Source organism: Pelophylax lessonae (assembly GCF_965119305.1).
Source record: "Pelophylax lessonae genome assembly, chromosome: 2".
NCBI lineage: Eukaryota > Metazoa > Chordata > Amphibia > Anura > Ranidae > Pelophylax > Pelophylax lessonae.
This window is the reverse complement of record NC_138769.1, coordinates 541,423,906-541,712,263: the sequence shown is the minus strand read 5'-3', so window position 1 is coordinate 541,712,263 and position 288,358 is coordinate 541,423,906. Positions and strand designations below refer to the sequence as shown.

General features: G+C 42.4%; 1 protein-coding gene across 1 annotated transcript; it reads left to right on the top strand.

Moving 5' to 3' along the window:
* Positions 1–69,745: 69,745 nt before the first annotated feature.
* EPSTI1 (epithelial stromal interaction 1) lies at positions 69,746–266,788 on the top strand (the record flags this gene model as incomplete). The annotated part of the gene is made up of 17 exons (XM_082248135.1): positions 69,746–70,006; positions 104,856–104,914; positions 119,002–119,085; positions 122,877–122,950; positions 139,889–139,972; positions 141,710–141,783; positions 162,967–163,054; positions 175,503–175,547; positions 175,663–175,716; positions 179,353–179,406; positions 195,735–195,803; positions 201,196–201,276; positions 203,651–203,704; positions 206,347–206,439; positions 219,924–219,997; positions 222,167–222,236; positions 266,399–266,788. Exons 1-17 carry the CDS (start codon positions 69,750–69,752, stop codon positions 266,786–266,788), a joined length of 1,704 nt encoding a protein of 567 aa, XP_082104261.1. The 5' UTR covers positions 69,746–69,749.
* Positions 266,789–288,358: the final 21,570 nt, after the last annotated feature.

Here is a 288,358-nt window from a genome sequence, read left to right as displayed (position 1 = left end):
AAGAATAACATAGAATTTTTGCTAAATTTAGCAGCAATGGAGCCATATCTTGACCTTCCAGAGCACACTGACATTTGTCAAAGCTTGAGGATTGTGTATTTTTTTTTTCCAAATTTACACATTTTTTTATTAGAATTCAGATACACGCTTGTATCTTATGGGATTACGGTGTTTCTTACGGTTATCAAATGGGCACATCTTTGCTAGTTGTGTGAATGAAAACGTAACCCCTTCGTGCTGGCTGCACACATATATGTAACGTCTATCCACGAGGCCGCATGTATACGTACTTGTGGTTGTGCTGGGAGTGCAATACACGAAGACCAGGCTGTAACTGAAAGCAAAAGCCCTTTGCTCTGTGAGGCCCAGTTTCCAATAACCTGATTGTTGTGATAGCCAAGCAGAGGCTAACACAGTAATCAATTATTACTGTATAGCTTTCCCCTGTTTTTTTGGAGAAAAAATATACCATACATTGTATCTTTTTCTCCTTGCTAGAAGAAAAAAGCATAAACAAAGATGTAAAAATAAATTAAAGAAAAAATAGCTAGATCAGAGCAAAGTGTAATTTCTTCAATGTTGTCACATTAAAAGATATAATAAAATATTTAAATAAATGTGAGGGGTGTAATCACTTTTGTGAGATACTCTATGTGAAGTTCTCCCAGGTGCAGTCCATTATGGCAACAGCCATTCCCACACTGGATGGATGTAGTCCACAGATACACACAGTGTGGCTCTGCCCTGCTCCCTCATTACAGGATTTAATTGACAGTGGCAGTAGCCAATGGCTCCCGCTGTTGCCTCTGAGGAACACAGACCAGCGCCTCTGCAGATGGGCACAGCTCTGGATCAAGACACAGGTACGTATATGGGAAAAGGGAGGTGGGGGGGTTGATACAATTATGGTGATATTTTTTTACCTCAAAGCGGAGTTCCGGCCTGAAAAAAAAAAAAATTTAGATAAAAATACCCCCGGGACAGTCAGGGCTTGTGTATTTCAGAATGGATAACCTTTGAACTGTCCCAGGTTGCAGTTACCTTTTAGAAGAAATACTTACCTTGAAAATTTTGTGGGCAGCTGAAGCCAGGGTGTCCTCTTGGGCGGCCTCTTCAGTCCCAGAATGCCCTGCACTGGCCCCGCTCGTCAGTGCAGGCACGTCATCCCTGCACAGCTTCTCGGCATGCCCAGAAGCTGTTTAGCAGAGAATGACACGCCTGCGCCGGAACTGACGTTCGGGGCCGGTGCAGGCACATTGACTCCTGGGAGCAATGACTTTCAGCTCCCAGGAGTCAACGCAAGCAGGAAGTGACGGCGGGCCGTGGCCGCAGAGGGAGGAAGAGGAGGTAATGTAAGTATATTTTCTTTAAAAACAAGGTAAGTGAATAAAAAAATTTTTTAATTATCCAATTGTTTTACAGGTAATTTAGAGCAAGCGGACAGTGAAAATTTTTTTTTCAGGGTGGAACTCTGCTTTAATGCAGGGAATGCATTAGGGTAGAAAATGTCTTGGCATTAGAACCACTTTAAATGTTAATGACACTTTTAGTAAGCTGTGTTACTGATAAAAAGATTAGTCATGTGCGTGAATGGCAAGTGATGCAATAAAACCTGCCTGGCATCGAATATAACTGTTTAGCAATAGAAACAGATTTAAAAGTTGTCTCTGTGTCCACATTAGTTCTTATCCATATACATGATTTAATGCACATAATTACAAACATTCTTGCTAGTTGCCAGAATTTCAAACAAAACTTAATTATGTTCAAACAAGAATTTGATACACTTTTTAAAATGTACGATATTACTAAATAAAAGATATATTTTTGGACTTTTTGTGACTTTTTATGACTTTAGTGTTCAGTATTTCCTTCCTCTTTTCCTCCAGTCTTTGCATATAACTATTATGTTTCAACACTTGGTTAAGGATTTCAGTATTAGTCTTAGGTTTCTATACCATGAAATTGAACTTCTCATATTCTAAAAAATTCAATACATCTCAGACAACTGTGAAATAAACATTGACAAGGGCTTAAGTGGGCATATCGGAATAGCCAGCAATTAGGCACAGTAGTAATTTTAAATATGAGATATTTATTGATCTATCAGTAGTGATGATAACGAAAACACATTTAAATAAATAAATTACCTGCTTTATCTCAGTCTATTTGAGTTTAAGAAGCCTTTTATTTTTTTCATAAAATTCTAGATTATGTAAGGGTTTCTAACAGCCTGCTTTTAAACATTTACTGTTCAAACCTTGAAACATTCATGAAAGAATATACAGTTCAATTTAAGTGTTTTAGTCATATCTGTGGCAGCCTATGCTATTGCTTTAAAGATAAATAATGTTAATACCAATATGATTTTTAATACTTTAAGAACCATTTATTTGCATGCCAGCCAGAGTTTACTCTGACAAGTTGTTGCCATGCATTGTCGGTTTAAGCCATAGACATGGGAAGACAGTTGCCCATGTCTACCATTTTGGGTGGAATATGTGATGATCTCATGTCCATGAAGAATGTACTAACTCTATCTGACATTACAACTGATGACCTTCAGAACTTTCCCTTGTCTGCTGAACATTTCAGTTCCTTTTCTTTTAGGTGATATAATACTTGCATGACCCATCCTTCATACTCTTCTAGTATACCCCCAATACAATAATGTTACTGAGGTACACAAGATATTACCTGGGTACTAGATCAACCAAAACTCTTTTCATTACCCTTTGGAATTTTGTAGGTGTTATGCATTGTGACATGTAAGTAAATTGCTAGAAGCCCAAAGGACATACAGTATAAAGGCTGTTTTCTCCTGATCTTCAGGTTCCAGGTTACTCACCCTCCAACCACCTAACAGTTGCCCAAAGAAAACTATATCTCTGCTCTTCCTTACTCTGCTACTGACCTCCTCTATGACAAAAGCTCACCCCTGTCCTGTCCAAACCTAGCCATATCTGTCTACAGCAGTTCACAGTCATTCTCCCTGAATGCATTTGCTCCCCCTCACTACACACAGAATCAGGCACCGACCCCTACAACTTTGGCAAAAAATCGTAAAACGTAAAATTTGAGCGTCTGTGGCATTAGACTAGGTAAGAATAAGTCACATAAAAGCTTCAACCAAAATAAATCTGCCCTCCAAAAATACAATACCTGTTTCCACACTGCCAAGGGGACCTTTTTTTTTTTATCAAACTCATTAACACCTCATCTACTCTTTCAACTCTTCTCTAGCTTTAACTCTCTTTGTTCTCAACTGCTTACCCCCACTATATAACTCACTGTCCAGAAGATCACCAAATACTTCAAAAACAGGATTGAAACAATTCGGAATGGAATCTCCACTGTACATATACCTCCCCCACTTAAAACTATATGTCTACAGGTACAATCAATGCTTTCCTTATTCATCCCCAACTACTATAGGTGAGGTTGCTAAGCTTTTTCTAACCCCCACTACCTGCCTCCTGGACCCCATTCTCCTGCAAATGCTATGGTCATCCTATGGCTCTATGCTACACTCTCTAACTCACATCTTCAATCTTTGCCTCTCTTCTGGCATCTTTCCCAACTCTCTAAAACATGCACTAGTCACCCCAACAGCTAAAACCAATGGACACTATTCTGTTCTCCTATACCTGCACCACTCTGCTGCCTTTGACATAGTTGATCATCCCCTCCTCCTCAAAAAAACTCCACTTTTTTAGGCTCCATTACTGTACTCTTCATTGGTTCTCATCCTACCTATCCCACCACAGTTTCAGCGTCACTTACAAATCTATTTCCTCCTCTCCTCTTTCTTTTTCTGTCCAGGTCGCCCAAGTTTCTGTTCTTGGACTTCTCTTATTCTCAATTTACACCTCTTCCCTGGATAAGCTGATAGCCTCCAATGACTTTCAATACCATTTAGACCCTGATGACACCAAAATCCATCTGTCGGTTCACGCATTACTTATTTACTAAGAGACATATCAGTCTGGATGTTACACCACTTCCTCAAACTCAGTCTATCCACAACTGAGCTACTAATGTTTTCTCCCCAATGTGCCCCTTCCCCTGACTTCTCTGTCAAGATTGTTAGCACAACTATCAACCGTCCCTGCATGCCAGGGTGCTAGATGTAGCCCTGGACTCTCCCTTAGGACCCACATCCAATCACCATTCAAAGTTTGCCATCTCAAAGCAGGATCTCCAAAATACGCCCCGATGACACCACAAAGCTTCTAATTCACTAATTTTCCTCAACAGTTGAGTGTCTGCTACCCCTCTCTGATTCCTCCTCTGGCTTCTGCCCACCCAAAAAATTAAACATTTTAAATACTAACAACAACTTATAAAGCCATTCACAACTTAGCTCACAGCTACATCACTAACCTAGTCTCAAATATCAGACAAATTGTTTTCTTTGTTCCTTCTAAGACCTCCTTCTCACTAGCTTTCTTGTCACCTCCTCTAAGGCACCTTTCACACGAAAGATCCGATCAGATCCGCCTGTCAGTTTTTTAGGCGGATCTGATCGGATCCTCTATGCATCCCTATGTGGCAGCGGATGTCAGCGGTGACATGTCCGCTGACACCCGCTGCCATCTGAATCCGATCCTGTCCGTTAAATCCGGACGGATGGAAACCCTATATTCCATCCGTCCAGGGGATCGGATGGGATCGGATGAGAGCGGACAGGCAGACCGCTTTCATCCGATTCCCCCATAGAGAGCAGCGGGGCTCTGACACCTCCCTCTCCACACACAGAGCAGAGAGGGAGCTGTCACCTGCCTGCCCAGTGGGGATCGGTGGATTGATCCCCTGCTGAGCAGCACGGAGTTCTCCAACGTAGGCGGACCGTGTGAAAGAGCCCTAATACTTGCCCCAGGACTTCTCCCGAGCCTCTCCCATTTTATAGAATTCCCTACCCCAATCTCACTATATTCTACTCTGTTCACTTTTAGGCATTCCCTGAAAACCCTTCTCTTCAGAGAAGCCTATCCTACCCCCATCTAACAACTGTACTTTTATTTTCTCCATTAGCTCATCCCTCACAGTTATTACCTTTTGTATAACATGACCCTCCCTTTTAGATTGTGAGTAGTGTTGAGCGAACACGGACTGTATTATTCGTGTTCGTACCGAATAATTGGATTTTTGTTACCCGAACACGGACACGAACACTTTACTGTATATTCGGGTAAAAATCCGTGTTCGGTCGTTTATTTCCGGGTTTTGCATGCTTTGGCGCGCTTTTCATGGCGGGCTTTCAACAGCCAATCAACAAGCGTTTAACTGGTGTGCCTAAGCCATCCCAGCCATGCCTGCAAATGTATCAGTAGCTGTGATTGGCCGTCTGAAGCATGTGACCAAGTCTTTATAAGTTCGAGGCAGCGCCGCTGCGGCGTCATTCTGCTGTTTAGATCAGGGAGAGAGCACACATCAACGTGCTGGCTGCTGATTAGGGACAGACAGGAAAAAAAAAACATTTGTGTCCGGATAGAATTGAGGGACAGGTCAGAGTGTGTTAGGCAGGGCGAGTTGTAGGCATTTTAGGGAGAGAGTCTGCTGATTTTAGGGACAGTGCGTTCTACAAACTACAATCGACATTGCTGTGTGGGGTGGGGTTTGCAGTCACCCGATCTACGATCTTATCAATCCTGTCAGGGAGAGAGTCTGCTGATTTTTAGGGAAAGTGTGTTCTACAAACTACAATCGATATTGCTGTGTGGGGTGGGGTTTGCAGTCCCGATCTACGATCTTATCAATCCTGTTAGGGATAGAGTCTGCTGATTTTTAGGGAAAGTGTGTTCTACAAACTACAATCGATATTGCTGTGTGGGGTGGGGTTTGCAGTCCCGATCTACGATCTTATCAATCCTGTTAGGGATAGAGTCTGCTGATTTTTAGGGAAAGTGTGTTCTACAAACTACAATCGATATTGCTGTGTGGGGTGGGGTTTGCAGTCCCGATCTACGATCTTATCAATCCTTTTAGGGATAGAGTCTGCTGATTTTTAGGGAAATTGTGTTCTACAAACTACAATCGATATTGCTGTGTGGTGTGGGATAGGAGATGGGCAGGTGTCAGTGATCCACATCCATTTTGCTGTGTGTGGGCTGCAGTGAACACAATCTTTTTGGGGTGCAGTGAACACAATCTTTTTGGGGTGCAGTGAACGCAATCTTTTTGGGGTACAGTGAACACAATCTTTTTGGGGTGCAGTGAACACAATCTTTTTGGGGTACAGTGAACACAATCTTTTTGGGGTGCAGTGAACACAATCTTTTTTGCCCACTGAGGAGGAGGGAGAAAAGTATTTTTCTATCAGGCACTGTGTGCAGCCTTTTTCCTTCAGCTGTGCTGTGCTGAGTGACTGATCATACACTGCTGTGTTCAGTTCACATGTGCTAATATTGAGTGGTTTCAAAAATCATACACTTTTTTTCTATTCCACTATTCAATATACAGCCTTGGGTTAAAAAAAATTAAGTTGTGGCCTGCAGCAGAGCTGAATGATATTTGGGGTTTTTGGGGTTCATCTCATACTTCTGAAGATTTGAGGGTGCTGCCTGTTCCATACTCCCCCTACTCCTCATCCAGCCTTTTAGGGGTACAAACAATAGTAATTGGGGCCTAGTGTGGTTGTGTACGTGTGATATACATACACTTTTTTTTGATCATATTTTCTATTCTGCTATTTAATCAAAAACATTTGGGGATCAGTTAAATTGGGGGATAGTCTGTGTTGGTACGTGTGAGAGAGATCCACCTTTCCAAGTTTTTGGGGTTCATCTCATACTTCTGAAGATTTGAGGGTGCTGCCTGTTCCATACTCCCCCTACTCCTTATCCAGCCTTTTAGGGGTACAAACAATAATAATTGGGGCGTAGTGTGGTTGTGTACGTGTGAGATACATACACTTTTTTTTGATCATATTTTCTATTCCGCTATTTAATCAAAAACCTTTGGGGATCAGTTAAATTGGGGGATAGTCTGTGTTGGTACGTGTGAGAGAGATCCACCTTTCCAAGTTTTTGGGGTTCATCTCATACTTCTGAAGATTTGAGGGTGCTGCCTGTTCCATACTCCCCCTACTCCTCATCCAGCCTTTTAGGGGTACAAACAATAGTAATTGGGGCCTAGTGTGGTTGTGTACGTGTGATATACATACACTTTTTTTGATCATATTTTCTATTCCGCTATTTAATCAAAAACCTTTGGGGATCCGTTAAATTGGGGGATAGTCTTTGTTGGTACGTGTGAGAGAGATCCACCTTTCCAAGTTTTTGGGGTTCATCTCATACTTCTGAAGATTTGAGGGTGCTGCCTGTTCCATACTCCCCCTACTCCTCATCCAGCCTTTTAGGGGTACAAACAATAGTAATTGGGGCCTAGTGTGGTTGTGTACGTGTGATATACATACACTTTTTTTGATCATATTTTCTATTCCGCTATTTAATCAAAAACCTTTGGGGATCCGTTAAATTGGGGGATAGTCTTTGTTGGTACGTGTGAGAGAGATCCACCTTTCCAAGTTTTTGGGGTTCATCTCATACTTCTGAAGATTTGAGGGTGCTGCCTGTTCCATACTCCCCCTACTCCTCATCCAGCCTTTTAGGGGTACAAACAATAGTAATTGGGGCCTAGTGTGGTTGTGTACGTGTGATATACATACACTTTTTTGATCATATTTTCTATTCCGCTATTTAATCAAAAACCTTTGGGGATCCGTTAAATTGGGGGATAGTCTGTGTTGGTACGTGTGAGAGAGATCCACCTTTCCAAGTTTTTGGGGTTCATCTCATACTTCTGAAGATTTGAGGGTGCTGCCTGTTCCATACTCCCCCTACTCCTCATCCAGCCTTTTAGGGGTACAAACAATAGTAATTGGGGCCTAGTGTGGTTGTGTACGTGTGATATACATACACTTTTTTTTGATCATATTTTCTATTCCGCTATTTAATCAAAAACCTTTGGGGATCAGTTAAATTGGGGGATAGTCTGTGTTGGTACGTGTGAGAGAGATCCACCTTTCCAAGTTTTTGGGGTTCATCTCATACTTCTGAAGATTTGAGGGTGCTGCCTGTTCCATACTCCCCCTACTCCTCATCCAGCCTTTTAGGGGTACAAACAATAGTAATTGGGGCCTAGTGTGGTTGTGTACGTGTGATATACATACACTTTTTTTTTATCATATTTTCTATTCCGCTATTTAATCAAAAACCTTTGGGGATCAGTTAAATTGGGGGATAGTCTGTGTTGGTACGTGTGAGAGAGATCCACCTTTCCAAGTTTTTGGGGTTCATCTCATACTTCTGAAGATTTGAGGGTGCTGCCTGTTCCATACTCCCCCTACTCCTCATCCAGCCTTTTAGGGGTACAAACAATAGTAATTGGGGCCTAGTGTGGTTGTGTACGTGTGATATACATACACTTTTTTTGATCATATTTTCTATTCCGCTATTTAATCAAAAACCTTTGGGGATCAGTTAAATTGGGGGATAGTCTGTGTTGTTACGTGTGAGAGAGATCCACCTTTCCAAGTTTTTGGGGTTCATCTCATACTTCTGAAGATTTGAGGGTGCTGCCTGTTCCATACTCCCCCTACTCCTCATCCAGCCTTTTAGGGGTACAAACAATAGTAATTGGGGCCTAGTGTGGTTGTGTACGTGTGATATACATACACTTTTTTTTGATCATATTTTCTATTCCGCTATTTAATCAAAAACCTTTGGGGATCAGTTAAATTGGGGGATAGTCTGTGTTGGTACGTGTGAGAGAGATCCACCTTTCCAAGTTTTTGGGGTTCATCTCATACTTCTGAAGATTTGAGGGTGCTGCCTGTTCCATACTCCCCCCTACTCCTCATCCAGCCTTTTAGGGGTACAAACAATAGTAATTGGGGCCTAGTGTGGTTGTGTACGTGTGATATACATACACTTTTTTTGATCATATTTTCTATTCCGCTATTTAATCAAAAACCTTTGGGGATCAGTTAAATTGGGGGATAGTCTGTGTTGTTACGTGTGAGAGAGATCCACCTTTCCAAGTTTTTGGGGTTCATCTCATACTTCTGAAGATTTGAGGGTGCTGCCTGTTCCATACTCCCCCTACTCCTCATCCAGCCTTTTAGGGGTACAAACAATAGTAATTGGGGCCTAGTGTGGTTGTGTACGTGTGATATACATACACTTTTTTGGATCATATTTTCTATTCCGCTATTTAATCAAAAACCTTTGGGGATCAGTTAAATTGGGGGATAGTCTGTGTTGGTACGTGTGAGAGAGATCCACCTTTCCAAGTTTTTGGGGTTCATCTCATACTTCTGAAGATTTGAGGGTGCTGCCTGTTCCATACTCCCCCTACTCCTCATCCAGCCTTTTAGGGGTACAAACAATAGTAATTGGGGCCTAGTGTGGTTGTGTACGTGTGATATACATACACTTTTTTTATCATATTTTCTATTCCGCTATTTAATCAAAAACCTTTGGGGATCAGTTAAATTGGGGGATAGTCTGTTTTGGTACGTGTGAGAGAGATCCACCTTTCCAAGTTTTTGGGGTTCATCTCATACTTCTGAAGATTTGAGGGTGCTGCCTGTTCCATACTCCCCCTACTCCTTATCCAGCCTTTTAGGGGTACAAACAATAATAATTGGGGCCTAGTGTGGTTGTGTACGTGTGAGATACATACACTTTTTTTTTATCATATTTTCTATTCCGCTATTTAATCAAAAACCTTTGGGGATCAGTTAAATTGGGGGATAGTCTGTGTTGGTACGTGTGAGAGAGATCCACCTTTACAAGTTTTTGGGGTTCATCTCATACTTCTGAAGATTTGAGGGTGCTGCCTGTTCCATACTCCCCCTACTCCTCATCCAGCCTTTTAGGGGTACAAACAATAGTAATTGGGGCCTAGTGTGGTTGCGTACGTGTGATATACATACACTTTTTTTTTTGATCATATTTTCTATTCCGCTATTTAATCAAAAACCTTTGGGGATCAGTTAATTTGGGGGATAGTCTGTGTTGGTACGTGTGAGAGAGATCCACCTTTCCAAGTTTTTGGGGTTCATCTCATACTTCTGAAGATTTGAGGGTGCTGCCTGTTCCATACTCCCCCTACTCCTCATCCAGGCTTTTAGGGGTACAAACAATAGTAATTGGGGCCTAGTGTGGTTGTGTACGTGTGATATACATACACTTTTTTTTGATCATATTTTCTATTCCGCTATTTAATCAAAAACCTTTGGGGATCAGTTAATTTGGGGGATAGTCTGTGTTGCTACGTGTGAGAGAGATCCACCTTTCCAAGTTTTTGGGGTTCATCTCATACTTCTGAAGATTTGAGGGTGCTGCCTGTTCCATACTCCCCCCTACTCCTCATCCAGCCTTTTAGGGGTACAAACAATAGTAATTGGGGCCTAGTGTGGTTGTGTACGTGTGATATACATACACTTTTTTGGATCATATTTTCTATTCCGCTATTTAATCAAAAACCTTTGGGGATCAGTTAAATTGGGGGATAGTTTGTGTTGGTACGTGTGAGATCCACCTTTCCAAGTTTTTGGGGTTCATCTCATACTTCTGAAGATTTGAGGGTGCTGCCTGTTCCATACTCCCCCTACTCCTCATCCAGCCTTTTAGGGGTACAAACAATAGTAATTGGGGCCTAGTGTGGTTGTGTACGTGTGATATACATACACTTTTTTTGATCATATTTTCTATTCCGCTATTTAATCAAAAACCTTTGGGGATCAGTTAAATTGGGGATAGTCTGTGTTGGTACGTGTGAGAGAGATCCACCTTTCCAAGTTTTTGGGGTTCATCCCATACTTCTGAAGATTTGAGGGTGCTGCCTGTTCCATACTCCCCCTACTCCTCATCCAGCCTTTTAGGGGTACAAACAATAGTAATTGGGGCCTAGTGTGGTTGTGTACGTGTGATATACATACACTTTTTTGGATCATATTTTCTATTCCACTATTTAATCAAAAACCTTTGGGGATCAGTTAAATTGGGGGATAGTTTGTGTTGGTACGTGTGAGATCCACCTTTCCAAGTTTTTGGGGTTCATCTCATACTTCTGAAGATTTGAGGGTGCTGCCTGTTCCATACTCCCCCTACTCCTCATCCAGCCTTTTAGGGGTACAAACAATAGTAATTGGGGCCTAGTGTGGTTGTGTACGTGTGATATACATACACTTTTTTTGATCATATTTTCTATTCCGCTATTTAATCAAAAACCTTTGGGGATCAGTTAAATTGGGGGATAGTCTGTGTTGTTACGTGTGAGAGAGATCCACCTTTCCAAATTTTTGGGGTTCATCTCATACTTCTGAAGATTTGAGGGTGCTGCCTGTTCCATACTCCCCCTACTCCTCATCCAGCCTTTTAGGGGTACAAACAATAGTAATTGGGGCCTAGTGTGGTTGTGTACGTGTGATATACATACACTTTTTTTTGATCATATTTTCTATTCCGCTATTTAATCAAAAACCTTTGGGGATCAGTTAAATTGGGGGATAGTCTGTGTTGGTACGTGTGAGAGAGATCCACCTTTCCAAGTTTTTGGGGTTCATCTCATACTTCTGAAGATTTGAGGGTGCTGCCTGTTCCATACTCCCCCTACTCCTCATCCAGCCTTTTAGGGGTACAAACAATAGTAATTGGGGCCTAGTGTGGTTGTGTACGTGTGATATACATACACTTTTTTTGATCATATTTTCTATTCCGCTATTTAATCAAAAACCTTTGGGGATCCGTTAAATTGGGGGATAGTCTTTGTTGGTACGTGTGAGAGAGATCCACCTTTCCAAGTTTTTGGGGTTCATCTCATACTTCTGAAGATTTGAGGGTGCTGCCTGTTCCATACTCCCCCTACTCCTCATCCAGCCTTTTAGGGGTACAAACAATAGTAATTGGGGCCTAGTGTGGTTGTGTACGTGTGATATACATACACTTTTTTTGATCATATTTTCTATTCCGCTATTTAATCAAAAACCTTTGGGGATCCGTTAAATTGGGGGATAGTCTTTGTTGGTACGTGTGAGAGAGATCCACCTTTCCAAGTTTTTGGGGTTCATCTCATACTTCTGAAGATTTGAGGGTGCTGCCTGTTCCATACTCCCCCTACTCCTCATCCAGCCTTTTAGGGGTACAAACAATAGTAATTGGGGCCTAGTGTGGTTGTGTACGTGTGATATACATACACTTTTTTGATCATATTTTCTATTCCGCTATTTAATCAAAAACCTTTGGGGATCCGTTAAATTGGGGGATAGTCTGTGTTGGTACGTGTGAGAGAGATCCACCTTTCCAAGTTTTTGGGGTTCATCTCATACTTCTGAAGATTTGAGGGTGCTGCCTGTTCCATACTCCCCCTACTCCTCATCCAGCCTTTTAGGGGTACAAACAATAGTAATTGGGGCCTAGTGTGGTTGTGTACGTGTGATATACATACACTTTTTTTTGATCATATTTTCTATTCCGCTATTTAATCAAAAACCTTTGGGGATCAGTTAAATTGGGGGATAGTCTGTGTTGGTACGTGTGAGAGAGATCCACCTTTCCAAGTTTTTGGGGTTCATCTCATACTTCTGAAGATTTGAGGGTGCTGCCTGTTCCATACTCCCCCTACTCCTCATCCAGCCTTTTAGGGGTACAAACAATAGTAATTGGGGCCTAGTGTGGTTGTGTACGTGTGATATACATACACTTTTTTTTTATCATATTTTCTATTCCGCTATTTAATCAAAAACCTTTGGGGATCAGTTAAATTGGGGGATAGTCTGTGTTGGTACGTGTGAGAGAGATCCACCTTTCCAAGTTTTTGGGGTTCATCTCATACTTCTGAAGATTTGAGGGTGCTGCCTGTTCCATACTCCCCCTACTCCTCATCCAGCCTTTTAGGGGTACAAACAATAGTAATTGGGGCCTAGTGTGGTTGTGTACGTGTGATATACATACACTTTTTTTGATCATATTTTCTATTCCGCTATTTAATCAAAAACCTTTGGGGATCAGTTAAATTGGGGGATAGTCTGTGTTGTTACGTGTGAGAGAGATCCACCTTTCCAAGTTTTTGGGGTTCATCTCATACTTCTGAAGATTTGAGGGTGCTGCCTGTTCCATACTCCCCCTACTCCTCATCCAGCCTTTTAGGGGTACAAACAATAGTAATTGGGGCCTAGTGTGGTTGTGTACGTGTGATATACATACACTTTTTTTTGATCATATTTTCTATTCCGCTATTTAATCAAAAACCTTTGGGGATCAGTTAAATTGGGGGATAGTCTGTGTTGGTACGTGTGAGAGAGATCCACCTTTCCAAGTTTTTGGGGTTCATCTCATACTTCTGAAGATTTGAGGGTGCTGCCTGTTCCATACTCCCCCCTACTCCTCATCCAGCCTTTTAGGGGTACAAACAATAGTAATTGGGGCCTAGTGTGGTTGTGTACGTGTGATATACATACACTTTTTTTGATCATATTTTCTATTCCGCTATTTAATCAAAAACCTTTGGGGATCAGTTAAATTGGGGGATAGTCTGTGTTGGTACGTGTGAGAGAGATCCACCTTTCCAAGTTTTTGGGGTTCATCTCATACTTCTGAAGATTTGAGGGTGCTGCCTGTTCCATACTCCCCCTACTCCTCATCCAGCCTTTTAGGGGTACAAACAATAGTAATTGGGGCCTAGTGTGGTTGTGTACGTGTGATATACATACACTTTTTTGGATCATATTTTCTATTCCGCTATTTAATCAAAAACCTTTGGGGATCAGTTAAATTGGGGGATAGTCTGTGTTGGTACGTGTGAGAGAGATCCACCTTTCCAAGTTTTTGGGGTTCATCTCATACTTCTGAAGATTTGAGGGTGCTGCCTGTTCCATACTCCCCCTACTCCTCATCCAGCCTTTTAGGGGTACAAACAATAGTAATTGGGGCCTAGTGTGGTTGTGTACGTGTGATATACATACACTTTTTTTATCATATTTTCTATTCCGCTATTTAATCAAAAACCTTTGGGGATCAGTTAAATTGGGGGATAGTCTGTTTTGGTACGTGTGAGAGAGATCCACCTTTCCAAGTTTTTGGGGTTCATCTCATACTTCTGAAGATTTGAGGGTGCTGCCTGTTCCATACTCCCCCTACTCCTTATCCAGCCTTTTAGGGGTACAAACAATAATAATTGGGGCCTAGTGTGGTTGTGTACGTGTGAGATACATACACTTTTTTTTGATCATATTTTCTATTCCGCTATTTAATCAAAAACCTTTGGGGATCAGTTAAATTGGGGGATAGTCTGTGTTGGTACGTGTGAGAGAGATCCACCTTTACAAGTTTTTGGGGTTCATCTCATACTTCTGAAGATTTGAGGGTGCTGCCTGTTCCATACTCCCCCTACTCCTCATCCAGCCTTTTAGGGGTACAAACAATAGTAATTGGGGCCTAGTGTGGTTGCGTACGTGTGATATACATACACTTTTTTTTTTGATCATATTTTCTATTCCGCTATTTAATCAAAAACCTTTGGGGATCAGTTAATTTGGGGGATAGTCTGTGTTGGTACGTGTGAGAGAGATCCACCTTTCCAAGTTTTTGGGGTTCATCTCATACTTCTGAAGATTTGAGGGTGCTGCCTGTTCCATACTCCCCCTACTCCTCATCCAGGCTTTTAGGGGTACAAACAATAGTAATTGGGGCCTAGTGTGGTTGTGTACGTGTGATATACATACACTTTTTTTTGATCATATTTTCTATTCCGCTATTTAATCAAAAACCTTTGGGGATCAGTTAATTTGGGGGATAGTCTGTGTTGCTACGTGTGAGAGAGATCCACCTTTCCAAGTTTTTGGGGTTCATCTCATACTTCTGAAGATTTGAGGGTGCTGCCTGTTCCATACTCCCCCCTACTCCTCATCCAGCCTTTTAGGGGTACAAACAATAGTAATTGGGGCCTAGTGTGGTTGTGTACGTGTGATATACATACACTTTTTTGGATCATATTTTCTATTCCGCTATTTAATCAAAAACCTTTGGGGATCAGTTAAATTGGGGGATAGTTTGTGTTGGTACGTGTGAGATCCACCTTTCCAAGTTTTTGGGGTTCATCTCATACTTCTGAAGATTTGAGGGTGCTGCCTGTTCCATACTCCCCCTACTCCTCATCCAGCCTTTTAGGGGTACAAACAATAGTAATTGGGGCCTAGTGTGGTTGTGTACGTGTGATATACATACACTTTTTTTGATCATATTTTCTATTCCGCTATTTAATCAAAAACCTTTGGGGATCAGTTAAATTGGGGATAGTCTGTGTTGGTACGTGTGAGAGAGATCCACCTTTCCAAGTTTTTGGGGTTCATCCCATACTTCTGAAGATTTGAGGGTGCTGCCTGTTCCATACTCCCCCTACTCCTCATCCAGCCTTTTAGGGGTACAAACAATAGTAATTGGGGCCTAGTGTGGTTGTGTACGTGTGATATACATACACTTTTTTGGATCATATTTTCTATTCCACTATTTAATCAAAAACCTTTGGGGATCAGTTAAATTGGGGGATAGTTTGTGTTGGTACGTGTGAGATCCACCTTTCCAAGTTTTTGGGGTTCATCTCATACTTCTGAAGATTTGAGGGTGCTGCCTGTTCCATACTCCCCCTACTCCTCATCCAGCCTTTTAGGGGTACAAACAATAGTAATTGGGGCCTAGTGTGGTTGTGTACGTGTGATATACATACACTTTTTTTGATCATATTTTCTATTCCGCTATTTAATCAAAAACCTTTGGGGATCAGTTAAATTGGGGGATAGTCTGTGTTGTTACGTGTGAGAGAGATCCACCTTTCCAAATTTTTGGGGTTCATCTCATACTTCTGAAGATTTGAGGGTGCTGCCTGTTCCATACTCCCCCTACTCCTCATCCAGCCTTTTAGGGGTACAAACAATAGTAATTGGGGCCTAGTGTGGTTGTGTACGTGTGATATACATACACTTTTTTTTGATCATATTTTCTATTCCGCTATTTAATCAAAAACCTTTGGGGATCAGTTAAATTGGGGGATAGTCTGTGTTGGTACGTGTGAGAGAGATCCACCTTTCCAAGTTTTTGGGGTTCATCCCATACTTCTGAAGATTTGAGGGTGCTGCCTGTTCCATACTCCCCCTACTCCTCATCCAGCCTTTTAGGGGTACAAACAATAGTAATTGGGGCCTAGTGTGGTTGTGTACGTGTGATATACATACACTTTTTTGGATCATATTTTCTATTCCGCTATTCAATCAAAAACCTTTGGGGATCAGTTAAATTGGGGGATAGTTTGTGTTGGTACGTGTGAGATCCACCTTTCCATGTTTTTGGGGTTCATCTCATACTTCTGAAGATTTGATGGTGCTGCCTGTTCCATACTCCCCCTACTCCTCATCCAGCCTTTTAGGGGTACAAACAATAGTAATTGGGGCCTAGTGTGGTTGTGTACGTGTGATATACATACACTTTTTTTGATCATATTTTCTATTCCGCTATTTAATCAAAAACCTTTGGGGATCAGTTAAATTGTGGGATAGTCTGTGTTGGTACGTGTGAGAGAGATCCACCTTTCCAAGTTTTTGGGGTTCATCTCATACTTCTGAAGATTTGAGGGTGCTGCCTGTTCCATACTCCCCCCTACTCCTCATCCAGCCTTTTAGGGGTACAAACAATAGTAATTGGGGCCTAGTGTGGTTGTGTACGTGTGATATACATACACTTTTTTTGATCATATTTTCTATTCCGCTATTTAATCAAAAACCTTTGGGGATCAGTTAAATTGGGGGATAGTCTGTGTTGTTACGTGTGAGAGAGATCCACCTTTCCAAATTTTTGGGGTTCATCTCATACTTTTGAAGATTTGAGGGTGCTGCCTGTTCCATACTCCCCCTACTCCTCATCCAGCCTTTTAGGGGTACAAACAATAGTAATTGGGGTCTAGTGTGGTTGTGTACGTGTGATATACATACACTTTTTTTTGATCATATTTTCTATTCCGCTATTTAATCAAAAACCTTTGGGGATCAGTTAAATTGGGGGATAGTCTGTGTTGGTACGTGTGAGAGAGATCCACCTTTCCAAGTTTTTGGGGTTCATCTCATACTTCTGAAGATTTGAGGGTGCTGCCTGTTCCATACTCCCCCTACTCCTCATCCAGCCTTTTAGGGGTACAAACAATAGTAATTGGGGCCTAGTGTGGTTGTGTACGTGTGATATACATACACTTTTTTTGATCATATTTTCTATTCCGCTATTTAATCAAAAACCTTTGGGGATCAGTTAAATTGGGGGATAGTCTGTGTTGGTACGTGTGAGAGAGATCCACCTTTCCAAGTTTTTGGGGTTCATCCCATACTTTAGAAGATTTGAGGGTGCTGCCTGTTCCATACTCCCCCCTACTCCTCATCCAGCCTTTTAGGGGTACAAACAATAGTAATTGGGGCCTAGTGTGGTTGTGTACGTGTGATATACATACACTTTTTTGGATCATATTTCCTATTCCGCTATTCAATAAAAACCTTTGGGGATCAATTAAATTGCGGGATAGTTTGTGTTGGTACGTGTGAGATCCACCTTTCCAAGTTTTTGGGGTTCATCTCATACTTCTGAAGATTTGAGGGTGCTGCCTGTTCCAAACTCCTCCTACTCCTCATCCAGCCTTTTAGGGGTACAAACAATAGTAATTGGGGCCTAGTGTGCTTCTGTACGTGTGAGATACATACACTTTTTTTGATCATATTTTCTATTCCGCTATTTAATCAAAACCTTTGGGTATAAACAATTACATTGCGGGATAGTCTGTGTCGGTACGTGTGAGATACACCTTTCCAATTTTTGGGGCGCATCTCATACTGCCGAGGATTTGAGGGTGCTTCAGTCTGCCTCCTGCCTGTTCCGAACTCCTCCTACTCCTCATCCTGACTTTAGGGTACAAAAAATTGTAATCGGGGCCTAGATTGTGTTTGTACGTCTGAGATACACCGTTTTGTAAAAATTGTCCTATTCCGCTATTCAATATACACCCTGTTTGAGTGTAAAAAATTAAATTGCGGGATAGTCTGTATCGGTACATGTGAGATACACCTTTTTAAATTTGTTTGGCGCATCTCCTTCTACCGCCGAGGATTGCAAGGCGCTTCAGTTTGCCTCCTGTTCCCAACTCCTCCTACTCCTCTTCCTCATACTGCCTTTAGGGTACAAAAAATTGTAATGGGGGCCTAGATTGTGTTTGTACGTGTGAGATACACCGTTTTGTAAAATTTGTCCTATTCCGCTATTCAATATACACCCTGTTTGAGTGTAAAAAATTAAATTGCGGGATAGTCTGTATCGGTACATGTGAGATACACCTTTTAAAATTTGTTTGGCGCATCTCCTTCTACCGCCGAGGATTGCAGGGCGCTTCAGTTTGCCTCCTGTTCCCAACTCCTCCTACTCCTCTTCCTCATCCTGCCTTTAGGGTACAAAAAATTGTAATCGGGGCCTAGTCTGTGTTTGTACGTGTGAGATACACCGTATTATAACATTTTTCCTATTCCGCTATTCAATATACACCCTTTTGGAGTGTAAGAAAATTAAATTACGGCATAGTCTGTATCGGTACGTGTGAGATACACCTTTTAAATTTGTTTGGCGCATCTCCTTTTACCGCCAAGGATTGCAGGGCGCTTAAGTTTGCCTCCTGTTCCCAACTCCTCCTACTCCTCTTCCTCATCATGCCTTTAGGGTACAAAAAATTGTAATCGGGGCCTAGTCTGTGTTTGTACGTGTGAGATACACCGTATTATAACATTTTTCCTATTCCGCTATTTAATATACACCCTTTTGGAGTGTAAGAAAATTAAATTACGGCATAGTCTGTATCGGTACGTGTGAGATACACCTTTTAAATTTGTTTGGCGCATCTCCTTTTACCGCCAAGGATTGCAGGGCGCTTCAGTTTGCCTCCTGTTCCTAACTCCTCCTACTCCGCTTCCTCATCCTCTACCGCCTCCTCATCCGGACAGCGTAACACCTTTACCACCAACTTCAGCACGGCCAGGGGTAAACGACAGCAGGCAGTATAACAACTTGCCTGTTTGGGGGACAAACCACACACCGCGCAGGAGTTGTGGAGGAGCATGGAACAGCAGACAAATGAGTGGTTGCTGCCAGCGAGTCTCAAGCCCGGCCTGGGGGTGTGCGATAACGGGCGAAATCTCATAGCAGCTCTGGGCCTAGCCGGTTTGACGCACATCCCTTGCCTGGCGCATGTGCTGAATTTGGTGGTGCAGAGGTTCCTTAAAAACTACCCCGATATGTCAGAGCTGCTGCAGAAAGTGTGGGCCGTCTGTGCGCACTTTTTGCGTTCTCACCCTGCTGCTGCTCGCCTGTCAGCGCTGCAGCGTAACTTCGGCCTTCCCGCTCACCGCCTCATATGTGATGTGCCCACAAGGTGGAACTCCACCTTGCACATGCTGCAAAGACTGTGCGAGCAGCAGCAGGCCATAGTGGAGTTTCAGCTGCAGCACGCACGCGTGAGTCGCTCTGCGGAACAGCACCACTTCACCACCAATAACTGGTTCTCCATGCGAGACCTGTGTGCCATGTTGCGCTGTTTTGAGTACTCCACCAACATGGCCAGTGCCGATGACGCCGTTCTCAGCTTAACTATCCCACTTCTATGCCTCCTTGAAAAAACAATTCGGGCGATGATGGAAGAGGATGTGGCACAGGATGAGGAGGAGGAGGAGGATGAGGAGGTAACATTTCCAAGGCTTTCAGGGCAGTCATTCGCAAGGGGCTCCGAGGGTGGGTTCCTGCACACACAAACGCCAGGGACACAATTGTCCAGCAGGGGCACAGTTCTGAAGGATGAGGAGGATGAGGAGGAGGAGCTGGAGGAGGAGATGGAACCATGTTCACAGCAGGGTGGCACCCAGGCCAGCTCATGGCCATCACTGGTGCGTTGCTGGGGGGATACAGAGGACACGGAGGATACACCTCCCACAGAGGACAGCCTTTCGTTGCCTCTGGGCAGCCTGGCACACATGAGCGATTACATGCTGCAGTGTCTCCACAACGAACGCCAAGTTGCCCACATTCTAACTTGTGCTGATTACTGGGTGGCCACGCTGCTGGATCCCCGTTACAAGGACAACGTACCGTCCTTAATTCACTCACTGGAGCGCGATCGCAAGATGCGCGAGTACAAGCGCACGCTGGTAGACGCCATGCTGCTGGCATTCCCACCTGACAGCGGGGCCACAGTGGAAGCACAAGGCAGAGGAGGAGGAAGAGGTCGCCAACGCAACCAGGGCACCGCCAGCACCTCAGAAGGCAGGGTTAGCTTGGCCGAAATGTGGAAAAGCTTTGTCAGCACGCCACAACAAACAGCAGCACCAGCAGCTCAGATGGAACGTCTTAGCAGGAGGCAGCATTTTACCAACATGGTGGAGCAGTATGTGTGCACACGCCTACATGTAGTGAATGACGGGTCTGCCCCCTTCAACTTCTGGGTCTCCAAATTGGGCACATGGCCTGAGCTTGCCCTTTACGCCTTGGAGGTGCTGGCGTGCCCTGCAGCCAGTGTATTATCTGAACGGGTATTTAGCACGGCTGGGGGCGTTATAACAGACAAGCGCAGCCGCCTGTCCAGAGACAATGTGGATAAGCTCACGTTCATTAAAATGAACCAGGCATGGATCCCACGGGACTTTTCCGTACCTTGTGCAGAATAGCGATGGATACCGACCTTACCCACCCATTGTTCCATTTTTGCTCTTTCTCACTCTTTTGGGGTGTACCCTCATTTAAAATTTGTGAAAAGAAGCAGTGTTGGCTACCTCGTCCTCCTCCTCAGGGCCAGATTAACGTAGGGGCTATTGGAGCTGCAGCTCCAGGCCCCTACCTTTTTATATAGGACCCGGGTTGGCCATATTCACTGTTACCGCTCTTCTGTCACTTGTAAACACAGAAGTCTGGCTTCTATGCTCGCTTCCCCACTCAGCTCCCTCAGAACCTCCCCACACAGCGCGAAGGCCGGACAAGGAGGGACAGTTGCCGATGCATGGATGTGTTTATGGGCTTCAGAGACAGCATCCCATGTTGAATTAGGCATGCATGGCTGCACCCTTCCTCCTCTGGGTGCATGCCAAGGCACGGCCCTTAAGGCCCTTCAAAATCCTCAGCACCAAGCCCATGATACTCTTAATCCGGCCCTGGTCCTCCTCCACCGCCGATTCCACCTACACCGCCCATAGGTGTGCACAGCCTATTGCATTAGGGTGTGCACCCCAAAGTTTAAATAGTCACCCTAGGTGATTAGGGTGTGCCCAGGTACACCCGGCACACCCTGTGCACACGCCTATGACACCGCCACATCCACCACCACCTCAACATCCCTCCTACTCCATATGGGCCTCGTCCTTCAGAGATGAAGAACATTGTTTTATTTTTCTGTTTTTTTTTTGTTGTTTTAAGTTATTTCCCTATCCACATTTGTTTGCAGAGCACTTGCCATGCTCTTAACTATGTTTTGCTGTTATTTGCAGCACTCTAGCCCTTTCCTTTGGTGTTTTACAGCCATTTTAGTGCCTGAAAGTTCGGGTCCCCATTGACTTCAATGGGGTTCGGTGTCCGGGAAAAGTTCGGCAAAAGTCCGGGACACGGACCCGGACTTTTTTTTAAAGTTCGGCCGAACCCGCCGAACACGGACATCCAGGTGTCCGCTCAACTCTAATTGTGAGCTCTAAGGAGCAGGGACCTCTGATTCGACCTCTGTTGAATTGTATTGTAACTGTACTGTCTGCCCTCATTTTGTAAAGCTCTGTGCAAACTGTTGGCACTATATAAATCATGTGTAATAATAATAATCCTGTTATTATATGGTCATGACCAAGTTATAGCTAACTTCTACCCTGTGCTTGGTGTCAACCCCAATGCTGAAGTGAGCAGAGTCCAAGTCAGAAATACAGCTTATACCCTAAAATTTAATTAGAGTGGCTAGAGGTCTGGAACAGGAAACGGACACAACTATTGTCAATTGGCTGAAGGCGTTCCAGTGGCGGCCGGTGTACAGAGGGCGCAGGGGCGCCGCCCCCCCCCATCCATGCGTCCGGCCCCCTAATCTGCATGCAGGGGCGCTGGACGCATGGAGTACAATGGGATTTTTTTTTATTTGGCATCACCTGATTAGAGTCAGAGGCTCTAATAGGGCGATGCAAAGGGTGGACCCGGAGCGCAGAGCAGTGTGTCCCGAGCCCACCCATTGTGTGACAATAGCGAATGAAAATTCGCTATTTTCACACCAATCCTCTTCCTTGCCAATCAGGAAGCGCGTCCGATAGCACTGCATTGGGGGCATGTACGCTGGTCACTACATTTGGGGCATGTACGGTGGTCACTACATTAGGGGCATGTATGCTGGTCACTGCATTGGGGGCATGTATGCTGGTCACTGCATTGGGGGCATGTACGCTGGTCACTGCATTGGAGGCATGTACGCTGGTCTCTGCATTGGGGGCATGTACGCTGGTCACTGCATTGGGGGCATGTACGCTGGTCACTGCATTGGGGGCATGTACGCTGGTCACTGCATTGGGGGCATGTATGCTGGTCACTGCATTGGGGGCATGTATGCTGATCTCTGCATTGGGGGTATGGTATGCTGGTCACTGCATTGAAGGGGGCATTTATGCTGATCTCTGCATTGGGGGAATGGTATGCTGGTCACTGCATTGAAGGGGGCATGTATGCTGGTCACTGCATTGAAGGGGGCATGTACACTGGTCACTGCATTGAAAGGGGGCACGCTGGTCACTGTGCATTGAAAGGGGGCACGCTGGTCACTGTGCATTGAAAGGGGGCACGCTGATCACTGTGCATTGAAAGGGGGCAAGCTGGTCACTGTGCATTGAAAGGGGGCACGCTGGTCTCTCTGCATTGAAAGGGGGCACGCTGGTCTCTCTGCATTGAAAGGGGGCACACTATACTATTAATTACTGAAGGCCCCTTTCACACTTTTGCGACCTCAAAGTCATGCAATTTTTTACAGCGTTTTTTACCCCAAAGCAATGCCTATTACATTTTTCTGTTTGCGTCCCCCTAAAAATTTTGAGCACCAGCCACCACTGAGGTGTTCTCTACAGATGATATTGATGTAGGCTGTGCTAAAAGTCCTCAGCACACTTTAAGACTAACCGTCACTTCTCCCTTTAGTGAGAGGCCGAGAGGATAGCACCAAAAGATGTGGATGAGTTTAGACAGACACTACACTAGATGAAAGACCAAGGCATCATTGTGGAAAGAAGAATCCCTTACCTCTCCCATAGTAGTACGGAAAACAAAAATGCAGATCCATCCACCAATGTGTAGATTACAGAATAAATCAGAGGACAATGTCAATCATTCTTACACAGCGCTGTCTCCACCTCTTAATAACAAAATGATACACCACTAACTCATGAACAATTCCACATACAGTCCTCTAGTGAATATAACAAGCCCCATGTATCTAGTGTAACATGCCCTTGTCATAAACAGTTCACCAGTGTAATGCTATATTGCAGGGATATGTAAACTGTGGCCCTCCAACTGTTGCGGAACTTCAAGTCCCATGAAACATAGCAAGACTCTGACAGCCACAAGCATGACAACCAGAGGCAGAGGAATAATGGGACTTGAAGTTTTGCAACAGCTGGAGGGCCACCGTTTGCATATCCCTGCTATATTGCATACACTCCTCTCTGAGGGGTTGAGTCTGCAGAAGGCCATCATTGGAGAGGGAAGCAGCAGAAGCAGTGTCAAATTGAAAAATGAAGCCAGGTTTCAGTAACATCAACTAGATTAAAGGAGTTGATGATAAAAAGGTTGTGGACAGAAGGGAGTTTGTTCCAGACAGGCATTCTAAAGGGTGCAGGAGAAGGGGAGGCTGGTTTTGGGAAGAAGAGGAATATAAACTAAATTGTGTGGATTGCGGCTGCTGCCAGAGGGCATAGGGTGTTGGCCACACTTAAAGAATGAAGGCATCCAACAATTCAGGCCACACTTAGCACTGTTCCCCCAGAGTCCTCATGACCCTGTTTTGCAGAATGGCAAGTGTGACCACACCTGAAACACCTTTGAAAATCCCACCCCCTCAGTGAAGCAACTGGTTGAGCAATTGAAGATTTGGGTCAGTAAGACTCGGGATGTTCTCTTTTGGGAGAGTTTTTTTTTTTTTTTTAAATAGCAGTGGTGCAGGTGCACACAAAAAAAAAAAAAAACACTTAAGTGTACAAAAAAGTGCACGTGAACAACACAAGTGCACTTAAGGGTGTGTCTTTTGTCCACCCTCCATAGGAGTAAGACCTTACCCTGAACCCCCAGGGCACAAAGTTTTAAACAGGGGCAAGGCTCAACTTACACCACCTAGCCAAAAGGCCAGACGGACCCCTCTCCTTGTGGTCAGCCGAAGCTGACAAACGAGTACTCGGTTAGGAGTTTTTAACCAAAGAGAGACCCTCCACCCCCACCCCCGGTCAGGGGAGAAAGGAACCTAATAACCACACATCCTCCCGCTAGACTTTAGGGGGGGGAACCCACACCCTTGATCCTAGTGAAAAAGAAACACAGACAAATGTGAACGTGACATATGTGAAAGAAAAAATTTAATTTAAAAATAGTGCCCGTACAAGTGAACTGGCAAGGCCTGGTAACAAACTTAGCCAAAAGGCCTAGTACAAGATGCACAGTGCAGCAAAAGCATAAGTGAGGTGGCCATGTGCTCAATTCTCACAATGGGTTTCCCACACCCAAGTGACCCTAAGGGCATCCCTGGGGCTACCAACTGCAAGGGGACAAAACACCACAGACTCTCTGCCCTCCCAGCCCATAGCCAGACAAGGTAGACCCATTTAAATCAGAAGGACACTGGGCTCTCCAGTCTTCATGGGGCAACTCCTGGAGAAGTTTACCTAAACCCTAAGATAAACATTGAATTTATTGCAGTTTAGAAGTCCTTGGAGGTGGTGACTGCATTCATTTTTCTATTTTATTTTCCCCCTCCTTATTTTCACCTGGTAATTCTTCCAGTAACACACATCCTGTCCCGGGTCAAAGTGCTCACTCACTGGAGGTTTTCGGTTTACTGAAGGTATATTGTTTTTTATTGTATGTTGATAGGGCCTTTTTTTTGTTTTAGGTCAAACTGCGTTTACTTGGGGTATTTTGTGTTGCAAGGCTTTTTATTTTTTTGTTTTTAATAGTCATTTCGTTCACAGGTGGAATTTTGTGGTTTTCAGTTCTTTTGAGAGTTTTTTTTTATTTTAATATATGTTTATAATACCTTTTTAGGCTTGTGTGTTCAAAGTACAGCATTTACTTGCTACTGACTCTTAGTTCTTGGAACTGCATTTTGTTCACAGCATGCTGCTGCAACCTGTGGGGGGGAAAAAAAAGAACAAAAACTGTGTGCACCTAATCCATCCCACATTATGACACTCATATTCACTGCCTACCCTGATAGTTAACATAAAAGTTAGACATACAGTGGTTAAACCTATTATCCACTATTAAAACTGTCCTACTGCTGGTTAAATTTGCACTGAGATATCTTCTGCAGTATCTAAATTGTTGTCCTAAAGCCATCACCACTAAAAAGTATTGTAGAATTTAACAAGACAGGTCTGTAGCAACTTGTAGTAACAAGTACTCCAATGCCCTCCAGCAGTTATTCAAACAGGTCCTGGTTGCACTTTTAGTTTTTTATCAATGAACTTCAGTTGTAGAGCAATAACAGAAAACTTTGTGTAGGGCAAGTGTCACGTACCTGGTTGAGGCCGAGCTGACTGGAGGGCTTTCCTTTACACCACCTGTCCTGTTTCTCCTAAAGATGGTGACAGGGGTGCCTGGCTGGAGATCCTGGGTGGAAGGTATTTGCAGCAGGTGCTGAACAGCAGGCAGGCTTGCAGACTGGCAGATGCGGATACACGCCAACTGTTGCAGAACAGCAGGCAGACTGTTGGACTGGCAGGTGAAGGTACACAGCAACAGGTACAGGACAGCAGGCAGGCTTGTGGACTGGCAGATGCGGATACACGCCAACTGTTGCAGAATAGCAGGCAGACTGTTGGACTGGCAGGTGAAGGTACACAGCAACAGGTACAGGACAGCAGGCAGGCTTGTGGACTGGCAGATGCGGATACACGCCAACTGTTGCAGAACAGCAGGCAGACTGTTGCAGGTACACAGCAACAGGTGCAGGACAGCAGGCAGCAACCAAGCTGGCGAGCACGCAGACGCAGAATCTCGGGTGGTAAGGCAGGGAGAAGTCAGAAACGGCCAAGCAGCAGAGGTACAGAATTGGATCCGGAGAAGAATCATTGCTAAGCCAGGGTTGGTATAGGCGAGCAGAGAAGGTAACGGAACAGTAGGCAAAAGGCAGAGTCAGGTCACAAACTGTGTCAGCATTAAGGTATCAGGAACGAGCAAAATGAAACAGGTCGGGTATACACAGGAACAAACACAGGATCAGGTCACAGACGGTCAGACTTGTATAAAGTACTCGAAATTTCTACTTGAGTAAAAGTACAAGTGCTCGATCAAAAAATTACTTGAGTAGAAGTGGAAGTGCTCGCAGAAAAAGTTACTTAAGTAGAAGTACTAAAGTATTCAACATTTTTTTTACTTAAGTATTGCAAGTAGTTTTTTCAAAAAAATTGCTACTTAAGTACTAAAAGTAAAAAGTACCAGTAGTTTTGAAAAAAAAAATTCTACTCAAGTACTGAAAGTAGAAGTACGAGTACTGTGTTATGTAGTTCTTAAAGAAATAAGTCAAAAGTTTGAACATCATATTGTTTTTATTATTTCAAATGATTTATTCAAATGATTAACCTGTGTTTGTTAGTAGTTTCTTGATGCACTTTAAGCGCTGTAGCACCATTTATTTGTTTGTTTCATATTTTCTTTTTATTGGAAAGATTTGGTATAGCAGCTTTTATTATACACAGCCTTTATTTTCGTATGCGCTGATTTACAAATGACATTATACGCATTTTTTTGAGCTTTATGCAACCTGCCATCTACTGTTCTGGCAGTGGTAATTTTTTTAAAAGTAACGAGTAACTATGCAGCACAAAAAAAAAATACTTGAGTAGAAGTATCGAAATCATCGAAAAAATGTAGTGAAGTAGAAGTAGGAGAAAAAAATTCTACTCTAGGAAAGTACAGATACCGCATTTCGGTACTTAAGTACAGTACTTAAGTAGTTCTACTTCGTTACTATACATCTCTGCAGACGGTAGAAGCTGATGACCACTCAGCAATCTGCTGGTCTATGGAGCCAGTTTAAATAGGCAAGAGGGTGACAAGTATTCACCCACTCTCACGCTAATGCACGTGCGCATTTACGCTAGCGAGTAAGGGCATATCTATATGTCACTCGAGAATTCTTATTAGCAAGTGTACAGTACATCTTCGTGCACGTCTTTCCCTGACAGCAAGGCGCTGCAAGCTGATCATTAAATGTAATATATTTCTATAGTGTGCCCGGCAATTGCTAATATTTTCTTTAACAAAATTGGGAAGTGGTAGATGGCAAAACTGAGTAAACAGGAAAGTTAAAGTATATGTCAGGTCAAAACATTTTTTTTTTTGAGTTTTGGGTAAAGTGGGGAAGGATATGAACAGCCAAAGGGTTTTACTGCTATTTAGTGCTCTTAGAGACAATGGGTTATATGCAGGGCTTTTTTTCTGCCGGAACGGAGTTTCGCCACCTCTGGCAGCCGGGCCTGTCCTCTCCTGCTGTCACATAACACAGCTTCTGTGTGCTAGTGTCAGCAGGCACCCAGGGCACATGATGCTTAATGTTTACAGGTGGATGTCCCGGGTCTTGATGCTGCAACATTTTTTGTAAACATGGGGCTTGGGGAGGAAGCTTCTTTTTCCACCTGCCGCCTGTTACAACTGTGTGTAGTACAGAGCCAAGTGAAGTGGTGTGAAACTCCTCCTCTGCTCCGCGATACATTTCTGATAGGCAGAACCTCAGGAAACGTCACTGATGAAAAAAATGCCCGGGCACAGCTAAAAGAGTCGTGATGGCTGCATTCCTCAAGGTGAACGAGAGCTGTGGGGGAGGGAGGAAACTGTGAAAAGGTGAAGGAGCTATGGGAGGGGGGAATCTGTGAAAAAGGTAAGAGAGCTGGGGGACGGGGGGGGGGGGCAATCAGTGAAAAGGTGAGATAGCTGGGGGGGATTTGTGAAAAGGTGAGAGCTTGGGGGGGGGGGATTTGTGATAGAGATGTGGAGGGGGAGGGAGATTTGTGTAAAGGGGAGCGTTGGGAAAAGGGGGACTTGTGCAGGGATGATAGCAGGGAAGGGGGTTTGCAGATTGTGTGAAATCTGTGAGGATAACCTGTGGATGGAGTGGTGCAGAGGGGAGTTGTGGACTGGGGGTGTAACCTGTGGATGGAGTGGTGCAGAGGGGAGTTTAGGACTGGGGGTGTAACCTGTGGATGGAGTGGTGCAGAGGGGAGTTGTGGACTGGTGGTGTAACCTGTGGATGGAGTGGTACAGAGGTGAGTTGTGGACTGGGGGTGTAACCTGTGGATGGAGGGGTGCAGAGGTGAGTTGTGGACTGGGGGTGTAACCTGTGGATGGAGGGGTGCAGAGGTGAGTTGTGGACTGGGGGTATAACCTTTGGATGGAGGGGTGCAGAGGTGAGTTTTGGACTGGGGGAGTAACCTGTGGATGGAGTGGTGCAGAGGTGAGTTGTGGACTGGGGGTGTAACCTTTGGATGGAGGGGTGCAGAGGTGAGTTTTGGACTGGGGGTGTAACCTGTGGATGGAGGGGTGCAGTGGTGAGCTGTGGACTGGGGGTGTAACCTGTGGATGGAGGGGTGCAGAGGTGAGTTGTGGACTGGGGGTGTAACCTGTGGATGGAGGGGTGCAGAGGTTGAGTGGTGGACGGGGGTGTAACCTGTGGTGCAGAGGTGAATTGTGGACTGGGGGTGTAACCTGTGGATGGAGGGGTGCAGAGGTGAGATGTTAATGGGGTACAAAGTTGAGTTGTTGACAGGGGTGCTAAGGTGAACTGTGGAAAATGCAGAGTTGAACTGTGGATGGGGACACAAGAGGTGAGTTGTGGATGGGGAGGTGTGTAGGTGAGCTGTGGATGTTGGGTGCAGAATTGAGCTGGGGATGGAGGGAGAGGAAAGCAAAGAGGTGTGCAGAAGCGAGTAATTGACGGTTACTCTGAGGGGTGGAGAATACGTGAGGGAAGTGGGATTTTTGCTTGGAGAGGACAAGGGAACTTTGCTGCAGCAAAGTATACAGAGTTCAGTAACCAAGAGTATGTCATGTATAGCAGGGTGCAACAGTAATGATTTAGAAAAATACCTTGTGCATTACCTAGTCATAACTGTATGCTGTGCTATACATTACATACCTCTTATAAATTACATATGTTACATTGATGGCTCCTGGACAATACTCCTGAATTCTGCACTCTGTACTATGGGTTTTATGTTACATACTCCTGACCCCTGCACACAGTGAGCTGGACTGCAAATTACACTCTATGTTACATATTCCTGACCACTGCACTCTGTACACAGGGCTATATGTTGAATAATCCAACCACTCTGTATGTCAGGGGTTACAGCAGTCAGGAGCATGCAAAGTACATCACAGCATACAGAGTTGAGCAGTCAGGAGTATGTACGGAACAGCACAACTGACAGAGTGCAGTGGTCAGATGTATGTAAAATACAGCCTTGTATAAACAGGGGTCACAATTATATAATGTAGAGCACAGTATACAGGGGTAGTGGTTAGGAGTGTGTATCATACGGCTTAGATTATGTATGTACAGTGTACATTACATGCTATTGATCATTGTCTCTATGCTGTGCTGTATGGTACATACTGTACCTTTTAATGTTGTGTACTGTACATGTTTATGGCTACTGCACCCTGTAGGATATGCACTCCTCAGCAATGCACAATACCTACTCCTGAGTCCTGTACTCTATGTGCTTCACTTTTCTGAACCTTGCGTCTTCTGCGATACACAGTTCTGAGCCTCGATCACACCCACTATTTGGCAACTGTGTCATTTTTACCTCTGGGGAAGGTGTGGCTGAGGGTGGCATTGTGGGCATGGTTGGGTCAGGGAGTTGGGCCGGGGAGGGGGAGTTCCAGCACCAATTTTCTGAGAAAAAAAAGCCCTGGTTATATGCAGCTACTTTCTGGTGATTGGATACTGGTAACTTAGAGCTGTAAGGACTCCTCTCACTATCAGCAATTCTCATTCTAATACCTCATAAAGTACAGGACACACAGTCATTTTCATAGACTACTGGGATGTCCACAAGCAATACAAATTGAGGGGTGTGCAACACAAAAAATGATGGCATGGTTTACTCCCACTGACACAGGACATTTTCTACTTCCAAAGGCCACAGTCTGACCCCCATAAATCTAAAGGACAGTAAACTGACCCTTTGTTTATAAATGTTGGAAATGGCTATAGGCTTGGAGGTTCATCTAAACTAATCGATTCTTCCCGTGAGCTAGTTTGGCCATGGAGCAATGAAAATTACTTTTAGATTTACAATTGTTCTGTTCGCTTTCATCTGTAGGCATCTTTGCACTTTAACTAATGTTCTCACTTATCTTTAGCTTACACTGCAAACATCAACTTAAGAATCTGTGCAATCTTTTCTTATTGTACTAACAAATTCATTAGTACCCTAAAGAGGTCAAAGCAGATTCATCGAGATCTCCCATGTTATTTCTAATTCTTAGTTTATTGGAGGCTTTGGTTGCTAAGGCAACCCAGCTAAATGTCAGCGGAGTATAGCAATCACATTTTCTCCCAGTGACAGGTAATTTATAAACATGTATTTCACAACTGATTAATTGCTAATGTCAGGCCTCAGAAAAATTTGCCTCTACTCGGTTTGCCATGCAGTTTTGTAAAAGTAAATGTGTAAATAAATGAAGGACAGAATATTGTTTAATAAAACTTTGGACTTTATATATAATAAATGTCAGCTGAATATTAGTTTAATTTATGCAATATTCATTGTGAACAGAGAATTTTTTATATATATATATATATATATATATATATATATATATATATATGTGTGTGTGTTTTTGACTGTATGAAATGATAATAAAAAGGATCAAAAGGTTGAATGATACCAACAGCATGCTTATTAAAAATGCAGTGCTATGTGCAGTATCTGGAAAAGAACACACATATTTGAATTATTTTTGTATATTTAATTTTTTTTTTAATTTAACTTGTTCCCATCCGCGCTACAGCCTATATACGGCTGCAGCGCGGACTCGAATTTTCGGGAGGCCGTTTTTAAACGGCCTCCCAGTGACACGCCCCCCGCGCGCTCCCGCGAGCGAGCATCGGGGAGAATCTGTGTCGGCCGTGTCCCTTGGACACGGCCGATCACAGATCGTGGTGAAGGGCCAATCACAGCGGCCATTCACCACGTGATCGGACCATCCAATGAGAGATGATCTCATATGTAAACATATGAGATCATCTCTCATCGCCGGCACTCCTTCCTCACACGGAGCCTGCAGTGTGAGGAAGGAGGGGGAGCCTCACAGCGCTGGGGACACAGAGACATGTAATCAGGGCACTGATCACCAGTGCCCTGATTACTAAAAGGTAAAAAAAATACACAAATTGCCCCCAACAGTGCCCACAGTGCCCGCCATCAGTGTCCCCCATCAATGCCCACAATCAGTGCCCATAGTGCTGCCAGTCAGTGCCCATCAGTGCCTGCTCATCTAGGCACTGATGAGCACTGACTGGCAGCACTATGGGCACTGAGTGTGGGCACTGATGGTGCCGCCCATCAGTGCTCATCAGTGCCGCCCATCAGTGCTCATCAGTGCCACCCGTCAGTGTCCATCAGTGCCATCCGCCAGTGCCCATCAGTGCCGCCTCTCAGTGCCCATCAGTGCCGCCCGTCAGTGCCACCTCTCAGTGCCCAGCAGTGCCACCTCTCAGTGCCACCTCTCAGTGCCCAGCAGTGCCACCTCTTGGTGCCCAGCAGTGCCGCCTGTCAGTGCCCATCAGTGCCGCCTATCAGTGCCGCCTATCAGTGCTCATCAGTGCGGCATATTAGTACCTCCTCATCAGTGCGGCATATTAGTACCTCCTCATCAGTGCGGCATATTAGTACCTCCTCATCAGTGCCCATAAGTGCCACCTCATCAGTGCCCATCAGTGCAGCCTATCAGTGCCCATCAGTGCCGCCTCATCAGCGCACATCAGTGAAGGAGAAAAATTTATTTTCAAAATTTACTCGCAGAAAATAAGAAAAACTTTTTTTTTTTTTTCAAAATTTTCTGTCTTTATTCTTTTTTTTTTTGTAAAAAATAAAAAACCCAGAGATGATTAAATACCACCAAAAGAAAGCTCTATTTGTGTGAAAAAAATGATAAAAATTTCATATGGGTACAGTGTAGCATGACCGCGCAATTGTCAGTCAAATTGTGACAGCGCTGAAAGCTGAAAATTGGCCTGGATGGGAAGGATGTTTAAGTGCACAGTAGGCAAGTGGTTAACAAGTTTGACGCTACCCTCGTTGGATCCGCTGGATAGGATGTTCTTTCTATCTCTGTTCTTTGCTTCAACCTTCTCAAACCCCTCTGACAAACCAGGCAGAAGAAAACAAGCACCAAACCAGGTAGTAAAGGCAAACCTAATATATTGTCACCCAATATGGTTGGTATATAGGCAAGTTTGAAATGTATTAGCAATGGTAATACAGTTTAGCATACAAAGTCATAGGCCTAATTTGACATTTGTGATTTGGTGTAGCATAAACAGTAGCAAGTCCAACTTAGGTGCCGCAGTGAGCAGTAGTAAAGTTTAATCTACCGCGTGCTGGAACTATACTGCCAGAGCGCACTTATGGTGGCGATGTTAGTCCTGGACAGACTGTGTATGCACTGTGCAAAAAAAAAGAGGATGGTAGCAAAGGGGGCAGGGTAACAAAGGGGGCTAGCAGAACAATTATTTTGGGAGATGTTCTACTTCCAGCTATTGTTGGGGCCATAGGATCTTTGCACTTAAAAACAGTCACATGTGGTAAAGGGTTGGTTTAGGTGCAGTGTAGTTTTGAAAACAGTGCGGTATAGAAGAATGAGTGCAGTATGGATTGGGTGCCCTCAGTGTCATGCTCTCTTTGCCTCAGTCCCTGCTAGCAATATCAAGAATGGGCGAAAATTTTCTCTCTAGTCCCTGGTGACTGTGGTGATGCTGTAGAAGGGCCCTCGGACTTACCCTGAAAGCCTCTGGTGATTAGCAGTGGGAAGCAGAGGTTTAGTGACGGCTCCATCTCTTTGCCGCAGTGGTGCAGGTGCTGCGATGTGGACAGTGCTGCACTGCCCCTCATTGTCCTCACTAATAAATCCCAGGCTCAGATCTGTGCTGGCATGGTCTCCCACTGGCAGAGGAATATCCAGATAGAGGTGCTCTCTCTCTAACTCCCTCAGTGCCAAGAGGAAGAGCTTTCCAAGGCAGTTTAACAAAAATCATCTCTCCACTCCTCCTATTGCCCAGTGGCTATTGAGGTTTGTATTGTAAGGAATTTTTCCTATTATATGGCAGCCATCTCAAACTACGACTCCCAGGATTCTCACAGCTCTGCATAGAAGTCTAGGGGCTTGCTTGGCTTTAGCTCTCCGCCTGCTGGCCAGATTAAAATGGTGCAACATAACATCAGGATCTCAGTAGAGAGAGAGAGAAGAATAAAAGGCCATGTCTCCTTCTCCATACCTGGCTACACAAGGCTAAAATATATATTAATTAGGTACAATAGAAGTGTAAGAGGTAACAGGATAGATCCATAACATACCAAGGACAGTAGAGACAATGTATGAGCAATCAGGTTTTCTGATTGGAGGTATTAGTCTAAAATACTGTACGTGTAGAGAAATTATACAAAAACAAGAGAAGGGTTTGGAGGGGGGAGGGTGCAGGCAAGACAGGTTTGTAGGGGTTAGGGTGGAAAATAGAGACCCAGGCCAGGATCACACATTACCCAAAGAATCATTCTAACAAGGGCACGGAACATGTGTCATATAAGTGTCATCAAACTGATGTTCAATTAGCAACATTGCTGTTGAATCAGATAGCCAGAGGAAGTAATCACGTGCAAGCCATGATCATTATGTACAGAATCAAAGTTCTGAAACCAATTCAATCAGCCCACATTTTAGAAATGTCTTTGATGGTCAACCAAGGTGTACTAGGTTTTCAAAGAGGGTTGCGGTTAGGATTTCAAAAATTTTAGTGTATCTGCTTTAGGGACATTTAATAAAAATGTACGTAAAGAACTGAAATAGGCTGGTTGGAAGGCTTGTACAATGTGTGACAGGAAGTCAGGTAAATCGGTGGATGTAGTCACAGACAGGAGATACATTCCCACCTGGGGTTAGACAATTCACCAATTACTATAGGGTGTCGGCTGAAGAGATAGCCAGCAGGAAGTTGAAAACCATTCAGCTGTTCAGAATGAGAAAATGAAGGCCTCTATAATTTGTCCAGAGGAAGTTCTATTGATTGCTGTCTCCTGTCGCTGTGTGAGCTGGGAAGAGGAGGACAGTCAGACGTGTGCCTCCCGACAAGCTGTTTGAGCATGGGAGAAGACCCCCTGAAGTGATGTGCGCTAAGGAGGGTAAACAGTTGTGAAGACTTCTCAAGGTGAGAAAACGAACTATTTCTATGTGGAAGAAATAAAGGAATGTTTGCCATGTGAAGAGACAAGCAAAGAGACATTCTCAATGTGAAGAGTAAAGGGACATGTTCAATGGACATTTGTTGTGGGAAGATAAAACATGGACTATTGAGTGTCCGCTGTAGGATCAGCAAGTCTGCCCAACAGTAGGTTGGGGACAGACTCTTAGGTAGGTTCCTGTGTGAGAAGGTAGCCACCCACAGTGGCAAGGATTTATTTTGTGTTTTATTTTATTTTGGATGTTTTTGCTGCATGCACTTGTTTGAAGAAAATTGCATGAATAAACCAAACTGTTTGCAACCACTTCTCGGCTATCTCCTTGTGTAAACGCACCCCCCAAAGGGCTCATCCACGCCTACCACCGAGTGAATCCCCACATATGGTGGAGGTATGCATTGGGCAGAAGCAGAGATCCCTGCAAAGAAGTGCATATGTTCTATGAACTTTGTCTGGTGCATGAGATTGCACAATCTATGTGTGCAGGAGAGAAGATCCTGAAAGAGAGAAAAACGTGTGTTAAAGAGACAGTGGTCTCAAAATTTTTGATGAACTTTGTCTGGTGCATGAGACTGCACAAACTGTGTGCGCAGGAAAGGAGATCCTGAAAGAGAGAAAACTACATGTGTTAAAGAGACAGTGGTCTCAAAATTTTTTGCTGGACTGTGAAAAATTTATTGTGGAGTTATTGAAGATGGGGCGATCAAAACGCCTGAAAGATGCAAAGATAGCTGAAATGAGAGACCGGATTCTATGGATGGAGGGGATGCTACCGTCTGAACGAGCCCCATCCATGCCTGAACAAAGTCTACTAAAGAGGAAGGTTGTTGTCCCTAGCAACCCTGGTGCAATTGAAACTGCTATGGAGACGCAGTGTTCTGAGATGAAAAGTAAACCCAAAATGGGGGAGATGCTGAAACAGCGGAGCTTTGCAGCTCCACAAAAGGCTCACCAAGAGAGCATGGCCGGCTGGAAGCAGAGCCGCCAGCAGCCAATGGAGGCAATCGGTTTGGAGGAAACCGGGTATGTGTACAGGGCTGAGTTGGATGCCTTGCAACGGAAAATGGAAGAAAAGGAACAAGCCTTGGAGTTGCTTAGGATGGAGCATAGAAATGTGCAGGCTCAGGTGTTCCAGTGGGAAGAATCCACTGCTCTTCTTTTTTCCGAGTTGCAAAAACGTGGAGAGACTATAATGGAGAAAGATACCATCCTTATGGAGAAGGAAATTGAAGTTAAGACTTTGCAGGAGCAAAGTTTGGGTGAAATGGTGGAGTTGCGTAATCAGCTGAAAAAAAGTCTTCAGTCTTTGGAAGCTACAAAAATAGACCTGCAGGGGGTGAAGGAACAGAATGTCTCTCTGAAAACGACATTGTCTCTCAGCGACAAGGAGAAAAGTTAGAGAGAGGCTAAATTACTGAGTACTGTGTATGAGCTCCCCACTTCGAGCAATGTGGTAGATGAATTGCGTACGGACTGTGGAAGTTGGAAAGATGAAGCCCAACATGTCCAGCAGCAGTTAAAGGAGAAAGAAGCCTGTGTGGCAGAGTTACATTCTCATTCCCAGGAACTAGCCAATGAGGTGAAGGCTCGTATGCAGGGAAAAGGAGATTCTGAACACAAGAGGAAAAAAATAGAGGCACAGCTGCTGGAATCGCAAGTCAAAGTGTCAGAAGGTGACCGATTGTGTGCTAAGCTGTCAGCGAAGGCAAACAGACTGCAGGTTGAGTTGGGCAATGTCACAAATCAGCTTTCTCAAGCAGACAGCAAATCTAGAGAAATTGCCAAAGATTTCCCTATCTTGGAATTGCAGATGCAAGACACTCAGGAACTCTTACAGGAAGAGAGGTGTCAAAGGCTGAGTTTTAGCACAAAACTAAAACAAATGGAAGATGAGAAAAATGGCTTCCTGGAACAATTAAAAGAGGAGGAGGAAGCAAAGAAAAACTTATCAGAGCAAGTCGCAACATTGCAAGCTCAGAAAGCGGATATGAAAAAACGCAGGGAAGAAAGCGTTGGTTCATTGGAGAGTGTTGAAGATGTGAAAAAGAAGTTTGATCAGATGCTTGGTGAGGAGAAGACTGTGTCTGCAAAATATGCAGAAGAACGCGACCGTGCAGAAGCAGAGGCACGTGATAAAGAGAGCAAAGCCCTGTTCTTGGCTCGCTCTTTGGAGGAAGCTCTAGAGTGTAAGGTTGAACTAGAAAGAGTTAACAAGCAGCTGTGTACAGAAATGGAAGATTTAGTCAGCTCCAAGGATGATGTTGTGAAAAGTGTTCAGGAGCTAGAAAAGTCTAAGCGAGCCTTAGAACAGCAAGTAGAAGAGATGAAGATTCAGTTGGAAGAACTTGAAGAGGAATTACAGGCAACAGAGGATCTGTCCCAAAGAGGGGATAGTGTGCCTGATGCAGTTTTTAAAAGTATCAGTGTTTTGGGGTCTGTCCTGAGTGAGCCTCAGAAATGTGATGACATGTGGCTTCAATCACCCCTTTGGAATAAACCGTTCCTTCAAAAACTTCAAGCATTGGAAAATGTATCATTAGAGCTTCAGCAAACAAAGGAGCTGTGTAAGAAATGTGATGATTTATCAGTTCAGGCTGAAAACCTAGTGGAGAAAACTAAAGCGGAGAAAACTAAAGCAAGTGATATAAAGCTGGGAGAAAAAAGCAAACGCCACCTAGTGGAGAAAACTAAGGCTGTTGGTGAAAACGTGAAGCAAATGAATAAGTGCCTTTTAGGGAATATTTCCAAAATGGAACTGGTGAAAGACAGGTGGCAGAAGTTTGATCGTGTTCTTGAGATACATTCCATGTGGAGTTCAGATGAAGAGGAGGAGCTACAGGGGAAAAGTGATGCAGGGGCAGAGAGTGCATTGAAGAAACCTGTAATAGACTGTGTTGCAGTTCCATACTCCTTCATTGTTGCAGAGAGGAAACCTGTAATGGATACCACCCAGATCGCTGGGTTCAACTGTGTTGTTGCCTTTGACCCATATGATGCTGGAAGGGAAGTTGATAAAGTACAGACATTTCCTGGAACAAAGCCAAGTGAAGCAGAGGTTCTCAAAGTGTTGTGGAAATCATTTATTGATTGCAGAGAGAGGCGTCTTAAAAATGTTGAAGACTTTAAGACTAGCAAAATTTAGTTGCCTATGGATCACGGACCTCCATGGCGGATAGGACAAACTTGTATGCAAGACAAACTTGAGAAGGAGCGAAATGATGCTAAAAATGCAGTTGAGGAATGTGTATATGAGATGAGAGACAAACTGTGTGACATTTATGAGAAATCTGTCAATGAAGATGACAGAAACAGTTTCATCCGGAAGCTTGAGGATACTAGGAGGCTTATCAGTGAGAGTCAAGAGAAGTGCCTGACACATGCGTGTCTGGAAATCTGTGTCCCAACCTTAGGGTTGAAACAAGAGGGGGGGGGTATGTGACAAGAAGTCAGGTAAATCTGTGGATGTAGTCACAGACAGGAGATACATTCCCACCTGGGGTTAGACAATTCACCAATTACTATAGGGTGACGGCTGAAGAGATAGCCAGTAGGAAGTTGAAAACCATTCAGCTGTTCAGAATGAGAAAATGAAGGCCTCTATAATTTGTCCAGAGGAAGTTCTATTGATTGCTGTCTCCTGTTGCTGTGTGAGCTGGGAAGAGGAGGACAGTCAGACGTGTGCCTCCCGACGCCGTGTGGGCATGGGAGAAGGACTGCTGCCTCCTGACGCCGTGTGGGTAGAGGAGGACAGTCAGATGTATGCCTCCCGACAAGCTGTTTGAGTATGGGAGAAGACCCCCTGAAGTGATGTGCGCTAAGGAGGGTAAACAGTTGTGAAGACTTCTCAAGGTGAGAAAACGAACTATTTCTATGTGGAAGAAATAAAGGAATGTTTGCCATGTGAAGAGACAAGCAAAGGGACATTCTCAATGTGAAGAGTAAAGGGACATGTTCAATGGACATTTGTTGTGGGAAGATAAAACATGGACTATTGAGTGCCCGCTGTAGGATCAGCAAGTCTGCCCAACAGTAGGTTGGGGACAGACTCTTAGGTAGGTTCCTGTGTGAGAAGGTAGCCGCCCACAGTGGCAAGGATTTATTTTGTGTTTTATTTTATTTTGGATATTTTTGCTGCATGCAGTCTGGTGAAGAAAATTGCATGAATAAACCAAACTGTTTGCAACCACTTCTCGGCTATCTCCTTGTGTAAACGCACCCCCCAAAGCGCTCATCCACGCCTACCACCGAGTAAATCCCCACAAATGAGACACATTTTTTTTTAGTGGAAGTGTAAATTGATTTCACATTGGATGCCTTCCATTGCTGCAAAGCAATGCTCTCTCTGCCATGTTCTTAAGATCCAATTAATATAAATTAGGAATAAAGTATTGTGGCAGTGGATAGTCTGGTAGCTACAGTAGAGGTTGACATACACAGTCTAGTAGTAGCAAGCAATGTTATGAGCAGGTGATTATCAGGCTGTCTGAGTTACTGTACTGTACTGTAACTGTAATGAATGCAAAATAAACACACAAACTCTGGAAAGTAGTCACCATATCTTCCCCATGACCCCCTGCCATGCAGTCCTTTCTAACAGCTACAAGGAATTTGGAGCAAGCACAAGAAATTTCCATGCAGCCCTATGATGGAATAATAAAGGGTGTATAAATTCATCCTACTGTGCCTCTGACTGATAGATTTATGAGTTTTCAAGTCAAATTTAGTGACCTCAGTAGTGTTCTTCCCACTGTTTTCCTTGCTGGAGAGGAAGCTGTATCTGAAGACCAGCAGTGCAAATATCTCCTTCCTTTTGGTTCATTCATTTTGTGGATCTGTACTTCCTTCATCTATCCTGCTGCTTCTTAAATAATAATCTACACGTCATCAGATCATCAATCATTTGGGTGGGCGGTTCTGACACAAGGAAGCAAAGCCCTGCCCTTATCAAGATGGCCACCTCCACACTGAGACATAGTACTGAACAAGGCATGGTACATCTGTAATGTGGAAAAGATTAGCTTCAAGAAGTCTACAGGCAATATACACGTTACACCCAAAATATGCAACCATAAAATAAAGCTCCCAAAGGTGAGTTATCCTTTAAACACCTTTTAAATTGTGTTTGTCATTTCATTTAGTTTTTACTGTAGCAGTCAGGTCTTTTTAGTTCTGTATTAAATGTGCCTTTATTATATTTCCATGACAACATGGTACTCTACATGGGCATACAATATATATTCTCTGGATGCAATTGTTGATGTAACTTCTCCATGCTTCCAATATGACAGCTTTGATGAGTGATAAATTTAAATAACCTCCAGGTTTGACAACATCCTTTACAAAACTCCTCATCCAATAAAGCACAGTTAATTTAATTGAATTTATTTTATTGTGTTTCTTATGCAAATAACCTAGCTGCTTCTCCATAATCACAATACCTGCTCTGATATTTGTATAAAACCAGAACATAGTCAACATTTCCAGATTGGTTTTTAATTCAGTTACTATAAAAGTGGAATTTAATCCTTTTTAGTAAAGTGGAATTGAATACAGCCTTGGGCCCTTTGCACATGGGGCCGTCTGGGAGCAGTGCGTGCCTCCTGGATTTTGTGCGCCCAGGAGGGACAGGTTCAGCGTCCAGCCCCCACTGCAAGCAGCCTGTCAAAGTGTCTACCAGGCTGTGGCTGGATGGTGCTGTACCAAGTGGTACTCAAGTTTGAGGCCCTATGCGTTTAGGGATGAAGGTTCAGATCACAGAAGACATGTGTTCCAGACCTTCCTCCCGAAACGCACAGGTTCCTAAAAGCGAGTGCCACTCGTTCAGCACTGTCCAGTCACAGTCTGGCATAGACTTTGACAGGTTGCCTGTAACAGGGATGGACACTGCACCTAACCTTTTAGGGTACACTAAAACACCAGGAGGGGGGCACTGCTCCCCCCCCTCCCGGTGTGCAAGGGGTTTTAGGAGGTCAGAGTATGTTTCCGATCAGTTTGTGCTTGGCCTTTATTGCTTAATACATGTTAATTAAAACAAGTGCTGTATTTTCAGATTTAGATGCTTAAACAAAATATTACCCTGCCTAAAGTGTTATCTTTGTTCTTTCATGAAACTACTTCTCATATTGGAATGAAAGGCACTTACCTTAATGGTTTTGCAAGTTAATTAAATTCTGCATGGAATGTAAGAATTAAAAAGTAATTTCATAGGGTACCTGTTCAGCTGTTGTATTTAATACTTTAAACCTGATAATTCTAGCTCTACTTGGGATGTACAGTATGTCCTAAAAACCTTCTAAAATGGCTTTTATAATATGTAATTTATTTGACTAACATTTGCTAAGGGAGATCTAAGGGAACATCATACACTTTCATTTTTACTGTATGTCAGTAGCATTTTAATAGCATAGTCATGTTTGACAATCAAATATAAGCTTATTAAATATTGTGCTGCTTATCTTTCAACAGATTACTGCATTCCCTTCTTCTCTTCTGCTCATCCTTTGGTTTACTTTTGATTTCTAAGGACTACGTATCTCTTGGAACCTTGCGGTCTACAAGCAGTGATGATGTCACATGTGGTGGGATTCCTGTACTGACTTCACCTCTTGAAACTCTGAAAACTGTGTGGTTTTTAAAAAAAATAAGTTTGCAAACTTCAAAATAATTCTGATTTATAGAAGTAGACTAAAATAGTTAAAATCAAATGTGGAAACATTCATATAATTTGAAATTTTGACTGTAGATATACTTTAAAGCTAAGCTTCAGTTTTACCTTTGGTCTTGTAGAGTTGTACAGGCTCCTCTCCGTCTCCAGTACGATAATTGCTTACTCTGATTTCATTGCTTACTGTAAGCTTCTCGCAGTATATATTAGAAGCAGCAGCAAGCCAGATAGAGCTTCATTTGCTGACTGGAGGACAACTAGCATCATCTAGGTCTTTCCTCACCAGCCGTGCTGTCCCCACTCAACCCTTTCATTTATTTGACTTCGGTTTTTCAAGACTGGCATCCACCTATTAAGACATTTTGCTATTTGCATAACACTCTCAAAAGCCAGTCCACTGCTATGATCAGGGAAAAGGGGTCTTGAGAGTAATACAGGGTGCTTTCATGTTTTCAGGAAGTTATTACTTAATTTTGGTAAATGTAAAGAAGACTGTACAGTATGTATGTGGGGGCTTCAGAGCACAGAAAGGCATTTTATAATAGATAATACACAGGAGCTAATACACTCTGTCTACAACTTTTTCCAGACTTTTATTAAATAACTGCTAGCTCAAGGGCATACACAAGCATCATCCATCTAAAATGTTATATATTAGTAGAAATTATTTTAAAGATTAAAAAACACATACAATCTTCCTGTGACCACCAGTTTCAGCTGAACTGCAGTGCAAATGGAAGGTTGGCAGGGAAGCTACTGGGATGTAGTGTTTGTGCGGCTCATATGGGGTGGCCAGCTAGGGGTATGCACTTACTTTCACCTGTTGGTTGAACAGTGGTTCTGCAATGCATGTGAGGATATCAAGGGTCTGCCTATTGGCAGGTTTTAAATATGCTGACCTTAGTGAGCTAGCGGCTGGCCCAGGCCGGGGCAAAGGGTTAAGTTATGTGAGTTCAACTGCTGGGCTTTTTGGTCCCAGACAGCCCATCTGTGCTATAAAAAGGGGAGGGGGGGGTGCTGAGGTCCTTGGTTGGTTTTATCGGGTCTGCTCATTGTATCGGGACTGCTGCACCTTGCAGTCCATTGAAGACAACAGGATTGTCGGAGGACATCCAAACCATGGATCATACCAAGATGAACTATCACCTCATGGAGGTATGCTTGGGCAGCAACACAACGGTAGTTAGATTAAGGACTAAGACATTGTTCATATTGAACTGTTATGCTGTAACTTGTTCAGTAAAGTTGCATTAACTGTTCCATGCTATGAAGGTATTCAAAGAGGTGCATGTTGGTTCTCGTGTATCTAAAGAACCTGGGTCTGTATAGTATAAATGGGTTAGAAGCAATTTACTACAAAAAGGGGTTAACTTGGCAAGTATGGAGTATAGTTGCTAAGAGAAACCAAGCACTAGTTTAAGACATCAAGCAACCAGTCCTTTGACGTGGTACCTGGTAAGGTGGCAGGTCCTCCGGTAGCGAGGGGGTCACTGTCTTCTTAGATAGACCTTTGTATTAACCGCTTGCCGACCGCCGCAAGTAGATATACTGCGGCGGTCAGCCCCGGCCAGGCAAAGTGACGTATATATACATCACTAGCCTGTGACCGGTTTGTGACCGGTTCGTTCACTGAAGAGTCCGCGCGTCACACTACGATCGTCGGTAGAGAGGGAGAAAGGCGGGCGGCTTATGTAAACAAGCCGCCTGTCATTCTCCCTCGTGTAAAAATGGAGATCAGACGGTTCTACTATGTAGAACCGTTGATCTCTGTTTTTACAATAGTCGACCTGTCCCATCACAGTTAGAAGCACGCCCCTAGGACACACTTAACCCCTCCCTCTCCAATACAGTTAACCCCTTCCCTGCCAGTGTCATTTTTACAGTAACAGTGCATATGTATAGCACTGATTACTGCAGTAATGTCACTGGTAACCCCAAAAGTGTCAAAAATGTCAGTCAAGGGTCCGATCTGTCCGCCGCAATGTCGCAGTCCCGCAAAAAAAATCGCAGATCGCCGCCATTACTCGTTAAAAAAAAACCCACCAAAAATGACAAAAATCTTTCCCTTTGTTAGTAAACGCGATAACTTTTGCGCAAACCAATCAAAATACGCTTTTTGTGATTTTTTTTACCAAACATATGTAGCATAAAACAAATTGGCCGAAAATGTTAAAAAATTTAGATTTTTACATTTTTTTGGGAATTTCATATAAAAAAATGTGAAAAATATTGTTATTTTTGCAAAATTTACGCTCTTTTTTTGTTTATAGCTCATGATCAAAAAATCCTACAGGTGATCAAATACCACCAAAAGAAAGCTCTGTTTGTGGGAAAAAAAGGACGTGAAATTCGTTTAGGTACAGCGTCGCACGACCGCGCAATTGTCCGTTAAAGTCACGCAGTAAAAAATCGCAAAAAAACCCTGGTCAGGAAGGGGGTAAAATCTTCCGGGGCTTAAGTGGTTAAAAGGTCATTGACAGGACAGGGCTCCATCAACAAATTCAGCTCACTCAATGCAGAAATCTCCCAGTATGACAGGGCTCGAGTCCTGGGAACGGCGTTCCTGTACTTTTTCCACAGCAGGAACGCCATTCCCGTTAGAAGCGGCGTCTTGCAGGACTGACAGGAGCAGACTAGTCCGGGGAACAGCCAATTTCTGCATAAGCTGGCTATGATAAGGTCTGTGCCGCAGGCAGGCTTTGCATTCTAGTTGCTCCTAAACTCTGAGCCTGCAAAGGTTTCATCCCGGCCCGCCCACATAGTAAGCTAGATGGGCTGGAAGTCCGCTCCCTATTGGCTGAGGAGGTAGCTGGAGGCGGGCCTATGGATGCACAGTGCACTGTCCATTACTTTCCCTGGGCTTCCTGTGGTGTTGTGGCATGGAGCTGCTCTGAAAACTGATTGAGGTGAGGAAGGAGAAAGTGTGTTATGTTCCAACAGTAATTAAAAGCTGCTAAAAATGCCTTCCTTCCTTCCTCACTGCCTCTTTCTCTTTCCCTCCATCCCTCTTTCTTTCTCTCTCCCCCTTCATCCCTCTTTCTTTGCCTTTCTGACTTCATCCCTCCATCCCTCTTTCTTTCTTTCTTTCTCGCTTCATCCCTCCATCTTTCTTTCTTTCTTTCTTTCTTTCTTTCTTTCTTTCTTTCTTTCTTTCTTTCTTTCTTTCTTTCTTTCTTTCTTTCTTTCTTTCTTTCTTTCTTTCTTTCTTTCTTTCTTTCTTTCCTTCTTTCCTTCTTTCCTTCTTTCCTTCTATTTAATTTATTTTTACGGCTGGCCACAGACGGACTGAAATTAGGGCAGTTCAGTAGGAACCGGACAGATTTCAATCCATCTATTGGCAGACTGGTTGTACTGAAGTCGATATTGCTCTTTATTTGTTAAAAAAGGAGTACATATTAGACAGTATATTTACACTCTCACGCACTTTTTTATTTTTGATGTGGGGGGGGGGGCCTTGGGTGAGTTCCCACACTTTCTTTCCCAGGACTTGACCCCTGCAGTATGATGATGAACTCTAAATTGATAAAAAGGAACCAAAGTTCTCTCTATAATATTCAACAGCTTTATTATAAAGATAAACATTGTACTCACATGTGTTTTAAAACAGTCAGGCTCATCTCATGACTGCAAGAAAACATCTGTCAAGGGCTGGTGCAGTGCAAACTCCCAGGCTCACAGAGCACAATCCCCTCCAGGCATTCCTCGGCAGCGGTAGCACTTCCTACATGCATGTGGGTGCATGTAAACATTTCCCAAAGTAGCCTTTTTCCCATACTGCATCCTGGCGCCATCTCTTCCCCAGGTTAGTGACACACAAACACATGACACAAACACCCAGCTATACACATACACATAATGTAAAAAAAGAAAAATGTGATTCCTCAGACCAGGCCACCTCTTCCATTGTTCTGTGGTCCAGTTCTAATTGTTGCATACCCATTGTAGGCACTTTTGGCTGTAGACACAGCTCAGCATTGGCACCCTGCCAGTCTGTGGCTAAACACGCAGCCCCATCAGCAACAAACAGCAATGCCCATTTTTTTCTGCTTTCAACACATCAACTACATGGACAACCTGCCTACTTGCTGCCTAATATATTCCACTGACTTTCAGAGACCATTGTAACAAGATAGTCAATGTTATTCACTTAACCTTTCAGTGGGCATAAAGTTATGGCTAATCAGCGTATGTTCATTTTTAGCAGATGGAAAGTGAGGCGTCTTCATGCTTTTTATGGCTTCTTTGGCATTGGGTATTCCTCAGTATTGCAAAATTCCTTTTCCACAAGTTAAAATTCTGATCTAAAGGATTACATTTTTATTTATTTTTGCACTAACTGGTACATAGCTAGTAACAAATCAGCAAGGCAAAGTGACAAAAAGGCCTGAAATATACTCATCAACAGCCTGCTCGCAAAAAACCCTTCCAAGGAAATGGAGACAGAAAAAACCTTTACTAGGCCAGTAACTACATCGCTATGGTGTGCTGCTTTCCAAATGTGGGCACATTTTCTCATACAGACAATAAATCATATCTGTGGTTAGCTGAAATAACCACTGTGTCAGAGAATGATCCAAATGACACCTTGGACAAAATACCTTGGATGAAATAACAGCTATCCTTCGTTTCCAACAACTTGGGATAATTTCAAATTCAAACAGAAAGCCTGAAAAGGGCTCCATACCATTTATACAGGATCAGATTGGAAGCTGAAACACAATCACCCTAACAGCTGACAGAAAACCACTGGCGACTCTAGGGGGGGGGGGGGGCACTCATAATTTTCACCACTATATCATACCACTGAAAAAAAAAGAAAGTATATACATAAATAAGGTTACAAAATACGAGAGTAATGCAGTATGCAATGATACCTTTTGTATTGTACTAACCTAACACTTAAAAAAAACAAGCTTTCAAGAGTTTTCCTTTCTTCCTCAGGTATTGCTTCAGACCTGAGAGAGAGGAAAACTCTTAAAAGGTTTTCCTTATAGTTTAAAGCAATTTCAACAAACAGTTTACCCAGTAATAACCCCTAGTATTGGTGCCAGTGTACACAGTAAAAGTCCCTAGTATTGGTGCCAGTTTACCCAGTAATAACACCTAGAATTGGTGCTATTTTACGCAGTAATAGCCCCCAGTATTGGTGTCAGTTTACGCAGTAATGGCCGTAGTATTGGTGCCAGTTTTTTGGTCAGTAATAGCCCCTAGTATTGGTGCCAGTTTACACAGTAATAACACCTAGTATTGGTGCCATTTTACACAGTAATAGCCCCAAGTATTGGTGCCAGTTTATGCAGTAATAGCCCCTAGTATTGGTGCCAGTTTAGGCAGTAATAACACCTAGAATTGGTGTCAGTTTACACAATAATAGCCTTGGTATTGATGGCAGTTTACGCAGTAATAGCCCCTAGTATTGGTGCCAGTTTACACAGTAATAGCCCCTAGTATTGGTGCCAGTTTACACAGCAATAACCCCTAAGATTGTTGCCAGTTTATGCAGTAATAACCACTAGTATTGGTGCCAGTTTACGCAGTAATAGCCCCTAGTATTGGTGCCAGTTTAGGCAGTAATAACACCTAGTATTTGTGCCAGTTTACACAGTAACAGTTCCTAGTATTGGTGCCAGTTTAAGCAGTAATAGCCCCTAGTATTGGTGCCAGTTTACACAGTAATAGTCACTAGTATTGGTGCCAGTTTATGCAGTACTAACCCCTAGTAATTGTGCTAGTTTATGCAGTAATAGCCCTTACTAATGGTAGCAGTTTACGCAGTAATAGCCCCTAGTATTGGTGGCAGTTTACACAGTAATAGCCCCTAGTATTGGTGCCAGTTTACGCAGTAATACCCTCTAGTATTGGTGGCAGTTTACACAGTAATAGACCCTAGTATTGGTGCCAGTTCACGCAGCGATAAAGCCTAGTATTGGTGCCAGTTTACGCAGTAATAAAGTCTAGTATTGGTGCCAGTTTACCCAGTAATAAAAGCCTAGTATTGGTGCCATTTTACGCAGTAATAGCCCCTAGTATTGGTTCCAGTTTACGCAGTAATAAAGCCTAGTATTGGTGCCAGTTTACGCAGTAATAAAGTCTAGTATTGGTGCCAGTTTACGCAGTAATAAAGCCTAGTATTGATGCCATGCCCTCAGCGTGGAGGAGATAGGAAAGAATAGTGAGACCTGCCAACCACAGTGATGAAAGTGTTAAGACTAGCCGTGACAGTGGCGGCGGTCTTAACACTTTTATCAACTTAACTAACGGAGATCTTTATTATTTCCCCGTGGGTCTCCTGATGCGCTACAGTACAGTGCACCTCTCCATCTGGGATTCTTTCCCTCTGCCACACACCACGGCAAAACTAAGGGGGAAGGCTGCTAAAGTGCACCTCTCTAGCTGGGACTCATGCCCCTACAGTAGGGGTGCCCAACCTTTTGAGGAGTGAGGGCGACTTTGTAACCGGTTGCAGGCCACAATGAGCGGAGTGGGCAGATGACAGGTCAGCATATGCAGAGCAGATACGGACACAGCTTGCTCTACCACTGCCGAGAACAACAGCTGCACCAGTAATAAATACCACCAAAAACACAGTATCTCCAGCCACAGAAAGAAGACATAACACTTGGTCCATTATGAGTTGTCAATCTGTGCTATGTTTTCATTGATTTCAATGCCGCTGTCTAGTTGTATATTTATGAGTGAAATTTTAATCATATCAAAAAAAACATCAAGAAAATGCAAATGCAACATTTGGTAAAGCTTAGTAAATTTACTTTAATGCCCCTTGAACTAGGTAGAATAGGGACACTTGTGTAGGTGATGCCATTTAACCACCATGTGAGTAAACAGTAAAGCGTTTTTTTTTTTTTTCGGGACAAATTGGGCTTTCATTTTCAGGACAAATTGGGCTTTCAATAACTGGTGGCTATAGCCGCTGGTAATAATCTCATGGAAAATCTGACATGCTGGTTATACAATCAGCTGCCCATGCATGGTTTGGATCTCGGCCGGTCCCTGATGAACAAGCTGAGATTTAAACCGTCTGTGGCCGCCAGCTTAAGCTAAAACATTTTTTTCAATTTTGAATGTGGAAAATTAAAAATGTATAACCCCACTGGGGGAGGAGGGTTTATCTTCAGTTTTGATCCCTATGACACCAGGCCAAATAACAGAACAGTGGTCTTTGGAACAGGCATAGACATTAATAAAACCTTTGCAGAGGTTCAAATTATATCCCACTCCAGGAAAATAAAATATGTTTGTGGTTATCTCTGTCCTCATCGGAGAAAGTTCCTACAATTTTCTGTTACCCTGGCCCCAATCAACAAAACAGGAAGTTAGAGGAATCCCAGACAACACCAATAGAAACTTGCTAGAGGTTTTAACTCTTTTCTAAACATTTCGGTCAGGGTTGAGCTTATAGCTGAAAGTTGTATTGTATATGAATGTTTTTACTAAATGTATATGCCACACTAGCTCAGAAGTGGTTTAAGTGGCAATGGCAGAACATTGCCACAAAGGATGCACACCTTATTAAGTTAACTACATTCATAAAAATAAACAAATCCTCATTAAAAGGAGCATTAACTACTGTATATGTTGAGTTGTAGTAAGCTTGCTATGCATAGATACACTATCCCTCACCTTACACACCTTGTCCTCCTGCACAATCAATACTTCCCTTGTTTAACCCAACTACTGTAGAGGAAGTCACTAAAAAATGTTTCTAATGCCCACCTAACTTCCTGCCCCCTGGACCCTGTCCCTTCTCAAATAAACATATCCAGGTGTTATAATGGCCAAGTCAAAGTCCAGACCTGAATCCAATCGACAATCTGTGGAAAGAACTGAAAACTGCTGTTCACAAACGCTCTCCATCCAACCTCACTGAGCTTGAGCTGTTTTGCAAGGAGGAATGGGCAAAAATTTCAGTCTCTCAATGTGCAAAACTGATAGAGACATACCCCAAGCGACTTACAGCTGTAATCGCAGCAAAAGGTGGCGCTACAAAGTATTAACTTAAGGGGGCTGAATAATTTTGCACGCCCAATTTTTCTGTTTTTTTATTTGTTAACAAAGTTTGAAATATCCAATAAATTTCGTTCCACTTCATGGTTGTGTCCCACTTGTTGTTGATTCTTCACAAAAAATTACAGTTTTATATCTTTATGTTTGAAGCCTGAAATGTGGCAAAAGGTCGCAAAGTTCAAGGGGGACGAATACTTTCGCAAGGCACTGTAGTTTTGTTCATAAACAAAGCCACATCACACATCAATGAGGCTGGCTTAGCAAAAAAAAAAAAAATCCCTAAGTGGCGGTTCACATTTGTGCGATGCGGGAACGCTGCGAATATGCAGCGTGATCCCGCATCGCATCCGCACCTCTGGCAGTTTACGCTTACATATGCGATACGCAGGGGGTGTCAATTAAAAGTTAACGACACCCACAGTTGCGATTGCATATCGCAGTGCGATCTGCAAGTTCGCACAGAATCGGATCGCACTAGTGTGAACCACTATGCGATCCGATTCTGCAGCGAATAAAAAAAGCCTCATGTGCGAGTTTAGTGCGGATGCGAATTCAGCCATACAAAGTGTATGGCTGAAATTCGCACCGCACATGAGATCGCATGTCATTTAGGAGCAGTTACATGCGCTCTCCGCAATCGCACTAAAGTGAACCCAGGGCTAAGGCCCCTTTCACACATGCGGAGCGTTTAGATCCGCCTGTCAGTTTTTCAGGCGGATCTGAACGGATGCCCCATGCATCTCTATGGGGCAGCGGATGTCAGCGGAGACATGTCCGTCAAATCATGGACGGATGGAAACCCTATTTTCCATCAGTCTGTAGGATCAGATCGGATGAGAACGGACAGACGGTCCATTCTCATTCGATTCCCCCATAGAGGACATCGGGGATCTGACACCTCCGTCTCTGCACACAGAGCGGAGATGGAGCTGTCATCCGCCGACTCAGCAGGGATCGGCGGATCGATCCCCCGCTGCGCAGAATGGTTCCGTCGACGGAACGGAGCCGTGTGAAAGGGACCTAACAGCGGTCTTAATATATCTCAACTATATTTAATAATTAGAAAGTGAAAAAGGTTTTGGCTTAACCACTTTTGGACCGGAAGGTTTTACCCCCCTTAATGACCAGGCCATTTTTTGCGATACGGCACTGCGTTACTTTAACTGACAACTGCGCAGTCATGCAACGATGTACCCAAATAAAATTGATGTCCTTTTTTTCCACAAATAGAACTTTCATTTGGTGGTATTTGATCACCTATGCGATTTTTATTTTTTGCCCTATAAACAAAAAAACAGCGACAATTCTGGGAAAAAAAACTGAATTTTTTACTTTTTGCTGTAAAACATTCCCAATAAAAAAAATTAAAAATCTAATTTTTTAATCATTGTAGGCCAATATGTATTCTGCTACATATGTTTGGTAAAAAAAAATCCCAATAAGTGTATATTGATTGGTTTGCGCAAAAGTTATCGCGTCTACAAACTAGGGAAAAGATTTATGTAATTTTTTTTAATTTATTTTTTTTACTAGTATTGGAGTCGATCAGCGATTTTTAGCCGGACTGTGACATTGCGGCGGACAGATCGGACACCAAACTGACATTTTTGATACTTTTGGGGGGACCAGTGACATTACTACAGTAATCAGTGCTACAAATATGCACTGTTACTGTACTAATGACACTGGCAGGGAAAGGGTTAACACCAGGGGCGTATAAAGGGTTAATTGTGTCCCTAGGGGGTTTCTAACTGTGTGGGTAATGGACTTAGAGACCTGTGTTCCTGAATAGGAGAAACACAGGATCCCTGTGTTCATCACTGACTGAACAGCGGTCTTCCGTGTTTACATTGGCAGACCGATGTTCTGTCTCCACGGGGAGTCTGCCGGACCCACTGATTGGCTCCCTCTGTGCCCCCACTAGCTGTCCCGCGAGACGACATACAGGTACGTAATTTCATGGGGCAGAGCTGACCTGCCGCAGTATAAGTACAACGGCTGGTGGGCAAGTGGTTAACATACACTTTCTCTATCGTCCATTGATAGACACAGCTCTCATGCTTCTTATACCATTGGGTTATGCTGCCCCCTGCAGGATTAGTACTAGGCAGAAAAAAAGCAATTCACCACGTCCACGGGGGCTGTCCCTATAGGCATAACCCTACACACCCTGCTACAGCAAACCAGTTTGTTTCTGCCTAGTGAAGGAGTAGGACCTAGGTTTTCTGCTGGGACTTCGGTCTCAGTTTTTTATTTTTTTAAGAATATTTTGTTTTATTTATCTTTACTCACTTTGCTAGTTAGTGTTCAGGGGGATCCTCCTGGTGATCTACAAGCAATGCCGGCTGAGGTTTTGCACTGGATAATCTAGATCCTTAAGGTCTCCCAGCCTGGCCTACGAGCGTAAGCAGGTTATAGTCCCGCACTAGGCCTCGCCATGACAGAGCCTCTTTTTGGATGGGGACAAGTCTGCGAGTGAATGTCTCGGTGGGACGCGATGACCTGGAACACCCTGAGTCGCAGCATGCCCCTCGGCTGGCAGCACCCCCATTCTGGGTGGGAGATGGTCTGTCCGGAGCGGAGCCCACCCGGCCCATGGTATAGGGAGTAAATGCAGCCCCCCTGTCCCTTCTGTCCCCTGGTGGTCTTGGGGGGGGATGTGGGCCCTCTCCTGGGGATAATGTGACTCTTCCTAAAAGATCCCCCTGGCCTGTCAGGATACCTGGCCCTGTGCCCTAACCCCCTCTTCCTGTAATGTTCTGGTACCTTTGGGTACCCTAATTACTCTTTCATAAGTGTATGCGCCCCACCATTCTCTTTTGGTAAGGTGCGCATACACCTTTAAGACTGATGCTGTCATCACTGAGCGCCGGACTGATGGATATTTACATGTGTTCGTTCAAACTGCTTTGTGCCTTGATGCTAACCTGTCTTGAAGCTCTCATGCTTGCAAGCTTACCTCGCTGTCGGAACCACGCTGCGCTGATCCCTGTATCCTGCTACCGGATCATCCGCTCTTGCCGAACCTCTCCTCTGCTACATTGCTATTAGTGATAAGTACCCCGTAGGGGAAACCTCTATAACTTTCATACTAAAGCTTACACTATCTAGCTCTGCATACTAAGGACTATTACTACATCTGCATTATCTAAGATTGCTAGCTCTTGAACCTACTACCACCTGTTCTTGCACTGGGTTGATCTCTCTTGTATGTCCACCTGCTACTCTGTCATCTGCTACCATACATGATTGCTAAACCTATCTGCATCCATCTGCTACTATCTTACTTTCAAGAACATTTCCTTTCAAGTGTCTGTCATCTACCATCTCTACCCAACCTGTCTCTTCAGCCTATCATCACTGTGTTACTATATACATAAGTCACTCTAGGAAACATCTTATTGAGTGTGTGTATTTACTTGCTGAATTGAGATCCTCCACACATGATGAGTCATTGGGAGTTGGGAATGGTGTCTCAGCGTTTCTCTACATGACTACTGAAGTGGAATATTTCTGCAGCTGAAAATCCACACCATACATAAAACGCAGGAGCGTTACACTTCCTCCCCCTGAGGGGGCGCTATAGCTGCGGTGCCTGGCGTCCTCGGGGGGGGGTGGAAATGGTACCTTTTCCTGCTGGGTCTGGTTTAGATCTCTTGTGGCCTCTGAAATGGGGTCCCCTGACCAAATGGCGTGCCGTGGGAGCCACCATCTTTAGTGTGGGCAAGATACATTTTTTTCCCATTGACTTGCATGGGGCAGTTATTTTCCCTGTGCTTCCTGTTAATTTGCATTGGCAGCCATTTTTGTGTAGCCATATGGAGCTACACAGGCAGCGTGACCTTTCACATGTTGTCCAGGCTGACGTCATATCCTGTAACTCTTACTTTCCTGTTGCACAGACGGTTCAGGAGTTTTTTTTCTGAGAGGTGGTAAAGTACTGGGGTCTCTGTAGGCATATCCCTGCGCACTCTGCTATCTTTATACATTTAAGTGGGACTCCGCAGACCATGGTTATCGGCGGTGGGGACCGCGATCCGCGCTTTTAAAGTGACAGTACTCCAGTTTTCTGTTGCATTAATTATGGAGTCCCAGGCAGTGGTTTCACCCTCAGACCCCCTAAGTGCGACTACTGGACCTTCTGCATCGCAGTTGCCTGATCAATTTCAGCAGAACTGGAAAGCCTGGCGACCAAGGTCCATTTTGTGATGAAAAAGGTTACTAGCCGAAAACGGCCACTGCCTTCGCCATTATTGGTGGGGTCCTCTGATTCAGAGACTGATATGGTCGCCACGGACGCCCCCCTCCTTGAGGGGCCACTTTTCTCGCAATCGGATGGTGAAGAGGACATGTCCTCTTCAGCTGCAGCTCAGGAATGCGCTTTGGTGGAAGAGCTGGTTGTTTCAGTAAAAGAAAGTTAAAAATGGCAGATGAGCCCACGCCAACAGGGACACGGGTATCTTTTGGCTCCTGCAAGACCCAAAAATCGGGCAGGGCTTTCCCTTGTCCGGAGAATTTTCATGATATTGTTAATGACCAATGGCGGCGCATCAAACACTTGCTAGTAGTGCCTAAGCACTTTAAATGCAGTTAACTCTTTGCTGAGACAGTTGCAAACCGTTGGATGGTACCGCCTAAGGTGGATCATCCTGTTTCCAGGTTGAACAAATCTACTATAGTGCCTGTGGAAGATTCCCTGGTATTTACGGATCCAGTGGACAGGCGGATAGAATCCCTTTCCCGCCACCTTCATGTGTTGTTTTGGTATCACAGACGGTTACGAAATGGGTAAAGGTTCTGAAGGGGAACTTGGATCCTGACTTACTGTAGTTCCCCCGGTGCTGATGGAACTTATAGACCAGATGGCCCAGGCCCTGGTGTTCCTGTGTGATGAGTCCTTGGATGCGGCTCCCCTGGTGGCCAGAGTGTCGGCTGTGGGGATTGCCTTATGTTGCATGGTGTGGCTGAAAAGCTGGTCAGCTGACCAGGCTTCCAAGAAGGCCTTAACAGATCTTAATTTCCTGGGAGAGCGATTGTTTGGCAACTCGCTGGATGAGTTGATCAAGGGTTCAACTGGTGGGAAGAGTACTCTTCTTCTTCAATCCACCAAAGGTAAAGCACACCGTAATAAGCGGGGGCCTTCCTTCTCCGCTCATAGATGTTTTTTTCGGGCCTCGGAGGCGCAAGAAAAAGGTAAGCCATTCAGAGCTTCTGGTGGGGCTAAGAAGTCCTGGTCATGCAAGCCCAAGGCCAGTCAGTCCGTTTCTGCAGACAAGTCCTCTTCAGCATGAAAGGGCACCCTCACCCATTTCTGGTGTGTGGGGACGTCTGCGCTTCTGTTAGGAACCCTGGACTTCCTTTATTCAAGACAAATGGGTTCACAAACTGATTCATTCCGGGTACAAGATCGGTCCCGGTCGGCGGACAGGTTTTTTCAGTCAAATCTTCACCTGTTTCCGGATCGTTTGAAGGATCTTTGGGACGCATCGCAGGATTTCATTGCTCAAGGAGTAATCATGCCAAGTCCTCTGCAGGAACGCTTTCAAGGTTTCTATTCAAACCTGTTCACAGTGCCCAGAAAAAAGGGCAAGGTGCGTCCAATCCTGGACCTCAAGGCTCTGAACCGTATTGTACGGGTGCAGAAGTTTCGAATGGAGTCCATTCGGTCAGTGGTAGAATCTTTGAATCAGGGGTATTTTCTGGCCTTCATCAATATCAAAGAAGTGTATTTGCACATCCTCATATTCAGGGGACACCAGCGATTTCTCCGCTTTGCGGTGGCAGAAGAGCATTTTCAATTTGTGGTATTACTCTTTGGTCTCACCTCCACTCCCAGAGTCTTTACCAAGGTTCTGGGCCCGGTGTTGGCCTTGTTACGTCGGAAAGGGATTGCATTCCTGGGATATCTGGACGATCTCCTATTAAGAGTAGACTCTCACTTGGCTCTGTTGGGGGACCTGTCAATTACAGTTCATACGCAGGAATTTGGGTGGACGATCCATTTAAAAAATAATCTGCTCTGACCCCCTCAGTACGGTTGACTTATCTGGGGCAGAATCTAGATTCCGCCTTAGCGAGGGTCTTTCTTCCCTTGGAAAAACTTCAGAAGTTGCAGGGGGCGATCAGGTTGCTGTTGGAAACCGATTGGTCCTCCCTACAGACTTGCAGGAGAGCTGTGGGTCTGATGGTATCCACCTTCAAGGCAATCCCGTTTGCTCAGTCTCACTCGAGACCTCTGCAAAAAGAAATTCTTGCGAAATGGAACAGGGATCCACGGTCTTTAGACAAGATGATACGTTTGAGCCACCTCAAGAGGTCTACTCTATCCTGGTGGATCCAGTCACCAGCTTTGTGTCAGGGCAAGTCCTTCCTGATGCTGTTTTGGTTGGTGGTCACCACGGACGCCGCCTGTCAGGCTGGGGAGGAGTGCTGGGGAAGCTCTGTGCCCAGGGGACTTGGTCAACAGAGGAGTCTTCATTACGGATCAATATTCTGGAGCTCAGAGCGATCAAGCTTTGCCTGTTCCACTGGACGAATCGGCTACGTGGTTCTCCGGTTCGGATCCAATCAGACAATGCCACGGCTGCGACTTACATCAATCATAAAGGTGGTACCAAGAGTGTCCTGGCGGCCACAGAGGTAGCCGAGATTCTGGTATGGGTGGAAGACAATGTTTCGGCTCTCTCCACAGTCCACATTTCGGGTGTGGAGAATTGGCAAGTGGATTTCCTGAGTCGTCAGGTGCTGGATCAAGGGGAATGGTCCCTTCATCCAGAGGTGTTTCATCTCCTGTGTGTCCGGTGGGGAACTCAGGAGGTAAATCTGTTTGCGTCTCACCTCAACAAAAAAGTCCAGAGGTTTGTGACCAGGTCTCAGGACCCTCTGGCCTACGCCACAGATGCCTTGGTGGGTCCTTGGATCCAGTATCGGCTGATTTATGCCTTCCCTCTGATCAAACTCCTGCCAAGGTTTCTTCGCAGGGTGGCAGTGGAAGGAATTCCAGTCATTCTGGTGGCCCCAGACTGGCCTCGTCGGTCTTGGTATGCAGACCTAGTAAAATTGGTTGTCGATCCTTCGTGGAGACTTTCTCTGTGGGAGGATCTGCTGTCGCAGGAACCGATCTTCCATCCTGCTTTACGGTCGCTGGCTTTAACGGCATGGTTGTTGAAAGCAAGGTGTTGAGAGATAGAGGTCTTTCTGATTTGGTGATTCCAACACTATTGAAGGCCAGAAAGTCGACGTCCAGGAAGATCTATCATCGTACGTGGAAATCGTATATTTCATGGTGTGAATCGCTGCAGCTGCACCCTTGCTTGTTTTCTATAGCTAGGGTTATGGCCTTTTACAGAAAGGGGTTTAGCAGTGGTTGGCTCTTGGCACTATCAAGGGCCAAGTGTCAGCCTTGGCTATTTACTTCCAATGTCCATTGGCTACTAATAGCTTGATTCGCACTTTTATTCAGGGGGTGCGTCATCTGGCTCCTCTGTGGGATCTCAGTCTGGTTTTGTCTGTTCTTCAAAAGCCTCCTTTTGAGAACATTAGGGAGATTTCTTTGTCACAGAAGGTTTGTTTTCTAGTAGCAATTACTTCTGCCCGCAGAGTGTCTGAATTGGCGGCACTGTTCTGTCGTTCGCCTTATTTGGTGGTCCACAGAGATAAAGTGGTACTCCGACCTAATTTTTTCTTCCTAAGTCTTTTCTTCCTAAGGTGGTGTCGGATTTTCATCTCCATGAAGACATTGTGTTGCCTTCCTTATGTCCTAAGCCTAAGCATCCCAAGGAAATTGCCATGCACTCTCTGGATGTGGTTTGAGCGATAAGGGTTAATTAGAAGGTAACTGAGTCTTTTAGGAAATCGGACTCTCTCTTTGTTCTTACCGAAGGACCTCAAAAAGGTTTGGCTGTGTCTGCTGCGATCATATCCTGAGGGATCAGGCAGACGGTTGTTCAGGCTTATTCACTGAAGGGTCAGGTTCCTCCTTTCCCTGTGAAGGCGCATTCTACTACAGCGCTGAGCAGGGCCGATCCCAGGCGGGCGCTGCGGGTGCAGTGCGCCCAGGCGCCGCCTGGTGGGGGGCGCACTATCCTCTCCCGGCCGCAAGTCTCTCACTGCAGCCTCGGAGCTGCTATATTCATTGCAGTTGTGAGCTGAGGGGAGGGGCGGGGCGGACCGCACCAGGGTGTCCACGGGGGGAGGGTGACACCACTCTGCCTCTCATTGAATCGCCGCTGCTCCACATAGTACTGAGCAGGACCAGTATGGGAAGAGGGCGCAGTTTGATGGGTACAACCCTGCCCTGCACAGAATATGCTGCTGAATGTAAGAGACAGAGAGTGGCTATGTACCTACATGTAGAGTAGATGGTATCACCCTGCACAGCGCGCTGTACTATTCCCCAAGTGACAGAGTGGAGGAGGCGGGGCAGGTGAGGATGGAAAGCTCCGACTATCAGTGCTTCCTGATGACTCCAGAATAGATGCACAGTCTGTATAACTTTCCTGCCTCTGAACAGCGGCTTCCCCCTCCCCTATCTAATCCTTTCTATCACTCCTGATTTCTCTCACAGTTTCCCGATGTCTGTGGGACATCAGCACCCTCACCCCCCCCCCCCCCCAGCCTTCTGTTTTTATCTCTCCCTGCTCTGGACGATCTCAGAGCTCATTCCTCCTCTGTGTAGTGACCCCCCCCCCTCCTCCTGTGCCCTTTCCTCTGACCCCCTCCTCTCTAGCTGTATAACAAAGTTGAATGGTGCTCTCTATCCTCCTGTGTCTGTGCTGCTGAGTCTACTACAATCTACTCAGCTAACAGGTAAAAAGTTCAGGCTTTTTAGTCCCTGATATAGCTGTGCAGACAACTGTTCTATTTTTAGTAAGAACCTATTAACAAGGGGTGCAAGCAATGTGTCTCCCATGCTGGGCTGTCTTTTATCAGCACGGGGGGTACAGAGGTGTGCACATCCCAGTGCCAGCACCTCATTCATTTCTATTGGGACATAAGACTGCCTGGACACAGCCTCTGTATTCTAATATGACACACAGATGCGGGTTCCAATAGAAATGAATGGGACGCTGGCACAGGGACGCACACAGCGCCCGTACATCCCTGTGCTGATAACAGAGCGCCCTGCACAGGTTACACGTCTGCACCACATATGAATGGGCTCTAAAGAACTCATGTATATGGAGGCAGGGCCGCCATCAGGGGGGTACAGCCAGTACTCCTGTATGGGGCCCGGGCAGCAGGAGGATTGGTGGGGAGAGGGATCAATGACAGAGCGATGCACTGTCTGCCTCTTCCTCCACCAGCTGAAAGCCGGGTTTTCCCCCCTCTCGCCGGCTTTCAGCTGTTTGTCCCCGCCCACACTCAGAGCTGGGACATGGGGACGGCAGTCTGGAGAAGTGTTGGAGTCGTGGAGGTAAGACCTGGGAGGAGGTGCGCTGTGTGGTGCTCCGTGGGCTCTCCTCTCCTGTCTGAACAACACTCGTCCATGCAGCATAAGAGACAGGATCGCTCTTACATTGCATCGCACTGTACACACACAGTTTGATTACCACCCCCTACCTCCTTCAGAGGCTGCTCATCTCCCGACAGCAGGAAATGTGGGTGGGGGGGGGGGTAATCAAACGGTGTGTGTGAGTGTACAGTCCGATGCAATGTAAGAGCGATCCTGTCTCTTATGCTGTGTGTTGTTCAGACAGGAGGGGAAAGCACAACACAGTGCACCCCCTCCTGGCTTAGTAGTGGTTTCTCCCTGTCGGTTTGGGGGGCTTACAGAAATAATAATGGGAAAATAATTTATGCCTGGGATGTTTGAGGGATTGGCAACTCTCGTTGCTAGAAAGTGTAAAAGTGTAATGGGGATTTGGGGGACAGGGCATTTAATAGAAGGAGGAATGGGGGGGTATGTGCTTGTAGGAGGGTTTGGGGGATTTGAGCCAGAAGGGGGGATTGGGGGGAAAGTTTGTGCTAGGAGCGGGCCTGGGGCATTTGTGCTAGGAGGGGGGAATTTGTGCTGGGGGGATGGGGTTGTGAATTTGTGGAGGGATTCAGGGGGTTGTGCTGGGAAGGGTGATTGGGAGGGATTTGTGCTAGGAAGAGAGATTGGGGGGGTAATCATTTTGATATTTTCGCCGGAAGTGGGGGGGGGGGCCCTGTCAAATAGGCTGTATGGGGCCCTGGGATTTCTAGCGGCAGCCCTGTATGGAGGCTTAGTGATATCACTCCGTCTGTGAGCCAGGACTATGGAGGAGCCGTTCTCACAGTGACAGCCGCAGCCCCGCTGAGATATCACACAAGAGCTTTACACCCCAGAGCCCAGCACACCCCAGAGCCCAGCATCACAGAGACCAGCACACCACAGAGGAGCAAGGAATCAGGACAGGCAGCCAAGAATCAGGACCAGCAGCCAAGAATCAGGACCAGAAGCCAGCCCCAAGGCCCCAGCAGCCAGACCCCAGGACCAGCAGCCGGAATACAGGACCAGCAACCAGGAATCAGGAGGACTAGCAGCCAGACCCCAAGACCAGCAGGCCAGCCCCAGCAGCCAGACCTAAGGACCAGCAGCAAAGCCCCAGAAGCCAGGCCCCAGGACCAGCAGCCAGCCCCAGTACCCATTATTTAAGGTAAGTGAAGTCTTCTAGTCTTGGGCCTGGGCATCAAAGTGCTATTAATTAATATAATATGGTTTATTTTTCTATTGTTCGGTGACACTCTAATGTAGTCTCTCATGGGGGCTGGAGGGGACTCTTTCTATCAGAGACTCTCCAATAGGCACAGAGAGGGCCTTTGTAAGATAAACCCCCCTCCAGGTCCCATTAGACTCCATTGTAGTCTCTAATGGGGCCTGGTGGGGGGTCTTTCTAACATAGACTTTAAAATGCACACAGAGATGACCTCTGTTAGAGAGATCCTCCTCCAGGTCCCATGATACAACCCCATTGTAGTTTCTAATGGGGCCTGGTGGAGGCTCTTTCTAACAGACTCTCTAACAGAGGCCCTCTCTGTGTTCCTTGCAGAGACCCCCCTCCAGGTCCCATCAGGAAAGGGGAGGAGTTAGTAAGATGACCACGCCCACACGGGGCGCCATAAATATTTCTGCACCCAGGCGTCTGTTACCCTAGGATCGGCCCTGGCGCTGAGTGCCTCTTGGGCTTTTCGCCATCAGGCCTCAGTAGTGCAAGTTTGTAAAGCAGCAACTTGGTCGTCTGTTCACACTTTTACAAAATCTCACAAGGTAGATTTGTTGGCATCTTCAGATGCTTCCTTTGACGGCAAGGTTTTGCAGGCTGCTGTTTCATAAGAGAATCGTTTTTTTCTCTTTAGGGGTTTTTTCTTTCATGGGTGAGCTCCTGTTGTACCTGTTAGAGCTTCATGTTACCCAGTTGGCTAAGTTTAGCCTTTGGAGTTTACGTTTACTATCTGGTTGCATTCTCGACACCCATCATGCCTAAACTGCTTTGGGACATCCCAATGGTATAAGAAGCATAAGAGCTGCATCTGTCAATGGAGGATAGAGAAAACTGGATTTAAAACTTACTGTAAAATCCTTTTCTCTTGAGTCCATTGACAGAAGCAACACCCACCCCTCTGATATGAGGATGGTTTGTGTCTTCTTTTCACTGCTTGCAACGAAACCGGTTTGCTGGAGCAGGGTGTGTGGAGTTATGCCTATAGGGACAGCCCTTGTGGGCATGGTGAATTGCTTTTTTTCCTGCCTAGTACTACTAATGCAGAGAGCAGCATAACCCAATGGTATAAGAAGCATAAGAGCTGCATCTGTCAATGGACTCAAGAGAAAAGGATTTTATGGTAAGTTCTTAAAAAATCCAGTTTTTGTGGGTAGGAAGTAATGATTTAACTAAACCAAGTGCTCCGCTGGCCATATCTGTCTGCACGAGTTATAATTTAATTGGATCATCATAGAAGACTGCCAAATAATTCTTATTAATGGCACAGGTCTTTGTAAAATCCAGACCTAAATCTATGAGAAAAACCAGAGGCTTATACCTCTTATTAGCATTAGGAGGTGATTTATCAGTGAGTAAAGCCGTACAAACATTCCTAGGGGCTGTCTGATAATCTCTACTCACCATCCATTTAGAATCCCCTCTGAGAAAAACCTATTTTCCACATTTTCAACTCTCAAATAAATTAATCCACATTAGTACTAATCCTTTGATGTGTAGTAAATTGTCTAATTAGAATAATTTCATTATATACAAAGGGTGTGCCTGGCATGCAAGCAAATGCTTTTAAGACCATAAACTTAAATTTCCATTTACATAAAAAAAATGCATTGAATCATTTTATGATGCACATATAAATGCAGTTCTGTATTAATTTATACATCATTAATTGTATTTTTTTTAATATAAATTTAATCTGGACTGTAGCTAATAACTGCTGTGGGACTTCTTCCTTTGTTGCTGCTGTAGTGTCCTTCTGCAGAAGAGGACCACTAGCTACTACTGATGGGCACAAGCTTGAAAGGGAGGATGCTTTCAGAAAACTACATGGAAGGAAATGCTTGGAGTTTGGAGAGTGTGATAGGAGGCCTCTTGGTCACTGACTTTTACTGAGTGAGAGAACATGTTCGGAGACCAAGAAGAGGAAGCTCTGGGTCTGGTAAGAGACTAACATCATATAAATTAATCTGTTGTCTGCTGAGAACTGTTGCGCTTTCTTTAAGTGCCCCAACTTTGCCAGCCGACATTTATTTTCTTCATTCACTGGCCAGAGTGACAAAACAGGGACTGTTATAGCAAGTTTGGACTGTTTTTATATATTGTTACTAGGTAAATACAGTTCATTTCTGTTAATTACTGTTAGTCAGAATACTAGAGGTGTTTAACCATATCTCTTATAGTAATGTTGCTGTTTTATTGGTTCCTTGTGTAAATACAGTTGCTAATCCTCTCTTCATTTGAGCTATGTTTAGCCTAATAAATTCTTTGTAATACCCCAAGGTGTACTGGTAAGTGCTGGGTGAGCAAGGTATGTCATCTCCAGGTATACAGAGGCATTATATCCAGGCCCGGACTGGCCATAGGGCACACCAGGCACTTGCCTGGTGGGCCAGGGGGCGAATTTCCGTGTGGGGCCCGAAGCAGCTGGGCTGCTCTTTGAGCTGGTGCCGCTCACCTGGCCTCTCCATGGCCACCCTACTGCCAGTTCAGTTCCGTGTTTGGGGCCAGGGGCGGAAACTAGCGACCTGTGACCATGAAGGGGGGAGGAGCTAGAGGAGACACATGTCACAGATATTGCAGAGCCAGACCAGAGAGAGTGTACACCCCCTGTGTGCTTGGGTAGGAGGAGCGGTGGGGGGCAGCTGCAAATAGAAGATTCAATCTCTCCATTTCCTCCTGCAGCCTCTTAAAGCCTGCTGAAGGTAGAGGAGAAGAAGCAGGCTTTCAGAAGCTGCGGGAGGAAATGGAGAGATTGCTCCTTCTGTATGCAGCCACCCCTCCATTCCACCTTCTTTTTGCTACCCCCCCCCCCAGTGCTCTCCAATATCCCCCTGTGTTCTCTGTCCCCCTGTGCTCTCTAACCCCCCCCCCAGTGCTCTCTGACATCCCCCTGTGCTCTCCAACCCCCGTGTTCTCTGTTTCCCCCCTTCCCTGTGCTCTCCTGCCCCCCATGCTCTCCCCCCCCCCCATGCTCTCCAACATCCCCCTGTGCTCTCCAACATTCCCCTGTGCTTTGTGGCCCCCCAGTGCTCTCCAACATTTCCCTCTGCCCCCCCCCTCCAGTGCTCTCTGACATTCCCGTGCTCTTCAGCCCTCCCCTGTGCTCTCTGTCTCCCCCCTCCCCTGTGCTCTCCAGCCCTCCATGTGCTCTCTGCCTCCCCCCTCTCTTGTGCCCCCCAGCCCCCTGTGTTCTCTGCTTCCCCCTTCCCCCCTCCCCTGTGCTCTCCCGCCCCACATGCTATCTGCCCCCCCCCCAGTGCTCTCTCACATCCTCCTATGCTCTCCAACATCCCTGTTTGCTCCCTAAAATCCCCTTATGCTCTTCCCTTTCCCCCCAGTGCTTGCCAACATCCCACTGTGTTCTCCAGCCCATCCTGTGCTCTCTATCCCCCCAGTGCTCTCCAGCATCCCCCTGTGCTCTCCAGCCCCCTCCCCACAAGTACTCTCCTGCATCCCCCTGTGCTCTCCATCCCCCCCTGCTCTCCAGCCCCCCATTGCTCTCCGGCCTCCCAGTGCTCTCCCCCCTGTTCTCTCCAGCTCCCTACTGGGGTTCTCTGATATCCCCCTGTGCTCTCCAGCCCCCCTCGAATCCTCTCCTCCTCTCCCCTGTGCTCTCTGCCCCCCCAGTGCTTATCTCCCCACCCGTGTTCTCCGCCCCTTCTATGCTCTCCAGCCCCAAGTGCTCTCTTCCTCCCCCACCTTTGTTCCCCGCCTCTTCCCTATACTATCCAGCCCCCCGTGCTCTCTGCCTCCCCCCCATGCTCTCTGCCCCCTGTGCTTCTCCACTTCCACCATGTTCCCCTCCTCTCCCCTGTGCTCTCTGCCCCACCCCAATACTCTCTGAGCCCCCGCAGTGTTCTCCAACCCCCCTGTGCTCTCCTGCCCCCTGTGCTGTCCGGCCCCCCCTTAGTGCTCTTCGGCTCCCCTGTGCTCTTCACCTCACCATGTTCTCTGCTTCCCCCCATGTTCTCAGCCTCTCCCCTGTGTTCTCCACCCCCCCCCCCCGTGCCCTCCCTGGCTCTCCTGTGTTCTCTGACTTCCTGCCTGTGCTCTCTGCTTCCCCATGTTTTTTTCCGGCTCCCCTTGCCCCCTGCAGCTCTGCCGGTTTCCCCCCTCTCCCGCCGGCTGCTGCGAGAGATCCACCAGGATGGAGAGTGGGGAAGGGGCTGGTTAACATGTCATTGGCTGCTCAGTCTAAAATGCCTGGGCATATTTTTTGTCCCATTCTGGGCCTGATTATATCTAGCAGCTACTCCAGGGCTAGTGCTACAACAAGCACAAGTCCAGTACATGAATTTGACTTATTATTATTGACTATAGTATTATTCTATTGCAGTCCTTGAATAGCGGAACTCTAGACTGATATAGGAAAAACTTATTACCATGCCCCTCTCTGATTTAGTTTTGCTTTGTCGCTGCTTTGTCGCTGGGTCCTAAAGCTGACCAACAACTATGCAAATTTCTGCTGGTTCCTAAGGAATTAACTGAAATTTGCTCTCTGGGTTGCCTTTTAACCCCCCTCCCTATCAGATGAAGCCAGTGTTTGGGTATTCTGACAACTGCTGGTGCTGGCAGGAGATCTATCCAGTCGAACTGTTTAGAGCATGGGTGCTCACCCTGTGACCCTCCAGCTGTTGCGGAACTACAAGTCCCATCATGTCTCTGCCTTTGGGAGTTATGTTTGTAACTGTCAGCGGCTTGCAATGCCTCATGGGACTTGTAGTTTCGCAACAACTGAAGAGCCATAGGTTGAGCACCTATGGTTTAGAACAGGGGTATTGAATTAAAATTTACAAAGGTCCAGTCAATAAAATATTCTTCCAGCAGAGGTCCGAATCACATGTTTGTGCGATGGTCACCCTGTATCCTCGCAACCAATCACTTGCTTGTTAACTTGGATACTCCCCGCCCTCTGTCTATAGCTGTCCTGCCTCCAGCTGTTAGCTGTTGGCTCTGTGAGACTGGTAGTGGTGATGGCTGTGGGCAGAACAACTCTAAAGGGTGGGACCGCATGGGTCCGGATGAGACATTAACTGGGTCCGGATCCGGACCCCGGTCCGCCATTTAGTGATACCTGGTTTAGAAGAAGGAGGAATATGTCAGTATGGGCAGCTTTACTTCTGACTTTACTTACTGTCATTCTATTTTAAAATATGACTGTTTAGTGGCTAGTAAAGACAGAGGGAGTAGGTGCAATAGGTAAAGTCAGCCCCTCCCTAGTAGCAAAGTAAAATTAAATCTGAGTTAGGGACAGAAGAGGCTTTTCTGACTAACAAAGGTAAAAGCTGTTTTTTTTTTTCGTCAACTCTGGACATACACTGAAACTTGGCCTGTTTAGCAGGGATCAGGTGAGTTTCGATCAGTGTGTGGCTGTTCCTGCTAGGCATGAGTCAATGATCATTTGATTGATTACTGTTGAAGGGCATGTTAGAAAATGTTTCTTGATGAGTGCCTACAGTCACTGATCATTTTATTTATCAAACATTTAGTTTTGTTTAAGCAGATGCATTGTATATATTTTGTTGTGTAACACTCAATGTGTAACACTCTGTATCATTTTATATTTATATGTTCTTTGTAATACAGTGCTATTTACGCCCCTAGCCAGAACATTTGTTTTCTCTCCTGTTCTCAGAATGACCTGCTGGAAATAACATGTCTACTGCATGTTTGGTTAGCACTTAGCGGCTCAGATCAGGGGTTAGAGAGTTAACGAGTTAAAGGGTTAAAGAGGTTGTAAACCCACCTTAATAACTTGTACCTATAGGTAAGCCTATTCTAAGGCTTACCTATAGGTGCTGTAATTATCTCCTAAACTTGCACCATTTTGGGGTTATTTACATTGCATGCAGCAGATTATGTCATTGGCGCATGCGCTCTGAAAGAACGGCCACCTGTATCTTTCCTCCAGAGCCCTGTGGCGTGAACGGCGGCTCCTGCGCAAATGCGCGGGAGTGATGTCATTGCACCTCCAGCCAATCAGATGGCCGGAGGACGCGAACCAGGAAGCAGGAAGGCCGAACATGTCTGCCGTGTGGGCGGCACTCCGGGGGCTTCGTTCTAAGGTATGTATTTCATAATGAGCTAGTATGCAATGCATACTAGCTCATTATGCCTTTGTCTTTCAGGTTTTTTTTCTTTTTCTGAGTTTTACAACCTCTTTAATGTTCTTGCCGCTTTCCCTGAGCCTCCCTTCCATGTGTTATAAAAGGGAAGAGGTCCAGAACTTAGGGACTACGGGCTTAAGAAAGAATGGGACATGTATGGAGGTTTGCTGGGACCCGTGGTACACTTCAGCGCGTCAATCCATCGAGACACAGCAAGAACATGGACATCTCTGTTTGAGCTTTGCCAAGTATGAACTTTTCCCTTAGAGACTTCACCTGTGCAGGTAACCTGGGGCAGCCACAGTTAGTTGTATTTCGGAGAAGGAAATTCATACATGTTGTGCTAGGTTTTCAGTAAAAGTTAGTTCAACTATCTTGAGCCTGGTCTAAAGTTTTTCATAGGGATGCATGTTGGGTCTTGGCGTATTCCTAAAGAACCTGGGTCTGTAATAGCACTATGGGGTATGTGTAACACCACTACAAAAGGTCAACCTACAAGGCTTAGAAGAGGAGGTAGTTACCATGGGTAACTGAGAGGAAGAACAGCTGCAGCAACCAGTCATTGGTGTGGTACCTGGTTAGGTAACAGGTCCTCTGGGAGCAAGGTGGTCGGTGCTCTGCCTTCCTCCCTAGCTGCCTGTGTCCTCTGGTCACAAGAAGCAGACCAGCATTACAGAGGTATAACACCTGATCACTAGGTACGGGAAGGAGAGTGTTAACTTAGGACTCGGAGGTACACTTGTCTAGTAGAGGGGACATGGGCTTTGCATGTCCCTCAGAATGCAAACATACATCAGTCACAAATGTGTCATGGGACAATACATCTTATGGAGGAACTCCGTACAGTATTACTGCACCCAAGTGGAGGAACTAGCTTAATGTTTGATTCTTTACATGACTGCAGCCTCCACCTGGTCCCGGGCATTGGTGAGCACACCTTCAGATGAGGTGTTACCCCACATGCACAGGCGCAGTTAGACCCCACCCACAAACAAGCCTGTGTGAACAACTGCTGTCACCTCAACAATTTCCACCAGAAACAAGGAACATTAAACAGAAATGAAAAATAAAAAATTAAACAGAAATGAAAAATGAAAACAAAAACAGAAACATTAAAGCAGTTAGATAGTTGGGTTACCACCCATCCTAGGACATACTGTATACATTTCATTCGATCTCCCAACTAGTCAGCGCTATCATTTGCATGCAATACTATGTATGGTGTTGCTCTCCCAGCATGCAGGTCTCTCTGCAAGCTTCCATAATAAATACATCTACTTTTCAATTTAGCTTTAGCAGTTAAAATGTTACTGAAACCCATGAATTTGGGTTTCCCCACCAGGGGGATTCCTTATCCGCTTTGTGTGGATGGAGGAATCTGTCAGTTTTATTTTCAATGTATGACCAGCTCCTTAAGAAGAAAATATATCATTAAAAGTTTAAAATCTGTACTTTAACCACTTGCTGACCAGCCACCGTAGTTTTACGGTGGCAGGTCGGCTCTGTCCTCGTGAAACAACGTACATGTATGTCGCTTCGCAGGACCGCTAGTGGGGGTGCGCACGCACCGACTGGCCACAGGGGGAGCCAATCAGCGAGTCCGGCGGCCACGATTGCCGCTGGGCACCCGCGATCGCTCCCCGTGGAGACAGAATGGTTGTTTGCTGTTGTAAAAACAGCAGACCACTGTTCTGTCAGTAATGAACACAGGGATCCTGTGTTCCTCTTATTTATGAACACAGGTCTCTGTGTTCATTCAGCAAGCCCATCCTCCACAGAGTTAGAAAGTACCCCCTAGGGCCGTCATGGTGAACCTTGGCACCCCAGATGTTTTGGAACTACATTTCCCATGATGCTCAACTACACTGCAGAGTGCACGAGCATGATGGGAAATGTAGTTCCAAAACATCTGGGGTGCCAAGGTTCGCCATCTATGCCCTAGTGACACATTTAACCCTTTGATCACCCCTGATGTTAACCCCTTCCCTGCCAGTGTCATTAGTACATTAACAGTGCATATTTTTAGATCTAATTACTGTAGTAATGTCCGTGGTCCCCCTAAAAATGTCACAAAAGGCGTATTGCGATCCGCTCCGGCACTTTTTTTTTTTTTTCACGGACACGGAGGACACTTGTGTCATCCGCTCCGCATGTCCGCATATCATCCCATCCGTTTGCGGATGATATACGGACATAATGTATGTCTATGGGATTGCGGATGTCAGCGGATGACACCGCTGACATCCGATTTTGCATCCGTTCCGTTTTTTAAACGGAAGAAAAATAGGGTTCCGTTCCGTTCCAAAAAACGGAACAGAACTGAAAGGATGAAAATCGGATGTCAGCGGATGGTCATCCGCTGACATCCGCAATCCCATTGACGAGCATTATGTCCGTATATCACCCGAAAACGGATGGGGTGATTTATGGACATACGGCACGTCCGTGAGCCCTTAGGTGTCCGATTTGTCCGTTGCAATGTCACAGTCCGGCTAAAAATCGCTGTTTGCCGTTATTACTAGTAAATAAAAAAAAGGAAATACAAATTACATAAATCTTTCACCTAGTTTGTAGATGCGATAAATTTTGCGCAAACCAATCAATATACACCTACTGGGATTTTTTTTTTTTTTACCAAAAATATGTAGAATACATATTAGGGCTCTTTCACACGGTCCGCCTCCGCAGGCGGATCCGTGTTGCTCAGCGGGGATCGATCCGCGATCCCCGCTGAGCCGGGCGGATGACAGCTCCGTCTCCGCTTGCAGAGCGGAGAGGGAGGTGTCTCAGCACCCGCTGCCCTCTATGGGGGATCGGAGGAGAGCGGACCGCTTGTCCGCTCTCATCAGATCCGCTCCGCTCCGATTACTGAACGGATGGAAAAATAGGGTTTCCATCCGTCCAGATTTCAGCACAGGATCGGATGCGGATGGCAGCGGGTGTCAGCGGAGGTGACCTCCGCTGACACCCGCTGCCCCATAGAGCTGCATGGAGGATCCGATCAGATCCGCCTAAAAAACTGACAGGCGGATCTGATCGGACCGCCCATGTGAAAGAGCCCTTAGACTAAAATTTTGAAAAAATTAGATTTTTTTATTTTTTTTTTATTGGGAATGTTATATAACAAAAAGTAAAATATACGTATTTTTTATTTGTTTTCAGAATTGTCGCTCTTTTGTGTTTTTAGCGCAAAAAAAAATCGCAGAGGTGATCAAATACCACCAAAAGAAAGCTCTATTTGTGGGAAAAAAGGGCATACATTTTATTTGGGTACAGCGTCGCACGACCACGCAATTGTCAGTTAAAGTAACGCAGTGCCGTATTGCAAAAAATGGCCTGGTCATTAGGGGTTAAATCCTTCCGGACCAGAAGTGGTTAAGGAAGCAAGTATTGTAAGATGTTTCATTGGTCTGATGTTCTGAAAAGTACCTTATTTCCTCCTTTTACCCTCCCCTCCCTGAGGCATGCTGCAGTACCATCCCCCTGTTTGTAGAATAAAGTTCAGGAGGTGTGGTATGACAGTTGCACATAATTTCTGTAGAGGCAAGCAGCACACACCGCTTAGTAAAATGAATGGACAAAACTCTGGATATGGAACAGGTTCACACAGACAAAGTTTTCAGTCTGGATCTCAGAGTAGGTATCCCTATGGAAGGGATTTCAGCACTGGAAGAATGGAAGATCAGCAGGATCAGCCCCAGGACTCAGACGAAACACAGTTCAATGATCCTACACAGGAACCGACTCCACAGATATCCCAGGAACCCCAGTAGTAAGTTACACTTTTATATATATATATATATATATATATATATATATATATATATATATATATATATATATATATACTATATATATTAATGTCAATTCACAATTATAATCTGTGTACAATATAAGAAAATGTTTTAAATAAAATGTTAAGCAGTTATGTATTCATACATATATTGACATATTGACATATGTTATTAAAATGTAAAAAATATTTCTGTTTATTATTTTATTATGTAGCATTTGAGAGGAAGAAAACCTTAATTCTTTCTTATTTTGGAAGACGCTTCAACGGTGACTGTATCAAGCTAAAAAAAAGTACAGTAGTTCCCCTTAGTTTCGTTTCTCTGATTCATCTGCAGTTTCACTTTCATTTCTTTACCGTACAGACAGATTGTAGATCAGCTTAGTAAGGAACATTGCCATTGTCTTTTGTCTCTGTAATGGTGGCCATGTATGCTTGAATAAACAATTGATTTATTTTCCAATCGATCTCTTCCAATAGGAATAACCCGGTTTATAGTCGACAACCAATGTGATCAGCATGCCACCACACACAGGAAATGAATGTCAATCGATAGCTAAAATCTGATCTTAACTTATGATCTTAGCCACTTCAGCTCCGGAGTTTTTTTTTTTTCCAGGGGTTTTACCCCCCTCAATGACAAGCCCATTTTTTGCGATAGAGCACTGTGTTGCTTTAACTAGCACGGTCGTGCGAAGCTGTACTCAAATAAAATTGATGTCTATTTTTTCCACATATAGAGCTTTCTTTTGGTGGTATTTGATTACCTCTGCAGTTTTTATTTTTTGCGCTATAAAGAAAAAAAGAACCACAATTTTGAGAAGAAAAAAAAATATTTTTTACTTTTTGCATAGCCTATAAAACATTCCCAATAAAAAAAAAAATTAAAAATCTAAATTTTTCATCAATTTAGGCCAATATGGATTTTGCTACATATTTTTGGTAAAAATAAAAATCCTAATAAGCATATATTGATTGGTTTGCTCAAAAGGTATAGCGTTTACAAACTATGGCGGGGGTGTCAAACTCAATTTAATCGCGGGCCGCATCAGTATTATGATTGCCCTCAAAAGGGCCGGTTGTATCTGTAAGACTAGATGTCAAGAGCATCCCCTACCCTTACATAAGACGTCAAGAGCCTCTCCACCATCAAAAGTTGAGTCTCCCACCCTGCCTTACATCACAGTGCACCTCCCTTAGCTTGTGGTACTGCTGGGAAGAAGCTAGAGGCATTGCTGGAAAGCAGAAAGTTTAAGGTCTGGAGGAGGACTGGAGCTCTCCTGTAGCTACAGGAGAGGTGCGAGGGCCACATAAAATGGCCTGGAGGGCCGGATTCGGCCCGCGGGCCTTGTGTTTGACACCTGTGAATTATGGGATACATTTATGGACTTTTTGTTTTTTTTATATTGTTTTTACTAGTGATGACGGCAATCATCGATTTTTAGCGGGAGTGTGACATTGCGGTGGACAAATCTGGCACTAAGTGACACTTTTTGGGAACTAGCGACACCAATACAGGGATCAGTGCTAAAAATAGGCACTGTTACTGTATAAATCACACTGGCAGGGAAGAGGTTAACACTAGGTGATCAAGGCAGGGCTTCTGTTAGAAATCACGGGGCCCGTACAGACTACCTGACAGGGCTCCCTCAAGAAAATATTAAAGATATATTTAGCTAAAATTACAACAAAATCACTATTAGCAGACACAAATATAACATAACTTGCATAATTCCTGCTAAATCTAAAAATAAACTATGTTAAATAAAAAAGAAGATGAGATGAGAAAAAATATACAGGCTGGGCAGTTGGAGCTCAGTGATCAGAGAGACAGAGAGAGAGAAACAAAGTTACAATTTACAAATAAACTCCTGAGGCCCACACAAGGGAGGGGGATTAGTGAGGGACGACTGTCTCTTTCTCAACGGATAAAAGCTGATAGCAGGGAGAGGGACAGATCAGATTCAGGTGCTGGAGGAAGATTTCTGTAATTGTTGTCCATCACTAAGCCCCCTCTCTGTGTGGGCCCCCCTGTGTGCTCGGCCTCCTACAAGAGGGCTGGTGGTCCCCCCTATCAGCGGCCCTGGGTCAAGGGGTTAAGTGTGCTCCTAGAGAGTGCTTCTTACTGTAGGGGGAATGGATTTGCTAGAGGAAAAAAGAGATCTGTGTTTCAGCTTATGGAGAAAGATATATAATAGATAGATACTCAGCAATATCCCTATATATATATAGTAGCGCAAACTTGTCAAGAAGCAAGTGCCAAAAAAATACTGTGCCCACTGCACAAAAGTCCGAAATGCAATAGATGTCACATAGGCAGCAGGAAAAAGTTCAGAAATGACTCAAACAGTCCATAATCCTTCACTCTATCTCCTGGGATGATAATGTACGAAGACGTGTTTCTCAAAAGGATCACCACCACCACCACCACCGTGCTCCAAGGGGGGAGGAGAATTGCCCACTCACCAGATGCTGTGGCCCAACCCACTTTCGTGTTTGAGCATTCAGGCTTATAATGATGGTCACTGGTCCAGAGTATCCACAACAGGAATCGCACCAGCGCAGTCAAAAAAAGCTCAGCAGCATATGGGGAGGAGAGAACATAATCCCAATAGCGTGATACCGTTTAAAAGGGTTTTATTAAATAAAAATAAAACATAAGGTAACACACTCACATGTCTTGTATGTCATCAAACGCAAAAAAACAGTCACGAATAGGGGAGGGATGCCCTTCGGGAGATGATGTCCAGGCTCCACGCCGTGGACGCCGCGCCTTCTGGGTAATCCGAACTCCTCTTACACAGCCTGGTTACACCGCCTGGTCACGCCCCGACGCGTTTCGTGATTTCCACTTCTTCCCCGGGAGCGTGACCACGGCGGCTTGGCGGTAACCTTAAATACCCATGCCCATCAACCCACAGGGCGGGGCCAGGGTTGACATCATCGGCCATTGGTGGTTGCTCAGGTGTGTCGACCAATCACAGACTAGATTTACAGGATCACTTCCTCTCAATTCACTAATCTCTATGGTACATTACCCTATAACCCGGAAGTAGGGTGGTGCCGAGGTTCACACCATCGGTTATTGGTGGATGCCTGTAGAATTCTGGCCAATAGCAGGCTAAGACAGCACAGTAACCCTCCATCTCGCCACTATTCACTACAATGGGCCGTCCTACGACCCGGAAGTATAGCACACAGGAAGTTAATTGCACCCTTATGCTGAAAGCAAAAAGACACCAACCACTCAACCACCAATTGACCGATAGTATCCATACAAAATCGCTAGTGTATATACATACTTAAAACGCTGTAAATTACATCACTTTCCATTGGTAGTGACGATCGTGTTCTGACCAATCATAGTGATTCAGCTTTACGCCCAATCAGCTAAAACTTCCTCCTTAATTAACATATGACCCGGAACAATAATAGCACGGATTCCCGGCCGGATGTAAGGTCTCCATGACCCGAAAGAATAATAACATAGAGTCCCGGCCGGATGTATGGGCTCCACCCACCAGGAAGACCAAGAAGTTATTTATGTGTACTCAGTACACTATGCACAACAGCGCCATCTACCAATGGAAGTGTACCAATGTAAGGAAAATTTGTATGGAAGTTTAATCCATATACCAAAAATATCATAATAATAAACAAAAACATGTCACACCAGAAAAAAGAACACGAATCTATTGGAAACTAATAGGCAAAACTAAATATATAAATAAGTAAAATCATTAAAATATTTAAAATAACCCTAAGCCCATAACCAACGCTAGACAGCATGAGTCACAAGCCTAGGGACATTTGTGTGTGCGGACACTTTGGGGGATCACGGTCCTCCCAACGCACATCATCCAAAGATGAAAGATCAAATAACAAAAAAGATCAAGTATAAAATAATATAATATAGAGTTGGAAACTAAAATCAATGATCACTAATAAAACAATTTAAATCCAACTCTATATTTAATCCTACAGGGCTCAAAGATTGGGTCTGGAATATCCATTTTGTTTCGCACTTTGATAATTCCCTAACCCAATTGGCACCCCTCCACGGGGGTGTCACCCGCTCGACACCCCAGAATTGTAAACAACTGGGGTCCCGTTGGTGATGTGAACGGAAATGGGCTGGGACACTGTGCTCTGTTTTGCCCTTAATAATATTGCTGATGTGCTCCCCAACTCTAATTGTCAAAGTGCGTTTAGTTCGTCCTATATAAATGATTTTGCAGGGACACATTAAAGCATACACCACATGCGTGGTATCACATGTGATGAAATGCCTAATGTCGAAACTCTTGTCAATTGCTGCAACATAAAAGGACTCACGTCTCCTCTGATTTTGGGGGGTATACGAACATGACTTGCATCTCCCACATTTGTGAAACCCTCGTCTACCCGGAAAGAAGGAAGTATCCGGGGGATTAAGGATCTTCTTCACCACCCTGTCCCCAAAGCTCGGGGCCCTACGGTAAATGAAGGATGGAACATCGGGCAACACAGGTCCCAATACTGCATCCATCTGCAAGATGTTCCAATGGGTTTTGAAGATGGCTTCTACTTTTTTGTGGTCCTCACAGTAATCAGACAAAAAACTCCATTGTTTATCGTCAGATCCATTTGTGGGTCTCGTCACGTTCTGCAAGCATGCAGCTCGAGGGATATCCAGAATATTTTCAATCTCTTTCTCAAGACATTGTTCGTCATATCCCTTTTGGATAAACCTCTCCTTAAGAACATTGGTTTGGGCAATATAGTCTTCTTCAAATGTACAGTTCCGTCGTACTCGCATGAACTGGCCACGCGGTATATTACGCAGCCAGTTCGGGTGATGTCCACTTTGAATAGACAGGTAACTGTTTCTATCTGTAGACTTGAAGAAGACAGACGTAGTTAGTCTGCCCGAACCCTTCTTTATATTTACGTCCAAGAAGTGGATATCCGTTAAACTCCAATTGAACTCGAGTTTGATGTTATTTGTATTAGTATTCAAATAGCTCATGAAGTTCAATAATGAGGACTCTGTGTCGTTCCATACAAAAATAATATCGTCTATGAATCGACGATAGAAAAGGAGTTCTGGTCTCTCCCTACAAAATACATGTTTGTCCTCCCACTCTGCCATAAAAAGGTTGGCGAGACTGGGAGCGAATTTCGCTCCCATTGCCACACCTTTCTTCTGGCTGTAGAAGGACTGATTATACCAGAAATAGTTATGCCCTAGACAAAAGTCCAGGGCATTCCGGATAAACAACTTCTGGTTATGTGGTAAATCATCCCTCTTACTCAGGGCCCAATTAAGGCCCAATTGAAGGCCCCCCTTGGAGCACGGTGGTGGTGGTGGTGATCCTTTTGAGAAACACGTCTTCGTACATTATCATCCCAGGAGATAGAGTGAAGGATTATGGACTGTTTGAGTCATTTCTGAACTTTTTCCTGCTGCCTATGTGACATCTATTGCATTTCGGACTTTTGTGCAGTGGGCACAGTATTTTTTTGGCACTTGCTTCTTGACAAGTTTGCGCTACTATATATATATATAGGGATATTGCTGAGTATCTATCTATTATATATCTTTCTCCATATGTTTTAGTTAAGTAGCTGCATAGCCAATTTATTTATTGGTGAGTGGTCCTCATTTGAAGCGCTTGGGATAGCTTATACCTTTATTTGGTTTTCGTTGGGCATTTAAGCTGTCATATTATATGTGTTTCAGCTTAGCTTAACGATCGGTGGGTCCTGGTGGCCACCGCGGCTGTTGGACCCTCTGATTGGCTTCTGCTGTGTCCAATCAGAGCGAGAGCGGTGTTCCAGCGGCACCTGCGCATCCCTGAAAACCTCTGCCCAAAATCACATAAGTCAGGTCCATAAATATTGGGACATCGACACAAGTCTAATCTTTTTGCCTCTATACACCACCACAACGGATTTGAAATGAAGCAAACAAGATGTAGTTTAACTGCAGACTTTCAGCTTTAATTTGAGGGTATTTACATCCAAATCAGGTGAAAGGTGTAGGAATTACAACAGTTTGTATATGTGCCTCCCACTTTTTAAGGGACCAAAAGTAATGGGACAATTAGCTGCTCAGCTGTTCCATGGCCAGGTGTGTGTTATTCCCTATGTAAAGTGTAATACCCTAAGCGCAGGTATACCCCCCCCCCTTTTTTTTTAATGTTATCCTATGTGTCCATACACACGTAGGCTGTTATCAGCAGTTTTTGTCAGGGGAGGTTTTCTGGCTGGAACAAAAACGAAAACTAGTGGGTTTTAAGGGGCGTTTTTCAGCTGTAAAAATGCTCTAACGTCGATAAACGCAGATAAATGCTGGTGTTTTTTGACCTTTTATTTACATTGCTTTTTTTAAGCATGGGTTCTGTTTCATTCTGTGTCGTTCATGGAACATAGCCTGGGTTCACACTGATGCATGCTGAACACTGCATGTGATTTGCACCAAAATGCATTACATTCCTGTGCACGTCACATGTGATGTCTGTGCGCTGCAGTGTTTAGCCATATATTTTGTATGGCTCAAATTGCATCACATTTGCACCAAAATGTGTTATGAACATTTTTTTCTCCACACCTAATCGCATAGCATGGGTGTGAACACCCATTCGATGCATTTCTGCCAAGCGCACTGCGTTTTGCAATCTGTTTCGGGGTCCCGTTCATGGAACATGAAGCCCTGTTGACATTGTGCCGATTTGGAATGCGATTTGTCACGTCAAATCGCATGTCAAATCGGAGCCTTATGGCGGCATCGGTTCACACTGAGGGCAAATTTGAAATCATTCGGCTGAATGCGCACAATTTCAAACTCGCATGTCAGTGCGACTTCAGGGACGATTTGACAGATATCTGTACAGGTTCATGCACAGATGCCTATTGAAATTGCCTTGAAGTCACCAAAAGTAGTGCAGAAACTACTTTTGGGAATCGGTGTGGTGCCCCAAAGTCAGGGTTGCACCAATTCAGACAGTAACGTTACCGGCAAAAGGCTCTGATTTGGCATGCGATTTGACATGTCAAATCACATGTCAAATTTGCCTGATGTGAACGGGGGGCTTAATGTTCCATGAGCAACACCCAGAAACAGATTGCCAAATGCAGTGAGCTTGACAGAATCGCATCGCATGGATGTTCACACCCATGCAATGCGATTTTGATGAGGGAAAAAAGGGTCCACATTTGCACCAAATGTTGTAGGACCCTTTTTTCCCTGCACCTAAATCTTATCGCATAGGTGTGAACACACATGCGATACAATTCTGTCAAGCATTGCATTGTGGAAAAGTCGGAGTTACTAAAATAGCAGAGGTGATTTTTAGCTAAAATTGCTAACGCCAAAAAAACACTGAAAATTGCCAATGCAAAAAAGCTAAAAGCGCTGCAAAACTCACTACAAAGCTACTGGCGTTTTTTATAACGTCCAGTGTGCATGAGGCTTAAAGCGGAGTTCCGGGCACAGAAATCATTTTTCAACAAACATACCCCCGGGACAGTCAGGGCTAGTACATTCCACAATGGCTAGCCTCTGATCTGTCCCGGTTCGCACTTACCTTTTAGAAGAAATACTCACTTATAAAATTTCATCCACAGCGTTTCCATCTCTCTTGTGGGCAGCTGAAGCCGGCGCGGTCCTCTTCGGCGTCTTCTTCCGCGTCTTCTTCTCCCAGAATGCGACTGCACCAGCCCCTCTCGTCACTTCTGGTGCGGCGCCGCATTCCTCCACAGCTTCTGGGCATGCCCAGAAGCTGTTTAGCAAGGGAATGCGGCGTCGCCCGGAAGTGACGAGCGGGGCCGGTGCTGTCGCATTGATTCCTGGGAGCGATGACGTTCAGCTCCCAGGAATCAGTGAAAGCCCGGAAGTGACGGCGGAGCCGCGGCACAGAGGGAGGAAGTGAAGACTAGGTGAGTATATTCGATCTTCAATTACAAGGTGAGTAAATAAAAAAAAAAAAAACCTAACTATCCAATTCCTTTTCAGGTGAAGGGGAACAAGCGGACGGGCACAAAAAAAAAATATCGATTTTGTGCCCGGAACTCCGCTTTAAGTGTCACTGATTGAGTACCAGAAAATTTTATCAGTAATTTCAATCATTTCCTATTGGTGTCATCATTTCAATCATTTGTGTCTGGTGAATTGCCACCATGACAAAAAAGAGGACATTCTTTCTAACAGAACTCTGCATCCAAGGACACCGCCAAGAACATACTACTACACAGGTGTACTCAGGGGGTCAGAATAGCTTACATTTGGAGAGAGTGCATTTGAGGCCCAATGTAGTAATATCGTAACCAGAGCCTCTATCAGAAATCATGGGACCCCATACAGTCTACCTAATGGGGCCCCCTTCGACCTTGCCCTCGATCACACTCCTGGCCCTGCCCCTGGTCCCTCCCTGATCCCATACCAAAACAAAATGCAGCTTTGTCTTCAAGTGAAATATAATAATATAGAATAAGCATACACATATCAATGTCACCAAATCTGAAAAATATTTCAGCCCAAAATTAGTATGAAGAGATTCCCTATATTGGGACTTACGAGTATGTATCACAAATCCATATGTAGCACCTTCTAGCGTGCTAGAGTAGGTAGTTTTAGGTTTTTGTTAGTGTAGGTAAAGTGTTTTGGCTTAGCTGGCAGCCAAGCCTGTGTTTTAATCTGGGTCGGATGAGTGATCCAGGGAGGGCATGTATGACTCATCAGGCAACATCTCTGGTACCTCCCCCTACTTCTGGAACTTACTGGAAACTTCCAGAAAAATGGGAGGGAGGTTAGGAGGAGCTGCCTGGAGTATTCATGAGGACCTGACCAATCCCCAAAAGATGGGTTGGCAGGGGACAGGCCCCCTGAAATACTCAGGGTCAGGCCAGCTGGGAAGGAGAGTTCGGGTGGAGGTTGGAGCTGGAGTGCTAGGAGACTGTCGGTGGGCCCTTGAGGGTAACCCCCTAATCTGGGGGACTGACCTCAGGCCTCGGAGCTTGAGCACAGGGGGGATTGGCTTCAAATCATGGAATGGCCAGCACAGTCTCCAGTTTTAAACCCTACTGAGCTTTTGGAATAAACTGGACAAAAAAGTAAAAGCAAAGCAACCTACAAGTGCAACACATTTGTGGCAACAGTGTTGGGACGAATTTTCATACATAGTTTCCGTTTCTATTGTTGAAAGATTGCCATGAGTATGTCTGGCTGTTATATTTGCAAAAGGTGGCTACTTTGGAAATTCAGATTACATTTTGTTAAAGAAAACTATTTGGCGACCACTCACAGTACATTTACTGCAGGCGGCCGCCACTGGCTGGCTGGATAATGTACTTGTACGTCATCCAGCCTGTCTCGGGTTAGGGGTGCACAGCATGCCCTGACCACTGTGCCCATTGGACACAGCAGATTATGGATCCTGATATTAAGAGCCGGTTCACATAGGCGCGACCCGACTTGCCGGGGCGACCTGTGAAGTCGCGGTGCGCAGCTCGCACCGCGACCTCGGAGCGGCATGCACAGACTTCATATCATTGAAGTCAATGCAGGCCGCTCCAGGTCGCCCCAAAGTAGCTCAGGACCCTTTTTCTAAGTCGGAGCGACTTGTGTCGCTCCTATTAGAACGGGCCCTGTGCTAATCTATGGCAGGCGACCCGCGACGACTTGTCTGGCGACCAGGTCACCTGACAAGTCGCCCCAGTGTGAACCGGCTATTAGGCAATCACATGGTCACAATGTCAACAAAGCTGTTATGAATACATTTCATTCATAACAGCTGTGTTTCCTGCAGATTGACCCCACAGCTATCACATAGTACCTGGGCCAATCACAGCACTCTGTACCATGTGATTAGCTGTAGCCAATCACAGATCACTAGTAATCACAGCTGTCGTGAATGTAATGCCCCGTACACACGTCAGATAATTGGACGACTTATCGTTCGCATTTTGTTGCATGATACTAACATCGAATTCAACAATGCGTACAAACCGTATGATTTTTGTCGTACGATTCAGTAAAAGCTTCCTGGTTGCTTAGCTACGTATGGTACGAAACAAAAACAATGGCAGCCAGGCTTTTTCCGTGCTATTTTAGTGATCTGATTAGTTTCTGATCATGCGCGGTCTTTGTCGATCGATTTTTAGCGGACGCATAGTGTACTGATGAAACGATTGTCGTTCGCGGGGCTATCGTACGACAGAAGTTTTCCTGTTTGTCCCTTCGGACCAACTGTCGTGATCGGCTGTCGAAAGCTGTGTACTAACGATCAGATTATCGTGCGATCAGGTGGAAAGCGAGTTTTATTGTACGATTATCGGAACGTGTATACGGGGCATAACCCATTCATGACAGTTGAAAACATTGCTGTTACAATGATGATCATTGTAACAGCAATCAAAGTGAAAAAAAAACACTGATCACACTCAACTACTTTGATGAGATTATGTAAAAAAAAAAAAAATAGTAAAACAATTTAAAAAAATAAAATAAAATGTTAAAAAATGCTTAAAAAATTGAATAAAAAAAAATATATTATTATTATTATTGTTGTTTTTAACATAGTGTCACCAGTCAGTATCCCTGATCTCGGACAGTCCTTTGATGATGCTGTACTGCACTGGTAGTATGTTAAAAAAAATGTGAAAAAAATGAATTTCTACATTTTCCAAATAATTTGTCAGTATGTCAGTAGTGATCAATTTTCAAATCTATATACCAGTTTGTAAAGTTGCTATAACTTTAACTCAAAGCAATTAATATACACTTATTGGGATTTTTTTTTTTTACCAAAGACATGTAGCAGAATACATTTTAGCTTAAATTTATGAAGAAATTTGATGTTATTGGATATTTTTTTTATACCAGAAAGTAGAAAATATAATTTTTTTTAAAAAAATAGTTTTTATAGCAAAACATAAAAAAAACCTCAGTGGCGATCAAATACCACCAAAAGAAAGTGCTATTTGTGTAAAAAAAAATAAAAATACATTTCATTTGTATACATTGTTGCATGACAACGCAATAGCCAGTTAAAGAAGCACAGTTCTGAATAGCTCAAAATGGCCTGGTCATGAAGGGGGTAAAACCTTCTGGAGCTGAGGTGGTTAAACTGCATAAAATTTAAATGAAAAACTGGAAAAATGTTTTCTAAAAAAGTTTTAACTGGTAGTATAAATGTCTAGAAAATTGCTTTTTGAAAGAAAGTTGTTTTTTTGATTGTTGAAGTTTTTCTATGACTGTGAAAAATGGCTATGGCCAGTGTGTACGCTAACACTGTTTTGTACAGTGCATCCGGGAAGTATTCACATCGCTTCACTTTTTCCACATTTTGTTATGTTACAGCCCTTTTCCAAAATGTATTAACTCCATTATTTTCCTCAAAATGCTGAAAACAATACCCCATAATGACAACAACAAAGAAGTTTGTTTGAAATCTTTGCAGATGTGTTAAAAATAAAAAAATGACAAAAAAAAAAAATCACATGTACAAAGGTATCCACAGCAAATGACACTCAAAATTGAGCTCAAGTGCATCCTGTTTCCACTGATCATTCTTGAGATGTTTCTACAGCTTGATTGGAGTCCACCTGTGGTAAATTCAGTTGATTGGACATGATCTGGAAAGGCACACACCTGTCTATCGAGGCACAGGTCTGGGTAAGGGTACAGAAACATTTCTGCAGCATTAAAGGTCCCAATCATTCGTAAATGGAAGAAGTTTGGAACAACCAGGACACCCAGCCAAACTGAGCGTTCGGGGGAGAAGGGCCTTAGTCAGGGAGGTGTCCAACAACCCAATGGTCACTCCGACAGAGCTCCAGCGTTTGTCTGTGGAGACAGGGAATACCTTCCAGAAGAACAACCATCTCTGCAGCACTCCACCAAACAGACCTGTATGGTAGAGTGGCCAAACAGAAGCCACTCTAAAAAAAAAAAGGCACATGACAGCCCGCCTGGAGTTTGCCTAAAGGCATCTGTAGGACTCTCAGACCATGAGGAACAAAGTACTCTGGTCTGATGAAACAAAGATTGAACTCTTTGGCCTAACTGGCAAGTGTCATGTCTGGAGGAAACCAGGCACCGCTCATCACTTGGCCAATACCATCCCTAGAGTGAAGCATGGTGGTGGCAGAATCATGCTGTGGGGATGTTTTTCAGCAACAGGAACTGGGAGACTAGTCAGGATCGAGGGAAAAATGAATGCAACAATGTAAAGAGACATCCTTTATGAAAACCTGCTCCAGAGTGCTCTGGACCTCAGACCGGAACAAAGGTTCATCTTCCAACAGGACAATGACCCGAAGCACATAGCCAAGATTACAAAGGAGTGGCTAGGGGACATCTCTGTCAATGTCCTTGAGTGGCCCAGCCACAGCCCAGACTTGAACAAGATTAAACATCTCTGGAAAGATTTGAAAATGGCTGTGCACCAACGATCCCCATCCAAACTGATGGAGCTTGAGAGGTCCCACAAAGAAGAATGTGAGAAACTGCCCAAAAATAGGTGTGCCAAGCTTGTAGAATCATACTCAAAAAGACGAGGTTGTAATTGGTGCCAAAGGTGCTTTAACAAAATATTGAGCAAAGGCTGTAATTTTTTTCTTTTTAATAAATATGCAAGGATTTCAAACAAACTTCTTTCACATTAACATCATGGGGTATCGTTTGTAGAATTTTGAGGAAAATAATGAATTTAATCCATTTTGAATTAAGGCTGTAAAATAACAAAATGTGGAAGTGCTGTGAATACTTTCCAGATGCACTGTATCTGATCTGTATATGCTAACATGGTCATGGGTATACATTGTAGTCTCTCCATTGTAGTCAAAGTTCATACAGATAAGTTTTCCCACACAGGAGGTTCTCACCATCACTGCAAAGCCTTAACATTCAGCCTCCTGGCTTTCTTGTGCCAGCTTTACTGCTCCATCACTGCAAAGACATAACATTTAGCCTCCTGGCTCTCTTGTGCCAGCTCTATTGCTCCGAGTACCTCTTCCTGACCATCAAACATCTTTTGGTCTTCCTGACCATCAAACACATCCCAGTTTATGCGCACACACTGTATATTAGCTCTGCGCCTTTCCTCAAAGCTCTTTAGCCCTCCTGGACTCTCTCTTAGGCTTCCTTGCTGCTTCTGTTCCACGTGGACTTTCTCTCTTGTCCCTCCTGGACTTAGATGCCCAGGAGCATTTCACACAGCTCTCATCACACACACTGACCTCCCTCAGGGGGGTGGGGCCATGAAAACTATCTCTGGCTCTAAAATGAAGCTAACACACACCTGAGCCATTAGTGTGCCTGCTTCTCCTGAAATCTGGCATAAACCACCATTTTACAGAGTAGCACGAGGTGACTCTGCTACATATCCCCCCCCCACGTTGTTTTGAACCGGAGGAAGGAACATATAAACCTGTCACTATGGATGGAACACCTCTGTGCCAGCCATTAGCTGCGTAGGCCCAACTCTTTTTCTGGGTATGTTTCCCAAGCACTTCACCTTGGCACCTCTGTGCCGACTTTCAGCAACAGGAGTCCTAACCTGTCCAACTTTCTTTCTAAAGGGGCACTCCACTCACATCTTTTTCCGGGTGTGCTTTCACAAGCACTTCTTCCTGAACTTTGGGCTCCCATTAATCAATTTACTATACCTTCTACCTTCTGGCCTCTGGATCCTACATTTTTTTTTACCTCCCCCAGACCTACTCTCCCAAGACTGTAGGAGGCCTACCGCAATGGCACCTGTGTGGTTACTCTTGGCAACCAAACTATCTAGGATTGACACTCCATTGTACAGGTTATCCTCAGTAGCAATATTCCCCCATGAATTACATGCATCATTATCATCATCCGCATCACCTGGAACTCTTATCCCATTGTTTGCTAGGTCAATGTCTGTAGAGGGACCATATACAGGCCAGTGGTTACTCCCTATGGGACCTTCCCAAGGTTTCACATTGCCCCCTGTTGTCCACTCTCACTGAGAACAATGAGACCACTTTCCACACAAGTAAGCAACATTGCAATAACATCGCCTGTACCACCTGTCTCCACTAATTGGTACTACGCAGTACCAGACTGCCCATCTGTAGTGTACAGTGAAAGGGTTTTCACCAATTCCAACATTTCCCATAACATTTCAGTTATTTCTAAACATCCCACATCTAAACATAGAACTTTAGAGGCTCTTTCCTCACTAGTGACATGGAGGGGCTAATTTGCTAAGGCTCGAGAGGCTGGGACACTTGAAGAGACCTCCACCTCAGAGGCAACTGACACACCTTGCAACAGCCAACGCACCCAAGACTAATGTCGGCTCTGCAGCTTCTCCATTTCTCTATTACCTTCAGAAATTTCTTTCCACAACACTAATACCCTTATGGCAAGAATATCCCAGTCTACCCTGTCTGTCCACTCACCAGCACTCCATAGCACTGCTCCATCTACCGGTATCTTACTAGTAAAAAATAAATAAATCTGCCTACATGCAGACGCAACAAGGATTGAGAATAAATATCTGCTAAGTTCAGAGAAATCAGATTACTAAAACAGGTGTCTCTATTGAATGATTTCCTTTCCACTCCTGTTTTGGTGATAACTATGACATTTTAGATTTCCCATCACATTCTGCTTCAGTGACAACGACCATTAAGACTGATAGGAAGGATGAATTTTACCCAAAGGGTCACATAGACAACAGTAAAAACTTGACAGGGTTCTAACTATTCCATACTCTAGCCAAAACAAAACAAAACAAAAAATAAGAAGTGACTATAGATACACTTTAATGATGTATATAACATTCTCATAAGAAAGGTTAGCCAACCTTGTCATTTTGATTTGTTTGCCAGGGATGCCTGTGAATAATTTACCTAGGGGGCACGATTGCACATAGGGATACAGTACCACAGGTATCTAAATACATGGTGGACAGGCAGTCTCCCTAGAATTGTGGGAGTCATCAGAAAATTCTCAATGGAGCAATAAAATTAAAGAATATTTTCAAGTATATATAATATTAGAAGGTACTTAAAAAGAGAATTCAGATTGATATCTCTACTTTAAAGTGCTACTAAACCCAGGACCCACATTCACTATATCTGGTCTCCCACAGTACACATAACATGTAAATGCAATCATTTTACTAAATATAAACAGTACATAGCAGCCTTGTGACGTGTATCAGTTCCTTGGGAAGGTTGTAGGAGTTTTGATTTTGCACTGAGCTGTCTTATTAGGCTGCAGGGCTTCTAATCCTCTGGACATGTCTAGACAGTGCTGATTGGTCCTGTGCTGATCACATGCACTCTCCCAAGAAAAAAAAAACCCTCTCTAGTAATACACACCAAACTGAGCATGTGCAGCTTGACTACAAAGGCTTTGTCTTATCCAGACTTGTCCAGGGGGACAGTGCAGGGAGGGAAGGATCTGTGCATACAGGATCAAGCATCCTTTTTACACAATGCGGAGGATTAACCCCTTAGGTTCCATAGTGAGTATAAAAAGCATACTTTACTGCATACACACTGATTTTACTGTTGTGGGTTTAGTAACACTTTAAGCTCTAAACTACTATTTTACATTTTATTAAGGGCTTATTATACTCTTCAGCCACCACCATAAGATCGTCCAATACATCTTAAAGCAAATCTGAGCTTGTAATATATTAAATGATAACAAACTTTCTTCAAAGTGATAGTATGAAATCAATCTACAGAAATAACTAAATAATTAATTTTTTTGTAGTACTTAATACCCAAAATAAAATTAAGTAGTATATATATATATATATATATATATATATATATATATATATATTTTTTTTTTTTTTTTGGTACAATGGGTGACCAAGGCCCCTAACTTGCCATATCTAAAGAAAAACTAATTTTCTCTTACGTCCTCCGACAGTCGCCGCCTCTTCATATTCGTCACTAATGGGGTTATTGACCTTTGCTCCGTAGGAGTAGCTAGGCAACAGAATATATTAATATCAAAGCTTTTAGCATATCCCACCCCCAGGGGGTGGTCCCCTCAGTCAATACCTCCCTGCTTCCTGCACACCAACTCAGTTTCATATGCCTAGCTCAGGAGTATGCAGGCTGTTCCTGTGCTGGGGCTCTTAGTCTCAGCCACTTTTCTCTTTTTTGATTTTATTTGAAGTTTTTTCTCTTTCTTTTACTTAGCTGTTTATTTTCAGCGTTAGTTAGTTCTTCTGATGAAGATGATCGTGCGGCGCTGGGTCTCAGTCTGGCCACCCTGGATCCCAGGGCTCAGGGCCAGGGGCTTCCCAGCCTGCCATCGAGCGTTCAGCTTAGGTTTTGCCCTGGCACATTGAACGACCCATCCCTGTTCGCTGCAGGGATGCTATCGGTGAGGTGGCTACCTCACTGGACGCCATTGCGGTTTCGCACCGCAACTCCACTGCGTCATGCTTGCGACACTCCCTGTCCTCAGTACTGCGGTTTGGTCGCTGGAGCAGGCTCCCCATGCCATCCGGACTGGTAAGTGTAACTCTATGTGGGGACCTGTCTGTTGGGTGTCAGTCTGGGACTGTGTGACCCTGCATGTCTGTGTGGCTGCTGTGCTCCCTGTCAGCTCCTGTGTGCACTTGCTGCCTGTGTGTGGGCTGTGAGGGGGGGGGCTATCCCGCTCTGCTGGGTGTCATATGAAGCAGTCAGATCTTCAGCATGCTGTGCGGCGATCGCTGCGGCGATCCACCATTTTTCTGGGGCAAATTTATGGTGGCAGGTCCTGTGAGGTACTGCACAGCGTTTTTGGCACCAAACGCCGCCATTTTGAGCGGCGATCGATCACCACATGTCAGCGCCATGTTCTATTTGCCCAGGGTTTTTTCCTCTGCCGAGCGGCCATGTTTGTGTAGCCTTGTAGAGTCTTCATAGGGGCGGTCAGTCTTGCATCACTTCCTTTACCTCTGGGACAGCGATCGGTGCAGCAGCCTGTGTGAGCTCTCCAGGTTTTATATCTCCTTTTTTCCTGTATTCCTTGCCCAGTTTCTTGTCCCTGTGGGGGTCAGTGTGTTCTGTGGGTGCGGTGGGCAGCGCTCGCCGCGATCTTAAAGGGGCAGTACCCTTTATTAATTATTTTGCTGGGGCATGGATTCTCAGGATTGCAAGTTTCCTCCCACCCTGGTGGGGGGCCAAGGGGCTGCTGCTTCCCCCGAGGGGGCTGATCTGGCCACTATTGTGGCTAACTTAGCTGCTCAGGTGCAGATGCTGGTGGCTGATCGATCCACTAAACGGCCCAGGGTGTCAATTTCCTCTGATTCAGAGGGCGATGGGGCTGCTATGGCTGGAGTGCCCTTCTCAGGGTCTCACTCATCCCTGGACCTTGTGGGGTCTGACGGGGAGGCTGAGGTGGAAGGGGTTGATAGTTCTCCCCCTGGCTCGTCTGAAGAGCTTGCACTCATGGATGAGTTAGTTGCTTCTATCAAGCAAACGCTGCATTTGCAGGATGAACCATGTCCTCCTGCTTTGATGTCCTCTTATGGGACGCAGAGGAAACGCAAAACATCGCAGGTTTTTCCTTGTTCTACGGAATTTCAGCGCGCGGTTGATGAGCAATGGCGCAATTTAAAAAAGCCTTTTGCTGTGCCGAGTAGGTTCAAGCTGCGTTATCCCTTTACACCGGCTACTGATGAGCGTTGGTGTGTACTGCCTCAGGTGGATCACGCGGTGGCGATTTTGAATAAATCCACTGCGATCCCTGCTGAGGATACCCCGGTGTTCCGGGACCCGACGGACAGGAGATTGGAGTCTCTGGCCCGTCATTCTTATACGGTTGCTGGCTCTATGCTGAAGCCTATTTTTGCTTCCATTATGGCAGCCCAGGCTATTGCGGATTGGACGCAGGTGCTCAGGCGCACTCTGGTGGCTGACTCTGCCCCGCCGACAACTTTGGCCATGGTGGATCAGATTCATCAGGGTGTCATGTATTTGTGTGATGTGGACTTGGATTTAGTCCCTTTGGCTGCGCGCCTTTCTAGTGTGGCGGTGTTGAACCGTCGCCTGATATGGCTGAAATGTTGGTCGGTTGACCAATCTTCTCGCAAGACTCTGGCAAATTTGCCCTACGCGGGATCCCGCCTTTTTGGCGAATCTTTGGATACTCTGATAAAGGGTATTTCTGGGGGTAAGAGCACTCTCTTGCCCCAATCTCACAAGAATAAGTTTGTTCGTGGTAAGAAGAATGCTTCGTTTAGGCCCTCTCAGGGGTCCTTTCGTGCCTTTCGGTCGCACTATAAGGGCAAGCCCTTCAAAGGCCAAGGCTCCCAGAAGAAGCCGTGGGTGGGTAAGCAGAAGTCCAGCCAGTCCGGATCCGCTGCCCATAACAATGCGGCCTGAAGGGGCGCCCTCACCCGTTTCTGGGGTGGGGGGACGTTTGCTCGGTTTTCTTCAACCCTGGCTGGACCGCGTTCGGGACAGGTGGGTTCAGGAAATCGTTCGATCTGGATACAAGATCGAGTTTCTCTCTCGGCCGGCGGGCAGATTTTTCCCCTCAAACCTTCAGCTGCCTCCGGAGCGCTTGCAGGATCTGCACCTAGCGGTGCGGGACCTGCGGGCCCAGGGAGTGGTGGTTCCGGTGCCTCATCGGGACAGATTTCGGGGGTTCTATTCCAATCTGTTCACTGTGCCCAGAAAGGAGGGCAAGGTACGTCCGATTCTGGACTTGAAAGCTCTGAACCGCTTTGTGCGGGTTCGCAAGTTTCGCATGGAATCCCTGCGCTCGGTGGTGGCTGCCCTGGTTCCGGGGGAATTCATGGCCTCCATCGACTTGAAGGATGCATACCTTCACATTCCCATTTTCGAGGGTCACCAGAGGTACCTTCGATTCGCCATTGCAGAGGATCATTACCAATTCGTGGCATTACCCTTTGGTCTCGCCTCGGCTCCGCAGGTTTTCACCAAGGTGCTGGCCTTACTGAGGGCCCAGGGCATTTCTGTCCTGGGGTATCTGGACGATATCCTGATTCGGTCCGCGACCAGTCAGGGCCTGGTGAACGACCTGTCCATCACGATGCGGACTCTGCAGGAATTCGGCTGGACGATAAATTTTCAAACATCGACGTTGTGTCCGTCGGTTCGTCTTCCCTACCTGGGGATGATTCTGGACTCTGTTCAGGCGAAGGTCTTCCTGCCGGAAGACAAGCTTCGGACACTTCAGTGCGAAGTCAGGTCCCTCAGGGACAATCAGTGCTTGTCCCTCTGGACGTGTATGAGGTGTCTGGGGTTGATGGTTTCGGCCTTCGAGGCGATTCCCTTCGCCCAGTTTCACACACGGGAGCTTCAGGCGGAGGTCCTGGCCAAGTGGGACGGGCGTCCGCAGTCTCTGGATCTGCGACTGTCGTTGAGCCATCTCACCCGAAGGGGTCTTTTGTGGTGGCTCCAGTTCCCAGCGGTGTCGGGGGGCAAGTCCTTTCGTCCTTGGTCGTGGACGGTGATCACCACGGATGCCAGCCTTTCGGGCTGGGGTGGTGTTCTGGGCGTTCTGTCCGCCCAGGGAACTTGGGCGGACAGAAGAATCCTCCCTTCCGATCAACATTCTGGAATTGCGAACGATAAATCTCTGTCTTCTGCGTTGGACGGACAGGCTTCAGGGCCATCCAGTTCGGGTGCAGACGGACAATGCCACAGCGGTGGCCTACATCAACCACCAAGGGGGCACCAGGAGTGCCCGGGCGGCTCGGGAAGTAGCCGACATTCTGTCTTGGGCCGAGACGCACGTCCCGGCGATCTCTGCTGTTCACATTCCGGGGGTGGAAAACTGGCAGGCGGATTATCTGAGCCGCCAGACCCTGGACCAGGGAGAATGGTCCCTTCACCCAGATGTCTTCCAGATGTTGTGCGCGAAGTGGGGGTCCCCAGATGTGGACCTGTTCGCGTCTCGTCTAAACAACAAGGTGAAAAGGTTCGTGGCAAGGACGCGCGATCCTTAGAACTCAAGATTTTTTTGTGACACTTTACACATAACAAAAAAATTATCTTTATACACTTTTACTTTTTATTTTTTATGATAATTATCACTATTTTCATTTTTAAAGTCACCTTTATAAAGCTTTCCACACATATTCTTCTTTTTATCTATATTAGATATATACATATCAGATATGATGTATGATAAAATGCATCACTAATATTGATTATGTTGTCTATTTTGGATTGCTTTTCATTCTTGATTATTTTTTACTTCAACACTTTATCATTAGAATACTTATTTATTTATATACATATGAAAATGTAAAATGTTTTTTGCACAAGTGTGTTCAAGTTTGTATTTGCTGGGGTCATTCTGCCTGTGCAATCCGGCCATGGATTCCCAACAGCTGACCGATGGGAGGAACAACTAGTCTGATGACTTTAATTGTTGCCAGCTGCATGTATGGGGGGTATATATGGCCTGTGCACATCCAGAATGAATTTGGTGATGAATAAGCGACATATCCAGTCGTGAAACGCGTCCACCTATTGTCCTGCAATCACAGTATGTACCTGTACCTGCCATTTGGTTGATGTGGAATAAAGATACTCCTCTACTTGAAAATCCATCAGAAGTGCGGTCATTCTTTCTTGTCTGAAGCTATCCTGGATTGCGGATCCGACCGGCACCTGATCCTAGCCTCACCTGGAGCGGTCTACCCTGTTTGGATTTTGCTTGCAGACGGACAATGCCACAGCGGTGGCCTACATCAACCACCAAGGGGGCACCAGGAGTGCCCGGGCGGCTCGGGAAGTAGCCGACATTCTGTCTTGGGCCGAGACGCACGTCCCGGCGATCTCTGCTGTTCACATTCCGGGGGTGGAAAACTGGCAGGCGGATTATCTGAGCCGCCAGACCCTGGACCAGGGAGAATGGTCCCTTCACCCAGATGTCTTCCAGATGTTGTGCGCGAAGTGGGGGTCCCCAGATGTGGACCTGTTCGCGTCTCGTCTAAACAACAAGGTGAAAAGGTTCGTGGCAAGGACGCGCGATCCTCGGGCAGACGCCTCGGACGCGTTAGTGACGCCCTGGCATCAGTATCGCCTGATGTATGTCTTTCCACCGATTCAGCTGCTGTCCAGGTTCCTTCGCAGGTTGGCCTCGGAACCGAAAACGGTGATTCTGGTGGCACCAGACTGGCCTCGCCGGTCTTGGTACGCGGACCTCGTGAATCTGGCGGTAGACGCTCCGTGGCGTCTGCCACTTCGGGAAGATCTCCTGTCTCAAGGGCCGATATTCCATCCTGCTTTACAGTCGCTGGCTTTAACGGCCTGGCTGTTGAAAGCCAGGTCCTGAAGGATAGGGGTCTTTCCCCCGAGGTCATTCCCACTTTGATCAAGGCTAGGAAAGCCTCTTCGGGGAAGATTTACTACCGTACTTGGAAAGCATACTTTGCCTGGTGTGAGTCCAGGGGGTATTCCCCTCGCTCATACTCGGTGTCGAGAGTGTTGGCTTTCCTTCAAACGGGCGTGGACCAGCGTTTGGCGCTGGCCACGATTAAGGGTCAGATTTCTGCGCTGGCCGTTCTCTTTCAACTCCCTGTGGCGTCTAACTCTTTGGTTAGCACCTTTGTTCAAGGGGTGCGACATTTGGTCCCTCCTAGGAGGGAGCCTTTGCCTCCATGGGATTTGAACCTTGTTCTGTCCGTGTTGCAACACGCTCCTTTTGAAAATATCAGGGAGATCTCGTTGTCTTTGCTGTCCAAGAAGGTTGCCTTCTTAGTGGCGATCACTTCGGCTCGCAGGGTGTCGGAGCTGGCGGCCTTGTCCTGCAAATTTTCGTATTTGGTGATTCACTTGGATAAGGTGGTCTTGCGACCTAACCCGTCTTTTCTTCCGAAGAGGATCTCGGAATTTCACCTCAATGAGGATATTGTTCTGCCTTCGCTTTGCGCGAAGCCTAAGCATCCGAAGGAGGTGGCTTTGCATTCCTTGGATGTTGTTAGGGCGATCAGGGTTTACCTGTCATCGACAAAATCCTTTCCCAAGTCGGATTCTCTCTTTGTCCTTCCTGAGGGACCTCGGAAGGGCATGGCGGCGTCGGCTGCTACCATCGCCAAATGGATCAGACAGACCATTGTGCAAGCCTATGCTTTGAAGGGGAAGGTTCCTCCTTTTCCTGTGAAGGCGCACTCTACCAGGTCTCTGAGTACGTCTTGGGCCTATCGTCATCAGGCTTCTGTGGCCCAGGTGTGTAAGGCGGCGACTTGGTCGTCCGTTCCCACCTTCTCAAAATTTTACAAAGTGGATGTTCAGGCATCGGCAGATGCTTCTTCTGGCCGCAAAGTTCTTGGTGCGGCAGTGCCTTAGGGTCCCTTGTTTGGGTCCTTGGCTGTTGGGGTGTTTTTACCCCTAGGTTACTTGTTTTTTCCTGGGTTGTTGCTCCTGTTGAGCATGTTTTTCCTGTTGCCCAGTTGGTTCTCTTACTTTGGTAAGGTTCCTTTCTCTGATGTGGGTACTGCGTTGCTTTAGGCGCGGCTGCTTTTTTTCCCACCCCTCATGTCTACACTGCTTTGGGACGTCCCCATTAGTGACGAATATGAAGAGGCAGCGACTGTCGGAGGACGTAAGAGAAAACGGAATTTTTGTAAAATCTTACCTGTAAAATTCCTTTCTTTGAGTCCTCCGACAGTCGCCCCCCCCGCCCCTCTTTTGGGGTTTGTTTATGTACTCTACTGCTATTCTACTGAAACTGAGTTGGTGTGCAGGAAGCAGGGAGGTATTGACTGAGGGGACCACCCCCTGGGGGTGGGATATGCTAAAAGCTTTGATATTAATATATTCTGTTGCCTAGCTACTCCTACGGAGCAAAGGTCAATAACCCCATTAGTGACGAATATGAAGAGGCGGCGACTGTCGGAGGACTCAGAGAAAGGAATTTTACAGGTAAGATTTTACAAAAATTCCGTTATTTCGCTGAAGTATTGAGACTTTTAAGGTGCTAAGTAGGGTTGAGCGGACACCTAGATGTCCGTGTTCGACGGGTTCGGCCGAACTTTAAAAAAAAGTCCGGGTCCGTGTCCCGGACTTTTACCGAACTTTTCCCGGACACCGAACCCCATTGAAGTCAATGGGGACCCGAACTTTAAGGCACTAAAATGGCTCTAAAACACCAAAGGAAAGGGCTAGAGTGCTGCAAATGGCAGCAAAACGTAATTAAGAGCATGGCAAGTGCTCTGCAAACAAATGTGGATAGGGAAATAACTTAAAACAACAAAAAAAAACAGAAAAATAAAACAATGTTCTTCTTCATCTCTGAAGGACGAGGCCCATATGGAGTAGGAGGGAGGTTGAGGTGGTGGTGGATGTGGCGGTGACATAGGCGTGCGCACAGGGTGTGCTGGGTGTGCCTGGGCACACCCTAATCACCTAGGGCACATAGCATTGCCAGTGAGGAGATGGGAAAGATCTCCCTGGGACCTGCTCTGCTCTATTTCTCCTTGCCTACAGGTACATGGCCCCGATACATTACTCTCCCTGCTGGCAAACACATGCATGTGTATTTCAACTTTGGGGTGCACACCTTAATGCAATAGGCTGCGCACACCTATGGGCGGTGTAGGTGGAAGCGGCGGTGGAGGAGGACCAGGGCCGGATTAACAGCATCATGGGCTTGGTGCTGAGGATTTTGAAGGGCCTTAAGGGCCGTGCCTTGCCATGCACCCAGAGGAGGAAGGGTGCAGCCATGCATGCCTAATTCAACATGGGATGCTGTCTCTGAAGCCCATAAACACATCCATGCATCGCCAACTGTCCCTCCTTGTCCGGCCTTCACGCTGTGTGGGGAGGTTCTGAGGGTGCTGCCTGGGGAAGCGAGCATAGAAGCCAGACTTCTGTGTTTACAAGTGACAGAAGAGCGGTAACAGTGAATATGGCCAACCCGGGGCCTATATAAAAGGTAGGGGCCTGGAGCTGCAGCTCCAATAGCCCCTACATTAATCTGGCCCTGAGGAGGAGGACGAGGTAGCCAACACTGCTTCTTTTCAAAAATTTTAAATGAGGGTACACCCCAAAAGAGTGAGAAAGAGCAAAAATGGAACAATGGGTGGGTAAGGTCGGTATCCATTGCTATTCTGCATAAGGTACGGAAAAGTCCCGTGGGATCCATGCCTGGTTCATTTTAATGAACGTGAGCTTGTCCACATTGTCTCTGGACAGGCGGCTGCGCTTGTCTGTTATAACGCCCCCAGCCGTGCTAAATACCCGTTCAGATAATACACTGGCTGCAGGGCACGCCAGCACCTCCAAGGCGTAAAGGGCAAGCTCAGGCCATGTGCCCAATTTGGAGACCCAGAAGTTGAAGGGGGCAGACCCGTCATTCACTACATGTAGGCGTGTGCACACATACTGCTCCACCATGTTGGTAAAATGCTGCCTCCTGCTAAGACGTTCCATCTGAGCTGCTGGTGCTGCTGTTTGTTGTGGCGTGCTGACAAAGCTTTTCCACATTTCGGCCATGCTAACCCTGCCTTCTGAGGTGCTGGCGGTGCCCTGGTTGCGTTGGCGACCTCCTCCTCCTCCTCCTCTGCCTTGTGCTTCCACTGTGGCCCCGCTGTCAGATGGGAATGCCAGCAGCATGGCGTCTACCAGCGTGCGCTTGTACTCGCGCATCTTGCGATCGCGCTCCAGTGAGTGAATTAAGGACGGTACGTTGTCCTTGTAACGGGGATCCAGCAGCGTGGCCACCCAGTAATCAGCACAAGTTAGAATGTGGGCAACTCGGCGGTCGTTGTGGAGACACTGCAGCATGTAATCGCTCATGTGTGCCAGGCTGCCCAGAGGCAACGAAAGGCTGTCCTCTGTGGGAGGTGTATCGTCCGTGTCCTCTGTATCCCCCCAGCCACGCACCAGTGATGGCCATGAGCTGGCCTGGGTGCCACCCTGCTGTGAACATGGTTCCATCTCCTCCTCCAGCTCCTCCTCCTCCTCATCCTCCTCATCCTCCAGAACTGTGCCCCTGCTGGACAATTGCGTCCCTGGCGTTTGCGTGTGCAGGAACCCACCCTCGGAGCCCCTTGCGAATGACTGCCCTGAAAGCCTTGGAAATGTTACCTCTTCATCCTCCTCCTCCTCCTCATCCTGTGCCACATCCTCTTCCATCATCGCCCGAATTGTTTTTTCAAGGAGGCATAGAAGTGGGATAGTTAAGCTGAGAACGGCGTCATTGCCACTGGCCATGTTGGTGGAGTACTCAAAACAGCGCAACAAGGCACACAGGTCTCGCATGGAGGCCCAGTTAAATTAAATAGCGGAATAGAAAATATGATCCAAAAAAAGTGTATGTATATCACACGTACACAACCACACTGGGCCCCAATTACTATTGTTTGTACCCCTAAAAGGCTAGATGAGGAGTAGGGGGAGTATGGAACAGGCAGCACCCTCAAACCTTCAGAAGTATGAGATGAACCCCAACAACTTGGAAAGGTGGATCTCTCTCACACGTACCAACACAGACTATCCCCCAATTTAACTGATCCCCAAAGGTTTTTGATTAAATAGCGGAATAGAAAATATGATCCAAAAAAAGTGTATGTATATCACACGTACACAACCACACTAGGCCCCAATTACTATTGTTTGTACCCCTAAAAGGCTAGATGAGGAGTAGGGGGGGTATGGAACAGGCAGCACCCTCAAACCTTCAGAAGTATGAGATGAACCCCAACAACTTGGAAAGGTGGATCTCTCTCACACGTACCAACACAGACTATCCCCCAATTTAACTGATCCCCAAAGGTTTTTGATTAAATAGCGGAATAGAAAATATGATCCAAAAAAAGTGTATGTATATCACACGTACACAACCACACTAGGCCCCAATTACTATTGTTTGTACCCCTAAAAGGCTAGATGAGGAGTAGGGGGGGTATGGAACAGGCAGCACCCTCAAACCTTCAGAAGTATGAGATGAACCCCAACAACTTGGAAAGGTGGATCTCTCTCACACGTACCAACACAGACTATCCCCCAATTTAACTGATCCCCAAAGGTTTTTGATTAAATAGCGGAATAGAAAATATGATCCAAAAAAAGTGTATGTATATCACACGTACACAACCACACTGGGCCCCAATTACTATTGTTTGTACCCCTAAAAGGCTAGATGAGGAGTAGGGGGAGTATGGAACAGGCAGCACCCTCAAACCTTCAGAAGTATGAGATGAACCCCAACAACTTGGAAAGGTGGATCTCTCTCACACGTACCAACACAGACTATCCCCCAATTTAACTGATCCCCAAAGGTTTTTGATTAAATAGCGGAATAGAAAATATGATCCAAAAAAAGTGTATGTATATCACACGTACACAACCACACTAGGCCCCAATTACTATTGTTTGTACCCCTAAAAGGCTAGGAGTAGGGGGAGTATGGAACAGGCAGCACCCTCAAACCTTCAGAAGTATGAGATGAACCCCAACAACTTGGAAAGGTGGATCTCTCTCACACGTACCAACACAGACTATCCCCCAATTTAACTGATCCCCAAAGGTTTTTGATTAAATAGCGGAATAGAAAATATGATCCAAAAAAAGTGTATGTATATCACACGTACACAACCACACTAGGCCCCAATTACTATTGTTTGTACCCCTAAAAGGCTAGGAGTAGGGGGAGTATGGAACAGGCAGCACCCTCAAACCTTCAGAAGTATGAGATGAACCCCAACAACTTGGAAAGGTGGATCTCTCTCACACGTACCAACACAGACTATCCCCCAATTTAACTGATCCCCAAAGGTTTTTGATTAAATAGCGGAATAGAAAATATGATCCAAAAAAAGTGTATGTATATCACACGTACACAACCACACTAGGCCCCAATTACTATTGTTTGTACCCCTAAAAGGCTAGGAGTAGGGGGAGTATGGAACAGGCAGCACCCTCAAACCTTCAGAAGTATGAGATGAACCCCAACAACTTGGAAAGGTGGATCTCTCTCACACGTACCAACACAGACTATCCCCCAATTTAACTGATCCCCAAAGGTTTTTGATTAAATAGCGGAATAGAAAATATGATCCAAAAAAAGTGTATGTATATCACACGTACACAACCACACTAGGCCCCAATTACTATTGTTTGTACCCCTAAAAGGCTAGATGAGGAGTAGGGGGAGTATGGAACAGGCAGCACCCTCAAACCTTCAGAAGTATGAGATGAACCCCAACAACTTGGAAAGGTGGATCTCTCTCACACGTACCAACACAGACTATCCCCCAATTTAACTGATCCCCAAAGGTTTTTGATTAAATAGCGGAATAGAAAATATGATCCAAAAAAAGTGTATGTATATCACACGTACACAACCACACTAGGCCCCAATTACTATTGTTTGTACCCCTAAAAGGCTAGATGAGGAGTAGGGGGGGTATGGAACAGGCAGCACCCTCAAACCTTCAGAAGTATGAGATGAACCCCAACAACTTGGAAAGGTGGATCTCTCTCACACGTACCAACACAGACTATCCCCCAATTTAACTGATCCCCAAAGGTTTTTGATTAAATAGCGGAATAGAAAATATGATCCAAAAAAAGTGTATGTATATCACACGTACACAACCACACTAGGCCCCAATTACTATTGTTTGTACCCCTAAAAGGCTAGATGAGGAGTAGGGGGGGTATGGAACAGGCAGCACCCTCAAACCTTCAGAAGTATGAGATGAACCCCAACAACTTGGAAAGGTGGATCTCTCTCACACGTACCAACACAGACTATCCCCCAATTTAACTGATCCCCAAAGGTTTTTGATTAAATAGCGGAATAGAAAATATGATCCAAAAAAAGTGTATGTATATCACACGTACACAACCACACTAGGCCCCAATTACTATTGTTTGTACCCCTAAAAGGCTAGATGAGGAGTAGGGGGGGTATGGAACAGGCAGCACCCTCAAACCTTCAGAAGTATGAGATGAACCCCAACAACTTGGAAAGGTGGATCTCTCTCACACGTACCAACACAGACTATCCCCCAATTTAACTGATCCCCAAAGGTTTTTGATTAAATAGCGGAATAGAAAATATGATCCAAAAAAAGTGTATGTATATCACACGTACACAACCACACTAGGCCCCAATTACTATTGTTTGTACCCCTAAAAGGCTAGATGAGGAGTAGGGGGAGTATGGAACAGGCAGCACCCTCAAACCTTCAGAAGTATGAGATGAACCCCAACAACTTGGAAAGGTGGATCTCTCTCACACGTACCAACACAGACTATCCCCCAATTTAACTGATCCCCAAAGGTTTTTGATTAAATAGCGGAATAGAAAATATGATCCAAAAAAAGTGTATGTATATCACACGTACACAACCACACTAGGCCCCAATTACTATTGTTTGTACCCCTAAAAGGCTAGATGAGGAGTAGGGGGGGTATGGAACAGGCAGCACCCTCAAACCTTCAGAAGTATGAGATGAACCCCAACAACTTGGAAAGGTGGATCTCTCTCACACGTACCAACACAGACTATCCCCCAATTTAACTGATCCCCAAAGGTTTTTGATTAAATAGCGGAATAGAAAATATGATCCAAAAAAAGTGTATGTATATCACACGTACACAACCACACTAGGCCCCAATTACTATTGTTTGTACCCCTAAAAGGCTAGATGAGGAGTAGGGGGGGTATGGAACAGGCAGCACCCTCAAACCTTCAGAAGTATGAGATGAACCCCAACAACTTGGAAAGGTGGATCTCTCTCACACGTACCAACACAGACTATCCCCCAATTTAACTGATCCCCAAAGGTTTTTGATTAAATAGCGGAATAGAAAATATGATCCAAAAAAAGTGTATGTATATCACACGTACACAACCACACTAGGCCCCAATTACTATTGTTTGTACCCCTAAAAGGCTAGATGAGGAGTAGGGGGGGTATGGAACAGGCAGCACCCTCAAACCTTCAGAAGTATGAGATGAACCCCAACAACTTGGAAAGGTGGATCTCTCTCACACGTACCAACACAGACTATCCCCCAATTTAACTGATCCCCAAAGGTTTTTGATTAAATAGCGGAATAGAAAATATGATCCAAAAAAAGTGTATGTATATCACACGTACACAACCACACTAGGCCCCAATTACTATTGTTTGTACCCCTAAAAGGCTAGATGAGGAGTAGGGGGAGTATGGAACAGGCAGCACCCTCAAACCTTCAGAAGTATGAGATGAACCCCAACAACTTGGAAAGGTGGATCTCTCTCACACGTACCAACACAGACTATCCCCCAATTTAACTGATCCCCAAAGGTTTTTGATTAAATAGCGGAATAGAAAATATGATCCAAAAAAAGTGTATGTATATCACACGTACACAACCACACTGGGCCCCAATTACTATTGTTTGTACCCCTAAAAGGCTAGATGAGGAGTAGGGGGAGTATGGAACAGGCAGCACCCTCAAACCTTCAGAAGTATGAGATGAACCCCAACAACTTGGAAAGGTGGATCTCTCTCACACGTACCAACACAGACTATCCCCCAATTTAACTGATCCCCAAAGGTTTTTGATTAAATAGCGGAATAGAAAATATGATCCAAAAAAAGTGTATGTATATCACACGTACACAACCACACTAGGCCCCAATTACTATTGTTTGTACCCCTAAAAGGCTAGATGAGGAGTAGGGGGGGTATGGAACAGGCAGCACCCTCAAACCTTCAGAAGTATGAGATGAACCTCAACAACTTGGAAAGGTGGATCTCTCTCACACGTACCAACACAGACTATCCCCCAATTTAACTGATCCCCAAAGGTTTTTGATTAAATAGCGGAATAGAAAATATGATCCAAAAAAAGTGTATGTATATCACACGTACACAACCACACTAGGCCCCAATTACTATTGTTTGTACCCCTAAAAGGCTAGATGAGGAGTAGGGGGGGTATGGAACAGGCAGCACCCTCAAACCTTCAGAAGTATGAGATGAACCCCAACAACTTGGAAAGGTGGATCTCTCTCACACGTACCAACACAGACTATCCCCCAATTTAACTGATCCCCAAAGGTTTTTGATTAAATAGCGGAATAGAAAATATGATCCAAAAAAAGTGTATGTATATCACACGTACACAACCACACTAGGCCCCAATTACTATTGTTTGTACCCCTAAAAGGCTAGATGAGGAGTAGGGGGGGTATGGAACAGGCAGCACCCTCAAACCTTCAGAAGTATGAGATGAACCCCAACAACTTGGAAAGGTGGATCTCTCTCACACGTACCAACACAGACTATCCCCCAATTTAACTGATCCCCAAAGGTTTTTGATTAAATAGCGGAATAGAAAATATGATCCAAAAAAAGTGTATGTATATCACACGTACACAACCACACTAGGCCCCAATTACTATTGTTTGTACCCCTAAAAGGCTAGATGAGGAGTAGGGGGAGTATGGAACAGGCAGCACCCTCAAACCTTCAGAAGTATGAGATGAACCCCAACAACTTGGAAAGGTGGATCTCTCTCACACGTACCAACACAGACTATCCCCCAATTTAACTGATCCCCAAAGGTTTTTGATTAAATAGCGGAATAGAAAATATGATCCAAAAAAAGTGTATGTATATCACACGTACACAACCACACTGGGCCCCAATTACTATTGTTTGTACCCCTAAAAGGCTAGATGAGGAGTAGGGGGAGTATGGAACAGGCAGCACCCTCAAACCTTCAGAAGTATGAGATGAACCCCAACAACTTGGAAAGGTGGATCTCTCTCACACGTACCAACACAGACTATCCCCCAATTTAACTGATCCCCAAAGGTTTTTGATTAAATAGCGGAATAGAAAATATGATCCAAAAAAAGTGTATGTATATCACACGTACACAACCACACTAGGCCCCAATTACTATTGTTTGTACCCCTAAAAGGCTAGATGAGGAGTAGGGGGGGTATGGAACAGGCAGCACCCTCAAACCTTCAGAAGTATGAGATGAACCCCAACAACTTGGAAAGGTGGATCTCTCTCACACGTACCAACACAGACTATCCCCCAATTTAACTGATCCCCAAAGGTTTTTGATTAAATAGCGGAATAGAAAATATGATCCAAAAAAAGTGTATGTATATCACACGTACACAACCACACTAGGCCCCAATTACTATTGTTTGTACCCCTAAAAGGCTAGGAGTAGGGGGAGTATGGAACAGGCAGCACCCTCAAACCTTCAGAAGTATGAGATGAACCCCAACAACTTGGAAAGGTGGATCTCTCTCACACGTACCAACACAGACTATCCCCCAATTTAACTGATCCCCAAAGGTTTTTGATTAAATAGCGGAATAGAAAATATGATCCAAAAAAAGTGTATGTATATCACACGTACACAACCACACTAGGCCCCAATTACTATTGTTTGTACCCCTAAAAGGCTAGATGAGGAGTAGGGGGAGTATGGAACAGGCAGCACCCTCAAATCTTCAGAAGTATGAGATTGTGTTCACTGTACCCCACAAAGATTGAGTTCACTGCACCCCACAATGATTGTGTTCACTGCACCCCACAAAGATTGTGTTCACTGCACCTCACAAAGATTGTGTTCACTGTACCCCCCAAAGATTGTGTTCACTGCACCCCACAAAGATTCGGTTCACTGTACCCCACAAAGATTGTGTTCACTGCACCCTAAAAGGATGTTGTTCACTGCACCCCACAAAGATTGTGTTCACTGCACCCTAAAAGGATGTTGTTCACTGCACCCCAAAAAGATTGTGTTCACTGTACCCCCCCAAAGATTGTGTTCACTGCACCCCACAAAGATTGTGTTCACTGCACCCCAAAAAGATTGTGTTCACTGTACCCCCCAAAGATTGTGTTCACTGCACCCCAAAAAGATTGTGTTCATTGTACCCCCCAAAGATTGTGTTCACTGCACCCCACAAAGATTCTGTTCACTGTACCCCACAAAGATTGTGTTCACTGCACCCCAAAAAGATTGTGTTCACTGTACCCCCCCAAAGATTGTGTTCACTGCACCCCACAAAGATTCTGTTCACTGCACCCCACAAAGGATTTTGTTCACTGCACCCCAAAAAGATTGTGTTCACTGCACCCCAAAAAGATTTGGTTCACTGTACCCCACAAAGATTGTGTTCACTGCACCCTAAAAGGATGTTGTTCACTGCACCCCACAAAGATTGTGTTCACTGCACCCTAAAAGGATGTTGTTCACTGCACCCCAAAAAGATTGTGTTCACTGTACCCCCCCAAAGATTGTGTTCACTGCACCCCACAAAGATTGTGTTCACTGCACCCCAAAAAGATTGTGTTCACTGTACCCCCCAAAGATTGTGTTCACTGCACCCCAAAAAGATTGTGTTCACTGTACCCCCCAAAGATTGTGTTCACTGCACCCCACAAAGATTCTGTTCACTGTACCCCACAAAGATTGTGTTCACTGCACCCCAAAAAGATTGTGTTCACTGTACCCCCCCAAAGATTGTGTTCACTGCACCCCACAAAGATTCTGTTCACTGCACCCCACAAAGGATTTTGTTCACTGCACCCCAAAAAGATTGTGTTCACTGCACCCCAAAAAGGATTTTGATCACTGCACCCCAAAAAGGATGTTGTTCACTGCACCCCAAAAATGATTTTGTTCACTCCACCCCAAAAAGATTGTGTTCACTGCACCCCACAAAGATTGTGTTCACTGCACCCCAAAAAGATTGTGTTCACTGTACCCCCCAAAGATTGTGTTCACTGCACCCCACAAAGATTCTGTTCACTGTACCCCACAAAGATTGTGTTCACTGCACCCCAAAAAGATTGTGTTCACTGCACCCCAAAAAGGATGTTGTTCACTGCACCCCAAAAAGGATGTTGTTCACTCCACCCCAAAAAGATTGTGTTCACTGCACCCCACAAAGATTGTGTTCACTGCACCCCAAAAAGATTGTGTTCACTGCACCCCAAAAATGATTTTGTTCACTGCACCCCAAAAAGGATTTTGTTCACTGCACCCCAAAAAGGATGTTGTTCACTCCACCCCAAAAAGATTGTGTTCACTGCACCCCAAAAAGATTGTGTTCACTGCACCCCACAAAGGATTTTGTTCACTGCACCCCAAAAAGATTGTGTTCACTGCACCCCAAAAAGGATGTTGTTCACTGCACCCCAAAAAGGATTTTGTTCACTGCACCCCAAAAAGATTGTGTTCACTGCACCCCACAAAGGATTTTGTTCACTGCACCCCACAAAGATTGTGTTCACTGCACACCAAAAAGGATTGTGTTCACTGCACCCCAAAAAGATTTTGTTCACTGCACCCCAAAAAGATTGTGTTCACTGCAGCCCAAAAAGATTGTGTTCACTGCAGCCCAAAAAGATTGTGTTCACTGCAGCCCAAAAAGATTGTGTTCACTGCAGCCCAAAAAGATTGTGTTCACTGCAGCTCACACACAGAAAAATGGATGTGGATCACTGACACCTGCCTATCTCCAATCCCACACCACACAGCAATATCGATTGTAGTTTGTAGAACACAGTTTCCCTAAAATTCAGCAGACTCTGTCCCTAACAGGATTGAGAAGAGATCGTAGATCAGGATTGAGTGCAGATTCACCCCACCCCCCACACAGCAATATCGATTGTAGTTTGTAGAAGACACTGACCCTATAATTCAGCAGACTCTATCCCTAAAATGCCTACAACTCGCCCTGCCTAAACACTCCGACCTGTCCCTCAATTCTATCCGGACACAAATGGTTTTTTCCTGCCTATCTTTCCCTAATCAGCAGCCAGCACATTGATGTGTGCTCTGTCCCTTAGCTAAGCAGCAGAATGACGCTGCTGCGGCGGCTGCCTCGAACTTATAAAGACTTGGTCACATGCTTCAGACGGCCAATCACAGCTACTAAGACATTTGCAGGCATGGCTGGGATGGCTTAAGGCACACCAGTTAAACGATTGTTGATTGACTGTTGAAAGCCCGCCATGAAAAGAGCGCCAAAGCATGCAAAACCCGGAAATAAAACGACCGAACACGGATTTTTACCCGAACATACAGTAAAGTGTCCGTGTCCGTGTTCGGGTAAAAAAAATCCAATTATTCGGTACGAACACGAATAATACAGTCCGTGTTCGCTCAACACTAGTGCTAAGTTAACACATAAAACTATATATAATATTACAATTGTTCTTGTCAAAATTAGTGAAATGAATGATATACTATTGATTTTCTTTGTATAAATATATGGGTATTATGAAGCTAGCTATTTAGAGGCAAATGGATTCAGTTCAATATTTATTTTTTGTATAGGAAATAAATTACAATTGTAATTTTTATATGTGTTTTTTTTAAATAACTTGGCACCAAAAAAATTCCAATACTTTAGTTAAAGAATTCACTTTTCTTCGACAATATAAAATCTAGTTCTTAGATCTCCTGATTAAACTCAGATCTTCTTGACTGACATGCCAAAATTACTTTATCTATATACTGCATCTGATCCACAAAACCTAGGTGGAAAAAAAAAGAATTACAGATTGTAATTTAAAATATACTAATAAATAAATTAGTGTAGCTAGAGACAACATTTGGCCCCATTGCTGTTCCTTTATAAAGTTAAAAAAAAAAAAAAGAAAAGTCAAAAAGAAAATAGTTCCAAGAAAGAAAAAACTCTGATGTTAACTGACATAAATGTGTGTAAAAGACAATAAACTAGACAGAAAAAAAATGCTTAAATCTGAAATGTTTACCTATTTCCCTCAACTTGCTGATAGAAACTGTTTTAGTGGAAATAAAGCCTATGAGTGTGTAGAAATCTGTTTTATGTATATAATTCTATTGATTCTTTTTTATTTCATTGCAGCAATGGTAGCTATATAGTTATTCCACCGAATCAAGCAAAGAGAAACAAACTTGTGACAAGTAAGCATCTGTTTCTTTCATTCAAATTTATGTTTACCATACATTTTATTAGTACGTATAAAACTGGTGGCTGTAACTCATGTACTGTGCACCAGTGTGCATTTGTGCACATTTGATATCACTTCACACAGTGATTAACAGCAGATAATTTCAGTATGCCTGGCAGCATTCAGCTTAAAGCTGAACTCCAAGCACCGCTAAATACACAGAATAAATACACATGAGATCTTTTTTTACCTGAAAAAGATTTGTATTTCTGTCTATCCAAACCTAAGATTTGCATAGCTCTGCTCTAACAGCCCTGCCCTGTTTAGCAGAGGAGGTAGCATGATTCTTTCTCCACTGCAGTTTTGTGAAAAGGAGAAACAGCACACTGATGAGGGTATATCTTTACCACCCTACTCTCTTCCTATCAGCATGACTCTTTGCACTGCAGCAAACCTGATTGGCTGATTGTGCTGCTTTTCCTTCCCCTTCTCTCAGCTCTGCTGTATAGACTTTACATTTAAGAGACTGTTACTAAGTCAAATTCAGGTGCTTGTATTTAAAAAATAATTAGAGCAATTATTTGTGCCTTTAATACTTGCCTAGAGTTCTGCTTTTAAGAACATGCAGATTTAACGCAGCTAAATACTATAGTATTTACTGCAATGCAGTTCATGGCCTATTATAAAATGATGGCCGGGCAGGAGCACTACTATCCTTGGTGGACGTCATATGACAGGCCCAGACTGGGACAAAAAATAGGCCGGGGCATTTTAGACTGAGCAGCCAATTTTTCCAGGGACAGGGGGAATGGGGGATGGGGGATAGGCATTTGCGGGGGCGGATCCTCCATACTGTACTCTACAAGGGACACTGTGATATAAAGGGGACTGCACTCTAAATAGGCACTGTAATTATTACAGTGCCCCTAGCAATCACAGCCCCTATCACAGTGCCCCTTACAATCATGCCCCCTCCCCCCTTTTAATCTCTGCACACTGTGTAGATGTCCAGCTCCTCCCACCCCCTGCTTCCTTAAATCAAAGTCGGCAGAGCCCCCCTTACATCAGAGTCCACAGGGCCCCCTACATCAGAATCCACACAGCTCCCCTTAGAGTCTGCAGAAGTTCCACTTACAGGGAGAAGGGGAGCTCTGTTGACTCAAATGTAAAGGGGAACTCTCATGTAAGAGGTGTTCTGGGAACCAAGCTTTAAGGAGGAATGCTGTGGACTCTGGTGTAAAGAGGAACTCTGATGTAAGGGGGTCTCTGCTCACCAAAGCCCCCCCCCCCCCTTGCATCACAGTTTAAACAACAAACTGTGCAAATCAATAGTGTAAATATCTTTATTGTGATCAATCTTCAATCCAAATTCACTGCAAAAAAGCCACCGTGACCATTAAAGAATTCCACCACCAACATGTAAAGGATGGTCGATCATTATATGCTGTGGACCTTTAAATTATAAAAGGTCTCACTGAGTGAGTTCCTATTTAATAGCTGGGATCAGCATAAAACAAATGGCTCCTTAGGTCCCTTTCACATGGGTGGACTCCGGCAGTGGATCCGCTTGCTCAGTGGCAATCCGGGGGCCATGCATGATGTGCTCTTTTGGGGTACCTTTACTCTGCACAACACATTAGGCATCATACTGCAGAGTGAATGTGTGTATTGTATGATTGGACATGTATTGTTATGCAATGTATTTATGCGCTGCATCGCAGTAGAGGGTAGAATGTACCCCAATTAAGTATTTGTTTTTTGAATATTTTATTATGCAAAATAAAGTATACCTTTTCAACAGAAAAAAAAAAAGTGGGGAATCTGTCCACTAAACCCTGCTGAGCAAGTGGATGACAGGTTCGTGTCCAATCTGCTTATGCAGAGCAGACATGGACACAGCCCGCTTTGCTTTATGGGTGGTTGAATGTAAACAGACTACCTGTCTGTTTACATATGACTATCATCTGAACTGATCCACCAGATGGATGGGGAACGGATACCCATCTGTCTGTTTTTAGTGGACAGGATCAGATCGGATGTCAGCAGGTGACAACTGAGACATGTCATTGACACCCACTGCTCCATAGAGGGAAATAGAAGGTCTATTCAATCAAGTTTGGGTCTGCTTAGAGCGGAGAGTGATGACTGTGAGTCACCACTCTTCACTCTGCCCCTCCAACCCTCAGGCTGGAAAGAGGGTGGGTGCAGCTGGTTTTGGCTCTCAGCCACACACTGAAAGCTGGAGACAGCTGTTAATTATGTAACTGGGAGGATCCCAGCATTATTGTAGAAATCCTTACAGAGCCTGGAGCCGATTTGCCATGTCAGCTGACAGTAGGCAATAACCCGCTATAAGCTGACATTGGGTCACAGGAGAGCAAAAGTAAGTGCACCCTTGTGACCCACAGGTGATGTTTGACTAAAATAGCTTTGGCTCTACTTTTCTTTAACACCTTCCGCCAAGGTTATAGCACAATGCCGGCTGGGCGATGGCTCTCCAGTTCTGACTTGGGGTCATATGATGTCCAGCAGAACAAACAGCCCATGCATGCCCCGGGGGAGATTGGTAGTGTGGTGTGTCGGTCCGACACACCGCATCTCCAATCATAGTAAAGAGCCTGTGACATAGGCTCTTTACCATGTGATCAGCTGTGTCCAATCAAAGCTGATTACAGTGTTCCTAGGAAGTGCTGGTTATCTGCATTCTTCTATTTACGCTGACAGAGCAAATAAGCAGCTCTCTTGACAGGGGGGTCTACACTGATAATCAGTGCAATGATTATTAGTGCAGCCCCATCAGCGATGCCCGGCAGTGCCCATCTGTGATGCCCACCAGTGCTCACCAGTGATGCTAATTAGTGCCCAGCAGTAATGCTAATCAGTGCCCATCAGTAATGCTTGTCAGTGCCTCCTCATCAGTGCTGCCTATCAGTGCCCATCAATTCCCATCAGTGCCACCTATCAGTGCACATCAGTGCCGTCTATCAGTGCCCACCATTGCCGCCAAACAGTGCCACCTATCAGTGCCCATAAGTGCCACCTATCAGTGCCCATCAGTGCTGCATATCAGTGCCACCTATCAGTGCTGCCTATCAGTGCCCATCAGTGCTGCAAATCAGTGCTGCCTATTAATGCCCATCAGCGCTGCCTATCAGTGCCCATCAGTGCTGCATATCAATGACCATCACTACTGCTTATCAATGCCCCCTATTAGTGCCCATCAGTGCTGAATGTCACTGATGCCCATCAGTGCCGTCTTTCAGTGCCCATTGGTGTCACCAATCAGTGCCCATCAGTGCCGCTAATTAGTGCCCATTAGTGCCACCTATCTGTGCCCATCAGTGCTACCTATCAGGGCCAAGCAGTGCTTGCATATCAGTGTAGTCTACCGGTGCCCATCAATGCTACATGTTAGTGCTTCCTCGTCAGTGCTCATCAGTGCCACCTCATCATTGCCGCCTCATCAGTGAAAAACTTTTTTTTTCAAAATGTTTAGCAAAAAATAAAAAACCTAGTGGTGATTAAATACCACCAAAAGAAAGCTCTAACTGTCCAAAGAAAATGGTATAAATGTTGTTTGGATACAGCCTTGCACCACTGCGCAAATGTCTTTCAAAGTGCGACAGCGCTGAAAGCTGGCCTGGACAGGAAAGGTGTGAAAGTGCCCAGTATTGAAGTGGTTAAAGACAATGTGTTTTTCTCTCTAATGCTGCACAGCAACATTTTTATGATTACTGTTTGTATAAAATAACTGCATTTAGCAAGTTTTACCATTTTCTTTGGAGAAGACAAGATGGGAATGGGGTGGTACTATAAAAACAGAAAAATACAATTAGAATGGTCATAAAGTCAGTGCTATACTTTTATAACTTCACCCGCTTTAAAAAGTAAGCATAGTAAAGAGATAGTATATCGTAAGAACAACTTGTTCTAAATGGAATGCAGTCTTAATTATTGGGGGATGGAGGGGGCTATGTATTATTTCTACTTCTGCTAGACCCCTGGGTATATGTGGCACTGGAGATCATGAAACGTGTAACAAATTATAATGTTTTAAATATGCACAACAAACAAAGCTTTTCTTTTTATGCCTTACCTAATGCTTACACATTAAAGTATGAATAATTCATGCACTGGAAACTATGCTCAGCAGTACCCTATAGAGAACATTTAGGGAGCTGTTCATTAAAATGACATTCGGTTTAAAACAGACAATTAGAAATAAATTTGCATCTCCCAAGTCACATGATCATACTGTGGAAACACATTCTCTGATGCGTAATGATCGTATTACTCCACCAATACTCTATGCTAATCTTCTGCGCATTGAAATGAGGCAAAGTAAAATATTGCTTTTTACAACTGTTTATTATTGTACAAGATTTCAACTGCCTGGGAAGCTGCAGGCAGAGCTTTGCAAATTATTTACTTCAGCTTAAGCTTGCTAAGTAGACATGTCCCCATTTGTGCATATAGTATATTTGAAATGAATCGCAAATTCATTGCATATTGCAGAGCTGAACCAGAATTTCCTTGTTTGATATTACAATGGATTTACTTTCAAGAACAGCAGAAGGCACTCCAGCCAGGAGCAAGTACTTTATCTTAAAGCGAACCTTTCCCCTTTTTACTAAAAGTCACATCAGAACGAAACTCTGCACGGTGATATGAAATCATCCTACATCAGTCAGTTAAACAAACATCTTTTGATTTTACTTACAATTACTGTTGAGTGAGGCATTGGTGACATAGCCCCAGCCCCACAGGTGCATCCTGGAAAATCTCTTTAGTAAACTGCGAGATCTCAGGGAAAGGTTTTTTTTTTTTCTCCCTCTGATTTTTGAAGAAGAAAGAAAATGTCTTTCCCTGAGATCTCGCAGTTTACTACAGAGGTTTCCCAGGATGCATCTGTGGGACTAGGGCTATGTCACCAGTGCCTCACTTCTTACAGTAATTGTAATTAAAATCAAAAGATGTTTGTTTAATAGGGATGAGCTTCATGCTCGACTCGAACATCGGCTGTTCGCCGTTCGCCGAACGGCAAACAAATGGGCTTCTTCGCAGGAAATTTGAGCGCCTGCATCCATAATGCACTGCCCGCTTGCAGTGCATCATGTGATTGGCCAAAGCATGCACCCTGACCTCCATGCTTTGGCCAATCAAATCATCTCTGCCATGATTGGACAAAGGCAGACTGCAGCGGCGTACAGAGTGTGAGGGCGAGATAGGAAGTGGTTGAGGCAGGGAGAGGAATGTGATTTTTACAGTTTATCAGACAGTGCAGTGCAGTGTAGTCAGCAGTAGTCTAGTTAAGACGTTGTTAACAGTCAGTTAGGCAGGGAGAGAGATTTGTGCTTTTAACAATTTAAGAATTTAAGAGATCAGATAGTGAAAAGTGTATTCAGCAGTGCAGTATATACCACAAAGTACTATATATATATATATATATATATATATATATATAATATATGCCACTTGAATGTATACATCAGGCCATTCAGTATAGGCCATACATTGCTATATATATATATATATATATACTGTTTTATATATTTACAGTGCCTTGCGACCTTTTGCCACATTTCAGGCTTCAAACATAAAGATATAAAACTGTAATTTTTTGTGAAGAATCAACAACAAGTGGGACACAATCATGAAGTGGAATGAAATTTATTGGATATTTCAAAGTTTGTTAACAAATAAAAAACTGAAAAATTGGGCGTGCAAAATTATTCAGCCCCTTTACTTTCAGTGCAGCAAACTCTCTTCAGAAGTTCAGTGAGGATCTCTGAATGATCCAATGTTGACCTAAATGACTAATGATGATAAATAGAACCCACCTGTGTGTAATCAAGTCTCCGTATAAATGCACCTGCACTGTGATAGTCTCAGAGGTCCGTTTAAAGCGCAGAGAGCATCATGAAGAACAAGGAACACACCAGGCAGGTCCGAGATACTGTTGTGGAGAAGTTTAAAGCCGGATTTGGATACAAAACGATTTCCCAAGCTTTAAACATCCCAAGGAGCACTCTGCAAGCGATAATATTGAAATGGAAGGAGTATCACACCACTGCAAATCTACGAAGACCTGGCCGTCTCTCTAAACTTTCAGCTCATACAAGGAGAAGACTGATCAGAGATGCAGCCAAGAGGCCCATGATCACTCTGGATGAACTGCAGAGATCTACAGCTGAGGTGGGAGACTCTGTCCATAGGACAACAATCAGTCGTATACTGCACAAATCTGGCCTTTATGGAAGAGTGGTAAGAAGAAAGCCATTTCTTAAAGATATCCATAAAAAGTGTAGTTTAAAGTTTGCCACAAGCCACCTGGGAGACACACCAAACATGTGGAAGAAGGTGCTCTGGTCAGATGAAACCAAAATCAAACTTTTTGGCAACAATGCAAAACGTTATGTTTGGTGTAAAAGCAACAGCTCATCACCCTGAACACACCATCCCCACTGTCAAACATGGTGGTGGCAGCATCATGGTTTGGGCCTGCTTTTCTTCAGCAGGGACAGGGAAGATGGTTAAAATTGATGGGAAGATGGATGGAGCCAAATACAGGACCATTCTGGAAGAAAACCTGATGGAGTCTGCAAAAGACCTGAGACTGGGACGGAGATTTGTCTTCCAACAAGACAATGATCCAAAACATAAAGCAAAATCTACAATGGAATGGTTCACAAATAAACATATCCAGGTGTTAGAATGGCCAAGTCAAAGTCCAGACCTGAATCCAATCGAGAATCTGTGGAAAGAACTGAAAACTGCTGTTCACAAACGCTCTCCATCCAACCTCACTGAGCTCGAGCTGTTTTGCAAGGAGGAATGGGCAAAAATGTCAGTCTCTCGATGTGCAAAACTGATAGAGACATACCCCAAGCGACTTACAGCTGTAATCGCAGCAAAAGGTGGCGCTACAAAGTATTAACTTAAGGGGGCTGAATAATTTTGCACGCCCAATTTTTCAGTTTTTTATTTGTTAAAAAAGTTTGAAATATTCAATAAATTTTGTTCCACTTCATGATTGTGTCCCACTTGTTGTTTATTCTTCACAAAAAATTACAGTTTTATATCTTTATGTTTGAAGCCTGAAATGTGGCAAAAGGTCTAAAAGTTCAAGGGGGCCGAATACTTTTGCAAGGCACTGTACTAATAATGAACCTAGAAAAATGAAAATATATATATATATATAAATATACACATTTACAGAAAAACAAAATAAATTATTTCGTTTTCAAAAGAAATGCTAAATATATTGATGTAATGATGTTTCTGACCTTTCAATTTTATGGAGTCTATTTTCATGTTTTATTAATAGTATCAAGCCATTTGTAAATGCTAATCTCTCCAAATGATTAACACACAGTGGCATAACCATGATTTTTACATATATAGAAATGCTGAAACACTGATGGATTAATTAAATATTATTTAATCCTCTTTAAACCAAAATGTAATGGGCAAAGAATTGTATTTGTCTCCCTGCAGGTCAAAGCTGCTAGAATTTACAGAAGATTGAACTTGATAGACATGCTATTATTAAATAACATGATGAAAATAATTGCAATAATAATAATCATAGTACACACTGTATTATTTATTAATCAATTAATCAACCAATCAATCTATACAGCTACAGTGTATTATGAAACAGATACAGAACAAACATTGAGAGGGAGTTTTAGCCCCCAGTCACACTGGTGCGACTTGTTATGTGATTTGACAAGTTGACAAGTCAAATTGCATGACAAGTTGCATCCTATTGTCCGCATTGGAAGCGGTCAAATTGGTGCAACTCCGACTCCCTTGGAGTCACACCTATTTTGAAAGTAGTTCTTGCTCTACTTTTTGCAAGCTCAGGTATGACTTGCATAGACATCTGTGCATGAAGTCGCACAGATGTTTTCCAAGAGTCACCTGAAGTAGCACTGAAATGCTACTTGAAAATTGTGCAACTTCTAGTGAAGTAGCATGATTTCAATGTTGGGGTGGTAAAGTGTTACTAAACCCACAACAGTAAAATCAGTCTGTAAATGCAGTAAAGCACGCTAGTTATTTTCACTGTGGAACCCAAGGGGTTAATCCTCTGCATTGTGTAAAAAGGCAGTCTGATCCTGTCTTCTCTGATCCTCCCCTTCTTCCACTGTCCCAAAAATATTTCCTGATAATACAGAGCCAGGGGACAGGCTGCAGATGCTCAGTTTGGTGTGTATTGCTAGGGAATTGTTTTTTTCTTGGGAGGGTGCATGTGATCAGCACAGGGCCAATCAGCTCTGTCTAGATAGAGGGTCAGGGGTCCTGTATCCTGATAGGACAGTCAATGCAGAATTAAAACTCCTCCTACACATTTAAACAGACGCTGATAGAAGTCACAAGACTGCTATATACTGCTGATGATAAAAGGTATTTAGTGGTTTATAATTACTAAAATAATTTAATTTCCATGTTCTGTGTACTGTGGGAGACCAAATATAGTGAATGCAGGCTCCTGGGTTTAGTAATACTTTAAGGTGTAAAACTTATGTTATAAAACCTTATCATTGCCTCCATTTCTGATTACTTTCACTGTTTTTGGCATTAGGCTTATTCAAGGTAATGAAGCCATGTTAGTACTACATGGCCTGAAAGGGTGCACTAGCACAGCAAGATCCTACTACTACTGAAAGTGGAGATAGAGAGAGAGAGTTTGTGTGTTTGTGTGTTGGAGGGAGGCGTAAAAATTACCAAACTTTTAATAGGTAGACATACATCTGACTGTAATTAAATTTATAGTCAAGGAGTGTTGTACACTTTTTTCTGCTTTCTTACCCATGCCCAAGCCCTGCAGCTGGGTCATTCCAATTTTACATTTTTTTTTTTTTTATACTTTCCTTTTAAATCACACCAATTTGCAGGGGTTGATTGACTTACAATAATTTAAATAAAGTACTCCACGTGCCACAACGTTGGAAACCTTAATGCTGTCAACCATGCAGGGATGCTTGTTACTAAACCAGTAATAATGACAATTCAAAATAAACCAAAGAAAAAGAAAGGTATAGGGGAATATAGCAAAAAATCCCCTCCAAAACACTCTCCCACCATTGAAAGAATGACATCATCGTCATCTAACAGACACAACATCAACTTCTGCACAGAATCAGTGAAATACAATCTTTGCCTGCTTTTGAGTGAATGGTGGAAACTTCATGAACTGTATTCACTCGTATATATAACTATATAACATAGCAAATAATAGCACCAGAATGGCTGCAGCGATTCTGAATGAAGTTAATGTGTCTGTGCCAGATGATAATGTTGTCGTTCTTTTAAATCAAGTAGGATAATAATAGGGTGATTTATACTCAGTTTATCCCATGCATTAACTTTGAATTCGTGTGACTAATTTAAACTTTGCTAAAAGTCTCGGTTCACATCAGTGCGATGACAGACATCGCATGTGATTCGGAGCGCACTGCTCTGAAAATCACATGCGATGTCTGTGCGATGTGACTCTGTATGGCTGAATTTGCATCGCATTCAGACAGCACGCACAGGACCCTTTTTTGGGTCTGCACCAGAATCGGAACGCATGGTGGTTCACACCTACGCGATCTGATTCATATCTGAACTGACAGTTCGCACTGTCATATACGAACTGATCTGGGGGTGTCATTAACTTTGTATTGACACCCCCAGCGATTCCCATATGGCAGTGTAAACTGCCTGCGATTTGAATGCCATGCGGGAACCGCAGTGGATTTGCAGAGTTCCCACATCACATATATGTGAACCGGCACTTAATGGTCAAAGTGACAGGCTCTTTGAATAAACAACCTCCACCTTCTGACACTCAGCTTCTCCACTCTATCTTGCTGTTCCATTCATCTGTGGGAGCCCCAGGAATACCTGGAACTTCTAGGTGTGGTTAAATATGTGACATCCTTGCAGTGCTCAAGCCTGTGCAACCAATCCCCCAAATAAACAGTCCTACATTGAGGGAAAGGAAGAAAATCATTAAAGCAAATTTACACTGCCTCTCAGTACCAAAAAACAAAAATGCTATTTCATTAATTTATAATATTCAAAACAAAAAACACATCCATCCATTCATGTCTGCATGCTTTATTTTGCTGAGAAATCACTTTGAGAAACACCCCCTAGCATTTGTGGATGTGGCCATCTTGAGTCAGGGCAGATTATTAATGTAGCATTTTCTCCCTGGAATCCATCTTCCCTTAGTTCAGGCATGCAGGCGGGAGGGTTTGCTTAGCTGAGAAAACCCCTCCTCCCTTTCTGAAGACTCCTGGGATGTATGACATCATTTGCCCAGGCCTGGAAACCAGGAAGTAACTGAAGAAATATTTGAAACCAGTCAATTAGTATACTTTTCTATCTGTTTACTAATGCTGGCAGCGTAAGGATGAAAAATAGTCAAGGTCGATTGGGAGAGAGAAGTTTAATTTGAACATTTGGCTTTAGCTTACGCAAAGCTTGGTCCCCTGGCTCTGGCAGAGAGGCAAGGGAGCTTAGTGAAGGTGAGTATTACTGGGTGGGAGGTTGTTTTTCTTTTAATAGACCCTATTTACCTGATTGGTACCTTGAAATGAGTATCTTTAAAATGCCCAGGATACATAAGTAGTGATAGGGATATAGGGTTATAATACAATATTCCAGTGGGCACTGTTACAGTATTTATGAGATTCCAAGGTATAAAACAGATAAACATTTGAAAATTCTCAAAAAAACCTTTCATACCAGATAGTGGAATTTGCTAGCTTTGTCTTGATAACATCATTCTAGCACAATACCCAAAAAAAATGAAAGGCCCCACTTTATCAATAAGTGGAACATAATGGACTGTTGTTATAATTGGTACTTTGTTAAAGTTGGACTCCAGCTGGCCATACATGGGTCAACTTTTTATGTTCAACCAGCAGGTTGAACAAAAATACTGACCAGATCATCCCCACTGTGTCTTTATATTCTGACAGCAGGGAGACTCCCTCTGCTGTCAGGATACATAGATCAGCACTGCAGTCTATAACCTACAGCACTGATCAAGAAGTTGATTAGTAGATTGAATTCTGTGCAACCACAGTGACCATATAGGTGAAATTAAATTTGGCTGGTTTATGCTGAACCGGCTGAATTTCGATCCATGTATGGCCAGCTTTACTTGCAGTTTTGCGTAGTTGTACAAATTCTTCTCTTGTGAAATTGCTTGCTCTGATTTCACTTTACACCATAAGTCTATGAAGGTTCATATTTAGGTTATGGTATATTTAGTAGTCATTGGTCACATTCAACTGGACCTATTCTTTAATGTTGAAGGCATTTCGTAGCTTGCCAAGCATAAGAAGTGGCTTGGTAAGCTATGAAACATTTTCAACATTACAGCATAAGTCCAGGTAAATGCAGCTAACTACCTTTAGATTCACACCATGTGCATCGGCAGCAAGTTAAACAGAGGCCAACTCATTTCCTGGCTGGAAGACATCTAGCATTATTAAAGTGATTGTAAAATCTCGTATAAAAAAAAATAAAAATATAACAAACATGTTATACTTACTTCCTCTGTGCAGTTGGTTTTACACAGAGCAGCCCAGATCCTCCTCTTCTGGGGTCTCTTGTTCCTGCTTCTGGCCCCTCCCTCCTATCAAGTGCCCCCCACCCACAGCAAGCAGCTTACTATGGGGGCACCCGAGCCGAGCTGCAGCTCAGTGTGTCCATTCAGGCACGGAGCTGCTGTTCGGCCTCGCCCCTCTCTCTCCTGATTGGCTCACTGGCTTTGATTGACAGCTGCGGGAGCAAATGGTGTCACGGCTGTATCTCAGCCAGTCAGGAAGGAGAGTCCCAGGACAGCCGAAGTGCTTGTGGACATAGCTGGACAGAGAGGGGGCTCAGGTAAGTATTTGAGGTGCTGGGGGGTGGTTGCTACACAAAGAAGGCTTTTTATCTTAATGCATAAAATGCATTAGGATAACAAAACCTTTCTGACTCCTTTAAGCTCTTTCCTTCCCATCCTTACTGTCCCTGGCACAGTCACTAGATTTCCATTTTGTTAATTATTGAGGTGTAGCATCGCATGTGTGTATTACCCAAGGTGGCTGATGTGCAAATGCAGTCTGGTTAGGAGTACTTACTCCTCCAGGCTGACATCCACCCATCAAGGCATTTCGATATTTACATAACCCCTTAACTCCTCCCAAGAGCCAGCGTACTGCTTGTTTCAGGGCTGATGGTTTTTGACAGTAGTACTGAGCAAAGGCACTGTGATGTTTTCAGGAAGCAATCTTTTGCACTTTGACAGCCTCTAACACTAGACATGATCTGCCTACATTGCATAGAAAAGGATAGAAACCCAATGATGATTTCACTGGGTCTAAATAAGGCATTTAATACATTGAGAATAATGAATTTCATTAGCATGTTGATGAGGCAGGAAAGGAGGAACCTGAAGAATAAACATCAACTTTAAATGTGCCCTATGGAGAAAAAAAAAAAGAATGGAGTATCGTGCATTACATTTTATAACAGCTACTATACTGTATATCAGGGCTCAAAATTTCAAGTCATGAGCTACTAGCCAGGCCTTAAGAGTTACTTGCCACTTGTTGCCCCACCCAAACCCTACCCTGCTCCGCCCCTAAACATGCCCTCTATAGAGGACTGCAAATCCCAACAGTACATAATACAGCAGTGCAGTGAAAAATACCATCAGCTATAGAGGTGTACAAATCCCAGTAAACCATAAAGAATATTGACTTAGAGTGCACAGTTCATCTGATTCACATGCTTCCTTCCTCTCCTGGTGGTTGTAGTGGTGGTACAACAATGTTCTTCTTACATCAGTGTCCTCTGCCCCCCCTGCATATCACATTGCCCCCTTCAATGCAGAGTGACCACAGCGTACCCCCTTTCAATGCAGAGTGCCCACAGCGTGCCCCCTTTCAATGCAGAGTGCCTACAGCGTTCCCCCTTTCAACGCAGAGTGCCCACAGCGTGCCCCCTTTCAATGCAGAGTGCCCACAGCGTGTCCCCTTTCAATGAAGAGTGTCCACAGCGTGCCCCCTTTCAATGCAGAGTGCCCACAGCGTGCCCCCTTAAATGCAGAGTGCCCACAGCGTGCCCCTTTCAATGCCAGAGTGACCACAGCGTGCCCCCTTTCAATGCCAGAGTGACCACAGCGTGCCCCCTTTCAATGCCAGAGTGCCCACAGCATGCTCCCTTACAATGCAGATTTAGCACAGCGTACCCCTTTAAATGCAGAGTTAGCACAGCGTGCAGAGAGACCAGCGTGCACTTACCTGATGCAGCGGCGGCTTCTCCTCAATCCTCCGCGTCTCCCGTGTCTTTCGGCCAATCAGGGAACGGGTCTCGGACACGCTTCCTGATTGGCCAGGAGGAGGATTAGGAGGAGGATCTGTGTGACAGTAGCGAATATTCATTTGCTATTGTCACACAATGGGTGGGCTCAGGGCACACTGCTTTGCGCCCCGGTTCCACCGTTTTCTGAAGAAGAATGTCAATGCAGGCTGCACTGTGAACGGCGGCGGCAGGGGCAGGCACAGGCGCTAATACATTCCCTATCCCCATACAGTACAGCCCTTACTCGCCATCATCATAATTCCACTCGCAAAATGCGAGCAGGTGAGTGGAATTTTTGAGGGCTGTGTATATTATATATACTAATTATACTAATATTATATACAACTAATTATACTAATATTATATATATATATATATCTATATATATATATATCTATATATATATATATATATATATATAGATATATTTATATATATCTATATATATATATAGAGATATATATATATATCTATCTATACTGTATATATATAGATATATATATATATATATATATATATATATATATATATATATATATATATATATATATATATATATATAAATATATATATATATATCTGTGTATTTGTACATGCAAATAATTTTACAAGGATGTAGTGGTTTCTCAAATTATCTACTGTGGACCACAAAGCTACTGGGATGACCTTACAATATTCATTGATTCATGAACCTGTCATTCTATAGCTGGATGAGGACTTTTAAATGTTTCTGTTTTATAGTGGCTACTAGAGAAGAAGAGGAATATAATAGATTTGTGGAATCTCGGAGGTCTGGACCAATTCAGGTTACCCCCAAAAAGCTAGGTAAGTGACTTGTGCTTGTCCTTTTTCTCTTTTTCCCCTTCGATTTCTTTTTTCCCAATTACTTTTTTTTTTTTTTTACAGAAATGTTTAATCGAAGTACATGTTGTATGAAATAAAAAGTCATACACTTTTACCACACATTTGCTATTGTTATCTCACAAAAAACAATACATATTAACACAATTGTGTGACTTACTAATCTGCAAAAGTGAAGTTTATTAACTGATCAACAATATTTTTTTGATGGATGTAGGCTTTGTTTTTCTATGGGCTTTCAATGTTGGGCTGCACGAAAGTAGAAGGAGCTTCGCAACTTGGAGCTGTGACAGTCTCAGAGCTTACACACAACCACGCTGGTCATACCTGTGCAGAGTGAGCACAGGGCAAACTATGGGGTGTATTTTATTTATAACAAATGTGCATAGCTGTTGTCTGTTAAAACCTAATGTAAATTTGTTCTGTGTGCAATACACTATTATGGCCACTAGATGGTCTTGAGTATCACAGGGAATAAGTATGCTCCTCTGCTTCATCTAGTGCCCATAATGCAGTATTTTCCCCAATCACATTTTTTTTTTTTTATTGAACAACATTAGATCTGCAGAAAATATAGCCTGAGAACATTTACCTTTGCACCTTTTGCACAAAATGAATTTACAAGAAGCTTCAATGAAAGAACAGCCATGCAGATTTATTTTTTTACTTCAATATACTCCTATTTGTCTGAATTCTCTATATCTATTATCTCATGTATGTATTTTACAAAGCAGAGTAAGATCCCACAGTATCATGGGGCTGAAATGTAATTTATACTTTAAACTAGGTTAGGATATGCTGAGGAGGAGCAGGACGTATCACACAGAACTGCCAACATTAAAATGTGTGCATATGCACCTGAGAGCCACACTGCTAAAAATATTTTTTTTTCTGAAACCGACTTTTCCCCCTCCTCTTCCCTGTCCCCTTGCTGTCACTGTTTTCTTTTCCTGATCCACCCCTTCCTCCTCTTCCTTCATTATTCCCTTAATGCCTTTCATTCCTACCCTTATCATAATAACAGTACAATAGAGTGTAGTACTATATTATGCCTCAAGCAAAGCAGAAAGTTTGGAGTAAAAGCCCAACTCTGAAGTCATTTTTAAATGATCCCCCACGAGGATTGAAAATAACAATAATGCAGGTTAGGCAGCAATACCCCTTCTCCAGCACTGTACCCAGGGTCATAGATAAGGGGGTATCACCAATACTCCTGTACAGGGCCCAGTCCAGCAGGGGGGCCCAGGCAGCAGGGTGAATCGGATGTGGGCAGGAAGGCTGATCGCTGGGGCAGGTGGGCATTACTGGAACCATTCCCCTGTATGGCTCTCTCTGCAGTAGCTGAAATCTGGCTTCTTCTCTCCCTCTCGTTAGCTTTTAGCTGTAGCAGAGGGAGCAATACAAAGGATCAGTTCTAGCAATGCCCCCGCCACAACGATTACCCTCACTGTGCACCACACATTTCCTCCTGCTGCCCAGACCCACCCTGTGTGCCCCCCCTACCCCCACAGTACTGCTGGCTTCCCTCCTCTTCTTCCCACTGGCAGCTGCAAGCACACAATAGAATCCTTGAAGTTTGAGAGTGGGGGAAAAATATCATATTTATAAGCCCCTTCCTTTCCTGAATGATCACAATTGAGTGATCAATACCAATCATCAACTGTGTTCATTCACAATCATTGGGGCCCATGTCAGGTTGTCCGTATGAGGCCCCCGTGGTTTCTAACAGCAGCCCTGACTGTACCCCACAGTACTCCCTTTACACCAATAGATGTCTTGAGTCTTCCAGGTTTAATATTGCCCAGCATCCCTGAGGGGATGCCAACAAGACACCTTGCACTCGCAGTAAAATTAATCAGAGAGCTGTGGTGACACCATCATGTCAATGCCACTCTCTGCATCATTGAGGATCACCACCGCTGGAGAAGATCTAATGAGAAAGCAGACCCTGCATGTCACTTGATGGGCCTGAGAATATCTGGGGGAAAAAAAAGTATAACAACAAAAAAAATAAAATAAAATTCCTACTGGTGGTATGATCCAGGGAGGAGGTGGGGATGATTGTGTATACACACACTTTCAGTGCCATTTAGAGCGAATGCTGGCACCATTGTTTTTTTACTGTAAAGATAAAAAAAACTGTGTGCTCTTCTATCTTGAGCTCATCAGTTAGGCACACCAGGAATTTAGGCTGCTATCCTCATAGCAAAGGAGCACAAACATACATACAGTCCCCTGCTATGCTGATACTATTCCACATGCCATTCAGCATTGGGGGAGCTTCGAGACAGGTTCCCCTTCTCCAAAGGACACCCACAATCAGTTCCCCAGAGAGGGGTGGAACACCTGTTTGTTACCCTATAGTTAGCTCTTGGAGGGAACAAAAAAAAAAAAGAGAACACTAGAAGTGCTGAACATGTCTTAAAAATAAAGGTTTAGGATTCTCCATAGCCAAAAAAAAAATAAAAAAGCATGGCCCAAAGCAAAAAATAAAAAACACTTAAATATACATTACCAACTCTAAACCGGAGAATAATTTAAATATTGTGCAAGGCAAAAATGGGTAAATGTTGGGTGAATTTCAGAATAAGTTTATATTCAATAAGTCACAATAGGATGAATAGTACAGTTCTGTTTTGAAATGTCAATATATGCAATGACTTACCTTCTTAGCTCTAGTGTAGTCTGGAGTGTGTGTGTGTGTGTGTGTGTGGGGGGGGGGGGGCAAAAGGCAAATTATATTGAAGCGTAACCAATTCTTAGATGTGATGGCTGCATTACTTTTCTTTTCAGGCTTTTTTCTTTAGTATTTCACCTGGTTCTCCTTCCAGTAAGTCGGTTCTTTTTCTACAGAACAAGCTGTTCTGCTGTTCTGCAGATATAGCAGTTAGAGGGTTGAGATAAACCATTTAGCGCTGACAGGGGTGCTTACAATGTACTCAGCATTTATGTAAAACCCCAAAAGTAAAAAAAAACTGTTGCTGTAACTGCTTAAAAGGTGTCAGTTGGAGTTTATGCTTCAATTTGTTAGTCTATTAAAATCTGCTAGTGCAACTAACAATACCCTCTTCCCAGACTGACAATGCCACTGCCCAATGATGCCCCCTGTGCGCCTTCATCCAGAGTGGGGGCACTTTAATACAAGAGGTGTGTTTCTGGCCAGATCATCAGGTGAAAACAGAGTGGGAAAAGCCTAAAAAAGGAACCTAATGCAGTCACCACATCTAATGATTCTTAAGCTGCAATATATAACATTTTTGATTTTGGAAATGAATACCACTTTACCTCTTCAATAAGACACATAAGTTGAATCCAACGCAGTTTTACCTCAGAAAAGTGTAATACAAAGGATGTTTTTCCAGTCTTTTTGAAATGTAAGAAGGCAGTGACTTTTCATACATTTCTTTAAAGAATAGCACTGACTAAGAGAACATCGAAGAAGCAGGAAGGGTCTGGCTAGGACAAAACTAACTAGCACTAAACAGGAGAGGAGAACAGAACAAGAGACCAAATACAAGATAAACAAGTTGTAGTGGCACCCAACTGCTACTAGATGGCAGTATACACCAGAACACAATACAATATATGCAAGAACAGTAAAATAATCAATGGTACACTATTAAAGTAAAGCAGTTTTCCCATTGAGTATATGTGAGGGTTTACATCCACTTTAATTCCAAATTTTCTACTTTTATCATGTAACAAAAAAAAAAGAAAGCAGTTTGTTTTATTTTCTTTTATTCTTTGCATTGAAGGAGGACACACATCTGAGACAAAAGCAAGAGAGCAGCAGCAACTCACACAGTTGCAGTCAAAATATCAAAAACAGGTGTGTTATTCACTAATTTTTAATATCGTTAATTGTATTCACTCTACATCTATAAAATATGTCCAGTTACAACCACACACATTAAAGCACAATTTAAATAAAAGCTGATTTGTGACAAACACCAAACTTGGTCCTGTAATATACCATAATATGTATCATAATTTGGTATCACAATATTTTAGATTGTAAACATACAGTATACAGTATCATCAAGTGGGTGTAAAAAGGTAGGTTAATTATCATTTTTTGATGGGATAAGATTACATTGCATTACATTATATAATATCTGTGAGATAGTATTGCGTAGTCTTGTGCGTTGTTTTTGGCACTGAGAAGGAGGTGCTCCCAGATGTCTCTTGTCAATGCAAATAAGTTAAAAATAAAGTGTGTGCCCACATGTCCTTGACCCTTAATCTCACTGCTAAACTTTAATGCTTAACTCTGCCCTTACTCACCAGAATCCTAAAAATTAACCTAAACCCTAAAATCAACCCTCAACCCCTAACCTTGCCCAATACTTAAAATGCTTGCTTAGACTAATGCTGAAATGTAACACTTAAATTGGTTGTAAGGTCAGAAGTTTTTTTTATCCTAATGCATTCTATGCATTAGGATAAAAAAAGCCTTCTGTGTGCAGCAGCCTCCCCAATACTTACCTGAGCCCTATCTCTATCCAGCGATGTACGTGACTGCCTCAGCCATCCAGGACTCTCCCTCCTAGCCAATCAGGAGAGGGAGAGGGTGGGGCAGCACCGCTGCTCCCTGTCTGAATGGACGCACGGAGCTGTGACTCGGCTGCTTGCTGTGGGGGCATTCAACGGGAGGGAAGGGTCAGGAGCACCAAAGAGGGACCCGAGAGAAGGGGGATCCGGGCTGCTCTGTGCAAAGCCCCTGCAGAGAGCAGGTAAGTATTACACAGTTGTTATTTTTAAAGAAAGAAAATGAGACTTTACAATTGCTTTAACCTATCTTTAACATTAAAATTAGGTCAAAACTTTTTCATTTTGCATAGAGTAGTGGTAAGTTTCAACTGCAAATATATTTTTCTCTATCGTTCATTGACAGACGCAGCTTCATATCTTCTTAGACCATTGGATATGCTCATCCCATCAGGATTAGGACACTAGGCAGGAAAAAGCTTTACCACGCCTATGGGGGCTGTCCCTGCAGGCATAACCCCACACACTCTGCTACAGCCTCTAGTTTGTTTCTGCCTAGTTTAGGAAAAGGACCTAGTTCCCTGCTGGGACTTCTGTCTTAGCTATTAATAGGGACATTTGTTATTTTGTGATTTTTTTATTTTCACTAGTTAGAGTTCCTGGAGAACTACAAGCAACAGCCGGCTGTGGTTTCGGACTGGATATTCTAGATCCTTAAGGTCTCCCAGCCTGGCCAGCGGGCAGGTTAAAGTCCAGAACTAGAAGTCACAGTATAGAACACAGGAGTGCTAACAGGATGGACTTGTAGATAGAGTGAAGTCCAAGGATGATTGTCCAAAATGACAGGCAGGAGCTCCACAATCAGTCATAAGGAAACAAATCTGTATTGTATTAAAAACATTTAAAGTGTGATTCAGTCAATAACCATAAGATGGCAGCCTCAAACAAAACCTTCTATGTCACTTTGGCTATCGTATGCACCCTTACCAAAGGTGGAGATGGTGAATCCACTGTAGCCATAAATTGGGGCAGGAACCAATGTTGGGCTCTGGCCGGGGGATTCCCAGGGTCTGTCAGGGGAGCCCAATCAGCCGATAGACCAATTCCGGATACAGAAAGGGAGGAAGCCACGTTGCGTTCCACAGCCGTGGAACACACTGGAGACCGTAAGATGACGGGGCGCACGGTGATGGCGTCAGTTACTGCGCTAGGAAGCAGAAGGGCCAACAGAGGCTAGGAGGCGATGGAGGGCACTATGGCAACATGTTTCGCGTGCCTGTGCCTTATCAAACTCCTTTTGCAGGTGCAGTTTCCACTAAGTGGACCGTACCACCAAAGGTGGATCACCCGGTTTCCAGGCTGAATAAGTTACCTGCGGTTCCGGTGTAAGAATCCCCAGCCTTTGCAGACCCTGTGGATAGACGAGTTGAGTCTCTGTCCCGCCATCTACATGTGCTAGACAGGAAGTGAGAATTTCTTTCCACAGTGAGGGATTTGCTCTCATTTTCATTCCCAGTGATATTATGTGATCAGTACAATTAAAAGAGAGTGGCCATACACGAGTCTTTTTTTTTTGTTCGTTCAACCAGCAGGTTAAACAAAAGGAAATGACTTGATTCGATTGTGTGAGATAACTCAATTCATCAAGTGTGTGGATTGGGAATCCCTCCCACTGAGCTATTGTATTATGGCACACTGATGGTGGCACTAACTGAGAGAAAACTTTCCACATTGACTTTTGTGCAACAGCCTGCTCATACATAAATTGAAATTTGGCTGGTCCCTGCTGAACCGGGACACAGACCACTTTCCGAATCCAAAAAAAAAAGGTTTATCCTGTAGTTATACTTGAAGTTCAATCCTCTCCCTAACCTTACTTATCAGAATCATAGCTCTAGCCAAAGAGTTTGGGGAGGAGTTTCATTTTCTTTTTTTTCTGTTTGTGATCCCCATTGACTTGAGATTTTACCTAATTTCCTGAGCCTATAAGGCCTAGGGAAATGAGGTGCTAAAAAAAAAAAAGAAAGGCACGGACAGCAATAAAATCATTGTCTGAAATCCAAACCCTTTCTCACTAAAAACATATTTTTGTCTATATCCCCACTGAAGAGATTTCTGATCCCTTCCTGTCTTGGAGTTTAACTTTAAGCTAACAACTAACACTAACCATTAAGCTTAGTATAGACGATCAAAAAAATCTGAAAATTACCACTTTCGAAGCAATCGTACGGTGATCGAATCGCTAGTACACAGCTTTCAAGAGCCGATCACGACAGTTCATCCGAAATTATCTGAAGGGACAAAAACAACATTTTTTCTCATATGATCTTCTTTAATCAGTACAGTAATCGTTCAAAAATAAATTGGAAGAGCAAGAACCACACATGCTCAGAAATGAAAGAATACAATCCTATACAATATATTACATTACTTCCAAAGATGTATTCTGAGAATTTTCGTAAGGTTAGTAACCTTTTCATTTTCTAAATGAGACTAGCATGCAAAAAAATGGACGATTATTCATCCGATATTCTCATTGTGTGTACAAGGCTTTAACCCTTCCCAGAATAACAGGCCCATAGATCCTGTACACAGGGTCATATGCCTTGTAGAGGTCACAAGAAACAGCTTTAGTAACTGAAGTTGTGCTTCATTCCACTAGTCTGGCCTCACCTTTGGTTAGTGAGATTATCCATCGCATGGATGGACCAATAGTAGGGCATGGCTGCAGCCAAACATGCCAAGCATGCATCTCTGTTGCCTGCTGTTCATGATTATTTGCAGTATAAAGTATTTAAAGTGACCACAAGTTGACTTTAATCCCTATACCAGGGATTCCCACCTGTGTACCACTAAACATTTAGGTTTCATGCCAGCGCTGGAGATAGGTTGCCTGCTTCCTTTCTGGTGAAAACTGAGAGTACTGCTTCCTACTAGGATACAAACTCTGTAAAAATGTCACGGACTGGCTATTGTGAGTCTGCTTATTGGAATCCTAAATGTATACTCCTAAAAGCAGTATGCATAAATATCAAAAACTCCATAAGATCAAACCCGATTGGATGGCTGAAACGTTTTGGGGAACAAACCCCTTTCCTCAGAGCTCCATCCAATCGGGTTTGGTCCTATGGATGGGCACATCATGTTCTGCTGGAGTTTTTAATATTTGTGCATACTGCTTTTATCTGCTTGTCTTGGTATACGCAATAAATTTGTCAATGACAATGCACGAGGTGTGTGCACCCTTCTGTGTGTTTTTTGCAGTGTATTGAAGATTTCCCAGTCTGAGTAGGGTTGCAACCCAATGAGGCATTGCTTATTGAAGCACTGTGAAAGTGAAAACCCTTGGATCTAGCGCTGGAGTGTTTTTGAGAGTTTTGGATATCTAAACCAAAAATTTTATATATTGCAGCTTACTAGTCCAATTCTTGGATGCGGTGACTGCATTTGTTTTCTTTTTCCTTCAAGCTTATTTTTCCTAATTTTCACCTGGTAATCCTACAGATAACACACCTCCTGCCCCTGAGTAGCTACAGTACATCACCACACCTCTGTATCTATGGAGGAAGCCATACTTGTCACCCTAGGCTGCTGTCCTGATATTGACTATGAGTATGTTCATATCTCTTCATCTCCATTATAATGGGAAGGGGGCAGGGCAATTGGTAGTCTACAGTAGATAGCTAGGAAGGAAGATATTCTTCAGTGCAGCTCCCAAAAAATAAACAAGAACACTGCAGTTCTGGCAAGATCAACAAGTGTTTCTGTATGTGCTAAAAAATGTCTTATCTAGAAATAAAAAGAAAACTAGTGTAGCCACCATATCTAAAGACTGCACGCTGAAATATATTACTTTTTTTGTTCTTGAGTTTAGTTATCCTTTAACCAAAGTCCTAACTAGGGATGGGCCGAACAACCACCTGTCCGTTCGCAGCAGAACTTTCAAACATTGTAAAAGTTCAGAATCGAATAACGAACCCCATTGAAGTCTATGAGACCCGAACTGGAAAAATCAAAAATTCCTATTTTGAAGGCTTATATGCAAGTAATTGGGCATACAATGGTTATGGGGGTCCGGGTACTGCCCTGGGGGACATATCAATGAAAAAAAAAGTTTGTAAAAAAACGTAATTTCTTAAATGAGCAGTGATTTACTGATGGTTAAAGTGAATGCGTCAAAATGAGAAATAACAATACAAATAAAAAATTGGGGGAGCCAGTCTGTATGGTAAGGCTACAATGTAGTGAACTGTGAACAAGATTAGAGATTTTTTGGATAAATTCTGGTGTCTCTTCCGCATACTTTGAATAGAAGTAACAGGTGCGGAAAAATTGGTCTTTGGATGTCAAAGGTGCCTTCACACCGTAACTCTATGTAGGTACTCTTGATGAATGCAAGAATTGCCTTGTTGTCAAAAATTTAAATGATATGAACTTGTCAAACAGGTGTGGAAAAATTTGCCTTTGGGTGTTAATTGTGCTCATAAAACCTACACAAAAAAAAATTCTTTCAGATGAAATCAACACCCACAACACTAGGCAGCCTAGATGTCTTGCAGAGATTCCACATCTCAAAAACACTTAATCAGTGACACCGGCATCAGGGGCTTCATAGCTGCTGACAACCCAGGACTGATTCACGAGAAAGCATTAGAAGCAGACTCCTCTGGGTCACTGAGGATTACAGTATCTGGAACTGCCTCCTCCCAGCTACGTACTACTCCCAAGGGTTCTAACTTCTGGGGATGGAAATTCATCTGTTGAGGGTTGACATATGACTTCCTCTGCTTTAGAGCCTCCAAAACTGCCAGAATCCTCCTCCTCCTCCCTCTCCTCTTGTGCGTTCCATGGCGTGGGAAGAATGGTGTCTGCATAATGCGGGCCTTGAGAGGAAAGGAAGTCCTCCTCTTCCTCCTGCTGCTCTGCCTCCAGTGCCCTGTCCATAATGCCACACAAAGTCTGCTACAGCAGGAACACAACAGGGAATGTGTCACTGATGCATGCATTGTCACAGCTCACCATCCTTGTGGCCACCTCGAATGGTGACAGTACAGTGCGTGCATCCTTTATCAGCAGCCATTGGCGCGGTGAAAAATGCTGAGCCGGCCTGAGTCTGTTGTTGTGCCACCATACTCGTTGATGGCCCTTATGCTGTACGTGCAGCTGCTGCAGCATTGCCAAAGTCGAGTTCCACCTTGTGGGCATGTCACAAAGCAGGCGGTTTACGGCCAGGAGCAATTCCCGCTGAATTTAAGCCAACCGAGCACTGGCTGTGTATGACCATCTGAAATGGCTACAGACTTTTCTGGCCTGCTTTAGCAGATCTTTCAACTCTGGGTACCTACTTAGGAAACACTGCATCACCAAATTGAGGACATGTTCCAGGCATGCCAAGAGGAGGAAGAGAAGGAGGAGCGGGGTAGAGCTGACAAATCTCAAATCATCACCACTAGCTGTATGGAGACGTGGTGGCACAACAAGCTGCAGCATTGAGCCCTGTCCTGCATCCTTCCAAATTGCAAGCAGAGTTACCCAGTGTGCTGTGAATGAAATATAGCATTCCCTACCATGCTTGCTGGACCAGGCGCCAGCAGTAAGGGGCATTTTGCGGCTGACTGCCTTGCCCAACAATGCCACAACATTGCCTTCCACATGATGGTACAGAGCTGGAATGACCTTACGTGAAAAGAAATACCAACGGAGAACCTGTAATTGTGGTTCAGCACATTCTGCAAGTTCATGGAAGGGGGCAGAATCCACCAGATGGAAAGGCAGAAGTTGTAAAGCCAGCAGCTTTGACAAGCTTGCATTTAGACGCTGGGCATGTGGGTGGCAGTGACTGTATTTTTTTTCCGCTGCAGCAGAAGAGGCAGAGAAATTTGCTGGCTATAGTCTACAGCTGGTGGTGTGCTACTGGCAGATGTGCTGCAAGGACCTGGGACACCCTGCTCTATACCATCACCCCTGTCAGTGAAGGGTTCTGAAAGGTCATGAGGTATGGCGGGGGATAGACTGAGGTGAGTAAGGAGAAGGAACAGAATTGCGTCCCTTTTGTGTGGCTTTCAGGTGCTTTTGCCAATGAGCTGAGTAGTGGGACGTTAAATGCCTTGTCAAGCATGGGGTATCCAAATGGCTGGTGTTTTTGCCACGCTTGATGTGCTTGAGACAAAGTTTGCAAATTGCAATAGTGCAATCGGCTGCACATGTGCTAAAAAATGCCCAAACAGCTGACTGTGGGAAGGGTGCTGGGAGATAACAGCTCCACAATGTGATGGAATAGGGTGGCTGCTCTCTACTTATTCATGGTGGCTGCCTAGTTGGGGTTGTGCCACACCCTCACTTTCCTCCTCTGCTCTTCTTGGCACCCAAGTCACGTCAGTCATAACCACTGGAGACAACTTAGCAATACACTGCAGCTGTGGGAACTTGACTGCCAATTTGTGCACAAGTGTTCTCCCCTCTACATAGGCTCATGTTCCTACCTTCCTCAACCTCAGAACCAACATCTGAATCAAGAAATGGCTGTGCATCGTCAAGAAGCAAGTGGGTGATGCTGTGTTCAAATATCTCAGCTGACTCCTCCATGCCTGATGCTGGGGCTATGGCAGGAATAGCTGTGTACAAGGAGGCAGATTTAGCCTCTCTCGCAGCTGCAGTGGATTGTGCACTAGTCTCTGCTTGGGTGACGGAGGATGAGGATGGTTTAGTAAGCCAGTCCACCACCTCCTCTGCATGCTGTTGCTGGATAGCACAGACAACATCACTAAACAGGGGAAATTATGCCCTGCATGAGGACTGACCATATCCACCTTTGCCTGTGGACACATAGGCTGCTGGCCCCCTCACAGTGCCATGGGAATACTCATACTGACTGAACTATCACTAGATTCACTCTAAACTGATATTCTACACTGACAATAGAATCAGAATAGCACACTATAGCACACTAACTCTCTAGTAGCATTGAAAAGAGCCCTGTTCTATCTCTCTCCACGTCGATATCACCCTACAAATAGCCCCTATTAAAATAATACTTTTATAGTGTGGGTTGGGACTAAGAGCAATGACCCATGATTGGATAGAGTCATCATTACTTTCTCCAATCATGGCTCTGACAGTGCTCTGTACCCTGATTGGGCAAAGCTTTCATTGCTGCAGCCAATCGGGGCTTCCAATGCACCGTGCGGAGGCGCAGTGCATTGTGGTCATTCAGCAGGCCCAACAAACGGTCGAATACCCCGATAATTCAGATGTTCGTCGAACGGGCGAACAGCTAATGTTTGGCCCGAACTCATGCTCGGGCCGAACCGTTAGCCCATCCCTAGTCCTAACACTAAAATGACTGCTAAAAATGTGCAACTTCTTTAACAGACACTAAGGGGTTGATTTACTAAAGGCAAATATACGATATGGCCATATGGTGGGACCAAACCCCCATTTTTATTTATTTATTGTCTTCAGATTTGGTAGTTATTTCTTTTGCATTTGCGCGCTATTCTTTTTTAAATATACTGTGCACTTTGCGAAGTGCAGCTGTCTTCTGCAAGAGCAGTTGCTCCAGTGCTTAGTAATGAGGTAAAGATTCATTTTGCAAAGAATACCCAATCACGCTCAAGGAAAATAAAAAAAAAAACAGCATTTTTTCTTTCGCACATAATTGGAATGTAGAAGGTAGCAGAGTTTCTGCTCATTTACTAAGTTCTGGAGCAACTGCACTTGCAGAGTGCAACTGCACTTTGCAAAGTGCACAGTTTATTTGCCTTTAGTAAATCAACCCCTGTGCCTATCAATATTTGCCCCATCTGATTTGCACACTATAGATTACCTGAACACATCTTGGCTTCTACTTTAGTCAACCCAAGGCTGAAAATTTTGAGATGTATTTGAAATGTACTCTGCATAAAAATAATACAGCACGTATTACTGCTCTCAGTTGTGTTTCATGAAAAAATGGAAAAGCTCCCTGTCACACAGCACAAAAGTAAAGTAGACAACAATACCTGCCATCAATAATTACCCCATACTGAAACTGAGCTTGTGCCTCTCTTTTTAAAGGACCTATGACTGATATATAAATGCTAGAAATTTCAATTAGAAATCTGAAAGGTTGCTTATTACAGCACACTAACACAAATCAATACATATGACATATTCAAATTATAAACACAAATGACACGAGGGACAATTTTATTTTTTTTTGTCATAGCAAATATTTTTTATTCTCTTTAATGAACAAGCAGGTTATTAAATCTGTGTACTGCAGAGATACATTGTCTAATCACAACTGAACAGCGAGAATAGCAATGCAGGCGGTTATTACTGTTTGTCATATCACCTTTGTGTTTAATACTGGAATTTTACCTTTCTTGCAAGCTTTTAATTTTTCTGTAATACACAGTCTGAATATATTAATCAGGTTAAAGCAGAACATAACAGGAGGTAGTTACAATTTTACAAACAGCGTTATATAAAGATTAATTAAACCTTTTGTGACCAGAGATCATTGATGCATAGGTACCCAAACCAGACTTAAAAATGTCAGTCAGTGGCAGCGGGTCCACGAGGGGTGCAGGGCCCCCCCCCCCAGCCCAGGGCACCACCCCACCCCACCCCCAGCCTACACCATCTGTGTGGCCGTGCACTCTGCGGGGCGCCAGACCAACAGGTCTCTACCAGGTCCCTCACCCCCTCACAAGTACGTGACCACATCCCAAGGCCTAAATTGGCCAGTTTTTTATTGTCCTTGGGGTGCAGAGCACTGTGCCTGCGAGCCCTTCCACCTTGCAATACCAGGGATTCGGATTCCAGCTTCCTGGCCAATCAGGACATGAAGACCCAGGACCCGTAAAAAAGACAGCATCAAGACAGAAGCCACGGTGCCGGGACACCAGTGGAACCGTGACAGCTGGAGGGCTCTGCTATAGAGTGAGTGCGGACCTGGAGGGGCCCGCCCGCACCTCCCCCCCCAATGTCCTCCAGCACCAGTCACCACTGGTGTATGTGTCTAGTAAATTGACAATAATTTTATCACAAATTTTCTTACCTTTTTATGCCGCCCCCCCCCAACCTCTCACCTTTAAGCTGCAAAGGCAGTGGAGCAGGGTGAAGTGGGGTGTACATACTGTATGCAATAAGAAGACAATGGCACAGCAGGACCCAGATATAGAAGCGGATCAGCGGATCCCAGCAGGAGGTGAGAACTTAACAGTAGATGGGGATAGGAAACGGTAGCATAAACGGTAAGTGAGGATAGGAAAAAAGCAGTTATTAGATTCTTTTTTTTTTTAAATTTAAACTGTTTTTTTTTTATTAAACAAAATTTTCTTTTCCATATACATAAAAAACATACATTATATTATACACATAATCAGTTTAAGTCAGATTTCTGGCATCCCCTGTAACAAAAATTTAATTTTTAGTGAGATACTCCCAATAGGAACACGTCTAAAGGGATGCAGACCCAGTAGCTTTTCTCATTAGCGCTCTGCAGCTGCCACAGCTGAATGATAATTATGAAACCATTTCCATTAGAGACCACTCAGCACAGAGGCACAGAAGAACAAACAGGGATTTCTTCAGAATTACAAAAGCTAGGAATCTGCAACAAAGTTTTTTAAACTCCTTGCAATGTATATATATCACCCAAAATGGGATGTTTTTTTTTTTTCTCAACAAAAAGTTACACTTTAGGAAAGCAAATTATTCTCTTACTAGACATTAAGCCTGTTAAATTAGAACATAGAACATATGTGGTCAAACATTTGTAAAAACAGACTTAGCAGTAAGTCCACACGAGCGCGCACCCGCCGCGCGCCCGCGCACACCCGCCGCTTCAACAGTTTCGCCCGGCCGACCGAAGTCTCTGCGCTCCAAGTCCCAGCGGTTGTCCGTGGGGCACATGCGCAGTAGCGCAATCCCACGGACACAGGGACTGGACGCAGAGACACTTGTACTTTATATGTATAGATTATTTAGTATACTTAGAACAGAAGGAGCTATATATATATTTTTTTTTATTTAGTATACTGAGAACAGAAGGAGCTATATATATATATATATATATATATATATATATATATATAATATATATTTTTTTATTCTTCCATTTATATATATAAAAAAAAAATATATATATATATATATATATATATATATAATTTTTTTTAATACTAATATTTCATATTTGGTTTTTAATATGTATCTTTAGTATTTCGTTATATTTTGTATTTCTTCATTTCTTATTTTTATTATTTATTTTTTATTATTATTATTTACTATACTTAGAACAGATTACACGGCCGCTGTCCTGTCGGATAATGCCTCCCCTCCTCCTCTCAGTCAGCTGTTCGCTATAATTATTCTTCCCGCACTGTCTCCCATCGAAAAATGCATCTGATGGACTGCGCACAAGCAATAATGACGTCAACCCCAGCTGAGCAGAGCAGTCAGCTGGAGTGACATCATTTACCGTGCATGCGCAGTCCGTCAGATGCATTTTTCGACGGGAGGCATTATCCGACAGGACACCGGCCGCCCAAAATCTCTGCGCTTCAAGTCCCAACGGCTGTCTGTGGGGCACATGCGCAGTAGCGCAATCCCACGGACACAGGGACTGGACGTGGAGACACTTGGACTTTATATGTATAGATATATATATACACACACACATCTCTGACAGGAGTTCTAATTCTCCCACACTTTATTCAAAAACATATATATATATATATATATATATATATATATATATATAATAATGTACCGACAGTGGATCAGACGGGATACAATCTGATTGTACAAACTCTGCTCCATCTCCTGACATGGATGTAGAACCCATTGTACAGTGTATGGGGGACGGAGGGGATTGTAGTGTATGGGGGGGGGGAGAGAATTGCAGTGTATGGGGGAGGGAGGGGATTGTAGTGTATGGGAGGACGGAGGGGATTGTAGTGTATGGGGGGGAGATTATAGTGTATGGGGGAGGGGTTCTGCAGTGTATGGGGGAGGGGTTCTACAGTGTATGGGGGAGGGAGGGGATTGTAGCGTGGGGGGTGGGAGGGGATTGTAGTGGGGGGGAGGAGATTGTAGTGTATTGGGGGGGATTGTAGTGTGTTGGGGAAGGGAGGGGATTGTAGTGTGGGGGGAGGGGGTTGTAGTGTGGGGGGGATTGTAGTGTATGGGGGGGAGGGGACTGTAGTGTATGGGGGGAGGGGACTATAGTGTATGAGGGGAGGGGATTATAGTGTATGGGGGGAGGGGATTATAGTGTATGGGGGAGGGGGGATTATAGTGTATGGGGGAGGGGATTGTAGTATATGGGGGAGGGAGGGGATTGTAGTGTGGGGGGGGAGAGGGGATAGTAGTGTTAGGGGGAGTGAGGGGATTGTAGTGTGGGGGGAGGGGATTGTAGTGTATGAGGGAGTGAGGAGATTGTAGTGTATGGGGGAGGGAGGGGATTGTAGTGTATGGAGGGGAGAGGATTGTAGTGTCTGGGGGGGATTGAACGACAAATGTTGGGTTGGAGATTGGTGTGGGGGAGCGGAGATGTGAGGGCGGGAAACCAGAGAGGACACACACACACAGAACAGTGGATCATCCAATAGGAAAAGACTTCCAAATCCAACACCACCTCCCCCACCCCGGCTGAAGGTCTAACCCCCCCCTCCCCCTCACACAGAGGGGCGGCCTGGGACTCACCCTGGGGAAGTCGGTGACCCGGCACACACCTTACGGTAAGACAGAAGAGACGGACGGAGGAGTTCCCGGGGTTCAGTCACCTCAGAGTCGGGGAGAGCCCCAATCACCGTCCATGGCGGAACAACGCTCCCAGCATTCCCCGAGCCCGGGCCAATGATGTGATTAAAACCTTGAATGAACTTTCGAGCACAACTACTTTTAATGAGCAGGATTTCGTTTCTGTCCAATGTCCATCCAGTCAGCAGGTTCTTAATCTACAATGAGGTCAGCAGCCTGTTTCCTTACATAAGAGGGAGGAAGAGGTAGCGTTTAGCTAATATATGGGAGAACAATTGCAAGATAAGACCTAATGAGCGGCTTTCTCTAACACACATACCTTTAAATAATGAGAGCTGGTCAAGTGAAGTCTGGGTTTGGATCATGGAACGATAGAAGTGTTTGACTTGTAAGTACTGAAACACCTTAGATTAAGATAGTTACATTGTTGGTTATGAGTGGAAAAAAGTAGGAACCCAGTAGAACTGGCCAATTGGTAGAAGCTAGTTAGATTCAAGGTGGACCAGGAAGCAAAAGCTTGTATTGACTCAATTGCTGGGTAAAATAGAGGATGGCGAAGAGAAGACAATAGTGGTCTGTTCAGGGATTGAATGCTAAATTTACATTTCAGGTGATCCTATAGGCCTAAGGCCTGAATTGATATAGGGTTCACCGTCTGAGGGATTAAGCCATAATTAGTTAGCTATGGAGGGGGGATCACAGTCTGCCACTTTGATACTCACCGTAGTTGAGTTTTCCAAGTGGCATGATACTTAGTCAACTGGGCCATTTGCAATGCAAAATATTAACTGGTAACATGGGTAAGTATAATGTTCACCTTGGCAACCAAGCTTTAATGGGCCTCCATACATATTGTAGCACCCGTCTTAGTTGGATCGTGAAGAAGTGTACCGGTACCAAGACTAGAAGAACGTAGGAAGAGATATAGTATTTTCGGCAAAAGGTTCATTTTAACAGCGGCGACTCTACTCTAGCCAGAAGTTTAACAAAGGAGTCCACTGTGTCACAGGAAAGGTCAGTTTGTTTGGTACATAGTTGGCTTGGTACAGGGCTTCATACATTTCTGTCAAATTTATACCTATATAAGAAAGACTATGGGGTATCCATGTGAAGGAGAATGAGGTGTGCCATGAAGAGAGGTCACGGGTGGCAAGAGTGGTATTAAGTGCTTGTGATTTAGTCTGATTAACCTCAAGACCCAAGAATATTGAAAAATTACATAGAACTTGAAATAAGTTGGGGATCAAAATGAGGGTAGCTGAGACAAAGAGAAGGACATTGTCTGAAAACAGTGACAGTTTGTAATGAGGGTCCTTTATGTGAATGGAAACGAGTTCGCCAATTTGACTGCAAAAGTGAAAATATACTTTAAGGTCAGTGTAGGTTAGCTTTAAGATGATAGAGAACTGGACAGTGCAGTAGAAGTAAATAGAAAAAGTATAGATCCAGATACTTTACCACTTACTTCAAAATATTATTATGCCCACTAAGCATACAAATGTGTTAGTTCTGAAAATCTGCACTGTGAAAGATGTGTTTCAGAATAACTCTTGACCTGATTTGTAAAAGAACACATGACCTGTCTTTCTTTTCTGATGACAAGCACATCCAGGTGCAGCCTCTCCATGTGTAGATTTAAGGCACACATCCTCCAAATGTATTCTCCATATGGCACAGGGATCTGTGTACACTATGTTGAAGATACACATAGAAAGATGTTCATAAATTTAATATATACTGCATATTGTCTGATCTAGCACTACCACGAGAAGTTGTAAATTTCAATGTTTTCTTGTTAAAGTAATCCAGAATTTGGAACTATTACTTAAATCTAATTAAGTTGAAGTTAGAGATCATGAAATATTCCATAGAACTACAGTCACCTATTTTGGTATATTGCAAAGAACTACTTTATATTGGGGCACAAACAGATCAAATCCTGCACCAATTTAGAAGAATTTCTGAAATAAGTAAAATATCCAGATCCCTGCGTATATTTAATATAAGATATTTACGCAAGATTAAAAGTATGTAATATATACAGTATACTGTTTAACCACTTGCCACCAAATCACGGACCTGGTACGTCATTTAACTTCAAGTTGCAGGCATCACCCCAGTACCGTTTTTTAGAGCCGACGTGGGCTCTTTTGTAATAGTATCCAAAGTGGCTAACTAGCCACTCGGTTGCTATTAAAAGCAGCAGGGGGGGGACGTCCACCCATCCCTTCCATCCACTGAAGCCCTCTCGGGCTCTCCTGCCTCACCGGGAGACCCAAGCTACCAGCCGGCCAGTTGGCTGGAGACCCATACAAAGCTGGAAACCGCTTTGATTGGGTCTCCGCTATGGTAGCCCGGAAGCGATGACATGGCATCACTTTTGGTTTACTTAGCTGTCATCGCCGGCATTTTTTGAAAATTGAAAGTATTCAAAAACTCAGATCTTGGCATTTTGAATGCTTTCAAGTGGAAAGGAGGGATTTAAGATCCCTCCATAAAGAGTACCTGCCATGTACCTATTGGTGTCACAAAAGATGTTTCCATTCCTTGTGACAGCAATAAAAGTGATAAAAAAAATATGTAAAGCAACAGTATAAAAATCAAAAAATAAAATAAATTATTATTGACATTTTTTTAAAGTGCCCTTGTCCCCCCGTGCTAGCGTGCAAAGGGGAGCCATGCATTGGTCCCGTACAGACACACAAACAGTGATAATCCCACACATATGAGGTATTGCTGTGTACGTCAGATCATGGGTAGTAATTCTAGCACTAGACCTTGTCTGTAGATATAAAGTGATAAAACCTGTAAAGGCTTATAAAGCGTCTCCTATAGATAGAAAAATTTACTAATTTGTTTGTTGTCGTTGTGTGTCCATGTGCGATTTTAAAGCGTGACATGTTTGGTATCTATTCACTCAGCGTGACATCATCTTTTATATTTTACAAACACACCGGGTAATGTATTGTGTATTTTTGCATTGAATTTTTCCCCAAAAATATGTTTGAAAAACCGCTGTGCAAATACTGTGTGACATAAAAAATTGCAAAACCCACCAATTTATTCTCTAGGGCCTTTGCTTTAAAGAAATATGTAATGTCTGCGGGTTCTAAGTAATTTTCTAGCAAAAAAAAAAAACAGATTTTCACATGTGTACAAAAAGTGCCAGAAAATCCCTGGTCTTCAAGTGGTTAAAGTAAATAACATTTCCCCAAAATTTTGGATTTCCATCTTATTTAAATATCATTGGGAAATCTATAGTTCTTCAAGTGTTGGTATTAAACCCAAAAACAAACATTTATTATATTGTAGCTTACCGATTCTTATATGTAATACCTGCATTTGTTTTCTTTCTTAGGCTCTCTTTCCAGTGGCAGCTGGTGCTCGGTAATTCATGAAGGGGTGGCAAACCAATGCACCCCCCCCCCCCCCGACAGACAGATGGTTGGACAGTCGGTCGGTCGGTCGGCAGGCAGGCAGGCAACACATTCCCCCCCCCGAATGGCCTGCCTCCTTACCTCCTCCTGTCCGAGCCGGGGAGTGCTGGATGGGTGAGCCGCTGTGCTTCTCCTCCAGCCGTGTGTCTTCTGCCTCTTCCTGGCCAGTAAGATCGCTTCTCCTTTTGGCCAAGTGGGAAAGGGACCTCACAACCCTCTTCCTCATTGGCTGGGAGGAGAGTCAGTGTGACAATAGCGAATATTTATTTGCTATTGCCATTTTATTGCCATACAACTGGGTGGACTCAGGGTGCAGTGCTCTGCGCCCTGAGCCCACCCTTTTTTGAAGTCTATTAGAGCCTCTGGCTCCAATCACGTGATTAAAAAAAAAAAAAATCCCCTACTAGAATCCATGCGTCCGGCGCCCTGCATGTAGATTAGGGGGCCGGACACATGGATAGGGGGGGCGGCGCCCCTGCACCCCCAATAGATGGGCCGCCACTGTCTCTTTCCTTTATTGTCACTGGTGATCCAACCAGTAAATATGTTGTTTTTCAACAGAGCAAGTTGTCCTGTAGATGGAGCATTTAGAGGGCTGAGACAAACCATTTGCCACTGACAGGGGTGCTTACAACTATCAGTTTTTAGTTATTTATGTATAACCTTTATCCCAAAAGGAAAACAACTGTTTGTTGTAACTGCTTAAAAAAGTGTTAGCTGGAATTTGGCTTCAAGTCTTTAGTGTATTTAAAACTGATAGCACATCTAACATTCCCCCACCCGTATACTGACAATGCTGCTGCCCAAAGGTGTTTCTTTTGCTCCTTTATTCAGAATGGGGGCACTCTAATACAGAAGGTGTGTTACTGGCCAGATCATCAGATAAAAACAGAGGGAAAAATGCCTAAAAAGAAAACTAATTGGTATGCTGCAATATATTACATTTTTGTTTTTGGTTGTTATATCACTTCAAGAAGTATGAGTGCCTTGTACTTCAAAAACACACAATCGCTAATAGAGCTCGTGCTGCATTCTCCAATTTACTATACTTACCATTATCATTCTTAACTAAATAATACATCTATTTTAAGTTCAAGAGAGATGAATACAAAAGGAAACAACGGGAAGAAGAAGAAGCTGAAATACAGAAGAAGAAAGACATTCAAAGAAAAAAGGTAAGAGTGCAAGAGGCTAAATATCTGACTGTTATAGACACTAAAATCCTTTATGTCAAAGCTAAATCCTAGGTAAAAAGCTAAATACACAATTAACCCCTTCCAGCCCTAGCTTCCCTTTTCATTAGAACAATCTGTTTATTGTGGTTGTATTAAAAAACAGTACAGCAGTGTGTGGTTGGGGCTTAAGGTGCCCTAGTGGGGACACTGTGTAACTGCACTTGCTAATGCTTGAATCATAGCCAGATGCAGCAGTCATGTGAAATCAACATTAAGGCAGGTCTCCAGATTTTAGAAGCGAGCAGCAACTTGCACAGTTAACTCCTTGGAATCCATGGCTGAACTTCTATTGCGCACTTCAGACACACTTCTGTTAGAGCACACTACTCCAGGTGTGCAGTATTTCAGAGCCGGTACTGTGGAGCATGTAGCAGTTGCCACCAACTCAGCAATACTGTCACCTCACTCCCAGTGACTGTTTACACTGTTGCTACTGGATACAGGAAACACTCTTTCTCTATAACTGCATGCTTGTTCTCCTTCCTGGGGCCCCTCTGGATCTCTCTTCCATGACTCAAGGCTGGGACCTGAGGTACTCTGTGTCCCCCGGGTTAGTCCCAGTAAGTGCAGAACTGGCCGCTAGTGAAGTGGCCAAGCATACCATTCCTTCATTACCAGAGTTACCATCACCTTAGCTATGTCACCCGTCTCCTGACTGGTTGACTGTTTTAGCAAGTGACACAAATAAAGTAGTCCTTGGCAACAGCAATCTAGTTTCCTCTGGACGACATTCTACTCGTTAGAGCCCTAGTTTTAAGCCATGTTCTGTTAAATCACTATGCATGCACCCCTTTAGAGAGACTTAAGACCAGGCAGATTAAAGAACAACAAAAGATCTTTACTGAAGAAGTTAAAGTAATACTAAAGGTTCTTTTCTTTTTTCTGGTTTAAAATAACAAGCATGTTATACTTACCTGCTCTGTGCTATTGTTTTGCACAGAGCAGCCCAAATCCTCCTCTTTCCAGGACCCCCACTCCCAGCTCCCGCCAGCCAAGTGCCTCCTTTGCAAGCCACTTGCTATGGGGGCACTTATGCGTGCTAGCTCCTGAGCCCTGCTCTGTGTGTCCATAAGACGCACAGATCGTGGCTCAGCTGCGCACCCCATTCCTCATCACTGGCATCATTGGCTGCTATATCTGAGCCAATGAGGAGGGAGAGAGCCAAGAGAGCCCCAGCTCTTGTGCACATTGCTAGATCGAGATCTGGCTCAGATAAGTGGGTAGCCTCTGTACAGAGCGCTTCTTGTTCATTCATTCTGCAGTGCAGCTGAGGCGGCAAAAAAAAAAAGGATTGGGGATCTGTGTCCTCAAACTCTTTCGCCATCTCAAAAGTGAGACATCAAGGGTCTGTGTAGAACCCTGATATTTCACCAAAGCTCCCTCCCCCCACAAGGCTTCAAAAAATGTAGAAAATAAAAAAAATATATAAAATTGTAAAAAAGATTTAAAAAAATAATAATTAAGGGCTCCTTCATACAGGTAGGTCAATGCAGATGCAGAAGACCGTGGCTCCCCTTGCAGGGCAGGTTTAAGTGCCCCTCTGAATGATCCCTAAAAGCAATAAACATATTCATAATATTTTGTATATTTCTGTCTAAAGAACTGTGTGTAAATTTAATCAATGCAGAATTACATTTTTGTCAAAGTGACCATTGCTTTCTTTTATAATGGTTTTAGGCAGAGAAACTAGAAGAAAAAAGGCGCCTAGAGGAAATAGAGAGAAGGGAAAGATGGCATAAATCCAGGGCCATGTAAGTAAAAACATGTAAACACTAAGTTCAATATATATTTGGAGCATTTGAAAGGTGTACATATATAGCTGCACACCATTATACAGCAATAAAGAGCTTTTATCATAGGTAGTTTGATTAAAGGACATGGAGCTTTTATTCAAGTATTGTAGCAGTAACACTAATCAACATCCTGTAAGAACAATTGAAAAAAAAAACCCTTAAAGAAAAGAAAAATAACCAGTTTTAAATAATTTTCAATATTTCATAAACAACAATTAATATTTACAATTACTAAACTTATCTGAATGTCAGCTTGCTCTATCTTATTTCATTCTAATAAAAATTGTCCTCTATGTGTATTTGTATAAAACAAAGCTACTGCTATTGCATACAGTATACAGTAAAATATCTAACACACTAAGATGTACATTGAAATAAACATGCCACTGCTTTTTTGTCTTTTGTTTTTTTATATTCAGTGCATGAGCTTTTGCTTTCTGAGTGTTTCATGTTTAATGTGTTTCCACAGAACAGGCAGGAACCTTATCTTCCTGAAGTTCTTCGTAGAACTTTCCATACTGGACAGTGGTATTAGATTTTACTGTAACTGCTGGTGAAATCAGATTTTGCCACCGAGCAAAGTAGTTATGAGTATACGTCTATCAGGTCTAACGGACTAAGGTTCTGGTTCAGCCTGATACTGTAAACATCTGCACAATTCTTTCTAGAGAGTCCTTATTTTCAAGCTATTGTGTAGTGTTCTGCTGAGCTAAACCAATGTGTTAGCGTTAGCCTGTGTCAACCAAAGAGGCAAATTTTCTCTACTAGTCCACCCTAGTCACTATTATCAGGAATCTGATGATCCTGGAATGTGCCTCCTTGAGATGCTGGAACACCCTCTACAGACTCCTTACTTTCTCTCACTTATAAAGATAGATGTAAAAAATGTTAGTTCTACATAGTTTTTCATAGCCACCAACAGAATTAAAACTTACCTTGGAAGTTTAAATGGGGTTGGTAATAAAAGAGAGAAGATGTCACTGAGTACAGACTCCAGCTGTCTAACTAGAAACCCAGGTAGATGGTGTGTCTTGCATGGTCTTGCACCACCTATCACTTCTCCCCGCAGCCTGCCACTTGGCAGCTGCCATTCCTGACCATGCTCAATTGTCAGGAATGCAATGAATAAAGGAATCAATTCTTTATCCAGAGTGTAGGCACCCTAATATAGGAGGTGTGTTACTAGCCAAAATAGAGGGGATGAGCCTAAAAATGAATGCACCCATCACATCTAAGGAAAACTGTAATATATTACATTGTATTTTGGAGAGTTTTGTGGAATGGAGTATATTTAGACTACTTATTGTGACAACGGAGTATCATCCCTAAGTGATATAGAGAAGGAAGGAAAAGGAATATTGGATATGGGACTATAGATATACCTGGGCAGTCATAGATATATAAAATGTCACATTTTTTGTTTTGTGTTTAATACCCCTTTAAGCACATCTTTGCAACTCTGTCTCAAAGCAGCAAAGTATCCCAAGCTCCGCCAACTCCCTTGACAGCTTTTAAGTCCTCTGTACTGGGCTCCTGGCAATTAGCAGAAGCCCTGAGCTGCAGACACAAGATCCTAGTCTCTATGGGCTGTCCTCTACTAAACCCTGTTCTCGGGCTCACTGCACACTCCACTACAGCTATGAGCCTACAGTGAAAGCCATGGCAGCAGAAAATGGAAATCCTCCTGCCCCTGTTGCTAGGGGCTGGCATGGTCCAGGATGCAGCAGCAACCAATGAGGTCCTTCCAGTGTCCTTACCTTCTTTTTGTACTCTGTCCCTTCTGGGGAAGGGGAAATGAACTGCAGGAGCAAGGGAGGAAAGGGGCCACTAAATGTCACTACATACAGCATGTGAACACTCCTTTGGGTTGCTGGGTAAAGTCCCAGTCCTGTGAATATAGCACATTGTGCCTTATATCATGGAGGGATCCAAATACTGACAGATAAGGTCAGAAGAGCCCAGGAGCCGCACATCAGAACAAGACCTGCTGTGTGTATAAAAGTGCCAGTTTTAGCTTGGACCCCCACCAGGCCACGCCTCTCAACATGTTTCACTCCTCCCACTTGAGCTTACGCATGGGAATGGATCCATTTGATCCATCCCCTTCCATACATTCTGATGTGCGGCTCTTGGGATCTTCTGCTCTTATCTGTCATTGTCTGGAAAGTGGACGGGCTCCTTCCCAGCCATAGCAGCAGGCACAGGACTACATTTCCTAGCAGCCTGAGCAGCACACATACATACCATGGGTTCGCAGTGGGATTCAAATACTGGTAGACTTAAAGCAGAACTTTACCCATAACAACTTGATAAAAATAATGTGCTTTAGCAAGGAGCAGACATTCCACTTTAATTATAATGCTACCAAAATAAGTGTGTGCTATAAATTGCTTCCAGCCTTGTTCCTGCTTCTTCTTGCTGGAGGCTGCCATTTTTCTAAAGAGCAGAGCCCCTGAATAACAATAAATCTTTAGGCTGTCAGCTAATCGGCCTCTACAAATTTAGCACAGTGGCTAAAAATAGAGAGCAACTGAGCATGTGCAGAGCCAGCATATGAGACAGCATATTACTGGATTTTAAACAGTATAGACACTTATTCTTAAAGCGGAGTTCCAGCCATTTACTCACCTGTCCAACGGTCCAGCGATGCGGCCGCCGGAAGCCTCGATCCTCTCCCTCGGCGCCGGCATCACTGCTGTGGGCACCCGGCTGTTACAGTTTGCGGCTTCACAGCCGGGTACCCACTGCGCATGCGCGAGTCGCGCTGCGCGCCGTGATTGGCCGGCAATCTTCTGGGACCTCTGACGTGTCCCAGAAGATTGCAGGGAGGGAGGGGGAGAGGAGAACTTCCGCTCAGGGCGCCGCGGCGCTCCGAGCGGAAGTGGGAGCGGGTACCTGTCAAAACTAGGTACCCGCTCCCCCCCCCCAAAAAATGACATGCCAAATGTGGCATGTCGGGGGGTCAGGACTCCCTAAAGCGGAAGTTCCACTTTTGGGTGGAACTCCGCTTTAATGTTTTACATAGCTATACCTGCAAAATGGACCAGCCTGAAGTGATCTATCAGGACTTATTTGTCTGACAAAGGTTCCTCTTTAAGGAAAAGAAGGCTGCTAGAAAATAATCTGTGTTAAAGTCTTGCTGTTTTTGCAAACCTGGACATGAACTAGTAAAGGTTACAAATGGTCTGTAAAAAAAACTGACAGTTAAGTACAAATAACTCACATAAAATAGCTGTTGGCTTTGGGGGTGTGACCTTGTAATCGTTTTATACAAGTTATACACAGTCTGCTTTGATCTCTTCACTTGTTATCTAATGTAACCCAGAATCATAGGTGTGTGCAGCCTTTTGCATTAGCATGTGCACCCCAAAGCTCAAACATGCATACCTTTCTCTGTAGCCTCAGCTGCACTGGACAGTGAATAAATGGGAAGTGCTCTGTGCTGTGTGACTTCCTGTTCATTCAGAAACGGAAGCATAGTTAACACAATTTACTATGCTTCAGTTATGATTAAACACAGTGATTGTGTGTTAACTGTGTTCATTTAGAAAAGAAAAGGGTCGGTTAATGACATATTGATTAGCCCCTTTATCCACTCTCCATCCTGAAATATCCCCAGCAGCAGCTGGGGGTAGAGGAGGGAAGCCAGCAGCACTGCGATTGGGGGGGCACTTCAGCATTGGCATATAGAGCCTTGTGTCAAATCACAGCCCAATTACATAATCTAATGCTCCATGATACCTGGCGAACCCTTTTCCCCAAGGTAAAGAACTATACGTTGTTCTCCCTTTCTCATAACAAGTATTCGAGATTAGATTACATCTTTCTATCTAAAAAGACCTTTCATTCCTGTTTAAAGCCTCAAATGAACCCATGGTGTTGTTGGATCATCACCCAATCTCGCTCACTTTATCATTCCCATAATTTGGAGTTTCAATGCCTCACTTGTAAAAGATCCTAAAGTAATGTGACACCTTACTACTAAACTCCGCTTGTTCTTCCAGGAAAATTTGCCCTGTAGTAGTATGGGAAACACATACAGTAATTTACAAAAGTGAGTACACCCCTCACATTTTTGTAAATATTTTATTATATCTTTTCATGTGACAACACTGAAGAAATGACACTTTGCTACAATGTAAAGTAGTGAGTGTACAGCTTGTATAACAGTGTAAATTTGTTGTCCCTTCAAAATAACTCAACACACAGCCATTAATGTGTAAACTGCTGGCAACAAACGTGAGTACACCCCTAAGTTATAATGTCCAAATTGGTCCCAAAGTGTCAATATTCTGTGTGGCCACCATTATTTTACAGCACTGCCTTATCCCTCATGGGCATGCAGTTCTCCAGAGCTTCACAGGTCTATAACCTGTTCTCTCCCACTCCTCCATGACATTACGGAGCTGGTGGATGTTAGAGACCTTGCGCTTCTCCACCTTCCTTTTGATGATGTCTCACAGATGCTCAATAGGGTTTAGGTCTGGAGACATGCTTGACCAGTCCAACACCTTTACCCTCAACTTCTTTAGCAAGGCAGTGGTCGTCTTGAAGGTGTGTTTAGGGTCCTTATCATGTTGGAATACTGCCCGGCAGCCCAGTCTCCGAAGGGAGGGGATCATGCTCTGCTTCAGTATGTCACAGTGCATGTTGGAATTCATGGTCCCCTCAATGAACTAAAGCTTCCCAGTTCCGGCAGCACTCATGCAGCCCCAGACCATGACACTCCAACCACCATGCTTGACGGTAGACAAGACACACTTGTCTTTGTACTCCTCACCTGGTTGCTGCCACACACGCTTGACACCATCTGAACCAAATAAGTTTATCTTGGTCTCATCAGACCACAGGACATGGTTCCAGTAATCCATGTCCTTAGTCTGCTTGTCTTCAGCAAACGTTTTACGGGCTTTCTTGTGCATCATCTTTAGAAGAGGCTTCCTTTTGGGAGGACAGCCATGCAGACCAATTTAATGCAGTGTGCGGCGTATGGTCTAAGCACTGACAGGCTAACCCCCCACCCCTTCAAACTCTGCATCAATGCTGGCAACACTGATACGTCTATTTCCCAAATACAACCTCTGGATATGACGCTGAGCAAGTGCACTTCAGCTTCATTGGTTGACCATGGCGAGGCCTGTTCTGAGTGGAACCTGTCCTAATAAACGGCTGTATGGTCTTCGCCACCGTGCTGCAGCTCAGTTTCAGGGTCTTGGCAATCTTCCTATACACTAAGTCATGTAGAGCATGATTCAGTGATTAGTATGAAAGAGTGAGAGCGATAACACCAAATTTACCACCCCGACTCCCCATTCACACCTGAGACCTTGTAATGCTAACAAATCACATGACACAGAGGAAGGAAAATGGCTAATTGGGCCCAATTTGGACATTTTAACTTAGGGGTGTACTCACTTTTGTTGCCAGCGGTTCAGACTTTCATGGCTGTGTGTTGAGTTATTTTGGGGGGACAGCAAATTTACACTGTTATACAAGCTGTACACTCACTACTTTACATTGTAGCAAAGTGCAATTTCTTTAGTGTTGTCACATGAAAAGATATAATACAATTTTTACAAAAAAATGTGAGGGGTGTACTCACTTTTGTGAGATACTGTAAGTGTGGGATTTGGGGGGAATTGCTGGCTTTATACTCTCAGGTCAAAAAGGAACCGCAGAAATGGCTTAACTCCTTGTTCATTCGAATCACATTGCTTGAAGCAGCTCATAAGCGGTCAACGCCAGAAGGCGTTGTAATATCCAATATTAGAAAGCTTTCGATGAACATGGTAACAAGAGTGGGCATCTCTTAGCCCGAGCTGTTGAAAAGACAAAGTCCTCTCTTCATATCCATCAACTCCACGGTAGAAGCGATAACCTGCTTTCCAGAAATTATGAGATAGCCCAACATTTTGAACGATATTATAAAGAGCTATATAACAGTCACAAATGGAATGCGAACCCCTCTTTGAGAGATGGTTGCATAGGACAGATTAGAGGCTTCCAGGCTGAATATTGTCAAAAGCCTATACCGAGTCAGCTAGAGAGTTAGAATAGCCTTTTACTTTAGAGGAGTTGGAGTTAGCAATTAAACAGATGAAAATGGGGAAAAGTCCAGGACCTGATGGTCTATCCCTTCAGTATTACAAATGTTTTCAGGATGTCCTTGCATCGAAAATCCTGGCAACCCTTAAGGACTTACCTACTTCACCTTCTATTCCCAAAAGCTTATTGGAGGCACATATTACTGTAACCCCTAAAAAAGGCAAAGATGTAACGCGTGTAAAAAAATTATAGGCCGATTACTTATTAAATGTTGATATTAAGCTCTACACAAAAATGCTAGCTAAAAGACTTCTACCACTGCTCTCCTCTCTAATTGGACTTGATCAAGTAGGCTTTATTCCAGGCTGAGAAGCCTGTGACAACACTATTAAATCCCTTTACCTTCACCACTGGCTTTCCTTGGGTAATGGACATGTATTCTTTTCTCTCCCTTGATGCGGAAAAAGCGTTCCACAGAGTGGCCTGGGGCTACATTTGAGAAACATTGCGAGGCATGGGCTTTCACCCTCGCATGTTAGCGAGTATTTTGGCACTTTATTCTAACCCATTAGCTCGTGTGAGAGTAAATGGCCACCTGTTGAACGCCTTTAGTATTAGCAATGGCACCCGCCAATGATGTACACTTTCCCTCTTGATATATGTCCTGACCCTGGAACCCTTTCTCAACAGAATACGTGCCAATCCAGATATTAGCAGGATCACCCTGAATAATAGGGCGGTCAAACTGGCCGCGTCTGCAGACGACCTGTTATTCTTTTTATGAAAACCACTGACCTCTTTGCCCAATCTACTCAAAGATCTTTATCATTTTAGGCATCTTTCAAAACTTGAAAATCAACTATTCAAAATCGCACGCGTTAAATATCTCTCTTCCAACTTCAGTGGCTACCCTTTGTGAGGCCAATTTTCAGTTTACTTGGAAGACGGATGCCACAACATGAGTATTTTAACTAACAAAATTTTAATATAATTTTAATAAAATAATATAATAAAATAATGCATATAATAAAATTGGTATATTTAATATATTTTTAATATTTTTGGTAAGAAATGTATTTATTGTATATTAATATATTTTTAATGATATAACTATTTATTATTTATTTAAATGCATCTATGTATTTAAATGGTAATATTTTGGTGAAGTGGAACTAGGTCCCAGACTTCAACCCAGACTTCAACCTTTATTTTGTTGGGTCTCCACCACTAGTTGAATCACATATCACATATAAAACTGCAGCGTTGATGTCCCCCTGGTTATATTGATTTTATGCATCTATATTGCCCTTTGACTGTCATTGCTATGTTCTTGATAATTTACTTTTTATGCCCATATGATATGTACTTTGTAAACTACATTCAACTTTCAATAAAAAGTTTTCATGGAAAAAAAAAAGTCCATAAATCTATCCCATAGTTTGTAGATGCTATAACTTTTACGCAAACCAATCAAAATATGTCTATTGGGATTTTTTTTAACCAAAAGCATGGAGCTGATGACATATTTTCTAAATGTATAGCGCAAAAAATAAAAACCACAGAGGTGATCAAAAAAAAAAGAAACATACATTTTATGTGGGTACAGTGTCATACGACCTCGCAATTGTCAGTTAAAGCAATGCAATGCAGTATCGCAAAAAATGGCCAGGTCAGGAAGGGGGTGAACCTTTCAGAGCTGAAGTGGTTAAAGCAAATAAGCAAATATATGAACAAACAATCAAGAAGTTAACCATCATTTCATTCAAACAGGATTGCCAGTGATATTATACATCTTTTTCAGAAGTTCGGAAAAGCAATAAGATCATAAAACTTTCTGTTAATCCACAAAATGTGCAATTATACTTTTAATTCTGCTTGATTGCTACTTAGCACAGCTGTCACTTATTCTTTTGAGGTGCTGAATTAAGCACAAACTAATTTGCTCATCTTACTGTTTATCTAAATGTCTAAAATATACGTGTTAAGGAAATAAAGAGAAGATAAAAATGTACAGTAAATTAGAATATATAGATATGTGATTTTAGTGGTCAGGAGCTGTGAGAATGACAGAAGGAAGGCAAGTGATAGAAGAGATATTTCTCTTCTGGAATTTTACAACAGAGTGAGAAACTTATTGATCCAGGAGCTGAGCAGAACAGAGCCCTTGAGAGACCGTGGAGGAGGTTTCAGCATTTTACAAAGCTGCCTCCCAAGTGTCTCCAGTCTTCAAGGTATGTGCGGCTGGAAGAAGGACTGTGGCAAACCAAGAATACACTGTCGTGACTTTATTTCCCTGTTGGCCTGGAAATCTTTAAAACCTTGCAAGAAAAACCCAATCACATCTTTTTCTTTTTAATCAATATACTGTATGCAGTGCTTTTTTTCCCAAGAAAGATGGTCATGAAAAAATATGTAGAATACCATTGATGACCTGTGTTACTAGTTACCTGGATGACTTGAAACACATTTTGAAAGTAAGAATTCTGACTTTTCTCCAACATTTATTTGTTGTATGATTGTTCCTTACCTGGTACTCATAAGTATTAAAGCCACACAGCCTAGCAAAAAGCATTTTTTCAGAAGGAAGCCGGTAGTGGTTGTTCCCATATTTCTTTCATGGCAGGTGCACTCAAAGAGGAGCTACAGCCAGGTTTCCAAAAATGAAAAGACAGCAGCTACAAAAACTGTAAATAAAAAACACAAAAAAGGGCGCACCGACAGCGCATTATCCTAAATATTGGCTTTATTGTAAAAACATAAAAATGGCTACTCACAAACACAGGTGAAAATCGATCATATCGAACTCAAGAACTTGAGTATCAGGAGTAGTCCATACGATTGTCCATTGTCCTATTTGGATGACGGCTGACGCGTTTCGAGGCATACGCCTCTTCCTCAGAGCCAACCAAAAACTGTAGCTGCTGACTTTTAACAAACAGACACTCACCTGTCCAGGGATACAGTGCTGTTCTCACCCAGACCGGTTCTTCACTGGTTCTGGTTCCCCAGTATCCACATGTTAACTGGGAGAAGCCGGCTCCTACTGCACATGCACAGGTGACGCTGAGCCCTGTGAATGGTCCTGCAGCCTCCTGGGACCTGTGACGTGTCCCAGAAGGCTACAGGCAGGGAGGGAGACCAAACTAGGATCACCTAGGCAATCAAAGAGGAAGTAGTAGCAGGTACCTGCCAAAACTAGGTACCTGCGCCTCCCCAAAACAATATTCCAAATATGGCAGAGGTGGGTGAGGAAGAAGAGTGGAACTTCCCTTTTTGGGTGACGTTTCGCTTTAACACCTCACTAGATGAAATATCACTAGCAGTGATTACACATCTTCACATTATTTTGTTGCAAGTGGAAATCTTGTTGATTTTTTTTTTTTTGTAGACTTGATCTTTTTTATACATACTACTTCAAGCAAGTCTTTTAAACCTTAGTTTGCTAGTATTGCAGTGTTATGTCTGAATTGTGTGTCGCACAGGTCACAACATTTTAAAATACCACCCTGTCTTTTGCAATGACAGAGCTCTTAGTTTTAAATACCCTTCTTTCACAAAGTTTGACAGACCAACTGCAAAATCGATGTCATTACACAGGAAACTCATGTGACACCTGGAATTGTAACTGGTCAAATTTAGTACACAGAGCAAAAATTACAGTGTAGGCAAGAAAGTCACTGACATGATATGTGAAAGGCTTTGCAATGCTTATGTCTCTGTGGATTTTCCAGAGTGTGGCAAAAATCATGTGAAACACTGCAAGAGAAATGTCTCAACTTTGAGCAAACTAAAATATATGTCATAATATCTTTTAGTTATTTGCAGTTCAGTGAATATACAGTGATTTTATTTACAGAGGATGAGTAAAACATGATCTTAATTATTTGAATTTTGCGGAATTTATTATGAAGAGATCATTTGCTAAATATACAAACTTGCATCCAAACTTGATCAAGACCTCAGTACACAATATGGTTGATTTACATAAGGCAAATAGGCTGTTCACTTTGCAAGTGAAGTTACACTTTGAAAGAAAATTTCCCTCTAGAGCTTAGTGAATGTGGTGCTATTTCACTTTGCAAAGAATACCCAATCACATGCAAAGAAAATTAAAAAAAAAAAAATAAGCATTTTTGCTTGCACATGATATGATGATTAAATCATTATCAGCAGAGCTTCACCTTATTCTCTAAGATCTGGGTACAATTCTCTTGCAAAGTATAACTTCCCTTGCAAAGAGAGTAGTCTGTTTGCTTTTATTAAATTAACCCCACTGTGTTATGCTACTTGGGCAAGTTTAATCTCTTGTTGCTGGAAGATACTTGTTGTCTGTCACCTCATTAGTATAGGGTCATCATAGGGAATTTTAATGCTTCGATAATGCTACATAAATGGCTAGTGGTTAAGGGCCCTTGCACATGGCTTATTAGGGCCACACACTTACTGGAACAGCATATGTTTGTGGCAGGTAAAGCCAGCTGTTTATTATCAGCCTTGAAGAGAAAGCCTCAATGACAGACAGATTCTGACTGAATGTAAACATGCATGGAATGATTACCAGTGGTTAGCAACATATGTGTGCCTCTGGATCTGAATTGTCTTCGCCCAGGGGTGCATATCTCTCTCTAACCGCAGGTATTCACTCCATGTGCCTGTTGTTGGTTTCTACAGGCTTCCTGTCCGTGGCTGATCAGAAACACCTGGCTGTACCCTCCGTAGAAATATGTTGGTCTGGGCACTGTATGGCCTTAATTGTGCATCAGTCTAAAGTGCTAGGAGAAACAAATAAAAACTGGAATAGGATGAAACAAGTGGCTCCCTGTGCAGAGAGCCATACAAATAACATGTGGTAGAATATAATGAAGCTCAGTTGGCATAATTGCCCAATGCTCAAAAAATAAATGCTACAATATGTTTCAAATGCTGTTTGTGCAGCTTACTCAATAGGGAGATTTTTTTCCAACTGTTTAATGATCAATTGCTACTCCTAGTGATTAATCACTAGTGATTTTATTAGCAATATTTAAATACTGAAAATTTTCTTTGTAGTTGTAGCCTAATGGAGTGACTGCCAGCAAGTGGTTAAGTCACTTAATAGCTAGAATTTAACTTGCCACGGTAGCTTAGCCTGTAAAAACCAACTGCAGACAAACTTCTGAAAAAAAAAATAGTCCTCAGTAATTCCTTTTTATCAATAGATGTCCTTGATCACAATCAACCAGGAAGAAAGGTGACATCTTGTGAGTGCACGGTATCATAAATCTGTCCCCTAAGGGAGCATCACTATGATGCCCAAAGCTCACAAACAATGATGCAAATTACAGCCCTAATTTAATCATGTCAGTACCACTCTCTGCATCATCGAGAACCTCCCACCGCTGGAGAACATCTAAAGAGGGAGAGAACTATGCATGACCGGCCTAAGACATCTTGGAAAGGTAAGTAAAGAAAAGCTTAGTCTCTATACATCAAGCATACAGAAATACCTGTTAGTCCTAACATGAATCCTGTGTGCCACTAATTTCCTGTTTAGGCTGACAACATAGTTCCTCTGCTGCACTGAAAGTGCCAATCAGTGTTGTCAGCCTTGCCTAATTATCGTGTTTTGGATGACAGAACACCAACTTTCTCTCTTTATTTCAATGACATATGGAGGAGGTGTTCTGTAGTCTGGAACACAGCCGATGACTCTGGTTAGGTATTCAGTGCAGCCAAAGCAGACTGTCATTTCAAACAGGAAGTTAGGAACACACCAGATTACTGGGAAAGCAACAAGTATTTTTCTTTATTTGCTGCATTTTCTAATACAACCCCAGTTCCAAAAAGGCTGGGACACAGTGTAAAATCTACATAAAAACAGAATGCAATGATCTGCAAATCTCATAAACCCAAATTTTATTCACAATAGAAAATATAAAACATATCAAATGTTTAAACTGAGAAAATGTAAAGGAAAAAATAAGGTAGTTTTGAAACTGATGGCAGCAATATGTCTCAAAAAACATGGGCTAGGGCAACAAAAAGCTGGCAGAGTAAAGCCTCGTACATACGCAACGATTATCGGCCGACCGATCGGCCGTCTTTTGTCCAGTGTTGTTGTGTTGGTTGAAATGTGCTCTAGACTGCACACAAATTTTATCGGCCAACAAAAACCAACTTCAGAAGTGATGTCATGTTCTGGTTTACTTTTCGTGTGTTTTTTCTTCTCTGAGCATGCCCAGTCTTGCTCATCACATTTTTGTCTGCCGAAATCTGTACTGACTGACGGAAAATCGGCCGTTCTGTTGACGGCCAACAAAAATTTTATAGCATGCACACCAGATTTTGTTTGGCCGAAAAGTCGCAGTCGGTTGTCGGAAGCATCATACTAACAAGCCGAAAATCAGCCGATCGGACGTTGGCCGAAAATTCACGGCCAACAATCGTTGCGTGTGTACGAGGCATAAGTGGTACTAACAAGGAACAGCTGGAAAAACATTTAGCAATTAATTAGGTTAATTGGCAAAAGGTCAGTGACATGATCGGGTATAAAAAGGGCATCTTAGAGAGTCTGAGTGTGTCAGAAGTAAAGCTGGGCAGAGATTCACCAATCTGTGAAAAGCTGTGTCAAAAATATTATCGAACAATTTCACGAATAATGTTCCTCAAAATAAAATTGCAAAGACTTTAAATACATCATCTTCTACAGTACATACAGTAATATCATCAAAAGATTCAGAGAAATTAGACAAATCTCTCAGGTGGCACTTCATTAAAAACAGGCACGATTCTTTGATGGACATCACTGCATGGGCTGAGGAATACTTCTAAAAATCACTGTCTGTGAACACAGCTCTCCATGCCATCCAAAAATGCAAGGTACAGCTCTATCATGTAAAGAAGAAGCCATATCTGAACATGATCCAGAAACGCCGCCTCCTTCTCTGGGCCAAAGCCCATTTAAGTTGGTCTGTTGCAAAGTGGAAAACTGTTCTATAGTCAGATGAATTGAAGTTTTACATTCTTTTTGGCAACCATGGGTGTTGCATCCTCTGGACTAAAGAGAGGGACCTCCTGACTTCTTATCAGTGCTAAGTTCAAAAGCCTGCATCTCTGATAGTATGGGGGTGCATTTGTGCATATGAAATGAGCAGCTTAGAAAGGCACCATCAATGCTGAAAGATATATCCAGATTTTAGAGCAGCATATGCTCAGGCAAGAATGGAACAAAACTCAGAAAACTCCAGCAACTGGTCTCTTCAGTTCCCTGATATTTATAGTGTTGTTAAAAGAAGAGGGGATACTAAACTGTGGTATTCATAGCCCTGTCCAAACTTTTTTGAGATGTGTTGCTGCCTTGAATTTCAAAAATACCTTATGGTACATTTTCTCAATTTAAACATTTCATAGGTTTTCTATTGTGAATAAAATATGGGTTTAGACGATTTGCAAATCCTTGAATTTTTAAAGTTAAAAAATAACAACAGGATGAACAGGTATAAAAATATTTTCAAAAGTAACTCAGGAAACAAAGATTTTTTTTTGTTAATGCTATTGATAGACTGCATAATTTATGTAATTTTGATTTTGCCATTAGAGCCACTTTAACTATAGAAATGATGCTCTTTTTTTTGAGCCAAAGTCAACAATTTCATGTGTTGTGTGCTATTCCATATACATATATATATAATAGTTCTCTGTGAGCAATGCTGATTGTGATGGAATGAGCTTGGTTCAATGACAGAACCACAGTAGGAAAGTGCCCTACTGTTGCTTCCAGGAGAAGTACATGGGGGAAGAAACATTTTCATGTTACTACATAATGGTCTGTAGTAGAGCTCCACTTACCAGTACCATTAAAGCCCCGTACACACGCACCGATTGTTGGCCGACCGATCGGCCGTCTTTTGTCCAGTGTTGTTGTGTTGGTTGAAATGTGCTCTAGACTGCACACAAATTTTGTCGGCCAACAACAACCAACTGCAGAAGTGATGTCATGTTCTGGTCTACTTTTCGTGTGTTTTTTCTTCTCTGAGCATGCCCAGTCTTGCTCAACTGATTTTTGTCGGCCGAAATCTGTACTGACTGAGGAACAATCGGCCGTTCTGCTGACGGCCAACAAAAATTTTATAGCATGCACACCAGATTTTTTTCGGCCGAAAAGTCGCAGTCGGTTGTCGGAACATCATACTAACAAGCCGATAATTGGCCGATCGGGCGGCGGCCGAAAATTCACGGCCAACAATCGGTACGTGTGTACGGGGCTTAACACTACCATGACCACTTGCAGTCTTTGATGAACTTCAAACCTGGAACCTTGCTACCAACATGGCTTTCCATTTTGCCTTGTCTTTTGAAAGGTAATCTTCTACTTCACATCATAGCTGCCTGCCATTTCCTGCATGTCATCCAACCAATACGTTCTTCTCTCTTTTTCTCACCTTGCCTTCTTCCACAATTTTGCATCGCTCCTCTCCAATCAATTTACTTGCCATATGGCCAAAAATGTTCATTTTTTCTTTCATTTTTCTTACAACACAAGTGGTTTTACTTAATTTGCATTTGCTCTTTGCAACTTCTTTTTATTTGTGACCATTCACATCCAGCTGGTTTTCAAGATCATTTTGTAGCACCACAGTTTAAGACTTTTGACCTCCTTTTTTAGGAATAATAAGTTGTAAGGGGAAACCATACAACATACCAGACTTGGTTTTGTAGCAGTATTTTCTTTGTTCTTTAAGGGTTGTTCCTCAATAGCTTTTTATGACTCTTTTTTAAAATGGCCTTCATTTAATTTATTATTTGTCAGGCTATAGGACTGCAGTTGTGCGTTCATAATGACAACACAGAATAAGCTGTATAAGTGTTGCGCTGGATATTTTACACTTTGCCTGTTATATCACCTGCAAAGTAGTTAGTAATCAAAGTGCAGACATGCTTTACATCATACAATGCATTCAGAAGTTTTAGTTTTATCTTAAACTGTTTTATGATTTCTTTAGTTTTAGGCAAATTACTCCCTCCTGGTGATTTAAAGGCAGGTCAATTATTTAGCTAACAGGCAGAAAACTAGGCTTTTATAGTCTTTTCAAAGAGGCTCTCTAGAGTGTAATAATGAAAGCAATTTATTGAATGCCTATGAGCTTGCTTTCCAAGCTGTGCACATTAATCTAACAGTATTTTCTAGTGTAAAGTGTGCAAACAGATTGCACCAGCTAATCTACATCAAATGCTGCCTTTTATGCGAAAGGACAATGCCAGCTACTACATTCTACTATCAGAATGTCAGCCTATTTAAAGGACAGTTTTGATAAGCTTCTTTTTATATTATCCATATTTTGTTAATGTCACCCAGTCAGTATTGTTCAATTGTGATAACTGGAGGTTATTAATAACAAATAAAAAAAAAAAACACAAATGCAAAATCAAGTCAAAGTCATTGTTGTTGATATAAAACGAAATCACTTGCACCCATCTTAAATCAGCCTCTAACCTGAAAGTAGAAGTCTGGTATAAATGTATTTAAGCTTAAACCTGCAGCAAACCTCATTCTAAGCCCTATAATAACCAGCTTGTAAAGAAAAAATGTCTATACTTACCTATTAAGGGCCCTCCAGTCCAGTCACATGAACTTCCTAGCGTCCAGCTTCAGGGAGAGGTGAGAGCAGCTGCGATGGCTGCAGTGCCTGGGTGGTTATGTCACTCACATGGGGCATCTGTTGTCCACTGTCCCTCCACTCCCTTGAAGCCGGCGCTGAGAGTTGATCATGTGACTGGATTGGAGTGCCCTTAGATTAGATAAGTATACACATTTCCTTTAAAGGCTAATTATATAGTAAAGGGCTTAGAACGAAGGTGAAAGCAGGCTTAAGCTTAGGTAGCTTTAGACTGAACTTCGACTTTAATAAATAGATAGCCAAACTTTTTTTTTTTTTGAGATGTGGAAGGGTTGGAACCCCTGCCAAGTTTTATTACTGTATTCTGTATTACTGTGTTCCTGCTTGCCAGATCTGCCCCTTTGTTCCCGTTAGTGAGCACCTGTTTCTGTTAAGGAGGTGATTTTTCCATCAAATTTCCCCTCAAAATAATTCTTACTTCCTGTTGTGCCTAGATGACAAGTTTAAAGGGAAATCTATCTTACTTGACAGCTGACTTGGCAGCAAAAAATAAGCTAGCACAAGAATGACATATAAAAGGACATTAAGCATACCCATTGCATAGCGCCACAAAATTGAAGGCGAACTGGCCTATTTAATAAACAAATATGGCTGGCCTATGTATGCATACAGTACAGGTGTATTTAAAAAAAACATATTCAATAATATAGATGGAATGGATATGATCCACAGTCCAGCTTAACATTAAAATCCCTGCATCTACAGACATCCACAATCTAACACTAACCTATCTAGCCCTGTAAAGAAGAAATTAGTATACATACCATTTTTGAAGCCGAACTGACCCAATCCCACGGTGAGCTGTGAGCTGCGGTTTCATTGAGTAGGCGGGTGCAGAAGACACATCTGACAACAGAAGCCCCATAGTAAGTCTATGGGTGACTTCACTCCCCATTCATTTCACAGCCGTTGTCGAATGTGTCCTCTGCTGAGCTTCTGCTTCTGCCGACTGTATTGGCTTCAAAAAAGGTATGTTCTTTACAGGGCTAGATAGGTTAGTGTTAGATTGTGGATGTCTATATCTATGGATACAGGGATTTTAGTTTTAGGGTGGACAGACACTTTAATAACAGAGACATATCAAACCTACCAAAAATCTGAAATGGGAATAACCAATGCCTTTCAGTATAAATATACAATTTAAACACACTGCTGTTTTCTTCACAACAATTTCCCTCTACTAGGATGTTAAAGCAGCATACATGTTGAGATTCAACATAAATTTAGAGCATCATTAGCATTTTGGTTACTAAATAGCACAATTTGGTATACAGATCTCTACTTTAGAACTAACATAGGTACAGCTATGGAGGAAAGCGGTAGAGAGAGATTTGTCTTCAAAATAAGAACACAAAATTGTTCCAGCTGGAAGTTTGAATTCAATTCTGTAACTGTAGTAAAAATAATTTGCCTTGTACTATCTGTCTTATATATAGATAATCAATGCAGTGAAAGCAAAAGAGGTAGACTAGCTTTCATGTATAATGATGTGTGAAAATTTGTCACACAATCATTTATGGGGTGGACCAGTAAACAAACAAGATGCCAGTCCAGCACAAAAGTTACATTATACACTACACAACATTAATAAACAAAATAAAATATTGGACAATTGATCTTCAACAATTGATCCTTCATTATTCCTGTAACCACAACTATGGGCAAGAGTACACCTACTGTAAATACTTTGTCTCAGTAGACCTGGGTCTTATTGCAACTGGTCCTGAAATGTACACAGAATCCCCACTGACTTGAAGGGGGCCATATAATGAGCCTAAAAATCCCTAGCATATAGTTTTATTAGATTTAGGAGAAAAGATAATTAATGACTGATGTAAACAGTTGGGCTGGAGTTGCGGGTAAGTAAGGTGCCTGAGCTGGTCCAGTTTAGCTTATAAGGACTGTGTGGGTGGGTTAGCTGGTGATTTTTTTTTTTTGGAGCATGGACTGTCTGTATACAGGGGCCAGTGCATGCTTTGTTTTACACCCTCAATGGATTAGTTCACTATATGTTGGAAGAACTTGTAGGAGGCCCCAGGTCTTAAGTGACAAATCAGGGAGAGACTGCACACAGTCATTAATGTTTTGGTTATCTTATATATTGAATATAGAGTAGCAGTAATCAATAATAACAGGACTTGTATGCACAGATGTAAGGCAATAGAGCAGTTGGTGTTTACATAGCGCAACAAGGCTTAGGCCTGTATTACCAGAGGACAGCTTCTTCTGGAGGCATGGTGGTTGGTGGTGTACAGTGACCGCACTGGGATGATTCCCAGAATGTTTTCCAAAGGTAAGCCTTACCCCTGTTCTGACCCTACCTACCTGGAACCTTTCTCTGTGCTTTTCACTTACCTTAATAAGTGGGGCCTCTGTCCCTGACCTACAACTTGCTCCAGTCACAACTGAATGATGAAGATAACCTATGTTAAAAAAGGTCCAGCACCAAGATAGCCATTGAAGTTCACAAGAGCTTGCAGTGTCCAATCAGACAGCTGGTTCCTCTGAGACACCGACCGAGTGAGGGGACATTTCCTCTAACAGTCTTCACTCCACCTGTTAGAGAAAAAAAGGTAAGTAAGAGTTTAGGTGCCACATCCTAGAAACCTAGGCAAAAGATCAAAAAAATATCAAATATAGAAAAAACCTGTACATGGTACTTGGGTATCAACAGGGGAGGGCTGGCAGCCTTAGGCCTGGAGGGCAAGTCTACTCAAGTGGCCCGTTGAACCACTGAATCAGCTCTCCATCCATGCCCACCTGGTTTTATATTGGGTATTGATGTTATGAAGCAAGACATATATGACATGGCATGACCCCGATCTGTTGAAGAGCCAATGCAGCAACTCATTATGTGTCCAATCACAGCCGATCACGTGTAAATGTGGAGAGCCAGATTAGCAGCATCCTCGCAGGGGAGACCTGTACAGGTAATCAGAGCACAGCATTACAGTGCAGCCTCAGCATTGCCCAGCAGGTGACGCCAGTCTGTGTCTATCAGTGACACCAATCAGTGCTGCCTTTCAGTGCCCATCAGTGCCTGCTCATCAGTGCTGCCCATCATTGCATCAGTGCAAAACAGTACTGCTTATCATGTGGAAGAAATGGACTGGATGGCGGCACTCCAATCATGCTATGACTAAGCACCAGCTTGGGTGTGAAATGCGTTAGCTGCCAGTGTCATCATCTCCGCTATGGTATGATCATCCTTCATGTATTTTTGTATCTTTTTTTTTCTTCAATAAATGGTTCATTTTTTTGGAGTGCCACTATCCAGTCCATTTCTTCCATATGCTTCTGTTGAAACCAGGGCGTGCACCTGAATTTCCTTTCTGAGCCTGAACTTTGAACGGAGGCTTTTTGTCCTGGAGCAACACAATGTCTTGCTAGTACTGCTTATCAGTGCCGCCCATCAGTGCGGCATATTAATGCCTCCACATCAGTGCTACCTATCAGTGCCTATCAGTGCCCATCAGTGCGGCATATTAGTGCCTCCACATCAGTCCCGATAAGTGAGGCATATTAGTGCCTCCACATCAGTGCTACCTAGAAAAACATGTTATCCACTTCTGGACAGGAAGGTTTTGCCCCCTTAAGGACCAGGCCATTTTTTGCAATTCGGTACTGTGTTACTTTAACTGACGATTGCGCGGTCGTGCAATGCTGTACCCAAATACATTTTTTTGTGCTATAAACAAAAAAAGAGCAACAATTCTGCAAAAAAAAATAAAAATGTATATTTTTCACTTTCTGCTATATAACATTCCCAATTAAAAAAAAAATTAAAATCAAAATTTTTCATAATTTTAGGCCAATTTCTATTCTGCTACATATTTTTGGTAAAAAAAAATCCCAATTAGCGTATTTTGATTGATTTATGCAAAAGTTATCATGTCTACAAACTAGGGGAAATATTTATGTCATTTTTATTTGTTTTAATTTTTTTACTATTCATGGCGGCAATCAGCAATTTTTAGCGGGACTGTGACATTGCGGCGGACAGATCGGACTCCTAACTGACATTTTTGACACTTTTGGGGGGACCAGTGACATAACTACAGTAATCAGTGCTAAAAATATGCACTGTCACTGTAATAATGACACTGGCAGGGAAGGAGTTAACCCTGGGGCGATCAAAGGGTTTAGTGTGAGCCTAAGGGGTGTTTTCTAACTGTTAGAGGGGATGGTATTGTGAAATGAACACAGAGACCTGTGTTCCTAAAAAGGGGGATAATAGGAGCTCTGTATTGATTTCTGAGAGAACAACGGTCTGCCGTGTTACAACAGCAGACCGCCGTTCTCTCTCCAAGGGGAGTGATTGCAGGCGCCTGGTGGCAATTGTGGCTGCTGGCCCCCATGGATTGGCTACCCTGCTGGCGAGTGGGCACACGTCCCCAGGATCGCTCCTGTGGACCGCCGTACATGGTAACCTGCTGACCTGCCACTGTATAAATGTGGCGGCTGGTTGGCAAGTGGTTAAAAAAATTTTTTGGTTTTTTTTTTTTTTTTAAGCAAACATCACCAACAGAAAGCTTGAATTGTGTGTGGGGGAAAAAAAATGATAAAACTGTCATATAGGTACAGTGTAGCATGACCGCGCAATTTTCATTCCAAGAGGGACAGCGCTGAAAGCTGAAAATTGGCCTGAGCAAGAAGGGGGTGACAGTGTCCAGTAGGCAAGTGGTTAAACAAGGCTGGGGGAGAGGCATTCTGGAGAGACAGAGTAGGAAGAAAGAGTAAAGAGGGGAGAGTGTGGTCACAGCTCACTCACTTGTACAGTCCCAGCAGCAGCCTCACTGGCTCAGTCAGCAGATTCATGTTTAGGATGTGACTGTCGGATGCCTCATGTTTAGGATCTGAAGTTTCCAGCGTGCACAGGGAGAGAGGGGCGGGAGAAGACAGAGCAGATCTGTTCTCCCATTTGTGTAGAGGAGGGGGGAAGGGCTGTGCTCTGCAGGGATACAACACTCTCAGCCCTGTCACAGGACGATCGGCTCGTAGCTGCAGTGAGTGAGAGAGGCGTTCTGTCACTGCTCCTCCACTCTGTTAACCCCGCGCTGGAGCCGCCCGAGCAGTAGCACACCACCAGTACCGGACATGTGCAGCTCTGCGCTGCCAGCACAGCGGCCCATTTACAGTGAATCCAGGCGGCCCAGGGGGAAATTGCCACCTTTCCCCCCAGGCCAGTCCGCCCCTGGGTATCAAATACAGAAAGAACCCATAGGTGAAGTTTCACACCACATATATAACTGCCCCTGAGAGATATAATAAACCAATGTCTGACGTTAACCTCCATGCTGCTTTTAAAGTATTTAAATGATTTATCCATTATATTCATTTTAAATGTGTTTCAATGTTGGCTTCTGTATTATTTATTAAAACCATAATAAAAATATTGGAAAAGAAATACATTATAAAGCATGTATTTTTTTAACCCTAGGAAAAATAGTGAATTTCTTGATCGACTTTCACAGCCTGCAAATAGTTCTTCTTCCTACAACCGCTATGAGAGAACACCAAGTGCATGGGTAAGAGTTTAATTTTATTATAATCATTTACAAATGTATTCAAATGTGTTAAAATAATGTGTCTTAGGTTTTCAGAGGAAACAATCAAAATAAACACAAACTATGGGTTTTATTAGCTAACAGAGAGTAAAGTGAATTAATAAGTAGAAAATAATTAGATATAATTTCTCTGCCGTTTAAAGGTATACCTCAGTAGACATTGAAAATTATAATGGTATTAAACCCAAAAGTGAACATTTATTATATTGCAGCTTACCAATTCTTAAATGTGATGGCTGCACTCATTTTCTTTTTTTAGGCTTTCTTTTTTTATTTTTATCTGGTGATCCAGCCAGTAGGTCTATTGTTTTTCTACAGAACACGCTGTTTTGCAGATGTAGCAGCTACAGGGTTGAGAAAAAACATTTACCACTGAGAGGGGTGCTTAGGTTTGCTTCATATTGTTTAGTGTATTGAAATATATATTGGCAATGCTGCTGTCCAAAAGGGGGGAAACTGGAGTGTGCAAAATCTGGTGCAGGAAGTCAAGCTCAGAAGAAAGTCTGCCATAATAGGGGGGGGGGGGGAATAACTAAATTTGGGGTGTGCAAGATCTGGTGCAAATTTGCATATTAACCATTCAGCTTCCAGGTTTTATTGTCAAAGCTTAATTGAACAAGCTCCAATTAGACGCTGATTGGCTACATTGGCTACCATGCACAGCTGCACCAGAATTTTGAGTGCTCCAGTCATAGTAAATCTCCCCCAAGGTGTGTCACTGACTGCATCAAACAGAGAGAAAATGCCTAAAAAGGAAAACGAATGCAGCTACAAAACCTAATGATTGGTAAGCTGCAATATAATACATTTTTGGTAGTGGGTTTAATACTGCCTTAGACATTAAGATGCATACAACAAGCACATCCAATATCCTGAGTAGTATAGATCATCATCTCTTTTGTATATAATCTGGTGATCCTATATTGCACCTTTTGGTGATGTAAAATCATTGCTGCTTCTCGCACAAAGCAAGTTGGATGTAAAGAAAATTCCAGTGCTAAGATTGCCTGAGCTGCCCATCAGATTCAAATCTTGAAAGTACAGTTGTGCTCATAAGTTTGCATACCCTGGCAGAAGTTATGATTTATTGGCAATTTTTCAGGGAATATGAATGATAACACAAAAACTTTTCTTTCACTCATGGTTAGTGTTTGGCTTAAGCCATTTATTATCAATCAACTGTATTTACTCTTTTTAAATCATAATGACAGCAGAAACTACACAAATGACCCTGATCAAAAGTTTACATACCACAGTTCTTAATACGGTGTATTGCCCCCTTTAACATCAATGACATCTTTAAAACTTTTGTGGTATTTGTGGATGAGGCTCTTTATCTTCTCAGATGGTAAAGCTGCCAATTCTTCCTGGCAAAAAGCCTCCAGTTCCTGTAAATTCTTGGGCTGTCTTGCATGAACTGCACATTTGAGATCTCCCCGGAGTGGCTCAATGATATTGAGGTCCGGAGACTGAGATGGCCACTCCAGAACCTTCACTTTATTCTGCTGTAGCCAATGACAGGTCGACTTGGCCTTGTATTTAGGATCGTTGTCATGTTGGAAGGTCCAAGTACCTCCGATGCTCAGCTTCCAGGCTGATGAACTTTACTCCAGTATTTGTTGATAACATACTGCATTCATCTTGCCATCAATTCTGACCAAATTTCCTGTGCCTTTGTAGCTCACATATCCCCATGCATAAATAAACATTTAAAAACAGCACATGTCTGATTGTGTGTGTTTGTGTATATATATATATATATATATATATATATATATATATATACACACACACACACACGTTATTTAAAGGGTAACTCCACTTTAGTGGGGAAAAAAAAAAGCAAAACAAAATAATAATAATATTGCGTATACAATTGCAACAGAAGTGATATTGTATTTGAATATTATTAAACATTACCTTTACATTTCCATCTGCAGAGCTGTAATTTTATGTAAATGCAGTGCAATATGGCTGCCTGGAGGTGTTTTGTACACAGAATGTGTACAGAAAGCCCCCAGAAACAAAATTCCTGCTTGTGCGATTGGCTTACTGATTTTCCCAGAAGTTTACACGTAAGATTTCAGGCATCACCTGCAACAAAAATGTCATTTTTTGGGAGATATTCCCAGTAGGGATTCAAGTTTCCTCATTAGAGCCCTGCAGGTGCAGCAGCTGACTGATAAATATGAAACCACTCTCATTAGACTCACACACATGAACATAGACAAACACAGGGATTTCTTCAGAATAACAAAAGGTAGGAATCTGCAACAAAGGTTGTTAAAAATCTGTACAATGTACAGAGATCACCCACATGGGGATGTTTTTTTTTTTCAAAATTAAAGTAGAGTTACTCTTTAAATTTTTGTTTCACATACATTACAATTTACATATTTACATTCTCCATCTGATTCCTCATAACATAACTTCCCTTGTATGCAGTATATTAATTCTTTCAACATTACATGCTTGTAATAGTACATCTTTGCAGTGGTGAAAGGAGAATGAAATCTCAACGTGTTTCGCAGCTCTGCCTCCTCTGAAGAACAAAGTAGAATATATCCATAAATTAACAAAATATAGTACATCTGTCATTTTATAGTAAAGAATATACGGTATATCAAGAATCACAAATATACATTCAAACAAGATCAAACAGTCTATATTTATAGATCCATACTATACAGTATATGGATGGCTATGTTGCATTCACGCAAAGTTACTTCTCCATGCGTTTTGCAAGATAGCTTATCTAGATAGATAAGGTGCTAATAATTCTAATAATAATCAGACTTTATTACAAACATTCATTGTCAATAACATCTTCATCACATGCTGTTAGGTAAATTGGAAGGGATAAGTGAGGTGTAAAAGGTGAATGAAGAAAATATTTTGTGTTTCTGACAGATTTTGGGGGTGCTAGTTGACTTTAGTATATGTCACTATTTCCTCTATCACTTGCTGTAAAAAGGCCTATATGTATATATTGATTAGTAGTGGCAGGAAAGTTATAGGTTTAGATTTATAGGTTGCATGATTCAATGTAGCTCTATAGGTACTTAGAGCTGTGTACCAGCTGTCTATCAGCTACACTTTCTGATTTGTATCTCCTATATGAGGAGTTTTTTTATCCTTTACTATCCCACTTACCTCTGTAGTGAACCATAATGTTTTTTTTTTTCTCCTGCTTACTCTTACTAATGTGCCTGGCATATAAGCTAATTGTCTGACTTTAATAGTGCCCACTGATTTCTGCCATTTTACCCACTGATTCCTATACATTTGTTTTTTTAATTCAGCATTTCAACTAAATTTGTTCTTTTGAAATCCTAAAACTTTTTTTTAGTTTATGATTTTTCAGTTTTAATTTACTATTAAACTAAAGACATTTAGTCCCTAGAACCAGTGTTAATTTTGGCAGCAAATTTCAATTTAGTTTTAGTCTTAGTCTTAGGACTAAAATGGCATTTTAGTTTTAGTCCCATTTTAGTCTTCTGCAAGTGTTTTAGTTTTAGTCGTATTTAGTCGACTAAAACTCCAGTATATTTTAGTCGACTAAAACGCCCTACATTTTAGTCGACTAAAACTCATTTTAGTCATCTATAATCAAATGGGTGTAGTTCAATTGTAATTTGTAATGCATTATTTAAGCATTTCTCTACAATTTCCAAACTCATTATATACTACTGCTGGTCCTGGAGTGAAAAATCTAATATGTTATTATTTATGCTTTGAGCATGCACCAGTGTTAATTTTTGGCAGCAAATTTCGATTTAGTTTTAGTTATAGTCTTTTGACTAAAATGCCATTTTAGTTTTAGTCGTATTTTAGTCTTAAGACTAAAATGCCATTTTAGTTTTAGTCGTATTTTAGTCATCTGAATTGTGTTAGTCGACGAAAACGTTTAAGTCGGTTTTAGTCGACGAAATTAACACTGCCTAGAACCCACATTATCTCCCACCTCAACATCAGACAGTCAATCCTCATTCGTCAGTAGTTAAGCTTTTTACTAACAGTACAAGCTTCAGCAAATATGTTCCTTCTTCCTTCCTACTGCTCTTGCATGAGGTGTGTTTGTTTGTTCTGAGGAATCTTTCCAGCCGGGACATAGACAAAAACACATTTTTTTTTCATAAACATTTTATAAAATTAAAAAAAAAAATACAAAAAATAAACCCCAAATACATTACACAAACATGTAAGTGGAAGATGACGAACCAAATAGGACAACAAGTTAACAAATAATAGTCAATATATAACCTAGGTAGCCACGCATATCATACAAATAATGGATGCACACAAATATGATCATAAATAACTTTGTGATATGAAAAAAAGTGCACTAAATAAAACCATACAGATCAGTGCACAAAATCACTCCAAATAATATTGTGCAATTAAATACACATAAGCAAAAAAAACAGTCCACATCCAATGTGCCATGCTCCAAAAAAGCTTAGTGAAAAATAAATAGTGATATCAGGTGATCGGATGAAATAAATTCCGTGCTGAATAAAGAGACACCGAAAGATCAACCACCTCCATGCTTCCACACCCCTCAGCTAGGCAACTCACCCCACTTTATTGCCCACCATCTTCATGGATAGGGCTAATAGCGCAAAGTTACAAGCGTTGCAATCAGGGTAATCAGGGTACACAGGTGGAGCTGCCCACATTGTGTGTGGAAGTACTAGAGCCGACTGGGTGCTTCAGCCTAATTTGGCAACAAAATTAAGCTACAGTAGGTGGAAGATGGTGGCACTTTTAAGGAGTGGGGGGTTCTGTGCAAAAGTCAGAGCAGAAGAGGGCAAAAAGTGAGCTGTCTATGTGGGATGCAGAGAAGAAAGGCTGTCCTAAAGGAGGCATCTGAGGTGTGATTACCCTGATTGCAACGCTTGTAACTTTGCGCTATTAGCCCTATCCATAAGAAGGATCCTAAGAAGACCCCCCAATAAGAGTATGAAAAACTTATACAAACATTGCTTACATTGACCCATGTTACTAAAAGCAACTTTCAAACTTTTTATTGCATTCTGTGCCTTCCTGCCATGGTCATATTGCATCTCCTGTTTCTAGTACAGATGTCGATTTTGAGTTTCCTTATGGTTTTGATTATATTGGACCACTAAATGTGCTTGCAAAAAATCCATAAAAAGTGTAGGCTTTTCTTCACTTTGCTAAAAATACAATTGGTTATTTTTTTATCTTGGTACAGGATATGCAATTGTGTCCTATAAATTATACACATTTCATATTTATACAAAAAGGAAAATAAATCCCATTTTTATTCTGTGCTAGTTTTCTAAATGACCCCTAATCTTATTATGTAGTTGTCTGTTACTTCTGGAAAGGTTAGGGGCACTTGTTGTGTGCAGTAACTAACACTTGCATACTCCTAAACTTTGGCCCCTGCCATAATTTAATTGAAGGGGGCAGTGTAGGAGTTGCCTATAATTTGACTTGCGTCTCTATGCAGACTCCTGGGGAAAGCAGAATTACACAAGCAGGAAATTACATTTCTAAGAAGTGGAGTAAAAAGTAAACTATATATGGAATGGCTCCAGTAGCCATGATAACTAAATAAAATAAATATTTGATTTTTGACAGTTTTAAGAAATCCGCAGCAGATTAAATTAGAAAGGTCATTTTAATAACATTTAATTACAAAATGTCTTGTGCATCTATTTTTATCAAAACTTTTCCTTTTGCCTAAAGTACATTTTCATGTATTAAACATTTTCCAAGCCAAGGAACCTGTGTTGGTTTAATGCAATTGAACCAAGGTAAAGTGTCTGTGAAGCCAAAACATTTGTTACAAAATGGGATGTAAAGGTTAGAATCCTTATCATGTTTATATTGCTGTCTGTGCCCACCTCTCCAATTGTCCTGGTAACTCTACCCAGAAGTCAGGTAGAACTATAGGCAAAACTTTTTTTTCATTTTGGATAGAGTAAGGGAGGGTCATTACCCCTGCCAGTTTATTTTTTGCCATGTGTCCCATTGGGGAGATTTCCCTTCACTTCCGGTCCCATAGCTAAAACAGGAAGGGAGAGGAAATCCCTGCAAATTAAGGGAATCCCTTGAGAACCCCCAGGTCACCAAAACTGGTGTCCCCATGGAAAGATTTCCTATCCATTACTTTGCTGGGGACAATCCAAAATGTGGAATTGTCTTTTAATTTCCCTTTCAATGATAATGTTAACCTCCCTGGCGGTATGATTCTGTCAGGAATTACATACCAAAAGCGGTACAATTCTTTTCATGGAAATTTGGCGTTATGTATTATAGGCCTACAATTCTTAGTAATTACTGACTTAAACCTGACCAAAACAAGAGTCTACTAGACATCCCAGATGTGATAAATTTGAAACACAAACGCATAAATTATAATCAAATCAATAATATAATTTTATTATTTAATATATAATATATATAATAAAATTATATTATTGATTAGATTATAATTCATGCATTATATATTTTATATATATATATATATATATATATATATATATATATATATGTGTGTGTGTGTATATATATATATATATATATATATATATATATACACACATATATATATATATATATATATATGTGTGTGTGTGCATATATATATACATATATACACATATATATACCAGTGTATATATATATATATATATATATATATATATATATATATATATATATATATATATATATATGCATATATATATATATATATATATATATATATATATATATATATAATATAAAATGTGTTATGTGTTTGTGTTTTGTGCAACGTTTTTTTTTTTTTTTTTTTGAATTTCCCTCCCTAGTTCCGCTCCCATGCAGTATTGCTGCTGCAGGGAACGGAACTAGGAAGTGATCGTACCGACGGAGGACGGAGGAGCGGCGGGACTCTCGGCTGGTGGTCACAGCAATGAGAGATCATCGCTGGATCGCCAGGAGAAGGTAAGAGAACACCGCTGCGCTCTCTGCACATCCACCCCGAGCGTGACTCGGGGTTACCGCTCCTGATAGAAAAAATCAACCCCGAGTCACGCTCGGGATCACCGTCAGGGAGGATAAACAGGACAAATAGAGAAGGTGAATCTCCCTAATAGGGGCACAGACAGCGACAGTGTTCTAATCCATCTCCACTCCATAATTAAAAAAAAAAATTTTTTACTTTAGTTGTATTTTAAAATAAACAATACATTTTGATTTTAGATACATTTGGGGGTTGATTTACTAAAGGAAAATAGGATGTTTACTTTGCAAGGGAAGTTGCATTTTGTAAAATTATTTTTCTCAGAGCTTAGTGAATGTGATGAGATTTCACAAAGAACAGTTTGTGCTTGCACATGATTGGATGATGGAAGTCAGCGGCACTTTCATTTACTAAGCTCTTGGGCAAATTCCCTTGCAAAGTGCAACTTTCCTTGCAAAGTAAACAATCTATTTTCCATTAGTGAATTGAAAATTGCTGTATCAAGAGGATACAGCACTGTTGACCTAGGAACATTGAGTCCCTCTTGTTCTGGGGACTTTTCAACATATTGTCAGCGACAGGATCACTGAGCTACAACTATAAGGAACTTCATGTAGCTAATGCTCTCTCTGGCTGAAACGCTAAAGAATCTTGATCACTAGCAGAGAGAACTTACACAACATCTTACTGGTTTGGCCATTGGTGGAATGATGCCATAAAAATTGATGTTGATTTAGTAAAACTGAGAGTGCAAACTCTGGGGCAGCTGTACATAGAAACCAATCATCTTCCAGTTTTTTATTTGTCAAAGCTTAATTGAACAAGGTTAGAGGTTCATCGGCTGCAGTGCACAGCTGCAACAGATTTTGCACTCTGTAGTTTTACTAAATCAATCCTATAGTGTTTTTCTACATATTTTCTTTATTTTTTATGTTCATGAGTATATAAAATTATATTTTTTTTTTATTTCAGGATAAATATGAGCAATTTTGTTTACTGATGATCTATGAAAGGGGTACTGAAATAAAATTCATCAGTAATATTTTCTTCCAGTAGAGGTCTGAATTGCATATTTGAGATCCTTCAAATCACAGCCCTCCTCCCCTTATGTTGCAATAGCGTTCTTAATCAGTATCCTTAGTGCCCCCTGCATATCCCAATCCCTCCCTTTACATCCCAGTCCCCCACTTCACATTACAGTTTCATCCTTCACAGTAGTGTCCCCAGCCCTTCTTCACAGTAGTTATCTCAGCCCCCTTCACAATAATGTTCTGAACCCCCCTTCACAGCCATGTCCTCTGCACTCCTTCACACACTCATTTTCTCTACCTGACGTAACATCATCTCTCCCCAAAGCCATGCCTCCTGCCCCCCTTGACCCCCTCGTAAATTTTTCCTCTGTCCCCCTTCACATCAACCCCCCCCCCCCCACAATCATTTTCTCTGGCCCCCTTCACATAATTTCCCCCACAGCCATTTCTTCTGCCCCTTTCACATCACTCCTCCACAGCCATTTCCTCTGCTCCCTTTCACATCACCCCCTCCCCCCCACAGCCATTTTCTCTGCCCCCCTTCAGTCTACTACTTTACACAATTCTAGGATGGAAGGCAGGAGGCACAGCAGCACTGGACAGGGGGCAGGAGCTGCTGGAGTTACCTTTTCATATTAACAAGCTGGTGGTTGGCTGCTAGGACTGCCTTGCGTGCTAGCAACCAACCACCTGTCTGCGACCATCCATCCTCCCGCTCCCTGCTCTGCTGTGAGAATAACCACGTTGGAGGCTAGGGAAAGAAGCAGTTTCTAAATGGAAATCCCAGGGAAAATACCATCAAGAATTGAAAATAGCCCCCCAATCCCCCAAACATGAGTCCAGACTTCATGAAGGGGTAAAACTAACTGTTTATTGAACAGACACACACTCAATTTATACACACAAGAGCACACCCCCCCCCCCTCCATATCAAATTACTACATAAAGGTCAGGGGTTGAATGACCACACCATCCCATGCAGATGAAATTGTATACATAGTTACATAGTTACATAGTTAGTGAGGTTGAAAAAAGACACAAGTCCATCCAGTTCAACCCATGATGCGTGTGTGTGTTTGCTTTTAACCGTACATTGTGTACCCCTGTATGTTGTGGTCTTTAAGGTGTACATCTAATAGTTTTTTGAAACTATCTATGCTCCCCGCTGATACGACTGCTTGTGGAAGAGAATTCCACATCCTTACCGCTCTTACAGTGAAGAACCCCTAACGCACTTTAAGGTTAAACCGCCTTTCCTCAAGTTTTAGTGAGTGGCCACGTGTCTTATTGTATTCCCTTTCTCTGAATAGTTTGTTCCTTATGCTAGGGTCGCCAGTACAGTATTTGTACATTGATATCATATCCCCCCTCAATCGTCTCTTCTCCAGAGAGAATAGGTTCAGTGCTTGTAGTCTTTCCTCATAGCCGATGTCCTCCATTCCCCTAATTATTTTTGTTGCCCTCCTCTGGACTTTCTCCAGTTCCAGCACATCCTTCCTGTGGACCGGTGCCCAGAACTGGACAGCATACTCCAGATGTGGCCGGACCAGAGTCTTGTAGAGCGGGAGAATAATCTCTTTATTTCTGGAGTGAATCCCCTTTTTTATACATCCCAGTATTCTGTTGGCTTTGCTTGCGGCGGCTTGGCATTGCATGCCACTGCCAAGCCTGTTGTCTACCAGTACCCCCAAGTCCTTTTCCATCCTAGACTCACCCAGAGGTTCACCCCCTAGTGAATAGCTTGCTTTCTGGTTTCTGGCACCCAAGTGCATTACTTTACATTTTTCTACATTAAACCTCATCTGCCAAGTGGTTGCCCACCCCGTTATTTTGTTCAGGTCTGCTTGCAAGATTTCCACATCCTGCATAGAAGATATTGGCATGCCTAATTTAGTATCATCTGCAAATACTGAGATTGTACTAGATATCCCCTCCTCTAGATCATTTATGAATAAATTAAACAGGATTGGTCCCAGGACAGAACCCTGGGGGACCCCACTTTCCACACCCGCCCAATCCGAGTACTCCCCATTAATCACCACCCTCTGTACTCTCCCCTGGAGCCAGGTCTCTATCCAGGTACTCACCTTATGGTCCATACCTACCTTCCTTAGTTTGTACAGTAAGCGTTTGTGAGGAACGGTGTCAAAGGCCTTTGCAAAGTCCAGATACACCACATCCACAGGCTTACCTTTATCTAGGTGGCAGCTCACTTCATCGTAGAAGGTTAACAGATTGGTTTGGCACGAACGATTTTTCATGAATCCATGCTGATTTCTACTTATAATACCATTTTCATTACTAAAGTCTTGTATGTGGTCCCTTATCATCCCCTCCAAAATTTTGCAGACTACAGATGTTAGGCTGACCGGCCTATAGTTACCCGGGATATATCTCGGCCCCTTTTTAAATATTGGTACCACGTTGGCTTTTTTCCAGTCAGCTGGCACCATACCCGTCTGTAAACTATCCTTAAAGATCAAGAATAATGGTCTGGCAATCACCTGGCTGAGCTCATTAAGAACCCTCGGGTGCAAGCCATCCGGTCCCGGGGATTTATTTATGTTAAGTTTCTCTAGTTTAGCTCTAAGTCTATCCTCTGTTAGCCATGGCGGCACTTCCTGAGGTGTATTATTTAGTTCGGCCTTACAAGCGGGTTTCGTGTAGCCCCCCGATTCCTTTGTGAAGACTGAAGAAAAGAAATTATTTAACACTTCCGCCTTTTCTCTGTCCTCTGTGGCCATTTTTCCTTTATCATCTTTTATGGGGCCAATGTGCTCTGGCCTGGCTTTCTTACTGTTTATATACTTAAAGAACTTCTTGGGGATACAAGAACTGAACTAATTATCTAGCCCTCTGAACAGAAGCAATGGGAGTTCATTAACATTTCTAAGAAATAACGACCACAAACAATATTCTTAACAGATGACAATGACTCAATCTACCTGAGCCTATTAACTGAAAGACAGCCATCCTCGAGCTCATGAACTACAATACACATTATCAAACAGAGGGGTAAATCAGCATATTCAATGATGTCTGGAAGACAGAGGGTTGAGCTGAGGACATTAGTATCTGTCACAAGAAGTACACATCTAAGCATGGCAATTTGGGACCGAATCTTCACACCTCTGGAGAGACATTGTTGACAACTATTCCTCTCCCTTACAGTCAAAACTTCCATTTTGTCACACACATGATCTTATTTATACACACAAGAGTAAATTAGTCAGCCCCCCCCTTCATGAAGTAGAAAATTGCAGCCTAGATCGCCAGTCTAAAAAAAACTCAAAGCTAGTGCTGCGCGCAGAGCCCAGCTAGCATTTCGCATACAGAATTTGAAGAAGTTCTCCTCTCCCCTCCCTCCCTACAATCGCCTGGCCATTCAGGACGCGCAGCGCGACTCGCACATGCGTAGTGTGCACCCGACTGTGAAACCCCAAGCTGTCACAGCCGAGTGCCGACACTAATGCTGCCAGCACCGCCGAGAGGAGAGGGAGAGGAGTGAGGCTTCGGGTGGCGTCATCGCTGGATCGTGGGACAGGTGAGTGTGTGTTTTTAAAAGTCAGCAGCTACACTTTTTGTAGCTGTTGACTTTTATTAAACACAGAAATGGCTGGAACTTTGCATTAACATGTGTAAAGAATTTACAAAAGAACAAAATATTTTGATGTTAGGTAATTTAGATGAGCCTTTAAAGCTAATAGTTAATCAGAACTATACAAAAAAAAATGAGGTCTTTAAAACTGTAGTCTTTATTATGATAATTTACATGAATTTATCAATTTAATTTATCTTTTTTATATAATATATATATATATATATATATATATATATATATATATATATATATATATATATATATATATATATATATATATATATATATATATATATATATATATATATATATATATATATATATTTATTTATTTATATATAAAACAAGTAAATAAAAAAAAAGACTGTTACTTCCCATGTCTACACAGGGGTTGATTTATTAAAACTGGAGAGTGCAAAATCTGGTGCAGCTCTGCATAGAACCCAATCAGCTTCTAACTTCAGCTTATTCAGTTAAACTTTGACTGGAAGCTGATTGGTTTTATGAAAATAAAATTGAATTTCAGAGTTCTGAAATTATTTTTATCAACCAAAATTTACCAAGATCTTGGTAATGGGAATCTATCATCCATAATACATTATTAAATAATATGGATAATAATAATTACATAAACATTTATAATAAATTATTTCTGTTCTGTTTCTATCAATAAAAATATTATTTAATTGACTATTAAGTAGATCTAACTGCAGCAGCTACATCAGGGACTGACTGACACTTAATATTCAAAGCAATTGTAAAATGTAAAGTCTCAACGAGTTCTCTATTTCATAGGAGAGGAGCTCATCTGGTGAAGAACACGACTGGAACAATTATACCGTAATTACATTACTTTTATTTTAGCATCTCCATTAATATTGTATACAAATATATATATATTGATTGCTTCTGTGTTTTGAATACCTTCTCTTACATTCCATATGTCACTGCACAGGACCAGGATGAAGAAAGGATGTTACAGCTAGCACTGAAAGAATCCATGAAAACGGTGTGTATGACCTTACTAATTACATTATGTCGTTTTGGAGTTTACATTTTTGACAGGAACTCCTCTTACTTCAACAAAAAACGAAGGAGTCTTTTTATAGAAATCTATGTAATAGCTTTACAATTAGTAAGGTGGTGGAATTTCTGCGCTAATATGAATTGATTAATTAGATTTGGTGATATCACAATCACTATTTATAGCGCAGCACGTTCTTGATTTTAATAGCTTTACAATTGTTAAAAGGGATATACAAGTAGGCAAAATGTGTGCAGTAGACGACTCATATAGAAAATAAAACAAGGCAATATAAAATGGTAGCATGGAGTAACTGTCTTTTGCTACATGTTGTAGTACAATTTACATCCTTTCAGGGCAATTTCAAGAACAAAAAAATGCTCTGACCACTGCTTGATACATCAAAGGAGGAAGTAGGAAACACATTGTCATTTATTTACTTAATTGTATGTTTTTTTTTTACCCTCTCTGGCCAGAACTGGATAAAAACTTCTGTAAATTGAAAGTGGGGAGCAGTGTTGGGGGTAACGAGTTACAATGTAACGCGTTACGTTAACTACATTACTTTTTTTGGTAACGTAGTAACGTAACGCGTTACATTCGCAACATCTGTAACTAAATTACTTTACTCGGCTTGAGTAACGCGCTTTCCTGCGTTGCCCAAGCCATTGAGGGAGGACGAGGAGATGCGGGGAGGAGGAGGCGGGAGGACAAGGAGACGCGGCCTAAAGAGGAGGCGGGAGGAAGAGGAGACGCGGCCTAAAGAGGAGGCGGGAGGAAGAAAAGACGCGGGGAGGAGGAGGGGACGCGGGCCGAGGAGGAGGCGGGAGGACGAGGAGACGCGGAGGATCGTGTGGCCGAGGAGGAGAGCGGGAGGACTGAGGAGAAGATGCCCGCCACTGCAGGTACGCGCACTGTTCTCTCTGGCGGGGTCACTCTGGGGGCACACTGTGGTCAATCTGGGGGCACGCTATGGTCACTCTGGGGGCACGCTGTGGTCACTCTGAGGACACGCTGTTGTCAATCTGGGGGCACGCTGTGGTCAATCTGGGGGCACACTGTGGTCAATCTGGGGGCACGCTGTGGTCACTCTGGGGACACGCTGTGATCAATCTGGGGGCACACTGTGGTCAATCTGGGGGCACACTGTGGTCACTCTGGCATTGAAAGGGGGCATGCTGTGGTCACTCTGGCATTGAAAGGGGACACACTGTGGTCAATCTGGGGGCACGCTGTGGTCACCATTACACCACCACCACCAGCCTGAACCATTGATACAAGGCAGGATGTATCAATGCTTTCATGTTGTTTACGCCAAATTCTGACCCTACCATCCCAATGTCGCAGCTGAAATTGAGACTCTTAAGACCACTCAAAGTTTTTCCAATCTTCTATTGTCCAATTCTGGTGAGCCTGTGCAAATGTTTGCCTTGGTTTCCTGTTCTTAGCTGAGAGGAGTGGCAGCCAGTGTGGTCTTCTGCTGCTGTAGGCTATCTGCTTCAAGGTTCGATGTGTTGTGCGTTCAGAGAAGGTATTCTGCATACCTTGATTGTATTGAGTGTTTATTTGGGTTACTGTTGCCTTTCTATCATCTATCATAATCTAAAATGGAGAAGACTATTGTACATTTCTATCAATGCTAATTGGAGAGAGGAAGTGTACACTTTTCAGCTGAAAGATTCCAGGGAGAGGAGATTCTAGCAATCTTTATCTGCACATGTATTGAGTCACGTCCCAGTATTTTTTTTGGAGTTGAGAAAAGGACATTTTTTTGATTTTTTTATTTACCTGCACATTTGCACATTGTGGGAATTTAATTTTAGACATTATTTGAACTTTGTATTTTACACTTTATTTATGATTGAAGGTCCATTCAGCATTTGATCTATATATCTTGGGGTATTTTTTGCACACATTTTAACCACTTGCCGACCACCCTATAGCAATTTTACTGCTACAGGGTGGCCGCGCTGCACAGGATCACACATATATATATATATATATATATATATACACATGATTCACGGGGAAAAAAATATATATATATATACACATGATCCTGCACAGCCGGGTATCGGGCGCAAGTTGTTTTTTTTTCTTGATTGTTGTTCTTTTTTTATTTGCTCATAGCACAAAAAATAAAAACTGCAGAGGTGATCAAATACCACCAAAAGGAAGCTCTATTTGTGGGAAAAAAGCACATACATTTTATTTGGGTACAGCATCACAGGACCATGCAGTTGTCAGTTAAAGTAACGCAGTCCTGTAATGCAAAAAATGGCCTGATCAGGAAGGGGGGTAAATCTTCTGGAGGGCAGGTGGTTAAAGTAATCACTAATTTTATTTTATTTTATCGATTCTGGCCCGCATTGTCACTTTATTAAAATTTTGAAGGTTTCATAATCATTTTTTACACTTTTTGCACATATTTTGCTTCTTTCAGCGCAGTCTTTAATAAATTGCCATGCAAAACAAAACCAAAGAAAATTCCCAGCTCAACTCACCAGCCAGTCTGCAACCAACTGAATTATTCTGTTTAACAGTTTGCGTTAAAAACAGGGGTCTCAAAGCCACATCCCATTATTATCTGCAGGCCTAACTCTTGTAAATTTATGAGAGCCCCCATAGTAAAAGCACATGCATTTTAATGGATAGATAGAGGGCAGGTGAGCCTGGAAGTACCCCCCCCCCTTAAAGTCACACTGGACACCCAGCACATAGCATAATGACAGCAAAGGTGTCCAGTATGTCCCCTCACCAACATTACATGAGTAACAAACAACTGGCCACTGCCCCACCTATAACTGGCCTTCACAGCAAGGAGCACATGAAATGCAATGCATGCAATGCAAAACCAAAGAAAATTCCCAGCTCAACTCACCAGCCAGCCTGCTTGTCTAACAGTTTGCGTTAGTGGAGGAAATCAGATTACAAAGACTTCTGAATCACCAATGCACCGGCTCTTCTTTGTAAACCAGACAGCTCTCAACTGTTTTAGTCAGTCAGTCACAGAGTGCAAGCAAGCAGGCAAAGTTGGGCAGTGTATTAAGAAACTTAGTTTGCTTTTATTTTATTGGAATAGTTTTAAAATAAACTTCAATATACAAACTTGTATATTTAGAAAAGTAAAGTTCACAAAAATGTGTTTCCTTTTAAGACTCGATTCACACTAGAGCAACTTGTCAGGCGACTTGTCAGGCTGACAAGTCGCGGTCCCTCGCAGTCCATTGACTGCTACAGGACCCGTTCTAATAGGAGCGACACAAGTCGCTCCGACTTAGAAAAAGGGTCCTGTACTACTTTGGGGCGACCTCGGAGCGACTTGCATAGACATTCATTATATGACGTCCATGCAAGTCGATCCGAAGTCGCGGTGCACGGGACTGACAAGTCGCCTCCCGAAGTAGTGCAGAGTAGTGTCGCCATAGTGTGAACCGACTCTAAGAACTGTGTTTATAACATTATTGTTTTGGTAAGTGTCATGAAAAGTCATACATTTGCACTTTAAAATAGGTCAATAAATAAGAACATTATAAGATTTGACTACTGGATATCTTATATGTGACGCAGTCAAGTGTTATATTTGTTTTTCTGCTTCTTTTATGTCTTCATATTATCCAGAAAAGTGAAGAAGATCAGAAGAGACAAACACTGAAAAAAAACCAACCTTATCAGGTATGGTCAGACATTAAAGTAAATACATTTTCAAATATCAAAACAGTTGATCTACTAAATGAGTAGAAAAGTTAGCAAAATGAATCCTGTGCATAGCATGCACACACATTATGGCAAACTTTCTTCTGAGCTTGACTTCCTTCACTGACATCTTTTTGATCCCTTGTGATCCCATTGCTGCTTAGCTACTGCTGCCACAAAAGTTCTGGGGCTTCTTTTGTAACTGTTGTCCTCTCCTTTTGGCCTTTGGGTGATCTCTGATAATGTAGTTGTATGTACACTGGAGTTACATCTTCCTAGAACCAGGCTCCATTCCTGACATGGACCCAAAATCTACATTGCACTATGCAAAAGTTGTAGGTATTATATCAAAATAATTCTAAGAGAAATTAAAGACATGCAGAGTATTTTTTGCCAAAAATCTGTTCATCCTAACTATTTTGTTTTAGATTAGTTTGACCTTATAACACACTCTCACTGGCCTCTGTAGCTGCAGGCACTGTGGAGCTATTCAATCTCAATGTTTTTAATGGGAGCAATGAAGTTGTTCAAGTCATGTCTCTGCAATTTTCTTCCCCTTCTTCCTATGTACATTTCCTGTGTTTACCTTTGAGATTAAGAGGCTTGCAGATTGCAAAGACATTGCTGGGAAAGGGGAGCAATGTAAAATGAGCTTCTGTAATGAAACTGAAAGTACTGGCTGCTGTAAAATTTGAATATGACTTGACAGTTTCTCCAGCTACAGAGGTCACTCGAACTTTATTTAAAGCTTAATTATTGCTTGTAGCTAATATCTAAATATTTAAATGCCCATAGCCTGGCCACAGTTCTATTGTTGAAATAGCCGGTGCAATTGTTCCAAAGAAAGAAGGTCTACATTTGCATAATAGAAGCTAATAATAGCTGATACCATGCAGAAGGAAACATATTGACATAAAAATCTATAAAACTTTACCCACCTCCTTAAATTTCAATATGCCTTTGTATTTTATGTACAGCATGTGTTATTATTTAATTATTAAGGGTGTCTTTTTTATATGCCATTTTTTAATTATATCAAGGACACAGAATGAAAGAGTACCGAAGGATTTGGTATGGATTTTAGGAAGACCACCACACCAATTGTTTTCTTTTTCAATGGGGGGAGTCTAAATGTTGAGGTCCCTGGCTATTTTGTAAATGTCTAATTTGCTTAAGTACATTGTACAGTTCATGTCATATATATGGAAATTGTATATTTTTAAAGGGTTACTCCACTTTTGTGGAAAACACCAAATAAGAAAAATATAGCATATACAATTGCTATACACGCCATATTGTAAGTACATTTTATTACAAATCAACCTTCATTTTGAATCTGCAGCCGCTGTAATTTTTCATAAAATTCAATGCAAAAAAGGCAACCTTGAGGCCTTCTGTACACCATTGGTGTACAGAACTTCCCCAGAAATGAAATTTCCTGCTTGTTTGATTGGCTCGCTGATATTCCCAGAAGCCTGAATTAAGTTTTAAGTCAGGTTATAGGCATCACCTGCAACAAAAATTTTTATTTTTCGTCAGATACTCTCAAAGGGTTGTTCACTTCTGAAGTGATGGAGACACTACAACTTTTCTCTTCAGAACACTACAAGTGCATCAGCTGATTAATAATGAAAAGCTCCTATTCAGATTCACTCTAAACAAAGAGCTATTTCTTCAGAGCAGAAACAGGTAGGAATCTGCAACAGAGTTTGTTAAAATCAGAGGGGATTGTTTTTCTATTTCAACAAAAATTGAGTTACTCTTAAATATTGCCCTATAAGCCCTTTAAAAGAGCTGCTTTAAATTGAAAACTTGGTAAAAAAAATTGTGAAATAAAACAAAAGGTAAGAATTCACAATCCTCTTGAAAATTGTAAAAAAAAAATGTAATAACATTTTTGTGGAATAAAAGAGCTGCTTCCCCTGAATGTGACTTTTATTTTTGTATTGGTACATATTCCCTATGGCAGTTCCCAGCTACCCATGCTTTTTTTCCTAAAAGCCTGCTAATTGGCAAGAAAAAAAAATTGGAGATTCAACTAACATGGACTTCAATGGGGCTTGCCACAATGTTCAGGGTTTGCAATTTTTTTCTGAATGTCTAGCAAATCAAACTTTGCTTGATTTTCTCATCACTAATGTCCCCATTTGCCTATAAAACAGGATTAAGGATTCTACAGGCATATGGTCCAATGTATGAACAAAATAGTATACCAAAATGGTGCTAATGATCAACAAGATAACATGTTGTAAAACAATCAGTAAATCAAAAAGACTCAACTGTATTAGGAGGACTTAAACTGGCTAGAATGAGGAGAAGCCACGCTGTACTAACAAGCTGAGTTGTCCGAAAACAGATTGATGTAAGAAATCTTACACAATGGCAAAATAGTTTGTATTGCTTTTCCCCAATATAAGTCAGAGGGAGTACAAAAGCAGCTCAAAAGGAGATCAGAAAGAACTCAAAAGGGAACCTACACCCCAAAACCACATTTTAGCATATTGCAACTTACCAATATTAACAGGTATTTCTGTACTTGCTGAAAATGTTCTTTTTTTTTATAAAGATTATTGTAATAACCATATCTAAGGACAGTTAGGCTGGAATACATTCCATTTTTTACATTTTTGTTTTTGGGTTTAGTTTACCATTAAAATCATCTTAAACAAAACTCAAACGCAAGCTAAATGCACCTGGAACACGCTTCATTTTCCTATCTACGCAAGCACTTAGGGACTTAGGGATAGCTTGTTTTAAAGCTCTTTGCTATTTGTTAAGAGCATGTGAATAATTTAATGTCTAAATCTGAGCACAGGTGTGCTTTAAAATACATTGTAATATGATGATCTGTTCTTGCTAAGAAGAAACAGCCTTGTTACCTTGAAATCATTTGATACAATTCTTTTGGATGCTATATTTTTTTAAGTATTATTTTAATAAAAGCTACTAATGTATTTAAACTAATTTATTTTCAATAAAAAAAAAAAAAAAACTTTAAAAGCATTCCTGAACTTTACCACAATTAACTGAGCACAGTTACATTGAATCATGCAGCTGATTGGTAATTCTTGTAGAGTCAAATCTTGCCAAATTGTGTGTATCCCAAAACCTGATATGCCTATGCTAGTAACATGTCAGTGACATACCTGGTAGTAAGAAAATGATAAAGATAACAGTTCTGGAGCTTTCTTCATTCAAAACAAGTCATAAATGAATGCATCCTCATTTCTTTCCTGAGACGTGATTGCTGTTGATGCTAAAAAACATATAACTATATGACAAATCATATTACAGCAAAAATGTAAAAAAACATTTGTCTTCTTCAGTGACCAAAAAAAACTCCAACAAACTAAAAACTGATTTTCATTATTACAAAGGTCTTCTTCTGGGCAGCGCACAGGCACACAAGGCGCATATTACCATCTACTAACATAACTGTGCCACTCATGAGTCTAAGACCAACACTCAAATTTGATATAGGTTTCATGAGGAAATACAAAAATCAAGATGTTTTCTCCACCCTAAATAGGAGACATTCAGTCAGACACAAAACAAGTTCAAATAAAGATACATCCTGTGAATTGTCCAATACCTCTTCTTTGAAAACTTCAGCTCCCTCCAGTAGTGTGCAAAGGCCATTTCTCCTTCCCCTACTAATACCCAGACCCCAGTTACTGCCAATAGGGTCAATGAAGTTGCTGCTCTCCCAAGCAAACAAAGTTCAAGACCCTTCCCCATATTCTTTCCGGTTCTAGGCATTCTTTTTTTAGGGTCTACTCACCCTCATTGTTAAAAAAAAAGAAAGAAAAGAGGCAGAAGAGGAGGGGAGAATAAGACACAGCATAGGACCACCTCAGACATGATAAAAATATTTAACCTATCCTCCTATACACTTTCCCCTCAGGAAATCTCCCTATTGAAAAAAGGTCCTAATTTTTCAGCTTCTCATTACCCCAATCCTTTTACGTTTTTTATGGATTTGAATACAGGCTTACTGATTCAGTGGGTCAGGTGTCACCCTTGTGGCAGTGTTTACATGATCCACATTTTTCCTTCTGTACTCTGAGCCAATTACAACTAACTTTAATGTAAGTGTGCAATGTTTTTATTCATAAATGCTATACACTTTTACTGATCCCTGCACCCTTGCAGCTGTACTTTTGCATGCAAAAGAAAGACCATGCCTAGACAGAATACTGCATAATATACATATATTTCATTGAAGATTGTATACCATAAAACTAATAAAAAATACTTGTAAAAGAAATAATGAAAATAGCATTACTAAGAATTCAAGCCATCAATGAGATTCAAAACTGATTTGGAAATTGGATTGTGATAATGCAATAGAGAGGCCATATGTACTCCACATTTGGCTCATTTTTGAGGGGGCTGAAGGAGATCAAATTAATAATTTCCCCCATGCATGCTAAAAGGATGGATGGAGGTGTCTCCAATATAGGTTAAAGTCAATAATTTTGTACCCAGAACTTAGTCGATTTTTAAATCAACTTTTGTTGAGCTAGGTGGTGCTTGTAAAGCCACCCATGGCCTAATTGGCTGAAGTTTGAGCCATCTGTGGTAACCTCTGTACACAGCACAGACTCTAGGAACTACCCTCCTACTGCACTTCTACTAATCTTCTATTGAGCTGAATATGTTCATTCTTGAGGGGATTACAAAAACATCTAATTAGGGTAAGCAAAAATATCTTTGTGATTTTTTATAACCTATACCATAGGATAACAAATAGGTCATTTCTACCCTAAACAATAAGTTCATTTTTTTTATCTTGAAAAATGGCACAGATTGTGCAGTCGTAAATTATGCATATTTCAGAAACAATATATGCACTTGGTTAAAAAAAATGGAGATGACTTGTACAGGTTATTTTAAATATCCTCCATAGTTAGTATGTGAAAATCTATTACTTGTGTAAAGATTAGGGACACAGAATATGTGCAGTCTGTTGCAAAAAAATGGTGATCCCCGTCAAACCCCACATTGAAGAGATCAGAAACAGAGTCAACCTTCACTATGAAATGGAAAAAATCTTGGCATGTAAGGAACGTAGAGCTAACGCATTTCATAAGAGATGGTGTGCAAGGCTAGAACATACCCCTAACGTTGGTTAAATTGATTATGTGATTAGTCATTTTATTGAAATAAAACATAACGATAATACAAATCCTTGTTCCTTAAGGAACTAACTAAATCTGGTGGTAGATACCCCTCCCTTCCTGGTTAAACTCCCCTCCCACCCACCCCCTCTCCCCGTCCCTTTCTCCCTGACCCCCTTCCTACTCCTCATCTTCACGCCTTTCTTTCTAAACTATCCTCCGCTAATGACATATTTCTACCTTAGCTGGCCCAATGGCCCAGAGGAATTAACAAACAGGGCGGCGAGAAAGAGTTTGGGGTAGGGAGGTAGGCTGTGGCGAAACCTACTTCCCCACTGCAACCTTGATAGAGCTGTCTGCTCACAGTTTGTACCCAATGGGGTGACAGGCACCTCTGTTTTCATGGAACAACTCCCCAAGCTCACTAGGCATGTCATAAACTGTGTGGTTTCAACTTCTCTTATATGAGGGGACATTTATTGAATATTCCTCAGAATATACATCACTTTCTATACAATGATAATGGTAACGGATAAGCCTTATGTGTTGTTGTAAAACCTTTATATTGTTCATATTGTTAATGTTGAATATTTAAATGCTGTATGCTTTTCTTTTTCATATTCACTAATAAAAATGTATGGTTAGAAAAAAAAAAAAAATATGGGCAGTCACCAACGAATATACATTAACTGTTGTCAATTTTTTGGAGGATAGTGTTAAATATACAGTGGGGATCGAAAGTTTGGGCACCCCAGGTAAAAATTTGTATTAATGTGCATAAAGAAGCCAAGGAAAGATGGAAAAATCTCCAAAAAGCATCAAATTACAGATTAGACATTTTTATAATATGTCAACAAAAGTTAGATTTTATTTCCATCATTTACACTTTCAAAATAACAGAAAACAAAAAAATGGTGTCTGCAAAAGTTTGGACACCCTGCAGAGTTAATATCTTGTACTGCCCCCTTTGGCAAGTATCACAGCTTGTAAACGCTTTTTGTAGCCAGCCAAGAGTCTTTCAATTCTTGTTTGAGGTATCTTTGCCCATTCTTCCTTACAAAAGTCTTCTAGTTCTTTGAGATTTCTGGGCTGTCTGTCACGCACTGCTCTTTTAAGGTCCTTCCATAGATTTTCAATTATGTTGAGGTCAGGAGATTGTGAAGGCCATGGCAAAACCTTCAGTTTACGCCTCTTGATGTAATCCCCCGTGGATTTCGAGGTGTGTTTAGGATCATTATCCATTTGTAGAAGCCATCCTCTCTTTAACTTCAGCTTTTTCACAGATGGCATCAAGTTACCATCCATAATTTGCTGAAATTTTATTGAATCCATTTTTCCTTCTACTCGTGAGATGTTCCCTGTGCCACTGGCTGCAATACAACCCCAAAGCATGATTGATCCACCCCCATGCTTAACAGTTGGACAGAGGTTCTTTTCATTACATTCTGTGCCCCTTCTTCTCCAAACGTACCTTTGCTCATTCCGGCCAGAAAGTTCAATTTTAACCTCATCGGTCTACAGAACTTGTTTCTAAAATGCATCAGGCTTGTCTATATGTTCATTTGCAAAGTTCAAACGCTGATTTTTGTGGTGAGGACGTAGAAGAGGTTTTCTTCTGATGACTCTCGCCATTTTTTTGTTTTCTGTAATTTTGAAAGTGTCAATGATGGAAATAAAATCTAACTTTTGTTGACATATTATAAGAATGTCTAATCTGTAATTTGATGCCTTTTGGAGATTTTTCCATCTTTCCTTGGCTTCTTTATGCACATTAATACAATTTTTTACCTGGAGTGCCCAAACTTTCGATCCCCACTGTATAACATGTTTTGGTAACAATGAAAACCCTTTCAACATTTTCTACCATATTAAAGTGTTAAACCTACTCTGTAGCCCAGTTATATGAAGCTAAATGAATACATCCGCACTCTTGCTTTCAAAATTAGCCTCTTACCTAATTTATTATATCACTTTAGAACCCTGCCCATCATGATACCACTACAAGACTTGAAAAGATTTCAGTCCCTGGTCATTACATTTATTTGGGGTCCTAATGGATATAGCTTTTCCCCAAAAATTTTATTCACATCTTAAAGAGGATTGACTTAGTGTTCCACATCTACAGAATTACTACAGAGCAACGAGCCTAGCCCAACTATCTTTACTTTAAATTCTTTGAAAAGGTGTAGCACAATCACAATATAATCAACAGAAACACACTGTTGACATGCGTTAATGTGCAAGCCCAACTTAAATGCAATATAACGATTTTATATGAATTTGTGTGCAAACAAATGGCATTTGTTAACATGTATCAAAAATCATAATAACTAAAAATACCACAATGTAACATGCATAAAATATATGTACAAAAGTCCAATTCTCAGTTTTAGTTGATATACTCCGAAGGTGCTCAAAGTCTAAAAACAATCTTCAGTGATAATAGTTCTGATAAATTATTAAGTACACCCAGTGTAATCGCCTGCCAACAAGACTTGCTGCTCACCTCAATCATATATATGCAAGCGCCTTTCCCTTCAACTGGACTGCAATAGCTCTCCAGATGTGCTCAGGATCCCAATCCCCACCAGGGATCTCCACACTTTACAGAAAGCAATTAACAGTAACTCCAGTGAAAGGGTGCTCAATAAAGAATTAGGAAGGCCACAAGTTAAAAAGAGTTACTAAAACTGGTGCACACAGAATCCGATGAAGCTGTGCCTAGTATCCAATCAGATTCTAACTTTAGCTTGTTCAGTTAAGCTTTGGCAATAAAACCTAGAAGCTGATGTTACTTAAAACTTTAAAGTCATCTACAGGTGCTACTTAATTCCTTCTACATTAGTAAAAATATATCCAAATACTGCTTCATAATGTTTCATACAATGAGGCTACAAGGAACAATGAATCATATTTGGTGCAGTGCCCCATTATTCAGTGTTTTTAGAAAATAACTTTGATACTTTGTAAAATAAACAGTTGATATATTACATTTTTCTAATTCCTAGAGTGGTTGTAAAACCTTTGTCATTTTTATAGAAAAAAAAAAACATTCCTATACTTACCTGCTCTGTGCAATAGTTTTGCTTAGAGCAGCCCTATTCCTCTTCTTCTGGGGTCCCCAGCTGGTTCTCCAAGCCCCTCCTCTTCATTGGGTGCCCCCACGGAAAGCTGCTTTTCCTGGAGGCACCTGTGCACAGACAGCTGAACTTGGCCCCACCTCCCGTGTCACAAGATTTATTTGAAAGCAGCGGGAGCCAATGGCTCCTGCTGCTATCAATCTGTCCAATGAGGAGAGCTCATTGCTGGATCACTGGACCAGATTGGGCTCTGGTAAGAAAAAAAGGGGGGGGGGGGCGGGTCCTGGGGGGACCTTAAGGCTTTAGAACCACTTTAAACGTGGAGGCTGAATTTGTTTTCTTTTTTTTTCATTTCCTGTCTTAGGGTGTCTCCACTCTACCAGGGGAGCATTGAAGACACATTTGGACAGAAGCATTGTTAATCTGGATGGAGGGTGGTGTTAGATACAGTGCATTAGCGGATTTAAATGGACTTAACTAACAATAAAAAATCCTAACTGCAGTTAATACTTTTTAAAGCATGTACACCAACAGCTTATTTTCCTTTTGAGATAAAGGTTTTACATAATTGAATAAAATAATATAACACCACTGACCGTGCTAAACAATCAAAAATAGCTGCAACTTACAGTGAGATATCACCAGAATAAATACTAAAAGAAACAAAGCTGCGCTGTAAAAGTAAATTGACACAATAATTATGAATAAACACCTAGGTGAACTGTGAATCACAAAAATATAAAAAATTGATAATCACACAAAAATTTTAAAAAGTAAAAATAAATTAAAAATGGATGTATTAAGCCAAGACCGGTGAAAGATTAGGCAAATCCAAGTAAACAAAGTTATCAGTGACTTAAATTGTCCACCACCAGTCCAGTGTATCCACCACCACACAGATTGACTACTTACCAGAAGGGGAGACCCAGAGGGTCAAACACGCCAAAGGTAAGCAGATGGATAAGTAACCAGAAGGGTCTCGCTGTTGTACCCATTGAAGGTAGATTCAGCGTGGTATCAAATGGCCAGAAGAGAAGGCCCAATGTAGATCTGACACCTCACGGGTATAGGGGAATATATGACCAGTGTATATCTCAACTGCAATCCTCAAAGGGTATTTGGCAACCAATGATCCAACGTTCTGGTGACTCGTCTGAATCGTCCGGGCAGTCCTGTTCTCTGTCACATAGCCAGCTCTATGATACACATGTGGCATTATCGTGACATACAAACTCGCCTGGGTCACACAATTGTTCTTTTGCTGCTGTAGGTCTGCTGGCACCTGTGGTTCCACAAGCTTGTGCTCTGCTCTTGCTGCACTGACTTAGCAGCTTTGGGTCATCCATTTCTAATTTATTTTTACAATTTTTGTGTGATTATCCATTGTTTATATTTTTGTGATTCACAGTTCGTTATTCATAATGATTGTGTCAACTGACTTTTACAGCGCAGCTTTTTTTCTTTTAGAGTAAATTAATAAAACCTGACCCTTAAAGGCACTCTTGCCAGTGGTACATGGTTTGTCTCAACTCTCTAGCTGTCACTTTTGCTGTACAGCTTGATCTGTTAAAGAAGGAATATAAAAAATAACAGATTTACTGCCTGGATCATTAGGTAAAAATAAAGGAAAAAAGTCTTAAAGCAGAAAACAGCCACCACATCTAAAGCTTGGCAAGCTGCAATATATTACATTTTTGTTTTTGGGTTTACAGCACTTTAATATCCCCAAAAAATTGATGTATTGCTTTTCTCAATGAACTAATAACATAAATACCAAAACACTATTCATCTCTGATATTCTACATCTTCTTAGTGACCAAAATATTAGTGCTAGATCCTGAAAATCCCCAGCAATTAATGTAACATTAACAAAAAACAAACTTTCATGTGCTATGGTTCTTTAAAAATGTTTCCAGTATTTTACACAACAGTTTACAAGCATATGAGACAACGTAGTCATTTTTTGTGTTGGTTTGCTTCTTGGACCTCTTTTTGCTTTGTCTTTTCTTAAATCAAAGTTTCCCTCTTTTACTCTGACATCTTAAAATCTCCAGGCGTGTGCCGTCAGTGTTTTCCAGGTACCTAAGCTTTGGTAGAGACCGGCGGCAACTTTGTGCACATGGGGCGGGATTTCTGCATGTGCGCAGAAACGCTGTCAGCTTTTGGCAAAATGCCACTTTACTGCCTGCTGAAATTTTTGCACACACGTGCAAATGTTATGCATGCACATATACACTTACTAACACACTGCCTCCTTGGATATCTGTAACATAGTTATCCTTCAAGACAGTGGGGTCAGGTCTAGGCAAAAGAAACCTGGAAGAGCTGCTTTGCAGCACATAAAGAAATAAAAAGGTAAAAAATAGAATAAAAATTTTAGCTTTTGAGTAAAGGGGGGATTAAAAAAAGGTTGCTGGAGTGAGTTTAGTTCAGTTTTATTCTTTCCCCTAATATACAGTATATTATTATATATTATATTTTTACTAATTTGTATTCCTAGCCTATATTGTTACTAAAATTGTAAGGCCCCGTTCACATAGGGGCGATCCGACTCGGGGGGGGGGGGGCAACCTCCGAGATCGCGGTGCGAGCAGCGCGCCGCGACCTCGGAGCAGCCGCCACGGACTTCATAACATTGAAGTCTATGGCGGTCGCCTCCGGGTCGCCCCAAAGAAGCTCCGGACCCTTTTTCTAAGTCGGAGCGACTTGTGTCGCTCCTATTAGAACGGGTCCGCAGCTTCCCTATGGAAGGCGACCTACGGCGACCTGTGAGGCGACCAGGTCGCCTCACAGTTGGCCTTAGTGTGAACGGGGGCTAATGCAACCTTTTATTTATTTAGAGTTTTCAACAAACATATACAAAAGAAAACTCCCCTGTAGGTAATCAATAAACAGTATATTGTAATGTATTTGGGTAACTTTATTGGAGCGTGTTACTTGTTAAGATAGCGATGTTTGTATAAAACTTTTGTAATGCTTCAATATAACCACCTGATCAGTCTTAGATTTGGACTAAGAAATCCTGGAGGATCTGCAACTCCTTATATGTAGCTTAGTAATTTGTCATCAGCTCTGTGCATACATCTAGAAAAATCAGGATCACACAAGCATGAAATTATATTTTTTTACAGGAAGTTTTACACAGTAAACAGTATACAAACTTCCCCCAGTTGACGTTTTCAAGAAAGACATTCCATTGTTGGCCGTTTTAGAAAATTAGAGCTGTCAACAGACTGAACTGGAACAATCATTTTTGATAACAATAAATGAAATGGCTAGTGTTATATTTATGTATGTTAGATCAATTTTTAGCAATGAAACTATTTAACTCTCACAGATTTTTGCTTAGTAACACTTACATCTTTTATTAAACCTGTGCAGTTTTTCCCCCTAAAGTGGTTGTAAAAGCACAAGGTTTTTTACCTTCATGCATTCTATGCATGAAGGTAAAAAAACTTTCTGTGTTTAGGCAAACACGCCAAAGGTAAGCAGATGGATAAGTAACCAGAAGGGTCTCGCTGTTGTACCCATTGAAGGTAGATTCAGCCCCCCCCCCCCCATTGCTTACCTGAGCCCCATATCGATCCAGAGATGTCTTACTGCTGATGAGAAAAGGTATTTAGCAGTTTATATTTACTAAAATAATTGCATTTCCATGTTCTGTGTACTATGGGAGACCAGATATAGTGAATGCAGGATCCTGAGTTTAGTAACACTTTAAGTTATAGCTAGGTTAATGAAAATGAAAAAAATGAAAATAAATCATTATTGGCCTAGGATTGTTAAGTGTACAAATTGCCATAATAACCTAGTAATTTTACCCACTTCAATAACGGCACCTGCCAAAGCCAATTTTCAGCTTTCAGTACAGTCATATTTGAATGAAAGTGGTTCTAAAGGCTGAAGCGATTTTTAACATAATGCATTCTCTGCAATACAGGAAAAAAGCCTTCTAACAGCAGCTCCCTCCCAAACCCTCCTTATACTTACCTGAACCCGATCTCAATACAGTGATGTGCACGAGACCAGTGGCTCTTGGCTCTCTCCCTCCTCTTTGGCTCAGAGACAGCAGCAAAAGCCATTGGCTCCCGCTGCTATCAATCACGGCTAATTTTAAGGGAGCAGGGGGCAGGGTCAAGCTGCACTCTGTGTGTCTATAGACACGCAGAGCTGGCTTGGGAGTAAGCTTGCATAAGTGCCCGAATAGCAAGCGGCTTGCTGTGTGTGCACTCGGGGGAGGGGGGAGCCAGGACCGCCGGCGGGGGACATGAGAATTGGGGCTGCTCTGTGCAAAATCATTGCCCAGAGAAGGTAGGTATAACATGTTTTTTATTTTCTTGCAATCATTTTTATCGTGTTTACATAAGAACAGGTACAAACAATGAAATAAGGAGAAAAACAATAACATAGTCTATGTAACTGAAGGGCAAGCAGCATAAGGTTTGGGGTACACATACATCAGCTGACAGTCACACAGCAGAAATGAAGCATCCGTAATGGAAAACAGGTTAATTGTAGTAGCGATGCCCATCCTACCCAGGCACCGCATCTGGGAGCAAACTGTGCCACGGGGAGGGTGACAGCATTAGCCAGCATCTATTTAGGGATGCGTCAAAATTTTATTAAAGCATAGAGGTACATCAATGGGAGTTTAGAAAGTAGAACAATAGAAATAGGATAGAGGGGGTTAAAGGTGGGTAAAAGGTAAAGGAAGCTCCGCATTGGTAGGAGGCAAAGGGGGAAAAGAGAAAGAAAAGAACGACAAGAAAGTCACGTCAGTGGTTCCCATCAGCAGGTGTCAAGTGGCCCGGGTAGATGTTTTTTATTTTAAAGAGGAAACAATTTTACATTTACAATCACTTGAATGCCTGACCTATATGAAGCCAAAGCATCAACAGATGTCCAGTATTCCAGAAAGCAACCAGTTACCCTACTCTACATATTTATCACATGACAGAAAGGTAATATAAAGGTTTTTCTGTACATTTAATTTATGTATTCATTTATTTAGAAGTAAAAAAATAATTACTTTAATTTTTTTTTAAATCATTTTAGTCAGATAAATATGCAATATTGCATATAAATACTTCAAATTCAGGCTTGAGTCTGGTATTTCAAGGTTTATTACTGAGCTGTGACAAGACCTCATATTGGGGTTGGCACCTTTTCTTCAAGCCAAACCAGAACACTTTAGCAGCGCACAGCAATTTTTATTTTGTAAGGGCGAATGCTGTGGACTCTGTTGTAATGGGCAACCCTGATATAAGGGTGTTTCTGCTCACCAAAGCTTCCCCTTACTTTAGAGTTCCCAGCATTCCCCCTTAAATCAGAGTCCCAAAGCCCCCCATACATCAGAGTCCACAGAGCCCCCATTATATCTAAGTCCCCCTTACCTTAGTGTACTTACTTCAGAGGCAGGAGAGAGAAGGGAGGGAGGGAGAAGACTTCAGTCACAGACATTGGATGGTGAGCTTACTCTCCCAAGGATAGAGGCTTAGGCATCGACACCTTTCATCCACAATGTATTTTCCTGCTGCTGAGCTTCAAATTTCCAGCTCACCCATCCCTTTCTTGAGGCACAGAACACCGGGGATTGGAGTGTGGGTGGGACAGACAGACGGGCAGGAGGAGAAGAAGCAGATTGAGCTCTCCTGACACTCCTGTCCATGAATAGGGGAGGGGCCTGTGCGCACACCTATGTACCTGGCGGTTGTGGTACTTAGGGAATTGCAGTCCATTCTGAATAATGTGTTCGGGGTTCAGGTGGTCTGAAACCCGGACACACACTTCAAAACCCGGACTGTCTGGGTGAATCCCGGACGGGTGGCAACCCTACCTAATAGCAGAAACTCAGGTTACACACACATTTTCCAGATAAAGACAGTGGGCCCAATTTACTAAAGCTTATGTATGTATGCCAGTTCATTGATCATGTGCGAATAAGAAGATCTTACGTTCACAGTATTTTCTCTAATGTTTGAGTCTACCTGACTGCTGTTAAAGATTTTACCTGTGAAATTCATGTAGGAACAAAGTTTCTTGAAATAGTGATATACTTAGATTTAGCTGTACAAATACAGCTAAAGTTAAAAGATGTAGATGCTGTACTTGAAGTATCGCTGTGCACATGGGCAGCTGTGGGTGATGTGGTCAGCATGCACATTTTACATGATGCTGCTGCCTCTGATTTGATTTGCAATGCTAAGCACCCTAAATATACTGTCTGCAATGCAACATGTTTTTTTTTTCTGTCTTGCTGTTTCATTGCTTAGCAAGCTGATCACAGTTGTTTTTTTCATTAAAAATTTTCAGAATAGAAGATATGAAAGCAGTATTGTTTAAGAGTTTATGCAAGCCCATAATGTAAGCATTAGTTGTGATTTATACCAGCTCTTCTACATCAGCCCTAATGCTGTTTTACAGGAGCAATCAGAAGTGCAAAACTAGTGTACACATTGGGCAAGGAAACAGCCTGTATTAATGAGGAACTAAAGTTCCACTGCAGGAAACAGCGAGCAGGCAGGCCTTGCAGAAGAGACATACCGGGAATAATTTACTAAAACTGGAAAGTGCAAAATCTGGTGCAGCTCTGAATGGAAACCAATCAGCTTCTGGGTTTAATTGTCAAAGCTTAATTGAACACGTTGAATTTAGAAGCTGGTTGGTTTCTATGCAGAGCTGCACCAGATTTTGCACTTTCCAGTTTTAATAAATCAACCCCACAGTGTCTCTTCTGTAATAAAATGCCCCTACCTGCCTGCCCGCTGTCTTCTTTGATGTTGTAAGCTGATCTGCATATGTGCAGGAGTAACTTCATCCAGCACTGGCCAATGAACAGGTGAGTATTAATACCTTCCATTGCACCTTAAAATGTTTCTTTGCAAACATTAATACTTGAATAAGGCTCCTTTCACACTGTCCGCTCCGTCGGCAGACTCCGTGCTGCTCAGTGCGGGACCGATAAACAGATCCCTGCTGAGCAGGCAGGTGACAGTTCCCTGCTGCTCTCTATGGGGTAATCGGATGGGAGCGGACCGACTGTCCGCTCTCATCCGATCCCATCCCCTGGACGGATGGAAAATAGGGTTTTCCAGGGCTTCCAGGTTTCCAGGATTTCACAGACAGGATCGGATGCGGATAGCAGCGGGTGTCAGTCCGCTGACATCCGCTGCCCCATAGGGATGCATGGAGGATCCAATCAGATCCACCTAAAAAACTGATATTTGGATCTGATCGTGTGAAAGGACCCTAAAAAAAAATATTTATTCAAAAACACTTCATTCCTATTTAAATATACTGTGCATTCTGTTCCTTTAGCGGCACAGTGCTGATGTTGTAAAAGATATCTAAAGATATCTCAGCCTAGCTCAAAGGAAGGGGATGCGCCCACAAAACGTGTCAGCTTGACACATCAGCATGGTGTATCCGCACTGTATGGCACTGTAGGGCATCTTGTGGTTCATTTGGCTTTTACCAGTTGCTACTTTGTGAGTATCCATTTGTAGCAGTTTTTATAGCTAATAAATGTTTTGCTACTGCACTAGGTGCATGCGCCTTCTTGCCAGCTTGTTTTGTAGCTTGTACTTTGGATTACCCGTCTGAGGAGGGCTGCATCCGCCAAGCATTTAGATTTTCTGTTGTTTATTTTGCATCCAACTACAGGGGACCTCATAACGCTGGAAGTGACTGCTTGTGAAAAGATATCTAATGCTCAACTGTCTATTGTTAACATTTCAATAAGGGTCCCTGTTTTACTTACATATTTCATTTACATTGTATTACTTACAAAATTAGAGCTGTTAGAATGAGATATTTCTTTCCTTCCTCCATGACAAATGTTAGCATATACAGTATATCATAAAGAAGTTAATTGAAAAAGAGAAACAGTTATGGAAAGATCATCTAAAACTTTTTTTTTATGTACCATAAAATATAGTCAAGCCAGATTACAGATCTTGGTAATGTGAATTTGTTAGAGTAAATTTAGATTTACTATTATTATTCATAATATTAATTATTGATGCTAAAGCCTTGGGATTGATAAATAATAGCACGGGAATATTATGAAATAAACACCATTTGAATGTGCGTATTCTTTATTTTTCAGGCAAGGAGCTCAAGTGATGAAGAAGAAGAAAATTGGGTGCCTCATAATCCAGAAATGAAAGAATATAGAGTAATAACCAATTTTATTTTAGCTTTATCGATATTAATTTAATATACTAGGTGCATTTTATTGTATATTGAATACCTTCTCTTACATGTCACTGAACAGAAGCAGGATGAAGCAGGCACTGAAAGAATCAATCTATAATCCTTCTAATTACATAGAGTAGTTTTAGTGTTGATAGGTTTGACAGAAACTCTCCTGTGCCTATACAACATACCAACTAGTCATTTTATAGAAATCTATGTAAGCCTTACAAAATTACATATACAAATGAGGTAAATGTGTGCAGTACATACATTACATAAACAAGAAAACCAAATTATATAAAATGATAACACTGAGTAATTTGTGTGAGCTAAATATTTTAGTACACTGGACTGTATTCCTAAAGCGGTATGTTTCCCCTTGAAAAATGCACTAAAATAGCGCTCATGATTTTTCAAAAAGTTTTTTGGCATTCACAAAGAAAAAATGCCACTAAAATGCCACAGGAGATATTTTATAAAATCTTGTGGTATTTTAGTAGTAAAAACAAGTGGTAATTTAATGCCTGGCACTAGCCAGCACGTTTATTAACATCAATAAATAGGCATTGCCCACGTTCTTAACAACCACTAAACAACATGGTTGTTAAGGAGTGGGCAGCCACTATGTCCTTAACAACCGATAAGTTGTCAGCTGCTAGCGGGGTTCCTTGCTGACAGCTGAAAAAAAAAAAAATTGTCGGCAATAAAAATTCTAAAAAAAAAAAAAATGCCCCCCCCCGTGCAAACTAGGCTCTTCGGGTCTGGTTTAAATGTTGAGGGGAGCCCCATGTCAAAAAGAAAAAATAATAAAAAAACGGTAAGGGGTCCCCACCAAAAATCCATACCAGACCCTTATCCGAGCATGCAGCCTGGCAGGTCGGGAATGGGAGGGTACGAGCGAGTGTCCCCCCCCCCTCCTGAACCATACCAGGCCACATGCCCTCAACATGAGGAGGTGCTTTGTCCATGTTGATGGGGACAAGGGCCTTTTCCCCACAACCCTGACCGGTGGTTGTAGGAGTCTTCGGTAGGGGGTTATCAGAATCTGGAAGCCTCCTTTAACAAGGGGGGCCCCCAGATTCTGGTTTCCCCTCTAACAGCTGAATGTAAAAAAAAAAGTTGTTGGCAATAAAAAAAAAAAAATCTGAAAGGCCCATCGGGTCTGGTATGGATTTTAAGGGGAACTCCCGTGGCAAAGATAAAAAAAATGGTGTGGAGTCCACCCTCAAAATCCATACCAGACCCTTATCTGAGCATGCAGCCTGGGGAACAAGGGCCTCTTCCCCACAACCCTGGCCAGTGGTTGTAGGAGTCCGCGGGTAGGGGACTTATCGGAATCTGGAAGTCCCCTTTTAGAAGGGGGCCCCCAGAGCCTGGCTCCCACCATGTGAATGAGTATGGGGTACATAGTACTCCTATTCATTCACCCAAAAAAATGTGTAGTGTAAAAAAGACAGACAGTTTTTGTCAAATCCTTTATTATAAAAACAAAAATGCATGTCCCCTGGTGTAGATCCATCATCAATCACGACACCCGCTGCCACCGCCGATCCAAAAAAAGAAAAAAAAGGTCCACTCGCACTGTCTGCCAGCTCTGCTGTCTGATAGTTATGGGGCATGTTCCTGGTCAATTAAGTCACAAGGGGCAGAGTCAGCCAGTGATGTCACTGAGTGACCCTGTCCTGTAGGTGTTTAAGAACTGTCTGATGGTGGAGTTGGCAGATGGTGGGAGCCTCCAGTGTGAGCGGACCATTTTTTTGGGGGGGTCGTTAGTGGCAACGGCATTGTGATTGACGATGGATCTATACAAGGGGAAATTTATTTTTGTTTTTTATATCAAGGACTTGTGTAAAACCATCTAATGTCTTTTTTTTACACTACACATTTACATGGGGGGGCGGGCTCTTCCAGATTCCAATAAGCCCTCTGCCAGCAGACTCCCACAACCACTGGCCAGGGTTGGGGCAGAACTCCCTGGCCCCAAAGCACCACCCCATGTTGGGGGCATGTGGCAAGGGCATGGTTCAGGAGGGGGGGGGGGCACTTGCTAATCCTTTCCTGACCTTTCAGGCTGCATGCTCTGAGAAAGGTCGGGTATGGATTTTTTGGGGGGGGGGGGCATGCCATTTTTTTTTTTTACATTTTGGAGTCTGGGTTTTCCTTCAAAATCCATACCAGACCCGAAGGGCCTGGTATGCATGGGGGGGGGGCTGCCACAAAGTTGTTTCCCGATTTTTTAATTGCCAGTAATTCTTTTTTAAGATTCAGCTGTCAGTGGGGAACCCTGCTGACAGCTTACGACTTATCTGTTGTTAAGGACACAGTGGCCACCCGTTTCTTAGCAATCTTGAGGTTTACTGATTGTAAAGGAGCGGGCAGCTGCCCGCTTTTTAATAATCGGTACACATTCCACAAATACCATATGCCTGGACCACTACGTAATTTCTGCATGCATTTAATTATTTATTTCCGTCTGTGAATGGTGTTAATTGTAAAGTGTTTTTGGCATTCTTCGGTAAAAAACACACAAACGGTCTGTTTCAGGATCACATGGGATATTGGGCAAAATGTCTCCAGACACCTAAATATCTCATGTGAGTTCATTCAATGAATGGAGCCCACTACAGGTCCCTCTCAAAAAATTAGCATATTGTGATAAAGTTCATTATTTTCTGTAATGTACTGATAAACATTAGACTTTCATATATTTTAGATTCATTACACACAACTGAAGTAGTGCAAGCCTTTTATTGTTTTAATATTGATGATTTTGGCATACAGCTCATGAAATACCAAAATTCCTATCTCAAAAAATTAGCATATTTCATCCGACCAATAAAAAAAAAAAAGTGTTTTTAATACAAAAAAAGTCAACCTTCAAATAATTATGTTCAGTTATGCACTCAATACTTGGTCGGGAATCCTTTTGCAGAAATGACTGCTTCAATGCGGCGTGGCATGGAGGCAATCGGCCTGTGGCACTGCTGAGGTGTTATGGAGGCCCAGGATGCTCCGATAGTGGCCTTGAGCTCATCCAGAGTGTTGGGTCTTGCGTCTCTCAACTTTCTCTTCACAACATCCCACAGATTCTCTATGGGGTTCAGGTCAGGAGAGTTGGCAGGCCAATTGAGCACCGTAATACCATGGTCAGTAAACCATTTACCAGTGGTTTTGGCACTGTGAGCAGGTGCCAGGTCGTGCTGAAAAATGAAATCTTCATCTCCATAAAGCTTTTCAGCAGATGGATGCATGAAGTGCTCCAAAATCTCCTGATAGCTAGCTGCATTGACCCTGCCCTTGATAAAACACAGTGGACCAACACCAGCAGCTGACATGGCACCCCAGACCATCACTGACTGTGGGTACTTGACACTGGACTTCAGGCATTTTGGCATTTCCCTTTCCCCAGTCTTCCTCCAGACTCTGGCACCTTGATTTCCGAATGACATGCAAAATTTGCTTTCATCCGAAAAAAGTACTTTGGACCACTGAGCAACAGTCCAGTGCTGCTTCTCTGTAGCCCAGGTCAGGCACTTCTGCCGCTGTTTCTGGTTCAAAAGTGGCTTGACCTGGGGAATGCGGCACCTGTAGCCCATTTCCTGCACACGCCTGTATACGGTGGCTCTAGATGTTTCTACTCCAGACTCAGTCCACTGCTTCCGCAGGTCCCCCAAGGTCTGGAATCGGTCCTTCTCCACAATCTTCCTCAGGGTCCAGTCACCTCTTCTCGTTATGCAGCGTTTTCTGCCACGCTTTTTCCTTCCCACAGACTTCCCACTGAGGTGCCTTGATACAGCACTCTGGGAACAGCCTATTCGTTCAGAAATTTCTTTCTGTGTCTTACCCTCTTGCTTGAGGGTGTCAATGATGGGCTTCTGGACAGCAGTCAGGTTGGCAGTCTTACCCATGATTGCGGTTTTGAGTAATGAACCAGGCTGGGAGTTTTTAAAAGCCTCAGGAATATTTTGCAGGTGTTTAGAGTTAATTAGTTGATTCAGATGATTAGGTTAATAGCTCGTTTAGAGAACCTTTTCATGATATGCTAATTTTTTGAGATAGGAATTTGGGGTTTTCATGAGCTGTATGCCAAAATCATCAATATTAAAACAATAAAAGGCTTGCACTACTTCAGTTGTGTGTAATGAGTCTAAAATATATGAAAGTCTAATGTTTATCAGTACATTACAGAAAATAATGAACTTTATCACAATATTATTATTTATTTCAGGTACTTATATAGCGCTGTCAATTTACGCAGCGCTTTTACATATACATTGTACATTCACATCAGTCCCTGCCCTCAAGGAGCGTACAATCTAAGGTCCCTAACTCACATACATACACAGTAGGGCCAATTTTTTTTTATACAGGATCCAATTAACCTACCAGCATGTCTTTGGAGTGTGAGAGGAAACCGGAGTACCCGGAGGAAACCCACGCGGGCACAGGGAGAACATGCAAACTCCAGGCAGGTAGTGTCGTGGTTGGGATTCGAACCAGCGACCCTCTTGCTGCTAGGTGAAAGTGCTAACCACTACACCACTGTGCCGCCCATATGCTAATTTTTTGAGAGGGACCTGTATATGTTCATCCAGGGCAAGGTTTAGTATCATGAGTTTGCCGGCCACTGCCTGGAACAACAAGGTAGGATGGGGTAGAACAACTTTCACCATTTTTATTTGATTATTATTTTTTTATTTTTACCTTGTTTCACTTACACAATATTTCAACATGATATACAAAATAATGATACAATATATTTATGTTTTTTAGTTTACCCATGCAACAGTAAAGTGTTTGCAGTTTTTATATTACGGTATTCTCAGAAAGGGGGGAAAGAGAGGAGGCAAGAGATGAAAAGCCACAACCTTTGCAGATATGGCCTAACATTACTGGAAATCCATGCTCAAACTTTATACAGTAAACTACATTAGCACTGTAGACTTGCAGTGTTTGGGTTCAGCTGTGTCCAGAAATTATTATTACAGAGATTGTGTCTTTCTCTTAGGTTTTCATAGGTTACCTTAAAACGCTCCATTGTCTCCGTCCATAATCCAAATATATTGGTAGGATTTTAACCTATAATAGTCCTTGTAAAGTGCATATTTGTAATATCTGATCAAGGAACAGCAGAAACACATATTAAATAGAAATTTCAGTATATGATGTTTAATATTACTATATTCAGTGGGTAAAAGATCAATATGTTAAAAGAACTCTACACCAGGCTAACTTGGTACAACATGCTTTTTGCTTCTGATTATGTGGGTATTTACAGAAAATCTGATGCTGTAATAAGGGTGATTTACAAAACGCTCCTCAATGCATCTCTTATTATTTCAGTGTACTGACCCAAATAATGTTCATTACAGGCAAGTCAGCAATTTTACAAACACCTAAGGGAGGAAGAAGAAAGAAAACTGCAACAAATGGAAGAAGAACGTTGTAGAAAGGTATCTATATAATGCTATTTTCTGTAAACATGCATACAGGCATTCTCTCTATTCTTCATTCCTATGTTTCTCTGTTGTATGATGGAAGTCATATATAGTTTATTAGTTTCATGGGAACTATAGCACTTTTAACTTGTTATATTTTTACTGTAGCTAAATAAATCATTACCTACATGGTCTGGCCCTTAACCTCCACATATCATTACACAGAAACTGTATGATTTATAAAGTACATGATGTTAAATACTCTCAGATACTACATCAGGAAAAAAGGTGAAAATATATGTCAAAGAATTCCAGACCAAACTAACCTGACGCAACATGCTGTCTGCTTCAAATTTTGATATTTACAGAAAACTGCAGTCATTAGGGCTATTCACAGAACTTTCTACCAGTCATTGGCCTAATGAAAAGAAATGAAAGAAAATTGCAAAAAAATGAAAGAAGAGCATTGCAGATTGGCATATCCATGTAATGCTGCTTTTTGTAAACATACATTCTTTATTTACCATACCTATGCCTCTCTATCATATGATGAAAGTCACACTATACAGATGTACATTTTTCAAATGTATCCTTCGTTTACCCATTGCATAGGAACTATAGCTATTTTTAACTGATTATTGTATTTGTACTGGAGCTGCAAAAAACATTGTGCAACAGGACCTGGCCCCTAACTTTAACCCCTTGACGCCAACAGTACACATATAAGTAGCCTCACTAGACTGGGCTTTTTTCTGTGGGGCCGCATATATGCTTATTTGTCTTTGTGCTGGGAGCACGCCGCACAGAGACCAGGATCTCAGCGGGAGCCCCGGGTCCTGTACTAACAATTTGGACCCAGAACTCCTGGTTCTAGGTCACCTGATCACTGTGATAGCCTCTGATTGGCTATCACAGTGATCAGTCACTGTGAAGCCCACCCCTGTGTTTTTCTCTCTGTGAATGGAGAGGTTAGATACATTGTATCTCTCTCTTTGCAGAGAGAGAAACAAACAACTATGTGTAAAAAAATAAATAAATAAAAAATAAATAAATAAAAAATTAAGAAGGAAAGAATACCTAGATCAAGTTTTGATCTAGGTCAGTGCCAGGGTTAGTGTTTGGGTCAAGTAAGGATCAAAGGTCAAGGTCAGAGTCAAAGGTCAGGGTCAGCATTTTTTCAGTAGGATTAAAAAAAATATATTTTTATTTAGTATCAGTGTCATTGTGTTATAGGTAGAATTAAAAAAAGCAAAATGTGCACTATTGTTTCTGGGCTGTTCTATGCGTACAAACAACAAATAACATACACGTATATGGTATCGCTGCAGTCGTCGGGAGCAGGAAAATTTAGTTTGGGTTGTTCTTTGGTGGTTGGTTATGGTAGTAACAAGAAATATACAGCTACATTTAAAAAAAATACTTTTTTTTACCATTTTGGGCCAGTTTTTCTTTCATAATAAAAAAAAACAAACAGGAGATATCTATTACCATTTACAACCAAATGAAAGCCAAATTTGTCCTAAAAAAACAAGGTATAATCCACCTGGACACACATAGTAGTTGTGATGATATGTATGGTTTTACTAACACATGTCAAAGTTGCAAAATTGTGCTTAGGCGTTAAAATGTGTTTTACCCTTAGGCGTGAAGCGGGTAAGTTAACCCTTCTGCTGATTTTAATACTTGACTTCCCTTATCCGATCACTAAATCTTAAGCAACTCATAAAATGAAAGTGTAGATATATATTTTTTTTTTATTTCGAAAAAAATAGGGAAGAATTAAACCTATGTCATTTTTCATGCCAGTTTGCTTTCCCACTATGCAGATTCACTCTCCTCTTTGTCCTGGTGACTGTTGTCACAAAGACAGAAAGTGATGAGAAATCCAAAATGTTACAGTTGAGGTGAGGATGCATCTTCTGATGATCAAGTAAAAACTGTCTAAAATAGGGAATACCCATCATTTTGTAGAGATTTCATCTCACTTCCTGTTATAGTTCTAGGACAGGAAGTGAAAGGAAATCTCCCCAACCGGACAAAACTATTAAAATGCTTTAGCCATACCTACACTTTAATGCTTTTTCCCATAAGGGATAATTTTTACCCCTTAGCATAACCCTAAAGCTACATTCATACCAACGATTAAGGCCGGACAAATTGTAGCAGCAGAAATCCTTTGTTTACACTGCGAATAAGATCGGGTAGGTGCAGCCACCAGCTCTGTTCACTATAATGACAGGTCGCCAATGGCTGCATCTATTCGCGGCTCTTGCACAGTCACCGATTATTTGCGGGGTTGTTATCTGTTTGCAAAAAGTAAGAATTACACCTGTGTAATTGCAAAGGACTTAAAAGTATTGTAAATGTGCCATTTTTTTTCTATCCCCAGAGAATGGAGGAAGAGCGAAGGAGGCAGCAGGTGGAAAAGACAGAACCTTGTCAGGTAGGGCCAGGCACTAGTGTTCAAATGTCGAAGGGGTTGATTTACTAAAGTGAATATTGACTACTGGATCATGTGTAAGAGAGCTGAAAAAAGTACATTGACTTAAAACTTCTTCCCTTTCTTCACTGAACTAAGTTAAGACCCAGATGCTAAGTGAATATTCTTTAATCCTTAAAGTACAATGGAAGGCACATTTTATTTTTTTTTCAGTTTGGATATAGCATGGGAGGGTTTGTGTACCATTCGGGAGATGTCCCTTTCACTTCCTGTCCAATAACCACAACAGGAAGTGAGAGAAAATTCCTCTAAGGTGAGTCTCCAGGGTCACAAGGAGTGTCCACATTGGAAGATTTCCCTTCTATTCCTGTTCCCTGTAGGTGATAATGGTCACGAGGACAAATAAAGAGAGTAAATCCCTCTAACGGACAGCAATCAAAACCAGAAAGGTGTTCAAATTCCTGTACACTCCATCTAAAACTAAAAAAAAATAAAAATTTGCCTTAAGTTATACTTTAAGTTAAATCATTTAAAAAAGGTAAGCAATGTTACTGTAGCCTTGCAGAGTTGGGGTCTGAGTTCAGTTGTTCTAGCTAACTATGCATAGAAATTGTATCTTCTTGAGTGTTTTTAGTGTTTCCTTGAGATTCTTGTATGTAAATCCAACTATAAACTTCTTCTTATTTGCTCCCTTTTGGTCTGTTAAATATACCATTGAAGGTATTAATAAATATGTGATTTTATCTTTGACCTTTTGGTTATACTTTGTATATGTTGAAGGTTGTGGGTTTCAATATTTATACTTGGGACTGGTACCAAAGTGGTCTGTAATACAGCTACACAATAGTTATATTTACCATTGGAGGTACTGTGTGTCATTATATCTTATACTTGTTGATCCTGCGAAAAATCTTGTCAGCTGATTCTGATTATATGTATGTGATGATTTCTAACAATGGCATTGGACTGCTGTTATTGTTGTTGATGTTTATTCAATAAAGTTCTTGTTTGGATAAAAAAAAAAAGAGAGAACACTTTCCTAATAAAGCCAGCCATACATGAATTTAAATTCAGCTGGTTCAGCAGGGACTAGACAAATGTCGATCCATGTATGGGTAGAATTGCGTACAATCAACCTGTTGGAAAATGTTCTCTCGATCAGCTTCGCCAGGCATAGTTAGCGGTGCTGATCGGTATAATTTAACAGTGAGGAAGTATCCCCGCTGTTAGAATACAAAGGCTCAGTGGGAGGGATTCCCCACCCCATTGAGTGTATAGTTGAGGGAATCAAATGATTTTCTTTCATTCATCCCACTGGTTGAATAAAAAAAAATAACTCATGTATAGACAGCTTAAGTTTTGGAAATGAAGAGAGGGGCTGGTATTTTGTAGGGTGACAACAGTAGTTCTCCATAGCTACAGTACAATAAGTGAGCATTATCATGCTAGGACAGGAAGTGTGTTTTTGGCTTGAAAAAAGAAAACATATACAGCCAACACATCTAAGAGCTGGAAAGCTGTGTCACATTTTTATTCTTTGGTTAAGATATGCTTTCTTGGCATCCAACCAAAATGACCTTGTATTTTGCCTTAGAAGCATTTCCAGAAGTAAAAATGACCACAAATGGTGTCCCTGGCAGGAATAAAGCCCAAGCCTTCTGTTTCCTTAAGTCAAATGTGTTAATCACACAGCCACAAAGCTGGACAGTAAGACAACAAAGTTGGATTTGTACTCTCATGAATAAGATTTTTATTCTGTTTACTCTAATCCCTGATAATGTAACTGCAGGGTCACCTATCATTACACACAAATTTCAGTATATGACATGAAAGTGTATCTATGGTCAACTTTTAAATTGTAATATTCCTTTCCACATGAAATTTAAATTACAGTATTTCTAGTCTAATCTTATTAATCTGAGGGATACTACAGTTTGAAATCCTACTTTTTGAGTAATATAACACATTCAGTTCCTTGATTTTTCTAACAAATGTTCACTATGCCTTCTGAATATGCATTGCTTGTGTCACACATTTATCAGAACTTTGTGAATAAACTACAGGAGGCACAATACAGGAAACACTACACATCAACATCATATTTGTTTGCAGGTAGCAAGGTACTATGGCAGTGATGGCGAACCTTGGCATCCCAGATGTTTTGAAACTACATTTCCCATGATGCTCAACTACACTGCAGTGTAGGTGAGCATCATGGGAAATGTAGTTCCAAAACAACTGGAATGCTAAGGTTTGCCATGACTGTACTATGGTATATGTGGCCCCTAGAAATCAAAGCAAACTAAAAGAATGAGCAGAGGAAACGCTGCAAAGCATGCAGGGAATCCAGGGAGTTGTGGAAAGAGATGGCCAGCAGATAGGCAGCGCTCACAATATCATTTGTATTTTTTATTACAAAACTGATGTATTCTGTTACTATAAAGCTCATTTAAATATTATCAAATACTATAGTGGAGGAAAAGGCAAACTTATTCTGTTCCAGACCAAAATAACTAGATACAGCACGCTTCAGAATATAATAATTACATAAAATTTGATGCACTCATTACATGGAGTCACAAAACTTTTCAACAATCATGTCCATTAGTATTTCAGTATTCTGACCGAAGTAATGTTAATTACAGGCAAGTAAGCAGTCTTACAGATCTTACAAGCAACAGCTAAAGGAGGAAGAAGAAAGAAAACTGCAGGAGATGAAGGAAGAACAGCACAGAAAGGTATTTATATAGAATGCTGTTACCTGGGCCATGCAAGAAGGCATTATTATTATTATAATTATTATTATTATTATTATACAGGATTTACAGTATATAGCGCTAACAGTTTGCACAGCGCTTTACAATATGAGGGAAGACAATACAGTTACAATACAATTCAATGCAGGAGGAACTAGAGGGCCCTGCTCGTTAGAGCTTACAATCTAGAACAGAGGGTCAAGTGAAACAAAAGGCAATAACCGTGGGTGATGATCTGATGGAGAAAATGGAAGTACAATTGTTAGGTGTGGGTAAAATAGGCTTCTCTGAAGAGGAGGGTTTTCAGGGATCGTCTAAAAGCTAATAGAGTAGGAGATAATCGGACAGATTGGGGTAAGGAGTTCCATAGGATTAACTAATTTCAATTACATATGGCACTTTAACCACTTGCAAAATTTAGTAAACCCACTCGTGCCAACAAATAAAGTGAATAAATTACCTAGTGTTTGCAGCTGCTGTTCCAAACCTAATGGGTAAACAATGTTATATAGTTTGCATGAGTGAATTACTCTATACAGGCAACAGTGCTTGCTCGAAAGTAATATACATCTATACAAAATTACCTATAATACTGTGCTCAAAACAAGAATATATGAGAATTAAAGGGAATGCTTCTCATGAAAATCCACACCTCAGTAAAGTGAACACAAAGCTATTTAAAATGTATTATATACAGTGAAATATTTAGTGAAAAAAGCCCCAAAGGTAAACCTCTGTGATATTTAATGTAAAAAAATCTTCCTGCGGTGATTGATAGATTTTTCTGAAGCTAAAACCCACGGACAGGAGGGGAACACCATATGTGAACAATAAAAATGAAGGTCCGCACTCACTTATACGACAAGAGGATCAAAGAAAGCTTTGGTGGTCTCCGTGACCAGGGTAGAAACTTGCAGCCGGTCCCCAAATCTGCCTTCTTCACGGTGATCAGAAATTCCAAACGTGAAATAAAAGAGGAAACAAAAATGCAGAACAAACTCCTCGTAGTGTAAGACCATAAACACTGTCTTTATTAAAAGCCCCTAATGGGCTATGCATCAAAGATAGTTAAAAAAGCCTCCTGTGCGGGCTTCCGCACTGTACAATGGGAGCAGTGGAAGCTAGACCTGCTGGATGTCAGCTTGCTTTCCACCTACGAACAATGTGTCGCAACATGCGTCCCCGCTTGATACGTTTCGTCATCAACGTGACATCTTCAAAACATAAGGTCGCACTGTGCTCTCTCAAAATGTATCCTCCCCGCTACACCCCGGGGCCCGCTTCTCTCTGCCATCTCAACAGTTGCCCCTTTTCCACTGTGGATGGTGACAACCAGGTGTCGGGATATATGCATTTTGGTCTGTGACTGAAGAAAATGTTTTTGTGTCTAATTTATTTTATTTTATATATAGTGTCAGATCCAAAAAATTTACTTGTTCACAATCCCAAACACCTGAGAACAAGATGGTATAAGCATTAATGTTAATATCCTCCAGGAAATCTTTCAAGCCCTCTTCTGTGCCCCTCCACACTATCAGTACATCATCTATGTACCTTTTGTAGGTTTCCAGTTCCTTTCTCGGCTTTCCGAAAATCTCCTCCTTTTCCCATTTGCTGAGGAAAATATTTGCCACATTGGGCGCATACTTTGCCCCATAGGAACACCTTTGCGCTGGCGATAAAAATCTCCATTATGCCAAAATAGAAAAAAAAGAAATTCTTTAAGGTTTTACACTATGAGGAGTCCGATCTCCAATTTTTCAATGTCTGGTGAGTGCAGACCCTCACTTTTACTGCTCACATATGGTGTTCCCCTCCTGTCCATGGGGTTTATCTTCGGAAAAATCTATTAATCACCACAGGAAGATTTTTTCACATTAAATATCACAGAAGATTTCCTTTGGGACTTTTTTCACTAAATATGTCACTGTATATAAGACATGCTGGTAGGTTAATTGGATCCTGTATAAAATTGGCCCTTCTGTGTATGTATGTGAGTTAGGGACCTTAGATTGTAAGCTCCTTGAGGGCAGGGACTGATGTGAATGTGCAATGTATATGTAAAGCGCTGCGTAAATTGACAGCGCTATATAAGTACCTGAAATAATAATAATATAATATATTTTGTAAATAGCTTTGTGTTCACTTTCCTAAGGTGTGGAATTTCATGAGAAGCATTCCCTTTAATTCTTACATATTCTTGTTTTGAGTACAGTATTATAGGTCATTTCGTATAGATATATAAGAATATGATGCGTAGAAACTCCTCTAATAGGATAAAAAAATCACCCTAGAAGTCAAATATCCCAAAGGAATATATACAGGTGAGTCCACAGTCTATGAACAGAGTCTCAAGGATAGGATGGCCTTTGGCCACAGAGTGAAATAGAAAAACTGTATGCCTTCACCACACCAGGTGACCCCACCTTAGGCAATGCTCACTCACCCGAAAATAGTATATCCTTTGCCCTTCAATCCAACCGGATATCTCCCGGAATACCTTCCACCTTCAATGGTATGCAGCAGGTACTCCACCCAATATAATTCAGCTCACACTGCTCAGGCAGGAAATGTGGGAAGTACCGTATATATAAAACAAAAGGGCTGATAGGGTACGTATAAACAAGTTTATTAGACAACCCCTTAACCCCTCTTATTACACTTACAAAGATACAGATAAAAAGCACAGTGAATTGCAAACATCCATGACACACCAGAACACTCGTTAAGCCGCTGGAGTCTCACTGTTTGCCGGAGTGGCCCGAACCCGCTCATAGCAGCCGCTTGGTGTCTGGTTGTCAGGGTAACCGCGTGCCCACACTCTGATGCGTTTCGTCATCAACAAACTTCTATGGAGGCCCTCCAGAGGAGAGGAGTCTGTTGATGATGAAGCGGGCTCTAATTGGGTAAAGGAGCTGTTGCCAGCTTCACATTTTCTGCATGTATAGCCCTCTTTTAATGTGGGGTTATAACAAATGGCCCTGCCCAAACATTATTTTACAATAAACCTGTAGGTAAATAAGAAAACCAGAACCTTTGCTAATAACGTTGTAATTGCCTCCACCCAGGACAGGGCCTCTGTGACCAGAAGGAATTCCCTTCCTGGAAAATGAATCAGTAATCTAATCTAAGTAATTGGGAGCAGAGGAACTACTGCAACCAGCATATAACATTAACCATCAGTATATAGAAGCACACCAGTATGGAAATACAAAATTTAATATAAGAAAAGTTTACTAATAGTGTATATATCCAATGTACAAATAGGTATTATCAGGAAAGGGAACAGCAAGAGTCCTGTTGGAATTATCCTCATATACACTGATATATATAGTTATTATTAAAGATACCTCCAGATGAATGTTGCAGCAAAGTTCAGTTTCAGGGGCCCCTGAGCATGATCATGATGTGGTAACTGTCTTTGTCTCAGAGGCCTGAAGAAAAAATCAGGACTGATGGGGAGTTACTTCAACTGTTGTCCAACCAGCCTGGAATGGAGATTCTCACCCGCAGAAACCATGGTGCAGCACTGCAACTCAAGTCAAACTTTTTACCACGTGGCTTAGACGTCTAACTACCAGAAAAAGCCATTGGATGCTTAACCTTACTCTAGCCTATGTTGGTTATTGTGCCCTAAACTAAAGCTAGCTATAGAATCCCAGACTAGAAGGAACAGACTTTACCAAGAAGTACTCTGATGGGGGAAATTTGTACTGAAGCAGGGTCTATACTTGAGAGGGGGGGGGGTTGCTGAGGAGGGGTTAGATTAAGGGGTGGGAGATTTAGGGCTATAGGGGTGATCTGTACTGTGGTGTATATGAGCTTGGGGGTAATAGCTCACTTTTCCGACTCTTGCACTCAGTGCATTATCCATTCCTGACCCCTGAATTTTCTATGTTACGCACTTCTAAACCCTGCACTCTCTGTGTTATCCTGTTGTACATTTTTTACTTCTAACTTCTGCACTCTGTAACATACTTTTGACCAATGCACTCTAAGTGTAATAAATACTCCTGAAGTTGCTCATTAGGGTATGCTGTGTATGTAGAAAAGCATATGTAATGGCAGAGTTTAATTTTTTTTTTTAAGAGTGTGCTCCTGCTTCTATGTGTTTGCTAGATTCTTGCTTGTGGCAGTCAATAAAGCTTATTTTGTGGGTATAAGGACTGGCATATGTGTGCCCTAGGTCTTTTAGGTCCCTCTCACTAATAGTGACATTTGATCACATTCAAAATTTGATGCTCTATTTTCTGATTTGTGTGCGTGTGCGTGTGGGGGGGGATTAAAAAATATTTTTCGCCCAGATACCAGATATACTATACCATTTCAAACGAAAGGCGTTCAGCAAAGTTGCAGTTAGGACTTGCTCTACAAGTACACAGAATTATCGCCCCCCCCCCCCTCTTCCTTCCTTTTCCAAAAAAGATTGCACTCTAATTACCTTTCACAATCACACAACCCGAGAACCTAGCAAAGAAAGACATAAATGCTAATATTTTGTTCATGGGAGACATACAAAATAAATTATGTGTGTGTTTTCCTACGAAACAAGTAACACAGCAGAAACTATGGGTATTTTCATTTTCTCGCAGCCATTAGTCTACCTAAATTCTGACCCGTGGGGTGTTTCTGACTTTGGTATACAACCACTTTGACATGTATATTGAAATTCAACCATAAATCCCCCAGCAGCTGACAAATAAAATTGATTAGTTTTGTTAGCTAACCTTTATTTTTCCTAGCATTTATAAATCTGTCACTAAGGTGTTATTGCATTAACTTCTGTCAGCCGCTCAGATTTGCCATCGTTGTTCCACAAAGACACCACATTTTTTTCTCTACTTAATATTGCATTAAGCTTCTTCTCTGAGCATTTTTCCTGCTGCATCAATCATTCTGCTCTCCTGTGATGTATCTTTTATGTTTCCTTCAAACCATTTTTCTCTTATGCATTACCCTAATCATCACGCTGACTGGCTTCCACATTTGTTAAATCACCTTTTATTCTTGCCAGTGTTTCATCAACTTCTGATAATCCTCTGGCTATTTCCAGAGTCACATCAGGTTTTTAACTTCTGTTTTGAAAGAGTAATTAGACTTTTTCTCACAATTTTAATATCATATCCTGAGATTTTAGTGTTGGTTATAGGCACATAATTTTTCCTCATTAACACAGATGTAACTGCCTCTAATTTTATGTGAGTGAATAGAATAGAATAAAGAAATATATCTCCAAGTGCTGTCAGCTTCTTCATAGAGACACACTGTTCTGATCACTCTCTATTAAAATGTACCTGCTGCATGCACTTGATGGAGGCAGATATTTAGAAAGTTAATACAATACTCAAAAGGAAATAGCCAGAGAACTATGGTTTTTAAATGAAGAGATCATCAAAGCTCCACACTTCCTCTGGTTTCCTTTATAGACTTTTCATAGAGTCAGTACAAAAACTGCTGTAGGCATAACATGCAGTTACCTAGAGGTGTTGCGTATATCTGCAACAGCCTCCCAAACCCACCCATCATGGTTGAATCCTGTTCAGACTGGCAAAGTGTTTGCATTTTCCGAAGCCAAAGCTGGCCAATCCCTTCCTGTCTCCTGCGCATCCCAATTCTTCAATGAAAAAATATTTCAAAATGATTGGCCAATAGAGTATTTGAACTGGAGATAGCAGTAAGTTCTGATAGTGTCTGGATGACAGAATTTTTTGGGAACGGCCCCAAATTTACCTTGATTGGTAAGATTGTGGTGGCTACTGCTGTTATCAATAAGCAAGGTCTATCTGAAAGTATAATGTTCCATTTGTACTTCCAGTGTCCAAAGCGAAATTCTGCCTATTTACCCTGCAAAGTCTAAGCAGGACTAGACCATAGTCTGATGTAAGTTCCTGAGGGCTGTTCAGTTTCAGTTAATCCTGACACATTAGAAAAAACTGACACAAGCTGAAATAGATCTTGTCTACATTAGACATGTACTGGGTCAACAGAAGTACCGGTTCCATAATATCGCTCAGGAAGTAATGAATAATTATGGATGAGCAAATCAAGTAAATAGGCAAACCAGCAAATCACAAATATTTTACGTTCACCATTCACCATTATGTAGCCAAGCCATGTAGTCACCCTGTGAAGAACCACATGGATCCTGAAGTGCATAATTCTCTGCATCTACCAGGTGGATAAGATAGTGAACATTTAGGTGAAACAAACATTTAATCAAATCTTCTGTTTCTGTGAGATAGTCGGTTAAAGGAGCGCCCAAAATCAGCAATAATAATCCCACTTGGATCAAAAGATGATCCAAGTAGGATTCTTATTGCTGATTTTGGGCGCTCCTTTAACCGGCTACCACTAGAAACTTTGGAAAACGACCGCTAGCCCGTATCTTAAGGTAGCAGCCCAGACCCCTTAACAAGGGTCCACTACCTTTTTATTATCCAGTCGGGCCAGATTGATTGGGAGTTAATTTCCCCAAGTGGCCCTTTCTCACCTACCACCCACCCACAGACCCTCTATCGAGCAGGTCAGTCCAGCGCAGCCATCAACTTTTCAAAAAACTAACGTTTCTGTGAGGTGGAATCAGGCCAACCAGTGAATAATACATACCAGCAAACGTTAAAATTCTACTTCAATTATATTTTATTTACTTTCTTTCATATACATGTCTTTGTTGATAGCAATGTCTCTTCCTTAATTATTAGATTTGCTTGCTATGTACTTTGTGCACATGTATAATTTTAAAATAGCACATACAAAACAAGCAAGTCAATAAACCTATTTTCAGTGCAACACACTATAACAACCCCAAATGCTACATTCTACAATAATTGGAAATTTATCTTGGTAAAATTAAAAAAAATAAAACCTACTCATTTATTAGCTTTTTGATTCCCACCTGGTGTTCTCCTAAAAGCATTTTTTTCTTTTCTCTTCATCAAGTTCATCGGTTGTCACAACAAAAGCCATTCTGCGTACATACAGAAAGGGCTGCTAGAAAAAGTCACAAAACGAATGCAAGTATTAGCCTTTCTGTTGACCTTTTGCTGGAGCGGGGCGGTCGATTCTCTGACAATGTGACTTGTAGTGTTGAAATAATTGCTTAGAGGTGTGCTGTAACTGAAGTATTTTCTAGCACAGCTTTTGGATGGCAGCATGTTTATTTTAGTTTCAAGAACCCATATAAAAAAATAACACTGATACTGCAACTGTTCATGTGTGGATACTAAAAAAAAGGCTGATTTTCTTTTTTTTTTTTTAAAGGCTTTTTGAGACATTGCACTCCTGCTGTCTCCCCATCATAACACAAAGACCAATAATAAAACCCCTATAAATGGTTAAATATTACTAATCTTTCTCTAAAATATGCTTATCATCTACATTGCTTTCATTGCATCTGCCAGGTATTGTAAGCAATTGTTTTTTTTTTTTTTTAATTATTTTCAAACCTATAGTTTAGAAAGCATTAATTATAAAGTAGAGAAAAAGATCCCCTGCAAACTAATATAGAATCCCTCCATGAAAAACCTGTCTCCTGCGCATCCTTGCTCTCTGTATGGAAACAGTGGTCTCTCTGCAGAGTTATAACACACCCCTCCTGAGTTACATACAGCTAGAGCTTTCCAATCAGAAAAGTTCATACTCATACTCTGACTCAGAAGAGGGTTGCATAGGTACACTATATTGTCAAAAGTATTGAGACACCTGCCTTACCACGCACATGAAATTTAATGGCATCTCAGTCTTAGTCCGTAGGGTTCAATATTGAGCTGGCCCACCCTTTGCAGCTATAACAGCTTCAACTCTTCTGGGAAGACTGTCCACAAGGCTTAGGAGTGTGTCTAAGGGAATGTTTAACCATTCTTCCAGAGTGTGAGGTCAGGCACTGATGTTGGACATCCCAAACGTGTTCAATTGGGTTGAGGTCAGGACTCTATGCAGGCCAGTCAAGTTCCTCCCCCCCCCCCCCCAAACTCGCTCATCCATTTCTTTATGGACCTTGCTTTGTGCACTGGTCCAAATTATTTGGTGGAGGGGGGATTTTGGTGTGGTGGTGTTTTTCAGGGGTTGGACTTGGCCCCTTAGTTCCAGTGAAAGAAACTCTTAAGGCATCAGCTTACCAAGACATTTTGGACAGATTCATGCTCCCAACTTTGTGGTAACAGTTTGGGGTTGGTCCTTCCTGTTCCAACATAACTGTGCACCAGTGTAAAGAAGAGTTGAAGCTGTTATAGCTGCAAAGGGTGGGCCAACTCAATATTGAACCCTACAGACTAAAGCTGGATACACACTATACAACTTTTGTTGGTAGATTTCCTTCAGATGTACCTTTTCTTTGTAGTGCAAGGGCCTGCCAGATTGCATACAAATTGAAAGTGTTTAGGTTTGACCTCATATTATATGGTTTTGGTAAGTCTAAAGGAAAAAGTCTTCAGAAAATCTTATAGTGTGTATGGCCCATAAAACTGGGATGGCATTAAAGCTCATGTGCGTGTAAAGGCATGCGCCCCAAAACTTTTGACAGTGTATTGTATATAGATAGTCAAGTTGAAAAGAGACACAAGCCCGCAAATCTTTTAAACCCACATTCTATTCACAATAGAAAATAGAAAACATATCAAATGTTTAAATTGAGAGAATGTACCATTTGAAGAAAAAAATATTTTAATTTAAAATTGATGGCAGCAACATGTATCAAATAAGTAAGTGGTAGGAACAAGGAAAAGCGGGAAGAACATTTTGCAAGTAATGAGGTTAATTGGCAACAGGTCAGTTACATGACTGAATCTCTAAAATGCTCTTTTTATACCCAGAGTGTCTCAGAAGTAAAGAAGGGCATTTTTACATTTGCTTTGTTCTATTGTACTCTAATTTTGCACTTTCTACCCCCATCTACAATGCATTTTTCTTAATGTGCTATATTTACTTGTACCACCTTTTTATACCAAACAAAAATTTTGTAAACAAAAGAAGTAAAGATGGGCAGAGGTTCACCAATCTGAAAAGCTGAATCTAAAAATTGTCAAACATTTTTAGAATAATGTTCCTTAACATAAAATGGCAAAGACTTTCATCATCTACAGTACATAATATCATCAAAAGAATCTGGAGAAATCTCTGTGCACAAGAGACAAGGCAGAAACACAATATTGGATGCCTGTGATCTTCAGGCTCTCAGAAGGCTCTAAATTAAAAACAGGCATGATTCTGTGATGGACATCACTGCGTAGGGTCAGGAATACTTCCAAAAATCACTGCCTTTGAACACAGTTTGCCATGCTATCCAAAAGGTTAAAGCTCTATCATGCAAAGAAGAAGCCATATCTGAACATGATCCAAAAGCATCAATGTCTTCTCTGGACCAAAGCTCATTTAAATGATCTGTTGCAAAGTGGAAAACTGTTCTATGGTCAGACTAAGAAATTTGACATTCTTTTTGGCAACCATGGGCTCTGTGTCTTCCAGAAGTTTAAAAGCCTGGATCTCTGATGGTATGAGGGTGCATTAGAGCAGCCTTTTGCAACCCTGGTTTGCCTTTAGGTTTCTTCAGGGGTACCTTTAGGTTTCTTCAGGGGTGCCTTAGCAAAATTGCTACAATTCCTCAAAAATTGTATACAAGCCAGCGGGTCGATCAAGCCTGTCTTTTAGTTACATAAAGCCATGTATTTTCATTGTGTACCCTTACAACCTTCTAGCCCTTGGCATCCTAACAACCAATGATGTAATTGGTTGATAAGTAGAAAGTTGGGGGCCTGTACTGCACTACCCTTCCCTCCCCTCCTCTGCCCCTTTCTGTCAGCACTGGGGTCACATTAGCTGAATGAGGAAGGGAAAGTGAGGAAGAAAAGAAACCATTGGAACACTAGTCAGTATCAGTGTGCAAAGATGTATTTGCTTTGAAAGAATAAATCAAAATCGAACGTTGGGTGTCCCGCATTTTAGAATGGGGTGCCCCATCGAAAAAAGTTTGAGAAACACTGCATTAGAGCATATGGAATGGACAGCTTGCACATTTGGAAAGGCATCGTCCATGCTTAAAGTTATATCAAGGATTAGGAGCAGAAAATTCTGCTATCCAGATGATGTCTTTTGCAGGAAAGGCCTTGCATTTTTTAGCTGGACAATATTAAACTGCATGCTGTATCTATGACAACAACTTGGCTTAGTAATAGAAGAGTCTGGGTGCTTAACTGGCCTGCAAGCAGTTGAGACCTTTCACCAATTGCAAATATTTGTCACATCTTGAAATGAAAAATACAACAAAGAGGACCCAGAACTGTTGAGCAGTTAGAATCCTATATCAGAATGGGACAGCATTCTTCTCCCAAAACTCCAGCAACCGATCTCTTCAGTTCACAGACATTTACAGAGTGTTGAAAAAAGAAGAGGGGATGCTACACTGTGATAAACATAGCCCTGTCCCAACTGTTGTGAGAGGTGTTGGTGCCATCAATTTCAAAATTACCTTATTTTTTTTTTTTTTCTTAAAATGGTAGATTGTCTAAGTTTAAACATTTGATAGGCTTTGTATTTTCTATTGTTAATAAAATATAGGTTTGCATATCATTGCTTTCTGTTTTTATGTAGATTTTACAAAGAGTCCCAACTGTTTTTAAATTGAGGTTGTAGTTCAACCAAAAACCTCTATATACTGTACAAAATCCTATACCCACAGTTTATCCAGAGGAAGTAAAAACCCAGGGTCCAATTTGTAAATGAAGCATGGTGCAATTTGCCCCTATGGGGGGGGGGGATTATTCCTTCTTGATCTCCCAGAGTTTCTTGAAACACTGCACAGTGCAGGACTACTGCTCCCACACAGAAAGAGAGTGTCCTTTTCTACAGCATGCTGGCAGGAGACAGGCAATCATCCAGCTTCACTTTATTTACTAAATAAACATACATTTTGCAAAGCTGACATTCCTTTTGATAAGTGAACATCTTCTACTATTGTAGTAAATAAGAGCCATATTTTTTTTGCATGTAGCTGGGGGGGGGGGGGGCAGTTAACCACTTTAAGACCGGAAGGATTTGCCCCATTAATGACCAGGCCATATTTTGCGATTCAGCACTGCATTACTTTAACAGATAATTGCGCAGTCGTGCGATGCTGTACCCAAATAAAATTTATGTTCTTTTTTCCCCATAAATAGAGCTTTCTTTTGGTGGTATTTGATCACCCGCAAAAGTTATTGCATCTACTAACTATGGGAAAGATTTATGTCATTTTTATTTTTATTTTTTTACTAGTAATGGCGGCGATCTGCAATTTTTTGTGGGACTGCGACATTGCAGCGGACAGATCCGACCCTAACTGACATTTTTGACACTTTTGGGGGTACCAGTGACATTACTACAGTAATCAGTGCTAAAAAGTATGCACTGTTACTGTAATAATGACACTGGCAGGGAAGGGGTTAACCCTATGGGTGATCAATGGGTTAAATGTGAGCCTAGGGGAGTGATTCTATATGTGGGGGGCGTGGCTTGTGAAATGACCATAGAGACATGTGATCCTATATAGAAGGATCACATGAGCTCTGTGATCATTTCAGGGAGAAGAGCGGACAGCTGTGTTTACAACAGCTGCCCGTCCTTCTCCCTCAGCGGGGAGCTATCACAGGTGTCAGGTGGCAATCGGAGCTGCCTGACCCGTGCATCGGCATCCCCGCTGCCGAGCGGCGTGCTTGCCCCCTAGCTTCCTGCACATGAACGACGTAGACCAGTTTGCGCAGGAGAGGCACCCTGCCACAGTAAATAGGCGGTGGGTGGTCGGGAAGTGATTAAAGCAGCTTAAACAGACCAGTATCATGCCTGTGTTAAGTTTCAGTAGTTTTATCCATAGAAACACAACACCGATCATTGTTCTCTCCCACTCACCAACAATTGGTCAGTATGCTTGGAAACTCTGGATAGCCCTCTGGCTGATGTGCTAAACACCACAAATAAAGTGGATGAGGCTGGCCGAGTTCTTTGCTGAGGGAGGAGAGGGGTGGTGGGTGTAAATGTGAATGTATGTGTGTAAAAGAAATGTGATATCTTCTTCAGGCATTTTAGCTGATATTGGTTGGTTGTCACACTGTTTTGGATTTATAAGTTGACTAGGTACTAATTGACTCCCTTGTTATCTCTGGCCCATTGTAAACTCTGTCCTTGTTCCCCTACCTATACACAGGCTACTCCCCTCCTCTTTGGTCTGTCATGAATGCTGCAAGACCTATCCAATTTCCCCAGCCATTTAGGGACAGTCGCCTCTCTCTGTCAATCCCTCCACTGTCTTCCGCATGCCAATTACATTAAAAATACAAAAAAAAAGCAACAAACAAAGCCATCCACAACTCTACCTCCAACTACATCACTAACCTTTTCTCAAAATATCACTCAAATCTTGCTCTTTCCAAAGCCTCCTGCCCTCTAGCTCCCTCATCATCTCTGGCTTTAGGACTTCTCCAAAGCCTCTCCCATCCCCTCGAACTTACTGCACAGATCTGTATGATTTTCTACCATTATGTGCACCCTTGGATGATCCCTAAAACATATCTCTTTAGGGAAACCTATCACACCACCACCTAAAAACATGGGTACTTGCTTTTTCCATCAACTCATCTCTCACAATTAAAACTGTTAGTATCATTTGCACCTCTCTTTTGCATTTTAATCTCTCACAAGCAGGGCACTCCTATCTTTCCTCCATTAAATTGTATTGTAGCTTTACTGTTTCACTTTATTTTGTAAAGTGCTGTACACCCTTTTGGCAATATATAAATCCTGTAAAATAATATGTTAAAAACATGAAAAAAAAAATCAGTTTAAAAAAAAGTATAATTTCAGAAAAAGTAATTTGACTGTGAAGTTGCAGATACTAGTAAGAATATTCCTTAATAATATATATTACAAAGTGGGCAGATTTGGAATGGGTTTCATTAGAGTATGCATAACCTTCACCCAATCTACAATATGATACAGCCATTAAAACAGGGTATACTCAACCTACCCAAATGCCTGTTAATTATGAGTTAATTATCATTTAAACCTAAATTGAGGAAAAAGTAGCAGATGCCTGCATAATTTTCCCAAATTCAATTGCTGTTTAGAGCAGCAGCTCTAATTCTGATCCACTTACTTCACTTGGAAATTAAAGAGAGCAACTGACTTCTTGCTATGGAACCACATCCTAATTGTTTAACCGCTGGCAGAAAACATGTATTTGTCTCAACCTCTACTGTCACCATTGAGTTACAAGTAATTTCCAGTATGTTACACAAATTCAAATGGCTGTTTTCAAATGTAATAACCTTGACGCATCTTTAGTGCCATAGTTTATTATATAAACCTAATGATGCATTCCCTATTCCATTAAAAGGAATGTATCAGTATCCATCGTACACACCAAGGACTGATGAAAACAATTTCATTACCCCATGTTGTATGCACATACAGAAATGTTTTTTTTTTTTTTCTCTTTGTAGAGCGAGTTGTTAGAAGTGAAGAAAGAAGAGGAAGAAAAGGAAAGAAAACTGTCTCAACAGGAAGAATGTAGAAGGTATCTCTCACTGAACAGGAGAAAAGATTATTCAAAATATACATGAAGTACAAAAAAACATCTTTTAAACCTTGAAGTAGTTACTTCAGCCTTACACCAAAACATATTCTAAAAGTGTATCTAAAGCCAAAACTTTTTTTTGTTTTGGATACAGTGGTAAGGATTTAGAACCCCTGTCGGTTTTTCTTGCTGTTTGTGTCTCCAAAATAAATCTCTCTTTGTCCTGGTGAATGTTGTCTGAATGTGATGGGAAAATCAAGAAAAGAGGGGAGATTTCCACTCCCTACCATGTCCCTAGGACAAGAAGTGGAAGACATCTCCCTAATAGGACAAGAATGGCCAAAAAAAACCCAAACCCTGAAAGGGGTTTTTGACATCCTTACTCAATCCAATCAAGGTTTTGGCTTTATATATACTGTAGCACCCATTAGTGTGCTACTAGCATCAGAGTAGGTAAAACATTGTTTGATCCATGTTTAAACCTTGCGAGTCTGTAATTGGGTCAGGGTTCAGGGCAGCATGACTCATACAGACAGCTCTCTGATGCCCCCCCTTAGTTTTGGAACGTTGAAGAACATTCTGGAAACTAGAGGGCGGAGGCTAGGATAGCTGTTCTGCATATTTAGGGGCACTTAGCCAATCCACAGGAGGTGGGCCTGGCAGGGCATTAAGTGGGCCCTTAAATAGGAATGAATCATGCTGGCAGGGGAGTCGGGTGGTAGATGGGGATGCACAGCTGAGAAAGCTGTCGATTGCCTTTGAGGAAAACCCCATAGTCTGGAGAGGTACTCTGCCTCGGGCCAGGACTCGGGAACTAGCCTGGGAGGATTTTGACAACAGGAGAAGCTTGGAGGGAGTCCTTCTTGAGAGGCAGCGGGAGCAAGGAGGACAGTGTGAGTACTACAGCATGGTGCAGGGATTTACAAGGGGAGAGACTACCACATGTAGCAGGTCTCTTTTGAAGACAGCAGTGTGTTTAAGTTTTCTTCAAACCTTGCCCTGGGTGATCTCCAGAGAGTCAGTCAGGTAGACTGCTGAAGAAAGTCAGTCGGGTAGACTTGTGCAGAGGAGCAGAGAGGTGTGCTGGTAAAGAGGCAACCAGGTGGGCTAGCATTTTCTGCAGTGGTAGAGCTAGGACCAGTGTCTACAGGGGAGTTGAGGGTACTCAAGGATGCAGTTCACAACACATTGTGCTACTTTCTATAGGGACTGAGAGTTCCTAGCCTGTAAGGGGCTGATGCTGATATAACAGAGACTGCTAGTCGTACAGAGGAATAAATTGGAGCTATATAGAGGAATCAATTGAAGCTATACAGAGGATCAAGTGGAGCTGTATATAGGGAGAAAGTTGTCTCTGGTTTTGTCACTATCAAGTTGGGCATCTCCTAATTCCTATTCCCATCCAAGTTATTACCCCCTAATAAAAACACAAAACAAAACTCAAGGACTGTTCACTGTGTCTGGATGAAAGCTGAAAATGTTATGTGCCTGGTTGTGCAGCAGTGGGAAACCCTGTCATCTGCAACTCCTACAGGGGTAGTGCTAAATATACGTAAAGGATAAGTTCACCTTATATGTTACACCTTTATTTAGGTATGGGCAGAAAGCTGGCGGAAGGGTGTGCAGCGACATTGCACATGTGATCCACTGATCATGGGTGCAATCCTTTCCAGGTTCCTGTAAAAAAAAAAAATGTCAAATACATATTTTTTACTGCGAAAACATTTGCGTTTATTTATTTATTTTTTTTCTTAAAGATTAAATTAGCCTTTAAATGCCTTGGCAGTTAGTCACCTGCTTCCAACACCTTGCATTAATAAGGCTTGTAAATGCAGTGAATTATGCTATTCAGATCTGGTCAGTCAGCGGGTGTTGCTGGAGTTGTAATAGTTAAAATATGGTCAGTTAGGTCCACATTTTTATTCAAATCTGGGAAAACAGTAATGTCATCAATATTCCTATTTTCTTGTGCAGAATGCATCTCCTCTACTGCCAGAATATATTTCAAACCCATTTAAATCTGTTTCACATTCACCACTGTATACATAGCTATCTCAGCATATATGACTGTTACATTTTGATAGTACTGTCACAGCAAGTAAAAGCATGTGTTTAGCATTGCAAAACAATTATTTAAAATGACTAACTGCATGTTCTTGTTTTTTAAAGAGTAAACAATGCTTTTCTGGATAAACTCCAAAGACTCAGCACTAAAAAGGAAGAATATTCAAACACATGGGTGAGTATATATAATTAGTGGTGCTTGTTACGCTTTTTCAAATATTGTTTTGTTTAGTATAAAACACTCTAGTTGTCATTGAATAGGTCAAGGTAATTATTTATACCCTCAGCGAGTAAAAACTTATAATACAAAATAAAGTAATAATAAGGATTCTAGGTAAAACTCCTACAAGCGAACAGTGATATATGTGACCTAGACATAAATTACAGAATTCTTTCCTTCTCTTGCAGGCTTAAAGTTCACTTGTGGAGAAATAAAGCTACAGCCAAGTGTAATTAAATTCTCAACAAATAACCTTAAGAGATCCGGAGCTGTTGAAATGAGACACTTCAATTACATAAAAACATTGATTTTTGTGATTTACTTCTTATGCATCCTAATCATGTTTACATTTACCTTTACTTAATAATTCAAAGGTTGCATTGCACACCAATGTTCATACAGGGGATAAATTATTGGTAGAAAGAAGAGAAATGCTAAGGCTAGGCTGCATTTGAGTGTGCATGTGCCCTACACATGTCAGCCTGCCATCGATAATCATTAAAGTATTAATACTTATATACATCTTGGTCCTGGTGTAGTTAGCAACTCCAGCATCTGGTTAATGGGTAAGCAGAAGAATTGCCTGCATTGGGTTCTTCAGCACAGGGGGAGATGCAAAAAGGGCTGAACCTGCAAATGATGCTGCTGTTTACTCGGAGAGTAAAATTTTATAATAAAAATGTAAGTATAAATAGGGATTCCAGGTAAAAAATCCTACAAGAGAACAGTAATGTATGTGACCTACACATTAATTACTGAGATATTTCCTTCCCGTTATATGTAATAGGCAGTTGCAGAATGCCTGCCTTCTTGCAGTATAGATATTAGAGGTGCGTATCTTCACTGGTCTCACAATTTAATTCAATCATGATTATCATGTCAACAAATTGATTCGATTCTGCGATGCATCCCCATAACTGCCCATGATTTTCATCAAAAAAAATTCAAGCAGTCAGAAGAACTCCATTTTTTTTTTAATCTGTTCTTAAAAAAAGGACAACACTCCCTGCATGTAGCAAAGTCTAAACACAGCAGACGACAACCTAAAGAGGAGCTCCAGGCTCCCCCAAAAGTACTAGAGGAGATGGTCAGAGACTTTAGACACACTACAGGAGAGGGTCAGAGACTGCAGACATAGAAGAGAGGGTCAGAGAATTCAGTCATACTACAGGAGATGGTAAGACTGCAGACATGATACAAGAGATGGTACCAGACTGCAGACATACTACAGGAGATGGTCAGAAACTGCAGACATACTACAGTAGATGGTCAGAGACTGCAGACATAGTACAAGAGAGAGCCAGAGACTGCAGACATGACACAAAAGAGGGTCAGAGACTGCAGACCAACTACAGGAGACGGTCAGAAAATGCAGACATGATGCAAGAGAAGGTCAGAGAATGCAAACATGACACAAGAGAGGGTCAGAGACTGCAGACCTACTGCAAGAGAAGGTCAGAGAATGCAAACATGACACAAGAGAGGGTCAGAGACTGCAGACATGATCCAATAGAGGGTCAGAGACTGCAGACATGATAAAAGAGAGGGTCAGAGACTGTAGACATGATACAAGAGATGGAGAGACTGCAGACATGATACAATAGAGGGTCAATGCAGAGATACTATAGTAGACAGTCAGCAGAGATAAGTATGATATCTTTTTCATTTTAAAGAAAAAATAACAATACCATTTAGTATCATCCCCCAATCGATTTAGCCGGTCGTAGCATTGATGCAGAATGGCAGATGGCTGAATCGCGATGCATCGATGCTACGATTAAATTCAGCACCCTTATAGATATGACCAGATAATTTTATACTTTTATTTGAAAACCACTTATACTTTATACTTTTATTGAACTGTCTAAGGTCCGTCTAAGTGCACAAGAGCTACCTCTGGACTTACTATTTTAATCTATGGAAATCGGAAAGCTAAAACCTCTAGGGCCTCATGCACATGGATGTAAAAAGCTGTGCTTTTAGACCTATAGGGTGGGGGTTTTTAGTATCTGAACACAGATCTATTATAGCCAGTTTGTTCAAGCACATGGCAGCTTTTAGACACATATTCCAAGGCAGGGTTCAGATCTGTTAAAAAATGCCCACATTCAGTTTTTGTAGGCAAGTTTTTTTTCCTTATTTTACACTGTTGTACATAGCTCCCAGCTTTCCCTGATTTTGAGGGACTATCTCTGATTTGGAACAAGGTCCCCTCTGCCCCTCTTTCCTCCTCATATGTCCATCATTTTAATCTGATCTATATAGTTGTATATACAATGCACTTTTTATCTTTCAAAAAGTGTTTCCCAGTGCTAAACCTTTCATCCAATTTCTAAATGGTTGCATTTGTAAATTTTAAAAAGACAGTATAAATGGATAGCAGTGGTTAAAAAAAAGCACTTGTGGGTTTAACTCATCTTTTTTTTTTTTTTTTAATTTTGTGTCCTATTCCTACATACTTTTGCTAATAGTTGTCCCTCATTCCCATCTCAAAAAGTTGGGAGGTATGGATGGTGTACATATGCACATTTTTGGAGACTCCTAGCAACAAAGGGCACTATGTGGCAGGAACTAGGATGCAGGTGACTCAAGCCACTTCGCATCCGTTGTTGCTAGAAGACGTGGCATTTTTGGCTGGGGCTACTGCTTAGGATCAATGTGTAAATACTAGTGTGTAATCAGCAGGGCCCACTACCACTGTTTACATACTGTTGATGTTTACTTGTTGCATCGTAATAAATTAGTAATTTGTGCGACAGCTGCGCATGTGCAAAATGACCAGGCTTCATCCATTCATGAATTCATTACTTTTTTCCTTTGGTTCCCTGGAAAACTCTCAAAGCAGGCTAACATTTAGTAAAACAAGGTCAGGATGGTAGATGTGTTTGTGTGATGATAACATTTATGCATTTATCAGTGTTTGCTTTTATCAGAAATGTTTTCTATGGTTTACAAAATGTCTATATTGCTGCATCATCATGTACATATTTCCCAAGAAGTCGTGATATATATTTTGTTTAATTAATGTTTATTGAAGAGTAAATGCAGATACAGGGAAGAACAAGTGAAAAATCAGTACAAGTAATAAACATAGTAAATATGGTGTAACATATACAAATACAAAACCAAGAGCACTGCCGTGATATATATTATTACAATGTTTTCTCTTTAAAATAAAAAATGTTAAAATGTTTGTCAGCTTTTTATTGTAATCTGTGTCCACGGTGGCAAGATATCTCTGCATTTTTCCTGGCAAAAGTGCTTTTTCAATTAGCTTAGTAAATGCGTTGAAGTTGAGCAGACTTTAAATATCCACTTTTTTGCAAAGTAAATTTTCACTTTGTTTTATTTCGTTCACTAAGGTAAGTGAAAATTCCCTTTAATAGTAAACATGCTCTACTCCTTTAGTGAATGTGCCCATGTGACTAGTGCTTTCAGGACAGCAAAGAAGTGTAAATCTGAGCACACTCAAGCAAAAAAAAAAAAACACTTTCCCATACATTAGGACTCTATCAGACTTTCTGTTAAAGAAAGGAAAGAGAAAGGGAGAGTCTTAGCAAACTGGACAGCCTAAGGGCTCATTGACATAAGCGGCTATAATGCCACACTTCTGAAAAGCATTTCCCAAAGCTCAATTTTCAAACGGTGTTTGTTTAACCACTTGCCGACAGCCCCACTAATATATATACTGTGGGGCAGTGGCTCCTACAGGCGAAATCACGTACCTGTATGTGATCGGGCGTGCACGTGCGCCGCTGACAACCAGCTCCCAATGTGGTTGGATACAGTGGGAGCCAATTGGCTGCTCCTAATGTTCCCAAAAGAGGCAGAATGGTGGTCTGCCTAAGTAAAGAAGGCAGATTGCCATTCTGTGACAAGGGAAAACAGAGATTATGTGTTTCTGCTAAGCAGGAACACAGATCTCTGTTTTCCCACAGTACAAGCAACCCCCACACAGTTAAAAAGCACTCCCTAGGGACACATTTAATTCTTTGATCGCCCTTGATGTTAACCCCTTCCCTGCCAGTGTCATTAGCACCGTGACAGTGCATATTTTTTTAGCACTAATCACTGTATTGGTGTCACTGGTCCCCAAAAAGTGTCCCTTAGTTTTTCCACTGCAATGTCTCAGTCCCGCTATAAGTCGCTGATCACTGCCATTACTAGTAAAAAAAAAAAAGACAAATAAAAGTCCCATAAAAAAATCCCTTAGACGATATAATTTTTAGGCAAACCAATCAATATACGCTTATTGGGATTTTTTTTTTTTTTTTACTTAAAACGCAGCAGAATACATATTGGCCTAAATTAATGAATACATTTATTGTTTACACTTTTTTTATTGGGTGTGTTTTATAGCAGAAAGTGAAAAATATATATATTTATTTCAAAATTGTCTGTTTTTTTTGTTTATAGTGCCAAAAATAAAAAACACAGAGGTGATCAAATACTACCAAAGGAAAGCTCTATTTGTGGAAAAAAGGACATCGAATTTATTTGGGTACAACGTTGCACGCCCGCGCAATTGTCAGTTTAAGTAACACAGTGCCATATCGCAAACAAATTGGCCTGGTATTAAGGGGGTAAAGCTTCGGAAGCTGACGTGGTTAATGTGGTTGTAGGGTGGTTGCAGTGTAATGGGTCACATATGATGGTAAAAGCTGCTGGAAGTAACATGCCACGGGTACACCCCTAAATGACTCCATTGCTGTGTGGCCGTCGGGAGATGGTAAAACCACAGCTTGCCTGTTAACCCCCCCCCCCCCACTTCTCCTTCAGCCACCTGTTTAAATGAGCTTTTAGTGAGATTCTAAAACTTACCCTCCTTATCCAGAAAAAGTTTAGACTGGAGTTCTACTTTAAAGTCTTTTTCATTTGAACTTCTGTAATTGTTTAGTGCCCACTCCACATCATAACAGTATTTAGCACACTTAATGCAGAAATTTAACTCAATCAATTTATCTCTGGATGAAATAACTAAGCTGGAATTATCCTCAAAACACTCCTCCCAGGGCTCCCTATCTAGCGTTGGTATAACCATATTCCACCATTCCCTAAATATTTTTATCTTGGGGGACTCCACGCTCAGCAAGGCTAAATAAAGGGTAGAGAGAGGCTTGGAGAGGGGGTCCTGTGAGAGAAGATCCTCAATCGAATCTGTCTTCAAAGTTGGAGGGCTAGAGAACTGTGATTGAGCTGCATAATGCAGTTGGTAGTAATAGAAATACATCCAACGGGGTAAACCAAATTTGAAGGAGAGTTTGCCGAAGGACAACAACATGCCCCCTGGCATAATATTTCGAAGCAACCTGATTTAGGATCGACCCAAACCTGAGGGTACAGAATCAGTCTGAAATGTGCTAAAGAGGGGTTGCCCCATAGAGGGCTGTAAGGAGACCATTGATTAGGTCATAAAAAACGTTTCCTGACCACAGCCCAGACTCTAAGTGTGAATCTAGTGGAATGAGGAATGAGAGCATAGGCCCTAGAACCCCTGTAGACTTAATTGGCTACTTTCTTGAGGGAACCTAGTGGGGCAGCTTCCAAACCGCTTCCAAATACTGTAGACAGAAGCATTTACTCTAGATCTTGTAAACCACCATTTAATGGTGATTAAGACAGCAGCCCAAAAGTATACCTGGAGACTGGGTAAAGCCAAGCCTCCACACTGAATTTTATAATGGACTTCGCCAGAGGAACATCCCTTAAAAAAAGTGACCACCTACCCAAGTGGGACAATTCCTAAAGACAAGATTAAACTTAGGGAGAAAAATCATTTGAGAATGTTTAAGAATTAAAGGTAGGGAGGCCCATGAGGAGCATTTTTCCTTTAACTGCTGGAGTAAGGGGTGGAGATTAGGGATAAAAATGCTCCCAATGTCTTTTGTTGTCCTGATACCCAGGTATTTGCACTCATCAGCTCACAGTAATGGAGTTGGGACCATAGACTCCTGGGCGTGAGGCTCAAGCGGTAAAAGAAACTACTTATTCCAATTATTCTGAATTCCTGAGTAGCGCTCAAACTCATAGAAGACGGAAAGGGCAGCCCACAGGGAGGAGTGTGCATCATGTAACTATAGCAAGGTGTCAGCAGCATAAAGCAAAATTTTCTCTTCCAAGAGGCTGACCCTCCAGCCCTCAATGAGCCGGGAGTCCTGTATAAGAATAGCCAGGGCCTCTAGAGCCAAGGCAAAAAGGCTTGGAGAGAGGGGGCACCCCCAGGTGGGTCCCTCGTTTCAAGGGAAGCAACTCAGAGATTCTATAATTGAGGGGCATATTGAGCAGGTCCAGCCATTGCAGGAACCTAGGTCCAAAGCCAAATCTGCGTAACACCTCCCAGAGTAAAAGCCACTCGACTGAGTCAAAGGCTTTCCCAGCATCCAATGAATCCACGACTCTCAAACCAGCATTATCATGGTTGGTAGACAAATTAAGAAAGAGGCGACGAATATTTATGTTGGTGCCCCATTTGATCAACATGTATGGAGTCATCAATCATTGTCGAGAGATGAAGGGCTAGAATTTTAGCCAGCAATTTAGCACCTGAGTTAGGTAAGGAAATAGGCCTATAAGAGGCACAGTCCTCAGGATCCAAGGATCAGTTATTCTTGGTGAATGAGACAGGGAAAACCCCAAATAGTGGGATTTATTATAGCTAGTGTTGAGCGAACACGGACTGTATTATTCGTGTTCGTACCGAATAATTGGATTTTTTGTACCCGAACACGGACACGGACACTTTACTGTATGTTCGGGTAAAAATCCGTGTTCGGTCGTTTTATTTCCGGGTTTTGCATGCTTTGGCGCTCTTTTCATGGCGGGCTTTCAACAGCCAATCAACAATCGTTTAACTGGTGTGCCTTAAGCCATCCCAGCCATGCCTGCAAATGTCTCAGTAGCTGTGATTGGCCGTCTGAAGCATGTGACCAAGTCTTTATAAGTTCGAGGCAGCCGCAGCGGCGTCATTATGCTGCTTAGATTCAGGGACAGAGCACACATCAACGTGCTGGCTGCTGATTAGGGAAAGATAGGCAGGAAAAAACCATTTGTGTCCGGATAGAATTGAGGGACAGGTCGGAGTGTTTAGGCAGGGCGAGTTGTAGGCATTTTAGGGATAGAGTCTGCTGAATTATATAGGGTCAGTGTCTTCTACAAACTACAATCGATATTGCTGTGTGGGGGGTGGGGTCTGCACTCAATCCTGATCTACGATCTCTTCTCAATCCTGTTAGGGACAGAGTCTGCTGAATTTTAGGGAAACTGTGTTCTACAAACTACAATCGATATTGCTGTGTGGTGTGGGATTGGAGATAGGCAGGTGTCAGTGATCCACATCCATTTTTCTGTGTGTGAGCTGCAGTGAACACAATCTTTTTGGGCTGCAGTGAACACAATCTTTTTGGGCTGCAGTGAACACAATCTTTTTGGGCTGCAGTGAACACAATCTTTTTGGGCTGCAGTGAACACAATCTTTTTGGGGTGCAGTGAACAAAATCTTTTTGGGGTGCAGTGAACACAATCCTTTTTGGTGTGCAGTGAACACAATCTTTGTGGGGTGCAGTGAACAAAATCCTTTGTGGGGTGCAGTGAACACAATCTTTTTGGGGTGCAGTGAACAAAATCCTTTTTGGGGTGCAGTGAACAACATCCTTTTTGGGGTGCAGTGAACACAATCTTTTTGGGGTGCAGTGAACAAAATCCTTTGTGGGGTGCAGTGAACACAATCTTTTTGGGGTGCAGTGAACACAATCTTTTTGGGGTGGAGTGAACAACATCCTTTTTGGGGTGCAGTGAACAAAATCCTTTTTGGGGTGCAGTGAACAAAATCATTTTTGGGGTGCAGTGAACACAATCTTTTTGGGGTGCAGTGAACACAATCTTTGTGGGGTGCAGTGAACACAATCTTTTTGGGGTGGAGTGAACAACATCCTTTTTGGGGTGCAGTGAACAACATCCTTTTTGGGGTGCAGTGAACACAATCTTTTTGGGGTGCAGTGAACACAATCTTTGTGGGGTACAGTGAACAGAATCTTTGTGGGGTGCAGTGAACACAATCTTTGGGGGGTACAGTGAACACAATCTTTGTGAGGTGCAGTGAACACAATCTTTGTGGGGTGCAGTGAACACAATCATTGTGGGGTGCAGTGAACTCAATCTTTGTGGGGTACAGTGAACACAATCTCATACTTCTGAAGGTTTGAGGGTGCTGCCTGTTCCATACTCCCCCTACTCCTCATCTAGCCTTTTAGGGGTACAAACAATAGTAATTGGGGCCTAGTGTGGTTGTGTACGTGTGATATACATACACTTTTTTGGGATCATATTTTCTATTCCGCTATTTAATCAAAAACCTTTGGGGATCAGTTAAATTGGGGGATAGTCTGTGTTGGTACGTGTGAGAGAGATCCACCTTTCCAAGTTGTTGGGGTTCATCTCATACTTCTGAAGGTTTGAGGGTGCTGCCTGTTCCATACTCCCCCTACTCCTAGCCTTTTAGGGGTACAAACAATAGTAATTGGGGCCTAGTGTGGTTGTGTACGTGTGATATACATACACTTTTTTGGGATCATATTTTCTATTCCGCTATTTAATCAAAAACCTTTGGGGATCAGTTAAATTGGGGGATAGTCTGTGTTGGTACGTGTGAGAGAGATCCACCTTTCCAAGTTGTTGGGGTTCATCTCATACTTCTGAAGGTTTGAGGGTGCTGCCTGTTCCATACTCCCCCTACTCCTAGCCTTTTAGGGGTACAAACAATAGTAATTGGGGCCTAGTGTGGTTGTGTACGTGTGATATACATACACTTTTTTTGGATCATATTTTCTATTCCGCTATTTAATCAAAAACCTTTGGGGATCAGTTAAATTGGGGGATAGTCTGTGTTGGTACGTGTGAGAGAGATCCACCTTTCCAAGTTGTTGGGGTTCATCTCATACTTCTGAAGGTTTGAGGGTGCTGCCTGTTCCATACTCCCCCTACTCCTAGCCTTTTAGGGGTACAAACAATAGTAATTGGGGCCTAGTGTGGTTGTGTACGTGTGATATACATACACTTTTTTGGGATCATATTTTCTATTCCGCTATTTAATCAAAAACCTTTGGGGATCAGTTAAATTGGGGGATAGTCTGTGTTGGTACGTGTGAGAGAGATCCACCTTTCCAAGTTGTTGGGGTTCATCTCATACTTCTGAAGGTTTGAGGGTGCTGCCTGTTCCATACTCCCCCTACTCCTAGCCTTTTAGGGGTACAAACAATAGTAATTGGGGCCTAGTGTGGTTGTGTACGTGTGATATACATACACTTTTTTGGGATCATATTTTCTATTCCGCTATTTAATCAAAAACCTTTGGGGATCAGTTAAATTGGGGGATAGTCTGTGTTGGTACGTGTGAGAGAGATCCACCTTTCCAAGTTGTTGGGGTTCATCTCATACTTCTGAAGGTTTGAGGGTGCTGCCTGTTCCATACTCCCCCTACTCCTAGCCTTTTAGGGGTACAAACAATAGTAATTGGGGCCTAGTGTGGTTGTGTACGTGTGATATACATACACTTTTTTGGGATCATATTTTCTATTCCGCTATTTAATCAAAAACCTTTGGGGATCAGTTAAATTGGGGGATAGTCTGTGTTGGTACGTGTGAGAGAGATCCACCTTTCCAAGTTGTTGGGGTTCATCTCATACTTCTGAAGGTTTGAGGGTGCTGCCTGTTCCATACTCCCCCTACTCCTAGCCTTTTAGGGGTACAAACAATAGTAATTGGGGCCTAGTGTGGTTGTGTACGTGTGATATACATACACTTTTTTGGGATCATATTTTCTATTCCGCTATTTAATCAAAAACCTTTGGGGATCAGTTAAATTGGGGGATAGTCTGTGTTGGTACGTGTGAGAGAGATCCACCTTTCCAAGTTGTTGGGGTTCATCTCATACTTCTGAAGGTTTGAGGGTGCTGCCTGTTCCATACTCCCCCTACTCCTAGCCTTTTAGGGGTACAAACAATAGTAATTGGGGCCTAGTGTGGTTGTGTACGTGTGATATACATACACTTTTTTGGGATCATATTTTCTATTCCGCTATTTAATCAAAAACCTTTGGGGATCAGTTAAATTGGGGGATAGTCTGTGTTGGTACGTGTGAGAGAGATCCACCTTTCCAAGTTGTTGGGGTTCATCTCATACTTCTGAAGGTTTGAGGGTGCTGCCTGTTCCATACTCCCCCTACTCCTAGCCTTTTAGGGGTACAAACAATAGTAATTGGGGCCTAGTGTGGTTGTGTACGTGTGATATACATACACTTTTTTGGGATCATATTTTCTATTCCGCTATTTAATCAAAAACCTTTGGGGATCAGTTAAATTGGGGGATAGTCTGTGTTGGTACGTGTGAGAGAGATCCACCTTTCCAAGTTGTTGGGGTTCATCTCATACTTCTGAAGGTTTGAGGGTGCTGCCTGTTCCATACTCCCCCTACTCCTAGCCTTTTAGGGGTACAAACAATAGTAATTGGGGCCTAGTGTGGTTGTGTACGTGTGATATACATACACTTTTTTGGGATCATATTTTCTATTCCGCTATTTAATCAAAAACCTTTGGGGATCAGTTAAATTGGGGGATAGTCTGTGTTGGTATGTGTGAGAGAGATCCACCTTTCCAAGTTGTTGGGGTTCATCTCATACTTCTGAAGGTTTGAGGGTGCTGCCTGTTCCATACTCCCCCTACTCCTAGCCTTTTAGGGGTACAAACAATAGTAATTGGGGCCTAGTGTGGTTGTGTACGTGTGATATACATACACTTTTTTGGGATCATATTTTCTATTCCGCTATTTAATCAAAAACCTTTGGGGATCAGTTAAATTGGGGGATAGTCTGTGTTGGTACGTGTGCGAGAGATCCACCTTTCCAAGTTGTTGGGGTTCATCTCATACTTCTGAAGGTTTGAGGGTGCTGCCTGTTCCATACTCCCCCTACTCCTAGCCTTTTAGGGGTACAAACAATAGTAATTGGGGCCTAGTGTGGTTGTGTACGTGTGATATACATACACTTTTTTGGGATCATATTTTCTATTCCGCTATTTAATCAAAAACCTTTGGGGATCAGTTAAATTGGGGGATAGTCTGTGTTGGTACGTGTGAGAGAGATCCACCTTTCCAAGTTGTTGGGGTTCATCTCATACTTCTGAAGGTTTGAGGGTGCTGCCTGTTCCATACTCCCCCTACTCCTAGCCTTTTAGGGGTACAAACAATAGTAATTGGGGCCTAGTGTGGTTGTGTACGTGTGATATACATACACTTTTTTGGGATCATATTTTCTATTCCGCTATTTAATCAAAAACCTTTGGGGATCAGTTAAATTGGGGGATAGTCTGTGTTGGTACGTGTGAGAGAGATCCACCTTTCCAAGTTGTTGGGGTTCATCTCATACTTCTGAAGGTTTGAGGGTGCTGCCTGTTCCATACTCCCCCTACTCCTAGCCTTTTAGGGGTACAAACAATAGTAATTGGGGCCTAGTGTGGTTGTGTACGTGTGATATACATACACTTTTTTGGGATCATATTTTCTATTCCGCTATTTAATCAAAAACCTTTGGGGATCAGTTAAATTGGGGGATAGTCTGTGTTGGTACGTGTGAGAGAGATCCACCTTTCCAAGTTGTTGGGGTTCATCTCATACTTCTGAAGGTTTGAGGGTGCTGCCTGTTCCATACTCCCCCTACTCCTAGCCTTTTAGGGGTACAAACAATAGTAATTGGGGCCTAGTGTGGTTGTGTACGTGTGATATACATACACTTTTTTGGGATCATATTTTCTATTCCGCTATTTAATCAAAAACCTTTGGGGATCAGTTAAATTGGGGGATAGTCTGTGTTGGTACGTGTGAGAGAGATCCACCTTTCCAAGTTGTTGGGGTTCATCTCATACTTCTGAAGGTTTGAGGGTGCTGCCTGTTCCATACTCCCCCTACTCCTAGCCTTTTAGGGGTACAAACAATAGTAATTGGGGCCTAGTGTGGTTGTGTACGTGTGATATACATACACTTTTTTGGGATCATATTTTCTATTCCGCTATTTAATCAAAAACCTTTGGGGATCAGTTAAATTGGGGGATAGTCTGTGTTGGTACGTGTGAGAGAGATCCACCTTTCCAAGTTGTTGGGGTTCATCTCATACTTCTGAAGGTTTGAGGGTGCTGCCTGTTCCATACTCCCCCTACTCCTAGCCTTTTAGGGGTACAAACAATAGTAATTGGGGCCTAGTGTGGTTGTGTACGTGTGATATACATACACTTTTTTTGGATCATATTTTCTATTCCGCTATTCAATAAAAACCTTTGAGGATCAATTGAATTGCGGGATAGTCTGTGTCGGTACGTGTGAGAGAGATCCACCTTTCCAAGTTGTTGGGGTTCATCTCATACTTCTGAAGGTTTGAGGGTGCTGCCTGTTCCATACTCCCCCTACTCCTCATCTAGCCTTTTAGGGGTACAAACAATAGTAATTGGGGCCTAGTGTGGTTGTGTACGTGTGATATACATACACTTTTTTTGGATCATATTTTCTATTCCGCTATTCAATAAAAACCTTTCTAGGGCAAGATCTTAAATTACAGAAATATGAGGAGACCGTCAAATAAGGGCCGTGGCCTGGGTCGTGGTGCTGCTGGTAGAGCTCCTGTTGCAAGGAGAGGACATGGTCGATCTGTGCCAGCTACACGCACAAGTGAAACACCTTCCTCAAGTGTGAGTAGGCGACAGAACCTGCATCAGTATTTGGTAGGGCATCAAACGCCCCTAGAAGTGATGAGGCCAGAACAAGTTGAGGCGATAGTAGATTGGTTTGCTGCTGACAGTGCCTCCAGTTCCTTCACATTGTCTCCCACCCAGTCTACTGCAGAAAGGTCAGAGTTGGCACCTGCAGCCAATGTCCAACCGTCTTTCACCTCACCCCCTTGCAAATCAGGCCAGCAGTCTGAGCCCCAAGCCATACAGCAGTCTCTTATTCTTTTTGAGGACTCTGTCAGCAGGGTTTCCCAGGGCCATCCACCTAGCCCTGCCCCAGAAGTGGAAGAGATTGAGTGCAGCGATGCCCAACCACTTATTTCTCAAGATGAGTACATGCAAGGATCATCGCAGCACGTCTCCGATGATGACGAAACGCAGGTGCCAACTGCTGCGGCGTTCAGCATTGTGGAGACCGACAAGGAGGGCAGGGGTGAAGACTGGGTGGAAGATGATGTGGAGGACGATGAGGTCCTCGACCCCACATGGAATGAACGTCATGCAGGTGACCTGAGTAGTTTGGAGGAAGAGGCGGTGGTCGCACAGAGCCACCAGCACAGCAGAAGAGGGAGCAGGGTGCAGAAGCGGAGCGGCCGTGCCCTAGACACTACGCCCGCTACTGCCCAACGCAGCAAGGGAACGAGCGCACCAAAGTCAGCTCAAAGGAGTTCTCTAGCGTGGAAGTTCTTTAGAAAATGTGCTGATGACAGGACACGAGTGGTTTGCACCCTGTGCAATCAGAGCTTGAAGCGAGGCATGAACCTTCTCAACCTGAGCACAACCTGCATGATCAGGCATCTAAGTGCAAAGCACGAGCTGCAGTGGAGTACACACCTTCAAAACCAAGAAACGTCTCTGGCTCATCCTGCTTCCTCTTCTGCTGCAGTCTCGGCCGCTCCAGCCACATCTGTAGTGATACCGGCACCTGCCACCCCGCAAACAGACGATCTGTCAGCAACACCACCACCTGGGTCACCAACAACCATCTCCACAATGTCCCGTGGAAGCGTTCAGCTTTCCATCTCCCAAACACTTGAGAGGAAGAGGAAGTACCCCCCTACCCACCCGCGATCCCTGGCCCTGAATGCCAGCATTTCAAAATTATTGGCCTTTGAAATGCTGTCATTCCGTCTGGTGGAGACGCACAGTTTTAAAAACCTTATGTCGGTGGCTGTCCCACAGTACGTTGTGCCCAGCCGCCACTACTTTTCCAGGCAAGCCATCCCTTCCCTGCACAACCAAGTGGGGGAAAATATCAGGTGTGCACTGCGCAACGCCATCTGTGCCAAGGTCCACCTAACTACGGATACGTGGACCAGTAAGCACGGTCAGGGGCGTTATATCTCCCTAACGGCACACTGGGTAAATGCAGTGGCGGATGGGCCTGAGGCGGATAGCAATTTGGCGCATGTCCTTCCACCACCGAGGATTGCAGGGCGCTTCAGTTTGCCTCCTGTTCGTAACTCCTCCTACTCCGCTTCCTCATCCTCTACCGCCTCCTCATCCGGACAGCGTAACACCTTCACCACCAACTTCAGCACGGCCAGGGGTAAACGACAGCAGGCAGTTTTACAACTTGCCTGTTTGGGGGACAAACCACACACCGCGCAGGAGTTGTGGAGGAGCATGGAACAGCAGACAAATGAGTGGTTGCTGCCAGCGAGCCTCAAGCCCGGCCTGGTGGTGTGTGATAACGGGCGAAATCTCATAGCAGCTCTGGGCCTAGCCGGTTTGACGCACATCCCTTGCCTGGCGCATGTGCTGAATTTGGTGGTGCAGAGGTTCCTTAAAAACTACCCCGATATGTCAGAGCTGCTGCAGAAAGTGCGGGCCGTTTGTGCGCACTTTCGGCGTTCTCACCCTGCTGCTGCTCGCCTGGCAGCGCTGCAGCGTAACTTCGGCCTTCCCGCTCACCGCCTCATATGTGACGTGCCCACAAGGTGGAACTCCACCTTGCACATGCTGGAAAGACTGTGCGAGCAGCAGCAGGCCATAGTGGAGTTTCAGCTGCAGCACGCACGCGTGAGTCGCTCTGCGGAACAGCACCACTTCACCACCAATAACTGGGCCTCCATGCGAGACCTGTGTGCCTTGTTGCGCTGTTTTGAGTACTCCACCAACATGGCCAGTGGCAATGACGCCGTTCTCAGCTTAACTATCCCACTTCTATGCCTCCTTGAAAAAACAATTCGGGCGATGATGGAAGAGGATGTGGCACAGGATGAGGAGGAGGAGGAGGATGAAGAGGTAACATTTCCAAGGCTTTCAGGGCAGTCATTCGCAAGGGGCTCCGAGGGTGGGTTCCTGCACACGCAAACGCCAGGGACGCAATTGTCCAGCAGGGGCACAGTTCTGGAGGATGAGGAGGATGAGGAGGAGGAGGAGCTGGAGGAGGAGATGGAACCATGTTCACAGCAGGGTGGCACCCAGGCCAGCTCATGGCCATCACTGGTGCGTGGCTGGGGGGATACAGAGGACACGGACGATACACCTCCCACAGAGGACAGCCTTTCGTCGCCTCTGGGCAGCCTGGCACACATGAGCGATTACATGCTGCAGTGTCTCCACAACGACCGCCGAGTTGCCCACATTCTAACTTGTGCTGATTACTGGGTGGCCACGCTGCTGGATCCCCGTTACAAGGACAACGTACCGTCCTTAATTCACTCACTGGAGCGCGATCGCAAGATGCGCGAGTACAAGCGCACGCTGGTAGACGCCATGCTGCTGGCATTCCCATCTGACAGCGGGGCCACAGTGGAAGCACAAGGCAGAGGAGGAGGAGGAGGAGGTCGCCAACGCAACCAGGGCACCGCCAGCACCTCAGAAGGCAGGGTTAGCATGGCCGAAATGTGGAAAAGCTTTGTCAGCACGCCACAACAAACAGCAGCACCAGCAGCTCAGATGGAACGTCTTAGCAGGAGGCAGCATTTTACCAACATGGTGGAGCAGTATGTGTGCACACGCCTACATGTAGTGAATGACGGGTCTGCCCCCTTCAACTTCTGGGTCTCCAAATTGGGCACATGGCCTGAGCTTGCCCTTTACGCCTTGGAGGTGCTGGCGTGCCCTGCAGCCAGTGTATTATCTGAACAGGTATTTAGCACGGCTGGGGGCGTTATAACAGACAAGCGCAGCCGCCTGTCCAGAGACAATGGGGACAAGCTCACGTTCATTAAAATGAACCAGGCATGGATCCCACGGGACTTTTCCGTACCTTATGCAGAATAGCAATGGATACCGACCTTACCCACCCATTGTTCCATTTTTGCTCTTTCTCACTCTTTTGGGGTGTACCCTCATTTAAAATTTTTGAAAAGAAGCAGTGTTGGCTACCTCGTCCTCCTCCTCAGGGCCAGATTAATGTAGGGGCTATTGGAGCTGCAGCTCCAGGCCCCTACCTTTTATATAGGCCCCGGGTTGGCCATATTCACTGTTACCGCTCTTCTGTCACTTGTAAACACAGAAGTCTGGCTTCTATGCTCGCTTCCCCAGGCAGCACCCTCAGAACCTCCCCACACAGCGTGAAGGCCGGACAAGGAGGGACAGTTGGCGATGCATGGATGTGTTTATGGGCTTCAGAGACAGCATCCCATGTTGAATTAGGCATGCATGGCTGCACCCTTCCTCCTCTGGGTGCATGGCAAGGCACGGCCCTTAAGGCCCTTCAAAATCCTCAGCACCAAGCCCATGATGCTGTTAATCCGGCCCTGGTCCTCCTCCACCGCCGCTTCCACCTACACCGCCCATAGGTGTGCGCAGCCTATTGCATTAAGGTGTGCACCCCAAAGTTGAAATACACATGCATGTGTTTGCCAGCAGGGAGAGTAATGTATCGGGGCCATGTACCTGTAGGCAAGGAGAAATAGAGCAGAGCAGGTCCCAGGGAGATCTTTCCCATCTCCTCACTGGCAATGCTATGTGCCCTAGGTGATTAGGGTGTGCCCAGGCACACCCAGCACACCCTGTGCGCACGCCTATGTCACCGCCACATCCACCACCACCTCAACCTCCCTCCTACTCCATATGGGCCTCGTCCTTCAGAGATGAAGAAGAACATTGTTTTATTTTTCTGTTTTTTTTTTGTTGTTTTAAGTTATTTCCCTATCCACATTTGTTTGCAGAGCACTTGCCATGCTCTTAATTACGTTTTGCTGCCATTTGCAGCACTCTAGCCCTTTCCTTTGGTGTTTTAGAGCCATTTTAGTGCCTTAAAGTTCGGGTCCCCATTGACTTCAATGGGGTTCGGTGTCCTGGAAAAGTTCGGTAAAAGTCCGGGACACGGACCCGGACTTTTTTTTAAAGTTCGGCCGAACCCGTCGAACACGGACATCTAGGTGTTCGCTCAACCCTAATTATAGCGCTTGCTGGTACTAATCAGGGATGGGCAATTGCTTGTCTATACCCCGGATAGTGGAGTTTAGGCCATCAAAGTGGTATAAATATAAATAAATTATGTGTGTAGCACGTGACTGTGTTATAGTATTAATCACAATTGGTATTGTATAAAATAAATCACACAGAAATATATTCCACAGTAAAATGATGATAAAAATTCACAACAATAAAAAATACACAATAAAACCTAGTGTGTCATAAAGTGCATGGGCGTGATTATTATGGATTAATGGGGGGGTATGCACTCACCAGATGTAGTGGGTCTTAAATACCGTATGGCAAAAAGACCTTCAGGGCTTTATGGCCTCCTGGGCCTAAAAAGGTATCTGCTGGGCCTTGTAGTCCCTCTGCAGTCTGGGATCCCTCTTCTGGATATCCTCAGTCCTCAGGGTCCGTTTTAGGGAAAAATAAAGTGCTCCAGATAGTGCAGTACCATTAAAAAGTAGCTTTTTATTACGTATTGCTATTGCACAGTACAAAAAAAGTTTAAAAGTTCAAGATTGCGCCTGCTACAGATGGTGCCTGTGAGTGGAGAGCGGTAACTACCGGCTTGCGTTCCACCAGGCTCCCGGAGCGTGCAGCGTGAGTTCCACCTGGCGCGCGTTTCGTCAGAGCGTGTGACGTCTTCAGAGGTCACACGCTCTGAAGTACATTTGTTTGGTATTTTGTCACACTCACTGCATTAAACATATGCCCCTAAATGTGGCATTACTTAATCTGTGAATTAATAAAGACTTGTTCAATTAGAAAAAAAACAGAAGGTATCTCTTGAGTGTGCAAGTGTTCTGTCTCAAATATCGCTTTATGCAAAAGACATACTTCTTGAGACACAGGGATTTATTTATTAAAGGCAAATCCACTGTGCACTACAAGTGCACTGCAAGTGAACTTGGAAGTACAGTCGCTGTAGATCCGAGGGGGACATGCAAGGAAAATAAAAAACAGAATTTTTGCTTTCACATGATTGGATGATAGAAATCAGCAGAGCTTCCCCTTGTTTCAGATATTCCCCTCAGATCTACAGCGAGTGCACATCCCAGTGCACTTGCAGTGCAGTTGCAGTGCACAGTGATGTGCCTTTGGTAAAAAAAAAAAAAAAAAACCATAGTCTGTACAGACAAAATGTTAACTTGCTGGCTAAGCAAGACCCAGAGATAATTGGTATCAACTCACCAATTAACTTAGAAGTAGAATCCAATGTAGTTTATTCCATCTTGGCATTAGGGGAGGTTTTTATATGTAAATCTTGTGTGGTAAAAATATATTTCTCTTGAAAGCCTCTATACTCAACAAGAATAAAACTAAAACTTATTCTGAGCACAGAGCCGCTAGGAATGTCTAAGTAGGTAAAGTGAAAGGTAGAGGAACATGCCAAGCACACAAAATAAAGAATAATAAACAGGTATGAGTCAAGCTGACACTGGAATAGGTCATCTTAATGATAATTTCTTGTGTGCAATAACCTTACACAGACTCCTGTTAAAAATAGCTTACAGGGATAGACATATATTTTTCCTAAATTTTAGATGGGCTAAACATGAGCTATCTTGAACTTCTAGTTAATTTTGAGCCAACCATATATACACTATTTTGTCAAAAGTATTGGGACGCCTGCCTTTACACGCACTTGAACTGAAATGGCATTCTGTGTAGGCCAGTCAAATTCCTCCGCCCCAAACTCGCTCATCCATGTCTTTATGGACCTTGCTTTGTGCACTGGTGCATAGTCATGTTAGAACATGAAGGGACCATTCCCAAATTGTTCCCACAAAGTTGGGAGCACAAAATTGTGCAAAATGTCTTGGTATGCTGATGCCGTAGGAGCTCCCTTCACTGGAATTAAGGGGTCAAGCCCAACCCATGAAAAACAACCCCACACCATAACCCCCCCTCCACCAAATGATTTGGACCAGTGCACAAGCAAGGTCCATAAAGACTTGGATGAGCGAATTTGGGGTGGAGGAACTTGACCCACCTGTACCTGCTGAAACCCGACCTCAACCTGATGGAAAACCTTTAGGATGAATTAGAACGGAGACTGCGAGCCAGGTCTTCTCTTCCAATATTAGTGCCTGACCTCAATAATATGCTTCTGGAAGGATGGTCAAACATTCCCATAGACACACCCATAGATACACTCCTAAACTTTGTGGACAGCCTTCCCAGAAGATTTGAAGCTGTTATAGCTGCAAACAGTGGGCCAACTCAATATAGAACCCTACGAACTAAGGCTGGGATGCCATTAAAGTTCATGTGCATGTAAAGGCAGGCGTTCCAATACTTTTGACATTATAGTGTATGTATATATGATATGAGCAACATAAAAGGCTTTGATAACTAATCAGGTTGTGGGCTGCAATTTCTGCAACTTGTTTGCTTGTATTATCCTTTTAGTTCAGAAAACTGAGATAAAACATTGCTTTAGTTAGTATTTGAAATAGGTTTGAGTCAGTGGCGGCTGGTGCTCCATCAGTTGGGGGGGGGTGGCAGACGGACCCCCCCCCCATTCTCTCCAGCCCACACCACCATATCTACCCCCATGCCAGTTTACTTACCTTGTTCCGCGGGACTGACAGGAAGCGGCGGCGGCTTCCCCCTCAGTCTCCATATTCCCTATCGGCGGCCGTAGTCTCCCTCCTTCTTGGCCAATAGGATACCTTCTCGGCCAATTGGGAAACAGGTCTCGGGACTGGCTTCCTGATTGGCTGGGAGGAGAATCAGTGTGGCGATAGCGAATATTCATTTGTTATTGTCACACAACTGGGTGCGCTCAGGGAGCAGTGCTCTGCACCCCGAGCCCACTCTTTTTTAAAGCCAACGAAATGTGTCAGGACGTGGAACGCATTACGTGACGTACACTGGAGCGCAAGCCGGAATTACCTCCGCTCGCCACTCTGCATGGTTGTACATTAATGTCACGGGAATTTTAGCCCATTTTTGCCTACAATTGCCGATTATTTTAATTGGAAAACCTGCTTTTATGGGAATAAAACCCTTTAAAAACTTTATCACACTATCTGGAGTTTTTTATCTCTTTTACCCATCTACTGTATGCTGATACATGGAGCGGTGAGGAGGAAATTATCACCTGCATATCCAGGAGGAACCACAAGGGGACCTACCGTGGCCCTGAGGGCCTACAAGCGTGATTGGTCTCAATATCATATGATATATGAGACCCATTACATCTGGTAAGTCACCCATCTTCTAACATACCACAGGATAAAGGAAACCAGCACCTGCACTTTTAAGAAAAGTCACAATAATTGTGGAAAATATCACTGAGCACCTTCACTTTATAATCCAGTTTTGAAGAAATCCTTTTGCACTGAAGAAAACTAAAAATTGGAACTTTCACTGTCACTCGTTAATTTAATATCACGTGATGAACTTTTAAATATATATTTATTTATTATATGCAATTTATGTCACAATATTGATTCGTATGTCACATTAATTATTTATTTATTTATTTTATCTTTATTTTTCATTTACAAAATATTGATCAAGTATTGGGATCACTTTATTATATATTGTTCGCACAGTATTTGGCACAATTGTGATATTTATAAACATCAGCACGCGCTGTAGATAGTCCAAAATAGGACTATTTTCTTTCACAAACCTTTTTTACTACTGCTGCTGCTGCCTTTATAACTTTAATATTTTAATATTTTGTTTATTTTAAACACCAGGCGCGGGGAGTACACTTCTTTTAAGTGTTACTTCACATTCAATTAGAGCCTCTGGCTCTAATTATGTGCTTCAAAAAAAAAAAAAAAATTCCCCCATTGGAATCCATGCATCTGACGCCCTGCATGCAGATTAGGGGGCCGAACGCATGGATAGGGGGGGGCGCCCCTAATGGACGGGCCGCCACTGGTTTGAATGTTTTCTAAGATCACGTGCAACTTTTAATATGGCAAGGAGTAAATTTAAACAACTTTGGGACACCTCCATTAGTTTAAATCAGAATAAAAAGTTCTAAAACGTTGGCTAGTTAATATTTGGTATCTATTTTCATTGCTTAAAAATGACTGTGTTGCAATTTGTCACAACCTAGGCACAACTTCCCAGGAAATAAATAATTTCTATAGGCACTGGTATTAAGCAATATAATAGTTGGGATTTGTAAAATGTAACCAGGCTTGAGCCTACAGTGGTGATCGAAAGTTTGGGTACCCCAGGTAAAAATTTGTATTAATGTGCATAAAGAAGCCAAGGAAAGATGGAAAAATCTCCAAAAGGCATCAAATTACAGATTAGACATTCTTATAATATGTCAACAAAAGTTAGATTTTATTTCTATCATTGACACTTTCAAAATTACAGAAAACAAAAAAATGGTGTCTGCAAAGGTTTGGGCACCCTGCAGAATTTATAGCATGCACTGCCCCCTTTGCAAGGCTGAGACCTGCCAGTGTCATGGATTGTTCTCAATCATCATCTGGGAAGACCAGGTGATGTCAATCTCAAAGGTTTTAAATGCCCAGAATCATCTGACCTTGCCCCAACAATCAGCACCATGGGATCTTCTAAGCAGATGTCTAGAAAACTGAAACTGAAAATAGTTGATGCTCACAAAGCTGGAGAAGGCTATAAGAAGATAGCAAAGCGTTTTCAGATGTCAATATCCTCTGTTCGGAATGTAATTAAGAAATGGCAGTCATCGGGAACAGTGGAAGTTAAAGCAAGATCTGGAAGACCAAGAAAAATATCAGACAGAACAGCTCGCAGGATTGTGAGAAAAACAATTCAAAACCCACGTTTAACTGCATGATCCCTCCAGAAAGATCTGGCAGACACTGGAGTTGTGTTACACTATTCGACTATAAAGAGATATTTGTACAAATATGGTCTCCATGGAAGAGTCATCAGAAAAAAACCTCTTCTACGTCCTCACCACAAAAATCAGCGTTTGAACTTTGCAAATGAACATATAGACAAGCCTGATGCATTTTGGAAACAAGTTCTGTGTACCGATGAGGTTAAAATTGAACTTTTTGGCCGGAATGAGAAAAGGTACGTTTGGAGAAGAAGGGGCACAGAATTTAATGAAAAGAACCTCTGTCCAACTGTTAAGCATGGGGGTGGATCAATCATGCTTTGGGGTTGTATTGCAGCCAATGGCACAGGGAACATCTCACGAGTAGAAGGAAAAATGGATTCAATAAAATTTCAGCAAATTTTGGATGGTAACGTGATGCGATCTGTGAAAAAGCTGAAGAGAGGATGGCTTCTACAAATGAATAATGATCCTAAACACACCTTGAAATCCACAGGTGATTACATCAAGAGGCGTAAACTGAAGGTTTTGCCATGGCCTTCACAATCTCCTGACCTCAACATAATTGAAAATCTATGGATACACCTTAAAAGAGCAGTGCGTGACAGACAGGCCAGAAATCTCAAAGAGCTGGAAGACTTTTGTAAGGAAGAATGGGCAAAGATACTTCAAACAAGAATTGAAAGACTCTTGGCTGGCTACAAAAAGCGTTTACAAGCTGTGATACTTGCCAAAGGGGACAGTACAAGATATTAACTCTGCAGGGTGCCCAAACTTTTGCAGACGCCATTTTCTTTGTTTTCTGTTATTTTGAAAGTTTAAATGATGGAAATAAAATCTAACTTTTGTTGACATATTATAAGAATGTCTAATCTGTAATTTGATGCCTTTTGGAGATTTTTCCATCATTCCTTGGCTTCTTTATGCACATTAATACAAATTTTTACCTGGGGTGCCCAAACTTTCGATCACCGCTGTATATCACCGGAGAACAACTTCTGCTAAAGGGGTGGCAGTTTTAGAAGTATTGGAACGGTACTCTGATGCTGATAAGAAGAGCCCAGTTTACTGGTCCAGACACTGGAAGATTTCCCCTGTACAGGGAATGTCCCTGACCCTACTTGCCAGGAACCAGTCCATGGAATAATAACTCTTCCCAACAAGCAGAGTCTCTGTCCCTAATCTAACACTTGCTTACCAGTACTAAGAAAGGACACAATGAGCACTGTTATGTCAAATGACAAAGTTTCAGAAGTATACCTAAAGTATATGCAGAACCCAAACTTTTATTTCTTGGGAGGGGATAGAATTTGGCTGTCAGTGTACCCGCTGGGAAGATTAATGATCACTGCTGATCGTACTGACCCTGACCTCTGGTACAGTAGTGACAGGCAATCCATAGTTTTTGAGTTGTCAAGGAAATGGAGGAGAAGTATTCCAATGTGTGAACCCCTCCTAATGACAACTATTTAGGAGGGTATATTTCCTTGCTTTGGAGAGATCTCCTTTCACTTCCTGCAGTGTTTTGGGGATAGAGAGTGAAGGGAAATCTTTCCACAAAGCCAAAAAAAAAAAAACATTTCCTATTGTATTCAAAACTAAAAGCAAAGAAACCTTAGGAACACATTTTTAACAATATAAGTGTACACCATAGCACACGATTATTGAAAGCTGTTCTGTAAATGTGCCTTAGTTGTAGATCATTACAATATAAGACTCATCAAGCTACATCAAGGTACTAACACCCAAAAGGATGATTTGAAAAAGCACAAATAGAAGAGAAAGTGGCTTTCAATGTACCAATACAACTTATGCAGTTAAAATAAATTCTAAATTTATTAAGTCTATATAATTTCAGAAGGAAGAGGGGGGTTCATGATCTGTAGTGTAGATAATAAATGGACCTCCATCCCTGGTAATTGTAGGAAAAAGACAGAGGTTGTGGGACTTTGAGTGAGGTCAGTCGTTAACAAATATTAAAAGGTACTATAATATGTCACAAAAATTAATAAATAATTTATTTATTGCATATTGTATGGAGAGTACAGTAAAAATATCCGTATGTCAAGAACTGAACATGAGGTATATAAATTCATAAAAATATATTTACATAAAAATCAATCAATGAATACATAAATCCGTCAATACATTATATAAATAAACATCATGTAAATCAGTCTTCAAATTGTATATCTTCATATCTTATAGGCTCTACGCGTTTCGTGGCTCTATGTCCACTCATCAGGACATCAGGAGCAAATTTGAAATTCTGAGTCTGTAAATGTAAATTAACAATATAGTGTAAAATGTATGTAGAAAAGATAACAAAAATGACCATTGCTCCACTGTAAATAAAAACAGCTACTTACTATGGTAGCCCAAAAGTAAAAAGTTCCGAAAGGGAGGGAGGTCGCCAACACACAGCAATCGTCTAACCCGGGGCTGAGGCGGGTAGATTGGCCGAGGCCAGAACATGAGGAGCAAGAGATGGAGGGGAAGCTGAACTAAACCCAAGTGTGGAGTGTAGGTAGAAACATCACAGAAATCGTCAGTGGTAGAGAAAAATATATCCTTGACCAGAAGTTATAATAATAATCTGAAAAAGATTGTTGAGGAAATAAAATAATAATCAAGCAGTATATCCATTTTTTGTCATATGTGATATAAGGACAAAATATATTCAAAAAAAAAAAATGATCAAGAATGGAGGATATGTGTGATAGTAAGTTAGACGATTGCTGTGTGTTGGCGACCTCCCTCCCTTTCGGAACTTTTTACTTTTGGGCTACCATAGTAAGTAGCTGTTTTTATTTACAGTGGAGCAATGGTCATTTTTGTTATCTTTTCTACATACAGTTTACACTATATTGTTAATTTACATTTACAGACTCAGAATTTCAAATTTGCTCCTGATGAGTGGACATAGAGCCACGAAACGCGTAGAGCCTATAAGATATGAAGATATACAATTTGAAGACTGATTTACATGTTGTTTATTTATATAATGTATTGACGGATTTATGTATTCATTGATTGATTTTTATGTAAATATATTTTTATGAATTTATATACCTCATGTTCAGTTCTTGACATACGGATATTTTTACTGTACTCTCCATACAATATGCAATAAATAAATTATTTATTCATTTTTGTGACATATCATAGTACCTTTTAATATTTGTTAACAACTGACCTCCCTCAAAGTCCCACAACCTCTGTCTTTTTTATATTCAATAACATTTGTAAACGGAATTATGCTATGTGACATCATTTTACCCTTACATGAGCATCACCACCTAGTTGGAGGAGAAGACTAGTCTCGGACCGTGACATAAGTTGTACAAAATATCGGCCCATATTGGCTGATACCGATATGCGATGGCAAAAATATCGGTATCGGCAACGAAAAACCAATATCGGTCGATCCCTAGTTCATACGCTCAGTTTGTTCATCAGTTTGTGGGGGGTGTGAAGTAGAGAGGGACACCATACTCCCTACATTTTTGCAAAAGGATCTTCAAAATTGGGATTCAAACTGGGAACCACAGTCCAAAACTATGCTGATAAGTATACTGTGGTGCCTGACGATATGGGATAGGAAGAGTGCAGAGAATTAGAGCTGAAGGTAGTCCTGACAGTGGTAAAAAGTGAGACATCTTAGAAAAACTATCCACTATGACGATATAGCAGTCTTACCATTAAATTTAGGAAGATCTGTAATAAAATCTATAGTAATATGGGTCCAGGGCTGCCGAGGTGTGCTTAGTGGCTGAAGTAATCCAGGGGGTAATGTGCAAGGTAGTTTATTGGCAGCACAAGTTGGACAGGCAGCTACATAGTCTATTGTATCCTCTTTCCTTCCCGGCCACCAAACATGACGTTGCAAGGACTTGAGGGCGATGGTAATGCCTGCATGCCCGTACAGTACTCCATCGTGCACCCACGTGGCTTCAACTGGAGGAACTCGAGGAACTCTAGTTGAAGCCACGTGGAATGTGGCGTAACACGTAGAGGTACCAAGCGGTGGGCAGGTTTGATGCTACATATTGGAATACTGCTGGAATTGTTTTTATATGCTGTTTTTTCTTCTAATAAATCTGAGTGTAATGTATGAAGCTGAGATTATGTTTTAATTGTAACTTCTAACTCAGGTACTGCACTATTGGAGATTGTCTTTTTCTTCTTATATGTCATTCTGGAGCACTACTAAGGGGTGTGGAGCTGTTTAGCGATTTGATGCCAGAGAGTACTTTCATTATTTGCTGAGTCGACCCCTAGTGGGTCTACAATTGAGGTCAGCAAGCACTTCACCTGGTGATCTGAGCACAAGATTAAAGGCAAGGACACACACTGAGCGATTTACCTGTACACCTTAATGGTTCAGAGACGTTGGATTTCTGCACTTTTCCACTTTTGGGAGTTGTTTAATTGTGGATTGCACTTCCAAGCCATTTAAAAGTTTTTCAACACAAGCACTTTAATTGTTTAAAGACGGTGAATTTTACTGCATGTTTGGTATAATAAATATTAACAAATAATTGGGCAATATATTGTGTTTATGTGCATTAAAAATTTAAAAAAGTGTTTTTTTTCCCAAAAAATTTGCATTTGAAAAACGAATGCGCAAATACTGTTTGACACCCACCATTTTCATTCTCTTTATAATGTTTGTTGGTTCCAAGGATTTTCTAGCAAAAATTACTGTTTTTTAAATGTAAACAAAAAAGTGTCAGAAAAGGCTTGGTCTTCAAGTGGTTAGAAGAGTAGGTAGTGAGTGACAGAAGCTTCTAATGTTCGGCATAAAATGCCAGGACAGTTAAAACACCCCCAAAATGTTTGGAAACTAGCTATCCCAAGGTATTTACTGAAAGGCATGTTGAGTCCAAGGAAGATTTTTTTTGCCAGTTGCCACAAATTTTTGGAAAATAACAGAGGTATTTCTCACACATACCATGGATATATGTGGAATTACACCCCAAAACACATTCTGCTGCTTCTTCAAAGTATGGGGATACCATATGTGAGAAACTTTTTGGCAACCTAGCTGCGTACAGGAGCCCAAAATCCAATTACCAACTTCAGGCTTTCAAAGGGCGATTTTTCTTCGTTTTACTTCCTGACTACCTGTCACAGTTTCAGAGGTCCTGAAATGCCAGGATAGTACAAAACACCCCCAAAATACCCCTTTGTGGAAAGTACACTCCAAGGTATTTGCTAAGAGGAATGGGGAGTATTTTGCAGATCTCATTTGGAGAATGAAGAAAGAAAACAAAATGTTATTTTTATTTTCTTTTTTAATTTAATTTTTTTCATGGCATGTGTGAGAAATATCACATTAAAGTGACAACTTTGTGTAAAAATAAATACATATATATCTATATATATCTATTTATGTAGATAGATAGATAGATAGATAGATAGATAGATAGATAGATAGATAGATAGATAGATAGATAGATAGATAGATAGATAGATAGATAGATAGATAGATAGATAGATAGATAGATAGATAGATAGATAGATAGATAGATAGATAGATAGATAGATAGATAGCAGTGATCAAATACCACTAAAAGAAAGATCTATTTGTGTGAAAAAAAATTGCATATATTTTGATTGGGTACAGCATCGCCAGTAAAGTAGCGAAGTGCCAAATAGCAAAAAAGGGCCTGGTCGTAAAGGGTGTCAAATCTTCTAGAGTTAAAGTGTAGTCTTCATCTCTATTACCCTCCTCCCAAAGATCCTCCAAGTCTTTGAGTGCACACATGTCATTGGTTATACCATTCTGCAATATAGATGATTCACATCTAGGTTACTTTGAACATTATTCGCCTTGCCTAGTCACCCCCTCCTTCTGCTTCTGTTGTAAAACCTGCAATTTTTTAGTGCATGCCGGAGTATTAGTGCGCTTAGGTACATTGTGAATAGAGACATCCCCGTTACTTTTTCTTTTCTAGGAATCCTGAGAGGATCTTTTTTCTTGACTGAAGTTTAAACGCACTGAAGAAAATGAAGATCTGTTAAAATCATCGTTATCCATATTTCAAGTTTCAAATCTTCTACCTCATGTTTTTTCAGGCCACTTATGTGCCCTTCCTAACTAATTTGTAGGCCAATTTGTCTCTTAGAAATGTCTTCTCCTTGGAATTTATGATATAACTGGCATACTTCTTCAGGTGTTCTCTCAGCTCTTTCTCCCATCCACCAAAGGAGGTGACCGATAGAAGAACCCGGTGTTCCATATACCATTTTTGAATCTTAGGGGAAGATTTACTGAAACCATTGCACTCAAAATCTGGTGCAGCTGTGCATAGTAACCAATCAGCTTCTAAGTTCACCTTGTTCAAATAGGCTTTGGCAATAAAACCTGGAAGCTCATTGGTTTCTATGCAGAGCTTTACCAGACTTTGTACGCTCCAGTTTTAGTTAATAACCCCTTCACTGTCTAATTCTATTAATTCAGTGTTAATAAGGACATTATACCAATGGAGCAAGACTGTAGATTTGATTCCCCAGATGATTTTAAAGCTGGATCAATCTTTTTTAAATTGGGAAAAAATTTGCATACGTAGTCTTCATGTCGTGATTTCATTTTGTATTTGTCAAAATATTTCTTGTGCCAAAAAACAAGAGAATTTTTCTCTAAAAGTCTTTACAAAATTCTCAATGTTTTTTTTATTTGATACAGACTCAATCTGAGTTTGTTGAAATGTAGTCATCAGGCCCTCCCAAGCCTTGCCACCAGAGATGGGCCAAACACCCCCTGGTTCGGTTTGCACCAGAACTTTCGAACATCGCAAAAGTTTGTAGCCCAACAACGAACCCCAATAAAGTCTATGGGACCCGAACTGGAAAAAAAAAAAGTGCCCATTTTGAAGGCTTAAATGCAAGTTACTGGGCATACAAAAGGTTTGGGTGTCTGGGTACTGCCCTGGGGGAGAGGTATTAATGCAAAAAAAGTTTAAAAAATGATAATTTTTAAATAAGCAGTGATTTATCAATACTAAAGTGAAACAATAGAACTGAAAAAATCCTTTAAATATAGTGCCTGGGGGGTCCCCTTAGTCTGCCTGCAAAGTGGCTTATCTGTACCATGCATAGAACCTGCTGCAGCAAAAATGACATTTATAAAGGAGTGGGAGTTGGCTGAAGCTGTGTTAAAAAAACTCAGCTGACCCCTCTATGCATGATGCTGGGGCTATAGCAGGAGTAGCTGTGGACAAGGAAGCAGAATAAGCCACTCTGGCAGCTGCGGTGGACTGCGTACTAGTCTCAGCTTGGGTGATAGAGTATGAGGAGGATGAGGATGGTTTAGTAAGGCAGTCCACCACCTACTCTGCATGCTGTGGCTGGATAGCACGGCAACATTACTAAATAGAGAAATGCTTGAGGACAGACCACATCCACCTTTGCCTATGGACACATACGCTGCTGGCCCCCTCACTGTGACATGAGAATGTCTGCCTCTCCTTGTTGGCCTACCAGACATGATGGGAGGGGGACTTATTACCGAAATGTAGTAGAGATGGGGAAATGTATAATTGAATGCACTTTAATCAATGGAAAGAGGTGTTTGTGAACTTTACCTTGAGGACTGCCGCTGACAGAAATGTCAAAACAATATAAAAAAAGGGGGAACAAAAACGCCACAGTCAGAAAAAATGGGGGTCCAAAAAAAAAAAAAAAGGGGACAGGCCAGAGACAAAAAAAAAAATTAACACGCAGCAACCACCAAAAAAGAAAAAAGAAAAGGGGGTATACATCATTAAATGTTATGTAATGTGGTGTAAAACACCGCACTACATAGACACACTCCGCAGACACACTACAATATACTGCAGTAAAACTGCACTGACACACTACAATATACTGCAGTAAAATTGCACTGACGCATGACAATATACTGCAGTAAAACTGCACTAACACACTACAATATACTGCAGTAAAACTGCACTGCCACACTTCAATATACTGCAGAAAAAATGCACTGACACACTTCAATATACTGCAGCAAAATTGCACTGACGCACTACATTATACTGTAGTAAAGCTGCACAGATGCACTACAATATACTGCAGTAAAACTGCACTGATGCACTTTGATATACTGCAGTAAAACTGCACTGACGCACTAAAATGTGCTGCAGTAAAACTGCACGGACACACTACAATAAATTTCAGTAAAACCTCACTGACGCACTACAATATACTGTAGTGCAACTGCACTGACGCGCTACAATATCCTGAAGAAAAGCTGCACTAACAGACTACAATATACTGCAGTAAAAGTGCACTTACACGCTACAATATACTGCAGTAAAACTGCACTGACGCACTGCATTATACTGCATTAAAACCGCACTGATGCACTACAATATACTGCAGTAAAACTGCGCTGACACACTAAATAGTACTGCAGTAAACCTGCACTCACACAATTTAATATACTTCAGTAAAACTGCACTGATGCACTATATTATACTGGAGTAAACTGCACTGACGCACTACAGTATACTGGAGTAAATCTACACTGACACACTTGAATATACCGCAGTAAAACTGCACAGATGCACTACAATGTATTGCAGTAAAACTGCACTGACACCCTACAATATACTGCAGTAAAACTGCACTGATGCACTACAATATACTGCAGTAAAACTGCACTGATGCACTACAATGTACTGCAGTAAAACTGCCCTGTTGCACCTCAATATACTGTAGTAAAACGGCACTGACGCACTACAATGTACTGCAGTAAAACTGCACTGATGCACTACAATATACTGCAGTGAAACTGCCCTGACACACTACACTGATACACTTCAAAATACTGCAGTAAAACTGCCCTGACACTACACTGACAGCACAGTAAAACTGTATGGACACACTACACTGACTACACTACACTGACGCTGCACCATCACAATGTTAAAATTACACTGACACTCTTCACTCACAATAGAATTACAATAGCACGCTATAGAAAACAAACTCACTTGTAGCAAAGAACAGAGTCTTGGTCTATCTATCTTCACTTCAATATCACACTGCAAATGACTCCTCTGGGAAGGAACCCTTTTATAGTGTGGGGTGGGTCTATGAGCAATGAGGCATGATTGGGCTCATTGAAAGTCATCATGACTTTCTCAAATCATGGCTCTGACAGTGGTCTGTGACCTGATTGGGCAAAGCCTTCATTGCTTCAGCCAATCAGGGCTTACAATTCACTCTGCCGCATGCAGTGCATTGTGGGGCGTTCAGCGAGGCCACACAAACAGTCGAATGCCCTGCCAACTCGGGCATTCAAAAATAAATCAAAAGGGAAGTTTGATGGGACAAAACCTCACAAGAAGACAGAGGCTTTTAAAGTATCAGTAAAACTTGTACAGTTAAAAAAAATTCTAAATTTATTAAGTCCATGAAATTTCTGTCACAAAGTTAAAAACTATATATTGCATATATGCCTTGTTTGCAGCCTTGGCAGCAAAAACAATTGATGACAATGACTGAAATAAGCAATAGTGAGTACAAGTAGCATGGATTTTTATTTCATATCTAGGTGTTAGGAATCTGTATGTGAACAGTGAAAGAAACTAGAAAAACACAATTCTTTTTTATTACAGGTTGCAGTTGTTTCCTGCGGAATACAATATGTTACTTTGTTGTGGCTGTCATTCATTCATAAGGTCATGACATGTTCTGTTTCAAAGTATGCTATGTGGCTAAAGATGTAGCTGAATGTTCTATAAAATGAATGTTCCAGAGGTGTACAAATACATTAGGTGAGGAGGTTACTGTTCATGAGTAAATGTTATTACCAGAGTTAGCACTGAAATCATTTTTAGTTTATTACTGTTATATTATTATAAGTTTACTATAAGTTACCTTGAAACTTTGAAAAAGTTATTAACCCTTAGTTTCTTTGCTTTACACACAATTTAATACATACCTTCATTAGTGCTCCTAGTTTACAAACATCTATAAGGAACAAGAGCAGCACTAACACAGTGGGGTTGATTTACTAAAACTGGAGAGTGCATCTCTGCATAGAAACAAGTAAGCTTAAAGTTATTTTTGTCAACGCTTTATTGAACAAGCTGGAGTTAGAAGCTGATTGGCTACCATGCACAGCAGCACCTGACTTTGCACTCTCCAGTTTTAGTAAATCAACTCCCTTGCGTTTATACAATAGAAATGTTTTTAAACTAGCACTGTATGAAAAAAATAATGATCACAGAAAATGATCTGCTTGGCCCTCGCCATGTGTGACACACTTTATTAATTACTTCAGCTCCAGAAGGTTTACCCCTCCCCCCCTTCAAGGGCATTTTTTGCGATACGCCACTGCGTTATTTTAACTCACAATTGTGCGCTGCTGTGAAACTGTACCCCAAGAAAATAGATGTTCCTTTTTTTCCCAGCTTTCTTTTGGTGGTATTTGATCACCCCTGCGTTTTTTATTTTTTGCGCTATAAACAAAATAAGACCGACAATTTCGAAAAATAAAAACAATATTTCTTACTTTCTGCTATAAAACACACTTAGTAAAAAATGTAAAAAATCAACGTTTTTATAAATTCAGGCCAATATGTCCCAATAAGCGAATATTGATTGGTTTGCGCAAAAGTTATCGCGTCTACAAACTTTAGGGCTCTTTCACACGGTCCGCCTCCGTAGGCAGATCCGTGCTGCTCCGTGGGGATCGATCCCCGATCCCCGCTGAGGCGGCGGATGACAGCTCCGTCTCCGCTTGCTGTGCGGAGAGGGAGGTGTCACAGCCCCCGCTGCTGTCTATGGGGAGTCGGATGAGAGCGGACCGCCTGTCCGCTCTCATCCGATCCCATCCGATCCGATCCCCAGGATGGATGGAAAATAGGGTTTCCATCCGTCCAGATTTCACGGACAGGATCGGATGTGGATGGCAGCGGGTGTCAGCGGACATGTCACCGCTGACATCCGCTGCGCCATAGGGCTGAATGGGGCATCCGATCAGATCCGCCTAAAAAACTGACAGGCGGATCTGATCGGACCACCCGTGTGAAAGAGCCCTTAGAGATAGATTTATAAGAAATTCATAATAAGAGGGGTTTAAATGAAATGCCCAACATCACATGATATATAAAACAAAACAAAAAACTAAAATCTGCAGGAATTTGGACTCTTCCTAGAGGTTTAATAGGGGATTGGATACATCAATAGGAGGAGCCGAAAATCGATTTAAAACATTTTAATGAGTGGTTGGAAATTTAAAGAAAAAAAAACCCAAAAAATAATCTCTTTTTCATGCAGTAGCAATACAAAATGACCTTTGCAAATAATTTATACACTTTTAGCATGACTATATATTGGAAGTAATTCATTAGTATGAATATTCAGAATTTTATAGAACTCCTAGCAACTTAATTCTCTGGAAAAGGGGCATTGGCTAGTAATGGGCTGTGGTTTTCTGCACATGTACATTGGGGGAGATTAGAGCCAAGCACCTTGTGTATGTGGCTTATAGGAGATGGAACTGAAGATGGGGCCCTATATCAGTGGCCAGGAGAAATTACCTAAGTCAGAAAGGCAGGACCCAAACACCAGATCACACAAGACATGGAAGTTTGAGCCAGTACAGATAAAAAAAATACAGAGAGTCAAAGAAAATTGTTGCTTAATGACAAATAACCACTAAATATCCCCAGGCCATATGCAGATGAAATACAAGTCTGGAGAAGGTTTGAGATACAGTCTAAAGCCATATGTAGATATAAAAGAATGCACAGAGATAAAGACTACCATTGGAGAATAGAAGCAGGGAAAAAAACACAGAAAGGAGGAAACGAAATGACTGAATCCAGCTATACCCTCCCTGATTTACAAAGAGACAAAGCTCAAATTAAGATTTGTGGATCAGCCAGTCACTGAAAAGGTTGTGGTTTCTGTATAGAGAACTTATAATAAACATTATATTTTCCCTGTTCACAGGTGTTCTGCTTCCATTTAAGACTGAAGGGACCAGAAATTAGTATAGTGCCCCTGCCCTAGGCTGTTTAAATTAAAACTTTTGCTCTTCTGTTTCCAGCTGAGCTGCAATTTTTTTCCAGGTCTAGTCAAGTCTCTCCCTAAATCTGGGGGTTGATTGCTCCTGCCTGCCTCAGAAATAGTGTGGGAGGATCAATTCCTGGGCTATGAGTATTTATTGGATCCCAGAAGGTGTGGCTGGTCAGAAGATAAATGTTTGGGAGTGTCTGATCAGAGCTCTCTCTCCTTGTTTCTCTTTGGTGGGAGGCAGCCTGTGTGTTACAAAAGAGCTGCTGCTGTTAGACCTCTGCATGTGCTAAGGCCTACGGCCTGGTGGAAGTTGGACTTAAAAAAACTTGCTGGAAGAAGCCAACTGTGAAAGCTGTACTGGAAAGTCTATCCTTTCACTGAGAAGTGTTGCAGGGGAGCTGGTTGGTGAGCTGCCTATGGACCTTGTTAGTGGGACTTTTTGCTAAGAGCACCAGGTGTGCATGTATCTTGAGGGTTAGACCCTAGAGGTCGCTGCAAAAATTGGGACTGCTTGCATAGAGTGGCAGACTAGCTGGCTTTCCCTCTACTTCTAGCACAACCGGGGTTGCTACTGTGCTGGAACAGAACTTTGCTTGAGAATTTGTCCTCTAATACCTGTGTGCGTTTTTTGGAGTATCCTGCAACCTCATCCCTCTACCCACCTGTGTTCAAGTCCTGCAATTAATCTTCAAAAATACACCCCTAGACGAAGCTTGAATTTTGCCGGTGTGCCCTGAAACTACTACCTGGGCTGCCAGACTCTGAACAGATAAGCAAGACTTGTTTCCAGCAGCCCTTGTGGGGGTTATGGCTACAAGAGCAACTTAAGGTTTTGACCAGTCCTCAATCATGTGTCCAGTTTTATAGCAAAAAACAATTTAGTGATCTGCACCAAAGAGGTACCTTGTGACTGGCTAGTAACCTCTTATTTGGGGAGCATTCTACCATATAAAAAAACTGAAAAATTAGACTGGGATTTAAAGCTATCAAGAGGGCAAATTGAGGGTTATTGAAACCCTTGATTGCAGTTTTTGTAGAGCAGTTTTCTTTTTAATAGCCTGTTGACATCCACAAATCTACCTTGTGGTTATCACTAATTATTATTTGGTGAACGGATTATTATTTTCACTTGTGAAACAAAATATTTTTTTGTTTGTTGGTTTGCTGTTGCTGTTTGCGATTTATAGATGCATTACTGGGTCAACTTAAAGGACAAGAATGTTTTTTTTTTTTTACATAGGTGCTAGTTGGCACTTATGTATGAATAACGTGGCTAACACTACAAATATACACTTTAGTATAACTTGCTTCCACTATACGTTAAAGTTTTATTAAACCCAGGACCCTGCATTCACTATATCTGCTCTCCCACTGTACACAGAACACGGAAATGCTATTATTTTAGTAAATATAAACTGGTAAATACCTTTTCTCATCAGCAGTATATAGCAGTCTTGTGACTTGTATGACTGCCTGATTAAAGCTTGTAGGAGGAGTTTTAATTTTCCCCAGACCCTCTATCTGGATAGTGCTGATTGGCCCTGTGCTGATCACATGCACTCTCCCAAGAAAAAAGAAACTCTCTAGGGATACACAGCAAACTGAGCATGTGCAGCCTGACTCATAATGCTCTGTTCTATCAGGAAATGGTTTGGAGTCAGTGGAAGGAGGGGAGGATCAGAAAAGACAGGATCACACAGCCTTTTTGCACAATGCAGAAGATTACCCCTCAGGTTCTACAGTGAGTATTGCAAGCACGCTTTACTGTATATAAAGACTGATTTGACTGTTGTGGGTTTAGTATATTTTTATATATAGTTTAATTATATTTTGCTATCATCACTGCCAGCATATACTTTTATTACTATTGCAACTTATACAATAATTATCATTAACCAGTTCTGGACTGCCCACCGCATATATACTGCGGCAGGGCAGCCCAGCTGCACAAAATCACGTATAGGCATGTAATGCATGCTCGCATTATTTGAATCAGAACCCATCAGTCATCAGATCCAGGCCAATGATTTATGGCCTGGGCCTGGTGATTGGTTCTGACCAATTGCAGAACGTCCTGTGCCTTTGTAATGTAAATACAGGCACAGTAAATGATGCAATATTCTCTCCTGGAGCCCTTTTCGGGTCCAGCGTGAGAGAAGAGAGCATCACAGTGAGTACTCAAGCACTACACTGACACCAGTACACATAGGCACACATTTAACCCCCCTGATCACCTCCCAGTTAACCATGCGTGCTCCGAAACCGGTTACCGCACCCCCGTGTAATCTCGTTCATGCGGCACTCCAGTGACTTTGCGCTTTACCACTGCCTCAATCAGAAGTGAGTCCCTGATTGGTTCTCTAGTGTCATCTCTCGGCTGCTGCTGGCCAGTCTCAGGGAAAAACCGCGGACTCGGAAGGACGCCTACCTCCTATGCAGATAGATGCTTACACCATGTAAAATGTGTCAATAAAATTATTGAGCATCTGCTCCACAGTGGCGCCTTTCTCAATTCCATGACTTTTCCAAAACTTTGTGGGGTTCAGTCATTTTCCAAAACTTTCCCAGGCCTGGAAAATGCCATTTCAAAATCCCATGACTTTTCCAGGAATTTAATGACTGTACGAACCCTGTGTATTTTATGCCATACTGTAATGTTTTATTGTTACTGTGTTTTATTGTTAACCATTGTTTGCTTTGCAGGTATGTAATTCCACTGTTTTACTGTACTGTTACTGTGTTTTATTGTTAACCATTGTTTGCTTTGCAGGTACGCCATTCAGCTACAGCACTGATTTGCTTATTTTGACAGCAACATAGTTTGCTCTCAATACGTAAAATTAGCGACTCCAGCGCTGTGGGAGGTGATTTCACTACCACAGTTTAAAAAAAGAGCATACATGGCGAAGCATAGGGGCAGGGGTGGACATAGCGGCGGATTGTCCTTATGCTTCGCTTTATTGAGTTAATGTTTTATTGATACTGTGTTTTATCTTTAACCGTTGTTTGCTTTGCAGGTACACCATTCAGCTGCAGAACTGATTTATTTATTTTGACACAAAGACAGAAAATGAAGGCCCAAGGGAATTTTGTGAGACACACAACAGATATTAAAATTACATTAATTTATTACATAAAAAATATACAAAAATACATGGAGAAAATTAGACAATATCAATGGTAATCATCAGTAAAAAAAAGAAAGAAATACAAAATACATACAAAATATCACTTCATCTATTTCATCAATCTATGCTGTATGGATCTCAACGCATTTCGCAAATTCAATAGTTTGCTTCATCAGGAGAAACACAGATATGAATCTGAAAACAAAAGAACACACATAAAGCAAAGACCCCCCCCCCCCCAAAAAAAAAAGGGAGGGGAGAGAAAAGAAGAAGAAAAAGTCTGCATATTCAATCAGCAACTTACAGTTAAAGTATTCAGAATCCTCTCATGTAACCGTTACTGTTCCTCTACGTCCATTCCAATAGATAGCATAACAACAGAAGAAAGATCCTTTCAACAAGTGCAACTGTTCCCACCGGGAGTTGAGGAGCGAAGGGATACCAAGCAAGAAAAAAATGAAAAGGCGAAGCCTCCGAATGTAAAAGCCAGAAGATGGAATCCTAAAACTACAAAATAACCATGTCATCAGAAAAAAAGGGGGATGAAAAATATAAAAACACTATACCTAAAGGGAAAAATCCCTGTGTGATAATTACTACAAGTGATGATAAAACAATCCACAAAAATGAGACAAAAACTATATGTAAAGAAAAGTGCTCAAGTGGCAATGAATCATGCTTATAAATAAAAAATAATATATATATATTGTGGTTCATTAAAAAGCACCAAGTGATAAGGCTGTAACAAAACACAACCTAGTCCTAGAGGGAATAACCCCTGTGTGATAGTTGCTGGAGATGATAGTGAGAAATATATCCAGAAGGGATGCAACAGAGCATACTATCAAAAAAGTGCTCAAGTGACACAGGAAAATAGCCAGTACTTTTGAATAAGATGTGCATTGTTATACATTGTAAAGTGCCAAGTGAAAAAAAAAAAGTCATATAGCAGAGTGAATAAATACCTCGATGGTCTGGAGCTGGAGAGGTCTGGCAGCAAGACTTACCACATTAGAGACCGCGCGCAGAAGCAGGGAGCCTTATATATACCTCCCTGGACTGGGAAACCCTGCCCCCCCCCCCCATCACAATGGCGGAATCCGCCATGCGGCTCATGGCAGGTGGGGAGGAAACTGGAAGTGGCCTCCCAATTAGCCATGTCCGGTGGAGACGAAACAATCCTGGTGTGGCGTGGCTGCTGAGCACTAGTTTGAAGTCAGAACAAGAGACAGAATGAAGGAGCCGGGCCGGAAGGAGAGCACATCAATTACAGAGAGCTACCTACCACTTGAAACATCTACGGCCGCCTCAAGAGCACAAAAACGAAAGAGACCTAACCACCCAAACAAAAATAAATAAATAAATGAATAAAAGAACAAAATATAAATGTAAAGTATGTGGTAAAGCATAAAATCAATTATATATACCGACCATCCTGATGACAGAAAGGCTAAAATATAAAAAAAATAAAAAAAAAAACCCAAAAAACCAAACCCTATGATATCCATTGCAAAAGACTGGCGCAATACATTTGATGTCAAGCCCCCCACCCCACCCCCCCCCCCCCATCTCCCCGTGCATAGCAAAGGGGCATGTGAAGTGCCAGGAGAGTCATAGAACACAAGGGGGACTTGCAACTTCTGGGGGGAAGAAAAAAAAAAAGGGGGCGTTGGTCTTTGGTTTATGTTAAAAAAATATGTAATACAGTGTACATAAACAAAACAAGCAATATATAAATAACAGTCATTCAAATGGGCAAAAAAGGTTTGAATGAGGTGGATTCATTTAGTCCAGTCCAGGAGCACTAGTTGCCCTGAGCAAATGTATTCATCGCATCTCTCTCTGGAGGATAAGTCTGTCCCAGTCACCACCTCGTGGGTCCTGTGGGATATGTTCTAAAGCGACAAATGATACTTTGAAGGGGCGATACTTATATGTCTGCACTGCATGCCTACCAATAGGGGTATTTAGATCTCCAATATTAATTGCATATACATGATCATAGATTCTTCTCCAGAATTCTCTAAAAGTTTTACCCACATTGTAGGCACCACACTCACAAGTCGTGAAATATACTACCCCCTCTGTTAGACAATTGACAAATTTCTTAGGAAATCATTTTTTCCCATTGGGTAGGATGATGTTTTTGGCAGTGTCGATGTATTTGTAGTAGGCACTCTTCCCGCACTTGAAGGTACCCTTCAATGGATTGGTTTTAAGACTGGTCCCTGGAAAGTAACTGTCTACAGATTTGTCTTTAAGAGACTAAGCTCTTCTAAAAACCATAGTTGGTTGGGACGAGACAAACCTAGATGTAAGGAGGTGTAAGCAGATACCAATGTTTCTGTAAGATGCCCTTCAGCTGAGAATGTTGGGCATTTTACAAATCTTACTACATCTTTCGTTTTTTTTATTTATTTTGACAGCAACAGCAGAGCTGAAGTGGTTAAATACAGAGGCATTGTCATGCTAATCTAACCAGATAAAATACCAATTTTACACCAGGGCTTGGTAAATGCAAGGTAACCTTAATACCAAAATATGTATGCTACAAGCCTTAAAAAAATGCAAGTGTAACAAACTATACTGAAAAGTAAGTACATTTGCTGATAAGAAAAAAGTTCAATCTCTGCTGGTTCATAATTGACCTCCAGTGTGTTGTTAATAGACTTCTGTGATATAAATGGTTGTTTGTTAAACAGAACCCAATAGATAAAGTGGAAGGAATGACATACAGTTTAATGCCTCTTTAAACTATAGAGATTAAAAAGTGTTTTATCGAGGAAAAGTAAAGAGAAATTCAACACTTTTAAAAGTCGAATGCAGGAGAAATTCCAAGGGGACACTTATGAGATAGATGTTCACCAGTGTCACATATACAACTGCTTCAACAATTTTTTCTGTTTTTGCAACGTAAAAATAGCAGAACTGAAACAAATTGACTGCCTAACTCAATGGTTTTTATTGGTTATGAAATTAACAGCCACTGATTCTTACTTAGAGAAGATTGTGATAAATTAAGAGAAAAAAAGCATTACAAGATTTAGGAACTATACTTTACTGTATACTTCTACAGAGTTTAACAGCAGTGATTACGCTCATTTTAGGGGACATGACAAATTAGATAGCAGGCATCCCTGTTTAGGAGATAAACCATGTTCCAAAGATATAGGAACGTTCTCAGAAAATAATCTTGGAGAAACAGCATACACTGGGCAAAGTGTGGAGAGTTACAACTTTTATTGCCAAAAAAATGCTGTGCTATAAAAAGCTAAGTTTTATTTTTAGTCTTTAACGTCTTTTAATACAGGAAGGTAAGCTGTAGTTATAGGGTGGTGGTTTGTGTTGTGGTATCATTTTAAATTTCCTACTTCAAGAAAAAAAGAAAAAATCAAAATGTGATATATCAGTGTGGGCTGAAAGTGTATTTCTACCTTTTGATCAAATATTATACACATCTGGGATATGAAAAAATCACTAAGTATTTTTTAAACAAGTGTTTATCCATGCACTAGAATTGTCTCTTAGCAAAGCTTTCTAAAAATGTATTTTCTCTTTGCCTGTATATGAGTCAACAGGGAGGGAAACAGTTTGCTACAATGATTGACAAGCTCTGCACTGCAAGCGGAGAGTGAGTGGAAAGTACGTGTAAGCATTATACATTTTCAACTATATTGGGCAAAATAATAAGAAGTAGGTTTAATATAGTGCAGTGTTATTATGCATTCAACACATATTCAACACATCCCTAAAAGTTTGACAAACCTGATGAGACATGTAGTGATTTTTTAAAATAAATACATTTTGGAAATTGTAGAAATAACAGCTGCTAAAATCTTAAAAATATATATACACTGCCTGGCCAAAAAAAGGCACCACCAAAAAAAAAAAAAGAGCACACACTCTAACATTTCGTTGGCTTTGATTACGGCACGCATTTTCTGTGGCATTGTTTTGATAAGCTTCTGCAATGTCACAAGATTTATTTCTGTCCAGTGTTACATTCATTTTTCACCAAGATCTTGTATTGATGATGGGAGAGTCAGGCCACTGAGCAAAGCCTTCTCCAGCACATCCCAAAGATTCTCAATGTGATTAAGTTCTGGACTCTGTGGTGGCCAATCCATGTGTGAAAATGATGTCTCATGCTCCCTGAACCACTCTTTCACAATTTGAGCCTGATAAATCCTGGCATTGTCATCTTGGAATATGCCCGTGCCATCAGGGAAGAAAAAACCCATTGATGGAATAATCTGGTCATTCAGTATATTCAGGTAGTCAGCTGACCTCATTCTTTGGGCACATGCAGTAACTATCCAATAGGATAATTACTGCATGCTTAGTTTAGTTAGTTGCTTAGTTAATTCCAGGTCATGACTTTTTTTTTTTGGCCAGACAGTGTGTGTGCACATATATATATATATATATATATATATATATATATATATATATATATATATATATATATTGGAGCTGCACAATTAATCGTTGGAGAATCGCAATCTTGATTCACCCCCCTCCCCATGCGACCTCAATAACGAATATCTGCGATTCTGAGTGGCGGTAGGGGTAGCCGCCGGCTGCGTTGGAGCCAGCCTGGAACGCAAATGATGCCGCCGCCGATACAGTAACTGATGTCAGCAGTGAGATACAACGTGATGCCACCGCATCTACTGATGGGCGGTACCTTCAGAGGCCTCATGGATACTGCACTCATGGCATGAAGAACTATCTTTCCATCACGTGAGGGGGGTAATGAATTTTACATTTTTAATTTCACTATATTAATTTTATATATATATAAAATGAAAAAAAATATATATATATAAATATATATATATATATATAATTCATATAATAAATAATATAATGAAAATAATAATTTCATTAATTATTATTATTATATTGATTATATATTTTTTTAATTGTTTTTTGAAGTGTCACATTACAAGATGATGCTTCAATCAAGTTAATATTCAATGACATGCAGTGAAGTGTGCGGTGACTGTGTTGCATAAAATTCAGCATATCTATTTTTTTTTACACAAAGCACCACAACCTACCTCATCACAATGTTATGGTGGGTACAGGCCAGGGCACGCAGAAAAAAAATGTGGTCTGGGTGCCATTGCGTTAGGCCTGCAGTGCACCACTTACAGACTGCCCACCTCGTATTTACGTCAGTCTTTTGATTTTAAATATCAGGGTTATGGCAGCAGATATCTGAATGTAATTAAAATTGCTTTATTTCACATTACATTGTTTTTTCATTACATTTCTTTACATTTGGTTGAAGCAAAGAGTGTTATGGCATATTTTATTGCCATCTTGTTAGATAACCTAATGTTCAGAGGTTGTAAATCTTTAAAATAAAAACGATTTTGAGAATCGTGATCTTCATTCTAAGCCAGAAAATCGTGTTTCTAATTTTTGCCAGAATCGTGCAGCTCTAATATATATATGTATACGGCCAAGTGTTAGCATAAAGTACCCTTTTAAAAGAAACAAAGCCCAAATGGGCACTATAAAGGGATTGGTGGGACAACAAGTCCCAGTGTGACTATTAACACAGCCTCTATGGGCACTTCATATTGCCCTCATTGGCTATCATTAATTAACAAGAAGATGCTGCCAAACAAGGGAGGATGGCAAATATATTTCCTGGTGCCTCCATGGCAGCATACCAGTGATAGAGCTCCGCCTCGACTCCTCCCTCAGGACTAGTGCATAGCATAAAAGACAAGAAGGCCCCCTCCCCCAGCATTCTCCTTTTTTTTCCCTCATACCTCTGAAACTGGTGAAAAGTTAGCAGCATGTCCCTACCTCTGCCTTACTTTGTTTGGCAGCTTCCGCTGGGTTCAGCCTCTCCCAGACGCAGTCCCTGCTCTTGGGCCGCTCATAGCGCTAATAAAGCAGGGAACCCCTTCTGTGGATCTTTTGGGGTCAAAGGCAGAGTTTCCTCAAAGAAACACAATCTGCATTTTTCTGGCATTAATGGATGAGTCTTGATACCTTCAGCAGCTGGGTCAGTGTTTCCCTTTATTTATTTATTTATTTATTTATTTATTTATTTCTGTTAAAGAAGAGATATATAATATTTACATATGTTTTCTTCCATTATCCTCCCCCTCTGTGGGGCAGTATTTTATCTTTCTGAGATAGCTATGTTGGATTTGGCATTCCTTCCTCATGAATTTCTTCCCTTTTAGATGTGTCCTCTTGTTTTATTTTCATTTTCGTTTTCCCTCTTCTGTTTTAGGTTAGAGTTTTTCCTCAGAGCTTACCTGGCCCGCTGCAGCGTCTCATTGCCTGTGTAGAGGGTGTTCGGCGTCGCCTCACCCAGCCGCAGTATTCCCTTAGGTCTCGGATACGAGTGCGCGCTCTTCTGCGGCGTCCTTGTGTGGCCCCGCCGGGCGCCCGTGCGCATGCGCGGTGGGTAGCGGGCGGCCATCTTTGGCATGATCTGGCCGGCGTCCACAATGATGTATCGCGGGAGGCACTGCACATGCGTGGGCGCATGCGCAGTGCCTTGGTCTCCCCGGCGGGCATTTTTGTTAAGGGAAAGCGATGTTCGCTTTCCCTTACTTGGTCTTAAACTATGAGGGTGGGGTTTTTTTTTTCCCTAGGCCCTCCCCTCCCCCTGTGATCACTTATTTTAAAGAGGCACTCAGCTCATTTGAGTTTGAGCTGCCTCTTAAAGAAGACCTGCAGTGCTCTCTTTCCTGGCCCTAAGGTAGGGCAATTTTCTCTTTAAAAAAAAAAAGTGTTCAGAATTTAAAAGAAAAAAAGAAAAAAATCTGTCTCTCGCACCTCAGGGTCTAACAAATTTATTTCTTGTTATCTCCCCCCTTTTTTTCTCTCTCCTTTTTAAACGGGGGTCTTCCTTTTTTCTCTCTCTCTCTTTCTTTTTTTCTCTCTTCCCCTCTTTAGCTGACCCTGCTGCTTGTAAGCCGTCATGAGTCACTCATCTCGTACACAAGATCCTCACACTTCTCATAGGTATGGGACCAACTTCACGTGAGTATATTCAAGAAAAAAGAGAGCCTGTTCTTTTTGAGTGATGGGAATTCTTTTCCCACTCTCACCAGCCCTGCCCATTCCAAGAAGTTGGGAAGATCCTCAAGACGTCGAGATGACGACAGTCCAGATTATAGATCCCGATCCTCACACCATAGATCCGGGAGGTCAAGATCAAGGAGGCAGGACTATTCCCCATCTCCCCCTCCTCATACTTCCAGGAAGAAATGTTGGGCTTGTGGCGCAGCCCCCCTCCCGGATAAATTAGTGTGCAAGGATTGTCTGATGGACTATGCGGCCAATCGGGAGCAAGAAAGCAGACAAGTGGTTGATTTGCTAAAGCAAACCGTAAAAGATTCCATCGGCGATTGATTCCATCCGCTGTTCAGCCAGATCTATGCTCCACTCCGTAATGGCAAAGAGAGCCTTATGGCTTAAGCCTTGGGTAGCCGATCTTGCATCCAAGCAAAACTGGTGCAAGATCCCATTTGACGGAAAGGCTTTGTTTGGAGAAAAGCTGGATACGGCTATCTCTAGAGGGGCAGGCAGCAAATCAGGCATGCTTCCACAGGACAGAAGATCTCGCAAGTCAAGACCATTCACATCAAGATTCCGTCCGTCTAATACACGAGACTACATCTCTCTCAAAGGATCCTCCTGTCCGCTTCAACAATCAGAAGTCTACATTGGTGGACAGATCCAAAGAATCTTTCCAGATCTCATCACCTAGGCTCTCCCTCGTGGATCACAATTACGTCCGACGCCAGCGGACGGGGCTGGGGAGCCCATTCCGGAGAGATAATGGTACAGGGAAGGTGGCCTTTCCCTACCAGCGGAATAGTGTCCAATGTACTGGAAATCAGAGCGGCTTTTCAAGCATTGTTAGCCCTGACTCCCCTTGTCAGGGGAGAGAGGGTGTTGCTCCGTCTGGACAACAAAGCAGCAGTGTCTTTTCTGCAGAGACAAGGGGGCACACGCAGCAGATCCCTTCTCAGGGAAGTGGAGCCGATAATATTGTGTGCAGAGAAGAATCTCCTCGGCCCGAAGCAGTGGACGCCCTAGTATGCCCATGGGTCTTCAAGATGGCTTATGCCTTTCCACCTCGCCCACTAATTTTGAGTTTCCTCTCAAGACTCTTGAGGGAAGAAGTTCAAATAATAGCAATACTACCCTATTGGCCGAAAAGACCATGGTTCCATCTAGCCATGCATCTCAGCTTGGAACTGCCAACAAGGATTCCCTCCTTTCCTCACCTGTTATCTCAAGGCAGGATGTTTCACCCGAACCCCCACAAGCTGGACCTTCGGGTTTGGAAGCTGAGAGGCAGAGGTTTGAGACTTTAGGCTGCTCCGCGGAGGTCATCTCTACCCTTCTAAAGCCTTCCACAAATGCAGTTTACACAAAGATCTGGAACAAGTTTCGATCCTTTGCTTCCCGGGAAAGAGTTCGACCCGATCTCTCCTTCCACGACTGATGTTCTCAGTTTCCTGCAGACGGGTCTAGATTTGGGTCTCGGTCTGAGCTCCCTAAAGGTCCAGGTGGCAGCAATTTTGGCTGCATCCAATAAAAGATGGGCAGAAGATGCTTTAGTGGTCACCTTCCTGAGAGGAGTACTAAAGATCCATCCTCCTGCCAGGCGCTCCTTTCCTAAATGGGATCTTTCCTTGATATTGGAGGTTCTTTCAAATCAGCCATTTGCCCCAGTAGAGCACGTTTCAATTTGGAACCTTACCCTAAAGACCGTCTTTCTCTTAGCCATCACATCTGGGAAAAGAATTTTGGAGCTACACTTATTAGGAATTGGTGAGGATCACATTTTCTTTTTTCCGGATAGGGTGGAACTTTGTCCTATTCCTGGTTTCATCCCCAAGGTGGCTTCATCAGTCTTCCTAGGGGAACCTTGGGCATTGCTAGTTTTTACTGACATGGAATCTGATACTTGCCACGAACTAGACATCGCCAGAGTTCTGAAAGCCTACTTGGGAGCCACTGAATCTTTTAGGATCTCGGAAAGGCTGTTCATCATTCCTCATGGAAAAAATAGAGGGAAAGATGCCACCAGCAGGACTCTAGCCTCCTGGGTAGTAAAACTAATTAAGAAGGCTTACACATCCAAGAGTTTGGTACCTCCAACGCAGGTGAAGGCTCATTCCACAAGGGCAGTAGCGGCATCTTGGGCAGCAAGGGCCAACGTCTCCTTGGAGACGGTATGCAGGGCAGCATCCTGGTCTTTCCACCATACTTTCATCAGGCATTACAGAATCGACCCAGGATCCCTTACAACTGTTGATTTTGGAAGGAGGGCAGTAAACTCGGCCATGTCCTTTGTCTGAATAAAATCCTTTTGCTTCTTGTTTGCATTATCCCACCCGTGTGAGCTATTTATTTATCACTGGTATGCTGCCATGGAGGCACCAGGAAAACGGAAAATTGTATCATACTTACCGTAATTTTCCTTTCCTGGTGCCTATCCATGGCAGCATACGCTCCCCCCCTCGGTATTCTAAATTACAGGAGAATGCTGGGGGAGGGGGCCTTCTTGTCTTTTATGCTATGCACTAGTCCTGAGGAAGGAGTTGAGGCGGAGCTCTATCACTGGTATGCTGCCATGGATAGGCACCAGGAAAGGAAAATTACGGTAAGTATGATACAATTTTCCATTTTTTCGCACATAGAATAACATGACAAAGCTGAGGAAAGGAAACAACAACTCTGAAAAAGCTTTGCGGCCCACGGGGGAGAGAGAAGCAAGATGGAGGAATGCCTCGAGAAAATTCTAGGTCTTAGTCATCAGACCAGAGGAGAGGAAGAGCACAGGGACCTGAGCATGTCCAGATGAAGCTATGCACTGTAGTTAGCGGAACATGTCGACGACGTGACACAACCTGCACCCGGACGTTGATGGGCAGATCCCTGCAGCAGCACGAGGGAACACAGTGACCAGCCGCTCTACAGACAGCAGCGATCTGTCTCCCCGCCACTGTACCTCACTGCATGATCCATAAGCTGACACAGACTCCAAGAGGACAGCACAAGGACCCCGACCAGGACCCCCAGAACCTACAGGACCACTGGAATCACTTACCCACAAAAGAGCCAGGACAAGAGCTAAAATCAGCACACACATCAGTGGAGCAGCGGAGACTCATCCATCCCTTCAGCCCCCAGGGACACATCGCAGCAGCGGTGGTTACCAGCCGATCTGAGCACACAGGATAGAGGTACTGTACAATTACCCTATAAGGGCTAACTTACTATCCCCCCAGGATCTATGTACCTTCTTCTTTCCCCCACTTCCTGATCTTTCTGGATATCCGGACCATCCGCCCCCCCCCCCCCGATCTACTAGCAACTGTCTCCTGTGCTTTGCTACTTGCCCCCTTCCCTCTCTCCCTCTCCTCCCTGAACTAGCCTTTGGCTCATATCCTTGTGACAATCCTGGCCAGGATACTTTCCTTTGCACTGTCCATCCTCAGTTTCCCATTCCTTCTTTGCTTACCTACTACTACATAGGAGGAACCTGTGCACTGTAGCCAGCACTGGCATACACAATTCATGCATGCAGGGCTGACACTATCATCGCCTTCCCCTTGATCTCCCTACATACTATTTGTAACATAACCTCCACACTTGGCTATCCGCCAGCGGGACCACACTGACAGTGCCATGCCCCCATCGGACGTCCGATTTTTTAATTGTTTGTATTATTTTTATTGTGTGTATGTTCACCATGCATAACATTGTTTGCTTGTCACCCCAACTGGGTCACATTTATAACCAGAATAAATACAATTTATTTTGAACAAACTGCACTGCGGTTTCATTCTGTCCATCCCTCAAAGGCTCTCTTTTTTGTCCACTGGCCTTTCCCAGTACACTTTATATGCATATGGTTCTAGAGCCAAGGGAAGGACCACCATACTTATGGTGATCACTGTGGCACTATATCAAAAATTCTCAAATTAGACCTACCCTTGCTTTTTTTTTTCGACCTGAGCACCGAGCCTGGTGGATTTTCCTGTCCTGCAGCAGGACTGGTACATTTGCTGAGGAGTGGCGGGGACAGCAATCCATTACTGATTATTATAGGACCTTCAGCAGCCTCTGGAAAGATATACGGAATACAAGTAAAGATGCTGTCAGTCTCACCTGCGGCCACCATTATCTCAGAGAGAGAATGGCAGCCATCTTTAACAGTCAGCAATGTCTCAGAGAAATTGTCAGGTTTCACCCACAGCCACTATTACCTCAGGGAAAGGGGGGGAGTCATCTTTAACAGTCAACAAAGCTGTCAGTTTCACTTCTGGCCACCATTACCTCAGAAAATGAATGTCAGTCATCTTGAATAGTAAGCAATAGAGTTGGGCTGAAAACCCCCCAGCAGATTGAGTGAAAAAAAGCCGGAATTCCCCCGTTCACACATTCGAGGTGAATGGCAGAATCCTTCCCACTGCACTGTATTTAAACAGCGGAGCAACTTCATTGCCAACAGAATAGGCTGATCAGCAGGGAAATTACAACAGGGCTGTTGTACAGAAATTGATTGATAAATCGACTTCTGTTACATCCACCTTGCCCATACATGGATCAAAATTTAGCCGGTCCCTGCTGAACTGGACAAATTTTGATCCCTGTATGACTAGCTTTAGTATATGATCTAAACTACAAATATGCTCCTAAAAACAACATAACATGCACTCTCTTATCCCAGGATCATATAAAACCTTGTATACTGGAGAACCAACAGGACGACTAGTGTGGGGAACAATAGACATTAACAAAAAACCTCTTACTTTGCTAATGCTCATGCAGTGGATGACAATCACACTACTTTGAGCGCCCCATTATCACAGTGTTTGTACCCATATTCTAACAAATACAACAGGAAGTAGATTAAGACATACATATACTGAACTCTTTTGCTTTTTGGGCAGTTTAAAAGATATACAGTACATCCGGAAAGTATTCACAGCGCTTCACTTTTTCCACATTTGTTATGTCACAGCCTTATTCCAAAATTGATTAAATACATTATTTTCCTCAAAATTCCAAAAACAACACCCTATAATGACAAGGTGAAAGAAGTTTGTTGGAAGTCTTTGCAAATTTATTATAAGTAAAAAACAAAAAAATCCCATGTACATAAATATTCACAGCCTTTGCCATGACACTCAGAATTGAGTTCAGGTGCATCCTGTTTCCACTGATCATCCTTGTGATGTTTCTACAACTTGACCGGAGTCCACCTGTGATAAACTCATTTGATTGGACATGATTTGGAAAGGCACACACCTGTCTATATAAGGAATTATCTGTAGACCTTTTGTGACAGGATTGTATCGAGGCACAGATCTGGGGAAGGGTACAGAAAGGGTACAGAAAGAATTCTGCAGCATTGAAGGTCCCAATGAGCACAGTGGCCTCAATCATCCATAAATGAAAGAAGTTTGGAACCACCAGGACTCTTCCTATAGCGATCGGGGGAGAAGGACCTTAGTCAGGGAGGTGACCAAGAACTTGATGGTCACTCTGACAGAGCTCTAGAGTTTCTCTTTCAGAAGAAAAACCATCTCTGCAGCACTCCACCAATCAGGCTTGTATAGTAGAGTGGCCAGGCAGCAGCCACTCCTCAGTAAAAGGCACATGACAGCCCACCTGGAGTTTGCCAAAAGGCAACTGAAGGACTCTCAGACCATGAGAAACAAAATACTCTGGTCTGATGAAACAAAGTTTGAACTCTTTGGCCTGAATGGCAAGTGTCATGTCTGGAGGAAACCAGGCACCTCTCATCACCTGGCCAATACAGTGAAGCATGGTGGTGGCAGCATCATGCTGTGGAGATGTTTTTCAGCAGCAGGAACTGGGAGACTAATCAGGATTGAGAGAAAGATGAATGCAGCAATGTAGAGAGACATCCTGCTCCAGAGAACTCTGGACCTCAGATTGGGGTGAAGGTTAATCTTCCAACAGGACAACGACCCTAAGCACACAGTCAAGATAACAAAGGAATGGCTATGGGACAACTCTGTGAATGTCCTTGAGTGGCCTAGCCAGAGCCTGGATTCAAACCCAATTGAACCTGAGCTTGAGAGGTCCTGCAAAGAAGAACGTGAGAAACTGCCCAAAAATAGGTGTGCCAAGCTTGTAGCATCATACTCAAAAAGACTTAAGGCTATAATTGGTGCCAAAGGTGCTTCAACAAAATATTGAGCAAAGGCTATGAATACTTATATACAGTACATGGGATTTTTTTCCTTTTTTATTTTTAATAAATGTGCTAAGATTTCAAACAAACATCTTTCACGTTGTCATTATGGGGTATTGTTTGTAGAACTTTGAGGGAAATAATGAATTTAATCCATTTTGGAATAGGGCTGTAACATAGCAAAATGTGGAAAAAGTAAAGCACTGTGAATACTTTCCAGATTCACTGTACTAGAGACTGTTATCCAAAAAGTAATGCAATTTGGTTTGCATACTGTACCTGTCAATTAAGTAGCAAATGAATGGTGGCGATAAGATTAGAAGGATCCCAGATAACAAATATTTTTCCCAAGGAAAGGAAACAATAGGTTGGTGTGCTATGTCAAACATATCTACTCCATTTCATCTCAGTGAAACTACTTAACTGGTGCATAAAGCTGAAGCTCTTAATTGGTTACCCAATGAAAAGTTACTGTGACTTGAACATGTATAGTAAATGGATATGAAGTAACTGGAAGTTTCACAATAAAGAGTTAAAATTTCACAAAGGGGCAGCATGGAGTTCCATGAAAAAAATAAATTATGTATAGTGAATAAATGGGGGACAGTGAAAGGTGAAGTGAATGGCAGAGTAAAGCATTCATTTTCCAGGGTGGAATTAAAATGGTTATGTGGTAGGGATCCTGGGCACAATACCATGCCCCGTACATACATTTAGCGAACATTAGCATAAAGCAAGGATTTTTTTCTTTCCATATATTGCAATACATGCTTAAGCTTGGAAACAATCATCAAAGTTATCCCTCTCTGGCCAGTCCCTATGGGGTGATTTTCCAGCCTTACCCACATCACTTTCTGTTTGTGTCTGTCCACTACCGTCAGTGGTCCCCAGCTGCGCCCAGAAAATGTCTTTGGCTGGTCTTTATTATATATTAGAGATTTATAATTCATACATGTATTAATTCAATTATGTATTGATCATTGCAATATATACAGCATTGCTCTCTCTGTGATATACTCCTTTATATGGGTAGCATAAATATTGTACATCTTAATAAATTCAAATGTATAATATATATTGTTTTTCACTATGGTCAAGTGACAGCTGAGTTTTTTTTTCTTACAATGGTGGACAGGTCCTGAATGCTGTGGAAGATGCTGCACTTATTTGTGTAACAACTAGTCTAATGGTGGCAAGAAACAAAAATGAGTGCCCCATCCATATTTCCCCATGCTTTTCTGTTTTTGAGGACTAATGACTAAGGTAAGAGAGAGTCAGGAAAAGTGTGATCTCAGAGGCAGAGATCTCAGTTGCTTTCAAGAATGTTTAATTGCAGGACACAATATGTTGTTACTGTCTCTGGAAGAGTGTATACTGTACAATCACTCACTTTTTGTGTTCTTAGTGTATTTAAAAGAGAAGTATGGAGTTGATTTTTTCCCCATATATACACACCTAGGTCGATGCCGCATTGGTCTGATGTTGCATCTGTCCCCCGGCGCCTTTACACTGAGAACCGAGCGATCAAACACCGTTGATCACTTGGTTCTGACAGCTCCCAGAGCAGAGAGCTGCTGTCAGTCAGCAGCTCTCTGCTCTGCCCCCTCCTCGCTCATTGGAGTGCTGGGCTGTGGAGGGGCGGGGAGCGACTGGCTCAGGCTCTCAACGGCTTGCTGAGAGGCTGAGCCGGGTGTCGGTCCAGGCACCTGGCGGATCCCAACTCTGTGGTGGAGATGACGCGGTGCCCGGACTAACATCTGTGATGTCAGCAGAGAGAAGACTTCAGACTTCTCTGCTGAAAATGGGTCACAGGAGGGCAGTTTGCTGTGCACTCTATAGGAGATGAACAGCCAATGAGCTTTGGCTGTACATCTCCTTGAAGTGTATCTAAAGCCAAAACTTTTTAAAAAAATGTTGGATAAAGTAGGAAATAAATAAAAGCACTGTTGTTTTTTTTTCTTTGGGTCCTGTAGACACAACGGGAAGTGGGAGGAAATCTCTCCAAAGAGAGGGAAGTTGTCACCTAGACAGAAAACACGTCATCATTAAGAGTTTTACCCGTTCTTTCTGTCTGGTGACAACTCCAAATATTGTATTTAAACTTACTTTCAGTTCTGGTGACAGTGATCACTGGGACAAATAGAGAGAAAGTGACTCAATACTCTATCCAAAACAAAAAAATACATTTTTCTTTTGGGAACACTTCAAATCCCAGGAGCTGACAACCAATTGTCAAAAAGTGTACTTATAAGTTGCTCTTTCTTCTAAAATAAATTATTTTTCACAAAATACATTGCTGTTACAGCTTGTGACAAAAAGCCCTACCATTGTGATAGAGGGAATTTCACACCCAAATGCTCAAACACATGCAGCAGCAAAACAAAGTGCTCAATAAATACATAATGAAGCACGGCAGAAACCAGAGAGAGTTTGCTGGTCTTCATGTAGCAACATAATTAGCTGCTCCTCAAATAGGCCTGTTACATCCCTCTATAAAAGTCATCAAACATGTTATGGGCAGTGTCATCCCCCTGATTGGGGACAGCACTTATAAGACTTCCTCATGAAATGTGGAAGAAAGCAACCAGATCTCCAGATGCCCTGTGTGCCTTCTCTTTTCCAACCGGACACTGCAATGTCTGTGAAGTCACACCAAAAGCAAGTAGAGAGGAAGCAGTGGGGCTTTCCACATCATCTAACCTTGCTGGAGAACTGGGGGCTTCAAGGGGAGGAGGACAGCAGAGTGTATAACCAACAGCTGGAAAATTTGTTTTACAACCTGTAACCAAAAAAAGCCAGTGGCAATGATTTCAACAAGTTGGATGCACATGAAGGTTGGGAATGGCATGCCTTCCAGATCAGGCACTGGCTTGTATACTGGCGAGCAGGGCAGGCTACATGTTTGTCTGCCTGCAGAGCGACAGGAGTATTGTCAACACATTGGGTTTGATTTACTAAAATTGGGAAGTCCAAAATCCAGGGCAACTCTGCATAGAAACCAGCTTCTATGTTTTTTTTTTGTTTTTTTAAAGCTTAATTGAACAGGTTAAAGTTAGAAGCTGATTGGATACCATGCCCAGCTGTACCAGATTTTGTACTCTGCAGCCTTTGGCCCCTTTCACATGGGCTTTCCGATCAGGTCAGGCTGTTTTTCAGGCGGACCTGATCGGATGCTCCATGCACCCCTATGGAGCAGCAGATGTCAGCAGTGACATGTCCGCTGACACCCTCTGCTATCCGATCCGATCCTGTCCATGAAATCCAGATGGATGGAAGCCCTATTTTCCATCCGTCTGGCGGATCGGATCACATAGGACCAGATGAAAATGGACAGGCGGTCCCTTTTCATCCAATCTCCCATAGAGGAGTGCGGGGATCTGACGGGTCTGTCTCTGCAAAGTAATAAGGAGAGATTGACCTGTCATTCGCCTGCTCAGAGGGGATTGGCGAATCGATCCCCTGCTGAGCAGAACGGAGTCCGCCGGGCAGAAAGACCATGTGAAAGGGGCCTTTGGACCTTAACAACACAACATTTTTCTGGTTCTGATCAAAAACCTCTATTATTGGCGATCAAAGCCTGCTTAGACTGGATGAATTCCAGCTGGCCTAGCTGAGCTCTGAGAAAATTGAAGTTTTAATTTCAGGTAATTCATATCTGATTAATGACTAAAAGGCCTGCACCTACTTCTTACCTATTTAATAAACTAGCACTATAATATAGTTCAGTTTTAAATTTCATTAGGTCTAGGAGCTTATGCCGTGATCATACTGAATACTTAAAAGAAAAAATGTTTTTTAAACTTACGACCTGCTAGCTTTACATTATTCTTTTATTGCAACAATATGTTTTATACCAGCTCAGCAGGAATACAATATATTACCTCTTTTTAGATCATAACTAAATTAAAAAGATTTTGCTAAACTCACGTACAGTATATAGTCAACATTTTATTTTGTGCCCACACTGCCACCTGCTGTATTCTTGCTAGAATGCTCTTAAAAAGACTTTTTACAAACATAATATACAAAAGCAACATAAATAAAAAGTTACATGTAATATTTGAAATAACTATCAATAGCATTCACAATTGTGTAAGAAAAATATTTCAAAAATTGAAAGAGGACTACTTTATTTTACTTTGCTTCTACTGTACTACCTTTTGTTCCAAGTTAGCTCCCATTGTAAGCAAAAACAGCAATAAATAACAGTTGGTAGTTTGCTGGTATGGATTACTATAGAGAAAGCCTGCTAAATTTGGCAAGCTATTGATCCCCATTATGCCACAATTTCATCTTTTTTAGCAATCACTTATACCTTTTACGTACTCTGTTCATTAATAAATAATAATAAACCCAATTTATGCAAATTTATATATTTAAAAAAAAAAAAACCTCTTTAAGGATACTGTCAGAATGGTAGTAACCTGCCACAATTTATCAATGACTAAAACTGTCATTGCCCAACTGCCAGAAGAATTGGTAGTTGCTTGATCAGGCACCGTGCATATTGCTGCACAGTTATGCTCATCCTTGGAACTATTACTGCATTTTGCTTTAATAGGTGAATAATATACAGTACTGTGCAATGTTTTAGGCAGGTGTGAAGATTGCTGTAAAGTAAGAATGCTTTCAAAAATATATATTTTAATTTTCTAGTTTTATCAAGTTACAAAATGCGAACAGAAGAAAATATAAATCAAATCAATATTTTGTGTGGCTACCCTTTGGCTTCAAACCTGCATTCATTCTTACACTTGCACACTTTGTACACTTGCACAAAGTCAGGGATAATGTGGGATTCAAGTCAGGTGCACGATCAACCAAATATACCAAGCAGGTGCTAATGATCATCAATTTAATATGTACAATAGGTTTAAACCATCATTAACGGAAACAGAAACAGCTGTTTATAAGGCTTAAATTGATTGTAAAGTCTTGTTTTTTTTTTTTGTTTTTTGTTTTATAATAATCATGTTATACTTACCTGCTCTGTGTGGTGGTTTTGCACAGAGTCCCTCTTCTGTGCTCCTGGCCCCTCCCTCCTGTTGAGTGCCCCCATAGCAGGCAGCTTGCTGTGGGGGCACCCCAGCTGTCTCACAGCTCCCTGTGTCTATTCAAACACGAAGCTGAGACCTGGCCCTTCCCCTTTCCCTCCTGATTGGCTGACTGGCTTTGATTGGCAGCAGTGGGAGCCAATTGCACAGCTCTGCTGTCTCAGCCAATGAGGAGGGTAGTCCCGAGCAGCTGATAAACTCTTGTAACATTGCTGGATAATGATGGGCTTAGGTAAGTATTAGAGGGCTGAGGGGGGCTGCTGCAAGCAGAAGGTTTTTTTTTAATCTTAATGCATAGAATGCATTATGATAAAAAAAAACATCTGCCTTTACAATCCCTTTAAAACTGGGTGAGGAACAGCCAAACTCTGTTTCTCACATGTCACAGGTTATGCACCATGGCAAGACAACAAGACACCAGGGAGTTATACTGCATCAACAAGGTCTCCCCCAGGCAAAGATTTTAAAGCAGACTGGGGTTTCAAGATGTGCTGCTCAAGCTCTTTCAAAGAAGCACAAAGAAACGAGCAATGCTAAGGACTTTAGACGCAGTGGTTTGACCAAGGAAACTTAATGCAGCAGATTAAAGTCATGCTTACTTCCCTTCAACATCGGAAGATGTCTAGCAGCACAGAACCGACAGAACCCAGTGGGATCCAGGTATACCCATCTACTGTCCAAGGAAGTCTGGTTAAAAATGGTCTTCATAGAATTGCGGCCAAAAAGCCATATCTTTGACATGGAAACAAGGCTGGGTGATTCAACAATGACAATGAGTCAACATTTGAAATATTTGGCTGTAGCAGGAGGCAGTTTGTTCGCTGAAGGGCTGGAGAAAGGTACAATAATGAGTGTCTGTAAGCAACAGTAAAGAATGGTGGAGGTTCCTTGCAAGTTTTGGACTGTATTTCTGCAAACAGAGTTGGAGATTTGGTAAGAATTCAATCATATCCTCAGTGCTGAGAAATACAGGCAGAAACGTATCCTTTATGCAATATTATCAGGGAGGTGTGTGATTGTCTCCAAATGTATTCTGAAGAAGGACAATGACCCCAAACATGCAGCCAATGTCATTAAGAACTATTTTCAGTGTAAAAAACAAATAGTCCTGGAAGTGATGGTGGGTCCCCACAGAGCCCTGATCTCAACATCATTGAGTCCGTCTTTAATTCCCTTAAGAGACAGAAGGATTTGAGGCAGCCTATATCCACAGAAGATCTTTGGTTGGTTCTTCAAGATGTTTGGAACAACCTAGCTGCTGAGTTCCTTCAAAAACTGTGTGTAAGTGTACCTAGAAAAATTGATGCTGTTTTGAAGGCAAAGGGTGTCCCTGCCAAATATTGATTTTATTTGGATTTATTTTCTGTTAATTTACTATTTCTTTTGTTAATTGGTAAAAATAAACTATTAACACTTCTATTGCTGAAAGCATTTTGAAATTTACAGCATTTTTTCACACCTGCCTAAAACCTTTGCACATTGGTTTATATACAATATTCTTTTTAAATGTAAAGAAAATGATAAACCAAAAAAAAGTGTAAATAACTGTAGCTGTAGCAGGCCCACTGATTGTATGGCTTTTGGTCACTTAAGGCCCGTACACACGATAAGAAAATCTGTAGGGAAAATTCGTCCAACGACCGATCTGTCGATTTTCGGATTGTTAGTATGGTGCTTTCGACAGCCGACTCCGACTTTTCGGCTGACAAAATCCTGATGTGCAGGCTATATAATTTTTGTCGTCCACCAAAACAACGTCCGATTTTCGTCTCATTAGTACAGATTTTGACGGAAAAAAAGTCTTAAGAGCAAGACTAAGCATGCTCAGAGACGAAAAAAGGCATACAAAACAATCCAGCACATGACATCACTTCTGAAGTAGAATTCTGTCGTACGGGAAAATTCTCTTCACCGCTGTTTATGGCTTTGATCACTGTGAATGGCTACATTATTAATGCGGTACAGAGCCATTCTCAATGGCTCTGTATCTTTTTTCTGTGATCTGCACAGCCCAATGACATTGCGATTGCAGTTAGTGTGATGACAAACATTGTGTGGGCATTGTCACCATCAGGACGTCCACCTGGCAACTACTGCTTGAATGCATACATACAGAGAGAAAGTGGCTGTAACGGAACCGCTGACCCACATTGTACTTCTGTCTTCCTTGCAGTCATGAACATATATCCCAGATTTTCTCAGCCGCCCTCATACAAAGCTAGCCAACAACTTAGCTTGTACTGGAAATCACTCTTTATTGAACAGTCAGACAGAATTTATATACAGTATTGACATCCCCCTCCTGATCATATTACCACAAACAGGTCAGGGGTTGCCTGGGTGCATTATCATTAGAGATGTCCCGAACTATTCACCGGCGAACGTCGATTGTTCGCGTTGCCGCTGCGGGCGAACATATGCGATGTTCGGTCCGCCCCCTATACTTCATCATTGAGGCAAACTTTGACCCTGTACCTCACAGTCAGCAGACACATTCCAGCCAATCAGCATACCCTCCCTCCCACACCCTCCCACCTCCTATAAAAAAGCAAGGGCAGCATCCATCTTAGATCATTCTGAAGCAGTGTGTTAGTGAGAGCGGAGAGAGTGCTGCTGCTGCTGCTGTTATTAGGGAAAGTTGTTAGATAATGTTCTCGGTCCACTCCTGCTGTAAGGACAGCATCCTGACAGCACCCCAAAAAGCCCTTTTTAGGGCTGGTATTTCAGTCAATTTTTTTTTGATATATATATATATATTTATATATATATATTGTGCAGTTGCCTGCCCGCTGTGTGTGAGAGGCCACAGACCCACCACAGACTGTACTGTGTGCACACCACACTCATATCGGGTGGCACAGTACCTTGCAGTTTAAAAAATATTTTTTTTTCCTCTGTCCTAATTGCAGTTGCCTGCCGGCTGCCAGTGAGTGTCAGGTCCACAGAGTGGACTGTGCCCACTGCAGTGCCCACCACTGATTTATACGGTGGCACAGCACCTTGCAAATTAAAAAAATATATATTTTTTATAATTGCAGTTGCCTAGTCTGCCAGTGAGTGTCAGGTCCACAGAGTGTACTGTGCCCACTGCAGTGCCCACCACTCATATATACGGTGGCACAGCACCTTGCAAATTAAAAAAAAAAATTTTTTTATAATTGCAGTTGCCTGGCCTGCCAGTGAGTGTCAGGTCCACAGAGTGTACTGTGCCCACTGCAGTGCCCACCACTCATATATATGGTGGCACAGCACCTTGCAAATTAAAAACAAATTATTTTTATAATTGCAGTTGCCTGGCCTGCCAGTGAGTGTCAGGTCCACAGAGTATACTGTGCCCACTGCAGTGCCCACCACTCATATATATACAGGTGGCACAGCACCTTGCAAATTAAAAAATATATATTTTTTATAATTGCAGTTGCCTGGCCTGCCAGTGAGTGTCAGGTCCACAGAGTGTACTGTGCCCACTGCAGTGCCCACCACTCATATATACGGTGGCACAGCACCTTGCAAATTAAAAAATATATATTTTTTATAATTGCAGTTGCCTGGCCTGCCAGTGAGTGTCAGGTCCACAGAGTGTACTGTGCCCACTGCAGTGCCCACCACTCATATATACGGTGGCACAGCAGCTTGCAAATTAAAAAAATATATATTTTTTATAATTGCAGTTGCCTGGCCTGCCAGTGAGTGTCAGGTCCACAGAGTGTACTGGGCCCACTGCAGTGCCCACCACTCATATGTACGGTGGCACAGCACCTTGCAAATTAAAAAAAATATATATTTTTTATAGTTGCCTGCCAGTGAGTGTCAAGTCCACATACTGTACTGTACCCACTGCAAATGGACTGTTTGTGGTTGTTTGCGGTGCGTTAAAAGGGGAGTTTGGTCTGTCAGAGTTTGGTCTGTCACTGTGAAGCGGGCATAACCCTTACACTACCTGATTGATACAACATCATACCTGATCGTATACACACACTGGATGTTTTAAAGCACGTTATTCCAAACAATTTAGGAATGTTAGGTGATTTATGCCCTTTATGGATTAAAACCCGACTCTGCGTCAACTACATAATTTTCCATGGGAGTTTTGCCATGGATCCCCCTCCGGCATGCCACAGTCCAGGTGTTAGTCCCCTTGAAACAACTTTTCCATCACTATTGTGGCCAGAAAGAGTCCCTGTGGGTTTTAAAATTCGCCTGCCTATTGAAGTCTATGGCGGTTCGCCGGTTCGCGAACATTTGCAGAGGTTCGCGTTCGCCGTTCGCAAACGGCAAATTTTAGGTTCGTGACATCTCTAATTATCATATGCAGATGAAATTGTATACAGAAACAGAATTACCCTGAACTAATTATCTAGCTATCTGGACAGAACAATGTTTGGTCATTAACATTTAACAATGGGGCAGGCAGACTTAACACAATCCACATTCCATCTCAATAGATAGACAATAGGACAAGACTGCCAATGACAGACTGTCCGTCTCCTTCATTGAAGTACATGGAATACACATCTACGTATGGCTATGATTATTTAAGAGTCAGCCTTCATGGCAAGAGGCTATAGGTCTTACAGTGTAAAGTGGGATTAAATCTTCATACTCCTTGAGAGATGTTGCTGACAAATATTACTGTCCCACTTGAAGCAACCCAAATTATCAAGTATCTGTCCTTCACTCCCGGTGACTGTGAGCACCATCACAGTGGCTTCACAGAGGGTGCAGAAAATTAGCAGTACTGAAATGCAACAAAAAAAGAATTTAAAAAAATTTTGAACACAGTATTGCAATTGTTCATAGTACACAATGTTTTAAAGCCTGACTCTGGGATGGAGGAAAAAAACATGGCAGTGCCCCCCCCCCCCTCCCTGCCTCTACTGGAGGGTTAAAGTGACACTAATTGATATTCATATTCTCCAAAAAAGAATCCATACACATTCACTTCTGTCTCCATGCCAACCCTGTTCTCTTCCTCCCTAGCTGTGGGCAGTCACTTGGCGACACCATGTACAATGTAGAACAACAATTAGCTGTTCTTTGTATATGAAGAAGAAAGACAAGCAATTACGTCTAGTACGAGCAGTAGTACAAATTCAGGTAACCTACAGAGTCAAGAAGTAAGGTAGATATTATTTCTTATTCCTGTACCCATAGACTTGGCAATCATTTAACCTTTACATTGTGGTGGGCCCTACTGCAGGGATACATTTTTCTTGTGCCAGAAGTTGGGCTTTATCAAAGTAAATTTTAAACAGTTAGGATTTACATACTTTAATGTTTAAAATTGGCCTCCCATTCAAAGGGCAGATTGTGGGTGAAGTGTTCAATGTTTTTCTTTCAGTGTGTAAAACAGCAGTTCCCTGACGGCTCATTTTTCCTGAAAAACTGATCATTAGATTTCAGGACCCTTGTATACAGTATGATGGTGTATTCCTGCTGGGTTCCTGTAGAGGGAGACAAAACACTACAGATTTCATACAGTTTAACTAAACAATCAGTGGTAAAGTAACAAGGATCACAATTCTGCTATTTAAATTGGTTTATAAGACTTATATTGTACTGACGACTGAATTAATAGTAAGGATTATCAGTACTAGCAGGTCAAAACATTTTAAAGTTGAAGTATAGGCTAATATAAGTTTGGGTAAAAACATTGCTTCCTGCCTCCTCCTACCTATGCTGCATACTGCTTGTAAAAAAAGATCATTGTAAATTGCTTTTTTTATCAGCTTCGGTGCAGTCACTAATTGACAAGAAGTGTCTCATGTGTTGGTGAACATCAGTAACAGGGCTGACAAAACTCGCCAGCTTCCATTGCTCCCCAGTTGTCGCCGCTTCCTCCCATCCGATGCAGCAACTGCTCACTAATACCAGAGTGCCACAATTTCTCAGTCATTTGACTGCACTGAAGCTGATAAAAAAAAGGTATTTGCACCAATCTCTTTTACAAACATGTTCCCTTCGGCCAATAATGTAGGTTACACAGAACGTGCACTAGAAGAACGGATTAGGAGGAGCAAGTTGAGATTTTAAAGAAAACATTTCTAAAAAGGCTACAAGGAAGATCTGGTGGAAAAAGCATTTATGAAATATTGGCAATTGTATGAGGAAGAGGCTCTTTGGGATACTAAACAACTGACCAGTGAGTCTAGAACCACAATTAAACACATTCAGAGTGGCGGTAGGCCGGTTGGAACAGATTCCATTAGGTTCAGTATCACGTATAGTAACAGAGCCTTCGGGATACAACATGTGCTTCAACGTAATTGGAAGATCTTGAAATAGGAACCCGTTTTGGGAGGAATTTTTCCACCAAAACCGGAGGTTGTTTTTAGAAAACCTATGGACCTCAGAAGCCAGATAGTGTCCTGCAGGGTCCGTAAACCGCGGGTTGCCAAGAGGGTGGATAACCCGTGGTTTACCATTTTCGACCAGAGGGGTAACTACAGATGTGGTATGAAGAACTGCGGGTCCTGCCCATTTATGTGCATAGAAAGAGAGATATGTAATAGGGCCATATGGCTGTATTTTCAAAATACGACAATAGTGGGACAAACTGGGATTTATGGCTTCATCTGTCCCTGTTACCTTTTCTATGTGGGACGTACTATACGCCCCTTGATAGTGAGGTTTGGGGAACACAAATGTAGCATATTAAGTCGGAATGAAAAGGAAAAAGTGAGAGATTGTAACAACTATTCAGTTCCACGTAACTTCAGGCAGTACCACAACGGTGACCCATCAGGTTTGAGGGTCTTCGGTATTGAGCCATAGTTAGGGACCAAGATGATGGTGTGAGGTTTCAGAAAATATGTAGGAGGGAGACATAATGGATTTTTACGTTGGGGTCTTTAGCTCCCAGAGGACTTAATGAGGATCTCAAGATCTATGGTGTCATGTAAAGTTGAGATCATCCTTCCCCTTTGATGCACCCAAGGGGAATTTTTAAGTAATACATTTTTAAGTATGGATTTTTAAAAAAAACATTTTTTAATCAATAACTTTTAATTTTGCACTTTAGAAGTGTAGTATTCTATTAAGATGTATGGGTTTAGTTTTAAATTTTACATTTATACACAGTTCCTGTTTTTCTTGTCCATTCGATTTAGTCTATCGGTTTATTAATACGTTTATATAACGCCGTACTACATACTTCAAGGGTTAGCTAGACAACCATATAGTGAACTAATGTATGCCTTTTAGTGTTTTCCACTCCATGAGCACTATTGTGATTAGTACTCTTTATATTCTCAAAGGGGTCAATGTATTTCTTTTAATTTTTTTTTGTAGTTAAATAGCCCTTATGTATTATATATATATATTAGGCAGTGTTTGCCTGTATTATATATATATTAGGCAGTGATTGGTTTTCGGGGTTCTGTACGTGGCTAGACTGCCAAAAAGTCTCACACCTGGGGTATCCCCATACTCAGGAGAAGCAGCAGAATGTATTTTGGGGTGTAATTCCACATATACCCATTGCACCTGTGACAAAAAAATTTAATATTCAATTGCCTCAACATGCCTCTCAGGAAATTTCTTGGGGTGTCTACTTTCCAAAAAGGGGTAATTTCGGGGGAAGAGGAGGGGGGTTGTACTGCCCTCCCCTTTTAGCACTTCAAGATATGAGATTGGCAGTCAGAAAGTAAAAGCTGCGTAAACTCCAGTATACAGTGCCTTGCGAAAGTATTCGGCCCCATTGAATTTTGCGACCTTTTGCCACATTTCAGGCTTCAAACATAAAGATATAAAACTGTAATTTTTTGTGAAGAATCAACAAGTGGGACACAATCATGAAGTGGAACAAAATTTATTGGATATTTCACACTTTGTTAACAAATAAAAAACTGAAAAATTGGGCGTGCAAAATTATTCAGCCCCTTTACTTTCAGTGCAGCAAACTCTCTCCAGAATTTTAGTGAGGATCTCTGAATGATCCAATGTTGACCTAAATGACTAATGATGATAAATAGAATCCACCTGTGTGTAATCAAGTCTCCGTATACATGCACCTGTACTGTGATAGTCTCAGAGGTCCGTTTAAAGCGCAGAGAGCATCATCAAGTACAAGGAACACACCAGGCAGGTCCGAGATACTGTTGTGGAGAATTTTAAAGCTGGATTTGGATACAAAAAGATTTCCCAAGCTTTAAACATCCCAAGGAGCACTGTGCAAGCGATAATATTGAAATGGAAGGAGTATCAGACCACTGCAAATCTACGAAGACCTGGCCATCCCTCTAAACTTTCAGCTCATACAAGGAGAAGACTGATCAGAGATGCAGCCAAGAGGCCCATGATCACTCTGGATGAACTGCAGAGATCTACAGCTGAGGTGGGAGACTCTGTCCATAGGACAACAATCAGTCGTATACTGCACAAATCTGGCCTTTATGGAAGAGTGGCAAGAAGAAAGCCATTTCTTAAAGATATCCATAAAAAGTGTCATTTAAAGTTTGCCACAAGCCACCTGGGAGACACACCAAACATGTGGAAGAAGGTGCTCTGGTCAGATGAAACCAAAATCGAAATTTTTGGCAACAATGCAAAAAGTTATGTTTGGCGTAAAAGCAACACAGCTCATCACCCTGAACACACCATCCCCACTGTCAAACATGGTGGTGGCAGCATCATGGTTTGGGCCTGCTTTTCTTCAGCAGGGACAGGGAAGATGGTTAAAATTGATGGGAAGATGGATGGAGCCAAATACAGGACCATTCTGGAAGAAAACCTGATGGAGTCTGCAAAAGACCTGAGACTGGGACGGAGATTTGTCTTCCAACAAGACAATGATCCAAAACATAAAGCAAAATCTACAATGGAATGGTTCACAAATAAACATATCCAGGTGATAGAATGGCCAAGTCAAAGTCCAGACCTGAATCCAATCGAGAATCTGTGGAAAGAACTGAAAACTGCTGTTCACAAACGCTCTCCATCGAACCTCACTGAGCTCAAGCTGTTTTGCAAGGAGGAATGGGCAAAAATTTCAGTCTCTCGATGTGCAAAACTGATAGAGACATACCCCAAGCGACTTACAGCTGTAATCGCAGCAAAAGGTGACGCTACAAAGTAAAAACTTAAGGGGGCTGAATAATTTTGCACACCCAATTTTTCAGTTTTTTATTTGCTAAAAAAGTTTGAAATATCCAATAAATTTTGTTCCACTTCATGATTGTGTCCCACTTGTTGTTGATTCTTCACAAAAAATGACAGTTTTATATCTTTATGTTTGAAGCCTGAAATGTGGCAAAAGGTCGCAAAGTTCAAGGGGGCCGAATACTTTCGCACTGTATGTTTTTATTATTAGCTTCTGTAGAAGCTACTGTTAAAGCATACTACTGTGCAAGTGGGTTGGATATTGTCTATATATAGAGGCAAAGATTCACAACCCTTTTGAAAGGTCATTTTTATATACGTATGCATATTTATACAACTATTAAGGAATGAAATACCTTCTGCTTGTGAGGATTATGTTTTTACATTCCAGTTATATATGCATTCACATTGGCCGGAATTGGGATGTAGGGGTAATCTGATCATATTTCTCTGAGTTGGGTTCGTGTGGGTTGATCCTTAGGACAGCCTTGCCAAATAGGCTATTCGGATTGCAATTATGTGACATATGAGAATCATTCCTGAACTTGGGTGATGCTGCTTATTTGAACTTTCCCTTCCAAACCCCCCCCCCCTTCCCCCTCAGATGACTTGGCCACCGCACTTATAGTGACAGTGGAGGGTGGGCGGTGGATGATAATAGGGTGAAGAGGGAGGGTACTGTGTCTGGAGGGTACTGTTCAACATATGCGGAAGTGACATGGGCAGAAGTGACTTCAGTAGTTTGGAACACATGACGCGTCTGCTTTTCCGGGATTCGGCGGCATGCGTTCCAACTACACATAGAGACCCAGTTTATTATAGAGACTCTTTAGGAGAAAAAGGGCAATTGAAATATAAGAAACAAACCCCCCGAGGTCCCGATGGGTAGACACAATCACCCCCTAAGTGACATCCATAGGGTACATTATGACCAGGGGAGAACTGCGGTATGTCTTCTACCCAAGATACAGCATCCTTCTGGATACCTTTGGGTAAGTGGATTCAGTTTATATACTTACAACATATTGTAGTGTTCACTACTACCAATATAGAGTTTCCAATAAGATGAATAGAGACAAGGTCAAAGTAGGTATGGCTTCAAGAGTTAATACCACACGGAGGTACACCCATCGGGGAGGAGCGGTTTTAGACCACACCCAGGTGGTAAAGGCATTTTGCTATATAAATGAGAGGATCAGTCATGGCTTATTGGATCTGAAAAACTGGCTAAGCCTCAAAACGCATTAGCCATCATCCATCGAGGACTTTGCTTCTGTCAACGCAATACAGAATGCTCTGGCTGTTTTGATTTGATGTTCCATTTTAAACAAATGTTTGTGAGTACAACTATTTTTATTCAATAAAGCCTAATATTGAGGATAACGTACTAGGCCGACACACCCTTGACTTGACTATTTTGATTGACTATTTTGCCCCCTAGGCAAGACTAACACCCCCCCCCCCCCAATGTCACCCACCCCCCCTGGCTGGGGGGGGTGGCGCTAGTCTTGTTTAGAGCACGGGTGACTATAACAGAGAAAAGGGGCAGAGTAGAATCACCGGGGCAGGATAATTTTGCCTGAT